A 288358-nucleotide genomic window follows, 5' to 3' on the forward strand; every position below is an offset into this window, starting at 1 on the left:
CCTGAAGACTCCTCACCCAGGTGATCCTCCAACTCTCTCTCTCCGCTCCATCCTACCTATTAGAAACCATATCCAAAAACATCTCTTCCCAACCCATAACGAGCCACCATGCTAACCAACTCCGTGGACCCTCCATAAAAAAGCCAACGCCGGCGACATTGGCTTCCCCCACATAGCACCTAAATTCTGGCATGTCCTCCCCAACGCACTCAGAGCAGAACCCTCCGTGTTCACCTTTTGCTAATCCCTCAAAAGTATGCTATTCATATAACCCACTCTACACCCTAAGCGTCCAAGCTCTCCTTGCCCGGCGAATTCACAAGCTGCATTGTAAATGCTATCTTCTATGTAACTCCAAGATGAACAGTAAATGTAAATTTCAATGTAACTACTAAGCCTTCCTTTGTATCTGTTACAGTGCCACAATACCCTTGGGCTGATGTGCGTTTTAAAAATATGAATAAATACATAAATAAATAAATAATGTTCTTAAGTGGCCAATATGTTCCTAGAATACATCCATATAGTGGGCAACATGTAATGTATGTTAATATCTTATGCATTGGAAATACTAATAAAATCTAACATCTCCAATTTGTTCAGTCATCTCCTGTATTATGTTATTTTTATTTTTATTTATATTTGTTTCTTCATGATATTTAACTTAATAATAGAGTATATGATTTTGTGCCTAAAGCTATCTTTCTCCAAAACAGTTCAAGTTTTAATCGTATATGTAGTCTCATGATATAAAATGATGTTATTTTGGGTTAGACAAAGTTAAATTGCTTTGACGAAGCCCAGTGTTGGTTAAACATGTGTTGTTAAAAATGTCTCCAAATGTGAGCTCAAAATAGTTTGTAAATGTTGCGAAGATAATGTGATGTAATGTAATGTAAGGTAAGTAGTCTTGTATAGTGCCTGTCTCCCACGTTTGGTGGCCTTGCTGCACTTGGCTCTGTGAGAGAAAAAGGATGGTGAGTCTCTTTATTGGGACAGTGGGAAAGACAGATGCAAAACATGTGCTGTTGAAGAGTGCAAGTTGGAGGTACCCATTTCCTGAGTGCCAATGTGCTTTTTTGGGTTTGGTGGAAGAGACTTGGGAGTGGGTGTTCCATAAGGAAGAGTCTGAGAATTGCTAGTCTGCACCACTTTGGCCCTTACCTGTTGATATGGGTTGGTGTGACAAGGCTAAAGAGAATAGTTGAGACAAGGTATAGATAAGGCACAGCAGATTTTAAAGATTGAGTACAATTAGGTCTTTAAATTTTAGTATGTGAAAAGGCCTTCGATATAAATGGTGATAATATAACCAGGATACAATTGAACTCAAATATTGATTCCTTAACTCTTTAGGCTGATAAAGAATGCATAGAGACTCCATATGAAATGTATGTATACAATGTCTATATGTTTAAATAAACAAACTGTGATGTAACATAATTAGACAATGGGCCTCATCACGAGGTTGGCTTTATCCCAGCGCTAATTTGGCTGGGATACCGGCAACGCAAATAGCTTTACTGCTAATCAGTCCAGCGCTATTAGCCCCGGATCACGACACGTTAAGTTGATAAATCCCCATTGGGTCCATTGGATCCAATGGGGTTGGAGTGGAGCTATTAGCACCAGCGAAAATAGCGCTGTGCTAATTACGCCGAAAACAGCCCAAAAATTGAGAATTTTACCTCCAGCAAAAATATCTGAAAAGGAAACTGCTAAATCAAGCAAAGCAAAATGGAACCAAAATAATTTGGAACAGTGTGCCCAGAGGAGAGTAAGAGAGTGTAAATCTCTGCCTGAGATAGTGTCATCTATGCCTAAAAAGGCAAAGCGGAAACAATAGAATCTGGAACCAACAGAGATCTCTGAACAGATGGGTCCATTGGATACATTCTTGAAACAAAAACAAAACAAAATTTTGACACAGTGAATCAAAGTGTGTTGTCTGTATATTCAGAGATGGAGAGTGTGGGAGAACCAGCAGACATACACTTGGCTAGTTTGGTAGTCTTGTCACCAGAGCTGGTAAATGCCTTGTCTGCTTTGCCAGTTAGTGTCTCAATACCAGCAAGAGGCAGTGGTGAAATCACGTGTCAACAATCTAAACAGCTGCTGTTGGTGCCTATCTTTCTTCGTTGTGAGTTAGCGCCTGCTAAACTGATTGTTGTAAATGGATCTAAATTACACCAAGACCAAAGTCATCTAGGAATAAACACAAGGAGTGACCTATGCGTGCATGCCTCAAATGACGGGAAACAAAAAGAGGCACAATTTGTCTCTAATGTCAGCGGGTATGAAGTTTGACACTGGCACAAAAGATAACATTTGTAAAACCTTGATGGGTTTTAGAAAAAACTCATAGTTTACTGTGATGCTGGAAATGCATCAGAGGGACAGGGCCTCTGAATCCTTGTCCTTTACTGCTTTTTATCGTGTGTTCTGTCATGTTTTCTGCCCAGGAGTCCATGTGGGACTCCTGGCAGTGCAGCTCTCTCTTTTGGTTTGGTGAACAGACCCATGGGATACCCTTATGGCACCCATGGGTAGGGGTACAACCCTGTGCCCCTAGTGTATGTTTTTGGGCACCTGTGGGTGGCCCACAGAGCAGGGTATGGGCTGGTGGCAGCTCCATGCTGAATTTGACAGGTGCTCTGGGTGTCCTCCATTTTGGGATACCCAGGCCCTGCCATTGGGATCAGTTGATTCCTGATAGGAAACAAGATGGCCCCTGTGGCCTCTTGCTTTCTATTACCTGTTACCTTGTTTCCCAAAGTCCTGGGAAGCCCTGACTCTGTCCCTTCCCCCTGACTGGCTGTTGGGTGGAAGTTCCATATATGGTGTTGTTGTGAAGGCCCAGCTAGACTGACTGGAGCCTTCCCAGTGACTGTATGTTGTGGGTACCTCCTGTGGGTGGGACCTGGGTGAATGGAGTGTGTGACCAATATACACTCCTTGTTGTGGTAGTCTGGTTTCTGGCATGAGAGACAAAGACTGAGACAGCCCTGCCCGAAACTGGCCTGAATGCAGTGTGTAGTGTTGAATGGCTGGGTACTTGTCCCAATCCACATTCCTTGTTGTGAGTGTCTGAAAGGGAGGAGTGTGGCCTGAATGCACTGTGTGCCTGATTGGCTGGCTGACTGCATGAATGCCCTTCTGTATGATTGGCTGCTGAGTGTGTGCCAGCAGTGTGGATGAGAGACAGAATAGTATATCTGGGGACCTCTCACCACTGGTTCAGAAGGTTCAGGGAACGTTCAGAAGCGTTCAGAAGCGTTCTGGAGCTGACTCTCCACTCTAAGAGTAACTGGAACTGCTGATCCTCGACGTCCAGCTGGAAGAAGAAGACTTGCTGTTGCATTTGCTTCGACCGATCCGAAGGCTGCCGAAATCGTCGAAGACTGACCCGAGAGAGGACCTGGTAAGGCGCCCTCTTCCCGTGCTCCGAGGGACCATCGAGCACCGCTCCATCTTCGCCGAAGCGCCCTGGAAGACAGACCCTCGAAAGGCTGCCGACCCGAGACGGGACCGCCGAGGAGATCGAAGTGAAGCACCCGGACATCGCCGCCGTCGAAGTCCATTGCCGTCGACCAGGGTTCGCAGGTTTGTGTAACCGCTGGAGGCCCGTCGAAGTTGTGTTGCCCAGCCGTGGGAACCACTTGACGCCGTGCCGCCGACGACCGGAGCCGTCCGCTCCTTTGCCTAAGAACATTCGAATCGAAAGACTCCCTCGTCCGCACTGTCGACCGCTTTATCCTGCCGGAGAAATTCGAGAACGACCAACGCGCTGAGGAGAAACCTGCCGGTGGGTTTCCCGCCACCCGAAGACCACAAAGACTCGAACGACTCGACGCCCTTGCTGGGCCTCCGTCTCCACAATCTTTGCGGTCCAGAACTATTGTCACCGAGGTGCCCCGCACACCTCTGCCTTGCAGGACGCCGACGCTCCGACGCCGACGAGCACCGCTCGGACGAAGCTGCCGCCTCATCGACGCCGTTCTACCCTGTTTGTCGACGGACGTTCGACGTCCCGTGTCTCCCGCTTGAAAGCGAAGGCATTCAAGAAGGGCCGTCGATTCCCCGTCGCCGAACACCGAGTTCCTCGACGCTTCTCGACGCCTCTCGACGATCCGTGACTCCCGCTTGAAAGGGGGTCGCTCAAGAAGGATCTGTCGACGCCTCTTCGAAGAACTCGACTCCACCAGGTACATTGGGGGGGTAAAAACATTATAGGAGGGAATAAGACTTGCAGAACAATATATGGACTGGGCTTGTGCTATATCTTTATTTTACAGGTTGCCCAGTTGGGGGGTTCTCCACACAGAACTGTGTCTAGTGGTAGGGGCCAGTATTCTGCCTATTGCTCAACCATCTTATTTTCTCTCCTCTCTCTATTGTGGGTTTCACTCTATTTAATCTGTGTGACATTGTTACAGTATTGTTGATGCACTTTAATGAGATCTAATACAAAGGGTGGTACCACTTTAGAATTGTATATATTTGCCATTGTTGATTTTCCTAAGTACAAAGTGAGTTATTATGATAAGTGTACATAACCTTGAATATTGATTATATAAAGACTGTGTTCTAACCAATACAGTGTGTGGACATTCCTTTGTGGGGGCTTGGGGACTACACTATACTTAAGAACCAGCCTGCATAACCTCCTGAGAAGCTAGGCCTTGATTGCTCGTCCATTGCTACCGTAATAGAGAATCTTGGTTGGGGTCTTCTGTGCCTCTCTTCTACCATATAGAGAGCAGAAGTACAGACACCCCCCACCGGTCCTTTACAGCTGGTGGCAGCGGTGGGATGCTTATGGTTTTAAGAATCAGTGTATAACCGTGCCACTTACAAAGGATATCCGCACTTTATTAAACTAAGGTTTAGTTGTGTACAAGATAACTGCATTACAAACAATGGAGTCTATTGCAAATGGCAAATTGACTCGGATGAGCTTGGAGGCTCTTCAGAGTGCTTGTGAAGCCAGGGAGTTAGACTTTGTGGATAAGTCTAGGGCTGAGCTGATAGCTGCCCTGGTGGACTACCAGACTGATGGTGAAACTCTTGATGAGTGGGGGAATGCAACCAATGAGGACTCTGCCCCTGGGGTTTCTGCTGAATCTGTTTCTGGGAATGCCGCCATTCCTGCTGCCTCTGTTCCAAACCCCAGCAATTCCTTGGAGCTTGAGTTATTAAGGATTAAATTGGCCTTTGAATACCGCAAGTTGGAAATAGATGCTGAACTTAAGAAAGAGGAGTTGGCTCAACAAGTGGAGCTCAAGAATAGGGATCTTGAACTCAGAAATAAGGACCTTGAACTCAAGAGCCAGGACACTGAATGTCAGAGAATCCAGCTAGAGAAAGCTAGACTGGAGACTTCAGTTAAAACCAGTGAGAGTGTCAAGTCCCGAGCCACCAAGTTTATGAAAGATTTGGTTGGTGTATTTGTGGAGGGTTCAGATATCCTCCAATGGATTGAAGCGTTTGAAATGGCTTGTGCGATTCATGATGTTGATAAAAGAGATTGGGCTAAGTGTTTGTTAAGCAGAGTGCCTCAAACTGGATATGACTGTATTCTGAAGCTGAGTGTGGAAGAAAGGGGTCAGTATGAGTGTATGAAGTCTGCTTTGATTGCCAAGTTTGGCAAGACACCTACCCAATACCTTAGAAGGTTCAGGGATTTTAAGAAAAGAGAGAATGTGTCTTGGGTTGACTGGGTGAGTGCTGCGCACATGAACATGATGGGGTGGATCGATGGATACAAGGTTAAGACTTTTGTTGAATTGTCCCACCTCTTGTTTTTTGAGCATTTTTCTGAAGCCTGTTCACCAGAGCTGCGTCAGTATGTGGCTGACCAGAACATTTTGGACCCCTTTAAGCTGGCTAGGTTGGCTGACAAGTGGGTCTCCCACCGGGTGTCCCCTAAGGACTCCAGTGGGAAGGACAAGGACAAAGAAAAGGGGGCCTCTCAGAAAGCTGAGGAGTCCCACAAGCAGTCACAGTCGGGTAAACCTAAACCTTCCTCTCCCAAGACCCAAAAATCTAGTGGGGATAAGTCATCTGTGGGTGGGAATAAGAGTAGTGGTCCACCTGCTGCAAAGCAGGCTCCCAGTGGTTCCAGTACCATACCCCGCACTCCTGGCGCTTGTTGGGACTGTGGGGCTCTGGATCACAAAAGGGGTGACTCCAAGTGTAAAGGTAAGGCACTTGGAGTACAGGCTGTCAGCCTGACCTACCCTTACCCCGTGTCTGAGGTGGAGGCCACTGTCCTCCCCTCCTCTACCGGGATCACATTTGGTGCTCCGGTAGAGATTTCCTTAGTGTCCCTTGGGGCCTGGGACCAGTATGCAGAAGTACTGGCGACTATCCCACAGAACACCCGTAGGTTTTTGAGAAGTGTCCTCTTGAATGGACAGCCTTCTACTGGTTTGAGAGACACTGGGACAAGCATGACAGTGGTGGACAGGACCCTGCTCAAGCCAGAGGACTATGTAGGTGCTCCTCTGCGAACCACCAGGTTAGCTGGTGGGCCTCACAAATTATCACCTGTAGCCTTAGTCACACTCATGATTGGAGACAAGACAGCAAAGCTTCCTGTCCTGGTTCAGGACAATGTCCCTGCTAACATTCTGTTAGGAAATGATCTAGTAGAGTTGGGGTTGATCTCGGATGGTCTTCCCATGACTGCTGCTGCAGTCACTAGGTCACAGGTGACACCGGGTCTGGCTGTGGGTCAGGTACCCGAGCCAAAGGCGAGGCCGAAGTCAAGAAGAAGGAAGACCAAGAAGGCCACCTCTGTGGAGGGAACACCTTCTCTTCCTGCTGTTCCGACAGCACCCATTGGGATCCATGCTCCGGACGGGCTGGGTCCAGTGGAAAACCCAAACTCAACTCCTGTGGGAGAAGAGACAGAAGACTCTCCTGTGGGAGAGGTTCTCAACCCGGAGGATCATCCCGACCTTCAATGCTTGTTAGCTGAAGGGGGACCCTCCCGGGCAGACTTCTGTAAGGGACAGAGAGAGTGCCACTCTCTCTAGGGACTGAGGAAACAGGCCCTGTCCCAGGCACAAGGAGAAGTGGACATTCCGGATTTATTGGGAGGGTGAGCTCCTTGTTAGTGAGCCCACTATGCCTGAACCTGGTGCCCTCAAGAGGTTGGTGGTACCCCAGGTTTACAGGCCCTTCCTACTGCAGTTGGCGCATGAGGTGCCCTTGGCTGGTCATCTTGGGACCAAGAAGACTAAGCAGAGGCTCTCTGCCCATTTCTACTGGCCACGGATGGGAGTAGAGGTGGAGTCCTACTGCAGGACCTGCCCAACTTGTCAGTTGTCTGGCAAGACTGGAGGTAGTGTCATTGCCCCACTGAAGCCATTGCCAGTGGTTGGCACACCATTTGAGAGGGTGGGCATCGACATTGTCGGCCCCCTTGACCCTCCCACTTCAGGTGGACATCGGTTCATCCTGGTCTTGGTAGATCATGCCACCAGGTACCCTGAGGCAATACCCCTTCAGACTGTTACTGCCAAGGTGGTTGCCAGGGCTCTCCTGGGCATTTTCACCCGTGTTGGATTCCCCAAGGAGGTTGTCTCTGACAGAGGATCCAACTTCATGTCTAGTTACATGAAAACCATGTGGAAAGAGTGCGGGGTAACCTACAAGTTCTCCACCTCTTACCACCCCCAGACCAATGGTCTGGTTGAGAGATTTAATCAAACTCTCAAGGGCATGCTAGGGGCTTTGGAAGAACCCCTAAGGAGGAAATGGGATCTCCTCCTGCCATGTCTGCTGTTTGCTTACAGAGAGGTACCTCAAGAGGGTGTTGGTTTCAGCCCCTTACTCTTTGGACATCCCGTGAGGGGGCCCCTCGCCTTGATCAGAGAAGGCTTGGAAGCCACCCCTCCAGGTCCCGCCAAGCAAGTGGGGGACTATGTGTTAGGCCTCAGACGGAGGATGACACAGATGATGGGTCAGGCAACAGCAAATCTCAAGGCCAGCCAGGAATTGAATAAGTACTGGCATGACCTTAAAGCCTCGCAAGTGGATTGGACTCCGGGACAGGAAATCCTTGTGATGGAGCCTACCAAGCCTAGAGCTCTGGCAGACAAGTGGACTGGACCCTTCAGGATCATCTCCAAGATGGGCGAAGTCAATTATCTGGTTGACATGGGAGCCTCTGGGGTAGCCCCTCAGATATTCCATGACAACAGGCTCAAGCCTTTCCACCGGCGAGCAGAAGTCTCATGTCTCTTGCTAGCTTCAGGGCAAGAAGAGGATGAGAGTGAGCCCCTTCCTGATTTGCTGCATAGCAACCCTCAGGATGGCTCAGTGGAGGGAGTACATCTCTCTCCGGATTTGACAACAGAGCAACAGAGGGCCTGCAGGGCTTTACTCCAACAGTATGCCTCTCTGTTTTCACTGACGCCAGGCCTTACACCGTGGTGTAGGCATGAAATTGACACTGGTGACAGTATGCCTGTCAAAAGCAGTTGCTACCGTATGTCAGATACCGTCAAGAACCACATCCAGGCTGAGGTCGCCAAGATGTTGGATCTGGGTGTTATTGAACCCTCAACCAGTCCCTGGTCCACTCCAGTGGTCCTTGTCCCCAAGGCAAGTTCCCAGGCGGGTACCAAAGATTGGAGGTTCTGTGTGGACTACCGAGGAGTCAATGCCGTCACCAAAACTGACGTGCACCCATTGCCCAGGGCTGATGAGCTCGTGGACACCATAGGTGCTGCCAAATTTGTGAGCACCTTTGACCTTACCTCAGGCTATTGGCAAATAGCTCTGACGGACCATGACAAGGAAAAGACGGCCTTCTCAACACCTGAGGGACTCTACCAGTTTAGGGTCATGCCTTTTGGGTTGAAGAATGCCCCTGCCACCTTCCAGAGATTGGTCAACCATGCGCTCAGTGGGCTGGAAGCCTTTTGTGTGGCTTACTTAGACGACATTGCCGTCTACAGTTCCACCTGGGAAGAGCATTTGACACATCTGGATAAGGTGTTGCAGGCCTTGAAAAGGGCTATCCTCACTATCAAGGCCACCAAGTGCCAGATAGCTCAGGGGAAAGTTACCTATCTTGGTCATGAGGTAGGAGGGGGTCAAATCCAACCTCTCTCCAGTAAAGTACAGGATGTACAGAACTGGGAGACTCCCACTACTCAAACCCAGGTGAGAGCCTTTTTGGGCCTCACTGGGTACTATCACAATTTCATGGCAGACTATAGAACCATAGCTGCACCCCTGACAGCTCTAACTTCACCCAAACAGCCTAGGAAGGTTAATTGGACCGAAGACTGTCAGAGGGCCTTTGATGGCTTGAAAGAAAGTCTGTGTAGGGCACCTGTGTTGTGTGCGCCTGACTACAGCTGAACCTTTATCGTCCAGACGGATGCCTGCGACACCGGAATTGGAGTTGTCTTGTCCCAGTTAGATGACAAAGGGAGAGAACATCCTATCATATTCATCAGTAGACAACTCAAGGGTAGAGAACTTAGGTGGGCTACTGTTGAAAAGGAGTGTTTTAGCATAGTTTGGAGCCTTAGGCGTTTTAGGCCCTACCTTACGGGGTCTACCTTCAAGGTCCAAACAGATCATAAGCCCCTGAAGTGGCTTATGCAAATGAAGGGTGAGAATCCGAAATTGCTCAAGTGGTCCATTAGCCTGCAAGGGCTAGACTTCACCATAGAGCACAGACCAGGGAAGAGTCACGATAATGCAGATGGCCTTTCCAGAAGGTATGTTGACCGTCTGGATGAGGGTGTCTATCCCGTGGGAGATTAGACACCCTCCACCTCAGTCTGGGGGGGGCGACTGTGATGCTGGAAATGCATCAGAGGGACAGGGCCTCTGAATCCTTGTCCTTTACTGCTTTTTATCGTGTGTTCTGTCATGTTTTCTGCCCAGGAGTCCATGTGGGACTCCTGGCAGTGCAGCTCTCTCTTTTGGTTTGGTGAACAGACCCATGGGATACCCTTATGGCATCCATGGGTAGGGGTACAACCCTGTGCCCCTAGTGTATGTTTTTGGGCACCTGTGGGTGGCCCACAGAGCAGGGTATGGGCTGGTGGCAGCTCCATGCTGAATTTGACAGGTGCTCTGGGTGTCCTCCATTTTGGGATACCCAGGCCCTGCCATTGGGATCAGTTGATTCCTGATAGGAAACAAGATGGCCCCTGTGGCCTCCTGCTTTCTATTACCTGTTACCTTGTTTCCCAGAGTCCTGGGAAGCCCTGACTCTGTCCCTTCCCCCTGACTGGCTGTTGGGTGGAAGTTCCATATATGGTGTTGTTGTGAAGGCCCAGCTAGACTGACTGGAGCCTTCCCAGTGACTGTATGTTGTGGGTACCTCCTGTGGGTGGGACCTGGGTGAATGGAGTGTGTGACCAATATACACTCCTTGTTGTGGTAGTCTGGTTTCTGGCATGAGAGACAAAGACTGAGACAGCCCTGCCCGAAACTGGCCTGAATGCAGTGTGTAGTGTTGAATGGCTGGGTACTTGTCCCAATCCACATTCCTTGTTGTGAGTGTCTGAAAGGGAGGAGTGTGGCCTGAATGCACTGTGTGCCTGATTGGCTGGCTGACTGCATGAATGCCCTTCTGTATGATTGGCTGCTGAGTGTGTGCCAGCAGTGTGGATGAGAGACAGAATAGTATATCTGGGGACCTCTCACCACTGGTTCAGAAGGTTCAGGGAACGTTCAGAAGCGTTCAGAAGCGTTCTGGAGCTGACTCTCCACTCTAAGAGTAACTGGAACTGCTGATCCTCGACGTCCAGCTGGAAGAAGAAGACTTGCTGTTGCATTTGCTTCGACCGATCCGAAGGCTGCCGAAATCGTCGAAGACTGACCCGAGAGAGGACCTGGTAAGGCGCCCTCTTCCCGTGCTCCGAGGGACCATCGAGCACCGCTCCATCTTCGCCGAAGCGCCCTGGAAGACAGACCCTCGAAAGGCTGCTGACCCGAGACGGGACCGCCGAGGAGATCGAAGTGAAGCACCCGGACATCGCCGCCGTCGAAGTCCATTGCCGTCGACCAGGGTTCGCAAGTTTGTGTAACCGCTGGAGGCCCGTCGAAGTTGTGTTGCCCAGCCGTGGGAACCACTTGACGCCGTGCCGCCGACGACCGGAGCCGTCCGCTCCTTTGCCTAAGGACATTCGAATCGAAGGACTCCCTCGTCCGCACCGTCGACCGCTTTATCCTGCCGGAGAAAGTCGAGAACGACCAACGCGCTGAAGAGAAACCTGCCGGTGGGTTTCCCGCCACCCGAACACCACAAAGACTCGGACGACTCGACGCCCTTGCTGGGCCTCCGTCTCCACAATTTTTGCGGTCCAGAACTATTGTCACCGAGGTGCCCCGCACGCCTCTGCCTTGCAGGACGCCGACGCTCCGACGCCGACGAGCACCGCTCGGACGGAGCTGCCGCCTCATCGACGCCGTTCTACCCTGTTTGTCGACGGACGTTCGACGCCCCGTGTCTCCCGCTTGAAAGGGAAGGCATTCAAGAAGGGCCGTCGATTCCCCGTCGCCGAACACCGAGTTCCTCGACGCTTCTCGACGCCTCTCGACGATTCGTGACTCCCGCTTGAAAGGGGGTCGCTCAAGAAGGATCTGTCGACGCCTCTTCAAAGAACTCGACTCCACCAGGTACATTGGGGGGGTAAAAACATTATAGGAGGGAATAAGACTTGCAGAACAATATATGGACTGGGCTTGTGCTATATCTTTATTTTACAGGTTGCCCAGGTGGGGGGATCTCCACAAAGAACTGTGTCTTGTGGTAGGGGGCCAGTATTCTGCCTATTGCTCAACCATCTTATTTTCTCTCCTGTCTCTATTGTTGGTTTCACTCTATTTGATCTGTGTGACATTGTTACAGTATTGTTGATGCACTTTAATGAGATCTAATACAAAGGGTGGTACCACTTTAGAATTGTATATATTTGCCATTGTTGATTTTCCTAAGTACAAAGTGAGTTATTATGATAAGTGTACATAACCTTGAATATTGATTATATAAACACTGTGTTCTAACCAATACAGTGTGTGGACATTCCTTTGTGGGCGCTTGGGGACTACACTGTACTTAAGAACCAGCCTGCATCATCTCCTGAGAAGCTAGGCCTTGATTGCTCGTCCATTGCTACCGTAATAGAGAATCTTGGCTGGGGTCTTCTGTGCCTCTCTTCTACCATATAGAGAGCAGAAGTACAGACTCCCCCCACCGGTCCTTTACATTTACCCTATAACTAGGATGACAGTCGTCTTGACCATCAAATAATAAAGAAAACAGTCTTAGTCGTGTCTGTCAAATCAAAATGGCCTATGCCAAAAACAATGAATGCCTGCCCAATCTCTTGTACTACAAGGTGTGTAAAGGAGGTATGTATATGAAAGGAAAATCAGTTTTCAACAAAGAAAAAATGTGGCTGAATCAGCTCACCTCCCCACGTTTGGACAGCATGGAATAAGGCAATCGTATATAACCTGGTCTGCAGGATCTCTCTCTCTCCTGTCTCCTCTCTTACTCTGGCCACCTTTTATCGGCCTCTGGGCCAGCCCACCCTCTTCCTCTCAGAATGGGCTGACCTGGTCTCTTCTCTCATGTCCTCCCCTCCCAGCTCCTGCTGGGGGATCTTTACATCCATCTTGACTCTCTTGAATCCGCAGGGCCTTTCTGCAACCTATGTGACTCACTTTCTCTCTCCATTCTACCTTCTGGCTCAAAGCACACCACTGGCCACACCGTAGATGTGTTTAGCTCCACTGTCATTCCTCTCTCTATCCCACTCACCAACTCACTCTCCGGGACTGATAATTCTCTTCTCTCTTGGCATATGAAACTCTCTTCTCCTCTAGCACTGGCACACCCCTCACTGCCTCCCGCCTTCAAACTCAAACTACCCATGAAAAGAGTGACAGTGGCTGCCTTAGCCTCCACCTATTCCCCTCCTTCTACTCCTGTGGCTGACTCCCACCCTGACACAGCCCTCTCAAACATTCACCTCTCCATCTCCAACACTCCGGACATTCTTGCTCGTTTCATGAGAGTCCATCTGTTACGCTCACCTGGTATCCACAGGGAAGCCACCCAGCCGGGTTACTCCCTGGTATGCTTCTCAGCTTTGCCCTGATGTGTTCTGCGGGGAAGGTTCTGCCTGAAAATACAGGAGGACTGTGTTCAAGACTGACCGTATCTGGTAAGTATCCTCCCTCCACCCCTGTATGATTTCAGTCCCTCTGGCGCCCTCTCCTCACCTTGTGGTAGAATTAGGTGTGCTCTCCGTCCTGCCTCCTTTGCAGGGGTGCGTTGTCTTTCATGGGTGAGTGCGGTCCAGTTACTTCACTGATGCCGGCCTGTTTGATATTGTTCAGGTAGGTCTTAATGCTGTTCTTTAGTTTTGTTGCTATCCTGCATGACTTTCTTTGTTTAAAATGTCTGTTTTTCCTCCCTTAGGTAGGCAGAGCTTGAGCGCGGCGAACTGGCTTGATTGAGCCCCGCTGGTAAATGATGGCGCATTAAGAGCGCTATGATGCGGTAAGTAAGCGCTATGTGCAGCGCTGCAAAGTCTTGCCTTTGCTAACCTGTGTTTTCCTTCCTTGTAGGTCACGGTGTTCTTCAGCGTGAGTGGAATGTCCGCAGTGGTGCCAGCCGAAAGGCGATCAGCCAGGTAAGCCATTTGAGCAGTTTGTAATTTGTAAATGTCTCTACTGCTTTCTTTAATGTGGCCTCTATCTTCCTCTTTCAGGTCGTTCTGTCCGGGAGGCGTGCATATTCGAGGAAGCTGTTCTCAGTAGCTGCGAGTGTTTAAAGATGAAGACTGCAGGTAAGCTGCTGCTGCTAATGATGTTCCTTTTGTCTCCTTGCAGGTTCTGCTTCTCCGAGGTTCGCGGGAATAGCTGGACACGGTGAGCGTTACGTTGCAAACTGCAAAGTAACACGAAGCGTGTTGTCTTGCTCGGGTGTGGTTTAAATAGCCCCAACAAAATAGTCCAGGTAAAGTAGTCCCTAGGCTACCACACCCAAAACACTAGACCACATAGCTTGGTTCTTAGTGGATGCCCCCATGTTGGCTGACAATACAATAAAGTAGTTCCCAAGCACATTGTTTTTCATGGTGTATGAGCCTGGCGCCATAGGCGCCAGGACTGGCCCCATGAGGGCTTTTGAAGAGGATGCCAGGCTCTAGAGGCCCGAGTCCTGACTCCACCTGGCCAATGGGTTTGCCAGAGTGGGTTTTGGGTGAGGGTCGTGACACCATCTGAAGCCTTCAAAAAAGTGCAACTCTTGGTACGACTCTGAGCTGACTACCCTTAAACGAAAGTGTAGAGCAGAGGAACGGAAATGGGGATCTTCAGGTGCACCAGCTGATAAACCGGCTTGCCCCCTCCTTCAAAGGCAATATAGACTCTGCAGCCGCTCCAAGAAAAGAGTCTATATTCAAGCCCACATCTCAATGGCATCTAATAACACAGCTGGTTTCTCTGCAAGAAACTGGCCAATCCTACTGCAGCCTTTTTCTCTACTGCACCCACCCAGGCCCTTAGCTCGGCCCTGGCTGCTCATTTCACTGCCAAAATTCAGGACATCCTGCAGTCTCTCACCCCCACACCTTCGCTTGAAGCCACCAGCCCCTCTTCTCTCCTCGCTCTGCCCTGTCACACCTGATGAGGTTTCTTGAAAAGTCGTGTCCATGATTGCCTCCTCCAAACAGGTTGACCTATGCCCTCCTAAAACCATCAAGGACAACATTGATTATTTTGCTCCAGCCTTGGCCGACCTCTGCAACCTCTTCTTCACCACTGGAGATTTCCCCACCTCTCTCAAGCACGCTCTTGTGCACCCTCTGCTCAAAAAACCCTCTGCTGATCCTTCTATCTTGGCAAACTATCAGCCGATCTCTATCAATCCTTTCCTTGGTACGGCCCTTGAGAAATTAGCTATCTCTGAGTTTACCCTCCACACTGAATCAGTTGGTTTTCTCCTTGACCATCAATCTGGCTTTAGAGCATCCAGAGAGCACGGAAACTGTGCTTCTGAACAACCGTGATTACCTGCTCTCAAATCTTGACTCAAACTCTCCTTCTGTCCTCATTCTTCTAAATCTCTCTTCTGCCTTTGATAGGGTAAACCACAGCATCCTGATCTCCCATCTTGTGACATCCTGTGTATCACCGATTTGGCTCTGGCGTGGCTTGACTCCTTCCTCTCGGACTGTCCTTCTCAGGTGAAACTTCGGTCCATTCTCTCCTCTATCCCTCTCTCTACTAATGGCATCCCCCAGGGATCTAACCTACCCCCTTGGTTCTTCAATGTCTACATGGCCACTCTGCCCCACATGATCTTTACCTTGACTCAAACTTTCACTGTTATGCGGATGAAACGCAGCTCTCCTTCAGGATACCCTCTGCCTTTTCCTCCTCTCTCATTCCTGACTGTCCGTCCGCAATTCAGTCTTGGTGTGCTGGTAACAATCTCTTCCTCAATGCCAGTAAGACAGAGATTGCCCTCATTGGGACCCCTGCCCCTGTGTTCCCAATTTCTCACTGGCTGCCTCCCTTGCTCCTGCACCCCCACCTGCTAGTGAGGCAAAAAATCTGGGTGTCATTTTTGACTCCACTCTCTCCTTCTCTTCTCGCATCTCGGACATCTCCAAAAAGTCCCACTACCAGCTGCACCTCCTAAGGGGTATTATACCTTTTCTCACTGTCTCCCAAGCCCTGTTTCCCTCTAGGTTGGACTATTGAAACAGCCTCTTTCTAAATCTTCCTACTTTTACTCTTTGTCCACTACAACTCATCCAGAATAGAACTGCAAGACTTGTCCTTGGCCTCAAGCCCAGGGATTGTATTTCTCTGGCGCTGACATTTCTCCACTGAATCCCTTTGGCTGGTAAGATTAGGTTCAATACCCTCTGTGTAGACCATATATAGGCTTTCTGCGGCCAGGGCCTGCACTATCTACAACGTTCTCTTCCTAAATACTCTCCTTCTAGAGCCCACCACTTGTCCTTGTCCACCTCTTTGCAGGTGAGCTGTTTTTCCAAGCAGAGATTTGGGGGTAGATCTTTAACCTCTGCAGGTGCCTCCCTCTGTAACAGCCTCCTTGCCCCTCTTTGCCTTGAGCCGGCGCTCCTTAAGTTCTGCAAACTCCTCAAGACATTCCTCTTCTCTTTCTCATCCTCTCTCCCACTCCCATACTAACCTCCTCTCCCCCTCACACCTTCATCTCTCCTCTAACTCAGTTCAAGTTTTGCTGAATGGATGCCTGGCTCACCTCCAGAGCCTCACAAGTTCCAGGCTCCTCCACCAGACTTTGCACTTGCATCCGGGCCTCTTCACTATGCTCAGCACTACTGCTCTTTTAGCATACGTTCCATGGGAGGGGTAACCTCTCTGCAATTAACCCAGGGCCCTGCTGGACTGGGCGCACTTGTTCCCCTCACCCCTCCCTTGCACTAGTAGGTTCTGTCTTGTCCACCCTTTGTCTCCCCTACCTAATTTGGTTGCGCCTGAAAAAACCTCATGCACTTGCACTAGGAGAAATGCTGTCAGGCCTAGTAGTTACTTTTCTGTTAGATCATTTGGAAACCCCAAGGCCAAAGAATGACTACTGTATTCCCTTTGCGCCCTTCCCGCCTTGAAGCACTTTGAAGCACTTCACTTTTGTATAAGCACTGTCCAAATAAACAATTAGAATTACAATTACAAAGGCCTCGAATGCTCCAGGCCCGGATGGTTTGGCCAAGATGACGTTAAGATCTAATTTGAACCTCTGGGCTGCTATTTTATCTGTTTTATTTCAGGAGATCTTAAAGTCAAATTGTCTTCCACCTTCATGGCAAAGAGCAGACATTGTAGTTATCTACAAGAGAGACAGGTCGAATCCACACAACTATAGACCTGTCTCCCTTCTCAATGCACTGAGCAAAATATTCGGGGTGATCGTTTTGAAGCTGTTGAATTTTAAATTTAGTGTGAGTATATGTTAATCTATGTATATTCTTTAGAAATGTAGAAATGTATTTTATGTGTTAAGATTTTTGTTAAACCATATCACATTAAATTAAATAAATAAATTAAAGCAGTTGCGTGTCTGGTGATGAGAATGGACACATTTCAGTCTGGTTTTCATCCGGGACTGATCACTACCCACAACTGTTTTGTTTTCTTGAATCAAAAAATGTTTTTTTTTTCAACGAATATTTGTACCTATATGTTTTTTATATGTTCAAGTGCCCCCTTGAGTTCGGGTTGATATTTATTGCACATATTTGTTTTGTTTGACTTTCACATTGTTTAATTTTTTTGTATTGCATTGTGTCGAAAATAAGATATGACATAGACTCTACACCTCAATGGCTGAAATTGTGTTGTTCTTCATATGAGGGGATATGAATTCAGTTAAATTGGGTTGTACTAGGAGACTTGATTTGAATGAACTGACCTAGTGACCTATCTTTTCATGTAACAGTCCCCCCCTTTTGTGATATAGTATACCTCTGCCCCAGACTGTTACATTTTCCCATGGGCAGACCGACGCCACAAGGTAGTGGCCTAGTTTTTGTATTTCAGTTTTTGACAACCACGGTTGTTGTTCGGTTCTTGGGAAACCCCAAATATAGAGCATCTATTGAAAATAATTGGCTGAATTTAGCCCTGTAGGAAAGTAACTTCTTTGCTTTTCTTTTTCTTTCCTCCTTCTCCACGGACATCTTCCCGTTATTGCATGTACTTTCACATGGACTCCATCTTTGATATATCATTTATACCCCCGGTCCTCCACAATTAAGAATTCAGATAATGGCTGAGAGTGCTACTCTAAGCTACTCAGAGGAGGTGATTTTAGAGTTGACCCGTGGTCCTTCTTTTTTTTGATTTAGCGGGTCCCAGACAACCAATCATTTCTTCCAATACTGCCAATGATTTATTAAAACTTAAGAAGAAAACATTCCGCACGGAACTCCATGGTCATTTCCTTCGGGAGTATCTCAAAGCCAACATTATACCTAGTGGACTAATAGTTTGTAAAGAACCATGCCTTTTCTTAGACGATAAAGAATACACCACCAACTTTAGCTTCATTGCCACTAAATGCAGCAGAGACCTGATGGTCCTAACGATCACCACTGATCAACGCATTAGTATAGAATTACAAAAAACACTAGAGGAAGAGGAATCTAAATTCAAAACGAATACCCTGCTCACCAGAATACAGGAACAATTTAAGGATATTGATAAACAATTTGAATTGTTCAAAGCGAAAACACTCTCTAAAAAAAACAAATAAGCTCAACAAAGACATTAAAGACTTCAGCACTGAAATCATATATCCATACACAGCAGAAGGCTATTTAAACTCATTAAAGAAACAGGGTGTGGCACAATCAACATCAGGCGGAAGACGGAGGAGGGTAACCTTTTCAGGATCCAGCGGAAGGATCATCAGGAAACAGTTCCAATCACAATTTCCCTCCGTATCAGCCATACCAATTTGGGCACCCACATTTCCAAGGTCCCCCCTACCACCAATATGTCCCCCTTTTTTAGGCAGAGGAGGGCAAGGAGGAGGATGGGTGCCCCCATTCTGGAACATACCCTATCTGGGACAGAGCAGGCGTCCGAGACAGCGGAGACGCTAGATGTAACACCCAATATTAACCAGCTGCCCATATTTAATCTAGCTAAGGTAGATTTAACCACATGACAAAACTCAGTTTTGGCCAAAGGTCTCTCCTTTGTGCCTACTACCGACACCGATTGGTTTGGTCTGGAAACGGAGATACGACGTTTCTTTCAGAGTTTAAGACTCTGCATGTTCTTCATGGACCACAATGAACAAGAAAGTCACCCAGACACGGGCTTACACCCACAGTCAACCTTTACACCTTCAGACAACCAGATTCTGGAGGATTTATTGACCCTTCGAGAGATGTGTTCTCAAAGACAAAAAACAGATGAGGAATAGGTGAAGTAGAATACACCCCAATCTGACCATAGGCGAAAGAAAGGCCTTGAAAGACCTATCTGAGAACCACGACTTGGTAATCAAACCGGCGGACAAGGGGGGCGGAATCGTTATAATGACCAATGACCAATACATCCACATGGTTATGTCTCTACTTAATGACGTGGATAGTTCTGCACCCTGAGGAAAGATCCGACGAAAAAATCAAAATAGAGATTTCCGAAATGGTCAACGTTGCTCTAGAAAGAAACTGGATCACGGACAAGGAAGACACTTTTTTGACCACATCACAAGACCGCACTCCACCAGGGAGACCCATCGTCTTGGCATGTTGATCCATTCAATTTGATTTTTTTCTTAAACCATTAAGTATAAAAACAAAATCATATCTTAGGGATAGCATGCACACAATTCAAGTCTTTGAGAATCTCCCATTTGATCCTGAACACCAATTCTTGGTAACCATGATATTAAATCATTATATATGTCTATACCACAAGAGGCAGCTATAGACTGTATCTATGAACATCTGACCAGGGAGAATGGTCAATTACAGGTCCCACCAGAGTTCATTATCGAATTAGCTACTTTGGCGCTTGGAAAAAACGTTTTTCATTCAACAATCAGTTCAACTTGCAAATAAAAGGGACAGCAATGGCCGCTATCTTTGCCCCGTGCCTAGCAATCCTCTTGAAGGCTTTATGGCATCCTTTGAGGATCAATTTGTATATAGTCAAACCAACCAATGGAGCTCGAAAATCGATCATTGGCATCGATACATCAATGACATTATTTTCATTTGGACTGGTGATGAGACATCTCTTAAAGAGTTTTGGGAATAGCTTAACACATGTAATAACAATATTCAATTCACGCTGGAATATAGCAATGCCCTAATACATTTCTTGGATTTACAAATCTTGTGTCAAAGGGACACACTCACTTGCAACCTGTTTAGGAAAGCCACAGATTGGAATACCCTCCTGCACTATCAAAGCAATCACCCGCAACATATTAAACAGAATCTCCCATATGGCCAGTTTCTACGGCTATGCAGGAATTGCTCCTCCCTAGAAGATTTTTATGATAATTCAAGTGCCTTAGAAACAAGACTACGGGCACGAGGGTACCCCAAGAGATTGATAAAGAATGCAAGTAAAAGAGCCAGGTTCACCAACCGTGACCTACTCTTAATACCACGGGCTAACACCATCCAGCCCAGAGAAGAGAGAGTTACTTGTGTGATTACACATGGTCCCCATTCCTTTGACCTCAAGAGAGTGATTTGCCAACACTGGCCAATAGTGAGACTACATCTCCCGGATGAACCCATACCAAGGTTTGCCTTTAAGAGAGCAAAGAATATTAAGGACCATCTGGTACATTCAGCATTAACTCGAGACACACCTCGCACAGGGCTCTGGAATTTACGGAAAGTCATGGGCCACTATCCATGTGGCTCGTGTTCTGTATGTAAATTCACAAAGAAGATCCAAACATTTCAGATTGGCAATACACAATGGACTCTTAAACATCAATCGAACTGCAAGAGTAACCAAGTGGTTCATTGCATCGAGTGTCCATGCGGCCTCCGCTATGTAGGCCAAAAAAAGCGCAATGTTGGGACCCCAATTTCAGAACATCGGTCTAGAATCCGATGCAAAAAAGCTACAGCAACCTTGGTAACACACTTCCTGAACCAACATCACACACCGGATGATATACTTTTGTGGGTTCTGGATAAAATCCAAATGGGCCCCAACATACAGAACAGATTACTCAATATGGAAAAGAGATGGATCCACAGACTAGACTCCTTTGAAAATGGACTGAATGAACAATTCTCCCTTTGGGAACAGACACAAGGGGCATACTTGCCCAATATGTGACTCATTGACATACAGCCCTTATCACTAAGGGCATCCGGGTGTCGGTTTTTACACCCACTGCACCACATGCACTGATGCCACAGAGCATCTAAGTTGCCTCCTCCCCTAGGGAGGGTGTCCTTCCTCTGGTTAGCACCCACCATCACCTTGAGACATTCTGCGTGTGCCTTTTCTCATAATCTGCCACTCTCCCCCACAGATTCCATGAGATGGCCCCATTTTTTTCATGTGACAGCCAGGGGCCCTATTCGGGCTCACCCCTCACTAGCACCATACCGAGGGTCTTTTTTACGAATCCCCTATGGTACCAGACTGGCGCCCTGGCCCCGCATTAGAGGCACGGACGTGTCTCAGGGCCGCTCGTCTGGCGTGCCTCAGGGCCGCCCGTCTGGCCGATATGCAATATACTATATGTCGCGCTCGATCCACAATGGCACATGCCGGCATTCATTTATATGCATCAATTGCTCTGCATTTTGTCAGCCCTTTGTTACCTCGGCAACCCTCCGTACACTTCCGCATTTGTAGGGAAACCACAACTTGATGACACCGGGCCTCCCTGGCTCCGCCTGCATCCTTGCCTACCTATCGCTTGGCACAACGTCATCCACACGTGATCTTGCCACCATAGCAACCCCTCTATTTACTTCTGCATACCAGGAAATGCCGTCACTTCATGGCATTACGGCTTTTCCAGCAAGACACTTTTTGGAACTTGGAGGTACATGCTCTGCGTGCAGCGTTTTGACAGTTTTAGGCGTGACAACATCCTGTAGAGGACCAGCAGCAGAGCATGAGTTTCCAGACACTTGATTTCTGGACTCCATCCTGCCACCGGTCGCCCTCTCACAGCTACTTTCGTTAACTTATGACTTAGAAGCACATACGTACATATTGTGCATCCGGCAGGCCCGGACGCATTTATGTAGAGTTCATACATGCATTCCCATGCCGGGGACAGGGGCAGTCTGCGGGCCACCATTTTACAAGGAATTTTTCGTGTTAACCCTCCCATTCAGGTGCATCTCTGTGAGAGCAGACCGAGCCCGCCATTCAATGTGGTCCTGATTGAGACGCTGCACGACACACAGCAGTCTTCGTGATACAACTTCTTCCCTGTTACACAGGTACTATGGAACTTTATATTTACCAAATATGGGTATATCCCAGCATTTTACTGCAGAGGCCATTTATACTGATATATATATATTTTTTAATTTTAGGCATCTTAGACTGTGTACAATTGCTGGCTTTGAATGACGGCTTGACATTTCAGCGCCATGGACACTAATCGCAAAATCAGCAATCCATGCTGCATCATATGCTGACACTTGGATATGCATATTCTTTAAGGTGAGATACCACTCGCCCTGTTGCACCTGTAGACCCTATGGGTACACAACAATCAATGTGGTATCTACCTACATTTGACAACCCGTTAAGGGGACCCTCCTGGAATTCTTGTGGTAGTACCAGAAAAGGGTTCTAACAGCTAGGAAGTGTTTTTCCGTTGGGTGGTATTCATTGCATGTTGTAAGGATATCACCACTCAGGGAAATCTACATATAGCTTTTCAGTTGTCCCAATTAGCAAGATACAAATAGAGATTCTTTTATATCTTTGAACTTGCACATTATGTTTATATCCCCCACAAAGGTTAGCCCGCTTCTAGGTAAGCGGCGATATACATCCGCTTTCCACACCCTCTCACTATCCTTTTCTTCTCTCTCTGTCCTTGTTTTTTTTCCACATTCACAGGGCCTGTTTACCACTGCCCTGATGAAGGCGGATCTTCCTGTCTAAGGACTTGAACTCTTATGTGCATACCGCCAAAACGTATGGTTATGAGAAGGGACTGAAGATCCTTGGATTAGACCTTAACAAAAGTTTGGGCCACTGGTGACAACGGGTCCAAAACACTGAAGTATCTTCCTTTTTTGGCCCCCTCCTGTGTTGGCAGACCCGTTAACAGTTCGAGAATTATCTTGACTCTGGTATATCAAAGAGGACTGATCTCTCTCTCCATCTTAAACCTTTTCATTTGAATTTATAACAATGTTTGGGTTTACGAAATTGAACAGACTCTGTAGACATAAGCTTTAGGCTATGTGCATCTTTCTGTTAATAAAGGCCAACTGTAGCCGATGATGCTTATCCTTTTTAAGCAACATGTGTGATTATGTTTTCTCTTTCTTCTTTCTCTTATGAATGACTTTATTATTTTCTTGAATCAAAATTTTTTTTTGTTCAACGAATATATTTGGACCTATATGTTTTTTATATGTTCAAGGGCCCCCGTGAGTTCGGGTTGATATTTATTGCACATATTGTTTTGTTTGACTTTCACATTGTTTAATTTTTTTTGTATTGCATTGTGTCGAAAATAAGATCTGGCATAGACTCTACACCTCAATGGCTGACATTGTGTTGTTCTTCATATGAGGGGATATGAATTCAATTCAATTGGGTTGTACTAGGACACTTGATTTGAATGATCTGACCTAGTGACCTATCTTTTCATGTAACAGTCCTCCCCCTTTTGTGATATTGTTATCAATGTATTACAGATCCAGGATAAACAACAGAAAAGGTGTTGTACTGTGCATTTCTTAATATCGCCCAGGCGTTTGATAAGGTACATTGGGCCCATCTCCGGGCTAAGATAGTTGAGAGGGGATGTCCCCCTGGCTTGGTGATTATACTGGCGGCTTTGCATTCGGAAACAAAGGTCAGATTACACCTGGATCAAAAGGGGAACTTTAAATGCTGGATAAAAAGTTGATGTGGGTTACGCCAAGGATCCATCTTGGCACCCTTTCTTTTTAATCAATATATTAATGATTTTGGGAAAATATTAGAACAACTAAGAATCTTTGCTCCAAAAATGTTAAACCTGCCACTTAACTATCTAGTTAATGCAGATGGTATAGTTTTTATTTGATTTCACCCTGATTGGCCTGCAAAGTGCTCTAACAGCTACCAACGTGTGTTTTACATCAATAGACTTACAACATGTGAATAAGTCAAAAGTCTGAACTATAAACTATGGGAAAGAAATAAAATTGAATTATAATTGGTATATAACACACAAGTGTGTGGAAGTTGTCTAGTCATTTCTATATTTGGGGGTAGAGATCAGTGCAAAAAGAACAAAACAAATGGACACAGCACAACTATTAAAGAAAGCAAGAATGAATACGTCTGAAATTGCAGCTTTTAATTGGAAATTTAGCTGGTTTTCGATAGACCTGATGGTTATGTTTTATCATCAAAAATCGGTTCCGGGACTTGGGGCTAAATCTGGCTTATTGGCGAACGAATGGGGAAGAGTTGAAACAGTGATATGGAAAACATTGTTTCTTCTTCCAAAGTGGACACCCATGCAATCAGGCATGCAATGGGACTTGTGTCCATGCAAGCTCTGGCGGACTGGAAGAGGATGCAAGTCTGATGTACTTTTACAACCGCCTGAAAATAGTGTTCTGTCAGAGTTCTCGAGATGTAATGTTGGGTAAATCTTTTAAAGTGGTAACAGAATGGTTTCAGGAATCTATAAAGCTTCTGGATGAATATAATATGGACCTCCAGAAGCTTATGACACCAATGTATGACGCAAAGAAACGTCTCTTTGAAATAGATTGGATTAAGATCAGAGGGCAGGCAATGGAGCTGGGGTGTTGCTAGGTCTGTAAAAGATCAGGGGCTAAGCGAATGTTGGGACTGGCAGGACTCGGGGCTAGCTATAGCCTTTTTGTTGTAGTCCCTGAGCTTCTAATCGTTGCTACAACCAAAAGACCCGGGGCTATAGCCCCCTCAGTCCCCCCCAGCAATGCCTCTGCAATAGAGTATCATTTGATCCAACATTTACTATACAAAATAAGAGCGTACAACCAACTGTGTCCTTATTTGAAATCGCATCCTTCACGGAAACATAGGATGGAAATGACGCGATTTAAATTTTATTTATTACCCAGCAGGTCAGTTTCAGGCGCCAGACAGGGAATCGCACGGTCTATGGGTCTGTGCAGATATTGTTCCCCCTGTGTAGAAAAGCTTTGCCATCTTCTATCGGAATGCATTGACTGAACTTTGTTTACATTTTTTTGGTCGTTTTGTTTTAAGTGAATGCTAGTTAAATACAGATTGGGCAAAGATTTTAAAGGGTTTGCGATCCCTCTGGATATAGTGGTTTTAAAATGTTCTCATGTATACTGCATAAAATGAAATGCTATTATTGGGCCTCATTACGAGGTTGGAGGTAGCCATGGCGATATTAGCACCATTGCTGCCTCCAAACTCGTTCAGACTCCGCCCTGGTGAATGGAGCAATTACCAGTCCATTCTAAGGTTGGCGGGACCGGTAATTCCCCATTCACCAGGGCCCTTCTCCATTCCCATTTGAGCCCCCCTAGGGCTCAATGGGAATGGGGAAGGCGCTAATAATGGAACCGCAAATTGCGGTACCGTTATTAGCTCCAAAGTCCCTTTGCAGGTCCCGTCCTTAACGGCTGGAAAAACCAGGTGTTAAGGGAGGACCAGCAAAGGGAACTTGTAGTAGGGCGGTAAGGGATTACCGGCACTGGTGCCCTTACCGGTGCCGGTAATCCCTTACCACCCGCCTCGTAATGAAGCCCATTGTGTTTTTTATTGTGAGAGATCTGATTTATTGAAATGATTAGGACTTGTAATCTGGGGAATGTTTGTTTTAAGGTTGTGTGTTTTCATTTTGTAAAGGATATTTTGTTTAACCATGTACAAATAAATAAATAAATAAATAAGTAAGTAAAATCATACTTTTGTAGTTTCTCTTCCTGTACATGATCTGAACCCAACTGTGTGGTACATATTACGTTGTAATAGCCCAGAATGAGGTTGGGGCATCCCACAGGTAGTTTAGTGATCATTTTAGTTATAGGGCTATGTCAGCCATTCAGCCTAGACAGGTCTATTAATTCATTATCCTTAAATTTGGTAAAACACTGTTGAATGATTATGTTTTTTTTTTTCCAGTAAATAAATACATTAATTAGGGGCTCATTATGAGTCTGGTGGTGTAAGGCAAAAGTGGCGGTAATAGAATTACTGTCACTTTTACCATACCGCCGAATTATGAATCAAAGCCAATTCCGCCAGCGGAATTAGCCTCTGCGGCATTAGCGCTGGTGGATTTACCTCCAACACATGGGAGAATTTGCCTGGGTTTACCACTGAGAAACCAAATCAGTATTTATGCCATATTAATAGTTGAAACAAGCACTAAAATGCAGCCATAAATTGGCAGTAACACTGCCCAAAACACAGAGCAACTACCTCACCTAAAAGGTGGAGGGAAATGCATAAAGGTGATGGAAATTAAGCCACAAGTGCACCCAATACACTCAGGAAGTGTACATAAGGCCCACACCTTCCGAAAACACACTTTCCAACATGATTTTGACACTAGCTGTTTTGAATATGAACATGCAGCTGCTCCTGCTCTGCATTGAGCTGCAGAGGAGGAGCAGCACAGGGCACAGGGAGCAGATAGGAGAAGAAGACACCATGTAACGTGAGCACCCATACCCCGTGTCAGGCCCTCAACCCATGTAACGTGAGCACCCATACCCCGTGTCAGGCCCTCAACCTGGACATTAGAACAGCCTTAACCCCGGTGCTGAAGCTTGTGTCGTTCCTGCATTTCTTGCAACTGGCCCCTTCCAGCACAGATGATTACTGCTCTAGACTTCACCCATGTGGCATTAGGGACCCCCCAGGCATCTGAGGAGGTATACAGCAACAGGAAGCAGTATCACTTCCTGAATGTCCAGGCAACCTGTGATCTTGACCTCCACATTACACACTGCTGTGCCAGCTTCCCTGCTTCCACCCATGATCCCATGGTCCTACAGAACAGCATACTGCCTGGATACATGTAGAGCCACAGAGGGCAACGGACATGGACATGAATGTTGGGTGAGTACAAGTGCCATCACACAAGCTGATCTCACAGCACAAGAGAAATGTGAAAGAGGGGGGCATTACCACAACTGAACAATGCAGTCACTGACCTCTCAACCTGCACATTAAAGCATGCAACCCACAGGGCTTGGACATGATTAACAAATGCAGAAGAGGCCTAAAAAACGAGAAAAAAAACAATACAGTATTAAGTTGCCAATGCATATTGACCCAACAGGCTAGCAACACAAACACACGCAGGTCTACTGGTACCACAATGCAACATCATACATCTCTATACATGGAACAACACAGTTTAAGGTTGAATCAGAAGAATGCAACACTGGCAGGAGTAAAGCCATGTACTCAGGTAACCATGTGTGTGAAACCATTATGGAATAGATTCAGACAACACAAACCTGCAGAAATACAACTAATCACCCATCAGGGCACATGAACGATAGCAACACACAGGCCAAACACAGGCACCATGGCATTCATCCATGCCAATCACTGACCCTGAAACTGATGAGTGCTGGCTGTGAGCTGTGTGCATGATGTAACACGGCAAAGCAACCATTTTCCCATAGTGAATGACTCCACATCCAAGTAATGTGATGGTTAATCATGTTTGGTGACAATACTTTAAAAATACATGCACAGAGTGTCAATCAACATGCCATTGAAAAAAGGCAACAAATACACTATGCTCTATTACTGATATCTATAACCTTTGTACTTGCAAGTACACTCTGGATACCCCCAGCTACCATGGCCCATGCAGAATCCACAGACACTGCAGGAGGTGGCCCAAGTTAAGCCACCTATTATAGACTCTAACACTACGAGTACCCATTCAACCCATCAAGCCGTGGATAGAGCTAGAGGGCACTCTGGATACAAGAAACTAGCAGGGAAATTGCGGGAACAATCAGTTTGCACACCTTAACACTATCACAGTGACACCTCCCCTTGTAATTTGAAATTCATGCCACTAAACATGAGATCAATCTTGAAACATGAAAAAGAGGTAGCCATGCATAAACAATTTAGATATTTGTGCCATTACGGAAACATGGAGTCACAAAGCTGTGGTCCTTCTTTGGCACAGGCCATAACTGAAGGATGTGGCATGACAAGGCAGGACAGAGTAGTTAGCAAGGGGGAAGGAGTAGCTTTTATTTTTAAATCTGAACAAAAAATGTGGGAAAGTAAAGCTGAATACACTCCAGGGACAGAACTCATATTGGTAAAGTTAGGGATTATTCCAGAAAATACATTAAAAATCCTCCGGTTAATGTGCAGCTTCTAAGGTCGGCCTGTTGTGTTACGTCCAATACCCTTACTACAGTATATGTTACATCACCCATGGACTATGGTTCTTTGGATTTTACCATCTACTCGGAGCTAACAAGCTTGCTCTAATATATCATCCCACTGCACATCCTCAGTCATGACTCTCCATTGTCTGTACTCTTTGATCTATCTTGTCTTATGCTTACAATCTGTAGATGTAGCACTTGTTACAAAAGGAGAACTTCTCTTAGTCTACCTTCCTTTCTACCTATTTTGTCTTTTGCATGCAATCTAGATGTGTTTCCCCGCAACAAGAGGCAAACCCCTACTAGTTACATTTCACTTACCTATTGTGTCTTTTTCCATACAATCTAGATGTGGTTCCCCGCAACAAGAGGCAAACCCGTTTTAGTTACATTTCACTTTCACTTATTGCATGTTTCTTTTGCATGCAATCTAGATGTGGTTCCCCGTAACAAGAGCCAGACCTTCCCTAGTTGCATATCACTTACCTATTGTGTCTTTTGCATGCAATCTAGATGTGGTTCCCCGCAACAAGAGCCAAACCTTCCCTAGCTGCATATCACTTACCTATTGTGTCTTTTGTATGCAATCTAGATTTGGTTCCCCGCAACAAGAGGCAAAGCCCTCCTAGTTACATTTCACTTACCTATTGTGTCTTTTGCATGCAATCTAGATGTGGTTCCCCGTAACAAGAGCCGAACCTTCCCTAGTTGCATATCGCTTACCAATTGTGTCTTTTGCATGCAAACGAGATGTGGTTCCCCGCAACAAGAGCCAAACCTTCCCTAATTGCATATCACTTACCTATTGTGTCTTTTGCATGCAACCTTCCCTAGTTGCATATCACTTATCCATTGTGTCTTGCAATCTAGATGTGGTTCCCCGCAACAAGAGGCAAACCTTTGCTAGCTGCATATCACTTACCTATTGTGTCTTTTGCATTCAATCTAGATGTGGTTCCCTGCAACAAGAGGCGAACCCCTCCTAGTTACATTTCACTTACCTATTGTGTTTTTTGCATGCAATCTAGATGTGGTTTGTGGTTCCCCGTAACAAGAGCCAAACCTTCCCTAGTTGCATATCACTTACCTATTGTGTCTTTTGCTTGCAAACGAGAGTTGGTTCCCCACAACAAGAGCCGAACCTTCCCTAGTTGCATATCACTTACCTAATATGTCTTTTTCATGCAATCTAGATGTGGTTCCCCGCAACAAGAGGCAAACCTTTGCTAGCTGCATATCACTTAACTATTGTGTATTTTGCATGCAATCTAGATGTGGGTCCCCGTAACAAGAGCCAAACCTTCCCTAGCTGCATATCACTTACCTATTGTGTCTTTTGCATGCAATCTAGATGTGGCTCCCCGCAACAAGAGGCAAACATTTGCCATCCGCAAATCACTTACCTATTGTGTCTTTTGCATGCAATCTAGATGTGGTTCCCCGCAACAAGAGGAAAACCCCTCCTAGTTACATTTCAATTACCTATTGTGTCTTTTGCATGCAATCTAGATGTTGTGCCCCGCAACATGAGGCAAACCCCTCCTAGTTACATTTCACTTACCTATTGTGTCTTTTGCATGCAATCTAGATGTGGTTCCCCGCAACATGAGGCAAAACTTTCCTAGTTGCATATCACTTACCCATTGGGCCTCATACCGGTTTGACGAAAACCGTGCCTGTAACAAAGGCACAGCTGCCGCCGAACACGTGATTCTTTCGGCACCCACGAATGGGCAATTACCGGGTCATGCCGAGTTTGGCGGAACCGGTAATTGCCCATTCGCGGGTGTCGGCAATAAGGGACTCCCCATCCCAATCGACCCCATAGGGCTGAATGGGAATGGGGAGCTTGGATGCACTGGTACCTTTCATAATGTTGCTGGTGCATCCATCAGTTGTGCTTGTGGGTGGTGCACTGCCCACTAGGTCGGACCTGGCGGGCAGAGCGAGACCCGCAAGCACAACTCGTAGTATGGTTGTGTGGTAGCAATGGTGCCAGTAATGATACTGAGCCCGTTGTTGCCTTACCACCATAATTATAATGAGGCCCAATTGTGTCTTTTGCATGCAATCTAGATGTGGTTACCTGCAACATGAGGCAAACCTTTACAAGCCGCATATCACTTACCTATTGTGTCTTTTGTATGCAATCTAGATGTGGTTCCCAGCAACAAGAGGCGAACCCCTCGTAGTTACATTTCACTTACCTATTCTGTCTTTCGCATGCAATTTAGAAGTGGTTCCCCACAACAAGATGCAAACCTTCCCTAGTTGCATATCACTTATCCATTGTGTCTTTTGCATGCAATCTAGATGTGGCTCCCCGCAACAAGAGGCAAACATTTGCCATCCGCAAATCACTTACCTATTGTGTCTTTTGCATGCAATCTAGATGTGGTTCCCCGCAACAAGAGGCAAACCCCTCCTAGTTACATTTCAATTACCTATTGTGTCTTTAGCATGCAATCTAGATGTTGTGCCCCGCAACATGAGGCGAACCCCTCCTAGTTACATTTCACTTACCTATTGTGTCTTTTGCATACAATCTAGATGTGGTTCCCCGTAACAAGAGCCAAACCTTCCCTAGTTGCATATCACTTACCTATTGTGTCTTTTGCATGCAATCTAGATGTGGTTCCCCGCAACAAGAGCCAAACCTTCCCTAGCTGCATATCACTTATCTATTGTGTCTTTTGCATGCAATCTAAATTTGGTTCCCCGCAACAAGAGGCAAAGCCCTCCTAGTTACATTTCACTTACCTATTGTGTCTTTTGCATGCAATCTAGATGTGGTTCCCCGTAACAAGAGCCGAACCTTCCCTAGTTGCATATCGCTTACCTATTGTGTCTTTTGCATGCAAACGAGATGTGGTTCCCCGCAACAAGAGCCAAACCTTCCCTAATTGCATATCACTTACCTATTGTGTCTTTTGCATGCAACCTTCCCTAGTTGCATATCACTTATCCATTGTGTCTTGCAATCTAGATGTGGTTCCCCGCAACAAGAGGCAAACCTTTGCTAGCTGCATATCACTTACCTATTGTGTCTTTTGCATTCAATCTAGATGTGGTTCCCCGCAACAAGAGGCGAACCCCACCTAGTTGCATATCACTTACCTATTGTGTCTTTTGCTTGCAAACGAGAGTTGGTTCCCCACAACAAGAGCCGAACCTTCCCTAGTTGCATATCACTTACCTAATATGTCTTTTGCATGCAATCTAGATGTGGTTCCCCGCAACAAGAGGCAAACCTTTGCTAGCTGCATATCACTTAACTATTGTGTATTTTGCATGCAATCTAGATGTGGATCCCCGTAACAAGAGCCAAACCTTCCCTAGCTGCATATCACTTACCTATTGTGTCTTTTGCATGCAATCTAGATGTGGCTCCCCGCAACAAGAGGCAAACATTTGCCATCCGCAAATCACTTACCTATTGTGTCTTTTGCATGCAATCTAGATGTGGTTCCCCGCAACAAGAGGAAAAACCCTCCTAGTTACATTTCAATTACCTATTGGGTCTTTTGTATGCTATCTAGATGTTGTGCCCCGCAACATGAGGCAAACCCCTCCTAGTTACATTTCACTTACCTAGTGTGTCTTTTGCATGCAATCTAGATGTGGTTTCCCGCAACATGAGGCAAACCTTTCCTAGTTGCATATCACTTACCCATTGGGCCTCATTACCGGTTTGACGAAAACCGTGCCTGTAACAAAGGCACAGCTGTCGCCGAACACGTGATTCTTTCGGCACCCACGAATGGGCAATTACCGGGTCATGCCGAGTTTTGCGGAACCGGTAATTGCCCATTCGCGGGTGTCGGCAATAAGGGACTCCCCATCCCAATCGACCCCATAGGGCTGAATGGGAATGGGGAGCTTGGATGCACTGGTACCTTTCATAATGTTGCTGGTGCATCCATGAGTTGTGCTTGTGGGTGGCGCACTGCCCACTAGGTCGGACCTGGCGGGCAGAGCGAGACCCGCAAGCACAACTCGTAGTATGGTGGTGTGGTAGCAATGGTGCCAGTAATGATACCGGGCCCGTTGTTGCCTTACCACCATAATTATAATGAGGCCCAATTGTGTCTTTTGCATGCAATCTAGATGTGGTTACCTGCAACATGAGGCAAACCTTTACCAGCTGCATATCACTTACCTATTGTGTCTTTTGTATGCAATCTAGATGTGGTTCCCAGCAACAAGAGGCGAACCCCTCGTAGTTACATTTCACTTACCTATTCTGTCTTTCGCATGCAATTTAGAAGTGGTTCCCCACAACAAGATTTAAACCTTCCCTAGTTGCATATCACTTATCCATGGTGTCTTTTGCATGCAATCTCAATGTGGTTCCCCGAAACAAGAGGCAAACCTCTCCTAGCTGCATGTCATGTTCCTATTGTGTCTTTTGCACGGAATTCAGATGTGGTTTCCCGCAACAAGAGGCGAACCTTTCCTAGCCTCCATTTTACATGATCTATTTTGTTTGCCGTATCAAGCTCTCTTCCGCATGGGGTAAGCTCATTCAAAATTGGATGGAGATTTATATGCAACATAAGGCTGGCACCATGCTAGTCTCTGTTGATTTTCTACCAGGCATTCGTGTATAGTTGTCGCCATGCAGCATGTGGCTGGTACCATGTACTTGCCTACTGATTTTGACCATGCATTTGTGTGTAGTTGCTGCCATGCAACATGTGGCTGGCACCATGTATTTGCCTACTGATTTTGACCATGCATCTCTATGTAGTTGCCACCATGTAATCTGTGGCTGGCACCATGTATTTGCCCACCATTCGTCTTCATATATTGTACCCGAAGCACTTAATGTAACTGTATCATAACCATATTCTTAAGTTATAGTGCCTCAGGGTTACGGTGCGCTTTATAAGTGTCAAATAAAATAAAAAAATAAAAAAATATTGATGATATATAGGGCTCCAACTTCCTCACCCAATTTCCCATTGCAGTTGAGTAACTACTTGCTCTCCCTTCTTAACCCCAATACCAAGCTAATACTTTCTCGAGATTTTAACCTTTGGTTGGGTAATAATATGGATGCTACAGCTAGGAACTTGGAATCTGTCCTTGATTCACTGGGCTGCCTACCTTTCATTAGAGAGCCGACACATATGAAGGGACACGCCCTTGATTGGCTTGCTACCCATGATCTTATTCTAACTGAGATAGAAATCTCAACTTGTCCTTGGTCGGACCATTTCTGTATTTATTTTCCGTCCTGTTAGTGTTTGTTTTTCCCTTTTCAGGTCCACCAGTTAGGTACTGTATAGCTATATCTAGCTGTCAATAATTATTCATCATGTCCAATGTCTTTATGTAATTATCTTCGTACAGGAATGTTCCTTTGGACATCCATCTCTAAGTTGCTGACTTCCCTTGAAATCTTCCTTTGCACCATCGAGAGATACATCAGGCATTGTGCTCTTGATAAGGGTATTTCAGTTGCTATGAACGTTCTTGAGGCACTCATTTTGTAGGGGATTAAAGAGCAGACATAACAGCTCTCCCCGGTGGTTTCCTTACCTACTTTTGTCATGTGTTTGTACCACATGATATTAGTTGGTGAGATATGTGTCTATCCCCTTGCTGTTTGTGTCAACACTGCGCTTACCTCTCCTTACCTTATCAGCAGTGTTCACTCGTCCACCTGACATGGTCGTTCCACCTTCCTGGGTCGGGGGAATGTTAGTAGAGGGTACAACGGTAGCGCTACTGTTAAGACGGATTTCTGAACTCTGTCCTGGTGGCGCAGAAGTTCAGAAGGCCAACCTAATTACTTGGAACAGGGTAACCTCTGGACGAGCCAGACCAATCAAGGTAGCGATCGCGGCGGTCAAGACTAGGTCTCAAGAGGGGTGAGGGTGACTGAAAGCCCGCAATGAGCACACAAAGCAAGATCACTTACAAACTACTCCAAACAGTTGTTATATCAAAAATATATACACATTTATTTTAAGGCCTTTAAAACAATGACCGTAGCGAGAAAATCACAGTATCATAATATTAAACCAACACATACCATATCAACACAATATATATACAAATACGACAGTCGCAAGCGTTATATGCACGAAAAGTGTAGTCCACCTGCAAGGGAAGGAAAACAGGCAGTGCGATACAATGCTTTAGACTCAGTTCGCCTTCAGAGGCACCTAACTAGATGGAAGTCCGAGCCCTGCGAAGAGTGGAGCCTTGTGCTCAAAAGTACCTGCACACGCTGGTGCCAACGGGCAAAAGGAGAGTCTCTTGTAAGGAAATCAGGCAGTTCAGTTCAGTGCACAAATGAAGGAGAACAAGTTCCGCGACTCAAGCGCAGCCTCCACAGTGGGCAGAAGCAGAGCGTGAGTACGGCAAAAGGGTGCTGTTTTACACAGCGGGGAAAAGCAATGGGCTCCTGCAGGAGGGCGACCAGATCCTAGCTAAACTACTCACCGGTCCCCGATGCAAGCAGACCCAGGCTTCTCCGCGTCAGTTTCAGCAGCTGGCAGGTTCAGAAGAGCAGGGAACGCCTCGTCGTCGTGTTGAGTAAAAAGACGTCCCAATCGAAGAAACCTGCACAGTTTTGTCACCACAGCAGGGCAACGGAGCGGCCGTGTGTATCTGAGCCAAATGTACACTACTCACTTCAGACTTGGGAACGCCAAGTGTACGAAGCGTGTGAGAGTGACCAGGACTCGAAATACAACACAACCTGGCGGCGGTTACAGAGCAGGACTCCCGTGTAAACTGGTCAGTCAACTGGATGGCCCAGAGACGCTTCCGAAGGCTTACTGGCAGGAGATGATGAAGTCGCCGAGAATAGCTGTTCCTGCTATTCCAAAGGTCGAAGCACCAGTACAGGCCTTCTGGTTCGATCAAAGGAGGAAAGGGTGTCACAGGATGACAGCAGTGCAAAGGAGGAGTCCTTCAGCGGGTCGCCAGCGATTCCTCGGTCCAGCCTCTTGGTTGCAGGATACTTGGCTCCTGTATTCCTTCGTTCATGAGAACTCAGGAGATCGACATGGTAGTGGTGTTTCCAGCCCCCTTTTATCCACGGTTCCCTTCGCGCCAAAACGGAGGGGAGCCAATGGGAGATCCGCTCATCAACACACACACCATTCGTGGACCAATCACGGACCACGGTGGTCCCAGGAATTCACACTACTCTAGACTCTCTGGCACCCAGGATGTGTATTGGGACCAGACATCCCAGCCCACACCCTGGAGGCACACAAAAGACATGTAGAAGCCCGCGAAAGCATCCGTGTTTCGCGGGAAAGTACATGCCCAAATAAGGAAGGCCCTGGGTCGGCTCGACCTGGGGAAGGTGAAGGGAGCAAGACGGTCAGCGGACAGGACAAAGGAGCCTCGTGGTCTGGCCATTTTGGGAGCCAGGCCACCATTTTGGGTTCAGCGCGAAAAACGCGCTTAGAACGCCAAAAGGAGCTCAAAATACACAAAACGATTGCTGCCACCATTCCAGTCCCTGAATGACTTGCACCAATCAAATACAATCCTAAACGAGTATCTAGGGCCTGTAGAAAGCTAGAGACCCAAGAGAGCTGTAACTTAGCTTACAGTGCCCTCTTGTGTCATGTTGCACTAAAGCCGCAACATGATAAAAGAAACTACGGGAAACAGCGTTCCCCGGTACTGACTGTCTTAAGGGCATGTCAGTTTCCCCATAAGAAAAGGAGCAAAAGCCCAGAGGAGTGCAGCAGAAGGCTGCACTTCTCTGGCAAAGTCAAGAACAAGGTGAAAAACAACAGCAAAAAGTTTAGGGGTTGCCACATGGAAGGAAAATTACCTACAATTACGAAATCTTTCCTAACAGCTACCAACAATATATAATTTGGCAAAATACAAATCCCGCCAACCCACTTGGAAGTAATAGACACATCATGATAATAATGCTCTTTATTGTTTCCCTCATTTCCACTTACGCTGCTTGTTCCTTGCAGCTTGGTGATACAGTTGCCCGCCTGAAATGCGCGAAGAAGTGCGTTATTTGTTAGTATTGTAAATGCTCTTAAGCCCCACGGGCCAGATAATCACTGATGGCAAATGCATAAAATTCTTCCCACAGCTTCTTTACTAATGGGTCTCTTAGTGTGGCTTGGACAGGGGTTTCGCATACTCGTGCTGTGGGTAAGTTTGGGCTAAATACTCTACAAAAGCAAGATAATACACTCCAGGGGATGAGGCACGGAATCTAGTGAGTCAAACAGACAGTGTATCCTAATCTATTTCTACATGTGTTCCAGTCGCCACTTCTGCTGCTTGGAAGCATGTGACCATGGGATGTCCTAGTCTCCCTAGTCGTGTAAGTTCAGAACGCATTCGTAGCTCTATAGGTGCTGAACGTTGGCCCTGTCTCCCGTGACATTAGTGCAACAGGTATGATCAGTTAACTCACTGCATCCCCCAATCTACAGATATCCTGCTTTAAGCGGTCGTGGTTAGCCCAGAGATAAAAAAAAAGACAAAATGGCCCTCATTAGGACCCAGGCGTTGGACCATGGTGCTAAAAGCACCATGGTCCATGCCGGTAACTTACCGACTCCGCCATGGCGGAATGGGGAATTACCTCCCCATTCCTAGGTTGGCGGGGCGGTATTCCCCATTCCCATTTTTGCCCCATAGGGCTCAATGGGAATGGGGAAGGCGCTAAGTATGGTGCCGCAAATTGCGGCACCGTACTTAACACCAAGGTCCCTTTGCGGGTTGGTTTTTTAACGCTTGCTAAAAGCAGGCGTTACAGTGCCACCCGCAAAGGGACCTCATAATCAGGCGTTAAGGGTTTAACGGCACTGCCACCTTTTACGGCGCTGTTAACCCCTTAACGCCTCGGTTGTAATGAGGGCCAATATGTACAAACCTGATGCTCAATACGCTATGCATACGTTTCAAACACATACATGATAAACAAGACATTTTGGGAAATGAATATAAAACAAATATCACAATAAAATCAAACAATCACGAGCGTACTCCCAGCCCTTCGTACCAGTAGGCCCCCTACAGTGGTGTCGATGTATTTATTCATGATTGTATAAAGCCAAACACAGCAAGAAATCAACACAGCCCTAGGCAATAAAAGGGGGTCAAACAGAGCTAGAAGTATATCCCAAAGTCAGCAGACAGCAACGTACCCCTGGGGAAGGAGCTTCTTCATTTGATGAATGAAGTGTTGCTGCTGCTATTCAAGTGTCTGGGTGCATAGTATGAGACTGCCTGTTTTCTGTTTCTTCCTGCATACATCTCCAAATCAAATCTGGCTATATTGTTGCATTGGTCTTGCCTTGGCCCACAGCCATATTAAGCTCTTTTTCCAGGTAACCAGGAACTTTTTCGGTGCCTTTTGTGTGATGGTGTTCTTTTAGAAGGTGTTGCAGCCATCGAAGGCATATTGTGTTATCTTTCAAGAACAGGTTTCTGCTTTCAATTACCATGTCTTAATTCTCTGTTTAATGCAGTGTTTCACAAAGACCTTGCATGTGTTCAATATGTACAATAATGTATTTTGGAGTTTAATTTTCTATTGAAAATATCCAATATTTCCAACATAATGCAATTCTTTGTCTATTGTGTTATTTAAATCTAATAATGATATGCTGTAAAAGTGGTTACAAAAGATGTACATTTTGTATCATTATGGAATGATTATTTTTCTTTTCTTCGGTGAAGAACATTTGTATTTTATTTAATAGGTTAGTTCACTTTTGACATGCAAAGTGTGGTTCATGTACCGGGAAGTATGAGTTCATAGTTAAATATTCTAATTCGAACAATGTTGCATAAACACAGCAGATATGTTTTGAAAAGACATGTTAATTGCTCGTAGTACAGAAGGTTAGCAAATGGTCTGAATTGATTCTCCAGGGGTGTCTACTCTTTATGTGCATTTATGCCTATGTCAATCGAAACTATGGTTTTGCTTAAATTGAATACTTAGATTAGCAGCATAATTTTTAACTCTTTACCACTCTGCTCGATACAAATAGAACATTGCTTTTATAAGGTTTAAATTCGTAATACTTATTCCTATAAAATGTAATTAAGCACACCTTGAATCATGTTCAGTCTGCAAGCAGTGTTGCAGAAGGGATTCATAGAGATAAAGCAGAATTGCAGGTGTAACTTGACACACTGTATCTACTTTTATCAAAGCAAAATACTGCCATTTCAAGTGGAATAAAATGCTTACTGTGGTCTTATGAATTGTGTACACGATCATGATGTATTGTTTCACTGTTTAGAATGTTTGCCAGGGCTCCTTCCGTTTGAAACAGAAAACTGTCTGATTCAACAATATCTCCTGGTTGGTGTGGGAAGTGGATGTAAGGGCCTGGAACCTTTGGCTCTCCAGATGTTTTAGACTATATATCCCAGGATCACCATCCATTGCCTTTGTTGTATAGGGAAGTTGGTAGTTGGAGTCCAAAACATCTGGAAAGCCAAAGGTAGCTGAACCCACATTATGCACGCATGTAGTTAAAATTGAAATTTGATAATCGCGAGATCAATCATGTAATCGAGGACAACTTAATGTATTTCTTTGTGATTCAATATGATGATGTGATAAAACTGTATGGGTTCAGTCACCGGTTGAATACAAGTATTAAGAACGTCCTTTAAGGATTATTCTTTAATATGTCATCATATAATGTTCTGAAATGTGTGAACCAACCAGAAAAGTGCAAAAAAGTAGGTAATGTGTAATGGCTCTAAAGTAATACAATGACTCTAAACTAAATCACTAACTCAATATCAAGTCAAGAAGTTTGATAGTAATTATATTTCAATATATTTCATAATCGTTAAATACATACTTACAGACATTATATAAGATGCCCAAGTATAAGCATTACATACATATGTGCAATAGATCTAATAAGGCACATCATGTTAAAAAAACAAAACACATATCAAAATGCAAAAACAGTATATACTACTGTACTAACTGAAGTGCTGTAGAATCACATAACACAAACACTGTTTGTAACATGTTACTAATGTTGTATGATACATTTCATAGCACAAGGGTACATGAACATACCAAAGTTTGCAAACAACATTAAGAAAATAGTGAAACGTTCTAATAGTGCAATGTTGACGTGTGTTTCGTCTTCTAAGAGAAAATCATTATGGCCACCTTCTTCATGGCCTGGAGATTAAATGAGTGTCATGATGTCAGGAATGCATCTGTGTATTTTGTTTGGGTCCAGAAGTCCCAACCCAAACAGCATACACAGACAGATGTTGCACTCCACATTGCAAGTGGAGTTTCTTCTGGCACATGACCAAATAATCTACATAGAACAAGAATGCATAGGTAAATAAGCAGCACGGAACGAATCTTTATTCAGATTACATTATGTTGTTTTATTTTTATGGCAGCATGCTGCGGGAAAGGGTGCTGCTGCCTGCGCTGCTGTGCTGTGCCTGCCGCGTCCTGAATGTGTTTCCCCTGGAGACCACGCACCCTAATTGCAAAATTTGCATTGATTATTCATGTTATTTTAATTCAATCATTGTCTAATATGAAAGCTGTGAAGGGAATTTTGGCCCACGGTCGACAGTGAAAAATCAAACTCTATTAATTGGTGAGGGAGCAGGGAGATGGACTATGGCAGCCCCGTAAACCAGTCGGGTGTGCCCCAGACATATATTGGCAGACATTGATATTGATACCAATCTGCTCTGGGCATTCAATTGGCCCTGGGAATTGACTATTATCAGCACCTCTTAATTTTATTTTTATTTGTGTATTGCTGTATTTCATTGATTTTTTTGCTCCCCTCCTGATTGGATTTTTTACTAGAGAAGAGTAACTGTGCGATGGCAGCATAGGAGGTGTCATTTATGGTTAAACGTAAAGCGACGGCAAGTCTTTTGGCAACCCAGGGTCTGAAGAAAGTCAGAAAAGTCAAGGACAAGGACAAATCCCCTCTGCTGGAGATGATTGTGACACTAGCAGAGGTTGTACCTGGGGTGTGCAGAATTCTAAGGAGGGGTGGGGTGGCCTTGGATTCATGTATACAAAAAATCATTTGACTGGATGAGCACATTAGGGTGGCAGAATTGACAATCACCTCCACGGGCCACTTTGTTTAAATCTGTCCTGGCAAGGACCCAATAGACACCCAGACCTGTACTTGGGGCAAGAGATGGTCTATGTCCATTGGGTGTCCCTCCCCCGAAGTTTGGCCTGGATGCTATATCAGTAATTCCTTCCTTATCCCCCATTGTGCAGGTCAGCCTTGAACAGGCTGACCTGCACAATATTCCTCAAGAGGGTAATGATATTTCTCCCTCGTTGGTAGTTGAACCACAGAGCATGCCTAGAGGGTTGGGTGTCGAGGAATTAAATAACAAATTGTTGCTACCCCTGAGGATTTTCTGTCGAACTTTAAAACGGGTATCATGAATACCTTGCTGATCATGGATGAACAGGTGAGGTCATTAAAAAAAAGAGGGGGAGGTATTAAGTACCCAGATCAGACAACACCTGGATTATGACCAATTGGGGAAGGGGGCCGGTCAGAGAATATCAAACTTAACCGCTGGAAAGTCTGCTTACCCAGGAAGAGGTATGGTGGTTAGGGGGAAGAAGGCTACAAGCCAAGAATTAGTGGTTCCTGTTGAAATACATGCTTCTTCAAATCATCCTCCCAGCCAGTGCATGCTCCCCCGATGTCAGAACAACATCTGTCTTCACCGCAGCTCTTGAGACCCATACATGCCCAATGTGGGCAACAAGCTATTACAAGATTGGTGCCACTGCCAGTACAGGATAAGATAGACCCAAGCCTTCTTCCCCTCCAGTTGCACCCAGAGGCTCTAACACTGGTTGGTGTAATATTGAATGTATGAATCCTGGGAGTGGCGCGTGCTAAAAACAGCGGGGCCTAAATCAACACATCAGCTCAGTGGGTGAACTCACATTTTTGGGGTGGCTCTATAAATCCTTGACTGATCCTAATGGCCAATAGAATAACATAAATGGTCTCCATGGCCAAATCTATAGCCAGGGACTGTGTGGTGATAACCTTTAAAGATGCACATGTGACCAAGTATTTGGTAGGGTCTAACCTGGGCACCCCAAGCCATAACCGGAGGGCATGATTGGTCCCGCTAAACTTTTTTTACCCACAGGATAGGGGGAATGGAGGGCCAATACCTAGGGATATGGGTTGTGTTCGCTGAAAACTACCCCTGGGTGCATGCCGGTCTCCCTTCCAGGCGGTTCGGTTCCCACATGGTGTGGGACACAGGAGGGTGGACGTGACTAGTCTTGAGGGTAGTGTAGCATACTCTGTGCTTGCCTGGAACGAATTTGCTTGTCTATGGGTAATGTGTGTCTGGTACTGGGAGGTGCTTTCAATGTGAAACTGGGGTTTGGGCTGGTAGACGATGTATATGATAATACAAAAGATGCCATGGCAGGGATGTCTCCTGCCATCATGTTGGATACTAGCCTCTGTGTGGAAGGGTTGCACCTTTGGCACTATCTCTATGAGTGGGGACTGCGGACAGTAAATGGGCAACTGGTTTGGGACATTCCTGGCAGCGTTATTTTCTCTTCTGCAATGGGTGGCTCAACGATCGAATATTTCTGTGTGTCATTTGAGCACTGGGGCCTCATAAAGAGATTTGGGGTGTTATGATATGATATGATATATGATATGATATGATATAATATGGCATTTATAATGTGCCTATACACAAGTGTTTCAAGGCAAGAATTTGGATCAAATATGTAGCAACCACTTTCCCATTAATCTTGAGATTGAGACAGCACCAAGAGTGGACAGGCTGAGCCAAATGTATCCCCTGGAAATTTCCCTAGATACCTCAAAGCGTAGGCTTAAATGGAGGGAGGACATGAAGGATGATCTAATAAGAAAGTCAGTCCTATCAAGTTCAAACGAACTTGAGAATCTGCTGTCGGGGAATTTAGATAGCAAAATTATTCTGGGAGAGTTTGGAACCATGTTGAACCAACTCTCCTAGGTGTTTTCTTGTGCCCCAGGCAAACAAAAGAGCATTGGTTTACCTCTGAATGCACCAGAGTTAAGATACATCTTCTACTTGCTCTGATAAGTAATGGAACACCCAAAACTGGCATTATATGTGCTAGATCCCTTTATAAGAAAACACTGGCCATTAGAAAAGGGGAAATCAAGGATGAAACACGATAAGCTTGGGAGGTAGCCATGAGGGATACTGACTCTAAACCATTCAAGAGAGATTGCCCAGAGATGTCCTTATTATAAATTCAATATGATTGCTCCGATCAACAATGTATCGGACAAGGCCTGGGTGGACCATTTTTCAACTCTTTATAGTGCGGGAGAGGGGCCAATGGAGATGGGCAAGATACTAGCGGCAGCCAGGGACATAGTGAAGGGATGACACTGAGGCAAGTATTGTGTTCTCAGTGAACAAACTAAACAAGGCTATTGGTTGCCAGCACTGTAACAGAGTTCCGGGCCCAGATAATGTTCCGGTTGATTTATTTGTCATGGCTCTGAACTTCTGGGCACCAGTGCTAACACATGGGTTTAATGCAATATGTGCAGTTGGTGCTCTCCCACCCTCATGTTCCATGGTGGTTAGCCAGCCAAAATACAAGAAGTGATCTCAGGCTTCCCCTGATTTGTACAGATCCATTTCACTTTTGCATTCCCTGTTCAAAATATTAGGTTGTGCAATTTGAACCCGAGTAGAGGACTTGGTTGTGAATAGTCGGGTCCTCTTACTGGCTCAGTTAGGATTTCGGCCAGGTTCAGGTAAAGCTGAGCAGGTACTCAACCTTTATTTGGTAATGGCACAATCACTTAATTTGTAGGATGAGCCCATCAATTGGCATTCATGGATCGGAGTACGGCATTTGACAAAGTCCATAGTGCTAAGCTGTGGGACATGCTCAGGTCCATGAACTGCCCGGGCCCCTGGTAAATGTTCTGGCCAACTTGCATGGTTCCATGCAAGCATCTGTCAGGAGTGGCACAAATGGGCATTGCACGAGTTTCTTCCCAGTGGAATTGGGAGTTCGCCAGGGATGCGTTTTGGCACTCCTACTTTTTTGCCTATACATAAATGGTCCATACAAGCACCTCTTAAAATCTTCTCCAGATGTACCAGAACTGGGTGGCCTGCCTTTACCAGTCCTACTGTATGCAGACAATTCTGTTTTGATGACCCGCACACCAAGAGCTCTGCAGGCCCTCATTTCGGAATACACCGACTCTATGGAGGGACTGGACTTGGTGGTAAATGCAGCAAAGTCGGCAGTGATGGTTTGTTGGAAGGTGAGACAGAGGATTGATTTTAGGGCTATGCACTGCAGCCTTGGTGGCCAGTTTTGGAATGGAACTGTGGGGTTAATCAAATTTCAGTGGAGTCAAGACGCTGGAGAATCAATGCTTTAAGAATCTGCTGCGGGTTGCCAGCCTTGGCTCTGAATTATGGAGTACAGATGGAATTGGGTAGCACACCAATTGGGGATGTGGTCTCGCTGTGACCAGTATTGAACTGGCTCAGGTTATGGGGTAATAGTAAAGCATCACTCACCCATGAATTGATCATTTTCCTGATAGGCAAGGACTCGGGAGGTACACCAGTAGAGGGGAAGGTCTCCAAGAAAATCACCTATTGAACATTAGCGTAATCTATGCGCCTTCACAATACACATCAGGGTACAACTTCTGATGAAAGTTCTTGGTTTTTTCCTTTGAGAACTGAAACATGTTGAGAAATCATTGCATAATGTTAGTACAGTGAAAAATAATAAAGGCAATGAACTAAAAAAACTCTTCATGCACACTTTCCAGTGTTCTCCTAGACACAGAAGAACGAGGGACCAACACAGTATATGAGCATTGTTTGACATGACTCCCTGGCCACTAGAGTTACAGTGTATGGAAAATATGTGAACAGATATGTTTTACGTGTTTTTAGAAAATGAACTGTACCATGGAAAATGTTTATGTGTTGATTAAATTAGATTTAAACTACTGAAAGCACCCCCCCTTTCTGTCTACTCTCGTCCCAAATCTATTGCCTCAAGCTGAACCCCAGACAAATGTCTGACGAGCGTGTGATATTTCTTTGTCTTGGTCAATTCAAAGTTTCAAAGGTAGCAATTAACATGCATGTGTCCCAGAAATTTATGGTGGCTTCTTTTAGGGGAAGGCCTCAGTTTAGCCAGCAGAAAAACCTTTTCTGGAGCTTCCTCAGTCAAACCAATGCATTTAATTATTTATTTTATTTTATTTTGTTCTGAATCAGAAGCAAGCGTATTGAAATAAAACATCCCATATTTGTTTCCCAGCAAACCCCCCTTGTCATTGCCAGGCCAAGACAGGGCCTTCTTTCAACATTGTAATGTTAAAACAGGCATTTTTCCTTATTTTCAAACGTGCATTTTAACCCATGGTGGATTCTAATGGACTAACCATTTCAAAGGGTTTGCTCTTCCTTCTGACTTTCAAGACTCTGCTTTGCCCTAGTTAGTTTCACTTATCGAGCAATCTGTTTAAAACAGGTCCACTGAAATTGACATATGCCCCTAGAGCTAGGTTTTTTTTTTTGTTTAAGCAGTGATTTTGACATTTTGTAGCCCAAAAATCAAGTGTTTTTCTGTGCAGCTGAAAGTAAAGCTTCTGTTGATTTCCTGGATCTGGTCTGACACAGCTTGCCATTCAGGAATAATGCTCTCTCCTTCTAGGGCACAATCTGAATATGGATGGGCATGGCAGGGCCTCACTGATGAAAGCAGAGTACTGTAGACCAGATGAAAAGAACATCAGAGCGGCATCATTTTAAATGTAAAATATTTCCCTTTTTCACTGGGAAACTTTGGGCTAGTAGCAAAGCAGTGCGCTTCTCACTTCGCTCCTTTACTACACACAACAACACATTTGGCAGCCTTTCTCGGGGTGCTCCCTGTTCCAACTTGCCCAATGGTGTTTGGCAAAACAGTGCAGCCATCTTTTTGTAGCTGCAAAACACAGTTTTGATGTGAGGCAGTGGTGCTCAAAGGAGCTAGGGCAGACATTTTGCTGGTTCTGCTGAAGTGCAACTTGATTATGGATGGGAATTCTGCTGAGTGGGTCAATGTATCCCACAAAGGGTATCATCATTTTTTTCTTTCTGCACCTCTTCTTCCTTCCTGTCCCCTACACACTATTAGCTAAAATTGTTGCTACTTTCTCCTTCAATACAACTGCTGACCTGCTTGCTAGATCAGTTGATGGCATATTTACTTGATATGGGCTCTACAATGCATTATAGATTCTGTGGGGGTTTCTTTAATGATGTTCATATACAATATCAATATAACTGTGTTAATTCACTACAAATTCGAACTTTGATCATCCTGATGTTATTGTATGTCCATTTAACTTTGTTTAGCGGTTCCATTAATCTGGTGCATTGTTTGTATGTCATTTTTTTTGTAGCACTTTGAGGCCTGTGGGCATAAGGAGATGTATAAGAATTCTTAATAAATACATAAATAAATATGCCGTACACTCAACTGCAAGCTAAGCAGACTATTTCATCAGGTGTTTGGGATTCACAACTTTTGCTTTCCAGGTTTATGCCTACTTATCATAGTTGTGCCAACACATTGTCAAATCATTAATTTGTATTTTTAGGGGTACTTTTTTGTTTTGGTATCTTTTAAGTGATAACCCTCAAAGTGTTCTCTAAGTCTTTTGGTTGAGTTGATGAAGTAACATGCAGATGATCTTTGGGATTTGTGCGAGGGTGTTCAATCTCATATCAAAAATGTAATTCTGTAGCAAGTTCATTATTTTCGTGTTAATTTTAAACACCTGGAATCTGTCTGCACAATGTTCAAAATGGATGAGTAGCCACAAATTCAACCAAAGCTTTCAGTTTTGGAGTACTTATGTGCTGGCTCACGGCACTCACATGAGAGTTTTAGTTTAAAAAATGGTACTAAACCAAACAGATTGCAATGCATATTTACATTGTAACATGAATCTACTGCGTCCTCAAATAATAGATGGGCATATCTGTGCACCTCTATTGTTCACATAACTGACTGTCCAGGGAAGCCGGACTTTGATGCAATGGCAATTTGCTGCAAATTGTTCATACTACAGATAATGAAAACCTGCATTCTGTCAGAATAAATGATATCAGTGTTAGGCAAGATTGTATGCAGCACCCGGTGGGAGACTGTACCAACCCTGTTCTCCTGGCAACAGTTAACCCAACCTTTGGTATAAACATGTACTACACAAGTTAGTAGAGTTACTGAGCAGCTAGGCATATTCAAGAGGGGTCAATGTGAGCTGTAGGGTTGCAACATAGAGTTTCACAGTAACAAGTATCCAAATAACACGTACACCTAAGGTTTCTTGATTAACCAATTATTTATTAATTTAAGTCAGTTTGAATAAGCCTTCTTTAGAAGGGAGCACATGTGTAACACTTAAATATACTTCAAAATACACACTCTCAGATTCAATAATTCAGTATATACCCTTTTGGGATGACACACAGACACCCCATACACCCTGTGGTGACTTCAATAACTAGGACATTGTGGAGATTGATATATCACTGGTCCATTTAGAGCAATACTGAGTTTGGTGTCAAAAGGAAAAGGTTAGGGAAGGAAACAATTGTTGACAAGTTTCTCAAACAGGTAAGCACTTTTGAACCCCCAATGCAATGTAGATTAACCCTTTCCATGCTATACAATTAAAGAATGGGACAGATCAAAACACAAAGTCAGAGGTTAGAAGCGTCTTCAGGGAGCCAGGACAGCCAATGTTACTAGAACAACGTCTCGGGGATCTGAAACACTTCTTGAAGGTACGTAAAACGTCTTGCACATTGTTATAGAGAATGTATGTAGAAAATTAAATCACTGTTGGGCCACAGGATAGGGGGAATGGAGGGCCAATACCTAGGGATATGGGTTGTGTTCGCTGAAAACTACCCCTGGGTGCATGCCGGTCTCCCTTCCAGGCGGTTCGGTTCCCACATGGTGTGGGTCACAGGAGGGTGGACGTGACTAGTCTTGAGGGTAGTGTAGCATACTCTGTGCTTGCCTGGAACGAATTTGCTTGTCTATGGGTAATGTGTGTCTGGTACTGGGAGGTGCTTTCAATGTGAAACTGGGGTTTGGGCTGGTAGACGATTTATATGATAATACAAAAGATGCCATGGCAGGGATGTCTCCTGCCATCATGTTCGATACTAGCCTCTGTGTGGAAGGGTTGCACCTTTGGCACTATCTCTATGAGTGGGGACTGCGGACAGTAAATGGGCAACTGGTTGGGGACATTCCTGGCAGCGTTATTTTCTCTTCTGCAATGGGTGGCTCAACGATCGACTATTTCTGTGTGTCATTTGAGCACTGGGGCCTTATAAAGAGATTTGGGGTGTTATGATATGATATGATATATGATATGATATAATATGGCATTTATAATGTGCCTATACACAAGTGTTTGAAGGCACGAATTTGGATCAAATATGTAGCAACCACTTTCCCATTAATCTTGAGATTGAGACAGCACCAAGAGTGGATAGGCTAAGCCAAATGTATCCCCTGGAAATTTCCCTAGATACCTCAAAGCGTAGGCTTAAATGGAGGGAGGACATGAAGGATGATCTAATAAGAAAGTCAGTCCTATCAAGTTCAAACGAACTTGAGAATCTGCTGTCGGGGAATTTAGATAGCAAAATTATTCTGGGAGAGTTTGGAACCATGTTGACCCAACTCTCCTAGGTGTTTTCTTGTGCCCCAGGCAAACAAAAGAGCAGTGGTTTACCTCTGAATGCACCAGAGTTAAGATAAATCTTCTACTTGCTCTGATAAGTAATGGAACACCCACAACTGGCATTATATGTGCTAGATCCCTTTATAAGAAAACACTGGCCATTAGAAAAGGGGAAATCAAGGATGAAACATGATAAGCTTGGGAGGTAGCCATGAGGGATACTGACTCTAAACCATTCAAGAGAGATTGCCCAGAGATGTCCTTATTATAAATTCAATATGATTGCTCCGATCAACAATGTATCGGAGAAGGCCTGGGTGGACCATTTTTCAACTCTTTATAGTGCGGGAGAGGGGCCGATGAAGATGGGCAAGATACTAGGCGCAGCCAGGGACGTAGTGAAGGGATGACACTGAGGCAAGTATTGTGTTCTCAGTGAACGAACTAAACAAGGCTATTGGTTGCCAGCACTGTAACAGAGTTCCGGGCCCAGATAATGTTCCTGCTGATTTAGTTGTCATGGCTCTGAACTTCTGGGCACCAGTGCTAACACATGGGTTTAATGCAATATGTGCAGTTGGTGCTCTCGCACCCTCATGTTCCATGGTGGTTAGCCAGCCAAAATACAAGAAGTGATCTCAGGCTTCCCCTGATTTGTACAGATCCATTTCACTTTTGTATTCCCTGTTCAAAATATTAGGTTGTGCAATTTGAGCCCGAGTAGAGGACTTGGTTGTGAATAGTCGGGTCCTCTTACTGGTTCAGTTAGGATTTCGGCCAGGTTCAGGTAAAGCTGAGCAGGTACTCAACCTTTATTTGGTAATGACACAATCACTTAATTTGTAGGATGAGCCCATCAATTGGCATTCATGGATCGGAGTACCGCATTTGACAAAGTCCATCGTGCTAAGCTGTGGGACATGCTCAGGTCCATGAACTGCCCGGGCCCCTGGTAAATGTTCTGGCCAACTTGCATGGTTCCATGCAAGCATCTGTCAGGAGTGGCACAAATGGGCATTGCACCAGTTTCTTCCCAGTGGAATAGGGAGTTCGCCAGGGATGCTTGTTGGCACTCCTACTTTTTTGCCTATACATAAATGGTCCATACAAGCACCTCTTAAAATCTTCTCCAGATGTACCGGAACTGGGTGGCCTGCCTTTACCAGTCCTACTCTATGCAGGCAATTCTGTTTTGATGACCCGCACACCAAGAGCACTGCAGGCCCTCATTTCGGAATACACCGACTCTATGGAGGGACTGGACTTGGTGGTAAATGCAGCAAAGTCGGCAGTGATGGTTTGTTGGAAGGTGAGACAGAGGATTGATTTTAGGGCTATGCACTGCAGCCTTGGTGGCCAGTTTTGGAATGGAACTGTGGGGTTATTCAAATTTCAGTGGAGTCAAGACGCTGGAGAATCAATGCCTTAAGAATCTACTGCGGGTTGCCAGCCTTGGCTCTGAATTATGGAGTACAGATGGAATTGGGTAGCACACCAATTGGGGATGTGGTCTCGCTGTGACCAGTATTGAACTGGCTCAGGTTATGGGGTAATAGTAAAGCATCACTCACCCATGAATTGATCATTTTCCTGATAGGCAAGGACTCGGGAGGTACACCAGTAGAGGGGAAGGTCTCCAAGAAAATCACCCATCGAACATTAGCGTAATCTATGCGCCTTCACAATACACATCAGGGTACAACTTCTGATGAAAGTTCTTGGTTTTTTCCTTTGAGAACTGAAACATGTTGAGAAATCATTGCATAATGTTAGTACAGTGAAAAATAATAAAGGCAATGAACTAAAAAAACTCTTCATGCACACTTTCCAGTGTTCTCCTAGACACAGAAGAACGAGGGACCAACACAGTATATGAGCATTGTTTGACATGACTCCCTGGCCACTAGAGTTACAGTGTATGGAAAATATGTGAACAGATATGTTTTACGTGTTTTTAGAAAATGAACTGTACCATGGAAAATGTTTATGTGTTGATTAAATTAGATTTAAACTACTGAAAGCACCCCCCCTTTCTGTCTACTCTCGTCCCAAATCTATTGCCTCAAGCTGAACCCCAGACAAATGTCTGACGAGCGTGTGATATTTCTTTGTCTTGGTCAATTCAAAGTTTCAAAGGTAGCAATTAACATGCATGTGTCCCAGAAATTTATGGTGGCTTCTTTTAGGGGAAGGCCTCAGTTTAGCCAGCAGAAAAACCTTTTCTGGAGCTTCCTCAGTCAAACCAATGCATTTAATTATTTATTTTATTTTATTTTGTTCTGAATCAGAAGCAAGCGTATTGAAATAAAACATCCCATATTTGTTTCCCAGCAAACCCCCCTTGTCATTGCCAGGCCAAGACAGGGCCTTCTTTCAACATTGTAATGTTAAAACAGGCATTTTTCCTTATTTTCAAACGTGCATTTTAACCCATGGTGGATTCTAATGGACTAACCATTTCAAAGGGTTTGCTCTTCCTTCTGACTTTCAAGACTCTGCTTTGCCCTAGTTAGTTTCACTTATCGAGCAATCTGTTTAAAACAGGTCCACTGAAATTGACATATGCCCCTAGAGCTAGGTTTTTTTTTTTGTTTAAGCAGTGATTTTGACATTTTGTAGCCCAAAAATCAAGTGTTTTTCTGTGCAGCTGAAAGTAAAGCTTCTGTTGATTTCCTGGATCTGGTCTGACACAGCTTGCCATTCAGGAATAATGCTCTCTCCTTCTAGGGCACAATCTGAATATGGATGGGCATGGCAGGGCCTCACTGATGAAAGCAGAGTACTGTAGACCAGATGAAAAGAACATCAGAGCGGCATCATTTTAAATGTATAATATTTCCCTTTTTCACTGGGAAACTTTGGGCTAGTAGCAAAGCAGTGCGCTTCTCACTTCGCTCCTTTACTACACACAACAACACATTTGGCAGCCTTTCTCGGGGTGCTCCCTGTTCCAACTTGCCCAATGGTGTTTGGCAAAACAGTGCAGCCATCTTTTTGTAGCTGCAAAACACAGTTTTGATGTGAGGCAGTGGTGCTCAAAGGAGCTAGGGCAGACATTTTGCTGGTTCTGCTGAAGTGCAACTTGATTATGGATGGGAATTCTGCTGAGTGGGTCAATGTATCCCACAAAGGGTATCATCATTTTTTTCTTTCTGCACCTCTTCTTCCTTCCTGTCCCCTACACACTATTAGCTAAAATTGTTGCTACTTTCTCCTTCAATACAACTGCTGACCTGCTTGCTAGATCAGTTGATGGCATATTTACTTGATATGGGCTCTACAATGCATTATAGATTCTGTGGGGGTTTCTTTAATGATGTTCATATACAATATCAATATAACTGTGTTAATTCACTACAAATTCGAACTTTGATCATCCTGATGTTATTGTATGTCCATTTAACTTTGTTTAGCGGTTCCATTAATCTGGTGCATTGTTTGTATGTCATTTTTTTTGTAGCACTTTGAGGCCTGTGGGCATAAGGAGATGTATAAGAATTCTTAATAAATACATAAATAAATATGCCGTACACTCAACTGCAAGCTAAGCAGACTATTTCATCAGGTGTTTGGGATTCACAACTTTTGCTTTCCAGGTTTATGCCTACTTATCATAGTTGTGCCAACACATTGTCAAATCATTAATTTGTATTTTTAGGGGTACTTTTTTGTTTTGGTATCTTTTAAGTGATAACCCTCAAAGTGTTCTCTAAGTCTTTTGGTTGAGTTGATGAAGTAACATGCAGATGATCTTTGGGATTTGTGCGAGGGTGTTCAATCTCATATCAAAAATGTAATTCTGTAGCAAGTTCATTATTTTCGTGTTAATTTTAAACACCTGGAATCTGTCTGCACAATGTTCAAAATGGATGAGTAGCCACAAATTCAACCAAAGCTTTCAGTTTTGGAGTACTTATGTGCTGGCTCACGGCACTCACATGAGAGTTTTAGTTTAAAAAATGGTACTAAACCAAACAGATTGCAATGCATATTTACATTGTAACATGAATCTACTGCGTCCTCAAATAATAGATGGGCATATCTGTGCACCTCTATTGTTCACATAACTGACTGTCCAGGGAAGCCGGACTTTGATGCAATGGCAATTTGCTGCAAATTGTTCATACTACAGATAATGAAAACCTGCATTCTGTCAGAATAAATGATATCAGTGTTAGGCAAGATTGTATGCAGCACCCGGTGGGAGACTGTACCAACCCTGTTCTCCTGGCAACAGTTAACCCAACCGTTGGTATAAACATGTACTACACAAGTTAGTAGAGTTACTGAGCAGCTAGGCATATTCAAGAGGGGTCAATGTGAGCTGTAGGGTTGCAACATAGAGTTTCACAGTAACAAGTATCCAAATAACACGTACACCTAAGGTTTCTTGATTAACCAATTATTTATTAATTTAAGTCAGTTTGAATAAGCCTTCTTTAGAAGGGAGCACATGTGTAACACTTAAATATACTTCAAAATACACACTCTCAGATTCAATAATTCAGTATATACCCTTTTGGGATGACACACAGACACCCCATACACCCTGTGGTGACTTCAATAACTAGGACATTGTGGAGATTGATATATCACTGGTCCATTTAGAGCAATACTGAGTTTGGTGTCAAAAGGAAAAGGTTAGGGAAGGAAACAATTGTTGACAAGTTTCTCAAACAGGTAAGCACTTTTGAACCCCCAATGCAATGTAGATTAACCCTTTCCATGCTATACAATTAAAGAATGGGACAGATCAAAACACAAAGTCAGAGGTTAGAAGCGTCTTCAGGGAGCCAGGACAGCCAATGTTACTAGAACAACGTCTCGGGGATCTGAAACACTTCTTGAAGGTACGTAAAACGTCTTGCACATTGTTATAGAGAATGTATGTAGAAAATTAAATCACTGTTGGGCCACAGGATAGGGGGAATGGAGGGCCAATACCTAGGGATATGGGTTGTGTTCGCTGAAAACTACCCCTGGGTGCATGCCGGTCTCCCTTCCAGGCGGTTCGGTTCCCACATGGTGTGGGTCACAGGAGGGTGGACGTGACTAGTCTTGAGGGTAGTGTAGCATACTCTGTGCTTGCCTGGAACGAATTTGCTTGTCTATGGGTAATGTGTGTCTGGTACTGGGAGGTGCTTTCAATGTGAAACTGGGGTTTGGGCTGGTAGACGATTTATATGATAATACAAAAGATGCCATGGCAGGGATGTCTCCTGCCATCATGTTCGATACTAGCCTCTGTGTGGAAGGGTTGCACCTTTGGCACTATCTCTATGAGTGGGGACTGCGGACAGTAAATGGGCAACTGGTTGGGGACATTCCTGGCAGCGTTATTTTCTCTTCTGCAATGGGTGGCTCAACGATCGACTATTTCTGTGTGTCATTTGAGCACTGGGGCCTTATAAAGAGATTTGGGGTGTTATGATATGATATGATATATGATATGATATAATATGGCATTTATAATGTGCCTATACACAAGTGTTTGAAGGCACGAATTTGGATCAAATATGTAGCAACCACTTTCCCATTAATCTTGAGATTGAGACAGCACCAAGAGTGGACAGGCTAAGCCAAATGTATCCCCTGGAAATTTCCCTAGATACCTCAAAGCGTAGGCTTAAATGGAGGGAGGACATGAAGGATGATCTAATAAGAAAGTCAGTCCTATCAAGTTCAAACGAACTTGAGAATCTGCTGTCGGGGAATTTAGATAGCAAAATTATTCTGGGAGAGTTTGGAACCATGTTGACCCAACTCTCCTAGGTGTTTTCTTGTGCCCCAGGCAAACAAAAGAGCAGTGGTTTACCTCTGAATGCACCAGAGTTAAGATAAATCTTCTACTTGCTCTGATAAGTAATGGAACACCCACAACTGGCATTATATGTGCTAGATCCCTTTATAAGAAAACACTGGCCATTAGAAAAGGGGAAATCAAGGATGAAACATGATAAGCTTGGGAGGTAGCCATGAGGGATACTGACTCTAAACCATTCAAGAGAGATTGCCCAGAGATGTCCTTATTATAAATTCAATATGATTGCTCCGATCAACAATGTATCGGAGAAGGCCTGGGTGGACCATTTTTCAACTCTTTATAGTGCGGGAGAGGGGCCGATGAAGATGGGCAAGATACTAGGCGCAGCCAGGGACGTAGTGAAGGGATGACACTGAGGCAAGTATTGTGTTCTCAGTGAACGAACTAAACAAGGCTATTGGTTGCCAGCACTGTAACAGAGTTCCGGGCCCAGATAATGTTCCTGCTGATTTAGTTGTCATGGCTCTGAACTTCTGGGCACCAGTGCTAACACATGGGTTTAATGCAATATGTGCAGTTGGTGCTCTCGCACCCTCATGTTCCATGGTGGTTAGCCAGCCAAAATACAAGAAGTGATCTCAGGCTTCCCCTGATTTGTACAGATCCATTTCACTTTTGTATTCCCTGTTCAAAATATTAGGTTGTGCAATTTGAGCCCGAGTAGAGGACTTGGTTGTGAATAGTCGGGTCCTCTTACTGGTTCAGTTAGGATTTCGGCCAGGTTCAGGTAAAGCTGAGCAGGTACTCAACCTTTATTTGGTAATGACACAATCACTTAATTTGTAGGATGAGCCCATCAATTGGCATTCATGGATCGGAGTACCGCATTTGACAAAGTCCATCGTGCTAAGCTGTGGGACATGCTCAGGTCCATGAACTGCCCGGGCCCCTGGTAAATGTTCTGGCCAACTTGCATGGTTCCATGCAAGCATCTGTCAGGAGTGGCACAAATGGGCATTGCACCAGTTTCTTCCCAGTGGAATAGGGAGTTCGCCAGGGATGCTTGTTGGCACTCCTACTTTTTTGCCTATACATAAATGGTCCATACAAGCACCTCTTAAAATCTTCTCCAGATGTACCGGAACTGGGTGGCCTGCCTTTACCAGTCCTACTCTATGCAGGCAATTCTGTTTTGATGACCCGCACACCAAGAGCACTGCAGGCCCTCATTTCGGAATACACCGACTCTATGGAGGGACTGGACTTGGTGGTAAATGCAGCAAAGTCGGCAGTGATGGTTTGTTGGAAGGTGAGACAGAGGATTGATTTTAGGGCTATGCACTGCAGCCTTGGTGGCCAGTTTTGGAATGGAACTGTGGGGTTATTCAAATTTCAGTGGAGTCAAGACGCTGGAGAATCAATGCCTTAAGAATCTACTGCGGGTTGCCAGCCTTGGCTCTGAATTATGGAGTACAGATGGAATTGGGTAGCACACCAATTGGGGATGTGGTCTCGCTGTGACCAGTATTGAACTGGCTCAGGTTATGGGGTAATAGTAAAGCATCACTCACCCATGAATTGATCATTTTCCTGATAGGCAAGGACTCGGGAGGTACACCAGTAGAGGGGAAGGTCTCCAAGAAAATCACCCATCGAACATTAGCGTAATCTATGCGCCTTCACAATACACATCAGGGTACAACTTCTGATGAAAGTTCTTGGTTTTTTCCTTTGAGAACTGAAACATGTTGAGAAATCATTGCATAATGTTAGTACAGTGAAAAATAATAAAGGCAATGAACTAAAAAAACTCTTCATGCACACTTTCCAGTGTTCTCCTAGACACAGAAGAACGAGGGACCAACAAAGTATATGAGCATTGTTTGACATGACTCCCTGGCCACTAGAGTTACAGTGTATGGAAAATATGTGAACAGATATGTTTTACGTGTTTTTAGAAAATTAACTGTACCATGGAAAATGTTTATGTGTTGATTAAATTAGATTTAAACTACTGAAAGCACCCCCCCTTTCTGTCTACTCTCGTTCCAAATCTATTGCCTCAAGCTGAACCCCAGACAAATGTCTGACGAGCGTGTGATATTTCTTTGTCTTGGTCAATTCAAAGTTTCAAAGGTAGCAATTAACATGCATGTGTCCCAGAAATTTATGGTGGCTTCTTTTAGGGGAAGGCCTCAGTTTAGCCAGCAGAAAAACCTTTTCTGGAGCTTCCTCAGTCAAACCAATGCATTTAATTCTTTATTTTATTTTATTTTGTTCTGAATCAGAAGCAAGCCTATTGAAATAAAACATCCCATATTTGTTTCCCAGCAAAACCCCCTTGTCATTGCCAGGCCAAGACAGGGCCTTCTTTCAACATTGTAATTTTAAAACAGGCATTTTTCCTTATTTTCAAACGTGCATTTTAACCCATGGTGGATTCTAATGGACTAACCATTTCAAAGGGTTTGCTCTTCCTTCTGACTTTCAAGACTCTGCTTTGCCCTAGTTAGTTTCACTTATCGAGCAATCTGTTTAAAACAGGTCCACTGAAATTGACATATGCCCCTAGAGCTAGGTTTTTTTTTTTTTTGTTTAAGCAGTGATTTGGACATTTTGTAGCACAAAAATCAAGTGTTTTTCTGTGCAGCTGAAAGTAAAGCTTCTGTTGATTTCCTGGATCTGGTCTGACACAGCTTGCCATTCAGGAATAATGCTCTCTCCTTCTAGGGCACAATCTGAATATGGATGGGCATGGCAGGGCCTCACTGATGAAAGCAGAGTACTGTAGACCAGATGAAAAGAACATCAGAGCGGCATCATTTTAAATGTAAAATATTTCCCTTTTTCACTGGGAAACTTTGGGCTAGTAGCAAAGCAGTGCAGCTTCTCACTTCGCTCCTTTAGTACACACAAGAATACATTTGGCAGCCTTTCTCAGGGTGCTCCCTGTTCCAACCTGCCCAATGGTGTTTGGCAAAACAGTGCAGCCATCTTTTTGTAGCTGCAAAACACAGTTTTGATGTGAGGCAGTGGTGCTCAAAGGAGCCAGGGCAGCCATTTTGCTGGTTCTGCTGAAGTGCAACTTGGTTATGGATGGGAATTCTGCTGAGTGGGTCAATGTATCCCACAAAGGGTATCATCATTTTTTTCTTTCTGCACCTCTTCTTCCTTCCTGTCCCCTACACACTATTATCTTAAATTGTTGCTACTTTCTCCTTCAATACAACTGCTGACCTGCTTGCTAGATCAGTTGATGGCATATTTACTTGATATGGGCTCTACAATGCATTATAGATTCTGTGGGGGTTTCTTTAATGATGTTCATATACAATATCAATATAACTGTGTTAATTCACTACAAATTCGAACTTTGATCATCCTGATGTTATTGTATGTCCATTTAACTTTGTTTAGCGGTTCCATCAATCTGGTGCATTGTTTGTATGTCATATTTTTTGTAGCACTTTGAGGCCTGTGGGCATAAGGAGATGTATAAGAATTCTTAATAAATACATAAATAAATATGCCGTACACTCAACTGCAAGCTAAGCAGACTATTTCATCAGGTGTTTGGGATTCACAACTTTTGCTTTCCAGGTTTATGCCTACTTATCATAGTTGTGCCAACACATTGTCAAATCATTAATTTGTATTTTTAGGGGTACTTTTTTGTTTTGGTATCTTTTAAGTGATAACCCTCAAAGTATTCTCTAAGTCTTTGGTTGAGTTGATGAAGTAACATGCAGATGATCTTTGGGATTTGTGCGAGGGTGTTCAATCTCATATCAAAAATGTAATTCTGTAGCAAGTTCATTATTTTCGTGTTAATTTTAAACACCTGGAATCTGTCTGCACAATGTTCAAAATGTATGAGTAGCCACAAATTCAACCAAAGCTTTCAGTTTTGGAGTACTTATGTGCTGGCTCACGGCACTCACATGAGAGTTTTAGTTTAAAAAATGGTACTAAACCAAACAGATTGCAATGCATATTTACATTGTAACATGAATCTACTGCGTCCTCAAATAATAGATGGGCATATCTTTGCACCTCTATTGTTCACATAACTGACTGTCCAGGGAAGCCGGACTTTGATGCAATGGCAATTTGCTTCAAATTGTTCATACTACAGATAATGAAAACCTGCATTCTGTCAGAATAAAAGATATCAGTGTTAGGCAAGATTGTATGCAGCACCCGGTGGGAGACTGTACCAACCCTGTTCTCCTGGCAACAGTTAACCCAACCTTTGGTATAAACATGTACTACACAAGTTAGTAGAGTTACTGAGCAGCTAGGCATATTCAAGAGGGGTCAATGTGAGCTGTAGGGTTGCAACATAGAGTTTCACAGTAACAAGTATCCAAATAACACGTACACCTAAGGTTTCTTGATTAACCAATTATTTATTAATTTAAGTCAGTTTGAATATGCCTTCTTTAGAAGGGAGCACATGTGTAACACTTAAATATACTTCAAAATACACACTCTCAGATTCAATAATTCAGTATATACCCTTTTGGGATGACACACAGACACCCCATACACCCTGTGGTGACTTCAATAACTAGGACATTGTGGAGATTGATATATCACTGGTCCATTTAGAGCAATACTGAGTTTGGTGTCAAAAGGAAAAGGTTAGGGAAGGAAACAATTGTTGACAAGTTTCTCAAACAGGTAAGCACTTTTGAACCCCCAATGCAATGTAGATTAACCCTTTCCATGCTATACAAGTAAAGAATGGGACAGATCAAAACACATACTCAGAGGTTAGAAGCGTCTTCAGGGAGCCAGGACAGCCAATGTTACGTGAACAACGTCTCGGGGATCTGAAACACTTCTTGAAGGTACGTAAAACGTCTTGCACATTGTTATAGAGAATGTATGTAGAAAATTAAATCACTGTTGGGCCACAAGCTGGGAGGCTTGTGGAGGGCAAGGCTGCAAGCAAATCTGCAGAAGGCAACAACTACAAGTCTCAACAGAGAGCAAGCCAATTACCCAACAAGAGGTAAGTACCCCCGAGTTTGCAATACCTCAGGTCTGAAGAAATTTGTTCCAGATGGCTACTGTTCCTTCTGTAGTATGGCAGATCCTGTTGTTCATGGGCCTCAGTCGTGGGGGCAAGAGGGAGGATGTTTGGGGACTCCTGCACTACGATTCGAAGGTCGGCGGCAGCAATGGGCAAACTTCAGATCAGCAGCACTTTGCGGTTACAGCTTCTCGCGAATAGCACCACCGTGGTTCTTGGACACCTTTCTTACTTCTGGGGTCCATCACTCTGTTGAGGTGGCTCAGGATAGGTCAGTCCAGCTTTGAGGGATTCTGGAGGATCTTTCTGGAGCTCAGGTCTGGCTTAAAGATGATGCACTCAATTCTGGTGTTCCTCTCCCTGGCACTCGGGTTCCTGCAGCAGCAATGGAAGTACAACCAGCAACGAGAGGATTTAGAGATGAGGTCATCTTGGGGTCGATTGGTCCCACCAACCCAAGGAGAGAAGTCGTCCTTTGCAGTTGAGGCTAATTTGGAGCTTCAGCACAGCAGCAGGGCTTCACCGGGTAAACCAACGGTCCAGGAGTTGCAGCACGCATCTCTTCCAAGTTCTTCTTCCGATTCCTTCGTCAGTGGTTGACTCTGCCTTCTGCCTAAAAGACCTCACCGTTTTTTATCCAGGTTTCTCCTATTCATTGGCAGCCTAGCTGTCACGCACACAGCAGGGTGGCTGTCCTCCAAGGACAGCCAGCCGGCCAATCAACTTAGGGTGTATTGCTGTGACCAAGGAGACTAAGCACAGGGGGTTTTGGGCATCTTCCTTGTTTCCTTCCCAGCCAGACATGCTGGAGACAGAGGCAGGCTTCAGCAGTGAACTCCACCAAAGACAAAATGAACAAAGGGACCAACCCTGGTTTGGCACACAGAGTAAATCTCAAGAAGGACCTTTGCTACAAGAAATGGTAACCAAAAAATACTGGGCCATTTTGACAAAATGTGCACCCATTGATGCTTTACTGCAGCTGCAATTGCAGCCCTCTGTAAAAACTCATTAATTGTAGAAAGGGTAACCTACAAATGTTACATGAGAAAGTAGACAAAGAGATTCTAAGAAACCCCTTCAGCACTCTATGTAAAATAGTGTGTGTTGGGTCTACAAAGTTACAAAAGGTAAGTAAAGTCAATTTCCCTTTACTGCTCTTGAAAACAGTAGTTTAACCAAGAGAAGGTATTTAAACCGTTGGGAAATCTGAAATACTTCCCTCTGCCACTGCACTGATGGTGCTGTGTGTCACAATGTAAAAGGATGAGGCCTTTAGAGTTTGTCAGACTCCAAAACCAGAAGAAACACAGTCTTCAAATCAATCACAAATACATGTGAAAGTGGGAAAAAGGTCTCACTTTATCCAGGATAAAAAATGTAAAGTCCTAAAGTCCAGCAAATGAGCTGGCGGTCTCTAAGGTAGAAGGGCATTAGAACACTTCTGAGAATTCTAGCTAACAATCATCCTCTACAAAAAAAACATAATTTGATCCATTGAGCAATGGTCTCCAAATCCTGCATAATCTGTACTATGTTATCTGTGTATGTATGCATGTTTGGATAAAGCTGAACACAGCAAGACATCAACAGAGCACTGGACCAAAAAGGGGGTCAAACAGAGCTGGAAGGATTGGGAGGGGAGGGTAAAGCACATCGGTGCACGAAGAGTTATCCCAAAGTCACAGGACAGCAACATAGTCCTGGGGAAGGAGGGTCTTCATTTGCTGAATTATGTGTTGCTGTTGCTATTCAAGTGTCTGGGTGCCTAAAATGAGACTGCCTATTTTCTGTTTTTGTCTGCATGCCCCTCTAAGTCAAATCTGGCTCGTTCGTCACATCTGGTCCTGCGTGGCCAACAGAGATACTAAGCTCTTTTACCAGGTAACCAGGAAGGATTTCTGTGCCTTTTGTGTGATGTTGGCTTTTTTTAGATGGTGATGCAGCCATGGAGGGCATATACTGTTATATTTCAAGAACAGGTTTCTGCATTGCATTAACATGTCTTAAGCTCTATTTAATGCAGTGTTTCACAAAGACCGTGCATATGTTCAACATGAACAATCATTTATTTCAGAGTTTAATTTTCTCTTACAAATATCCAATCTTTCCACCATAACGTGATTCTTTGTGTATTGTATTATTTAAATAGAATAATGCTTTGCTGTAAAGTAATTGCAAAAGATATGCATTTTGTATAATTATGGAATTACTATTTTCCTTTTCTTCGGTGAAGAAAAATGTGATTGTATTTAATAGGAAAGTTCACTTTTGACATGCAAAGTGCAGTTCATGTACCGTGAAGTATGTGGTTTTAGAGTTCATTTTTAATTATTCTAATTCGAACAATGTTACCTAAACACAGTAGGCATGTTTTGAAAGGACATTTCAATGTCTTGTAGTACAGAAGGTTAGCAAAGGGTCTGAATTGATTCTCCATGGGTTTCTACTCGTTATGCACATTTAGCCCCATGTCAATCGAAAATATGGTCTTGCTTAAATTGAATCATTAAATTGAATTCTTAGATTAGCAGCATAATTTCCAACTCCTTTCTACTCTGCTCAGGACTAATAGAACATTGCTTTTATGCATTTTTAATTCTTAATACCTATGCCTATAGAATGTAATTCAGCACATCTTGAATAATGTTCTGTCTGCAAGCAATGTTGCAAAAGGGATTAATAGGGATGGAGCAGAATTGCAGGTTTAACGTTGACAATATGTGTCTACGTTTAACAAAGCAAAATACTGCCATTTCACGTGGAATAAAATGCTTACTATGGACTGATGAATTGTGTGCACTATTATTAGGGCCCCTAATAGAATATCTTCTATTCATATGAAACAGACGAGAGTCTGAATCAACCATCTATCTCCTGGTTGCTGTGGGAAGTGAAAGTAAGTCCCTGCCAACCTGTGACCCTCCAGATGTTTTAGACTGTGGGCCTCTTTCCAAGTATGGCAGTAGGGGGTTAACGGCACCAGTAAGGATGCCAGTGCCGTTAACCCCCAACTGCCACATGCCGAGGTCCCTTAGCGGGTGCCACCAGGAATGGCTGGTCTAACCAGCCGTTCTTAGTGGGACCCGTTAAGGGACCAGGGAGCAAATAACGGGCCTGCTGTTAGCGGGCCTGTTTTTTGCTCCTTCCCCATTCCCATTGAGCCCTATGGGGGCTCGAATGGGAATGGGGAATGGTTTTCTGAATGGGGATTTACCGGGTCCTCCAAAGTTGGAATGACCCGGTAAGTTATTATTATTTTTATTTTTATTTTTATTATTATTATTATTATTATTATTATTATTATTATTATTATTATTATTATTATTATGTCCCCATTCAGAGAACCCAGACCCGGGTTTGGAGGTAGCACCATGGCTACCTCCAAACTCGGAATGACCCCCTGTGTCTCTCCAGGATCACCCGCCATTGACTATGTTGGATAGGTGTTTGGAGTTGTAGTCCAAAACAGCTGGAAAGCCAAAGGTTGCTGACCCCACAATATGTAATCATGTAGTTAACATTACACATTGAATATTGAAAATCAGAAGATCAGGCACGAAATGGAGGACAACTTAATTTTTATTTTTTTTTTATGATTCAATTTGATGATCTTTCGGTGCAGATTCAGTGTTGCTAAGGGGAGAGCGCCTACCAGTTGCGGGAGTGATGGGAATGGGGAATGGGCATCCCCAGAGGGAGGGATATCATTGACAGCTGCAAAATATAACTCATGGGGCGTGTGCACAGGTGCAGCTAGAGAAGTGCAGGGTTGGGGGCTGTAGGGAGAGGACTCTGATTTTTAGCAAGGCTCCAGATTTCAACAGGGATAAAAATAGATAACAAGTGTGAAACTCGGGCTGAATCTAGTCAGTATTGGGAAAGCATAAAGCACATGACAGCTAAAAGATTTAGGCCCTCATTACGACCCTGGCGGAAAGTGACTGACCGGACCGCCACAGCGTAAATAGCGTTTCCGCCATTGCACGATGGAGCAAAGTGCGGCTCATTCCGACCCATCGGGCACGAGCACCACGCCATGGCGGAAGTGCAAAGTCCGCGATGGCGGAAATGACCCCAAAACGGCCCACACCGCCGCCGTACGGCGCCCTAGGTGCAATACCGCCACCCATCTTAGCGGACACCGCAGTGAGCGCCAACCGGAAAGTACGGTGACCGTAAATATACGGAAACGGAAGTAAAAGCATGGTACCGGAACGGGAAACATCACGCCGCACACCTATAAAACCACAAAATCCACACAACCATTAAAAATACTACCCTGAGACACATCCCAACCCGTCATCCACCCTAGTGAAACCAAGAAAAATGGGAAAAGTAGCGAAGAAAGCGTGCGACCGCAAGCGGCAGGTCCACTTCTCCCGTGAGGAACTCACCGTACTCACAGAGACCCTCCAGGAGAATGCAGCCGCCGTCTTCTCCACGCAAATGACCAGGACGGCACTTGCGAACAAGAAGGCCATATGGGCCCTGGTGGCACAGCGGGTAAGTGCGGTGGGGACCGCACCCCGCAACCCACAGCAATGCAGAAAGCGATGGGACGACCTGCGGATACGCGTCCGTAGCATACTTTCTGCCAACCGCAACATTGCCACAGCCACCGGGGGAGGATCGGAATCACCCATCAACTTGACCCCCTGGGAAGAAATCTGTGCCTCCACCATAGGAATGGAGAGCATAGAGGGAGTCGGAGGGATGGAGAAAGGAGTGCAGACATCCGAAGAATCAGGTAGGTGGCCCAAATAAAACAATGCCAAAACCACAATGTCCAATCATGTGAAGTACCACGTGCCCACATAGTGCAACAGTAACACATGTCCAGGAGAACGTCCACATACATAGGCCTGATAGCACACTTCAAAACTCACATCAAATACATAAATAATTAAAAATCCTAAAAACACCCTCTACACGTGCAGCAGGCACACCCTAACTGCAGGCTGCCAAACAACTGCACCCTCACTCCACACACAAATGAAACCACCTCCAAGGCCCCGACCCAAATCACCCTCAGGTACCACCCCAATGCATGTGATACATTGCCATTCCAATTCCCACAGACCCATTAATAACGCACGCCCTCCTTTACTCCACCACAGGGTCCGATCCAAACAACGTGCTCCAGGACACCCCTACCAGCACACCTGCAAAGAGGGCCAAGACCAACGGCCAAAGACCCTCCACCTCAGCTGCACGCATCAAGACACGGCAGCAGCACAAATCAAGTGGCAGCACAGAGGAGGGAACTCCAACAGGCACCCCAGCAGCCAGCATGCCCACACCACCACCACCACAGGTCCCCCAATGGATGCCACAGTAGGCACTGCTTCTGGTGGCAGCAGCACCATAGGTGACACTGCATTAATGGCAGCATGCTCCGACACAGAAAACGGGGATGTCGAAGTCAGATCCATCCATGACCTGTCCCAATCCCCCTGTCTGTTCCATCCCGTACACCATGAGGATACCACGCAGGGGCACCCACAAGACGACGACTGGCCATCCCCCACAAGCCCTGTGGCAGGGCAACATGAGGCGAAGAGCCACTCTGTGACACCACCGCAAATGGCCATGGCCCAGCAGAGGCAACAGTCCCTCGACCAGTTAATCGTGCAACAGCAGCAACTGGCCACGCTCCTCAAGGACCATGCCGATGAATGTGGGGGCACTAAGGCAGACATAGAAACATCAACTGAGACACTTAGGGCAGAAATGGAGAGAAGTACAGAGACACTAAGGGCACAAATGGCGAGTAGCACCGAGTGCCTGAGAGTCCAAATGGAGAGTAGCACCGAGAGCCTGAGAGTACAAATGGAGAGAAGCACCGAGAGCCTGAGGGGGGAACTGCATGCGACGTCCAAAGACGTATGTGCCGAACTTGCCGCAGTGCGCCGTGTGCTCACTGAACTCTCACAAACCCTTAGGGACATGCATGGACGTGAGCAGGCAGAGACATCATCCGTTGCAAGTTCCGTCCAGGGCAGCCCCCAACGTAGATCTGGGAGGAACCTGCGCTCCACAGGCAGGGGTGCCCCTGATACCCGCAGAGGGGGCTTGCAATAGCGACTGCCCACTGACAATGAGCATCTTTGGACACTGGTGTTCGGGGGGGAGGTAGGAGGGTGGAGGGGGGGTGTTGGGCTCACTTGGGTGGCGGGTCGATAGGGTGTTTAACATGATATCACATATGCCATAAACAATGCACGATCAACCAATGAGATGTGTGGACATTGATCTTTGTGTACGAGGCCATTATAGGCGTACAGTCCATATTGTGCATGTACCAGACACACACAGTGCCACGAGTCCCGTGTCCATGTATCAGCCACCAGGCGTGAGTGCTAGAAGCATGCATCTATGAGATGCTGACGAATGTCACGGCCCTCCTGTGCCTCGCAGACTCCTTGAGGTGCTGCCACATCCCCACCCTCATCATGACCATCTTCAGGTGCTTGCAGTTCTGCGTCAGGGGGCATGGGCACATTTCTACGTACGCACATGTTGTGTAGCATGACACATGCCATCACCATCTTCGCAACCTTCACATGGCGGTACAGGAGTGCCCCGCCAGACCTGCTGAGGCACCGGAAACGAGTCTTCAGTAGGCCGAATGCCTGTTCTATGACTACACGGGTACGTGAGTGGGCATGGTTGTAGTCCTCCTCATGCTGGTCCCGTGGGTTCCGGACTGGTGTGAGGAGCCATCTCTTCAGTGGATATCCGGCATCACCTGTATGTGGACGATAAACGAATTATGTGGAATGCCATTGCTACGTACGCACCCCCCCCCCTTCCTGCCAGGTCATTGCCGCATCACATACCCCACATCATCATGCATGAAATGAGACTCACCGAGTAGCCAGGATCTGTTCCCTGCGTGTCGCTCCATGTAGCGTGGTATTGTAGAGTTCCTCAAGACCATAGAATCATGGGTTGATCCAGGGAATCGGGCACAACAATGTGTAATGATCCTGTTGGAGTCACACACCATTTGTACATTCAGAGAATGAAATTGTTTCCGGTTGCGGTACTGGGCCTCCATGGCATGTGGGACGACCAATTCCACATGGGTGCAGTCGATGGCACCAATGCAACCCGGTATGCCGGCAAGTGCATGGAATCACACTTTTGTGTTGGTAATTTCCTGCTCCGAGCGTGGTAGAGAGATGTAGTCGTCTGCGTGCTGCAGGAGGGCATCGAGCACTTGCAATAGTGTCCGTGAGAACAGTGGCTGTGAAATGCCATGCAACTGTCCGACTGTGTGCTGGTAGGTGCCTGTGGCCAGGAAGTGGAGTACAGACACCACCTTCAGTAGGGGTGGGATGGCGGTTGGGCTATCTATCATGCTGACAAGGTCAGCCTGTGTCATGTCCACAATGGCGGTTATGGTGTCCCGGTCCAAACGGTAGAGGGTGTGGATCTGCTCAGCAGTGAGGTTGAACGGATGTGCTCGGAGGCGTGGGATTGCGGGCTGCCTGCGTGGTGGTAGTGGCTGTGCTGGCGGCCCTTGCTGGCCCTGCCTTGCCCTCCTCCTCCTCCTGCGTCTCCTCCGTGCGGCCGGTTGTAGTTGGTGTTCGTCTTCTTCTTGAAGTTGGAGTACTTGCAGTGCTATCAGGTCCCCCAGGGCCAACATAGCTAGTCCTGCCGGTAGCATTTCGGAGTGGTTGTGGGAGGAGACTGGGTGTGCAATTTATGTGTTTTCAGGCTGTATGGCCTCCACCTGTGGTGATTCATTCCACCTGTGCAAGCTGCTCTCCCCTTTGGGTGAGCACGTCCCGCACACAACGCTGCAATTCGACGAATGGCATCTTGCTATTACAATCATGTATTTGTACCCGATGGCAGTGTAACATTGGTTGATATGTTCATTCGGCTATGGTCCCATTGTTTCACATACTATCTTTGCAGTCGCGAACAGACTTGTGAAGGGTCAGTGGAACGTAGTACTCGAGTAACGGTGGACCCTCATGCATCACTGTACCGAGGTTCAACGACGGGCGGGGCGTCCCATTTGTGAGTGAAGGCAGTTGCCATTTTCACACACAGCCGCACTAGATGGATAAATTTGTGATTTCAAGCGGCCACAGATGCCTTTTCGACGTGATATTGCAAATGAGGAATTCGAAGGGCGGCGCTTTCGGTTTTCAGCTAGCGGCGAGGAGATGCCCACAGGTCTGACTGCAAATATAACGTTCTATTGTTCAATGTCCTTGGGACAGGGGCCATGGCGAGGATGCAATGATTGATATGAATAGTTTGGGATGCGCAATGGCGAAGTGGACGATGAGGCCGGACGTTCCCAAATACATGTTACTTCACAACACTGGAATTACGGGCTGGGGCACAGTGGATTTTGCAGGCTGCATGACGCACAGACTCAATGGAAATTTCACATGTTATGTGAGTATGGAAACAGGCGTTTTCATTACGGGATGAGGGAATGATGAATGGATGCATGGACAGATGATTTGATACAGAGTTTGCCATGTACAGGGCTTCTTGGAATCTGTCCGCCTCCCCTGCGCTATGTGATGCAGGGCTGCCATAGTGGGACCATCGTCTATCTGGCCTTGTTGAGCCCTCCCTGTCTCGACGCGCCTTCAGACACTTGTGTCTATGCACGTTACCAATCCCATCTGATGGATTCTGTTTTAACAGACGCATGCACAGGTACACTCGTTTGTGATGGTGTTTTCACCTCGATATAGATAGTTATGATTCGCAAGTGGTTTTTGGGTGGTGATGATCCTTTGGAGTGGGCTAGCATGCATATGGCTGTGGATTTGGTGTGATCATTGAAGTGAGTAATTCAAATGTAGTTCTGATGGCCATACTATTCTTTTTCATTTCATTTGGTTGACAGGTATCTCCTCCCCTTTTGCCACTGCCATCTGTATGCCACTCCTGCAGATGGATTTTACTCCCGACACCTGCTGCTTCGTGTTAATCAGTGGAGCAGCATTACGATCTTATGGGACGATCGCCAATGGGCCACATGCCCTTACGCAGTACTAGTGGCTAGGAGCAACATTTCGGCCTTTCAGCTGGACTAGTGCCTCCCTATTGGGACGGCCCTGCGGTTCTAGGCGCTTCCATGTTGCCTTTTCGTACGAGAATGTAGCCCATGTGTACCATGAAGGATCAGGGCGTCACACAAAAAGTAGCTGGTCATTTATTGCGGATGCAGCCCACAATGGTGAAATGTGTTTTGGAGTTCATGGCCTAATGGCTGTATGGGCTTGGTGAATTTGTTGTGCATTAAATTTCTATTCTGATATGGACCGTGTAGCGTTCTTCTTTGCAAGTGATGTGGCATATTCCTATTTGGGGAGCGATGTATTGTGAGGAGATCTGCATTGGGTTCCAGCTTCGGAGTATAGTTGCGTGGTACTGTGCTGGGCGCGTTTGCCTACGAAGCCCAGTGAGGTGAGGGATAAGGGCTGCCAATATGACTGTTTTAATGATGTCATGCTCAGGGGCGGGGGATTAGCTTTTGTGTAACAGATGCCGGTCAGCCAGGTGGATTGGTGGAATGATGTGATTTTCGGAATATTGCTGGTCACAGGTGCCTGTGTTTGCGTGCGTTTCTTGGTGGGAGACTGAGGTCATGTCCATTGGGATGGCTTCTGTATTCGTGCCATCTGTGCCCTGCAGCTCCCATTGGCCCCTCTTGAGATTCATTTGTTCGTTGGCAGGCATGGATGACTAGTACATTTCACTGGTTGCATTGTGTGACTTCATTGCACCTACGGGGAGTTGTACAATGTGGCCAGGGAGCGGTGTACAGGCACTCAGTGGGGCCGTTTACGGTTGGTTCGCGATGCCGTACTTCTCACCATGGGGGAATGGTACTTTCCGCCGTGCTTGATGGCGTTAGGTGCATGTCCGCTAGGGTCAGAATTCGCGTACCGTTGCGCCATGGTGGTAATTACGGTTTGGCATGGCGCGCGCGCGCGTACTTGGTGCAGTTAGCGTTGGCGTTCACTACGGTGTCGCTAATGGCATCGTACTTTGCGGTGACGGGTCATAATCGCACCGAGCGCTATTCGATGGCGGTATTGCATTTCCGCCATCGTTTTTCGATTTCCGCCAGGGTCGCAATGAGGCCCTTAGAATTTGGCCTAGCAGAACATGATGTTAGCACTTTGCTCCACATCACAGTTATGGATAGAATTTCAATGCGCCATACATCTAACAATTATGAACCCCTAATCTCTATCCCCTAACCACTAATATCCCCTACTGATATTCAGAGCAATTCTGTACACGATTTTTGGGTGTAGAAACTTTAGTGCAATTGATAAACTGGGCATTTGGGCTCTGCAAGTTAGGCTTGAAAATGCAAGAAATGCAAGAAATAAAACGTGCAGAAGTAAGGATGTGCTGTCTTTGAATGAAGATGTGACAAGTTAGAATTGTGAACGTGTACTCCGTTTTGCTCAAAACTAGTTTATTGTTTAAAAGATTTTCAGAGCAGGAAACCAGCGCATAGATGTAGCTATTTGTATCAGTTGATGCAGCCTGGATCACAGTCAAAGGTGGCGGGCAGAACATGTTTCTTTGGAACATTCAAAAGGGATGTGCTTTTTGATGAGCAGATGATATCACTATCAGAGGCAAGCTTTTCTTACATTTTCTGTAAGGGAACATATATCAGGGGGCAGTACTCTTGGGTAGGTTTAAAAGGGTTGTGCAGTGATGTTGAAGGGTTCTTCTTCCTGGGCTGTTGTTTAGAGTGTGGGGGACTTGTTGGTAGTGTGCAGGCTATTTCTTGGACGAGTGTGGGCTGAGCTGTCCTAAGCACGAAAGGGAGAAGTCAGATAAGGGAAGACCCAGTGTGAGTGCTGTCCAGAGGGCTGCCATGTGGTTATTTTGCAACTGCCGTTCTTAGGGGGAATCCTAACCTTGCTGTGTCCGGGAACACGCTGAACCAGACATCTTCTAGGTGACCATAAAAAGTATAATTGAGGTGGGTGTAGTTTTAAAATTGCAAATGTAGATATCGATTTTGCATGGGTTTTGACATATCAGGCATCCCAATGTCTGGTCATTCCCAATTCTACTCAAGTGAAGTGCATTTCCCAATGTGAAATTAGTTGCCAAAACATGATAATTCCAAAGGATGGAACTTACCTCTCTCAGGTCTAAGTGTCTCAAAGTTGTTGCATAGCGTCATCTTCCAGGTTAGCGGTGGGAGAGTGGGCTAAAGTAATTATCTGAACTTCTGGAGGGTTCATCGACTGGGGCGGGAAAGAGCACAACATGTGTTTTTCTCTCTGCCTTCCTTTTCTCTCTGCATTTCCTCTGCTATCCGTCCCTTCCTCCTGCTGTTACATTGAATGGCTGCCTGGTGCTCCTCTGAGTCATATAGGACACCTGACCCACCCTCTTGCCCAGTCCCTAGCACTTGACTTGGGTCCCTCTTGCACTGTCAAATGGCCTTCCTTGCACTTACTGGGCATGTTCCCCTTGGAGGCCTCCCTTCCTGAACTTATCCAAGGGCACTGTTCCACTGGGTGCACTTCTCTCCCTCTCCTGCACTTCTTGTCTGCACCCTTGCACAATCTAAATGATACAAGGCCTAGTAAAATTGTTTGTCTTGTTCTCTGGTGTTTTCCCCCTCCCTGCCGGGGTTGCGCCTTGAAGCACTTGTTTATAAGTGCATTATAAATAACCTACCAATCAATAAATTGAGTATTGATGCTGGAATTGGAAATGTATTGCATCATTTTAATATATTGTGAAATCAGAAGGGGCACATGAATAAAGGTACATATCTCTTCAGTACATTGCATGTGCTGTCTTGTTTTATTCATTAGTCTATAAAGTGTTTGCAAAATGAGTAAATTAGCCAGGTCTGTGTATTATGTGTACTGCTTATTTATGGACGCACACAGACAGGTGTGAAGCAAGTGGTGATTCCATTTTACCACAGGTGGTATTTCACTGTGTCACATGTGGTAAAATACAAAGCACAGTCAGTCACTGTAAAGTGTGTTCTTTCTTCTAAGAGGCTTGAATGAATGTTCCTATTTGGTTTACATGGTAAATATATTCTGAGATACTACCAAAACGGTATACATGGTATTATAAATAAAATACTGCAATGGCATTACGTTATATTCTAGAGTGTACTAATTCCAGTCTTGGCTTACTGTTAGTGGCCCCGGTATTATCAGGCAGTACTCCATATTCTAGACTCACCATTATACTACAGAAAAAACACCAAAAATAACAACAAAACTTACCACCAAGAAATATCTATAACAGGGCAACCAGGGGATTACCGAGGGGCAACCAGGGAGGTAACCAGGGGTAGGTATCTGGGACCGGGGCAAAGAGTAGCAGTGGTAGTGCAGTATAAAATGAACCACAGAATTACCATTTTGGGGCATAGTCTGCAAATAAGTAAACCACTTGTCTTTTTGCACTCGCAGGGCCTGTGTTTTGGGAAGACATCAATTTCTCGAGGGCTCTGCCATAGCAGTGTGCTGGAGAAATGTTGCAAGCTGACCGTTCCCACAACACCGTAGTCGCTGGCAAACGGGTCCAACCAATACATTTGAGGTCAGCGAGCCAGACACCTGGGCGATCGCTGGGAAATGAAGGGATTCAACTAGTAGATAACGATCAAATAGGGGTAAGATCCCGGTGGGGTAAGCCGTTTCAAATAGCCCCTTGGCAGATGGGTCTGGGAAGAAGGCTGTAGGGCGAGGGGATGAGCCGGGAGGGGACCAATCTAGGGTTGTAATTTTGCGGACACCAGGGGTCACAGCTGTGACCCCACTGTCGCAGCTGCAACCCCTGCTGTCTCCCTTGCTAAGCCTGGCAGAATAAATATATAAAAAGTAGAAAAGAAAAACTGGTTGCATATTTACCCCATGGGGATTCAACATTGCAACTAATGGAGCTCAAATGGTTCTTAGTCAGTGCTAATCATTGAGGAATGGTTGCATACTAGTCCTTCAAAAGTATTGGGCAAAGTTATGATTTAAACTATACCACTTAACACGTTTTCAAATGTAAAATACAAGGATGCTTTAGAGGGGACCTAAATGATTAAAACAACAAAACGTATTTGTATACTGGGTGCAGGCCTGCTCTGCAGCCTTTACATGGGAGGTTAACTTAACAGGCCCACAAAATGCTAGTTAGGCGCTGCAGGAAGGGAAAGGGGTTAACATCAGTCAATTTCTACTTGTCGCCACAGTATGGTCTCTGCTCTCCGCTGTGGATGGGGGAGGGGGTGCCTGCATTTGTTGTCGGAAGTGCTGGTGGTGGGCCTGGGGTCTGCCAGAGTGTGAGGGGTAGGTGTTCCAGGCAAGCAACACATAGACAGCCAGTTGCTGCACCACGAGTGCTCGCAAATGGCTTGCATAGGAATTTCCACCTCAGGCGCTGTCTGATCTGGGACTTTCTGCACATCACCCAGTCTGGAGATTCACAAAAGGAATGAAGGGGATGGCTGCAGGGATGGGCAGCTCCTAATTGTAGAGAGTGGGGGTCAGAGTCAGCCTGCCCACACTGCAAGAGCCCCCCAGACACCCACATCTTCTCCACTGGATATATTTATCTTAAATCGTGCAGCTGTGCTGGCTGGTTACCCCGAGAGAATCTGGGGGTGCTGATCTCTCGCTCTTATTGCAAGAATGAAGTCTGTACTGTTGGGTGTGGGTATTTTTCAAAGGGTTGCACCAGCGTTCACGCATGGCTTCTAGGGTTCGAGAAACTGTGGACTCCTTGGGGTGGGTATGTGTGAGTTCTGCAAACCATGGTCTGGAATGCTTTGTATAATCTCCTAAAAAGTACTTACACACACCGAGATGTTATAGGTACATAGTGTGGCGAGTGTAAAAGGTTCTCTGTGCACAGCAGCCCAAGCCGCGTTTTCTGACAGCACGTTGTACAGATTCACACCAGTTCTCTGCTGTTTACACAGCAGCCTGTGTGGTGTCTGACTACAGTCTGTTTCGATTCCAGCCTCGGCTTTGTGTGGTGCACACACGACACACCCGGACTGCAGAAGAGTGATCTGCCTCTGAAACCGAGTGAATGCCTTGAAGAAGCGATGGGCCATATTCCCCAAAATATGTATGTACACCACAAAATGTGGTCTTTAAAACAATGGCACATCAGAAGTGTCCAAAAAAGCGCTTCCAAGAGTGCTTGGTTGTGCCTCCCCATCTTAAAAGCGTGCCACTTTAAAAATATAACCAGCAACTGAGGGAAGTGTGCTGTATATCACGAATAGTTTCATCCGGGTGACAGTGCTTTATTGCCTTATGGTTGTTGGCGCTATACAAACTAGTATTAATGCGGCATATGGTGATCTATTCTTGTATGAAATGTATATCATATTACAGTGATATCGTAATTCTACTTTCCTTAGTATACTGAGACAATGCTATGTGATGCCTCATCCTGTTTTGTCAAGGGGTGAAAGGTCATGAGCCATCACTTTGCGTGATGACACTTTGGGAGGGGTCAAATGACATCACTCCCTGTGATGTCATCAGCGGGCAAGAATGGGATGATGTCACTTCAACTACTCCTGTCAATTTGGTGAAATTACGTCCCGGGGGCTGTATGTGGGGGAGAGTTTCTGCTTGAAAGAGAAAATGACTGCACACACAACACACACGGACCGTGGAAGAGTGACCTGCCTCTGAAACCGAGTGAATGCCTTGAGGAAGCCAATTGCCGTCTATAGCATGCTGTCTGGACTCAAAAACGAAGTGCAGTATGACACTTTGGTGAGTGATGTTTTAATATTAGGAGCGTGACAACGTATTCCCTAAAATATGTATTCACGCCACAAAATGTGTCCTTAAAAACCAATGGCACAACAAAAGTGTTCCAAAAAGCACTTACAAGGCTGCTTGGTTGTTCCTCCCCATTGTAACAGCGTGCCACTTTAAACATATATCTGGCAACTGAGGGAAGTGTGCTGTATATCACAAATGGTGTCATTTAGTTCACTGTGCTTTATTGCCTTGGTGCTATGCCCACTGATATTAATGCTACATATGGTGATCCATTCTTGTATGAAATGGATATCATATTACAGTGATATTGTCACAATATTTTTCTTAGTGTATTGGAACAATACTATGTGATGCTACCTCCTGTTTTGTCAAGGGTTTAAAGGTCGTGAGTCATCACTTCCTGTGATGTCACTTGGGGTGAGGTCACAGAGGTCAAGGGGCATGTGATGCCACTTCCGATAACCACAATCTTTTGATGAAATGGCGTCCCTGGACCGATCATTGAGAGAGTTTCCGTGTCCCTAGGGTGCAACAGTGTTTTGTGGCCTTGCCGATGTCAGCAGGGCACTTCATTGGTTGGTGTGAATATCTCCTCATTGGCAAGCTCAGGTTGTCTTGTGTGTCTCATGAGAAATGGCCACTTGCAGATGAATAAAGATCCAGTGATCAGCACAATCACGTAATGTAATAAACATCATTTTGGGGCTGGTGTGGGAAGGTTTGTGATATCGCAAGGGGTGGTGTTGGACAGGGTGGGTAAGACAGGCCTGCTACATGCATGAGGTGGTATGGTTTGCTATAGGGGACTGACATAGTCCCACCAATAAGCTTCGTAGGATGGTCTTACTAACTGCTACAATTTTTGCTATGCTAATTATGTGAGGAATAGATCAAAAGTGTGCCTTCAGTAGGCAGCATTGACAGCTCACTTCATTCAGTTCTGTTACACTGTGCTGTTTGAATTGTGCTCTCTCAGCTGTCTCTGCACCTGTAATAAGCTGCTTCATGTCGTGCTTGGTTTAGAGACTGGTTAAACCCCACTTGTTTGCACTTTCTTTGTATCAATAAGCATAGCCTTTTGTTCATCGTGGTGATGTATTGCCTTCTTCGTACACATTAACTATCCAGAGTACCTGTATTTTTTTCATTTTGGATGTCTCTGACTTCCCTTGTAGGGGTGGGTTTTTGTAAGTGTTTCTAGTACAGTTTTTATTGCAGATTGTTGTATTTAAATAAATATAGATCATTGATTGGACATTCCTTTATTTAGGACTGTTCTACCACTGTTGTTTGAGCTGCTACTGTTTCACATTCACACCGTACCCACAGACCACAGTACCATAAAAGGTGAATATCTTCTATATCTCTTAACTATGTCTGTTTTACTTTTATATTTTGTAGAAGTGTGAAGGTTGAGTAGGTGATATTAAATAATTTGAAAAATGCTGTCAAAATATGGCCTCATAAGTTAAACGTGTACATTGAGTAACACGGTCATCTAAAACATTCATTTGGAAGTGTGAAAAGGCACACTTTTTCCCACATGTGTCCTGAGAACATGGTTTTCAAGTGTTGGGCTAGAAATAAGATAAGCTGAAAAGCATTAAATGTTCATTAGCTGATTGTAAAGCAATGCATGTGTCTATATTCTCCAGAAAATGCTTAGCCAACAACTCAGTGGCAGATACAGCTTTTGGTACGGGGGGGCATATAATAGGGCACTAGTGGGATGCCGGGGGGCACACTGGGCTCCAGGGGTGAGCCAGGGTGTGTGAACACCACTCTGACCACCAGGATCCACAACTGTAAAAACTGCAAACCATATATTAGGTGAACCTACACATTATTTGAAGACTGATGTTAGACTTCAATAGACAAATAAATGTCTGACTCACAATATATATTTTCTAGTCGTTTTGAGATGGACGTCCTTTGGTCTGGGATGCTATAAAAGTGTGTTTCAGAGTGAGAGTGGATAGTAAGTGCCAGCATAGTACAAACATATGGTCAAACTGGTAAGAGACTCTTGCCCCACAGTTTTTGATTAAGGTTCCAGAATATATATCATCTGTTGTATTTAAACGTTATTTCTGCTTCCCAGTTTCCCAAGCAATAGGATTACCCCTACTTATTAGTTTTAATGTTCAATGTATGGGCCTGAATAGTGTATACATCTTATTTGTTTTACCTCAATTGACACATTATCAAATCGTGTTTTAGGTTGATGGCTTCAATAATGTAGAATGGGATTTCTGCTTGTGCGTTTCTTAAATAGACTGGTTTCTAGAGAGACCTGGTAAAAGTGGATCAAAATATCCAAAAGAGATATCTCTGGTTTATGGCAATGCATTTTGAAATCCAGATCACAATTTAAGAAGTTCAACAATTAAATATTTCTGTTGTTTTGTATTTGTATTTTGAATAATATAGAGGACACCTAGCTGGGGAGAAGCTGAGTTATGTGAAATGTTGATTGAATATTAAACATAGACATTAATACCCCTTTAGGGACTCATTCTGGCTGTAGATGATCTGGAAGGACCTGGCCCACAGAGCTAGTTGTTTCCTGGGAAGAGTAGTTGAGGTTCTATGTGTTCTCATGTTCATCCCCGAAGAGCTGTTTCTTGGTCGGCTTCCTTATCTGCATTGGCTTGTCAAAATTGGGAGTAGGCATGTTTTACAGTGTACTGGTGCATGGCAAAAACTTTGCTTCTGACTTTTATGTTTTATTTGTGCCTGGTATTGTCTCAAGTTCTGTTATGGTCTGACTATTGGAGGTGTGCATGTCACTTGATATAGTGAGTGCTGTGGTGAGGTAAGCGGGAGTTAGGAAGGATGTGGATGTGTATGTTATCCGGGAGAGCATCCCGGCTGGAACAGGTAACCAGTGAAGTTCTCTTGGGAGGATGGAGATGAGGTTACATTTACATTATCCTGTGATCAGGCTTGCAGCAGGATGTTGAATCGAAAGAAGGTTGGCTGTGTCCGGCTAAGATCCAAGAAAATCAGGCATTCCCATTATTGAGGTGTGATATTAATAGGGCTTCAATGGTGGTGAAGTTCTCTGGTGGGATAAAGCCATTATCTTCCTTTTACTCATGGTATGGCTGTTTTCAGCAATGTGTTGGTGGAATAAGAGATCCCTCTCAATAGTGAACATGAGCGATTTTGTGGTTGTAGCCAAACAAGAAATGAATCCATCAAGGTACATGCCATTGAAACACACTTAAATGTTCTCCTGGTTAGCTGGTCTGCCCAGGAGGGTGCATTTTGTGTTTGTAGGATCTACTGTCATGTAGGTGCTTCTCATCCATGCTTGGATGGAAGCAAGACACGCTCTGAGGTGGAGGCTGTTGCAATTATAGCTCACTTCGAATTATAATTGTATATCATCTTAATATTAGTCAAGTGAAATATTTGGGTTGGTGGGAAGATGATTGAAAGATTGTGGTATCCAATATATAGAGAAGGGGCTTTAGGGCAGTGCTCCTGATCTGTTTTGAAATATTGGTAGACAGAAGATATCCATCTATGAGATAGGTTTTATGGACACTACAATGTCAGAAAGGTAATTGGTGGTAGGGGCCTGAAGGTGGATATGTTTCAGTGAGTGGGGAAGCCACAGTTTATAAGCCATTTATGTGCGTTGTGAATGTATTCATCTTAGCTATGACATTACGAATTGTTTCAATTTTTTGTGGAAAGTAGGATTATTTGTCACGGTTTTATTACACGCCACACTTCAACCAGCGACTCCTTCTATGACAATGTATATGGCGTACAATAAAGAGCTTTTAAAAAAAAAAATAAACCACAGGTTTGTTTTGTTTAGTAGGTCTCCAACCTGTCCCGCACCCAACCTCCACAAACACCCTGTGTCACAATGGACCAGGAATCAGGCTGGTGTGTATTAATAAGATATTTATTGATTTATTATTTAATGAAAAATGAAAATCAAACAATTTCACAGCCACCAATGTTGTCGCAACACAAAATGCATTCATCTCTACAGAACAATTTGTTTAAGATATCCTATTACAATTCACACAGTCTTTAATGCATCACAGAAAAATAACAATTTGATAAAGGGATAACACCAACACTCACCCCCAAACCTCAACGTACTTGATTCCATTGAATGGATGGCAGTGGAAAGGAGTAGGAATAGAGAGAAAAATGGGATTTGGAGTAAAGCCCACCACCCCAAGATGGGACGACAGCAAAGAAAGTGAAAACCTGTTTTTGGAGCAAAATGGCAGAATGGGATTTTGATTATTACTCATAACTGCTAAATGACAGAATGAAAGGAAATTCGTATTGCTTACACTTGAGGGGATAGGGAAACATACCAGGGAAAAGTAAGAATGACATGGAAAAATCGGTTCTGGGAGAATTCAAATACAAAAGGGAAAATACAGTGGAAAATGGTTATCCGTTTTACACTGGATTTACAATGACAGGCCGCTTAGGGAAGTGGTCTTGCTTATAATAGGAAAATCGGTGTTCTATGGCAAAGACAAAGGCACATAACAGATCAACTTGTAGGCAAAAAGGATTGCTCTCAATGGGACTACAATTTTGGCTTTTATAGGACAGATACAAATAGGAATTGTTGGGGTAATGAACACAATGCTCGGACAAATTCGGTTTTCAGTTACAAGGAGACTTTGAGGCAATATTTTAATTACTATAATATTTAAAGAAAGACACCAGGGACAAGAGGGTTAATTTTGAATGTTAACACTCTTGAATTGTGAATTTCAAATAGTAGAATTAATTGATTTACTTAAAAATATGCTAAGGATTTACACAGACACTGAGAGATTTACCAAAGGGAATATGCTGACAGACACAGGCTAAACACAGATTCTTCTATGGGAGGTGACTGAATTATACTGGCAATTTGGGGTTTTAAATGGGGTTTAATGCTACAAAAAGGAAGGGCTTACTCAATTTAGGGCTGGGGTATTTGTTTACTTACAAAGTAAGCCTGGGTTTGGGATTCTGGAAAGCCAGCAAGATCTCAGAACACTCTGGACAGCTAGGCAAGGGGTCTAGTCGCTGCACTCTGCCTTGGTTTTGGATTCTGGAAAGACAGCTGGATCACAGGACACTCTGGAAAGCTAGGCAAGGGTTCTGGTCACTGCACTCTACCTTGGTTAGGTTCAGCTGCCTTCTCTCTGTCCTCCTTCTCCTGTCTCCCCAGAATTTATTTGTGTCATCTGACCTAGTACAGTCCCCCTTACATAGCATTAGGACATCACTCACTTTACAATCTAGGGGGAGTACTCTGCAATTACCCCTATCACTCGGATAGGACAGTTTACCATTCCTCTCTCTGCTCCCTGGCATGATTGGTTCAAGGCAAGAGATCACATCTGTCCATTTATTACTATCCTTTGTCCTCCTTGCCACTTTTCAACAAAAACCAGTTATGTCTCCAAACTTCATAATTCTACTAGCCCCTGACATATGAACTAGATATGTGGTTTTAGTTGGTCATAGGAAATTAGGTAAGCCAATTGCACACTATGTATGATGTGGCATGGCCCAGTGGCACATTTTTGTCCTTTTCACAAAATGTATAACAGTTATACCTTTGCAATGATCAAGCATGTTCATAATTTCATTTTCCATCTGTCCACCCATTGTCAAATTTGTCCCATTGTTAGATCAGCCAGAAAACTATCTTAGCTGGCCAATTCAGTCTCCAAAGTCCTAGGAAAATGCACTTTATTTCTTAAAACCCACATGGAATTTACATAAAAACATATCATAAAATAACATTATTTCTCATTCTAAATGCTGTGAAAATGCCTAAAAATGAAATCAGTCCTTTAATGTCAATTCAATTGGGAGGGGATCTGTCCCCCTCTGTTGGAGGGGTGCTTCCTCCCCCACAGCCAACTATCTTTCCCTGGCTCAGCCGGTAGCCAAAAATGTTTATGAACCTCTTTGAAGAGCATGGAATTATGACACCCTTAGGAACCTCACATTTGACTGTGGGATGATTCACTGGTAGGAGCACCTGCCAGTGGGAGCGGGGCTTTTAATTGTGAAGTTTCCTGCTTTAGTCCCAAACAATTTTTTACGGTATTGTGTGCCTCTTCAAAGGTGACTGAAGTCTTGTGGGTGGAAACATAATGTACATTACTTTAGCCAAACCCCATAGCATATTTCCCTGACATTTTTCTTGTGCGAGCAGTGCTCTCTTTTCACTGTGGCTTTTTAAAATTATTTTTCTTTTTCAAACGTGTGCAAGCCATTTTCTTGTTTAAGGTTTGAAATCCTGTCTCTTAGGTCACAGGATTCTTTACTTTTTCCTTTTTGAGTGAGTTTGCATTTGCTGTTAGTCTATTGATAATGAAGATTCGGCCCCCTTACACATGGTTCTTTGATTTTACTTGAACAGGAGAAAAAGCTAAGCTGTTTTTTGTTTGCAGTTTTTTAAGGGCTGCTGTTCAATTGAAATGGAAAGCAACATCTGTTTCTAGTTGTAGTTTTGAAATGATTGCCTCTCATGTGATTTAAAAGTAAAACCAGACCGTTTTAGGATGCAATGATTAACTTCTTGTCATTCAGGTGAAGTGAAGCACAGCAGGGCCATTTTTGGGTTGCAGTGTTCAAACACTTGCCACTCATGTAAAATAATTGCAAAGCAGGCTGTTTTTGGATGCAGTGTATAACTTCTTGTCATTCAGGTGAAATAGAAGTAAAACAGGGCCGTTTTTGATGCGGTGTATAACTTCTTGTCATTCAGGTGAAATAAAAGCAGAGGAGGGCCGTTTTTGGATGCAGTGTTCAAATGTTTGCCACTGATGTAACAGGGAAAGCAAATTGCAGCCGTTTTTGGTGGCAATGTTTAAATGCAATTTTTCGGGTGAAAGGGATTTCTGTTTAGGGCCTTTAAATGCACCCCACATACTGGTTGTTAAAGTGTTGTTAATGGGGATATTTATTTATTTAAGGGCATGAAGTCATTGGTGGCTTACCCTCTTCTTTTTTAGCAGGGTATTGTATGGTGATAGTGACATTGTCTGCCAAGTTAAGTGGAGTAGGGATGAGTCATTTGATTAGTGATGAGACAGAGTTTAGCATGTTGCCACTAAATTGAGCATAGTTCAATATAAGCAGTTTTCTATGCATTGATTCCATGGGGTTAAGGAGGGAATCGCTAGAGAATAAATTGTTGAGGATCCTGGTAATGTCATGTTACAAATGAAGAGTTTTATTGAGAGTGAGACTGAAGCTGATGTGATTAGGTCAGAGATCATGAGATCATGTTTAATAATGTCTGACATTTTAGAGGGTGATTGAAAATATGCTTGCAATCTGTCTTTGCAATTGTGGGAAGTGGCATTTGAGGAGATCCAGGGTCAGATTTTTGGATGACCTCCTCCTACCTTCCTTCTGCAGTCAGCATGTTGAATGGTGTAGCCAGAAGGAACTTGAGATCTACCATTAAAGAGGTGGCGTGAGAAGGCAGGAGAGAACCACATCTCAGTGAAACGGAAAGTATCAAGTGCTTGTTATGTTGTTATGTTATGTTAATTTGCATTTATATAGCGCCTTATGTACCATTGGTATGATCTCAAGGTGCTGTTAGATTGAACGCCCTCGGGAACCATAGTTCAAGTCAGTAGAGAGAGAGAGAGAGTCAAAAGTGAGTGTGTGCACCGTATATGTGTGCAGCAAATCTGGCACTCGTATGCTAGCTGCTCTTAGCGGTAGGTGTGCGGGTTGGGAGATCAGGAGTATGTGTTCGTTCTGGCAGAATGATACCAGACTGATTATGGATGCGTTAGGCCTGAGGAGAACGCCTAAGCTGACGGGTGTGCGGCCAGCTGTGTTTAGTTAGGATGGTGGGGAGCATGTGGCAAGTGTTGGTATGAGAACAGCTATACCGAATGTGTCATATTATCGCTGTGTTCTAGTTTAGTGGTGGTGTATAGAAGAGAGTAAGCATGGTGATGTGATATGGTGGTTTTCAGTAGGTGCTTGAGATTGAGCGCCTTCATGCTCCATGCATTCCATGCGCTCCAACCTTTTCATGCACTCCAACCGTTCTATGCACTCAACCGTTCCATGCACTCAAACCATTCTTGCACAATGTTCATTTCATGCCCTCTATCTGTTCCATACATTCCATCCGTCGCATGTACTCCCTCACTTCTATGCATTCCTTCCGATCCATGTACTTCGTCCGATCCATGCATTCCTTCCGATTCATATACTTCGTCCGATCCATGCATTCCTTCCGATCCATGTACTTCGTCCGATCCATGCATTCCTTCCGATCCATGTACTTTGTCCGATCCATGCATTCCATCTGCTCTACACTCTTCATCCGCTCATCCGCTCCACACTCTTCATCCGCTCCACACTCTTTATCCGCTCATCCGCTCCACACTCTTCATCCGCTCCACCCACGTCATCCGTTCCACCCACGTCATCCGTTCCGTCCCACGCACCCCATCTGTCCCATGCACCCCATCCATCCCACGCACCCCATCCGTCCCATGCACCCCATCCATCCCATGCACCCCATCTGTCCCATGCACTCCTTACATGTCATGCACTTGATTCATCTAATTCATTTGTTCCGTTCATTCCATGCACTCTGTCATTCCATGCCATCTATCCGTTCCATGCACTCTATCTATTTTGTGCACTCCATCCGTATCATGTACTCCTCCTTTGAATCCTCTTGTCCACTTTATTCCTCTCGTCCACTTCGATCCTCTTGTCCATTTCATGTATTTCATCCGTTTCCTTAATTTCATCCACTTCACTGCTTTCATCCAGTTTATTCCTTTCAACCACTTCACTACTTACATCCACTTCACTCGTTCTATTCAGTTTATCCGTTTGAATTTACATTAGGGGTTATTAGTTTTCGATTTCTCCCTCGGATCATGCTGCTCCATTGTTATTTATGATAAAGCAGCTTTGGGCTAAGGTCATTGCTTGCTGTTATCGAGTTTGAGTTAAGAATCGATTTTAAGGGGACGAGCCATGTTTTCAGTAATTTGCAGGAAACAAGGGGTCCTCGGTGAGTCGGATGTGGGGTGGAAGTGCGTTCCACAGAGTGGGGGCTAGGGCAGAGAATAATGATCCACCTAACCTGACTGAGTTGGATTTTAGTATGACTAGGAGGCCCGCAGAGCTTTATCTTAGAGTGCGTGTAGGATGATAAGGTTTTAGTTTGTCTTGAAGATATTGAGGTCCGGTTGTATGCATTGCTCGGTGAGAGATGCATAAGGTTTTGAAGGTCACCCTTCGGGCAACCGGAAGCCACTGCAGAGTTTTGAGGGCTGGGGAGATGTGATCTCTTGGGCCAAGTGCTAGTACAGTTTGACTGCAGCGTTTTGTACTCTTTGTAGTTTAGTCAGTTGGTACGCGTGGACTAGGAGGTAGAGGGGGTTAGCATAGTCCAGTCTTGATATAACAATTGATTGGACCGCAGAGAGTGTGTTAGGAAAGGAGAGGTATGGAAAAATGCACCTAAGAGTTTTAAGGCGGTAGTGGCAACTGCTCAACTGCTCAACTGCTTGTTGCGCAAACGTAGGGTGTTTAAGTCCAGGCTTGGTATCTACTGCTATAGAATCAAAGCAAAAACTCCTAATATCATTACCCATCACTTGTTTGGTGTTACCAGTAGGAAACATTCTGTTTGTTACAATATTCGTGACACTTTGTGTGCGTGCAACAGCTCGCCTTCGCAGCGTGCTGTCCATCTGTTTTCGTTTGGAGCCAGGTGTTGCTGGACTAGCGCGAACCGTCATGTTAGATTTTAAAGTATACACCCAAATTGCATGAGAAGTAAATCAAAAGTGTGTGTATAATTGTATATTATTAAAACTCTGAAACGGGTGAGAAGCACTTCATGTTCTACCGGCTCACTGTCTCACCCAAATACAATTAGTGCACAAGTCAAAAATAAAAAGAGCAATTCACGCAATCGTATACATTTGTAAAGAATATCCATATTCATCCAATGCACTGTTACGACTTACTCTGTACCATTTAAACTGGTAATCTAGATATTCTTAAGGAGTCAGATGCGCCACAATTGGAATAGCAAGGTTAGGTGTCGCTGTGCTACAGCAGTGCTGTGGCTGTGCACGAGCAGCGAACAGCTAACAGCACCTTCAGAAGCAACTTGTGAAGCGCGTGTGAAGCGCGTGCTGAAGAACGTGCTGCAGCACGTTCACCTAGATAATGAACGCTGGCCCAGAATGGAGGGGTGCTCACAAGGGTCCAGCCCCGTAACAGAGTGAAAACAGTTAATATTAGCTGATGTTAACATGAAAGCTAACAGAAGGTCCACAAAGGTCCGTCAACTGGATATGGTGTGTCGTACCACAAAATTCCAATGGTCCAAAAAAACGAGCAAATGCAAAGGTCTCAGGGCAGCGAAGCAGCGTGTCTCTCCAGCAAACAGCACCTTCAGAAGCAACTTGTGAAGCTCCACAGCAGTGATGTACACGTCATGGCCCATTTAAGAGACCATTGTTTTGGGCAAGGCGTTTCCGTGTTAAGAAAGACAAAGGATCATTTTATTCTAAAAGCACAAGTTTACACCCTCCTCCAGGCCACTCACAGAGCAGTTTTAAACCAACTACATTATTTCCAGATGTTCATATTTAACACACCAAAAATAGTTCATTTTTTTGTAGTATGTAATATTTTAATCACACTATATATAAAACCTGCATTTGTCTAACATTGAAACACAAACAGGTGAGTATCCTTTTTTAAAAATAGTCCCAAGTCTTGAAAGTACATGTTCAAAACTCAAAGGCCATGTTTTGCCTTATGTTGGATTGCATTCTGGTATTTGTAGTCTCCAATCAATAAGAGGAACATAATGCCACAACTGAACCATTTTTGCCCAACATGTTTCTATAAGGATTTATAATGTTCATGGCCAAACATGGGAGTATGGACAAACGATGTGCAGGCAAGTCATTCCTTTATATATGCCCAGATGTTGCAATCCTCGAGATGTTATTTTCCCTCATTGTGGCCACGTGTTTTTTAGGGCATAAGTAGAGCATGCATGTGGGTGGACACTTCTTTCAGAGGGTGGCTGCTACCCTGCATGGGTATTTTTGAGTCCGGCAAACTTGCTCAGGTGTTTGGCTACAAGGATTTCACCCAGATTCACTATAGACTGGTGGGATTAAAAGGTTACCTTTTACACTTTGCTAGCATAGTTATTGGGAAATCTCCACTTAGGTAGGTCATTTTCTGGTGTTGATTAATGTTTTTTAAGTGTCGGTGCTCTGGCACCTTCTTATAAGGAGAAGGTCAATTGACTCAAACCTGTGTATTTCACTTTGAGATATGTACACTTACTGTGTGTATATTAATTAGGTACCAGCTTTTTATTTTTGCTATAGGGCCAGAGGTTCCCACACCTAGTGATGCAAGGAAGCCATATCATCCCATAGTCAAAACACCACATTTTACAGCACATTTTGTAGCAGCAATTGGAAAAAAGCCATATGATTTACAGGAAGATATAAACATAACATCTCAGCAACAGTCACCTAACCTGCTCAGTTGCCGTTGCAACATTCCGTTATGGGATTCCCTGCTTCCCCTTTCAGTTCATGCACCTCGCCAGTTGTGGCCTGCTCATCCCCCTCCAATGAAGGCTCATGGGGGGTACATTGATGAGGATTGTTTCTCATTGCGTCTGCTACTACAAAATAAACCATTACTCCCGATATTCCCACATATGTAAATGTTAACACTGGCAAATCATATACTGGACGTCACATTGCATTTGTCGGCTGCCTTACTAACGGTAACATGTTCTTAATGTAACTGCCCATGAATTTTTGTATATTAAAGACTCACCCTGAAATTTTCTGTAATATCACTGGTCACCATTTATGCAAATAAGGGGGCCCGCACATCGTATGTCGCTCAGGGCCCTGCAAATCCTAGGGCTGGCCCGAGCAAGTGCTCTGCAGGTCGAATTTGTTGACACCTTTCATTTCATGCAACAGCCACATGCATTTTCTTTTCATTGCATGCCATCATTTGGACTTGGAAGTCTGCTTACATTCACAGTAATGTGGTAAAACGGGCCTATACACACCGATATTAATGCTGGTGATCCATTCTTGTATGAAATGTATATCGCATTACAGTGATATTGTTACCATATTTTTCTTTCTGTACTAAAAAAGGGACAATGCTATGTGATGCCACTTCCTGTTTTGTCAAGGGATGAAAGGTAGTGTGCCACCACTTTCCGTGATGTCACTTGAGGGTGGGGTCAAATTACATCACGTGATGTCAAGGGTTGTGTGATGTCACTACTGCTACCCCTGGCATTTTGGTGAAATGGCGTCCCTGAAGGGAGACCACACGGGTCCTCCAAATGACATCTCGCTAGATAATGGTTACAATTCATTAACACTAACCTGATGTTAAGGACGCCTGGCTTAGGGTGGAATCCCAGTGGTTATTAGAGAGGGAGGGACAGCCCTAGGCCCCACAAAACAAACAAAATAAACATTAACTTTCCTGGAGACTCAGTGTTTGCCATCTGTAACAGTATTTAAAATAGAGCATTCTAAAAACAGCAAAATTCTAAAAGGACTCATGATCTAACTTATGTGGGCCAGCTATCTCAGGCAGCCTGCATAACTTAACATGGGTGGGGCACAGGAACCACAGAAACTAGAAAAGCAGGTAAAATCCCTTTGCCCACCAAAGGACCAGCACAATGAAACAGTGTCCTCACAACCCACCCCTGTTAAATATGATAGGGACAAGACCACGTTTGAGGGACACATTAATTCAGTTAACATTCACTTTTGCAGGAGAGAATAGAACACATCAAAAATCCCTGCTAATTCTTAAAAAGATCTGAACCCCTTGTGGCTAAAGGAACATGCCCAGGGGCAATTACCTCAAAGGTCACTTTAGGACAGTTCCAAGGCATGCAGAAAGTGCTGTAAGAATCAATGAGCCACCCACTTGTATGGAAGAAAGTTGTTTACCACACAGGAGTATGCCAAATAGATGTCGCTGCTGAGGCTCTCCTCCAAACAATATCAACCCTGACCAGGGGGATGCGCAAGGGAGAGTATCAGAAAAAAAAAGAAAAGAAAGAAATCGCCCACCATAGGACCTAGGGGTAAGTACTCATATCAGCAGTTTCAGTGAAAAGAGCTCCAGCACACCAAACCATCCAGGCAAATGCATGCTTCTTGCCTATGTGCAGTTTACAGGATCTGGTGCCAAGGGCCAACAACAACCCCCACGTAAAAGGAAAAGAACAACCATCCCTCAAAAAAAGAAACCACAAACACACACCTTTAACGAGGAGCCAAGAACCCGGCGAGGAACACCGGCGAGACAAGGTTAACACATGAAGATGTATTGTGGTGCCTCTGTAGAGAAGAACTGAGCACAGAGCTGCAGAAAATTATCCAAGGGCGGGATCAAGGCACACACACATACCCTAAGCAGCAGAACAGGTGTAGTGTTGGTGTCCCAAGACCTTTGGGGCAACAGCAGCAACTCACAACCAGACAGAAGATCCTAGCAGACAACAGCAGTGAACATCCCAGAAAACCTTTCCAGTATGGGTGGCTCAACCAACCAGGTGAGGAGAGTCAGCAGGAGAATTTAGCTTGTGTGTAATGGGTTAGGTGACGGCAGTGTTTATGACAGCTGAGTGAACGTTAATATGCTTCAAATGGTAAGAGAAGAGTGGGTGTGGAGGTGGCTTTGAGATGAGTGGGCAGGGAATTACATTAATAGGATTGTGGGTGGAGGATGGAGTGAGCATATCCTTGTACATGTTGTGACGCCATGTGACTGTAGAAGACACATACTGTTGCCTTACAAAGGCAGGTCAGGCAAGGGTTACTGCCCTTAGGTTTTAACATGCATAAACAGACAATGTCATTGTCTTCATACTCAGCTTAATGTAATGGTATTGAGCATTCCTAAGTAAGGCTGGTTCAAAGGTCGGAGGTCAGAAACAGCTGATGGAGGTTGTAGGGTGATGCAGGAGGTGGGAATAGTCATGTGACCAAGACACTTCTAGAATGGCTGAATGCCATCTGTGCATTTCCAATTAGTACTCTACAGTAATAAAATAATCTTATGGAAGAGGATGAAGCAGTTGAGTGGAGATGTTGGTCAGGTGACCAACGGGCTTTCAGTAGTGCTGAACACTGCCTACATCTGTCAGACAGGTAAAATAGCTGATGGCATTGGTTGGTGCAATTTTGCTGCTCAGTACATGACCTTATGTAGTGCCCCTCCAATGCATGTGAATTGGATGCCACTGAAGACGTGAGCCATGTTACATGTCTATGTGTATGCATATCACCTTGATCATCCATGTATGTGCTTTGTTTTCCTGGTTGCACTTCTGCCACAAAGGACAGAAGACTCAGAAGGCTGTGCTGCACTAATCCTCCTTGACATATCAACTACAGCATCCTCATTGACAGACTCAACTCTCTAGGTATCAAGGACTCTGCAATATGATGGTTCTCCTCTTAGCTCGCAGACCGTACACAAATCTTCTTCCTGACACCCTTCTCCTCTCCCCCCTTCCTGTCTCCAACAGGGACCTGCAAGGGGATTACCTATCCATTCTACTCTTCAACCTGTGCCTGAACCCCTTCCCCACCCTTATCCGCTCACATGACTGGTCCCTTTAAACTACACAAATGTTAGGGAGAATTCTACAAATGTGCTAATTTCCCTTAGCTTTTGAGACCCCCAGCAACTTTGCTGGATTTCTAGGGTTTGACTTTTTACCTAGGAAGAGTGTGAGCCTTTTTTTCCCACTCTTCCATGCATTTTGTGTGTGTTTTACTTTTGTGTTCTTTGGTTATGGAGTTTTAAAACAACTCCAGTGGCATCTTTTTCTGTGTTTCACACAGCACCTTCACTGCAGTGGCACAGCACCTTCCCTGAGAATGACTACTGTCTCTCAGGACATGTAAAGTTAAATTGACTTTACTAGTCTCTTTAAATTTACTTACCCAGCACACCCTATCTTACTATAGAGTGCTGGAGGGGTTGCTTAGCTTCCCCTGAGTCAAGACACTCATGTAACAGTAAAATGTTTCCTTTTCCTATTTTAAATGGCTGGTGGCAGTGGTTTAGATCAACTACCATGATTTTTCACGACCGCTAAGACTGATAGTTCAAAATCAGGGTAGCCATGTTTTTCAATATGGCTCCCCAGACCTATCTGTGAAAACAGACTCAGACTCTGGTCATCTTTTTTCACCATTTCTTTTAGGAAAAGTCCTTCTTGTGTGTAACTCTGTGAGCCAAACCAGGTTTGGTCCCTTTATTTGTGCCCTTTGGTGGGCTTCTGTGCTGAAGCCCTCCTCTGTTGCCAGGGTGTCTGGGTTGGCCAGGATGTGAGAGAGGTGCCCAAAACTCTATGTGCTTAGTCTCCTAGGAGACCTGAATGCACTCTGGTGTGATTGGCTGGCTGACTGTCCGGCAAGGACAGCCACCCTGCTGGGTGAGTGACAGCCAGGCTAAATTAATGGGGGGGGAAACTGTTTAAAAGCAGGTCTCTGGGACTTGGAAAGCAGAGTCGACCATTGGAACGAAAGAACCGAAGAGGAGAGGAAGGAAGAGGACTGCTGCAACTCCTGGACGACCGGTGAAGCCCTGCTGCAGGTTCGAATTGCCTGAAACTCTGACGACAGAGAAGCCCTTCAAGGTTAACTTCTTCCCTTGAGTTTGGTGGGAACAACCAACTTGCAAGCCACCTGGACACCGTCCTATTCTGGTCGAATTTTCAGCAGAGTGCTGTTGAAAACCAGATAGCCAGAAGGAATGAAACCAGGGGGACTTTAAAGGCACTCCAAACTTAAACCGACGTCTTGCTACAGCTTTTGGCCTCTTCCCTGGGCAGTGCAGGAACCTCCCAACTTCCTCCTTCGTGTCCCCACGACTGAGGCACAGGAACAGCGAGCGAGATCTGCTCGAACTGCCAGGAACAACTGCTTCAGCTACAGTTTTCTTCATTTAAAAAGGTACTGTGCAAACGCGGTCCAGAAATCTTTTCGGCCATCGAGAAAGTGCGTTAAAACGTCCTCAACTATGAAGGTTTGTCCTTCCCTAAACATTCGTCAAACCTTTCACCGAGCCAATTTCTTTAAAGATCTGTGGCAAAGACTTAACCGTTATATACCAGAACTGTGCTATCCTATACAAAAGACTCTGAACCATTGACTTTGGCCCAGGCTGTTGAGAAGAATTGCTGGTTGTATTTTACTGAAACACTTTGCCCTGCCTATGATTGTATTTGGGCTGTCTATTATTATAACCTTGTCTTTTCCTCCCTTTTCTAAGTCTCTGAAGTGCCATTTTGCTCCTACTTCATTTTTGAGCTAAACTTGTTCAGTTACATACGAGTTGGATGTTTGTGGTGTATCTTTGTGTGATATTGAGCTGCTTATGCTAGTGTAATGTTTTATAAATGATTGAGTAAATAAATGTATATTCTTTTACTAAGAAACCTCGAGCAAGTGTTTACTTGAATCACTGTATTAGTTGGTCCTTTGTGTAATTTGTTCTACTGCTCACTTAAACTCTTGAGATAGGTCTGGCTGCCCAGCCATCGCTACCACTTTACTGTGTAGTACAGGCTTGTACCAAAGGTGAAATTGTGCTTATACTTGTAGTCCTAATTGCCTGTAGTGTTACCAAAGGGTACTGCAGGTTATTCTGCCTAACAACAAATGACACCCAGATCCTTCCAAGACCCTGGCTAATCCACATCCTGACCTCACCTCGGGACGCACAGATTTCAAACCACTACCTAACAGCTAAACATCTCCTCCTGAATTCTGGTGAAAAAAGTGGAATCCTGATTTCCACCAACCCACACCCTGACTGTGCTCCCTAAACCCCACTCCCACAGCATACAGGTCATTCTGATAGAACACGTACTCCCCACATTTACGCTGCTTGTTGATCTTGGCATATACACCTCTACATCCTTAGTTGAAACTTCCCTTGCCTATCCTACCCTCACAGAATCACAGCAATATTGGCTATCATCTTCTCCTGTCTAGACTGCTCTGATTCCATTTATTTGAGTAGCCCTTCCTATCAGCTCATATCGCTACAACAAACCCACCAACACGCAGTCTGCCTTATCCTTGCACTCACACCCAGGGAACACATGACTCAAGCACACCAGGTGCTCCACTGACTTCCCATTGTCCAACACACCACAATCAGGGCCATTTACATCACCAACTGTGCCCTCCACGAGATGTGTTTGTATTCCCCCTACACTAACTCACAGGCTACCAACACAACAGAAACCTCACATCAGGCCTTTCACTATTCCTTGTAATCCCTTCCTTCAATTCCACTCAAATTGGAGGTACCTATTTCTCTGTCCAGGCTCACACACCCTGAAACTCCCTCCGACTCAGCATCCACCAAGTGGAGGGCCACCTTACCTTCCAGAAGTCACTCAACCCCTGGCTCACTTCTTTCCTAAGCCGGGCAAAGGCCACAGCCCAGAAAATGGCTCATCCTAGATTGCCCTGCGGGGGGAACCCTGCCAGCCCGTGACAGTGTTGTACTGCATGTCATGCCTGTATTGGTTTTCAGGAGTCAAGCTTTTTTGGGACAGCAGGGTGCTTGGACACCAGGAGTACATGACTTGCACACAGGTGGGAGGGCAGCCTCCATATTTCTCCCTGCACTCTACATGACCAATTTAGTGGACAACGATCATCTAGATTTCTGCTGCTTGGCACATGTGGACCCCTGACAGCCTTTCCCTGTATTACGCATATAACTCACTTGTTGCTTACTGTTGGTTGTTTTTAGGAATTGTCATCCTCAATGTACTGCATGACTTTGCTTTTCAAAATTGTTGTTCAAATCTTGCACAGTGGGTGACTGCAGTGTATGTGACTATATGTTGTGGATGCATGTATGTTAAACATCATCCCCTCGCCACAGCTCCTGTCCCTCTGTTATCCCTGTAACTGTTTGCTAGACACCCTATGATTCCCACACCCTTCCTGCTAACATCTCATCCTGGGTGTGGGCTCTGATGGAGGACAGGGGAGTAAGTACTTGTCCATAAACTATTGTGTCCAACAGGGATGGCAGGTGGGTGGGGCTGAGTCTGGAGTGGGGCTGCCACATCCTTATATGCATGGGTATTGAAGACATGGTATGGCATTGTTTATTTATTAAGCACCCATACACAGGCAAGTGTTTCAAAGCGCTCAACCTGGGTCTCTATATGTGTTCACCATGTGGGTTGGGGTATGAGAAGCTGATGAGTCTCCTTTAGCAGGTGACCTTTCTTTCCCAGTCTGCCCTTCACCCTCTCCCCTATTGTCCTCCTTCATCACCAACCTGTTTTATTTCCATCAGTGTGCCACCCAGTTTCTCTGCCCAGCTTCAATCGTTTCTTCTTCTGTCTCTGTCTTCCTCTCTTCCCCATTCTTGCAGCCCTCCCCCATTCTAACAGCCCCCTTCTCTCCATCATCTCCCCACCAGCAAAACTCAGCCTTGCTCCCCACTCCCACTCTCTCTATCCTCTCCCGAGCTGCCCATTCTTCCCTCTGTCGCCACTCACCACAACCCCTCTTGCCCTCTTCGCATCAGCGCTCCCACGTGTACTTTCACTCCCAAAGAATTCCACTCACCCTTTTGTGTCCCTTTCACTACCCTGCATCCAAGGATACCCCACAGGTACCTGGGCAACCTGACAGTGGGTGCGCCCGACTTGTATACCTGCCATCAATGCCCCACCTTGTGCCCACATCCCAGGACAGACTAACCTGTGTCCAGAATGCATAGCATACTCTGGTGGCAATGCATTTGCTTCACTGCCAGTGATTACTCTGTTCCTCAGTTCATAATTTGGTGTATTCATTGGTGCTCCTACTCTGTGGTGTGACCTTCCTGTTGTTGCCAGAGTGAGGGGAAGCAGTCCATCTGTGCATGCAATGCAACCTCATTGTGTTGGTTGATTCCTGGTCCGGAACTGTGGCTGTGTCTGGGGCCACCCACGCAACCTTCCCCATTCCGGTGTGCCTCCCACATTCATGACCACAGTTTTAGGTAATGGATTCCACCCGCCCTTACATGGGTGTCTTCCTCCTACAGACAGAGCAGAGGCTGAGCATCCTGGAAGCTCACAGGTGGCCATTTCTGAGTGGACGGGGTTGGGTGTTGTTTTCCCAGGTGCGGGCCCTCTCATCCATTCAGTTCAGCCTTTGCCACTGAGCATGTATGTGCAGCAGTTCAGAACAACAATTCTGTGGTATGCAAACCCACCTTGTCACCACACTGGTGGTGGTGTGTGCCGAGACCCCTCCTACTTCCAGTTGTGCCTGGGCCACTCTCTCCCCTAACAACAACACCCCCAGTGGAGGCTGGCCTGCTGGTGCACATGTGGTTGACCCCCCAAGTGTTGGGGCTTTGCATGCTCTCTTGCTTCTGTCCCACAGAGGGCATGCAGATCAGCCCAAGGCGGGTGCAAGGCACACCAACTGCTATCCTCAGGCAGGTGCAGCTACTGCGAGGATCCAACCAGTGGCATAGGGTTGTCTCAATTAATGACCAATAAAAGTGCTTGCACACAGGGCTAGTATGCTGACAGTGTAAATGGCTCATTGAGTTAGTGTGGCACCTTTGATGGTTGGCTCAGTTACGTTGATTTCCGTGGTGGATGTACAGCTAATACAAGCCAGCAGACGCTGACCTCCTCGGATTAGTGTATTAATCAGACCTAGAACAATATGGTATATCATGGCCACTTTGGTGACTGTAGTTGCACTTGGTCTGTTTACACCTCAATGTGACGGTAAACATAAATAGGGATGTCTCATCAGTCAACTTCCTGTGCCTACCATGGTGCCCACAGGTAAGGGTGATTAATGTTTCAGTTCAAGCGACTGAGCCTAACAAACATACACCACTTCCAGGGAAGGCAGCAGGCATGCTAGTTGGCCACTCCCTATTTTGGGAGGTAGTGACTTGAATCAATGCCACTGGATTCCTTTAATTCCCTGTGAATGGATGTGTTCAGTTCACATCCTTTAATGGAGAATTCTCATTGCAGCAGCTGTGGTGAGTCCAGCATATGTTTCAGTTGCTTCACTTGTAATTGGCCCTAGTTTTATCTTGTGATGGGGCTGATGGTCTTGCACAAGGCACACATATGCCTGTCCTAGCCCTGGCCACCGTTACCATGTGAAGGGCTGTCATGCTTCCACAGATTGCCTAAATTGGCTTAAACTTACAGCAGCAGCAGTTCAAATGTATTCCAGATGTCTCTTAAATGGTTTTAATGTTTATGCAGATTTATCATAGCAAACACATAAAGATAAAACAAGGTTCTGACATATTTAAAACACGTACATTCATTTAATAATGTGTCTTCGCTCCTTAATTTCAGATTTCACAATTAAATTGTTCAGAAATGGTTACACAATTTCATCATTCAACATACCTTAGCATAAACAGTTTCTTAAATAGCACCGTTACCGAGCTCATGAATGTAGTCAGTGCACACAGTACAGAATTAATTCTGCATGGTTGCCGGTATGAGAAGCAAATACTTCTAGGATTAGTGGACAATCTTTGCTTGCTCTTCTAGAAGCATTTCGTTCGGAATTCGGCAGCAAATACCAGGCGCTTGGTTTTCAATATCACATGGTCTTCTCATACCGGGGCAGGAGTAATTGCTTCCACTGACAACACACGGTGTATTATCAAGCAGGCTCCAACGATGGGAATCTGACACAAATATGAGGTGACAAGTAATTTTCCAGTCAATTTTCTGTCAAGAGGCATTTGGCAGATGATTGCTATATGGGCTTGGCGTGGAAGAGTGTGCTGCTCTATGGAGATCAGCAAAGAGGGACCACATGCCTTCTGGACATTGCTTGGTGAAAGATGAACACAGCATGCAGAGCTTATCAAAAGCGTTTTTTGTGTGTGAAAATTAACACAGGATATAAGCATCCATTGCCAACGCTGAGCATCACTCAACACCTGCCTTACCCTTTTATACATAATACCACCGCCCGAGGGTAATGGCGGTTTGGAGAAAGGGGACATCAGGTGTTTCACAAAAATATTATAGGCTTTTCCTAACGGTAAACATATTGGTGAAAAATAAAATAAAATGCAACTTTCCTTTGCCTCTTTGCCGCTCTATTAGATCTGCAGAGTGCACGTCTTCTCCTCTGCCAATGTAATTTCCATTTGTAAAGGCTTGAAAGAAGCAACCCACAAAATAGAGTACAACTATGGCAAGAAACAGGTTTTGGAAATAGATGGGTCAGGTGTTTTCCCCCTTTGGAAAATGTGCAAAGAAAAAAAAACATCAACAGTCAGGGTTATGAGCAACATCTATTATTTTAGTAAACACTGTGTGTCCCTTTTAAGAGACTGCATTCAGGCAGTACACACAGCTGCTCTAACTGGCATTAAAATGAGCAGCAAATACTGAAGGGTTTTACTGAATAAATCCATACAAAATACCCGTTTATTCTGTGGTGTCTACTCTGCACATTCTGTGGGAGGGAGCGTAATGTTTGCTCAAAAATCAAATGTGCTATCCCCTTGTGGAAAAACAAAACAGAACGATTGACACAGATGACCAAAAAATACAGTTTAATGCAAGAAGTTGATATTTAATAAAAATAAAAGTCCATCATTAGTATAAACTCTTAACAATGATTCTTTATTTGTCTCATACGTCTCATAAAGTTAATGTATAATGGCAAATGACGGAAAACAAACATTATATCTCTGCTGAAAAAAAGGAAGAGCTTCATGTGAAGTGAAAAATGAAGTCGAAATGCAGATTGTCCTGTTTAGTATTCTGTGTTCAGCCCTTAACCTTAGGCGTCACATCGGGTCCGTTTCCAGGGTAATGCCAATATGTGTTCCCCAAGTATTCCTCTTCAATTTCGTGCAAAAATAGGCACCTAATCAACGTGGAATCTGCACCATACAGCTAGGTTGAAGAGATGTTTTATCTGGTACATATCTAAGGGTCCTGAGAGATATAAATCACGTTTTCCTCTGGAAACTGCAGGAATTTAGATTAAGGCCAGGGTCTGCAGGAGCTAGATCGCCAATTAATGGGCGTATGCAAGCACTCGGCCTGCTGATCCATACACATAAATAACAAACAATCTTCACCTTATAAAGCTTCACCTTCTTTGCCCATAAGTTAATTGTGCATGATTAATGCCAACCCATCAACACATGTTTTGGCTTTTGCACGTTCATTGCCAGCTTACTTGACCGACTCTAGTTAACATGACTTAAAGTGATCACTGACATCAATCCCAATTAGATGAAACAAAACAGTATTTCTTTATGCATAGATTGATTTAATGAGTGCATATGTTATGTTATTTGATATTTGTATAGTGCCTTCTGCCATTGCTACGGCCTCGAAGCGCTGTGGCGGGTGAACGTCCTTCAGAAGACAGTGGTCTGATAAACATGTACATTTTCATGCAGCACATATTGCAAAGTCAGAGGGAAGAGTGATGGGTTAGAGAGTATGTGACAGCTGGACCACATTTTGTCTTGGTGCTCAGATTTGTTCTATGGGTTGCAGCGCAAGAGAGGGCGATGGTGAAGTCAGAAATCTGTCAATCACCTAGGGCAACTGTCTACAGTTGAAAGCTCTGCTATTAATTATGTGCAAGATACCTGCCTCGAAGATAACATGCAGCTGACATGCGGTTTACATGCAGAGAGGTGAGACGGGATATATACACTTCCCGTATTAAGTCTTATTGCCTATTACTTCTTTGTAGAGTACAGATACTGTAGAGTTCTGACCCACTATTCCATATGGCTTGGCGCAGTGGGAGAGATCAAGGATGGATACCGTCAGTTGTTTAAGGGGGTGGGAGCACTCACGGATAGCAGGGCGGGAGGTGCTGACAGTGTTGTGGTGTTAAGACAAGTGGCTTTGATTAAGTGTGCTTGGGTGCAGGGAAGAGCCAGGCTAGGCCGTCCTCCATGAGGTGAATGGATACGGGGAGAACGTTCTAAATTGTGGGTGCTTGAATTAAAAAGGAGGAGACCCCATACAAGTTGATTTTGAAATTAAAATTACAAGTAGAAGAGATGTGACCAGTCTGTGGTTTCTGTTTGGTCTATAGCGAGTGACATTTGCAACAGCTATTCAGGTCATATGTTGTAGAAAGATCAATGAGGGTTACACATCACCTTGGAGGAAATTCTCTGACCAACCGACAGCCAGTAGAGGACTCGGAGGGCAGGGGAGATGTGCTCTCTAGGGCCTAAAACTTGTAGGACTCTCACATCAGTATTTTGCACTCTGAGTTGTCCTAGCTTTGTAGTGGGAGCTCCTCAATAAAGAGCATTGTCTTAGGTATGGACGGATTATGGCAAAAATAGCAGTGACTCTGTGTGGAAAGGTCTGGAAAGGACAGATGCGGCAAAGGATCCATCTCTGGAGGAAAAAGTTCTTAACCACTGAGTTGATGTGTTGAGACACAGACTGTTTGCTAGGCAGAATTATATGCAGTACCCTTTGGGAACACCACACACAATTAGGACTACATGTGACAGTCCAAATTCACCTTTGGTACAAGCCTGTACTAAACAGTAAAGTGGTAGCGATGGCTGAGCAGCCAGACTTATCTCAAGAGTAGAGTGAGCAGTATTAATAGTTACACAAAGGACAGCAATTACTATGATTCAAACAAACAGTGACTCAAGATTTCTGAGTAGATGAATGTACATTTATTTACACATCAGTTGTAAAACATTTCACTATTCTCAAGCAGTAGAAAAATCCCACTCTTGTTTGTTTGTTTGTTTGTTTGTTTATTTGATATAGAGCGAAACCAAACCCGCAGGTAGCCGGGCGCACACATTACAAGGATACTTGAGAACTTGGTTACAGTGAACACACAAAAATAGGCAATAGGGACGGTTCTACAACATTATAATCAGCAAGTGCTTATACAATTGATGCAGATGTAAGAAGAAAAGGAAATAGGTCATAGGACAGTTCAATAACGCTACAGTCTGAGTAAAGTTGTGCAGTTGAATGCCAGGTGGCGGGAATCATGAGGGAGCTAAGAAGTAGGAGTAGTAGTCAACCAGAGTTAGTGCTCCAGTGGGGTCCAGTGAAGTGGCTAGGTACTAGCAGTGGAGGTTGGGGTCTCTGGGGTTCCTAGGGGACAGGTTAGCATAGTTGGCATAAAGGCATGGTCAGGAGGGTGTCGTACAGGACGAGTGGTTCTGTTAGGGAGGGGAAACACATTAGATGTCATTGGAGCATATCCATGATAGCACCTTGCGCCTGAAACCTGGGTAAGGTTCGTCCTTTGTGAGTTCTATGGGGAGTTTGTTCCAGGTTTGAGCAGCTGTGACTGGGAAGCTGGCGCCGCCAGCTGTGAACTTTTTGAATCTAGGCACCAGCAAGGTGAAGGCGTAAGTCGTTCTTGTGGGACGGTTTGAGATTCTCTTGTTGATTCTATTCACTAGGTAGGGAGGAGCTATATTGTTGAGGCATTTGGATGTGAGCGAGAGAGTTTTGAGGGTGATCCTGTCTTTGATTTTTAGCTAGTGGATGTTCCTTCTGGCGGTGGAGACATGGTCTCTATTAGATATGTTTAGGGCTGCTATAAGAGCGTTATTTTGGAGAGTTTGGAGTTTTTTAAAGGATATACTTGTTAGATCCTGCATATACGGCATTACAGTAGTCCAATCTCAATATGATAAGTGCATTGGCTAGGGTAATACAGCTGGCCTCTGTTAGGAATGGCCTGCATGTCGGATCAGTTTACACGTATAGGTTGTGGAGGAGGTTAGGGAGTTAATTTGTTTTTTGAAAGTGAGTGCTGAGTCCAAATCGACCCCAAGGGTTTTGACGGCAGGGATCACTTTGATGATATTGTTGTACATGTTAAATGAGGCATAGTAGGGTCAAGTTTTTTAATTGCTGTCTCTGTGCCGAGGATCAGAATCTCTGTTTTGTCGTCATTCAGGCAGAGGCCGTGGGATGCCATCCATGCCTGAATGAGGATGTATATCCTATTTACCAAAGCTGAGTCTTCCAAGTAGTTTCCTGAAAGGGGAATGATGATCTGAGTGTCATCCGCATAGTTAGTGTAGATGACACCCAGTCTATCCAACTTGTCGAACAAGGGTTTGGTAACATAGTGGAAGATACACATGATCCCTGGGGGACACCGCAGGAGACTTGTATGGGATCAGCAGCTGCGAGGGGGGAGAAGACTCTCATAGTCCGGTTAGCAAGGATGGATTGAACCCAGGTTATGGCATTGCTCGAAAAATGGGCAGAGGAGCTGAGGTGATTGCATAAAACTGCGTGATCTACCAGGTCGAAGGCTGCTGATAAGGAGGAGTAGCCTGGCTGATTTTCCACTATCCTTCAACTCGTCGATTTGAATCTTAAGATCAATCAGGGCTGTTTCAGTGCCATGAAGGGGCCGGAAGCCAGATTGCCGTGAGCCTAGAAGGTTATTAGTTTCAAGGTAATCCAGAATTTGCAGGTAGGCTACCCTGTCGATAATTTTGAGTAGGAATGGGACGGTGGTGATGGGTCTGTAGTTTGTCGGGATGGCGGGGTCGAGAGTTTGTTTTTTTAGCAGGGGTAAGACTCAAGACTGTTTAAGGTTATTGGGCACTAGGTTGGTCTTAAAGGAGGCGTTAATCAGTTTTGAGATGAAGGGAGCTAGGTCTCTCGCTGCATCTTTTATAATTTGAGGAGGGCAGTTATCACCTTTGCAATTAGAGGGATTTAGGGAGAGTATAATTTTTTCTGTCTCAAGTATGGTTATTTGTTTGAAACTAAAGGGGTGTGGAGTGTTAATGGCCGGGTTTAGGGAGGGCTGTGCCATGGGGATGGGCTCAGGTGGCAATAGCAAGGCAGATTTTTTACTTGCAATTTTATTTTGAAGAGAGCTAATTTTTCATGTAAGGGCATTTTGTATGTTAGTGCACCAGAGTTGATTTTTGGGGGTATTATCCGTTTTCGGTATGGGCAATTCCATTTCACGCAGGATGGAGAATAATTCCTTGGTGTCAGATTTGGCTTTGGTTATTCTGTCATTGTATGAGTTCTTTTTAGTGCTGATAATTTCCTTTTTGTATTGTTTGGCGTGGGTGGCTAACCTGATTTTGTTCTCCTCGGTGGGCGAGTGTCACCATATAGATTGCAGTTCTCTTTTTTGGGTCCTAAGTTCTTTTAGTTGAGGTGTGGATCAGTTGTTTAGGTGGGAGAGTTGTTTGTTTTTCCGGATTTTGATGGGGGCGATCAAATCTAATGCCATGGTCATGGTGTTATTGTAGGTTTCCACAAGTAAGGATGGGTCTGTAATATTGTCTACATTGTTCAGGGTGGGGAGGAGGTGTGGAAGGAGTTGTACTGCTGAGATGTCTTTTTTGCTTCTGGTGGGGAGTGACAGGGTCATTATTATCGGTTTAGGATGAGTGAGGTCCAGTGAGGCGGTGAATGAGATTAGATGGTGGTCTGTCCAAATTTGAGGAGTTATATTAGTGATGCTGATGTTGCAGTTCAGGTCAGCAACCCAGTCAAGGGTCCTACCTTTGGAATGGGAGGGGGTAGTGTTTTTTTGCGTTAATCCATAGTCATGCAGTAGTGCTGCAACAGATGTGGCATGTTTGACATTGCAGTCATTGAAACCAAGGTTGAGGTCTCCTAATAGTAGGATATGCGCTCGTGGTCTTTTGTATTGTTATTCAGGATGCTAGTTAGGTCGTCTTTGAAGGTGCCTAGTGGTCCAGCTGGTCTGTAGTTCACATAGATGTTGAGAGTACGGTTGCAAGAAAGATGAAGTTTGGCAGTGAGGAGTTCATAGGACTGTAGTGGTGTAGTAGTAGTTAGTCTGATGGGCAGGTTGGCTTTGTGGATAATGGCTAAGCCACCTCCTTTGGAGTTGGGTCTGTCGGCCCTTAGCAGTTGGTAGCCGTCTGGTATTGCTAGCATAATGGCAGGGCCGGCAGCCTCATGGAGCCAGGTTTCAGTTATGCATAGTAGATCTAGGTTCTCATTAGTTAGGGTGTCAGCGATCTCAGTAGTGTGTGCAACTATGGATCCAGTGTTGATAAGGGAGCAAGTGAGCGGGAGGGTGCTAGTTGGTAAGGTAGTGGAGGGTTACCTCTTTTTGGTTGAGGTCGCAGCTTGAGATGGTTTCTGCTTGGTGTGCGGGGCGCTTAGGGGCAGAGGGACGGGTTTGGGATGTTGAGATTGTTTGTTGGTTGGGTTAGTTAGGCTGGCGTAGCCCCTGAATGTGTGGTAGGATGATGGTTCATGTAGTTGGGACAGTCTGGCCCTTACTCGCATGTTCCTATCTGTAGGTGGGCAGGAGGCAGCGAGAGTAGGTGCCATGATAGTAAGGAGGCTCAGTACAGAGTAAGCTGTAAGCTTTAGGGACATTTTCATCTGTACGTGGGCTGTGAGAGATGTTGTAGGTTAATGGTAATGTGTTGCACAGTTGTGCAGATCGGAATAGGCAAGATGGGCTAGCGCACAATAGCAAGTAATCTAGTACAAAGTATGCAGTTTCTGGTGGGAAAGATGGGCTAGCGCACAATAGCAGGTAATCTGGTACACAGTATGCAGTTCCTGGTGGGCAAGATGGACTAGTGCACAATAGCAGGTAATCTGGTACACAGTATGCAGTTCAGGGTATACGGGATGGGCTAGCGCACAATAGAAGGTAATCTAGTACATAGTATGCAGTTTAGGATAGGCAAGATAGGCTGGCAATAGTAGGTAATGCAGTGCACAGTATGCAGCTAGTACGGGCAAGCAGTATAGAGTAGTAGGCCGGTGGGTATATATATAGTTGGCTGTAAGTAAGTGTGGAGGTCCAGAGGTGAGGCTGATCAGAGATGAATCAGCAGCGAGCGTGGACTGGATGCCGCATAGATGGCTAGGTGTGGCAGGTAAAATACGATATCAGAGTGCAGTATATTGGCAGCAAGTTGGATGCCATAACTTTCAAAGGGAGGCTGACAGTTATCACGGCGGGGCTAAGTATAGCTTTCCACGGCAGATTAAGAGCAACTTTCAGGATGTATTGTTGTGGCCGGCGACGCTGAGTGCAACTATCGTGGCAGGCTGAGGGTAGCTATCGGGGGTACATTGTAGTGGGCAGCAAATCACAGGTATGGTAGCAGTTCAGAGTAATATAATACAAGGTATGGCAGCAGTTCAGGGTGTGATAGGCCTTCAAATAACTGCTACAGTAAACAGTGCAGAGACTGTGGTGTCTATGCATACAGTTGAGTACTTACAGCAGAGTCACACAGCAGGCATGAGGATTAGCACGAGGCGGTGAGTCCAGAACGGGGTAAGCAGGAGTTCAAATATGGGCTTACGGTGAGTCTCGAGTTAGTCAAAGGCTTATTGTTGAGGGCAGTGTGGAAGCATGGGCAAAGCCTCGTGGATTTCTGCTTCGCGCGTTGAGCCTTGTGACACATACAATGTGAACGTAAAGGTTGCAGTAATGAGGAAGGGTTACCTCTGAGGGGCATAGGGTAGGGGCCATACCACGCTTCCTTGCGCTGAACAGGCGATAAACAGGGCCTTTTCTACTCAGGCCTTATCGAGGACGGGCCGGCTTCCGCCTGCCGGGGGTGCTTCTGGGTAGAAAACAGCTGTGGTTGCCTAGCAACGTCAGGGCAGCCTCATTTTCAATTGAGTGAGAGCGGCGGCCATTTCTAGGGCAGGCGCTCTTCAGACAAAGAGCACCTTACTGCCAGATGAGGATGGTCGTTGTAGCTCGTAAATCCGAGGGTCGCTCAGCTGATGCCCGGTGTGAGCACAGCTACTCCGATGGCATTCTCTGTAGTTAGGGCTCCTTGCCCTCGATAGTGGCGATCCAGCAGCAAGGTACACTGTTGTTGTGACAGCTGAGGACGATGGTGCTCTGCTGTTGCTGCAAGGGGATGTGGCTGCAGGAGGGGCTCCTGCCCGCTTCGGGTCCGACGTCTAGTGACGTCGGACCCGACGTGATGACGTCTTAATACACTAAACTGCACCCAATAGATTCTGGACAAGTTAGGCTCAAAAATAAAGTGTGAGCAAAATGGCACTCCAGCAATTTAAAAGGGAGGGAAAGTCAAAGTTAGACAAGAATTGAGCAGCACCAACAAGTAAGTAAGCAGGGCAATCTAGAAAAAGGAACTACAGGGAGGAAATCAGATTAAAGGGGCCTGGCCTAAAGTCAATGGACCAAAGTCTTTGCTCAAGATCACACAGTTCATGGTAGTTCGCTGTTAAGTCTTTGCCAAGAGTTCAGGACGAAGTTGGTCGGCAGAAAAGTTAGCTTAAAGAAGAGAGAAGGACAATCCCTCGGTTTGTCGAAAGGTTTCACACACTTTCACCGCGGAAGGACGAAACGAACAACCGGATTTGAACAGTACCTTTAAATGGAGAAGAAGCTGTAGCTGAGGCAGACATTCCTGGCAGGTCCTGCAGGCTCACGGTTCCTGATGCGACTGTCGGACTGACACAAAGTAGGAAGACTGGTGGGTCCTGCACTGCCCAGGGAGGAAACCAGCAGCAGAGCAAAGCAACAAATAAAAGGTGTGCTCCATGCGACCAAACTCCTTATCTCCTCTCTCATCTTTTCCCGACTCTTCTACTGCTCCTCCTTAATTTTTGGACTTCTTGCATCTCAGCTTGCCTCCCTTAAATCCATTTACCAATCCGCTGTTCGTACCCTTTGTCTCCTTACCTCCCGTGACTCCATCTCCTCCTCGCTCTCTCACCTTCGCTGGCTACCTTTCCACTTACAGTTAAAATTTTGCTTTCTCTGCCTTGTTTTCAAATCCCTACATGGTCTTGCGCCTCCTTATCTCTCTTCCCTTCTCACCTTTTACTCCCCCTCTCGCTCACTTCGTTCTGCTGACCATTTCCTCCTCACTGTACCTCCTTCACCCTGTGCTTCCTCCCGGTTCCGCTCATTCCAACTCCTTGCTCCGTTTCACTGGAACTCACTCCCCATCTCAATCCGCTCTTCCTCGACCCTCCCCTCATTTCGCACTTCCCATAAATCCCTTCTCCTCCATTCTCCACCTTGAAGGCCTCCCCTGTCCTCTCTTCCTCCCCCCTTCTTTCTCTCTTCTAACTCCTCTCTCCCCACTCCTAATTCACTCTCTCTCCCTTCCATTTTTCACTTGTTCTATCCTTCTCTTGACCCCCCTCATCAATCCTACTCCCACTCCACTTACCTCCCCCTCAGTTAATTGCTCTTTGCACTGTTTTGTTGTCGAATGATTCAAAATGTAATTTTTGCTCCCAATGTTTGTTGTTGTTCTCTGTATGAGTTGTTCCATTGTACAGTGCCTTGGTGTAAGGCGCTCTATAAATAACAAATCAATCAATCAATCAATCAATCAATCAATCAAAAAGCAAGCAGGGTCCGCTCCTCCTGGCTATCCGGTTCACTGTAGCTCTGTACAGCAAATTCAACCAGAGAAGGGAGGCCTGGCGAGCAGTTTGGCAAACTGGTTGTTTCCACCAGCTCAAGTGGAGAAGATTCCTTGCAGATCTTCCCTGTCGTTGGAGTATGATGATTCGGTCCTGAAGCAGGGCTTCACTGGGAGGTTCAGTCCTCTTCTGTCAGCTCCTCTTTGGTTCTCTCGTTCCAGTGGCAACTCTACCTTTCCAGCCCCAGAGACCTGTTTTTATGACGTTTTCCCCCATTCACACAGCCTGGCTGTCAATCACACAGCAGAGTGTCTGTAGTCACCACAGCCAATCAGATCAGAGTGCGACATTGGTCTCCAAGGAGACCCTGTGCAGGGAGTCTCAAACCCCTCCCTCACATCCTGTCCCCCCAGACATACAGGCGTCTAAGGAGGGCTAATGTGTAGAAGCCTGCAAAAGGACAGTGAACAAAGCAACCAAACCTGGTTTGGCACGAAGAGAAAAACACGAGAAAGACTTTTACAAAAAGAAACCCAGCTGGAACCATATAAAAACATATATGGTCTAGCAGGTTTAAGTTCGAGGCTACCAAGATAGCCTAAAACAATACCAGGGCTATTTAAGATAAACGCGGTAGGAAAAATAGGGTAGTTACCACTGCCACTAGCCAAGTCTTAATGAAAAGGGAGCAAAACAATGCTCCAAGAAAAACAGACAAAAGGGGATAAGTATTAACCCTTTCCAGAACTCTATTTAAGATTGTTTGTACTGGGTCTGTTAGTTTTTAAAGGAGACTAATAAAGTCAATGACAACCTTACATGTTCTGAGAGACAGTAGTCAGTCTCAGAAAATGGAGTCGGAGTTGGGAAGTCGAAAAGACAGACCTGTGTCACTGCACTAAAGGTGCTGTGTAACACACAGTAAAACGATGATGCCTATGGACTAGGTGAGGCTCCACAGTCTATGAACAAAAGAAAATGTTCAACACACAGCAAAACACATGTAAGAGTGGGAAAAAAAGCTCACTCTTACCAGGTGAAAAAAATAAATCCTAGAAATCCAGCAACGCTGCTGAGGGACTCAGTAGGTAAGGGAAATTTGCCATTCTGGAGAATTCTCCCTAACACTGGTCTATAATGCAGCCAATATTTCTTACTGTGTTGACAGGGAGGGAGGTGGGATTCAGGATGTTGGCCAGGGGGTTAGTTGGGGAAGAGGGCGGGTTTCCCACATAGTATGATATGTGTTTTACATGGGTTTGATTCGAAAGCAGCAGGATGTGTGATCGGGGGGACTGAAGTGGAAGGACTATTTGAGATTTTCGAAGATTAGTTTGGTGTCTTCAGAGTAGCTGTTGCAAGATAAGACATGAGCTCAGACGAGAGCAGGCAGCAGGCTTAGGCAGAGATTGAAGAGGAGAAGGCAGAGAGAGGTCCTTCTACCATACAATAATTACCATAATCCATGGAACTTCATGACTATCCACAGTCTACAAAGTCCCCTTTCTAGGGCATGCATCATTAAAAGACCTGGATAGCACTTGCACACCATCGCAGCCCTTCTACTTTTTACTTTTATGTCCATAACTCTCCCTCATTGTATGCTTTTGAACAGTCACACATCCATCAAACCACCAATCACTTCTGAAAACTCTACATATAACTCTATCAACATATTAAACTTTCACACACCAACTTACACTTAACAATATTCTAGAAATCTTTTGCGTCTGCATTCCCCTTACTTATACAAAAGAAAATTGTACACAGTGCTGTTATAAATGCACATATGCATTGTGCAGTAAGAGAAGTGCCTGAATGGAAGGGGGAGTAGTGATGGCAAACTGCTGATGGGAGTCCAGGAGGAAACTGCCATGAGATGCAATGCGAAAGGCCACTGGCTAACTGCTGGGCGGAAGAGACCCAAGGGTGGGGTACACAGCCACCGGGAGGTAGACCCGCAAGGGCAGTACTGAAGGGTGGGGAGTTTACTGGTTTTGAATAAATATAGGGCGTGGAACCTGTGAGGTTCTTGAGGAACCAGTCCACCGGTCACAGTGACCATAGTATAAATTAGCAAGGAAGGGATTGAGGGAAACAGGAAGTCAAAATCAGAGTTTGAGAAGTTTCCAGAACTTAAGGAAGTCCAGCTAAAGTCTGAGAGGAGCAAGAGGGTGTTCCAAAGAGAGCACCGGTCGAAGAGAGAGACATGCCTCCCGCTGTCATGATTCCTGCCCCTCATGTCCCCAGCCCTCCCCAGCCCTCCAAGATGTCAGGCTGGAGCCAGGCCAAGATTACCTACATGGCCCGCAAAGGCCTCTCCATCCCTCCAAAGACCCACTTGGAGTCAGACTTGGCGCTTGTGGCACCAGATTCACTCACTCCCATAGAATAACATTGGGGATTGGACCTGCAGTGCATTGATGGGGACAAGATGGATGCCCCCACATATTTCAGTTCCCAGAACTGCATGTGCAGTCTAGTCTTTCGGGTGTGGTTCAGCCCAGAGACACCTGGGATACCCAGGCTGAGAAACATGCTTTCCGTTTTCTGCACCTGCAGCGTGACACTCACCGCGTTCGTATCGGTCTCCAGTAGGCCTGCATCTTTCTTCTGCGCTCAGCTCATGAAAGAACAAGAACACCGTTAGGAAGAGCCTTACCTCGCGGGGCTTCTGCCCATCATTCATCGCTCCTTCTGTTCTGCGGGCATCTTCGGTGGTGTCATTCCCATCCCGGCACGCCGCTTCCTAAGGAAAAGGGAAAAGAACTGAACAAAGGCATTAGTAAGCATTCAACAAATATTCGCTTATTTTTAAAGACTGTACGAGCTTCACACGCTTACCTGAATCCCAGCCGCTCTGAGAGAACTCTGTCTCCGGAACTTCTCACCCATCTGCAAGAGGGAAAAGACACTCCAGGTTAGCGTGGAAACATCTAGAGGCACCGCATACCGCACTTACTCACTGCATTTGTTCTTCATAACCAGCATCCACGCTGAAAACGTCGCGGCACCTAAAAGACACAGAAACATAATTCAGTTCAATTCAAATACGAAAGGGTTGCATCGCGTATCGCGCTCTCACTCACCTTCAGCGCTACTGATCTCAGCAGCACGTCACCATCCCCGGACACCGGCCATCATCTAAGGAAGGAAAGAAACGAAGTTAGAGAACCGTTCAAAAGACGCATTATACTTACCTGTCGGACTCTTGCCAATGAAGTAACTAGGCAGCAACGAGCCTGCATCAATCAACGCGCCCTTGCGCTGAAAGCAGGATGGAGAGCACACTTTCCAAGAAAACAAGGCCCAGTCTCCAGTCGAGTAGACTCCAGGGAAGGGTTCGAGGTCGTAAGAGGTCAGAACAGGCTGAGTGACGTCCCCATTGATACCAGGTGAGCGTTACACCCGCTATCTATTTCGAAAAGCGTTAGACAAACAGAATTACAATTAGAGGAGCAGAGGGCTCTAGCAGGGCAGTAATTAGAGAGCCAAAGTTGGAGATAGCATGGCCCCAGACTCCATAAAACCTTGTCAATGATACAGAGGATCTTGATTTTGATCCTTGTGGCCACCATAGCCAATGTACAGAGCTTTGGGCTGCGAGAATAAAATCCCTGGTATTGAGACCAAGGATACTTCTTTCAGCCCAACTCTAGATTAGCTAAAGGGGGCATAGACAACAAAGGGGGGTGTTCAGGAAGAGGCTTTTGCAGTAGACTAGCCTAGAGAGGACCAAGGCTCTAGAGATCTTCAGCTTTTGGGGGAAGGTGAGGAACAGTAAAATGCCTGTAAGGAGGTGAAGCTAAAAGTGGGCTTTCTTTGCAAGCTGCAAAACTTAACTAGTAAAGGAGAAAGAGTTGTCAAAGATGACCCCAAGGTTTTTGGCCTCACAGGACGGTGAGGGCAGAGCGCCCAAAGAGGTCGGCCATAGGGTAGGAGGAAAACAGGGCACAGGAGACCCAATAAGAAGGATCGTCATCCGACTGCAATTGAGACAGAGATTTTTAGCTGCACAGAATGCATGGCAGGCTGTCAGACAATCATGGATAAAAGACAGGGAGAAGAAAGTAGTAGAGTGAAATTTCACAGAAAGCTGTGTGTCATCAACATGATGCTGGAAATGAGAAGAAGGAGTTCTGCTGAGCCAAAGAGACAAGAAAGATATTGAAGAGCCAAAATGATAGCATAGAATGCTGGGGTATGCTGCAGGTAGAGACTGAGGTGGTTGTGTAGACACAGCCTAGTTGCAACTGTGAAGGGCAGTTAGTGAGGAAAACAGGTGAGCCAGTCCAGTGTCTGGTCTGTGATGGCAAATGTACCATGTAACCATTTAATGAGGATAGAATGGTTGGCTGAGATAAAGGCAGAGGAGATCTATATTACTGATAATAGCTATACACATATTACTATAACGTATGTGGCCACTGCCACAATCACCACAATAAAATTAAACCATATATCAAGTATGTACAATACAACTTCAAATAACAAGACTCACCCAACGCCCCCCACCGCACAATCCCAATAATGTCAGCGGACAGGAAAAATAATGGCAGACATGGCAGCATCTTCATAGCTTTTTTCACCTATAAAAAAACTCCCTACCAACTTTTCCTCCCACTGCAGACATTGCAGCTCCCCATGAACAGTGCACTGAGAAAATAAATTTTGGACATCTCATTTAGGGTTATTTGGTGTCCGAAAGAGGGTCTGGAAAGGGTGGGGGAGTGGAATAAAGTTGACATGGAGCCGCTTGTATAGGTGAAAAGAAGGTGTGCAGGTGCTGCCGAGTCTGCAATCACTGCGCCCCCAAGAACCTGGCCACTGGCAACACATAGTATAATAAATATGTGTATAGTAATTATAGGTACTGCAGGGGTGTATAAAATATTTTTAATATTGTGGAATTATATAATTGAAGTATATATGGTATTTATGATTGTAGTAAAATTGAGTATAATGCTAATGGAATATGTATTTATTTCTTTGTGAAGATAACAAACTGGATAATACTTGGTACAGTTACTTAGTTGCATACAGTAATAAAGATGTACTGTCTGGTTCTTTTTCTGTGAAAAAAGAACAGTATAATCTGTTAAGCCGGGTAGTTTAAAAGCTTCAATTGCTTACAATTGTACATATACATTTACTTTTGACCCTCATAAACATTACATTCTATGGACTATGTTTACTACAACATTAGTAAGTGCTACGCTGTTGTATTGACATGAAATAATCATTGGGTCATTGGGAAAAAATCCTTTGAGGATAATAAAATATTATAATTATGTGAGTGCAAGTGTGATAGTATGTTTGTTTGAAGAGTGTTGTAATTAAGGGAATGTTTAAAGTTCTATATTGGACATTATAAGATGTTTTGCAATAAGAATAACGGTTTAGTTATATTTGAAGTGCTTTGCAATTAAGTGTATTTTAGAAGTAGTTAGTACCTGTTGGCGTATTCTGACTGTTTTGGGTTTTAAAAGTGCTCTTATAGAATTTCAGAGGTAGTTTATTGTAGTATAGTTTAGTGAGTACATTTGGGGTGAAGGAATACTAAGTAGGCATTTGTTAGATTCGATGGTAATATTGGCGTATTGTAATTATTTTGGATTTTAAAAGAAGTATTGCAGTAACAAGAACTGTGATGGCATCTTTCAAGTGTATTGCAATGCAGGATATTAGTGTAGTAGTTAGATACATGTTGGCATATTCTAACTATTGTGGCTTTTAAGGTACCATACAAGGATTATGGATTTAGTTAGATTTAATTTATAGGGATATTATTGGTTTCCAGTACGTGTAGTAAGTACATTAAGAATGATTGTGGATCTTCTTGTTTGGTTATGGTGAATTTTACCATTCCTGTACAATGCTTGCCTTAAACCTGAGACACTGCTAGTGCTGTCTGGATTGTTTGTGGCATTTCTATGAAGGACGAGCATTTGCAAACACAATTGGAGCAAGCCGTTTAAATGAACAATTGCTGGCAGTTAGAAGAGAAGATTGATCTCTACATTTGCAAGCAATTTACTCCAGTTGTGTTGCTGAATTTAAATGGACTAGAGAGTTGTGCCTCTGCATCCTTTAATGGCCCTGCAGTCGTTTTTTGAGAAGAGACATTTGTCTCTTTATCCTCTGATGGACGTGCAGTTGAATTTGGACTAGATAGTTTTGTGGTTGTATTATTTGATGGAGCTGCAGTTGCTCTTGGTTTCCTTAGCTGCATTGTAGGGAGATCTGTTACAGGTTTTGTTTGTATTACTTCTCTTTTGAAAGATTTTCTTTTTGGAGGTGCAGGGTACATATCCAGATGGTGGGTGTACAGTTCACATATCCTGTTGTATTTTCGGATGCAAGGAATGTCATTGTTGGCTTTGTTTGCATTAAAGTTAACTAGGAATAGACTATTGAGTGTATGCAGATGTGAAAGTGGTATGTAACTCTGTGCTGCCAATCTCACTCAATGTGTGGTGTAGGGTCAGAACTTGTGATTTGTGAATAGTGACAGCATATACAAGAGATAGCGAGAATTGTTCTTTGTGTATGTACATGTCTTTGAAAAGAAGGAAAAGTGCTATTGTGTGGACTATTTTTTAACTTCTGCAAGTCAACAACTGTATAAATAGCTCCATTGACTAATTTCCTACGTCAATGTTACATTTTAGAATTACTGTTAGACACAGTGTTAATATTTTGTTTTAATCCAGCTGTGTCGGAGAAATATATTTCTGAGTTGTTTAATCGTGTTGTTGCTTGCTGATGCATATGGAGTATCTTGCCGTTCACTTCTAATTTGTCTGTGGTGCTGATATGCAGAATGGATTGCATTTGTTTTCAACATTGTATCTTTGAATTCACTACAGCTTGCAAGGGTTGGCATTATGGACATGCATTTTATATTTCTTTGAATTCCTTTATGTGGATTCACTGGGAGACAACGACAAAAAATGTATATGGTTGAGGTACAACCTATCAGGCCACTGTATTAATGTTTAACGAATATTGCTAAACCACTAAGTATATACACCTCCATGATGTTACAAAAAGGTTGGGTATAAGATTGTACACCCCGTGATTGGGGTTAGTGACAAGCATGCCACCGCTCTTTGGTTGGTTTTTAACTCATATTAAAATGTTGCCAAATGTTGGGAATTAGATTGTACACCGCCTGATTGGGGTCAGTGACAAACATGCCTTATTTTCATTTCATATCAACATGTTGTCTAAATGTCAACAAATCTGATAAATTAGCCTTTTCCTATAGAGGGCAGACAACCTACTGAATATTTAGACTCTATACCGGTCCTTAAGTATGAGCCACTGTCCCCAAATAGGGTGACCAGCTAGGGTCAAGACATGAGCAAAACAGATACAGAAGCTCTCTTTTCCCTATATATATATATATATATATATATATATATTTTTTTTTTTTTTAAATAGAAGACATTTAGTGTCTCTCTACGTCTCTTATGATGAGATCTGTACTAATATACTCCATATGCATTTTGAACCTTGGCACCTTTTTCAACCTATGTTCCCAATCGGGAGCATCATCATTCTTTTTAGCAAAATACTAGCTGTTTAGAACTTGCTTCAACTTAGCGGTACACAAGTACCTTTTTTAATTTGCGGCAATATTTTTACGTATCCACGCATCCGTGAGTTTGTGAGACCGATGGTTAATACATAAACAACTCTGACGTTGCGCGGATGACATCATGAATACATTACTTTAACGTGGCTCCATCTTTGGGGTGACATCATTCGCGCATGCACAAATGATGTCATCCGCAAGTTTACATATATAAACAGCCCCTGTCTACAAAATGGCAGACGCGGCTCTGGATTTCGCCAAGACAGACGTCCAAAGAAGCTCCTCCATGGTACCTATTGAAGAGGAATAAGAGAAGTAAGTTTATAAGGACTGATATTCTCAACGGAGATTTAATTATTATTTAGACACTTACCTTTACCATTTTTGACACTAGGGACCAGAATCCAGGGTCAGGAATCGACAGCACCTTCTTCTTTCCACTCTTGAACTGTAGCTGACTATCCTGCTGGAATTATTTCAATAAAGTATTGGTTGGAACCTGTACTTGTATCCTAATCACAAATAAGTGAGCCATACAATACTGTGCTCATATACGCTGATAGAGTTAGGGATAAGTAACCTAAATACATTACCCCTTGTCTTTTTCTTAGAATCAAGCACTAGCTCCCCTCTAGTATAGAAAACTGACTAACAGATGTCCATCAGACGGTGTGAGCAATAAGGAATTGAACCTTCTCTACACCCATTATACCCTCCGGAGACCGGGCATGCTGTTTCCCAATTCAAATGGTAGGTGTACCAGCACACTGTGGAGTTATGTTGATTTGCAGATGATTTAAATTCAGATCAGGCCATTAATAAAGTATTTGACCTCAAAAGGTTCCACTGGTGCCTGTGACCGATTTTCAAGGACACAAGGATTCTAATATCAATAAGTACATAGTAGAAGAACAGGACTAATATCATATTGGTAAGCATTTAATATCTAACATTAAACATGATTTTTACACTGTGGGCCTCATTAGGAGGTAGGCGGCCGCGGAATTAATGGTGCCGGTAAGGGACATTACGAGGTCTGCAGCGGGTCCCAGTAGCAGACCAGGATGCTAACAAAGGGCCCGTCATTAACGGGGGCTGAAATGGGAATTGGGATGTACCGGGTCCGGGTCCCGAGAATGGGAATTACTGGGCCCGCTAAAGTCGGCATGGCCCGGTAATTCCCTATTTCTGGAACCCGAACCCGGTACCCAGTTTGGGGGTAGCCATGCCACTAAAAACAGCATGTCTACGTCCAAACTCCTAATGAGGCCCTATGTGTCTACCATCAATCTCTTGGTACATGTATCAGACCAATACAAGAACCAGGTAAAAAAAAATCAAATGGCCATCAGAGAGTCAGTTGTCTCCCATGGGTTGTTTATATACCAGCAGATGCAGGTCCAACCCTTAGGTGCATTGAGTCTACTTGATGTAAAAAGTTGCCATAAATATAATGGCAATAAGCAACTTGATGTAATTTGTCAATTTGTTACTGTTGAATGTGATGAATCTGTTTTTTTTGAGTTGCTGATATATAAATTGAGATCTAGTATATATAGACAGGGTAATTCATAGAATTTCGCACAAAAGTGGCGCACACGGCTGGCGCACAATGTCCCCGTGCGATACACTGCACCAGCCGCCTGCAATAAAATCCATTTCTTCGCACAGCGTATTCATGGATTTTAGCCTCCAAAACCAGCCGTGGCGCAGAGTGGCGCAGCGACCCTGCAGCAGCGCCAGTTACGCCCCCAAGAACGCCCTCGCGCAAGGAAAAGCCATCAAAATTCCCAATTCATCGCAAAGGGCTGCGCTAACCCTGGACCAGTTTAGAGGCCTGCCAAACAGCAAATGCCACGCGGGGAACATGTACTTCAGTGGTTTGCGGGAGGTTTCACACGCGATTGTCCTGGGTATGTGTACATCAGGGGTGCGCGTGAAGTAACACGCGCGATTCCATCAGGGCACGTGTATTCCAGGGGTGCGCGGGAAGTATCACACGCAAAATCAGCAGGGTACGTGTATTTCAGGGGTGCGCGGGGAGCACTACATGTGAATTGGCCATGTGGGTCCTCCCAGGTGTTCCCTCTACACCCTCCACGGCCCCTGCAGCCAGCCCACACCACAGGGGACTACCCTGCACCCCTGCTCATGTCCTGCAGGCAGCCCATCCACCGTGGCCATGCCACCCAGCCAAGCCACATGTCACCTTGCACTACTGATCAACAACGCATGTCTCCCAGCACCCTCCGCCCCAAGCACTGTGGGGCACCTGCCAGCAGGCCCCACACATGTCCAACTCATGTCCCCCTGCACCCCCACCCCCGAGCATTGTGGGGCTCCCTCCACCAGGCCCACACTCATGTCTCCCAGCACCCCCACCCCCCAGCATCCAGGGGCACCCTCCACCAGGCCCCCACTCCTTTCCACCACCCCTCCCACCCCCCAGCAGTGCGATTCGCCTGTGTACTTGTATATCAGGGTTGCGCGTGTAGTCTGACACGCAAATTCATCAGGGTACGTGTATTATGGGGCCGCGTGAACTTCCACACGCGATATCAGCAGGGTACATGTATTACGGGGTTTGCGGGAAGTTCCACACGCGAGTGCCCTGGGTACGTGTATTTCGGGATGTGCGGGAAGTTCCACACGCAATTTCAGCAGGGTACGTGTATTCCAAGGTGCGCGGGAAGTACCACACGCGATTGCCCTGGGTACGTGTATTTTGGGGTGCGCGGGAAGTTCCACATGCGATTTCAGCAGGGTACGTGTATTCCAAGGTGCAAGGGAAATTCCACACGCGAATCCAGCAGCCTACGTGTATTCCCTGGGTGCCGGGCAGTCCTACACGTGAATCGGCCGTGTGGATCCTCCCAGCTGTTCACTCGACACCCTCCACGGCCCCTGCAGGCGGCCAACACCACAAGGGACTACCCTGCACATGTCCCACAGGCAGCCCATCCACCATGCCCATGCCACCCAGCCAACCCACATGTCACCTTGCACTACTGCCCACCAACGCATGTCCCCCTGCACCCCCACCCCCCAGCATCCAGGGGTACCCTCCACCAGGCCCCGCCTCATGTCCCCCTGCACCCCACCCCCCAGCAAGCATCCAGGGGCACCCTCCACCACCAGGCCCTCACTCATGTCCCCCTGCACCCCCCCCACCACCAGCACTGTGGGACACCCTCCACCAGGCCCCCACTCATGTCCAACTCATGTCTCCCAGCACCCCCACCCACCAGCACTGTGGGGCACCCTCCACCAGGCCCCCACTCATGTCCCCCTGCACCCCCACCCCCCAGCACTGTGGGCCACCCTCCACCAGGCTCCCACTCATGTCCCCCTGCACCCCCACCCCCAGCACTATGGGGCACACTCCACCAGGCCCCCACTCATGTCCAACTCATGTCTCCCAGCACCCCCAGCCCCCAGCACTGTGGGCCACCCTCCACCAGGCCCCCACTCATGTCCCCCTGCACCCCCACCCCCCCAGCACTGTGGGGCACCCTCCACCTAGCCCCCACACATGTCTCCCAGCACCCCCACCCCCCAGCACTGTGGGGCACCCTCCACCAGGCCCCCACTTATGTCCAACTCATGTCCCCCTGCCCACCCGGCACTGTGGGGCACCCTCCACCAGGCCCCCACTCATGTCCAACTCATGTCTCCCAGCACCCCCACCCCCCAGCACTGTGGGGCACCCTCCACCAGGCCCCCACTCATGTCCAACTCATGTCTCCCAGCACCCCCACCCCCCAGCACTGTGGGGCACCCTCCACCAGGCCCCCACTCATGTCCAACTCATGTCTCCCAGCACCCCCACCCCCCAGCACTGTGGACCACCCTCCACCAGGCCCCCACCCATGTCCCCCTGCACCCCCACCCCCCAGCACTGTGGGGCACCCTCCACCAGGCCCCCACTCATGTCCCCCTGCACCCCCACCCCCAGCACTGTGGGGCACCCTCCACCAGGCCCCCACTCATGTCCAACTCATGTCTCCCAGCACCCCCACCCCCCACCAGTCAGGGGTACCCTCCACCTAGCCCCCACACATGTCTCCCAGCACCCCCACCCCCCAGCACTGTGGGGCACCCTCCACCAGGCCCCCACTTATGTCCAACTCATGTCCCCCTGCACCCCCAGCACTGTGGGGAACCCTCCACCAGGCCCCCACTCATGTCCAACTCATGTCCCCCTGCACCCCCACCCCCCAGCACTGTGGGGCACCCTCCACCAGGCCCCCACTCATGTCCAACTCATGTCTCCCAGCACCCCCACCCCCCAGCACTGTGGGGCACCCTCCACCAGGCCCCCACCCATGTCCAACTCATGTCTCCCAGCACCCCCACCCCCCAGCAATGTGGGGCACCCTCCACCAGGCCCCCACTCATGTCCAACTCATGTCTCCCAGCACCCCCACCCCCCAGCACTGTGGGGCACCCTCCACCAGGCCCCCACTCATGTCCAACTCATGTCTCCCAGCACCCCCACCCCCCAGCACTGTGGGCCACCCTCCACCAGGCCCCCACTCATGTCCCCCTGCACCCCCACCCCCCAGCACTGTGGGGCACCCTCCACCAGGCCCCCACTCATGTCCCCCTGCACCCCCACCCCCCGGCACCCCCCAGCACTGTGGGGCACCCTCCACCAGGCCCCCACTCATGTCCAACTCATGTCTCCCAGCACCCCCACCCCCCACCAGTCAGGGGTACCCTCCACCAGGCCCCCACACATGTCCCCCAGCCAACATGTCATCACAATCTAGATCCCTGGGCCTTATGGGCAGCCTCCAAATGCCAAACACCCACCCAAGTATTGCATCCACCCACATAGAAATGGCAATTACATGATACAACCCCAATGGCAAGTTTGTAAATGAACACGTGTCCCTCACATACACACAATGGGTGTCAGTGAATGTCAAAACCCATATCATGATATGCATGAAACCAATGAGATGATACTACACATTGAAGTTTGAAGAAAAAATATGTATTAAAAGCAACATAGATTTAATCAAAAATAAACAAACGAAAATGGGAATTAAAAAAAAGAAAGCAGCATGTCCATAAAATAATGTAAAACCACAAATCATAATCCAAAGGAAAGGTGTCCCAGTTCACAAAAGTAAATCCAATGGAAAATTAAAATCGAAAACCATTACTCCATGGGTAAATTATATAAAAAAAATAGAAAATCCAACAGTCAACTATATACAGATAAACAATCCAGGGTCCATGATCCCAACAGAAGAAATGAAACCTATCTAATAACACTACACTACACTAAAATAAACTATATAAAAAAATGTGGCCCATTGTCCAAAAGGTCCAAGAAAATGCAAAACTAAAGGAAACCTAACACTAACTACAGAACTAGGGCTCACTTCGGGATGTTCCAGGCCAGGGCATCATCGAACTCCTGCTCAATGTCCCGGAGGCGGTCCTCCTCCATGGCCCCGAGGGTCCGAAGGGCCGTCACATGTTCACCTCCAACTCCCTGCGGATTGCCTCGAGGCACTCGGCCCGCCTCAGGGTCCTCCGCATGGAGTTCTCCGCCCTGACCATCGTGAGCCGTGCCTCTTCTGCCCGCTGCCGCTCCGCATCTAAGGCGTGGCCCAACCGCTGCCACACGGAAGACACTTCCCGTCCTGGGTCCTCCTGCCCTCTGGCCGATGCCTGCCCCTCCGATGTCAAAGGCCCCGAGCCATCATGGCTCCCACCTATTTGCTGCTGCTGCTGTGCCTCTGCCCGTGCCCTGGCTCCTGCTGCCTGCACATCCTCCACCGGCTGGGGTGCAGTCGTTGATGTGGCCACCCCTGCTGGACGTCTGACTCCCGACTGTGGCAGGGATGCCTCCTCCACCAGCCTGGCCGCACCGTCAGAGGCAGCTCCACAGGGCACCCAGGTGACTAATGGGTGGGAAGATGGCACGGAGGACGACTGGAGCATAGGGGGTTCAGTTGAGAAGGGGGTCTGAGCAAGCCCCATCAAACGTAGGAATCCGGCCTGGGTGACCTGTCCCAGTAGGCCGACGCGGTCAACGAGCCATTCGAGATGACGTGCAGTCTCCTCATGAAAGGACTGCAGGTCACCTCGCATGGCCCGTTGACGCAACGCCACACCAGTCAGAACAGGCTCAACCCGGACCCGGATAGCCACGTCCGCAGGCAGAGGAAGGACAGTTGTTGTGAGCTCATCCCCTGCCTGAAAACAGGTCTGGACGTAGGCATCCCTGCTGGTGCAAGATGATGCAGTGACAGGATCAGGGACAGGATTGCACACAGGCACCTCCGCGGCAGCCTGTGCTGCCTCCTGTCCCTGGTCCTGCACTGCACCACTAGCACCAGTGGAATCCCCACCTCCAGACCCCGTCTCTGTTGCTTGCACAGCCTCCTCCTCCACCAAATCCCCCACCAACCTGGATGACTCATTGCCATCTTCCCCCGTTGGGCCCTGTGGGGTCCCAGCTTCCCCTTCTGCTGCCGAGGAGTCCAACTCCGACCTCCGCCTCTTGGACCTCCCCCCGGCAGCTGCGTCCTGGAACACGGCACCAGACTCCTCACTCCCCAACGAGATCACAACCTGGGAGGGGAGCCAGGCCTTGCGTCTCCGGCTGGCGGTACGATCCCCGCCGCTGTGCTCCACAGCACCTTCTCCGCCCTCTTCATCAGTTGACGCTGCAGACAGTGAGAAATAAAACACAGGCATCAGGGCACTGTACAATGGACACATACACACATGACAGTTGTACATGAGTGGCATTGGCAAACCTCAGACATGACATCACAATCGCCAACACACATGTCATTTCAACTTGCACACATGAGCCATACCACAGCCATATCGCAACAGCCAGCACCATCCATACACATACAACAGCATGAGCAGGCACAGGTGAGCCAGACATCACATGCAACACAGGGAGTGCACTACACATGCACACACACCACCACACTTGCATGCATGTGTACACCTCTGCCAACTGTCGCAGTGTTCAGATCGGCACCCATGTCACATCTGCCAATCAGGCTTCCACATCCCGCTGTCACATGCATCCATGTTGCATCACTGTTGCACCCTTGTCAAATACACACACATGCACATGTACACAGTGCTGATACATGCAGCTGAAAACAACATCATTGTGTGACATCACGAACATGCCTACTTACATACACATTCATCCAAACATGTGTGCCCACACAACTGCATTTGGCATGCAAGCCTACACACACAAGCACCATCCATGTCTCACACATGAGAGACCTTGCATGTGTTAGCCTCACAGCCCTGTACACCCCCACCCATACTTGGCCCCATACAAACACATGTGCAACCTGCACACTACTGGTACATCACCACACGCACAGCTTACAATCATGTTGCATGTACACTTACCGCTCAACTCCAGACGGGTCTGCCTCTCAAGGACATGGTCGTGGAGCGCTGGGGATATGCGTTCCAGGACCCTCATCTGATCGTCCGACAAGTGGCCCTGGCGCCTCTTAGCATCCGCTGCCTTCAAGAGGCGCCGGGCCATGTTGAGGGTCCTGGACCTGAAGTCCTCCCAGCGCTTCTTGACATGATGGAATAGTCGGACTGCCACCCCCTCCGCGTTGATGGCAGTCACGATGTCCGTCCAGATCCGAGTCCGTCCTTCCTTGTCGGTGCGCAAACCTCCGAAGAGGGCATCATACTGCCCCAGGACTTGCTCCACCAGGACACCAACTTCTGTGGCAGTGAAGCTGGTGCCCCTTGCCTCTCTAGCCGGGGGTTGTCAGTGGTGCCAGATGTTGCAGTGCCCGACATGACAACCCCAGAGGCAGGAGTGGGTGGGCAACTGGGTCCTGGGGCTGGGCTGTGGAGCGATGGAATCCCAGTCGGGAGTCTTCGGTTCCAGCAGGGGTGGTCACAGCAACAGCACCCCTGGCTGATGTGCAGGCATCAAATGGCAGGGCACGTGGGCAGCGGGCAATCAGGCAGCAGCAGATGGCAGGTGGGAGCGTGCTCGGGGATCTGGGGGGCAGTAATTCGGCCTTCTGGGCAGGAGCGTGGTCTTCCATGTGCTTACGCGTGGCCAGCTTGATACGGAGTGATTTGGCATGGGAAAATCCAGCACGTCTGCGTGTAATTCGAGGAAAGGGCCTTAGCGCGTAAGCGCATCAGCACACGTACGTGAATTCATTGGCCCAAAGGCCACCAGTGCGTATGCGCGTCTGTGATGTGCATGCGCGGGCGTTTCCCTTTACACGGGTACATGTTACACGTCCAATGACTGCACGTCAGAGTGTCAGCTTGTGTAATTGGAGGATGGGGTCTTAGCGCGTACACGCGGAAGTGACGCTGGACGTGTGGGCATGTTTAAAAGGTACGTGTAGAACGCCATTTCCTTGTACGTGCTTTTCGTGGAGAGCGAGTGGGTGAAATCTGTATTTCTTGTCGGTTCACACGCGATTTACTTCACGGCGTTCCAAGTTCGTACTCCCTGTTACCTCTGACAGCTTTTTGTCTTCTTATATTTTTCCTGGGCCTGTTTCCTCAAACAGCGTTCACTTCTCCTGTTGTCCTGTCTCCTCAGACAGCGTACAATTCTTCTTTTGGCGGGGGTGTTGCCAACGTGCACACGCACATATTTTTCATGTGATTTTCCTGGCAGACGGTGAGTCGCGCACGTATTTGACATCTGTGCTTGCCCCGTGTGTTGCCTACCCCTTCAGAGGTCAGTCTAGGCTGCACGTGACACGCATACGTTCATTTTTGTGTTTCTGGGTGCCACAGCGTAGTGCAGGTTTTTTTTTCCACGCACGTGGTCTAGGAGGGGTTGCGTGCACATTATCTCCCTTTTTCAGGGTTCCTGTGCGTTGCGTGACCCGTCATCTTCCCCCAGGGGTCACATACAGCCTTGCTAGAGCACTAGGGTACGAATTCCTTCTAGTACCCTACCCCTTTGACCCCCAATTGACCAGGACAATAGTTTACTGCAACTCCCAGACGCACAACAACATCAGTGGCATGGTTGGGAGGCGAGCATGCGGTAAGGGTGGCAAAGGTGGGCAAGCCACAAGAGGTGGCCATGGTGGATACGGTAGGGGCCCTGGCCAGGACTTGCAGGGTGCCCCTAGCCCCCCATGTGTGGGTGACCAGTCAGGGACACCCATGCCCCCCCCGGTTGAGGGTAACGTGGCTGACACCATCCCTGCTCAGCCCTTGTTGGACCAGCCCATTGTGGCACCAGACCTGGCACTGGGTGACTCCATGGCTGACTTCCAGGTCAGCAGGTCTAGGCCACGTGTGGCAGTGCACGTTGGTGTCACCAGCCCACGTGGATCAGGGGCAGCTATGTCATCTGCTGCCCCGAGTAGGCAGGGTGGGGAGGCTGCAAGGGCAGCTGCGGCTCCATCCACCCCAGCTCTGAGTGTCCCAGCCAGGACAGTGTTAGTCCTAGTCCATCCTGCTGACGTTCCCCCTGACTACATCACACTTCAGCTAATGCCTGCACAAAGTCCCATGGTGAGTGTTCATTCCCACACTCATAGTCCACAGTCCACCGGGGCTCCTGCCCCTAGTGTCCAGAGCGGCATAGGACACTCAGTATCACCACCACCTTCCAAGCGGAAGAGGAAGAGTGCTCGTCCAGTACAGGCTGATGCCCCAGACACGGCTACACAGTCCGACCCACCAAGGAAGCCCAGCTTCAATCAGGCCGAACTTGATGCACTTGTGGAGTATGTGTCCACACTTGACAGCGAAATGGTGATTACTGCAGGATGCAAGACCACACCTGCACAACGTCAGGCACACTGGCAGACCATTGCGGAAATCATAAGTGCCCTTGGATTCGTGAGGCGCACAGCTAATGATTGCTACAAGCGCTGGAATGACCTTAAGCGCAGGGCAAAGAAAAAGCTGGCCTCAAGTCATGCCGCAACTCTAGTGACTGGAGGTGGGTCTCCGGCAGAGGACATAGAACTCACTCCACATGAGTATGTTGCTGGGACCTACGTCACGGAGGAACAGATCCAAGGCATGGGAGACCTGCCAGATTACGAGGCATTGTCTGGTGGGTGCACATGCATGTGTGTGTCATCCATGTGCATGGTGTGTGTGTGAGTGCTTCTGATTGAGTGCCAGGTGAGGGGGTGTGTGTCTGAGTTGTTTGGGTCACCCATGTGCTTCATCCAATACATTCTGCGCACCAGGATTTGGGTGTTGCAGTATCCTTTCTGGCACCAGTAGACATTCAGCCCAACCTCACGCCAGTTGCCCTTGAATTGTCATCTTGCCACAACATAGTTGCATGTTATTCTGTGTTCATTCAGGCTGATTGTCTGAATTCCACCACTTTCACTAGGCATTTCTCAGTCCTATTGTCACATGTGTGACATGGCTAGGGTACATGCCATCTGTGTGATGGCATGTGTAATGTATGTGTATTGGACATGCCAATCACAGGCCAATGTGTGATGGCACTGCTAGGCAGCATGCAGCAAATTTGTTGGTCTTCCATCTTGGTGTCATCAATGTGTGCCATTTGCCTCCCCTTCATACGCAGTGACAGTGCATGCATGGGAGGGTTATAGTCATGTGGTACATGTGTCAATGAAGTACTGTTTCTGTTGCTTCTCAGCCCTAATTGTGTTCCATGTTGCTAATGCCTGTTCCCATTTCTTTTCTTTCATGTCTTTGCAGGGGATGACGCACTTGATACTGCTGGGGTTGTGGAGATGGTGCAGACCCAGGAGGGGTCTCAGGCCCGACCGGGCACCAGTGAGGGATGTGGTGTGGTGGTGGGTGAGAACCCACACTTGCTGCAGGCCGTCATCTCAAGGGGTGCCTCTGGGTGCACCTCCCCCGGCTCTATTCAGGTGTCGATTCGGATAATGAGACCTATGTGCGGTCGCAGTTAAGTATTTCTGGGAGGGATTCTGTACTGTCCAACCCACCTTCACCAGGGGTAGAACCCTCAATGGGGATGTCAGTGTTGGTAGGTCCGCCTTTGGTGGTTACGGATGCAGGGTCACACTCCGCTACATCTGATCCTGTTCCTGGGCCAGCAGATCAGAGGGGGGAATGCAGTCGTGCAGCCTCAGGCAGTTCCGGCACAGCAAGGTGCAGTTCGCCTTGCCCCAGACAGGTGTGGTGCCCGCCGACGCGGTGGCCGTACGCCACCTGGCAATACCGCATGGGAGCAATCCATATACGGTATGGCAAACCAACAGGCAGCATCAACTGAGATGATGGCTCAGGCCATGGGTAGGGTGGTCACTTCCATTGTCCCCCAAGAAAGGCTAATTGAACAACTGCAGCAGGCAACAGACTCCATTAGCCAGTCACACAGGGAGGACATGTTGGCATCCAACAGGGACAGGCGGGTGGCACTGGAGACTCTGCGGGAAGCCATTTCTATTGAGTCCCAGGGCCACAGGGAAGCCCTGAGGGTGGAACTCCGTCAGCTCAGGGCAACTCTGGTTGAGCTTGAGGCTTCAGCTAACACGAGGACAGAACAGCAGCTGGAGCGGCCCACACGTACGCTCTCAGCTGACATGCAGGCAACTAGGGCGGAGGTCCGGGCATCCCGTGAGTTGTTGCATGGGGACCTACGCACAATTATCCTCCAGAACCAGACCTTCCACACCCTCATGCTTGCTGCCATGGAGGACCAGACTAGGGCTTTGCGCGGGCTGCCTCCCATAGTGCCACCACTTCCTGATGCAGCTGCAGAGGGTGAGGAGAGGGACAGCAGCGATTCTCCCATAATAGGGTAGCCGTGCAGGCCATGTGCCCATGGAGGTGTTTTTTTACCGCAAGATCCACACAGGTGGGTTTTGGTGTGCACCCTGTCCTCGGACCTCCTGGGTGGCCTCCCCCACCCCCGGGCCCATTCATGGGCATTTTTGATTTTTGATTTCGATTTTTATTTTTTTATTTTTTAATCTTGATTTTTTTGACAGTGTGTTGCCTTGTGTGGCTCCCGTGGGCATTCGCTGTATTGTGGCTGGGCACATGCAGGCTTGTCCTGAATTTGGGTCAGATGCTTGGGTTTGTGTGACACACACCCCTCCTGCTTCCCGTTTCCATGGGCTTGCAAAGGGTGTGCCCAAGTGACATTGACTTACACAGTGACTTTGGACTCCCATTTGATGTGTGGGCAGTCTGTAGTCAATACTGTGTATACATTCCTAGTGCATATTGTTGTTGTAGTGTACACTGCATGGTGTATTGATATGTGCTTCTGCATCCATCTCATCCTTCTAATTTGCAGGTCCATTTCTCATGTCTTCACAAGGCTGTCTACTTTGGAACTGGAGTCCATGTTGTAAGCAGTGCACCTACACTCTTGCGTGGCGCTAACACTGTATAGTTGGAAGTGTTCGAAGAGCTGGCATTATCAGGTAGTGAGGCTACCAATTTTTTAAGTCTGTACTGTCATGTTTATGGTAGGTTGGAGGTTGTGTAGGTGATTGGTATTATTGGTAAGTATTTGGTAATGTGTGTTGTTGGTCCTGCATTACTGTGAGCATTTCATGTGTGGCCAGTTTCCATTAGGGACACTGTAGTTGGTGACACTTGGGGCATGTTGTGGCGATTAATTTGTTTGCTCTCACATTGCATGACATGCCATGGTGTGTTGTGTGGCCGTGCCGGGGAGGGGTTGGGTGACATGGCACTGTTCTCATGTTGTATTTTGCAAGTGGGTATTCATTTTTGCTGCATGGAAGTGTGTCTTTTGATGACACTGCATTGGTGGTGTTTGTGTAGGTAGGGATGCACACATTGTGACACTTCCAGATGAACAATCTCAGGCTGCTATGGTTCTGACAGTTGACTGTCCGTTAATTCATCAGAATTGTCATATTGAGTCATCATTGATTGTCAGATGGTATGTGCCAGGGCTGTGTGCACTCCACAGGGGTGTGCTTTCTATGTGAAGTAATTAGCCACCAGCTGCATACGGGCTGCCTCACCCCGTGCCCTTTCCCCTCCCATGCGCAGCGGGCGTGTATGTGGTTGGGGAGGTGGGGGCACCGTGCCCCGTGTTGCAATATGGGCTGTGTTGTATCTTACCTCGGGAGGCATGATGGGGTTCCGAAATTGGCGTCATCATGTGTGTGCTCAGAGGGTAGGCACTGTCCCCTGGGGAGGTTGTGATGGGGATCATTAGTGGGGTATTGGCATTACTCTGTATCTGTCATGCATGCGTGTGCTGTGGCATTTCTACTCACCAAAGAGCCATGCATCGCCATGCCACCCAGCTTCCATGTCCCGGTTTAGGGTTGACATCCTGTAAATGAAGCTGTCATGGGTGGACCCTGGATAGTTGGCATATACTGAGGTGATGATTCCCTTGGCATCACATACTACCTGGACGTTGATGGAATGCCAATGCTTGCGGTTTCTATAGATGTGATCAGATGCCCTGGGGGGATGTAGAGCCACATGGGTGCAATCAATGGCACCTAGCACTTTGGGGAATTGTGCCACCCTGTAGAAATCCTGGCTGACAGCCTGCCTTTCTGCAGGTGTTCTGGGCAGGTATATGTGCCTGTGGACTGATGGGCGTGCAGTGATGATGGCCAACACCTGGTGTAGGCACTGTGACTGCGTGGCCTGTGACACCCCACCCACTATGGCACTTGTCCACTGAAATGATCCAGTAGCCAAGAAGTGCAGTAAATTTAGGACCTTCTCCAGGGGGCTGAGTGCTTGGGAGCACAAAGTGGGTGATGTGAGGTCATCCTCCCACTCACTGACCAGGTTGAGTATTATGTGTGGTGGAAACCTGTACCTCCCATACAGCTGGTCATCAGGCATACCAAATAGGCTGGTTCTGGGTGTGAAGATTCTGGCCCTGACTATCCTTCTCCTCCTCCTGCGGTATCCCACTGCCACTGCTGCTAGGAACGGTATATTCATCCTGGCGTCTGAGCTTGTTTGTTGTTTGCGCACTCTTTTATGCTGCGCGGGACGTGCGCCTGCTTCATGCTGGCGTAAGTGTTTCAGGATTGGACCTTTTATTTTTTGGCGTGTTGTAGGCGGCTGTGTGAATCTTCCCGCCCACCCCAGGAATTCACGTAACACGCTCTCCCAGGCCCAGTCGTGAGTAAATATTCCCGCCCACCCCTGGAATACACGTACCCCACTCTCACAGGCCAAGTCGCGTGTGGAACTTCACACGGACACCGAAATACACGTACCCTGCAAATTCGCGTGTGTAACTTCCCGCGCACCCCGAAATACACGTACCCAGGGCAATCACGTGTGGAACTTCCCGCGAACCCCGTAATACATGTGCCCTGCTGGTATCGCGTGTGGAAGTTCATGCGGACCCATAATACACATACCCTGATGGAATTGCGTGTGAGACTACCCGCGCACCCCTGGAATACACGTACCCAGGCAAATCGCACGGCTGGGGGGTGGAGGTGCAGGGGGACATGAGTGGGGGCCTGGTGGAGGGTGCCCCTGGATGCAGGGGGGTGGGGGTGCAGGGGGACATGAGTGGGGGCCTGGTGGAGGGTGCCCCTGGATGCAGGGGGGTGAGGGTGCAGGGGGACAGGAGTGGGGGCCTGGTGGAGGGTGACCTACAGTGCTGTGGGGTGGGGGTGCAGGGGGACATGAGTGGGGGCCTGGTGGAGGGTGCCCCTGGATGCAGGGGGGTGGGGGTGCAGGGGGACAGGAGTGGGGGCCTGGTGGAGGGTGCCCTACAGTGCTTGGGGGTGGGGGTGCAGGGGGACATGAGTGGGGGCCTGGTGGAGGGTGCCCCTGGATGCAGGGGGTGGGGATGCAGGGAGACAGGAGTGGGGGCCTGGTGGAGAGTGCCCCTGGATACAGGGGGTGGGGGTGCAGGGGGACAGGAGTGGGGGCCTGGTGGAGGGTGCCCCTGGATGCAGAGGGGTGGAGGTGCAGGGGGGCAGGAGTGGGGGCCTGGTGGAGGGTGCCCCTGGATGCAGGGGGGTGGGGGTGCAGGGGGACAGGAGTGGGGGCCTGGTGGAGGGTGCCCCTGGATGCAGGGGGGTGGGGGTGCAGGGGGACAGGAGTGGGGGCCTGGTGGAGGGTGCCCCTGGATGCAGGGGGGTGGGGGTGCAGGGGGACAGGAGTCGGGGCCTGGTGGAGGGTGCCCCTGGATGCAGAGGTGTGGAGGTGCAGGGGGGCAGGAGTGGGGGCCTGGTGGAGGGTGCCCTACAGTGCTTGGGGGTGGGGGTGCAGGGGGACATGAGTGGGGGCCTGGTGGAGGGTGCCCCTGGATGCAGGGGGTGGGGATGCAGGGAGACAGGAGTGGGGGCCTGGTGGAGAGTGCCCCTGGATGCAGGGGGTGGGGGTGCAGGGGGACAGGAGTGGGGGCCTGGTGGAGGGTGCCCCTGGATGCAGAGGGGTGGAGGTGCAGGGGGGCAGGAGTGGGGGCCTGGTGGAGGGTGCCCCTGGATGCAGGGGGGTGGGGGTGCAGGGGGACAGGAGTGGGGGCCTGGTGGAGGGTGCCCTGGATGCAGGGGGGTGGGGGTGCAGGGGGACAGGAGTCGGGGCCTGGTGGAGGGTGCTCTACAGTGCTGGGGGTGGGGGTGCAGGGAGACAAGAATGGGGGCCTGGTGGAGGGTGCCCCTGGATGCTGGGGGGTGGGGGTGCTGGGAGACATGCGTTGGTGGGCAGTAGTGCAAGGTGACATGTGGGTTGGCTGGGGGGCATGGCCATGGTGGATGGGCTGCCTGCGGGACATGTGCAGGGGTGCAGGGTAGTCCCCTGTGGTGTGGGCCGCCTTCAGGGGCCGTGGAGGGTGTAGAGGGAACAGCTGGGAGGACCCACACGGCCAATTCACGTGTGGGACTCCCCGGCACCCCCGAAATACACGTAGGCTGCTGGATTCGTGTGTGGAATTTGCTGCACACCCGGAGTACACGTACTCTGCTGAAATTGCGTGTGGAACTTTACGCGCACACCGAAATACACGTACCCTGCAAATTTGTGTGTGAAACTTCCCGCGCACCCCGGAATACACGTGCCCAGGCCAATCGTGAGTGGAACTTCCCACGAACCCCGTAATACACGCACACGCTATTTTTCACACAGCGGGTGTTCGTGTTTGTCGGTACCCCTTTGCACCTCATTTGTCCTAGAGGGCCACTGCATGGATCATTCATCATAGCTGTATATGAGTGCTTTTTGTTAGCGCACATTTTGGCGCACATTTATTTCAGGCGCAGGGACGCTACCGCCTGCTTTCTTGTGGCGTACTTGTTTGGCCCTGTGCGTGTCTTTGCCCGTGCGCTGGTTTGCCCTATTCGATTCCATGAATACGAGTTGTAGGCGAGCATGTGGGCGTTCCGCGCACTTGCCTCCTGTACTTTCCCCCATGACGCCCATATTTTCATGCGTTGTTCCCCATTCCGAGTATTACGCCCCGTGTTCTGCCTACTTTTGTAATGTGCGCCGCGCTATGTGCGATTTCGCAGCGGACGTGGCGCACGCCGTTGGATCACCTGTGCGCCGGCGTGCGCCGTGCACTTTTTCAGCGCACATCCAATTTTTTTCTCACGCACGGACTTCCATGAATCGATGTGCTCTGGTTTCCCTGCGATTTTTGCAGTTGCACTGCGATTTTCGCACTTTTACTGCAAATCGCACGTTTTGGCACCTCTGCGCGGGAATTTTCTGCGCACATTAATTCCATGAATCGGCTTGTGAATGTCTTCTTTACTTATAGAAATGTTTATGAAAATTAATGTATGCCCCTGATGAAGCGTGATACAAACTCGAAATGCGCTGGTCCATTTATATCAAATGTATAATAAAAACATGTGTTTTTTTAACATAATCCAAAACTTGTCAAAAGATATTTGTGCCATTTTCTGAAATTGCCTTGTGTCCATGAGGTTACAAATGTCTAAAGCTTAACATAAATATTGTTTAGAAAAAGAGGGAGGCCCAGTCAGTAGCTCCTACATTGGAGTTGGCAACAGCGGACCATCCTTCAAATACAAATACACATTCAGGCCTCGGCCTTGTAGATAGTGTGCAGGTGACGCAGGTTTCCTACCTAGGAAATCTATCTCTCTCGCTTTTTCAAATTTTAGCATAGGTGAGATCTGCAGACTGACACATTTTTTGATTTAGTTCTCTGTAGCAAAAAGTATGCCAGGGACTTACATTTCCAAGTGTGTTACGGCATTGTTTATGTCCTAATGTTTTGAAAACAGGTTGACCTTTTACTGGTGTTAACTGTAGGAGGTCTCTGCAAACAATAACATGTTTTCCTCCAAACAGTTCTTTGTAGTCGGTTTCTAGGACTACTTGCATTCTGAGATTAATTAAAGCTAACATGAGGTTGGAATCCATGCTTACTTCATCATACAGGAGCACTTTTATTTGTTTCAGAATTCTGTGTACTTTAGTAGCAGCTTCTTCTGATAACTTGTAGTACTCTGATTTGTTTTGGTGTTCTACTGGGAGGAGCCGTAGTGTATGTAAAGTTACTCCTCCTACGTTGTAGGCAGCTAAACCTGGCTGTTTGTTAAGTCTTGTAGAAATGTGCTAATTATTTTAATTAAGAACATTTTATTAGAACCAGCTTCTCACATACAGGGTCAAAATGTTATAATTTGTACAGCTACAAGTTGTAGTTTTATGTTTAAACCATGTTCAATGAATTCAGTGACTTCTAGATAAATGATAAGTTGTTTATCATTTAGCAGTGATTTGAGCACTGACAAGTCTTCTTTAGTTTGTTTAGTTTTATACATGGTATTGTCTAACTCATTCTGTTTTTTTCTGCTTCATTTAAAATGAGTGGTTCTCCAAGTGGTTCTAGGCTTTCTATAAGGGAAGGTTGACTGCCCTCAGGAGTGTCTTTATCTAGTAAAGCTTCAATGTCGTCCTCTTGTTGGTGTTCATTGTCCATACTACATTGTTTTGTTTGAGATTTACATGTGTTAAACTGCTTTGATTTGCTTTGAATGCAGCTTCAAGTGGGTCATGGCCACCTGATAATTATTCTTCTTTTCTCCAAGGTTGAAAAAGTTGCAGTAGGGCCATGTAATAAAGTTATCTATGTTGTATAGATTTAAATGATAACTTTATATGATTAATTAGGCTGGGTTTGGTAAGTTTCTCTACGCTTCCATCATATGTTGAGAAAAGTTACCAGTTGTCTCATCTCGTGTGACATTGTTTTTGTAGGAGTAGTTTTCAGCTATGTCATACAGGCACATGTTTTCCCAAGCAGTACTTCTTCTTTTTGGGTAGTATGTATCAATTACATGTTTTTTTTTTTTAAATGTTTTTTTTAATGTCCTGGCTGTTGTGATTATTTGTGGCTATTGTATCTGTCTCTTGGTAGGACTTTAGTACTCTTAGTTGGGATGACTCTGGACTAAGGTATAGCCAGACAGTGTGTTCAGATTTGCCATATATGATATCATATAAGTCATTTGTAATGGGCCTGTACACAAGTGTTTCTGTACCTGTTAAATGGTCTGCAGCTACCGAGCACCCACATCTTCAATAGGAGAGCATTTTTATACCTAAGCTGTACAATGATTGTGACAGTATTTTGTCAGATGATTTGTCATCCCAGAGGTCTTTTAGTTCTGTTTTCTCAGCATTGGTGAGATAGGTTTTGACATATCTTGCAACTGCAGTGTGTGTGCTGCTGTGTTTTTCTTGGAACATGGAGCCTCTGCAGAGTCTTTTTCATGTTGCCACTACTGAGAGGAGGCAGCATCTTCTCCTCATTTAAAAGCTCTGCCTGGAGTGGAGTGCAGCTGTGTGCTGCTGTGAGTTTTGTGTTTCTCTGATTTCTGGAGAGGGACGCCTGAAGATTACTGTCACTGGAAGAAAGGCACTGCTACTGTTCATGAGTAAACATCACCTTTTTAAGGGTAAATATTCCTTCCTCTGTGGTCATGGTTTCCCCTAAACTGAATTATATCTATGGGCCTGGATCGTCTAACATTATTGAGGCACCAATCATCGATCACTCATCAAGCATGCATAGTGAGATTAAAATGCCCCAAAGTCCAGGGCTGGATGTGTCCTGGGTGGCCAGGAGTCCACTGCTTGAGAGTACAATATCTCGCTCCTCACATCAATCTCCTCACAATACCCTTCAAGACATCGCAATCAGTAGTGACTCTACCTCTATGTTTAGAGCTCTTGAAAACGTGCTCCTTCATCTGACTAAGAGAACTGACGCGATTTGGAATCATCTGAAGTGGCAAGATGAAACTAACCTGCAAATCATTGACACAATTAAACAAGTACAAACAACTACGCAGGATCAAAGAGTTACGCTGGAAGGGATTAGAATGCATATTTTGTCAATTACGTCTCTTCCCACATTGACAGTGGACGCTTGTGAGCATAATGTGTTGGCACCTTCAGATTTGAAAGTTATTACCACGGCTGCCTGGTACTCAAGGAAAAATTGCAAACCTGCTCGACAGGCCATTATGTACATTGACAAGAGTGTTGGTAACAAGGGGTTAAGGCATAATAAAGGGGTTTGTTCCAACAGTATTATATTATATATAGGAAAAAGACAGTGGTATCATAATAGTTCCAGCAAAGTATATGATCTTGAAGGCCTATTTAGAATCCCAGACCCCTCTTCACCTTCCCCTCTTCACCTGCAATTAAGATATCTTCTGAGAAAATGTCCACTGACACTGGGATTTGGATGGATGGATGGATACACATTACATGTTGTGGCTCAGAAGGACCTGAGTACTAATTATAAAGACAATCGAATGGTGAACTTGGATGGTAAACATGTCCATAAGTGCTGAAAGTAAAGAGTCTCTTCTGCTCAGGCCAACATGACTACTACTTGAATCACTCCAAATTCATGGAGCTACTTCAATCAATTATGCCACTACCATTTGTACATTGTGACGTTGTCCAGATAGTCTGTATTTGTGAGAATGAGTAGTATGTGTCTTCCTTGGTGCTTTTTTACACTGAAAATACAATAGATTATGCGATGCAGCACAGCCAGCGGTTTTTAAGAATTGAATATGAATGTACTGTTGTTGAAGTAACAGCGCCTGGTAACAAAATCCCTTATTCCAACGGTCCTAGGACCACACAACCCTCGGGCCTAATAGATAGAGTTGTGATTTCTGGAGGCTCAGGGAATTAAGGTGATGCAACCCTTAGATGGCTTTACAAGGAACCTCCTTTCCTTAAGCATCATGTTCCTGCCTTGGGCATGGGTCATGCTGAACGGCGTTTCGAATTACAAGGCCCCAGAAACATTGGTCAAGGATATATCGATGATGAGTCCCACTGGGAATTATTAGCACAAATGGTGCAAAAGCATAAGCAACTGTGTTTATAGCCTGCCTTATCTGCTCATCTGCAGGAACACAAGAAGTCATACACATCTGTTTGAGCATGATGGCTTTTGGGATCACATTGATATTTCTAGCATATTAGCACTACAAGAGACGTAGCTGGCATAATCAATGGTCTTAGACGGGTGGAATCTTATCAGCAAGCCTGATGTTTAAGGGTCTGGTGGGTCAAGCTAAGGTTGGTCTGATCTTACTTGTCACGAAGCCTCTAGTATTGATAGTTTTCTTTGAGATAGTGTAGGGATTGTCTGACTTTGTTTAAGTCGACATGTTGATGCCAAATATTTGTGTCTTTTGTTGATACACCATTAACTAGTACAATCAATGATTGATCTATTGTCCATCATACTCCTGGAGTTTCAACATTTTCTTTAAGATCTAATGCAAATATACTACTTTGCCACAAATGCCTTTTAGTAACTTAAATGGAGGTAAATAGGCTTTTTTCGTATTAAAGCTTGTAATGGGTGTACTGTTTGCATTATTATGCTCTCCAAATAAAGAATTATATACATTATCAGAGTTTTGAGTAATGCTAAACATGTAATAAATAGCTAGCAATGTAACATTTACTACACACTTGTTTTAGTACAAACAATACATATGAAGATCCACAATGCAAACAAATCAGAGGCACATACAGGGAAACTAAAGTAAGGAAGAAAGAAACAACATCACCAGATCATTTCAATAACGTCAAAGTTCATCTTCATGTATACAAATGAATTGTGTGTTCGAGGCCTGCTCATTGCCCTGTGTATGTGTACCATGAGCTGAGACCAAACCATAAGGAAAGTACTTTAATAAAATACGACAAGTTTAACGTCTTGATATATAGCATCTTTTTAATTTGAATAATCTGACACTTAGTGAACAAAAACACTTGGCCTAGATTGTCAGTGAACAAACACAAGTGGCCTAGATATATTATGTAATCAGTGATGTCATCAATGACATTTGTGATGTCATCTTTCATGTTCTGGGTGTTAGTCTTAGCAGTGCATGGTGGTGGCGCTTGTTATGGTTGCTTAGCAAATCATAACTGGTGAATTTGAAGGGGTTTTTGGTTTTACTTGTAACCATAACATCCTTTTAACAAAGTTTTAGAAAGTTACACCTTACAACTTTGCTATTAACTACCTACTGCCATCATTTTTAACACTTCTATACACTTTTTGCAACTTTTTCCACTGTTTATGTGTTTGTCAACGTTCATAAACATCTGACGTAATTGCTGACTTTCTGAACAGTGTCACGTGACTTTGCGTGGGCATGGCATGATAATGTGTTTGCGTACGCGTCTGCACTCCGGGAACGGGTCTGTGCTTCGTGAACAGTTCGGAACTCCATTTTCAGCTGATCTAGGAACTTTGAAGATAAAAATGTACCCTTTAACAGTTCCTACACCTATTCTTACTCATTATCCATTAACAATCTAGAACACAGCACATACTTGGAAGAATATTAGCAAAACTGCTATTTATCTTAAAAAATGGCATCAGTTATTGCCATCCCTCCTCACCAAGAGCCACACCACCACCTGCAGAACCTACACAATGAAAGAAGCACAATACTTCAAAAGACAATGAAGAAGACCAGGATGATGAGGTAGAAGAAGTGCCTACCTCTAAACCCTAGAGAGAATCATGGGTGTGGCAGTTCTTTACCACTGATGGGAAGTTACCAAAGGCGAAAGCTACTAAAGTGAAATGCCCTGAGTGAAACGTTGTACTCAGTCTCGGACTACCTGGCCAGTACTCCTAGGGGATCAACTCCATGCACCGCAACGCCAGATCCAACCACCACAATGCTCTCAGCTCTTAGGAAGTAGTAGGTAGTCTTCCTCTACCTTACCTTCCTCAACCAATACTGCAACCATACAGCCAACTTCTGTGGGGTGCAAAATCCCAACAGCTACCTTGCCAGCGATAAAAGAGACTGTTGATCCATATATTTCGAAGACAATAGTACTCTGTACATACTGCAACACACCACTCTGCAGGAGGGAGCAATTTCAAATTGCTTTTGAAGCTGTAATCACAGAACATGAGAAACACTGCACCTACCTTAGATGAAACACACGCACAGCATCTTCCCCTGTCCACCTGCCCCTCCATATTTGTGGTTGGTGCCCATTACCTCATTTCACCTCTCCAACTTACTTTCTAGCCTATCTAGCAAACAAACAAAAAAACATTAAAAAAGGTTCCTTTAGGAACCACCTTTCGCAATTAAAAAATAGAACTAAAAAATAAGCTGGTAGATCCATCTACTTTACATTGTTCAGTGAAGTACTTAGATTCAATCCGATCTGCCAACATTCCCATTAGCATTTTCTACTATAATGGAAATAATGGACAATTGTATTTTAGAGAAAAAGAAAAAATGCACAGAAATAATTTTCTGTCTGGGATTCTTCTCTCTAGCATACAATAAACACCATAATCCATACGACTATCCACAGTCTCTGCATTCCCCTTTCTACCCCATGCCTTATTAGAAAACCCGGATTGCACATTCACACCATCACACAAGTCCGCCCTTCTACACTTTTTACTTGCATGGTTGTAGCACTCCCTCATTGGTTGCTTTAAACCATTCACACATATATACACCAATCACTTAAACAACCTTAAAAGCCTATCAACATACCAAACTTCCACCCACCAACTTCCACTTAACAATGTTCTACAACTCTTATGCATCTGCATTTCCCATACTTATACCAAAAGATTATACATAGTGCTCCTATAAATGCACATATGCATTGTGCAGTGTGAGAACTCCATAAATAAAAGGGGCAGTACATATAGACAAGTGCTACTGAGAGCCCAGGAGGAAAGTGTCGAGGGATGCCAAGGTGGGAGACTTGATACCAGGTAAAAAAATTAAACCCTAGAAATCCATCAAAGCTGCTGAGGAACTCAAAATTAAGGGAAATGAGCCATTCTGGAGAATTCTCCCTAACAGTACAGCAGAGCAGTGAGCGGTACAGTGAGAAACATACATATTCTGAAGACGCTGCCACACTAAGTGCCACCTTTGCCATCATTCAGGCATGGATGACTACACATGTCCTATGTCTGAATGATGAAAAACGGAACTCCTCATCATCCGGCATCCAGCTGAACTAAAGAAAGTGAACACTGAAAAATCAGCCTTCATCATCGACGGCATATCAATCCCAGTTTCACCTGTTGTCAAAACCCTCAGAGTCTATCTGGCTGCCTCACTGTCACTAACCAGACAAGTAAACGTCATTGCTTCTTTAGCAGCTTACTCCATCACACTATTAAATGCTTCAAAATCCTTCTTATCAGCAGACAGCTGCCTGACATTTGCCTGTGCAGTGGTGGGAGGCAGGCTAGATTACTGCAATGTTCTTTTTTCAGGCATCTTATCCCACAATCTAAAAAAGCTCAAACCATACAAAATAACGCCCTACGAGCCACCCTTAACCTCCCTAGATCAGAGCACTTAACAGCTGCCTGTAAGGCAGGACACTGGATCCCCATCAGGGAAAGAATCCTATTCAAGACCTTAATCATCATTCACAGATGCATCTCCAAATCGGCACCTCCTTAATTCACCCACAGAATTTCCTAATCTCACTCGATCAGGTCCATCAGAACACCTTACACACAAAGACTAATTCAACCAAAATTCAAACACTCTAAAGCAGGCAGTTCAAGCTTCCCAGTTATAGCAGCAAAGCAATGGAACTCCCTCCCAATCAACCTAAGATCAGAGAACTCCTATTAGCCTTCCGCAAAGCCCTCAAGACATGGCTCTTCAATTAACATGCCCAATTGTAGTGCCTGACACATGCATCTCTGATTGCTTCTGATATGCTTATATCTCTCTTTGTAACTATGTATGACTTCTGCCTGCGCCCACGGTAACTGGTTTTTAGCGCCCTGATGCCAGAGGGTTTGTGCACGCTATACACATGAAAAAATAAATAAATAAATAAGAGAATTATAACCCACCAGAACATTGTCTGCCTGCCCTAACACCCTTCTCAAGCTGATTTGCATGTCAACTTGATCTTTGATCGTAGCAGATGGAAAAAAACAGATAACAACACTTTTAAGAATGTATGTACATTACTATTCTCCCATAATAACCGCTAATGCTGTTTTATTTTAATCTCTAATTTTAAACCCACATATATTAAAGACTTGAGCTCATTTCTATCCTATTTTCTCAAAGTTGCACCCACAATATGTAAATGGCTTTTAGGTGATCAATGTCTATTATGTTTATCACACTCTGCCTAGATCTCTAGTTTGGTTTCATGGAATTAAACATAGCAACTTTACTGCCTCTATTTAATGTTTTCTGCCTCTATTTAAGAATTCTGAGTCATTAATCTCTCTAAGCCATTAACACAACGCTAACGCTAAATACCACAACATAGGTTATAATGTTCTACGGCTGGCATATGGTTCCACACGTTCATGGTAAGAAGCTATGTACCTTTTCTATTTGCTGCTGAAAGAGTATCAGAACTTGGTATGCTAACCAGATATTGCCTATGTAAAGACTCTGAGGAAATCACACTAATATTATTTTGTTTGGGTGGTGCTTGGTTGTTCTCTTGCAAGGAGCTTTGAATCGTTTTTTAATGTCATTCCACAAACCATGATCGTGGCATTCTAGTTATTTAATGACAACGGTTCTCTATACGTAAATGGTAGGTCGTAACATGCCCATCCATAGGGGTATAATGAAAGTGCTCATCTTTAGTAAACAAATCTATGTGCATTAAGCCATTTTTGAAGGAGTAAAATAAATGCAGAGAATGTAATATCATGAAAGCACTTTTACAGCTGGCCAGCCTTTTTATACAAGGGTCATGTTTGGCTGTTGTGTGGCCCCTGAAGTAACTCTTAACTGGTAAATCAGGAACTAGAGAGTGGGAGTAGACAATATCACAACATCACTTTGCGGATGAAGGATACGCGTATAGGGAGGATAGCTCAGGGGCAACGTGCTCCCCTGGGAAACAAGACGGCACGGAGCAAGACAGGTGTGATCCCTGGGTCGGCGCTTAGAAACCCCTGGGCATTAAGCAAGTTATACATAACTAATTATAATTACTAAGCACACATAATTGTTCTTCGCATGTGGGCAAAATGGCAATGCCTTGCCATTTTGCATAGATATTCGTAACGTGGAAAAGAAATATACAGCTAATGGCTTTAAATTCTGATAGAAATAGGAGCTGCCTAATCCATCAGTAGTTCTCAAAGATGATGAGGATCTATCACTTCTAGTACTGTTTATTCTCTTCACTTTCTTATTTACCACATCAGGATCACATTAAAAAAAACACTTTGCCTAGAGTAAATTCAATTAGTTTGTCCTCTACAGCAATGTATTTACTGGCTTAATCAGTCACTCACCCTATTAATGGTAAAAACACAACACTTCATTTCATTGTAGGCTTTCTCCTCTTGGTGCGCATACTAGAAGAAAAACATTTCATTTTGATAAGAGAGAACATAGTAAGCCTCATAATCTTTAAATATTTGAAACGCTGGTACCACTTAAGCACCACTTTGTAACTAAAACACATTTACAGTCAGTAGAGAAAAGGAATCATGGTCTATATTTCACAATATTCAGTTGCCATGGCAAATGGAAAAGCTATTATCATTCAACTGATACATCACAGATTGTTCTAGTCTTGTTTCTGCCGCTCATCATGCTCTTTTCAGACAGCATGTCTTAGCACAACTATAACAATTAAAGCAAACTAGTATTTTTTTAATCCTAGTGCCTCATCCTACCCCCTTGTGCTTTTCCCTTGTCGTAGTCCCAAGTCATCAGTCTTTATTCCATGTCTGTAGTCCATTTTCTAACTTGTATCGCTTCCCTAGTCTCTCAGGCTCATCCTTGTTAGTCATCCTAGTCCCTCATCCTAGCTGCTCATTCTAGTCTCTCATCCTAGACTTTAGTCTGAGTCTTTTGTCCACGCTGTTGTTCTGGTCCTTATTCATATTGCCATGTACTAGTCCCTCTTCATAGTCTTAGGGCCTCATTACAGGTCTGGCGGTAACCCTGTCGGTGCTACTGGCGGATTGCCGCCAGACCTGAAGAAAAATTAACGGCGCATGATTTCCCGGTACCACCGGGCTATTCCAAGTGTGGCGGCCGGGGTATCAGGCACTGGTAATTTTGTTAATCCCCATTCCCATAGAGTCTCATAGGACTCTATGGGAGTGGGGACACAGAAGCAAAGGCACAGTAGTTAACGGTGCTGGTGCTTCCATGACAGCTTTGCCTGCTGAAGATCCCATCAAACAACAATAATGCAATATATAAAAACCCTAGATACAAGGATTACAATATAATCTCCAATTATTTGTAGATTACATTTAATATACCAGTCTATGATGTACATTCAATTTTTCCCTGTGTCACAATTAAAAATGATGTGTTTTGAGCGAATCAAGGATGCTCCAAACTGGTCGTACATAAGATAATAATGCATATGCTACTACCAGTGTTTCAGTCTTAAGTATATAATACAGTGTGGGGTGATGTTGTTAAACGCCTTCTCCTCTTAGAACAGATAATAATGTTCTAGATCTCACTTGTAAATAAAGCGGGCAAAATAATACAAAATGCACTAGATCTTCCTTATCAGAATCGCCCATTCGGCTACTCACATTTATCCCCATCTGTAAAAGATTAAAGCAAGCTCTCCTAATAGGGCTTCTTTTCATTATGTTATTGCTCCACAGCAAATAATCATGTGTTTTGCCATGAGCAATAATCATATTTATCGGTCCTTTTCCTTCATCACAAGTGCTAAGTCTCTAGTCCTTAACCCTTTTCCCAATAACGTTCACATATCTTAATCTCTAAAACTAGTCTCACATCCCAGACCCTAATCCTCGCCCTTACAGACAGTGCCTGTTTCCTCTTCCGAGACCCTCATCACGTCGCCTCTTCATCCTAAAACATAGCCCTTGTATTTCATCCTATTCCATATACAAAGTCACTAGTCTCTCATCCATAATCTCATGTCCTAATCTCTCATCATTGCGTTTGTCCCTAGTTATTTTCACTAATCCTAGTCTCTCATTCTAGGGCATCATGCTAGTTCTACTCTCTCATTTTAGTTCATCTTTGAGTCATTGTCTTTCATCCATGACTGTCATTCTAGTACAGGTCTCTGTTTCTAGTCCCAGTCTTTCATCCTAGTACATAGTATTTCCCCCCAATCTCTTGTTCTAGTCTCTAGTCCTGGTCTTTTGTCCAATTCTTTCATCCAAGTCCTAGTCCCTCATCACATCACATTTCCTAGTCCCCTTTCCAGGTATCTAATCATAGTTCCTTATCCTTATTGATAGTTCCTCATTCTGCATCCTAGTGCCTCATTCTAGTCTCTTGTACTATACCCATATTCGAGTCCTAGGCTATCATTCTAGTCCCTCCTTGTCCCTTGTCTGATTATCTTGCCCTCATCCTAGCACCTCATCTTAAATCATTGTACAAGCCATATTCCTTTATTCTAGTGAAAGTCCAAGGCCCTCATACTGTCCCTTTGATCATCCTAGTACCTCATCATATTCCATCATCCTTGTTCCAGTCCTTTATTCGTGTACGTGTCTCTCCTCCTATTCGTTGTCCCTCATCATCGTCTCCAATACTGGGGAAACAGGACCCCATTTTAGGGAGAATTCTCCAGAATGGCTAATTTCGCTAAAATGTTGAGTCCCTCAGCAGCTTTGCTGGATTTCTCGAATTTATTTTTTTCACCTGGTAAGAGTGTGAGCCTTTTTTCCCACTCTTACATGTGTTTTTCTGTGTGTTGTACTCATGGACGATGGAGTCTGACCTACTCCATAGGCATCATCTTTATACTGTGTGTCCCACAGCACCTTCAGTCCAGTGACACAGGGTTGTCTTTTTAGACTTCCCACTGTTAAACTCAATTTTCTGGGACTGACTACTGTCTCCCAGAACATGGTAAGTTGCCATTCACTTTGCTAGTCTTTTTTAAAACTACAGAACCAGTACACCCTATCTTCCCATAGAGTACTGGAAGGGTTAATAGTGATCCCTTTTTTTCTGATTCTCATAGAATATTATTTTGTTCCTCTTTCTCTAAGATTTGGCAGGTGGCAGTGGTATCTACCATTTTTATGCTACCATGGACTATGAAAATAGCCTTGGTACTGTTAGAGGCTATGGTGTTAGCCTCAAACTCTAATCCGCTGTACCCCTTTTATTTTTATTTGGTTCTGGTCAAGTTTATTCGCCATTTCTTTTTGTAAAGGTCTATCTCGTGTTTTACTCTGTGCACCAAACCAGGTTTGGTTCCTTTGTTTGCCGTCCTTTGGCCAGCTTCTGCACAGAAGCCTTCCTTAGGCGCATAAGTGTCGGAGTGGGCAGGATGTGAGGGAGGGGTTTGAGGCCCCCTGCACAGGGTCTGTTAGGGAGAATTCTCAAGAATGGCTAATTTCCCTAACCTACTGAGTCCCTCAGCAGCTTTGCTGGATTTCTTGGATTAATTTTTTTACCCGGTAAGAGTGTGACCCTTTTTTCCCACTCTTACATATGTTTTGCTGTATGTGTTTAACATTTTTGTGTTCATAGACTGTGGAGCCTCACCTACTCCACAGGCATCATCTTTTTACTGTGTTTTACACAGCACCTTCAGTGCAGTGACACCGGGTTGTCTTTTAGACTTCCCAACTCAGACTCCATTATCTGGGACTGACTACTGTCTCCCAGAACATGTAAAGTTGCCATTGACGTTATTAGTCTTTTAAAACCACAGACCCAGCACACACCATCTTCCATAGAGTACTGGAAAAAGTTAATACTTATCCCTTTTTGTATGTGTCTCTTGGAGCCTTGTTTCACTTCCTTTTCATCAAGACTTGGCTGGTGGCAGTGGTAACTACCCAATTTTTACTACCACGGTTATGGGTAAATAACCCTGGTATTGTTTTTGGCTATCTTGGTAGCCTCGAACTTAAACCCGCTTGACCATATTGTTTTTAATATTGATATGGCTGGGTTTAGCCACCATTTCTTTTTGTAAAACTCTTTCTCGTGTTTTACTCTGCACGCCAAACCAGGGTTGATTCCTTTGTTCACTGTCTTTTCGCGGGCTTCTAAGCAGAAGCCCTCCTTAGGCACCTGTATGTCTGGGGGGACAGGATGTGAGGGAGGGGTTTAGAACTCCCTGCACAGGGTCTCCTTGGAGACCCATGTCCCACTCTGAAATGATTGGCTGTGGTGACTGTCCCGGCGGGACAGCCACTCTGCTGTGTGATTGACAGCCAGGCTGTGTGAATGGGGGAAAACTGCATAAAAAGCAGGTCTCTGGGTCTGGAAAGGCAGAGTCGCCGCTGGAACAAAAGAACCAACAAGGAGCTGACAGAAGAGGACCCCTACAATGACTGAATGACCCAGTGATGCCCTGCTGCAGGTCTGAATCTTCAGACTCCAACAACAGAGAGGATCCTCCAGGAATCTTCTTCCCTTGAGCTGGTGGGACCAACCAGTTCACCCAAACTCCAAGACAGGCCTCCCTCCGCTGATCGAATTTGCTTTACAGAGCTACAGTGAACCGGATAGCCAGGAAGGTCGGACCCTATTTGGGTTTTAAATAGCGCACCTTTTATTCCTCGTTTTGCTCTGCTGTTGGATTCTTCCCTGGGTAGTGCAGGACACTCCAGTCTTCCTACTTTGTGTCAGTCCGACAGTCGCTTCAGGAACCGTGAGCTGCAGGAACTACCAGGAACGTCCGCCTCAGCTACAGCTTCTTCTCCATTTAAGGTACTGTTCAACATCCGGTTGTTCGTTTCGTCCAGCCGCGGTGAAAGTAGGTGAAACCTATCACCAATCCGAGGGCTTGTCCTTCTCCATTCTTTTAACTAACTTTTCTGCTGACCAACTTCGTTCTGAACTCTTGGCAAAGACTTAACCGCAAACTTCCCTGAACTGTGTGATCGTGAGCAAAAGAATTTTGTCCCATTGACTTTGGCACTAACCTTTTTAATCTGATTTCCTCACTGTAGTTCCCTTTTCTAGATTGCCCTGCTTACTCACTTGTTGGTGTTACTCGATTTCTGCCTAACTTTTCTTTCCCTCCCTTTTTAATTATTGGAGTGCCATTTTGCTCTTACTTCATTTGTTGAGCTTAACTTGTCCAAAATCTATTGGGAGTGGTGTGGTGTATTAAGAGGTGTCCAGTCAATTGGTCGACAGCAAACTGGTCGACTGCAATTTGGTCGACACCATTTGGTCGAATGCCAAATGGTCGAATTTTTTTTTTTTTATATATATATATATATATGTGTTTTGTGGGTTTTCGTGTGGGGAAAAAAAATAAAAAAGAAAAAAAAGGGGGTTGGGGGGGGACCCCCCAAAAAAACCCCAAAAAAGGGGTAAAAAAAAAAAAAAAAAAAATTCGACCATTTGGCATTCGACCAAATGGTGTCGACCAGTTGTCCTGTCGACCAAATGTTTTCGACCAATTGACTGGGAACCCTATTAAGAGTGTGATTTTTCAACTGCTTTACTTTTGTGAAATTTTTTCTAACTGATGTGTGAATAAATATATATTCTTTTACTCAGAAACCTTGAGTCAGTGTTTAGTCGTAGTAATTGCTGTCCTTTGTGTAACTATTGATACTGCTCACTTGCTCTTGAGATAAGTCTGGCTGCTCAGGCATTGCTACCACTTTTACTGTTTAGTACAGGCTTGTACCAAAGGTGAATTTGTGCTGCCACTTGTAGACCTAATGGTGTGTTGTGTTCCCAAAGGGTACTGCATATAATTCTGCCTAGCACTGGTGAGGATCAAGTATAATAATTACACTTAGAGTGCTGCTATTGCCTTGGATCAACTAACCACAAGGCTAAACATCACTAAAAAGCAATATTAATCATGTCTGATATGGAAAGCTACAGTCAGGAGACCCTCACTGTGGATTATCTGAAAAATCTGTGTAGAGAAAGGAATCTCTCTGTTAAAGGCAAAATGTCTGAATTGATTGAAAGGTTGTTAGAGAAACAAAGTCTGGAGGGTGGGTCTGAAATACCTGACCCCTCAGCAAATGTGGAAAATGATGAGGATAATAATGTGTCCGTTATTGATGAGTTAGAGGAAGTAGATGTGTCTCACAATGTAGGCCCCACTGCTCCCTTACCTGCTCTACCACCTCAACCTTTGTCCACTGGGACCCCTACAGTCAGTCCTGAATTCATTGCTCTAGAAAAGATGAGGCTTGGATTGGAATTTAAACATATTAATGCTCAAACTGAACAAAAGCATCAAGAACTAAAGCTGAGAGAAATGGAGTCGAATCATGCTTTAGAAAATGAAGGAATTGTCCATTGAAAATGCTTCTCTCCCAGAGTCTTCAAGGTCTTCCAGTCCTAAGAGACCCTGTATGCCTAAAGAAATCGTGGGTATGTATGAGGTTAAACTTGATATGTTGGATTGGTTAGCAATGTTTGAATATAACCATGGGATTCAAGACATTACAGGGAATCAGTTGCTTCTCTGGCTCTTCTCTAGGATACGCACTGTTGCATCTGGTGTTGTGATGGAGTTGGGGGTGGTGGATAGGATGGATTATGAGTGTGTGAAGTTAGCTTTAATTGCTAGATTTGGGAAGACCCCTTCCCCATACCTTAAGAGGTTTAGGACCCCCAAAAAGCATGATGGCACCCCTTGGGCTAACTGGGTGTGCGACTGTTTCAAAAACTTAGATGGTTGGGTTAAGGGTTACAGAGTGAACACTTATGAAGGTATGAGAAATCATGTTATGTTGGAGTAAATTGAGCTCAGACAGCACTTGGCTGATTCTAAGGAGATAGATCCAAAGAAGTTAGCTAAGGCTGCTGACTTGTGGGTTGCCAACAGGGCTACTCACAAGGATTCTGGGGCAACTCAAAAGAAGGATGAGGGAAAGCAGCCAAAGAAAGATAACAGGGAGAATTCCAATACCTCCAATACAAAAGAGGGCCACAAACAGCAACATAAGGGTAAACCACAAGGGAAACCAAATCAGGCTAGTACACCATCTGGACCCAAACCAGATGGAGGTCAGAACAAACCCCCATTCATCAAAACATTTGGGAAATGTTATGCTTGTGGGTCAACTGACCATGTGAACGCGGATACCAGATGTAGGGGTAAACCTTCAGGGGTCCACAATGTCTCCTTAGCCTTCTCCCCAGAGGAAGATGTACCTATGGCAAGTGGAAACTTTCACCTACTGGCTGATGAACCCATGAGAGTCTCAGCTAATGTTTCTTTATTGTCCTTGGGCTTGTGGCAACAACAGAATGTAGATGTCTATAATTCCATCCCAGATAATACTAAAGCGTTTTAAAAAGATGGTGTTCTTGTGATTGGCCAGGAGACCCCTGCCATCAGAGACACTGGAGCCAGCATAACTGTGGTGGATGAATCATTTTTCAAGGTGGAGGATGTTGCTAAGGCACCCAAACACCTCACCAAGTTAGCTCGAGGCCCTGTGCAAATGCTTCCCCAGTTACCAGCTCTCATCCAGTGTAATGATACGACTGTCAAAATACCTGTTAGTGTACAGAGGGAAGTGCCTGGTAGAGTCCTGTTGGGTAATGACCTGGAAATCATGGAGTTGTGTCAAGTACCCCGAGGCTTCCCAGTAAAAGGAGACAGGAGCTCACTAGGCCTGCAAGGGAGAGGACCATGAGAGGCTCTCCAGAGGAGTTGATAGAGGAAACTATCACTCTAACTCCACAGGAATTGCTCACTGCTATTTCTAGAAAGAATGAGGCAAAGGGGAAACCCAAGACATCCAGGAAAAAAGTCAGACAGCACTCCTGTGTTACCAACAAGAACATCCCCAAGATTGTCCAAAGTCACACCTGTGACTCCTCCATGTGCTGAGGCAGAGTGTGAGGTACAACCTTGTGTGCTTGAGCCAGTTTCTGAAGAATCAGATCTGGAAGAAGACACTGGGCCTCATTACGATTTTGGCGGTATCCATGCCGCTATTGGTGGCCAAAATCGGGTCCAGAATGGGGAATTACCGGGCCATTCCGAGTTCGGAGGGCCCGGTAATGCCTCCCTCCAGGAACCCGGGCCTGGACCTTCCCCATTCCCATTTCAGCCCCTGTAGGGCTGAATGGGAATGGGGGAGGGAGAAAACAACGGGCCGATTACGAGCGGCCGTTGTTTGGTTTGACCAGGCGTTACTTACCGGGTCCCGCGAGGGGAACTTGTAATGAGGCAGAACGGGTTTAACGGGTCCGCCTCCTTTAGCGGGTCCCGTTAACCCGTTCCGCCTCACTTGTAATGAGGCCCACTGACTTAGTTGGATTTCTTGAGCCTGTTGACCATCCTGAGCTTCAGTCTTTACTGGCAGAAGGTGGACCCAACAGGGCAGACTTCAGCAGAGGACAAAGAGAGTGCTACTCTTGAAGGTCTTCGACAATAGGCTACTAACCAACTTGATGGGAAAGAAGTTGGGAAGCATAGGCTAAGCTGGGAAGATGGCCTCTTCTACAGTGAACCAACTGAGTCTATGCCTGGGGACTGCAAAAGAATTGTAGTGTTACACCTTTCCGATCTTGGTCCTGGTGGCAAAGAAGGAAACTATGTGGTTCCGCCTTTTGCTATGCGTCTGTAGAAACGACTAAGTCAGACGATAAAAATCTCAGCGGTATAGTTGTTCCACGCTGTCAACGAACGTCAGAGGCGAACCACGTGATCCCTTCACGCGGTCACCTGACGCCAGCGGCACGTCACTTGACATCATATCAAGAATGAGGACTCATTTCTCATCGCGTCGCTACTGAATTGCATGACGCTCCGTAAGTTCGAACTCTAGAACTCTGTTCTGTCCCAACGTGAGAAGAGTGCCCTTAGGGAGTATCTTCATTCTAATCTCCAGAAAGGTCTGATAACTGAGTCCATTCTTTATTCCAAAAAAGAACACAGAAGAACTTAGACCGTGAATAGATTATAGAGGACTCAACAAGATCACAATACCTGACAAGTACCCTATGCATTTGATAAAAGATATTCTAGGAGCCGTTCTCCTGCAAAAGACGGATTTGGGAGAGTAGAGACCTGTGGCATATCTGTCCAGGACGTTTAACTCTTCAGAACAAAACTATTCAGTTCTCAAAAAAGAGTTATTGGCCATCAAGAGGGCCTTTGAGGAATGGAGGCATCTACTATTAGGCTTGCCTTATGCTGTGGTGGTCCGCACAGATCATCAGAATCTGAAAGTCTTGCAACAGGCTCAAACTACCAATAGTAGACAGGCACGTTGGGCCCATTTTTTTTTACCATACCGGACCGAGTTTACTTTTCTCCCGGGTACCCAGAATTTGAGAGCTGATGCCCTATCCCGAAAGAAACCACAGACTGCACGCTTCTGTTTGGAAAAGATGTTTCCAAAAGCAAGATTTGTTGCTGTTATTTCTGACTTCCTACAACTACTGAAGCAAGAAACCACCAAAAACTGATCAAGGTGCGAAGGACTTCTCTCTACTCATCACCTTACAAGGGATCATGATTTGTATTTCCATGAAGAACAAGTCCTGATTCCTTCCAGTTCTCTTCAAGCTCAAGTACTTCGAATGTGCCACGATTCTAGAGCGGCAGGCCACCGGGGTGTTCAAACTACTCTAGATTTGGTCAAACGGAATTTCTGGTGGCCGACTGTTCAGACAGACGTCCAAGATTATGTGAGCTCTTGTACCATGTGTATCCAGTCTAAATCTTCCTGATCTCCTCCTTTTGGTTTGCTGACCCGCATGCCCATACCGGAGAAACCCTGGCAATTCATCTCCACTGATTTTATAGTGGATCTTCATCCAACCTCTGGATTCACTACCATAATGGTCACCATTGATTATCTAACTAAGATGGCACACTTCACCCCTTTAGTCAAGCTTCCGGGATCAGCTCAGATGGCAAGGGTATTCATTTCAGAAGTGTTTTCCCGACATGGCTTACCTGAGGTCATAGTTTCGGACAGGGGGCCTCAATACACTTCGCAATACTGGAAAGGAGTATGTCACATTTTGGGTATCAAGAGGGCACTTAGTTCGGGATATCATCCCCAGACTAACGGGCAGACGGAATGCCTCAATCAGACTTTAGAGGGATACCTACGCTGCTTTGTGTCAGCAGCTCAGGATAATTGGGCGGATTTGTTATCATTGGCTGAATTCGCTTACAATAATGCCAAACACTCGGCTCTTAAGTCTAGCCCCTTCTACTGTTCTTATGGATAGCACCCTCTTTCATCCCTACTGCTACTCCACCTTCCTCTAAGTCACCAGGAGTGGACTGCCTCATAGATGACATTCAGACTGGCCACAGACAAGCCCATTTAGCTCTTCAAGCAGCCCAAGACCGATCTAAGCGGTATGCAGACAAACACTGCTGAGATATGCCAGACCTGAATGTAGGGGACAAAGTTTGGTTGGCTTCTCGATTTCTTCCAAAACACCTGGTTCCTTCTAAGTTGTATCCTAGGTATTTTGGTCCTTTCAAGTTGTTATCCAAGGTGGGTTCGGCTGCCGTTCAGCTAGCTCTTCCGGCTGCCTGGTCCCGCATTCACCCCGTTTTTCATCTGTCCCAAGTAAAACCTACTGTTGATGACCGTTTTCGATGCTCTACAAAGGCCATTCCTCCACCAGTGGTTACAGATATCGGGACATAATATGAGGTGGCCAGCATTTGTGACTCCCGTTACCATAGGGGTCGCCTTCAATTCCTCGTCGATTGGAAAGGCAGAAAGGACGTGGGATTTTTTCACCTTCACCCCAGGAAGCCTGGTTCACCTCCCAGGAGGAGAGGGCATACTGTTACACCTTTCCGATCTTGGTCCTGGTGGCAAAGAAGGAAACTATGTGATTCCGCCTTTTGCTATGCATCTGTAGAAACGACTAAGTCAGACGATAACAATCTCAGCGGTATAGTTGTTCCACGCTGTCAACGAACGTCAGAGGCGAATCACGTGATCCCTTCACGTGGTCACCTGATGCCAGCGGCACATGACGTGACATCATATCAAGACTGAGGACTCACTTCTCATTGCGTCGCTACTGTATTGCATGACGCTCCGTAAGTTCGAACTCTAGGAATCCTTTCCCAAGTACTTACGATACTCTGCCTGTGCTTACCGTTCCATTCTATCACCTTCTACCCAGCATTCCTTTGCAGCGCTCTCTTCCTGTGACTCTTCCGAGACAGACCTCTCTTCCGGGATATTCTGCCTTACCTGATTCCTTGTTTTCCTCCTCCCGATCTGAACATAGCGGTTTCCCGGGTCATCTAGGCTCAGTGAGTTTACTCTTCCGGTTATCTCTTTTCTTTTCCCCTTCTCTGGTCTCGTTTCTAATTTCTATCCAGTACCGCAGGAATCCCTGGAAGGTTCAGAGCACCAATCACCATTCCTCGATGACGCTGAGTAATCATTATCACTAGCCCGTAGTTAAACCAGATTAACACCTTCGGTAAGAGCAACTCTACTCTTGTTTACACTGTCTCTCTCTTCCGACTATTTCTGGTTATTTATCTGTCTTTTCTTTCATTAGAACCCGAGCTACAGTCTACAGTTCAGAGGTACTACGCCTAGGCAACCCGCCCGTCCACCGAAAAGACCAGCTATCTACGCATACATGGTTTTATTCCCCAGAGGGTTTCCCTGGGATTCGTGTTCCTTCCCTGCTGGGTTTACATTCCGGGGGGGGGGGGGGTTCAGGATCCTCAGGGAGGCTTTTTATTTCTGCAGTTGCTGCTTCCTTACCAGCATTCTGACCAGGTTAGTGGATACTTATATTTTTTCCGTCAATTGTGGGAAGAATATAACATGTAGTGCCCCTTGCCAACAGACACCAGTTCCTACAGTTGGCCCATGAGATACCTTTGGCTAGTCATTTGAGTTTCAAAAAGACCAAGGAATGTCTCTCCCTCTACTTCTACTGGCCTAAGATGGGTTCGGAAGTTGACAAATTATGTAGGAGCTGTCACACTTGCCAAACCTCTGGCAAGAGTGGAGCCAAGAATGTGGCACGTCTGGTGCCTCTTCCAGTGGTGCGAGTTCCTTTTGAGAGGGTGGGCATCGACCTTGTTGGTCCCCTTGACCCTCCCACATCTTTAGGGAACAGGTTTATCCTGGTTGTAGTAGACCATGCTACAAGAAAACCAGAAGCAATACCTATGAGGACTGTTATGGCTCAGGCTGTGGCTAAATCTCTACTTGGTATTTTTAACCAAGTAGAGTTTCCTAAGGAAGTGATATCCGACAGGGGATCCCATTTTATGTCCCACTACATGCATTCCATGTGGAAAAACTGTGGTGTCACTTACACATTCTCTACAGCCTACCATCCACAGACAAATGGACTGGTAGGGGGGTTTAATTGTACTATGAAGAGCATGTTAGGCGCTTCAGAAGAACCCTTAGAAGAAAGTGGGTAATTCTACTGCCATGTCTTCTCTTTGCTTATAGAAAAGTCCCTCAGGAGGGTGTTGTTATACTCCCTTTGAACTTCTATATGGCCATCCAGTCAGAGGTCCATTGGCCCTGATTAAGGAGGGGTTGGAAAATGCTCCTTCCCCCAAGCCAGTCAGAGTGACTGACTATGTGATAGGTCTCCGGAGGATAATGTCACTCATGATGGCAGAAGCTAGTGATAACTTGAAAGCAGGTCAGGCTCTGGTCAAACATTGGCATGGCCAGAAGGCCAGCATGGTTGAGTTTACTCAAGACCAGCTTGTATTAGTTATGATGCCAACAAGGTAGAGGGCCTTGCAGGACAAATGGATAGGACCCTTCAAGGTTATGGGCGAACTTGGAGAGGTGAACTATTGGTGGAATTAGGCAGACGTAAGGAGGCTCCCAGAATCTTTCACACAAAACGTTTGAAGTCATATGTCTCGGGACCAGAAGCGGGAGCTTTGCTTCTAGCTTCAGCTCAAGAGGAGGAGGAGAGTGGGCCTGTACCTGACCTCCTCAGAGGCCAACCTTTAGATGAAAAAATAAAAGGAGTCAATCTCTCTTCTCAGCAGACTTCTGAACAACAGGAGGAGTGAAAAGTTCTGTTGAATCAGTTTGCCTCCCTGTTTTCACTATCAGCAGGTTTGACCCCTTGGGGCCAGTATGATATTCTCACTGGCGACTGTTTCGCTGTGAAAAACAGAGGTTACAGAATGTCAGAGCATGTGAGATTCCACATCAATGGAGAGGTCAACAGGATGCTGGATCTCTGGGTTATAGAGCCCTCTACAAGTCCATGTTCTAGTCCAGTTGTTCTAGTACCAAAGGCAGGATCCAAATAGTTGAGATTCTGTTTGTACTATAGAGCTCTAGATGCAGTCACTAAGACTGATGCCCATACTTTGCCAAGGACAGATGAGCTGGTGGATAGACTTGGTTCAGCTAAGTACCTCAGTACATTTGACCTAATTTCAGGCTATTGGAAAATAGCCCTGACAAACCATGCCAAGGAGAAAACTACATTCTCAACACCAGCAGGCCTCTACCAGTTTAAGGTTATGCCTTTTGGACTAAAGAATGAACCTGCTACATTCCAAAGGATGGTCGATCAAGTTCTGAATGGGATGTAGGAATTCTGCATGGCATACTTGAATGACTTTGCAGTGTTCAGCCCTACATGGAAAGAACATATTGATCACTTAGGATATGTTTTGCAGGCTCTTGAGCAGGCCCATCTGACCATAAAGGCAAGCAAATGTCAAATTGGTCAGAGCAAAGTGGTATATCCTGGTCATGAGGTAGGAGGAGGTTAAATAAGGCCATTGCCCAGTAAAGTACAAGCTGTGCAAAACCGGGCCACCCCTACTACTCAAACCCAAGGGAGAACTTTCCTAGGTCTCACTGGGTACTACAGGAATTTCATAGAGAACTATGGGACTATAGCTTCTCCCCTGAATGTGATCTCCTCTCCAAAATTCCCTAAATAGGTTAGATGGAATGAGGAGTGCACTCAAGCCTTTGAAAACCTGAAGAAAGCCCTTTGTCAAGCTCCAGTCCTAAGAGCTCCTGATTATCACCAACCCTTCATTGTGAAGACAGATGCATCCAATACAGGTATAGGTGCAGTCCTTGGTCAACTGGATGAGAAAGGTAGGGAGCACCCCATTTGCTTCATCATTACGAAACTGAAGGAACCAGAAACAAGGTAGGCAACCATAGAGCGTGAATGTTTTGCCATTATGTGGTCTTTGATGAAGTTTAGACCATACTTGTATGGATCTACTTTTGTGATTCAAACTGACCACCAACCCTTGAGATGGTTAATGCAAATGAAAGGGGAGAACCCCAAACATCTGAGATGGTCCCTCCAAGGGTTTGATTTTACCATTGAGCACAGAGCAGGATGTCACCACCAAAATGCTGATGGTCTCTCTAGGATGTTTTTTAACCGACTAGAGGTAGAGATTCATCCAGGAGTGGATTAAATCCTCCTGTCCCTAAATCTGGGGGGTGGGGGGGCGAGTGTTAGGGAAAATTCTCAAGATAATTTCCCTTGCCTACTGAGTCCCGTCCCTCAGCAGCTTTGCTTGATTTCTAGGATTTATTTTTTCACCTGGTAAGAGTGTGGCCCTTTTTTCCCACTCTTACATGTGTTTTGCTGTGTGTGTTTAACATGTTTATGTTCATAGACTGTGGAGCCTCACCTACTCCACAGGCATCATCTTTTTACTGTGTGTTACACAGCACCTTCAGTACAGTGACACTGGGTTGTCTTTTAGACTTCCCAACTCAGACTCCATTTTCTGGGACTGACTACTGTCTCCCAGAACATGTAAAGTTGCCATTGACTTTATTAGTCTTTTAAAGCCACAGACCCAGTACACACCATCTTCCATGGAGTACTGGAAAGGGTTAATACTTATCCCTTTTTGTCTGATTCTCTTGGAGCCTTGTTTTGCTCCCTTTTCATCAAGACTTAGCTGGTGGCAGTGGTAACTACCCTACCTTTCCTACCGCGGTTATCGTAAATAACCCTGATATTGTTTGAGGCTATCAGGGTAGCCTCGAACTTAAACCCGCTTGACCATATTGTTTTTAATATTGTTCTGGCTTTCTCGTGTTTTACTCTGCACACCAAAAAGTGGCTGATTTCTTTGTTCGCCGTCTTTTTGTGGGCTTCTACGCAGAAGCCCTTCTTAGGTGCCTGTATGTCTGGGGCGGACAGGATGTGAGGGAGGGGTTTGGGATTCCCTGCAAAGGGTCTCCTTGGAGACCCACAATGCACTCTGGAATGATTGGCTGTGGTGACTGTCCCGGTGGGACAGCCACCCTGCTGTGTGATTGACAGCCAGGCTGTGTGAATGGGGGAAAACTGCATAAAAAGCAGGTCTCAGGGTCTGGAAGGGCAGAGTCGCCACTGGAATGAAAGAACCGACAAGGAGCTGACAGATGAGGACATCTACAATGACTGAACTGCCCGGTGAAGCACTGCTGCAGGTCTGAATATTCAGACTCCAACGACAGAGAGGATCCTGAAGGAATCTACTTTCCTTGAGCTGGTGGGACCAACCAGTTCACCTAAACTCCAAGCCAGGCCTCCCTTCTCTGGTTGAATTTGCTGTACAGAGCTACAGTGAACCGGATAGCCAGGAAGGTTAGACCCTGCTTGGGTTTTAAGGAGCGCACCTTTTTTTTGTCGTTTTGCTCTGCTGCTGGTTTCTTCCCTGCGTAGTGCAGGACCATCCAGTCTTCCTACTTCGTGTCAGTCCGACAGTTGCTTCAGGAACCATTAGCCTGCAGGAACTACCAGGAACGTCCGCCTCAGCTACAGCTTCTTCTCCGTTTAAGGTACTGTTCAACATCCGGTTGTTCGTTTCGTTCAGCCGCGGTGAAAGTGTGTGAAACCTTTCACCAATCCGAGGGCTTGTCCTTCTCCATTCTTTTTTTTTTTCTTCACTTAAATCTTATTGAACATTTTCAAAACACATGTTTCAGATCCACAAACCATAGGTCAATAGTAACCTCAGAAAACAGTCAAGGAACAAACATTTCACGATGGCTGACATATCAGGCTCATACTAAAAGAGAAAAAGAACTAGCAGACACTGGAAGGCACACACCCTTTGAGGATCAGGTTATACTCAGAAGGATCATAGCCTCATCGCTTCGCAGCTCTCATGGAGCAGCACCATCATCCAGTCTTGGAGGAACGAGTTCATGGTGTCGTGTGTCAAAGCAGAAAGTTTCTCATTTGTGCACGGAAACTGCTCTTCTGAACATCCACGAAGACCTGCTCTCTAACCTTGATTCCAACAGCCCCTGTGTCCTCATCTTACTTGATTACTCGTCTGCCTTCGACACGGTCAACCATGCCATCCTGCTCAACCGTTTCCATGATAACCTGGGCATCATGGGTCAGGCCCTGGCGTGGCTGACTTCTTTTCTCTCCGATCAACCCTCCCAGGTCCAACTAGGGTCCTTCCTCTCCTCCATCCCTACCTCTAACCTCTCTCCCTGGCTGTTCAACCAATACCTGGCACTTCTTGCCCACCGCATTGCCGCACTCTGCCCCAACTTCCAGTGCTATGCGGATGATACTCAGCTAATTGTCAGGCTACCCTCAGCCACTTCTTCTCCCTCTCTCATCTCTGACTGCCTGTCTGCCATCCAGGAGTGGTGTTCTGCCAACAATATCTGCCTGAATGCCAGCAAGACTGAGATTCTCCTCATCAGCACACTCACACCCTCCTTTCCCAACACTCTCTGGACGGCCTCTCTTGGCCCTTTCCTGCTCCCACATGTGAGGCTAAAAACCTCAGGGTCATCTTCGACTCCACACTCTCCTTCTCTCCACACATCTCTGATATCTCTAAGAAGTCACACTACCAGCTGCACCTCCTCCGAGGTATTCTACCTTTCCTATCCTTCCCCCAGAAGCTCACTGTCTCAAGAGCCCTGGTTCTCTCTAAGCTGGACTATTGCAACAGCCTCTTTCTAGATCTGCCTGCTTCTACCCTCCGCCCTCTGCAGCTCATCCCGAAACGGACTGCGAGACTTGTCCTTGGCCTCAAGCCCAGGGATCGTATCTCTCCAGGACTGAAATCTCTGCACTGGCTCCCAGTGGCTGAGAGGATTAAGTTTAAAACTCTTTGCATCATCCACTAGGCCTTCTGGGGCCAGGGTCCTCAATAACTACAACTCTCTCTTCCTAGATATCTCCCTTCTTGAGCTCTTCGCTCATCCACTTCCAACTCCCTCAGGGTCAGTTGCTTCTCTAAGCAACGAGGTGGTGGTAGATCACTTTCTTCGGCCAGGGCCTCCCTCTGGAACAGCCCCCCTGAAACTTGAGGAGAACCATCTCTGGTTCCAGAAGCACCTCAAAACTTTTCTCTTGGCTTCTGCTTTTTCTCCTCCTTTCCCGGCTGAGTTCCTGGCTTATACTGAAACTGCACCGGTTTACCTGCCCACTCTCTGATCTTGGGCTCAGTTCCCCCCCTCCACCAGTCCCACTCCTGCACTGCCCTCCTGGAAACCCCCGCACTTGAGGACTGTTTTCTGTATCCCTACAGTCTTACCATAGCACTTGACACCTGATGCCTGCATTTACCCTTCTCCCTTGCACCTACCACCTGCTGGCAATACTTTACTTTGTTATTTATTCTATAATCCCATGTATTGCACAGTCCCCTTCCCCCTGCACGTCCCCTTCCCCCCTTCCCATGCACTTGCGCGATCTGAATGACACTTGGCCTAGGAGGATCGTTGTCTGTCTTTTCTCTGTTCCCCACCCTTGCTTCGTCATGCCTTGAAACACTTGTGTATAGACGCGTTATAAATGCCATATCATATCATATCATATCATATCATTTCATGTGAATTTAGACCAGAGCTTAGCCATCCAGTCTGACTTCCTGGGCACCAAGCAACTTTTCCACTTCTGGGCTAAAGCCAATCTCCCTGCCCGGAGCATGACCTGACCTACCCCGGCTAAGGGATCGGAGACCTCATCAGGGGATGAGATGCCAAAGAGGAACAAAAGGGGGTGTACGGACAGCGGAACACCCATAATCTCATGAATCCAACCCCGCAGGTCTGTCCAATTTTCATGAACAACCGGGCATTCCCACCATATATGGAACCATGACCCCTGTTGACCACACTTCCTTGGACAGGCTGGGGACACACCAGGAAACATTTTAGCGAGTCTCTCAGGTGCAAGGTCCACGCGTGCAGCATTTTAAAGTTGTGCTCCATCGCTGCCATGTACAGGCGGCCTGAGAAAAGGGATATAAAGATGGCTGCCCAAGAACCTTCCTCCATCACCATCCCCAACCCCCAACCTTAAACCTGTGTCTACTCTCTACCCATGCACTAATTAGGAACCTATAAAATCTTGACAGGGACTTTCTCCTCGATGAGGATTCAACAACGATTTTCTCAAGTGGCGTAAGCAGCCGGGCCAGCCCCTCCCCCATTGGCTATCCATCAAAATCCCCTTCACTTGCATGAACTCAAAAGTTGACATTAGAGAGTCACCCATAGCCTCCACCAAGCTGGGATATTCAATAAATTCACCCTGCTGAAAAAACTGCGCCGCTCGTTCAAGGCCTGCATCCGACCAATCCTGTGTCCCACGCACATCTCTTTTGCCCAGGTCAATTGGGGGGCTCCACAAGGACAAAAAAGGGGAAGGCCAGGAAGAAAGAGCAGAGTTTTCCCTGTTGTCCCTCCATAGCTCCCACAACACAGACAGCGTCGGATGATTCCTAACTTTATGCGTGAGGGATTTAGTAGGGGACCAGAGGAGATCGCTCACCTTCTTGGGGTGAACTTGTACATCTTTGATGTAAGACCAGTAGGTTCTCAAGTCATCTCTTGAGTGTTCAAGCATCACTCTTAGCTGAGCGGCTTTGTGGTAAAGCCTGAAGTCTAGTAAACCAAAGCCCCCACACGCTTTCGGGAGCGTCAAGGTCTATTAATTGACCCTTGCTTTTTTCCCCTTCCATATAAAGCTCTGGACCACAAAATGAAGGGATCTGAACAAGGACCTCGGTATGGCGATTCGGAGGGAAGAAAACAGGTAGAGAAGCTTCGGCAAAACATTCATCTTAACTGACACCATACGACCAAACCACGAAAGGGTTAAGGGGGCCCAATGAAGTAAATCAGACTTTATCATGGCTAGGATGGGAGCATAATTTACTTCGAAGAGAGGGTATAAGTCTCTTGGGAGTAGAACGCCCAGATAGGAAGTAGTCTTACATTCGATTCTAATGCCCCCCCATGACTCCCTCCCCTCGACTTCCACCTCAGCTCTACCCTTCGGCATCAAACATGATTTCCCCGGGTTAACTTTCAGCCCGAAAAGCGGCCGAACTCTCGGATCAAATCCACGAGGTTCGGAAGCGAGGACTGAAGGTTGGTCAAATACGCTAAAACGTCGTCCACAAATAGGGAGAGCTTGAACTCGAGATCCACACAGCAGACACCCGTGATCCCTTGATGTTCCCTTATGGCTATCGCCAGTAGCTCCATCGCAAGAGCATAGAGAAGGGGAGAAATTGGACATCCCTGATGGGTCCCCCTGGAGAGTGAGAATAAGGCCGTAACCGTCTCATTCACTGCTACTCTGGCCGTTGGGCCATTGTAAAGTGTAAATTGCTGAAATCCAGCTACGAAACCTAGCCCCCAGACCCATCCTCTGAAGGACCCTACCCATGTAAACCCACTCAACCCGGTCATACGCAACACAAGGGATCATCTGGAATTCTGAAAACTGCTCAAAACGTGGCTCTTTGCTGCAAAACCAGAAGGAAATGACTAGGAAGCATACAGCCAGAGGGAAACAAGAATCCCAAGGAGTATCCCATGACCCCTAAAATAATCTTCCTTAACTGGAGGGCACAGCAAGGACACCCCAACAACCATGTCCCCATACAGCTAGTCCACAGAGGAAACCTATGTAGGTAAGGACACCCCACCGGACTGGCACAGAGTGACCAGAACCCTCTAAACCAAACATTTCCAACCCATGGCGGTGGAACATGCCTGCATCAGCCAGATAGACATACCATTAGAGTAACACAGAGGAAACTGCCAATCCTCAACATGCATGCCAACTAGGCGGACACAATACAACCCCAAACACACAGGATAATCATAGATGTTGAGCGCAGAAATGCAAAGTTAAAAAGGTAAGAAAAAACATGCTAACCAAACTCTAAAACCTCAACTTTCTGCATACACTTCTCATACAGAAAACTCACACAACCACTTATCTGCACTGCAATAGACACATAATTCACCACATTGCAACAACAGACAAAGACCACACAACGCAGCACAGCAGCACACTGGGAAGTCGCATCGATGTGAAAACACACTCAGCAAATGGTGCAATCCAAAGTGAATCTGCCAACAGGACATCAACACTTTCACTGTCCTATTCCCACTACACGCTACTACCGACTCCTGACCTTTTCAGATCCGCCAGAGCACCTGGGGACCATTCCAGTGGTGACAGTGCGCGGTACAAATACCTTTAACATTAACGTACACTCACATGGGCAGCCATCTATACATTTAGGTTTGCACACTTTCACCATACACTTACACACGCACACGCCATGGGATTAAGGGGAGCCATATTTCTTCCAAAAGAAATGGATTCTGTTTTAAGTCACTTCTTCATAAAAAAACTATTTCCGTTAAGGACCAAACCATAAATAAAATAATTTCTATATGAAGGCAGAGTGACTTCCAAAATGAACAATTTCTTTTTGTAGTCATAGGGCTCCTCCCTCCCCATGACATGGAGGCCTCGAGCCTAGAGGCTTCCATGTAATGAGGTCAGGGGGCCCTCAGAATTCACAAAGAAAGTTTCTTTTTGTAGTCACTCTGCCTTCATAGAGAAATAATTTCTGTTACAGAAATAATTTCTTTATGAACTCAGAGTGAATTTAAGAAGGGGCTTTTTTTGTATTTTGAGGGCAAAGAAATGTTTTTATCTCCAAGGGGGTACCCATCCCAGGACATGTAGTCGAGAGGGCCCCCTGATCCGCAGGGACTGCGGAGGCCCCTGTTACGCCAGTTGCTGTACCCATTACATGCAATGGTAACGGTATCACCACTGCATTTAAGGGCTTGCCCTATCACGAGTTGGGCGCTTTTGTTTGGAGGTGAAAATCCCATTTAGGGCCTCATCACAAGTTGGGCTCTAGCCTTAAATGAGGCGGTAATGGGGTTACTGCTGCATTGACGGGTCACCCAATCATGAGCTCAGAGCAGGGGATAAACGCGCTGGAAAAATGCTGATTTTTGGTGCAATTACCATGTGGTAATTACTCTGAAAATTCCCCATTGTATCCAATGGTCCCAATGGGGAATGGGAATAACGTTTACCATGCCAAACCGTGATCCAGAGGTAATACCACCAGATGGGTGGGCGGTAATGCAAATAAAGTTGGGCAGTATCCCAGTCGGGGTACCGCCTAACTTGTGATGAGGCCCTAAGCCTTTGAAGTGGTTGGTGGTTATTAAGAGACAGAATCCAAAGTGGCTCAGGTGGTTCATGAGTCTGGATTCATCACTTTGGAGAGAGGAGATCCTGTCACTTTTTCAGCATTCCTGCCGTCTTAACCAAGAGAGATCGTGTATGGATACAGTTCTGCCACCAACCATTTCCACTCCGCGATGCTGCAAAATGATGTAACTTTCGTGGAGTTTACTCAATACATAACGAGTGATCCCATACCGAAAAACAGGTGATTACCGTACTCCGGCAAGAGATGTTTGTGAGTACTGGCTATGGGCACTGCATTTGACGTTGGACTATAGGCTGACACCGGGAACCCCATTTATTGAGGATCAACTCATCTTGGGACTCCGATTCTTGATATCGCTCCAATCTTGAAACCACTTGATTGAGAGGGGGTGAGCACTTCTGTCTGGTTGACAAGAGCATGGATGTTGACGCATTAACGACATTGATGTTTGTTGTTTATTGTTGAATTTTATTTATCCATTACATTGTATGGTTACATTTAATTTGTTTCAAATTGTATTTTTTTCAGGTTTTACAGTGACACAAATATTTTTGTATACCAATTAGAAACAGGCAAACCCCTGAAGAATTTCCACAAAATTGATATAATATCATTTTTGGAAAGAAACATGTCGGGTTGAAGACATAATCATCTTTTCTAAGATATAGCTAGGGTTTTTTACATAGTATGAATGGAATGCACGAATGATTGAGACACTCTTTATTGACACAGCACATAGCACTTTCATAGGTGATTCAATTGTAGGCTTCATGTCTACGCTTGTTTTAACAATGACCTGTTTCTTCTAACACTGTTTTGTATACTTGTACTTTGATAGTTGTGTTTTTAAACAAATTATTTTTTACTAAACAACTTCTTTGTTTTTTTGTGTAAAATAACATTAAAATATGTATTAAAATGAAATGAACTGGCTCAGACTGACTCTTGACTGACCTTGGTTGTTGGTTGGTATTTTGGCTATGGACCTTGCAACAGAGTTGTTCAATTCATAAGCATTGTTTTGTATATTATGAAAAGGTTTGCCACCTTTGTAGAGAGATTGCTTATGGGTTATCCCCCTCAAACCTCTTGGTGTTATTGTCATGAGTCAGTCTGCAGGCCTTGAACTTCAATGTTGGGCATAGGCCAGATCCCATAGTTAGCAATGCTGATGAGCTGTCCAACTGGGATAAATACCTGGAACAGAGAACCCTTCCATGGGTGGATTAGTTCCCCCGTTCCCCAGTTTGGGATGGGCGAGTGTTAGGAAAGATTCCTCTTTACTGGACCTGTCCATCCATTTCTATGGACCTGCAAACTGTGTGCTTTTCTTTTGGAATCTGACATGTTCTTTGTAAAGTACAGTGAAGCCTTAAACTTCCCTGCAATGGGTTTTCCCTGCACTGGATTTTGCTAATCGTCTATGGGGAAACTGACCTGCCCTTCACAGTACTGTTTTTCCCATGGTTGAGTTACTTTGTTACTACTTTTTATCATTGTACAAAGCATTTTACAATGCAATACAATGGGGTACACTTTTTGTTTTACCCTAGATTTTCACTCCGAGGATTTTCGGTTACTCTAGGTGTGCTAAATGGACAAGCTGGTGGCAGCAGTTACTTTTTCCTACTTTTTGGGACTTTTAGTTTCAGCCTTACTGCGTTTACCACATTTGTCTACTAACTGTGGCTAGTGGGCAAACATGGCCATGCCACAAGATTTTACACGCGTATTTTGGCCATCTTGTCTTTTATCTTTTTCCTGGCCTGTGAGGCCAGGAGAATCCTTATATGGTATTCCAGTGCCTGGGAAAGCAGAGGCTTTTGGCAGGCTCCTTGATGGCTATGTGTGTTTGCTGCCACAAAGTGGGCTGGGACTGTCTGGTACCAATCCCCATAGTGGTGCCAGTGTGTGTGGATAGAATGAGTTCTTCTGCGGTGTGTGGGACACATTTGTCATTGGCTAGTGGGAGCTTCTGCTCTTACCTGGATTTTAGGACAGGAAGAGGACCCCTGCACCCACTCTCGATAGATCCTTGAAGAAACTGAAGGAGCCAAGATTCCTGTCCAGCTACAAGACTTTCAAGGAGAACGTATGCCCATTGAAAGAAGGCTTAGCAACCATCTTCTGCTGCTGCCCTGGTAGATCCAGGTCTTGTAGAAGATCTCCAGCAGTCCTGCGAAGGAGCTGCAAACCTTGGGGTGGAGGAAACATTCATTCTTAACATCAGCTCTGAGTCCTGCAAAGAACAGCCTTCAGAAGTTCCCCGGGACTATCCTGTGGCTGACCAGCTCTGAGTTTGGTCTACTATGCTGCTTACGTCACCGTTCTGAGATGAAGCCTGGAACTTGGGGGATCCTCAAATTGTGCAACAAGACCTGCCTCTGCTATATTTTGTGCCCCAAGCATCAAAGAGACGTGAGATAGGAAAGGGATGTCTGACCGCAACAAGTGATTCTCTTTGTGTTGTTATGCATTGGACGGCCGTAGCCCAAAATTGCTTACCTGCATGCATTCCTGTCCTGACAGGGACCCTGCATCGAGTTTTTCTGTATTCTTCCACTGAAAGTCCTTGCACCAGTATCAGACACGGACCAGAGATCTGGTCGATCCTGCAACCCCTGGGGATCAAGGGCTGAGGCTGATGGCAGGAAAAACAACCTTGGGCGTTCTTCAACTGACCTGCCAATTCTCATGAAGAATCGGAGTAAAGGTAGTGAGGTATAGTGATATTTACCTGTCCCCTAAACACCCCTTAAAAATGTTGCTAACTTTTACAAAACGTTTCTAATACTGTGGCTATACCATAGCTTGTTCACACAAGCACCCTGAAATTTGAGGACACATTTGTTAGCTAGTTTAACTCGTCCTCTGCCACTTGGAACTATTCACTGGATCCAGGCAATCCTACCTTAATTTTTTCCAGCTTCAAAGAATTGTATGAACGTTTGCTGAACTTTTGGGCACAAGACCCCAGATTACTTAGGGTTGGATTTCTGAGGTTAGGGTTGATTCTTTGTGCACTTGTAGTGCAAATACTTACCTATACCTTTCTTTTCAGGCATTTTATATGTATTTTGCCCAGTGTCAGTAATTGTTTATATGTAGTTAAGGTGTGGTATTGTGTGATAAAATTACTTGTTAGTAGTCATTTTTCACCCTGTGTTTTGGCCATAAGTAAAGAAGTATTCTTATACCTGATTGACTAAGTGTAATCCTTGACTGCTGCACTGTGTGTACTCATTGTGTACCTCTTACAAGCTCAGCCTTAGCCTAGACCACTCGCCTAGCTACCTTGAACTGGTTTAGCTACAGCTCCCAGGGTTGTCCCTGTCACAATATGGGTTGGCCTTCTATACATCTGTCCACCAGGCCAGAGCATACAAAATTAGTCCTAACACTCTTCACTCTGTTTTCCATGGTTTCCATACTCTCCCCTACGTCTAGCAGCCAGCCTGTGTGCTGCTTGAGGCCTTCTAAGAGGGAAAGGAGCGCTGTATGTGTAGTGGATGTGTGTGCGTTTATAGAGTCCATTTTGGCTCTGAGCTACAACATTTGATGGAGGAGTTCTGAGAGGGAGTTGGACATGCAGGGCCCCTTAATTTCCATGTGTTAAGCCTCTGAAAGGCACATTCACTCTTATTATTCCCACAGGCTGCTTGTTCCAGTCATTACCCTGTAGGCTACTCGTCCAGTGGGGGTGGGGGGTGCAGTGCCGCTTAAGGAGCTGTGGTCTGGAGGCTGATTGGCCTTATGGGATTTTCTGGCTTGTGAATGTTTTCTTCCTCTTCTATATGCAGCTAGGCGAGTGGTGGACATGGAGTTGCTGAGGGTAGACCAAACTTACTGTTGGTTGTGCCTCCTTCTACTGCCTGCAGTTAACCAGATTGCACTCCAGGAGGTCTGCCTGTTTTATTCCAGTAGTCCTTTTTTCTCATTCTGCTTTCACATCGCATTTTACATCACTGTGGCTTTGTGCAATTTTAATTGAATTGAAGGACCCAAATGATTGCGCGGGGAAGCAAAGTTTCAGTATTTTACGTGCCAGAGTATGTTCAATGGTGTTCACGGGTAGGGTTCACTCTCAGCGCTGCCCTGTTCTGCTTTGTCACCCTCTGCTCCTCGGCCCTCCCTCCTGCACCCTTTTGAGCTCTTGTGCTGCTCCTCAGGGCTTCACCCCCATGGATCTACCGGTTTGCGTGCTCTCCACCTGCTTCCCCGTGCTCTGCTCATCTCAGACAGGGAAATGCTCAGTATTATCGACTGCCTTGGGCTCCCATCGAATGGCTCTTGTGGCACTCACCGGAATGTGACCATCTTAGCCCGACATTGGCCACATTCACCCAGAGTGCTCATCTCAGTAGAATCAAAGGACCTTTTGGTATGTAGGCCCTTGGTGTTAGGCTACTCCTTTTTTAAATAGGTGTACATTTTGATTCCTGTTCCCAGGACAGCTTCCTGGGCTTAGGATGTCCCTTAAGGGCTGGTGTGACCTGCCATCAAAAAGGATCAAAGAGAGGCATCCCCAGGGTGACGGTCTTGCTGGGAATAACAGGAGACAGCCTGACTGTGGGGAAATCACATAACACTTCAATAGCTCAGCTTTATTCACAGGGTTGACACATGTTTGATATCCAATTGACCTGGCTTGGATAATTGTGATGGATGCTAGCCACCATTCCACAAACTTAATATGGCTTATACTTACAGTTTACAGCTACCAAGATAGCATTCTCATAGTTATGTAGTCGTTGGGAAAGGTGCTCATGTCCTAGATGCAGCCCGTGCAGTGAGAGACATCGGCTGTCAAGAAGGGACATGTGACCCCTGAACCTGCTCTGTGCAAGTGCACAGCAGGCACTGCAGATCAGGGTACTTGTCCAGCAGATCAAAGGTGCAAACTATGCTTTTAGCATGGAGCATATAAAAGGGAGATCTGATTAGCAGATTACCCTTTCTGGGATGGAATTACATGCTTTCTTTTATTAGTTAACAAAAATAAAAAAGCCGGGGCATCTACGCCTTTGCCAGATGGCAGTTCCTCAAAATACTTGACACTATCCAATATGCCTTTCATCTTTAAAACTAGCATGATTACATACATGTTGATGAACTCCTTGCATGTTGACGGATTGCAAACTGGTACTGGGTCTTGTTACAGCAAAATAGTCTCACCTTGTTGCAAACAATCACTAGCAATCCGTTTATGCACTCCTACAAAAGTTCTCATGCATCGTGTATGTCTGGCATTAGGTAATTGGGGCACACGTGTGTAAAATGCACGCTATTTCCCTAAACTGTCAATGTGAGTATGGGTGCGCAGGTTCAGGGCACCCGAAATAATAGTCACCCGAAGATGGGCATGTTCATTTAGATCATATCTGAGCTAGGACTGTCCTTTCTGGGGCTGTTGCAGATGTAATCATATAACAATGAAATGTACCAAACTACAAAAGCCAAAACTACTGACTTTACCAATGCCAGCTTTAGATGTTTTGGTGGGTGCCATTTTGATTTTGAAAAGCGTGTGGTGTGTGTTTCTTTGTTAAGCAGCATGTTACTTAATGCAAACCTTAAGTGCAGGAGGTCCAAAGATAATTTCATGCAATCGGTCAGAGATGCATCTGTGCCCCGACACAGCTTGGAAGGGATTGTAAGTGTAGCTAATAGTAATGGTATGACATGTTTATGTGTTAGATATTCAAAAATGCAAAAACAGAACTCTAGCTTGTGTCTGTAGAAATGCCACAGAGAAACGGCACGTGTCCCTTTACAGAGATATTTCTTTGAAAGATTCTCTGATCCAAATCCTGGCGAAATAACATTCACATATAAAATTGCAGATGACAGCATTACCAGCTGAGCCAACCTGACACTCAGTTTGCCGCCTAAAACTGCCATCGGCATGTGAGCCTAACCTTAATCAACCCAACTGTGAGAAGTGTACACAGTTCCAGGCTATTTTCTCTTGTCTGTAGTAATAAGCATAACAGGCCTCAGTTAAATTAAGTGTGTTCGCTACTTTCTTTGCCTGAAATAAATCTCAGTTCTCCCTTTGTCCAATGCTTACAAAATGACAAGTCAAGGTTTCGCAAGGGCATCCACGTCCAGGGGGAAGACAAAAAAGCGGGAAAACATCTGAAGCCTGTCTCCGATAACGACATGTGAGCAATCGCCTTTATCGTGACTCAGATGGAAGTGACTGATTGCTTTCTTAATGATAACATTTTTCAACGTGTTTACATGTCTACGGCATAGACTGAGAAAAAGGTTTGAGGGTAGTCTTAAATAAATAGAAAACATGCCTGAGTCCAGCTACAGTCAAACCGATTTGATCTTCACTGTGGGAGGCATTTACCTAGCCTTGAATTATAGTCGGGCATCTGTCTGCTTCTGGCATGTGGGGGCGGCCCAGGGGTGGGGCGGAGCTCGTTCCTCCCGTGCAATACTACTGAAATGTCAACAACTAAAACCTTTGCACATGCTATCAAACACCTCTCCCCGAAATATGTCAATTAAAAAAAAGGATCCAAAAGCGTACGCATTCTTTGACTTTTCCAATTAAGTTGAAAGGCGCTGGCTTCTTAATCACTGGCCATTTAACTTGTCGTTTGTGGGCGGAACAAGAAATAAAGCTCCAGTGGTTTATAGTGTTTTCTCCAGTGAAGGCATAATATGGCTATTTTAAATGTGCTCTGCTCACCAATTGGTATGACGGCCCCAGCAGTCAAGGCCACGTGCTCAAGAGAAGCATGAGTCGGTTGAGATTAAACGTACATTGTTAACAATTTGCAGCAAGCATTGGCAAAGCCATACATTTAGGATTTTGAATAGCCACCGTGTAAGCCTTTCTCAGGTATAGCCATCCTGTGCTCAGCTACTCGAACCTGTTGGCAGCTATTGTCCTCCTATGCCCAAGCACATCGCCAGGGTTTGACTTCAAATGCCTGGTACACAAACCATGAGCATTACTTTTTCATGAAATACCCAGGCGCTTACAACAATATGTATGTGTGTCTGTATGTGTGCTGCCTGTGTACTGTGTTGGTGTGTGTCTGTGTTTACGGGCTGTGTGCATGTATGTTGGCAGTTTTATTGTCTGTGTTGGGGCATATGTGTGTGTGTCTGTGTGTGTGTAACATATATTTGTATTAATGTGTTAAAATATGCATTGGGTATTAAGCAAGCACTCAAACCCATGCCCCCTAATATACAGTCACAGCCAACAATTCTGGGAAAGAAATATGTGGTTTGCTCAATACTCAAAAGTATTTAAATAGAGGAATTAACTGTCATCACCAGACTTTTATTTCCATGGGAATCACCACAATGTTAACCTGCCTGCATGAATCTCACTATTACACACACACACACACACACACACACACACCCACACACACACCCACACACACACACACCACACACACACACACACACACACACACACACACGCATACACGTTTTACCTACCTTGTGGGGACTATGTGTGGATACCTACCTTGTGGGGACTAAACCTTCCCAAAGTTCTAGAAATGGGCTAATAGCAGAACTATGTTCAGAAAAAATTCATAATACAGGATCCAACTTCATATTTGCAAAAATGCTTATTTTTTACTCGCGTGTACGGTACCATCTTTGTGGGGACTTGAACGCGTGTTACCATCCTTGTGGGGACTTACTTTATTATTCTAATTTGGGATGGATTGCACCATAGGCAAATGGACAAATGCTTACTTTATAGTACTTAATATACATTATACAATTGTATTTCTACATGTGAGCATTATAGCTATGACACCATATGGATTTTGATGGTTTGGCATTTCCCATAAGATGTTTAATGTGCATGTGAAACTTAACAAGGCACTTAGTTTCTGCCATTAAACACTATAATAAACACTCAAAAGGTTTCCGAAAAGAAAACTGCAACAGAGGAGATGACTTGATTGACCCAGGCTGACACACTGTGGCCAACAAGGAATAAAGAATTCAAATTTAGATTTAATTCTTTCACATACATCATCTTCGCTGCTAACTCATATCTGCTCTTTAGAAATGGTGGAATGGAAATGGTGTTGCTTTCTTCTTTTGGAATGTGTATAATAATAGTGGAGTTAACTTTCCTATAGGGGTCATGTTTGATTATGGAAAAGTTACATTTTCCACAGAGATCGGGTGCGATAATCATGATAATGTTCCCACAGAGAGAGTGTGTACTTGCAATCATGTTGAGGTCCCCACAGAGATGGTGTGTGATTAGGACTATACTCAAGTCCCCACAGAGACAGTGGGCCTCATTACGAGTCAGGCGTTAAGGGTTTTACGGCGCCGTAAACGGCGCCGACCCTTAACGCCTGATTACAAGGTCCCTTTGCGGCATGGTGATTTTAACGCCTGCTTTTTGCAGGCGTTAAAAACCATGCCGCAAAGGGACCTTGGTGCTAAGTACGGTGCCGCAATTTGCGGCACCATACTTAGCGCCTTCCCCATTCCCATTATGCCCTATGGGGCAAAAATGGGAATGGGGAAGGGCCATGGCGGGAGGGGGAATTACAACTCCGCCAACCTCGGAATGGGGTGGTAATTCCCCATTCCGCCATGGCGGAGTCGGAAAGTTACCGGCATGGACCATGGTGCTATTAGCACCATGGTTCATCCGCCAGGGTCGTAATGAGGCCCAGTGTGTAATTATGATGATGTTAAGCACTTGGGCATTAGCCGCTCTATAAATCTAAATATAATACAGAAAATACAAATACAAAATATGGTCGCAACAGATATGGTAAGTGATTATGATAACCCTAAAGTCCCCACAGAGATGGTGTGTGATTACAATGATGATAAGGTCCCCATAGAGATGGTGTTTGATTAGGACTATACTCAAGTCCCCACAGAGACAGTGCGCCTCATTACACGGACGGCGGTAAGGGTTAACGGTCACCGTTAATGGCAACGGTGACCGTTAACCCTTACCGCCGTACTACGAGGTCCCTTTGCGGGTTGGAGGATTTAACGCCTGCTTCTTGCAGGCGTTAATATCCAACCCGCTAAGGGACCTCGGAGCTAATTACGGCACCGCAAAATTGCGGTGCCGTAATTAGCGCCTTCCCCATTCCCATAGAGCCCTATGGGGCAGAAATGGGAATGGGGAAGGGCAATGGCGGAAAGGGAATTTACCGCCCCTCCAACCTTGGAATGGGGCGGTAAATCCCCTTTCCGCCAAGGCGGTGCCGGTATTTTACCGGCATGGACCAAGGTGCTAATAGCACCTTGGTCCACCACCTACCGTGTAATGAGGCCCAGTGTGTAATTATGATGATGTTAAGCACTTGGGCATTAGCCGCTCTATAAATCTAAATATAATACAATAAATACAAATACAAAATATGGTCCCCACAGATATGGTAAGTGATTATGATAACCCTAAAGTCCCCACAGAGATGGTGTGTGATTACAATGATGATGAGGTCCCCATAGAGATGGTGTGTGATTAGGACTATACTCAAGTCCCCACAGAGACAGTGTGTAATTATGATGATGTTAAGTGCTTGGGCATTAGCTGCTACGCACACACATTTTACCTACCTTGTGAGGACTATGTGCGGAAACCTACCTTGTGGGAACTAACCCTTCCCAATGTTATAAAAATGGGCTAATAGCAGAATTATGTTCAGAAAAAATTCATAACACAGGAAATTCATATTTGCAAACATGCTTATTTTTTCTCACGTTTATGCACCATCTTTGCGGGGACTTTAACGTGTGTTACCATCTTTGTGGGGGCTTACTTCATTATTCTCATTTGGGATGGAGGGCATCATAAGCAAATGTAAACATGCTTACTTTATAGTACTAAGTATACATTATACCATTTTATATCTACATGTGAGTATCTGCCTGCATTATGGGTATCACAACAGATGGATTCAGTTGGTTTTGCATTTCCCATAAGATGTTTAATTTGCATTTGAAACTTAAAAAAGCACTTTGTCTCTGGCATTAAAGACTATTATAAACGTTACAAATGTTCCAGAAAAAGAGAACTGTGACACAAGAGATGACTTGATTGACCCAGGCTCACACACTCTGGCAAAAAAGGAATCATGAATTTAGATTCAGATTTCGTTCTTTCACAGACATCATCTTCCCTGATCACTCATATATCCTCTTTAGAAATGGTGGAATGGAAATGGTGTTGCTTTCTTCTTTTGGAAGGTGTATAATAATAGTGGAGTTAACTTTCGCATAGGGGTCATGTATGATTATGGAAAAGTTACATTCTCCACAGAGATCGGGTACGATAATCATGATAAAGTCCCCACAGAGATGGTGTGCGCTTGTAATCAAGTTAAGGTCCCAACGGAGATGGTGTGTGATTACAATGATGTTAAGTTCCCCACAGAGATGGTGTGTGATTATGACTACACTCCAGTCCCCGCAGAGACAGTGGGCCTCATTACAACTCAGGCGTTAAGGGTTAACGCCACCGTTAACCCTTAACGCCTGATTCCGATTTTAACGCCTGCTTTTAGCAGGCGTTAAAATCCATGGCGCTAACCCGCCATGGTGCTAATTACGCCGCCGTAATTTACGGCGGCGTAATTAGCGCCTTCCCCACTCCCATTATGCCCTATGGGGCAAAAATGGGAATGGGGAAGGGAAAATGGGAAATGGGGATTTACCGCCCCACTCACCTTGGAATGGGGCGGTAAATCCGCCATCCACCATGGTGTAAATGTAGTTTACACCATGGTGGTAAAGTTGGTGCAACTAGCACCAAGGTCGTAATGACCTCCAGTGTGTAATAAGCGCTTTGCCATTAGCAGCTATATAAATCTAGATAAAATACAAAATACAATTACAAAATAACGTCCACACAGATATGGTATGTGATTATGATAACGCTAAAATCCCCACAGAGATGTTGTGTAATTTCAATGATCTTTAGGTCCCACAGAGATGGTACGTGATTATGTTAGTGTGTAATTATGATGATGTTAAACACGTAGGCTTAGCCGCGGTAACCAGTCATTTTACCGTAGAAAATGTCAAAGTGATACATTTAATTGCGACCAAAATACAGAAAAATGCAATAAATATGAAACACATATGTATACGGTAGAGAAAATAAGGTTACCACAGATATGGTACGTGATTATGATAACGATAAAGTCCCCATATAGATGGTGTGTAATTTTAATGATGTTTAGGTTCCCACAGAGATGGTATGTGATTATGTTAACCCTAAAGTCCCCACAGAGATGGTGTGTAATTTCAATGATGTTTAGGTTCCCACAGAGATGGTATGTGATTATGTTAACCCTAAAGTCCCCACAGAGATGGTGTGTAATTTCAATGATGTTTAGGTCCCCACAGAGATGGTATGTGATTATGTTAACCCTAATGTCCCCACAGAGATGGTGTGTAACTTCAATGATGTTTAGGTCCCCACAGAGATGGTATGTGATTATGATAACACTAAAGTCCCCGCAGAGATGGTGTGTAATTTCAATGATGTTTAGTTCCCCACAGAGATGGTGTGTAATAGGAATATTTTTAAAGTCCACCCAGAGGTCACTCAGAGGTCAACAAAAACTTGAACTGAACATTTGAGTCTAGTATTGAACTCCTCAATGGTTGTCCTCATTAATCATCTCCCCTTCCCCATCAAAAATGACTTACCGCTCCTTCTCCTACTACCGTACACTACACACACGTATTCCTCTACACACATGGCAGCCTTATGCCTATTAATACCAAATTAACCTGAGGGAGCCTTGCCAAAGCTCTCATCTCTATTGATTTCAATCACCCGCAAAGCAGTGGCTAATCAGGTATCACAGCGCTGTCATTTAATAGATTTTGGGCTCTCCCCTTTTAAAAGAGAGAAATCGAAGTGCCACTGTCACAAACCACACAGAACCATACTGGCATTGAGGAGTCGGGTTTTGCATATGATTCCCCCACTAACCTAGTAAAGTCTCATGCAATAAAACCACCAAAATGCCTAAGGTTCACTATAGAAGACCACCTTTCAGTTAATGTATTGAGTCTGATAATGATGCTGAAGTCCCTGAGGAGATGATATGCGATTATTATGATGTTCAAAAGCCCACAGAGATGCTGTGTAATTATCATGACTTTAAGGTCCTCACAGAGATTGCGTGTGATAATGTTGACAATGAAGTCCCCACATAGATAGTGTGTGATCATAATGCAGTTAAACTCCCCTTAGACATGGTGTGCGATAAAAATGGTGTCGGAACGCCAAAGAGATTGTGTTTGAATATAGTGATGTTAAAGTTCCCACAGCAATGGTGTGTTTATAATGGTATTAAAGTCCCTACAGAGATGGTGTGTGATAAAAATGAGATTGAAGACCCCACAGAGATGGCGTTTGATTATATTGATGCTTAAGTTCTCACAGAGATGATGTTTGATAAGGGTACTATTAAAGTTTTCACAGGTGAAGTGGGATAATTTCATAGGTGAAGTGGGATAATAATGATGTTACTGTCCACACAGAGATGATGTGTATCAATGTTAGAGTCAGAGATGGTATGTAACTATGTTTGATAAATGGATCTTGTATGATATGAGTTCTACAATTTTGGTGGCTTTTTGGCAATATGCTCTGCAATAGAGGGAAGGTAGGGATTGGTGGGAGCAGATCAAATGTGAGCTGCAAATCCTGAAGTGTTGATTAGTACAGATGTACATGTACGTGCTTTGCTTTCTGTGAGCTGGTGAGATACCGAGTGAGTTGAACATGTAGGTTTTGTGTTGATACATGGGCCCCAGGTGTGGTGTTCCATGAAATACTAACAGGATTCATCTTACGAACATGGGTAGGTGTGGCAATGCAACATGGGAGATCACAGAACAGATTAGGGTGTTTTCCCTTATGGGTGTGTGAGTGGCCATGCCACTGTGAGGGGCGTTTTAGTTGGTTGATATACAGAGTGTAAGATGAATAAGGGAGCATGAAGGTAAGTAACATCACAATAAAGATTTTAAAGGCCCCACAGAGATGTTGTGTGATGTTGAGGTTAAAACCCCTGCAGAGACAGTAGTTGATGATGTGAACATTTTTTTCTAAGATGGAAATGTTTAATGCTATATTTTGCCCTCATTGTTAGTGTGTGATGATGGTTTTGTTACACATCGCATAGACCAATTGTGACATAATGGTGATTTAATTGCTCCCAGCAAGGTGTTGTGTGATGACAGGAAACCGAGGAAGCTAAATTAGAAGTCAGGTGTCAGTGATCAATAGTCACCAAATGAGCATGTAGACCACATCTCCTCAAGCCAATAGATGGCTTCTCCACAGCAATTGTTTGATTGTTGTGCTTTCATCTACATTGCATTGTGAATGTTGAGCCCTAGTTTAATGTCTCCAAAGATAAAAGGCTTGATTATGAGTTGAATGGAATTCTCTTTGATAATTCTGTCCAATTACTGTATTGTTATTTTGTTGTAATAGCACTACCACATCAGACCTGGAGATACATCTTACAGATTCTGAGGTGGTGCAAATCCCCATTATTCTGTCCTATTAAACTAAAATGGGGTATGGAGGATTAACAAAGGACCGTCATTTTTCAGGTGGTAATTTCTCCATTTTGTGGACGAAAAACCGCCAGTCAAATGCTGGAGTTTTTTTCCTCCAACTAAACTCCAAAATCGATAAATGGCTGTGTTAAAATTGGTAGTAGATCTGTTACACACATTGGGCCTCATCACGAGTTGGGCGGTAACGCTGGTGGTATTACCGCTGGCGCTAATAGCCCTACTGCCAAACCCCCCGGCGCTATTAGCGCTGGATCACGGGTTTGGCGGAAGCGTTATTGCCCATTCCCCATTGGGCCCATTCAGCAATTCCTCATTCCCCATTGGGACCAATGGGGAACATTTGCGCTATTACCGCCAGCGGATTTCCCGCCGGCGATAATCGTGCCGAAAATCAGCAATTTTGCTGAGCTGGGGGGAAATCCGCCAAAGCCATGATCTGGCGGACCCTTAAATGCGGCGGTAATAGCGCTACCGCTGCATTTAAGGGTTACCGCCAGACTCGTGCTGAGGCCCATTGTATTTTACTGCACTGCCATACTTGTAAAGAGGCACAGTGTCTAGTATTGTGGTGATTTTAAAGCACCCACAAGGATGGTCTGTGAGGACTATGCCTGTACCCATGTGGGAAACTGTACTTTTAGTTACGCTCCTGAAAAGGTTTGTGACTATTGTGATGCCAAAGTTTCCATTAGTATAAACTGTAAAAGCAACAAACATGGTAGATGGCCTCTCCTGTTCACCCTCTATACCTTTGTATAAGGAAAACATATTTCATCCTTTGCCTTTCACCATCACTTTTTTTTTGCTGATGACACTCAAAACATGTTTCTACTTCACCCCAGCCATCTTGGAATGGATTACCAACTGTCTCACTGTAATTCATTACTAGATCACGCCTCATGCTGAACTCCACAAAAATGGAAATCCTCTTTCGAAGGGATTGGTTCCTCCGACGTATTCCACATCTATGACAGGTAATCACCACAACTGTGCTGCTTTGGAAAATCTTCGGCGTCTGCGTCCTGCGTGGATGACGTCGATACGCTGTCCTCGAGGGCCTCCATCGAGCCGACGTCACCGGATGTTATAAGTAGGATGCACGACCCCCGTAGCCTCAGTTCCGTTTTTTCCGCAAACGTGTTCGCTTCGGAGATCTCGGTGCGCCTCGGTTCTTCTGAGTACTTCTTTCGATTCTTTGAACCTGTTTGTTTGTGAGGATATCATGTCTTCATCTTCTTCTGTCCCGCGGTCGGGTTTCAAGAAGTGTCGGGACTGCGGTTCCAAGATGTCGCTGACAGACCCGCACGACGTCTGCCTCTGGTGCCTCGGTGAGGACCACGCTACGGATGATTGTGACGATTGCCAGCCGTTAACATCGGAGGCCTTGCGGGAGCGGAAGAAGCTTTGTCGGTAGGGTGTCCAAGTCCTGAAAGTCGAAATCCGCTGGGCTTTCGACCGATGATTCGAGGGGCGACTCTCCGCATCGTCAGTGTAACTCCAGGGGGTATGGGTCTCGGAGTGGGTCTTGCCATTCCTCTGCCTCTTCCAGGCACTCGCAGAAGCACTGTCACCGGTCGCCTTCCCCGTCCTCGTTCGAGGACTCCACCCGTCGACAGGTTGCTTGTCCCAACAAGCATTCTTCTCCTGCGGAATGGGAGGCATTTCGTACGGAGATGATGGCGATTTTCCAGTCGCAGGGCTCCGTTCCATCCGCGCCTTTCAAAGAAGCCGGCAGGGAACGTGCTAGGGCCACCGCTTGCACGCCTTCTGGCTCGGGCGGTCGGTGCAATCACCGGGAGCCTTCGAGGTCCCGATCGGACAAGGTAGATTGCTCTAGCCATGCCCGCTCCAGGTCCCGGTCCTCGCCGCCCTCGAGACCGGTTGAGCCTATGAGGTCTTCTAAGGAGACGTCGACGCCATCGGCGCCATGTCCATCGAGGGACTCTCTCGAGACTCTGCCTCCGAGGAAGTCATCAACGCCATTGGTGTCGGTGCCGTCAAAGGACACACTCGGGGCTCCATCCTCGAGGCCTGTGTCGAAGCCATCGGCACCTCGCTTGACATCGACGCTGAATCCGTCGACGCCCTCCATGCCTTTTGTGGAGGCTTTACCGAAGGTACCCCGTGCATCGGTGGAAACTCCGAGGAAGGCCCAGAAGAAGTCGGTAAGGCCTGTACTTGAGCCTTTTTCTGTGCCCTCTTCCAGGGATTTGTTCCAGCCTCTGGATTATATTTCTGAGGTGGAGGAAGGGTCTGGGGAAGGTTTGGTTCCTGAGGAGGTTCCTGATGACCTGTTATCTGGTCATAGCCAGTTGGAAGGCCTGCGTCAGTCTTTGCACGATGCCAGTGGTCTTGATACCTCCCCAGAGGTTGAATTTGGCAGGCCTGAGCCTGAAGTCCCACTTGACACCTACCCAGTGGCTCCAGTACATCGGAGCAGTACTCGACACATCCCTGGGGCAGTGTTTCCCTCCCCAGGTGAGGGCTCATCACATTCTGCAGATGGTGCATTAGTTTAACTTGCCCAGAGTCTCCATGCGTTCGAGTTCTTGAGGTTGCTCGGCCTCATGGCATCCTGCATTCTTCCGGTGCCAGAAGCCAGGTTGCGGATGAGATCTCTACAATGGGCTCTCAAGCTCCAGTGGTCGCAGTCCTCCGACAGGATGTCGGATCCCTTTCAGGTGCCACCCTCGGTCACCCAGGATCTTCTGTGGTGGGCCGTCAAAGGCAATCTGATGAAGTGGGCTCCATTTTGGCTACCCTGGCTGGAGGAAACGATCGTGACGGATGCGTCCCTCACGGGGTCCAGACTCCATATCAATCTGTTGGAGCTGAGGGCCATCAGGCTGCCTTCTGTACGGGGGAAGACTGTCCTGATTCTGACAGACAACACAGTGGCCATGCACTACCTCAACAAAAAGGGGGGCGCAGGGTCTCTACCTCTGTGCAGAGAGGCGATACAGCTCTGGTTCTGGGCCTGCCAGCAGGAAATGTCGATCTCGGCAGTTCATCTGGCCGGAGACGAAAACGTGGTGGTGGACACTCTGAGCAGGCAGAGCACGGTCTCTCACGATTAGGTACTGGCTCAGGAGATTCTCCTGGAGATCTCTGCCCTTTGGGGGACCCTACAAGTGGATTTCTTCACCACCAGTACCAACCAGAAGTGCGAAAGATTCTGCTCGAGGGAATTTTCTCCAAGAGGAGCCTTATGGGACGCGTTTGTAGTGGAGTGGTCCTTCCCACAGCTGTACGCGTTTCCTCCAGTCCCCGTCATTCCGCAAGTGATGCAGGGGTTACAGAGGTTCGGTTCCCGGATGATCCTCATTGCTCCGGCATGGGCCTGGAGAACATTGTACCCGGAACTTCTCGACATGTCCATCTGCCCTCCACGCCGTCTTCCCTACCGAGACGATCTGCTCTCATGGGAGGGGGGGGTCAGGTTCTCCATCCAGAGGTCAAGTCCCTCAACCTTCATGCTTGGCTTCTGAAAGGTTGAGGTATAAGGATTGGGATCTTTCTGAAGATATAATGGAGGTGTTGCTTTCGGCAAGAACGCCAGCAACAAAGTCCCTGTACCGTTGCCATTGGAGAAAGTTCTGTGACTGGTGCAGGGTTCAGAATGTGGATACTTTTTCATGTGCCATTCCTGTGGTTGTGTCTTTTTTGCTTTCTTTAGCCCACAAGGGCCTGCAAGTGGGTACCATTAAGGGTTACCTGGCGGCGCTGTCCATATTTAAGCGCTCGTCTGAGGAGTGTTCTTATTTTAAGATTCCTTTGATTTCCCAGTTTCTCAAAGGGCTCACTAATGTGTTTCCACCGTCACCTTTCCAGGTGCCCGGTTGGGATTTGAACCTGGTTCTAAAATTCCTCATGGGAGCTCCGTTTGAGCCTTTACATTCTTGCCCTTTGAGACTGTTGACCTTGAAAACCGTATTTTTAGTTGCGGTCACTTTCGCTCACAGAGTGAGTGAGTTGCAGGCACTTTCCGTTAAGCCACCCTTCATGGTGTTCCATAAGGACATGGTTGTCCTTAGGGTTCATCCTTCTTTTCTTCCGAAAGTTGTATCGGAATTTAATTTAAGCCAGAAGGTTGTTCTTCTGGCGTTCTATCCTCCTCCGCATCCTGGTAAGGAAGAGGGGAGGCTCCATAGGTTGGATCCTAGGAGAGCTTTAAGTTTCTACATCTCACGCATGTCCCGGGTCAGAGTGGACGATCAGCTCTTTGTAATATACGCTGGAAGGCGTTTGGGACAAGCTGTTACTAAACAGACTTTGGCCCTCATTAGGACCTTGGCGGAGGACCATGGCGCTATTAGCACCATGGTCCATGGCGCTAAGTTGCCAACTCCGCCATGGTGGTTGGCAGACTTACCGCCCCATTCCGACCTTGGCGGGGCGGTAAGTCCCCAATCCCCATTTACCCTTCCCCATTCCCATTTTTGCCCCATAGGGCATAATGGGAGTGGGGAAGGCGTTAATTACGCCACCGTAAATTACGGTGGCGTAATTAACAACAAGGTCCCTTAGCGCCATGGATTTTAACACCTGCTAAAAGCAGGTGTTAGATCCGCCATGGCGCTAAGGGAACTCGTACTCAGGCGGTAAGGGTCGGCGATGTTTACGCCGGCGTAAACCCCTTACCGCCTGGGTCGTAATGAGGGCCTTTGTCTAGATGGATTATCTTGACAATTTCTGAATGTTGCTGCTTGGCGGGTAAGGACCCTCCGGTAGGCTTGCTGGTCCATTCTACTAGGGGTGTGGCTGCCTCTACTGCCCTGCAGAGGGGTGTTCCCATTCATAACATTTGTGAAGCAGCCACATGGGCCTCTGTCCATACTTTTGTAAAACACTACTCCCTGGATTATAACCATGGACAAGATTTGGCCTTTGGCAAGGCAGTCCTCTATTCTGCAATTTAATTGGGCATTCTAAAATTCAAAATTCTTTTCCCACCTCCTTACGTTGGTACTGCTTTGGGAGTCTGTCATAGATGTGGAATACGTCGGAGGAACCAATCCCTTCGAAGAACAAGTTACTTTCTTACCTGGTAATGTTCTTTCGGTGGGATTTTCCGACGACGTATTCCACATCGTTCCCTCCCAGCCTGCTCCTCTACAGAATTTCTTATGCGATTGCAGCTTCTGTTTCCGCAAGGCTTTCTGTAGTCATACTGGCAGAAGATTGGTGCCACACGTTCTGGGAAAAAACTACAACTGAGGCTGCGTGCGTCGTGCGTCCTACTTATAACATCCGGTGACGTCGGCTCGACGGAGGCCCTCGAGGACAGCGCATCGACGTCATCGACGCAGGAGCCGAAAATGTTCCGAAGCAGCACAGCTGTGGTGATTACCTGTCAGATGTGGAATACATCTTTGGAACATCCCATCGAAAGAACGTTACCAGGTAAGAAAGTAACTTGTTCTCTCATGGCTTCCATTGCTAACCCTACCTTCCCCTTTCTGCATCTCCTTCTTTCTCTCTTGAACGAGGCTTGCAACCTTGGGGGTCCTCTTTGATAGCGACCTCCAAATGCAATAATTCATCACCACCACTACCTCTGCTGTTCATATTAACCTCCTCAACATTTGTAAAATTTCTCCTTTTATTACTAACTTGACTACTGGTCAAGCCTACTCCTAAGCCTTCCGTACTATTCCTTCGACCCTCCAGACAAAGTCCTCAACTTTTCTACCCACATATAATAAATCCTACCGATATCCTCACCCACTTCTACCTACAGACAATATGCTGGTGGCTCTCCATGCACAACCACTCCCTATTCAAGTTCATTTTCTTTGTCTTCAATGCTATCAATGGTAGTCCTCCTCAGTATCTGTCTAATTGTATATCTGCTACTCACAAACTTGTTCCCTCTGGTCCTACTCTGTACTCAAACTCACTGTCCCATGCAACACCTTTCCTCCTCTCTCTTCAACTCTTTCTCCCTACTTGCTCCACTGGAAGTAGCTGCCCATAACAATGAAAGACAGCCCAACTGTGGATTTCTTCAAAGCTTGGCATAAACTGAACTTACTGGCTAATGAGAAAGCTGCTCCTGCCCTGCCCCTCATTATCCCTACGTATCCCTCCAGCGACACGTAATAATGTAATATTGAAGAGTTATATAGTACTCTTTAGTTTGAAGAGCTTTCCCCCTTAGGTTAATGCTACCCTTGTAAGTGTTTTCTGATATATATTTGTTTCTGTTTGTTTTGTTTTGTCACTGGTATATGTTCCACTTTTGTACACCTTCATAAACTGGCACACCTATTGTCCATATCTTTGTGCTACTGTGCAGGGTAAGGTACTCGTGGTGGCAACAGTAAAGACAGACACACGTAATCACAGTTCAGGGGTGTTTATTAAACTGTATAGGGAGGTTGGAAAAACACCTAATCTAAACCTAAATCTAAGATGGGAGCAAGCTACGACCATGAAATAATAATAAGGCAGCCCTAGTGGCGTCTTGTCAAATAAAAGGGCCTATACTAACGATTGCCAATCCTTACAACTAAATACAAAAAGAGTTTGGGATAGGATTGAGAAGAAAGAAAGAAGTGTTCACAAATGATAAATCAGGGTGTGGTAGCCTGGGGTCTCCCATCCCGACATTTTGAGCATGGGACAAGGCGGGACTCCTGAGCACAGCACACTCTCGAGCTTTCCCAGCATGGGACGACAGTTCTGCTCTCAGCTATCAGGACATTCTTTGGTTAAGTCTCTTTTCTACACAAAGTCTCTTGCCTCCGAGGTTCTGCTGTGTTCAAAATAATAAACAAAAAGTTCCTTTCCGTATGTACGCTGGGTGATGACTTTTTAACCCTAGACCCCCTCTTCCAGGCTCAGATCCACAAAGATTCCTAGCTCTATCGGGACCTTCAGTGGTTAGGTTTCTTGCTTCCGAGGGTCTGATAGGTTCAAAGTAATAAACAAAAGTTCCTGTCTGATTGTAGTAGGGTGATGGTTTTTCACCCCTGCATCTCCCTCTTCTGGGCATTGACCCATCTCGATTGTGGGCCTCCCTCCGTTGGTTTCACTATGGCTTCATTAAAAAAAAGATAACATCTGCTACAATCGCGTGTCGTTGGCTGATGGCTTTTCACCCCTGGATCCCCCTCTTCCGGACTCAGACCATTCTATAAAGTTGGCTCCCTCTGTCGGGTTCACTACGGCTTGGTGTCCAAAACAATTTCACCTTTCGCATTCACAAGTCTTAATGTCTTTTTAAACAATCCACTGTGGACATCCCTCCGTCGGGTTCATGCTTGTCACCACAATGTTCATTAGGGCCCCATGTTTCGCGCCTTTCTGTCGGCATCACTTTGTCAGGTTCAATTTTGACAACACAATGTTCATTCTCCTTTCTCACTATGCAGATTCATCTTTCTTAGCTTTCTAATTACGTGCCGGTCAAAGACTTTCGACTGTACAGAGGATTTTGCTAGACCCCTGCATGACCACTTTAACCTCTTCTTTGTGGCTTTCAACTTTCCCAAGGCCTTCTGGTATTGGCAGTTTCAACCGTGGGGAATTTAACCAGAGTCTCTCGAGTGAGCACCTATGTGGTGCTGGACCCCTCTGCAGCTGGTTTTCCCAGTAGGAGTTAACAGTTCTTTTATTTCCCCTCAATTCGCCATTTGCAACTTTCATTCAACACAGTTCAGTTTCTTATCGGTTCTCCCTTCGACTCAATGGCTGTGATGAACCGCTTGGCTTTTCTTGTCTCTGGAATCTAGGATGGTACAACAGTAGCAGGGGCCTCTCCCTGTCCTGATTATTAGTATAGGAGGGGTTTGTGTACCATTGACATCTGTTGCAAAACACGCTGGATATTGTTTGCGGTCTTACAATTCCTTTCACAGAGACTTTGCGTGTCTGCATTGGAAATGGCAAGGTTGCTTTTCTCCTTGTTGCTCCATCGGTTCTCGCTGCCTTTCTCCTCCTCTTGGATTGCCGTACTAGGATAGCTGTCTCATCGTGCGGTTTGCCTTACTCATAGTGTGCTCTCGCCTTTTATCCATGTGGGGAAAGGAAAGGGTCGTCAGGTATGGGTAATTATTTGCCTGACTCTGCCTGACCCTTGTGTTAGGACATGTCAGGTAAATGGCTCTGTTAGTGTTGTTTTTCATGGTATGGGAAAGTGTTAATGTTGGAAAAGGGGTGGTAGAGGTTCTAAATATTCTGCTGAGCGGGATGGGGAAAAGTTTCATCAGAAGAACAAGTTACTTCTTACCTGGTAACGTTCTTTCGATGGGATGTTCCTCCGACGTATTCCTTATCTTAGATAATTCGTCTCCAGCTTGAGGGCGCTGCGCGTCGACGTCCACCGAGTTGGTGTCCCTCGAAAGCCACCGTATCGGCGCCAATGTCACCATGCCCATAAATAGCCACGCGCGGCGTCCGTTGCTCAGTTCCGTTTTGTAGCATAAGATAAGTCTTGCATGAATTGGCTATTGACCTTGAAGGAGCGTGAGCTGCAACCACAAGGGAAGTATTACTGCAGGGATGGATGGGAAATACATCGGAGGAACATCCCATCGAAAGAACGTTACCAGGTAAGAAGTAACTTGTTCTTCGAAGGGCTTGTGTCCTCCGACGTATTCCTTATCTTAGATAGACTCCCATAGCAGTGGCATGTAATTGGAGGTGGGAGTAAGAATGTCATGTATCCCTTTTAGGAATGGACCGAATGTAATACGGCTTTGCCAAATCTGGCTCTTGGCTAGCGGAGGAATCCAGGTTGTAAAATCTTGTGAATGTATGTGCGGACGACCATGTGGCAGCCGCACATATGTCTCGGACCGGTACCCCTCTTTGGAGGTCCGAAGAGGCTGCGATACCCCTGGTTGAATGAGCCCTAACATTCTGAGGGGGCTCTTTCCCTGACAGTTTGTAACATTCCAGAATGGCCAAAATAATCCACCTGGAAATGGTCTGTTTTGTTATGGGTAGTCCCAACTTGTGACCTGAGTAGCCTACAAACAGTTGGTCTGCTTGCCTAATCCTAGCCAGTCTGCTGATGTAAAAGCTTAGAGCTCACCTTGGGTCCAGCATATGTAGCCTTTCTTCCTCTTTCCCAGGATGGGGAGGAGCGTAGAACGAAGGTAAGGTAATTTTCTGAGTGATGTGAAAATCAGAAACCTCCTTTGGGAGAAAATTAGGCTTCACCTGTAGGACAACTTTGTCCTTATGGAAAATAGTATGGGGTTTTTACAAGATCGAACTTGTAATTCGCTCACCCTCCTAGCAGATGTTAGTGCTACTAATAGGACAGTTTTAAGAGTGGGAAATCTCAGTGAACAAGAGTGGAGTGGTTCGATGGGAGTACCCATTAGGAAATTTAAGAATACATTTAAGTCCCATAAGGGAACTTGGAATGGTCTTGGAGGATAGACATTAGTTAATCCCTTGAGAAATTGTATTTCTAAGGGTAGTTTGAAATACGATGGTTCCTCCGCAGTGCGCTTGAAGATTGATAGCGCCGCGAGATAGCCTTTTACAGTGCCAACTTAAAGGCCTGAGTTTGCCAAGTAGAGTAGAAATGATAACACCGTTGGTGTACCGCAGGAAAAGGGGTCGATATTGTTCTCTCTACACCAGCTACAAAATTTGTTCCAATGGCAGCGGTATAAAGACTTTGTTGCTGGCCTTCTGGCCGAAAGCAACACCTCCATGACGTCATCAGGGAGGTCCCAATCCTTGTACCTCAACCTTTCAGAAGCCAAGCATGAAGGTTGAGGGTTCTTATGTCTGGATGGAGAACCTGACCTCCCTTCTGCGAGAGAAGATTCTCTTTGAGTGGAAGAAGGATTGGAGGGCAGAGGACATATCCAGAAGGTCCGGGTACCACGTTCTCCTGGCCCAGTCCGGGGCAATTAGGATCATGGTTTTCCGGAATCTTCTCAACCTCCTGATCATTTGAGGAATAACAGGGACTGGTGGAAACGCGTAAAGGAGTGGAAACTCCCAGTCCACTACGAACGCGTCCCCTAGAGCTCCTCTCGGGGGAAATTCCCTTGAACAGAACAGATTGCACTTCCTGTTGGTACTGGTGGCGAACAGATCCACCTGAGGGGTTCCCCAAAGGGCGAAGATCTCTTGAAGGACTTCCTGAGCTAGCTCCCACTCGTGGGAGACTGTGCTCTGCCTGCTCAGAGCGTCCGCTGTCAAGTTCTTCTCTCCGGCTAGGTGAACTGCCGATAGAGAGATTCCTTCCTGAATTGCCCAAAACCAGAGCTGCATTGCCTCTCTGCACAGTGGATGTGACCCTACGCCTCCTCTTTTGTTGAGGTAGTGCATGGCCACCGTGTTGTCCGTCATTATCAGGACATTTCTCCCCTGTGCTGATGGCAGGAAAGCTTTCAGCGCTAGTCTGATCGCTCTCAGCTCTAACAGGTTGATGTGTAGTCTGGACTCCGATGGAGACCAACGACCGCTGGTTGGTCAAGTCATTGGCATGGGCTCCCCACCCTGTGAGTGAGGCGTCTGTGACTACTGTTATCTCCGGCCATGGTTGCCAAAACAGTTCACCTTTCAAGATGTTCTCTGGATAGGCCCACCATTGAAGGTCGTGGGCTACCTTGTCCGGAATCCGGAGGAGATCTGCCATTCTTCCTGAGTATTGCGACCACTGGGTTCTTAGTTCCCAGTGGAGAGATCTCATTCTCAGGCGAGCCTCTAGCACAAGGAAGATGCAGGATGCCATGAGGCCTAGCAATCTCAAAAAGTCGAAGGCTGGGAGATGTTGGGCATTTTGAAACTTGTTGACCATCTGCAGAATATCTTGAGCCCTCACCTGTGGTGGCGAGGCTTTTCCCAGGGAAGTGTCCAGGACCGCTCCGATGAACTGGAGTCTCGGTGATGGTATCATCTGTGACTTCTTTAAATTGAGGGAGAAGCCCAGTTTGTGAAGGAAGTGGCAGACATAATCTAGCTGGATCTGAGCTTGTTCCGAAGATACAGCTCTGATCACCCAATCGTCCAGGTAGGGGTAGACGTGGATCCCTTCCCTCCTTAGACTTGCAGCCACTACTGACATTAGCTTGGTGAAGACCCTCTGGGCGGAGGTCAGCCCAAATGGCAGAACTCGAAATTGATAATGAGAGCCGCCAATTGCGAACCTCAGGTATTTCCTGTGTTTGAGATGGATTGGCACATGGAAATAAGCATCCTGGAGGTCCAGAGATACCAGCCAGTCCTGGATCTGGAGGGCCTGAAGGATCTGAGAGAGAGTTACCATCTTGAACTTGTCCTTCCTGAGGAACTTGTTCAGTTCTTGTAAGTCCAAGTTAGGTCTCAGTTCTCCGTCCTTCTTCGGTATGAGAAAGTAGGGGGAGTACCAGCCCTTGTTCCTCTCCGCTACAGGTACCGGTTCTATGGCACCTTTCTCTAGCAGGTCTACAATTTCCTGCAGGAGGAGCGGATCTGGAACTTTTAGAGAGCTGTGCCCCGGTGGATGACTCTGAGGGATGCATAGAAAGGGTAGGCAGTAACCTTGGGCAACTGTCTCCAATGCCCAAGCATCTGACGTAATAGCCTGCCATTCCGTCAGATGGTGAGTTAACCTGCCCCCTACAGGTGTTTTGTGTGGAAAGACCTCAGAGTGGTTTGGGGGCGGCTGATGCAGATGCCGAGGGTAAAGAGGCACCTGCTGCTGCTGCAGCCTTAGTACTTTTGACCCGTCCACCTCGGGTGGATCTCCTTTGGCCTCTTTGAGCAGGCTGTCCTCTGCCTTTCCCGAATGCGGAATAATAGCGAAAGGACTTTCCTCTCCCAGAGGTTCCTGAAGGGCGAAAAGGAGTTTGGCGGATTGCAGCTCCTAAAGATTTTGCTGCTGCTTTAGATGTTTGCAACTTTTCCAGACTGTCATCAGCCTTTTTACCGAATAAAGAAGAGCCGTCAAAGGGCATATTCAAAAGTCTGGCCTGTACATCTGGAGAAAAGCCAGACTTTCGTAACCACGCATGCCTGCGGATTGTAGTACTTTCTGCCATGGCCCTGCTGATACTGTCAGCAGAATCAATGCCAGTTTGAAGAGATTCGCACATGGCATCTTTGCCATCTTTAATGATGTTAAGGAAGGCTTCCCTTTCATCTCCTTCCGGTATGCAGTCAGCCGCTGATGAAGCACACTGCCACAGTGTGTGACTGAACCTGGCGAGCATACAAGTGGCGTTGATGGATTTCAACGCCATACTACAAGCAGAAAAGACTTTTTTTGCCATAGAATTGTACCTTTTGTCATCCCTGTCCTGTGGAACAGTAGGATAAGCGGATCTGCTGCTTGATGAAGTTGCCGCTTGAACCACCAGGATCTATGGAGTCGGGTGTTTTGATAAATATTCAGGGTCAGCCGCAGCTACCCTATACTTGGCTGACAATTTTTTATTGACTGCAGGGATAACCTCAGGAGTTTCCCAATTTGATGAAATTTTCCTTTGTAAAGCTGTATGGAAAGGGACCACAGGATCCTCCTGTGGACCTTTATCTAGTATGTCTGTAAGGTCATCCTGTTAAAAAACAGGTGAAGGCGCAGACCAACCCATGAATTCAATAATTCTTGCAATCAGGGTTCTATAGGGGGTTTCAGCATGTTCCCCTGGATCTGGTTTGACAAATTCCACTTCTGGGGAAGTGTCCAATCCACTTGCCTCATGTAAGGATTCCTGTAGGTCTTTCAGCCTTCTTTCCTCAGAGGTAAAATCCTCTGAAACAGGTGGTGTGGTCCTCTGCAGCCCGAAGGGTCTTTCTTGGTCAGAATCCTCCCCTTCTTCATATATTGAAGATAATCTGGGGTACTCTGACCTCGGAAATGGTCTAAAACCCATTTATAAAGCAGAGGGAGCCAAACTTGTCATTATTGGCCGAGAAAACGTCGATGTCGTCGACGCCGATGTGAAAGGCTTCGAAGGCGCCGAGAAAGGCATCGAGAAAACTGGAAGAGGCCTCGAGGAACTCGAGAGGATCGGGATCCTGCTCGAGGATGTCGACGACGTTCTCAGCGTCGTGCTGGAGGCTCTGGGTATAACCGTTGGCTGTGAAGTAGCCGTGGTTTTTTCTTTTATCAGCGTCGATGCCGGCATCGACGATGGCGTTGATTCGATCGACCGATGCGTCGAAGAACCCTTCGATAACGGCGTCAATGGCGCCGAACCATGAGTCGAAGAAAGTTTCGACGACGGCGTCGAAGATGGTGCCTTCCTACCCGATGGCCCGTGGCGCTCTCGGGTGGACTCTTTCACCAGGTGCAACGACTCGCGGCGTTTCGATTTTTTGGGTTTTTCACCCAGGGTATCACCCTCATCTGTCTTCGAGGGGGTCGAGGCCGCTTTCTCGAAGATGCTTAGCATCTTTTTCCTGAATTCCTCCCACTCAGCCTGAGAGCTGTGTTTTGTGGGGCAGGAGACCCTTTCTGGGGAAACAGAACAGGACGAGGAAGGGGATCTTCGGCGTCTCTTTTTTGAGTGTCTAGATCTCGACGAGTGGTGGGAGCTACTTCGAGACCTAGAATGGGAATGCTTTCGACGGCGAGGAGACGAATGTCTCGACTCAGCCGAAGAAACTTTCGAGGAGGTTTTGACTGACTTACCTCTCTCGAGCTTCCCCTTGCGCTCCTTCAAGGCTTTCGCCGTCATGGACATGCAGTCCTCACACTCCGAACAATGTTGCTCGACTCCCAAGGCTGAAACATGTTTGGGGATGCTTGTGGTCTCGTGCAGAAGGGATGTGACTTAGCAGTTCGGGCTGGACTGCCCCTTTTGGGGTGGGGCCAAGTCTGATTTGCTTATGGTCTTTCCCCTTCTGTAATGGCTTGGCAGGTGAAGAACGATGGTCTGGAGGGTTGCCCAGAACAACGCCAGTTGTTAAGATTAATTCTAAACCTTCCAGCCATCACCTCTTTGTTTTTGCTATGTCACCCCGAGTGGGACGGGTATACCCAGTCGTGGGTCCCTTGCCTGCTGGGCCTAGAGACCCAAGCTACTCCTCACTGATGAGGCCCAAAAAGGCCGAAACATGTTTGGGGATGCTTGTGGTCTCGTGCAGAAGGGATGTGAGTTAGCAGTTCGGGCTGGACTGCCCCTTTTGGGGTGGGGCCAAGTCTGATTTGCATATGGTCTTTCCCCTTCTGTAATGGCTTGGCAGGTGAAGAACGATGGTCTGGAGGGTTGCCCAGAGCAACGCCAGTGGTTAAGATTAATTCTAAACCTTCCAGCCATCACCTCTTTGTTTTTACTCGACTCCCAAGCACCACAAACAGATCCTGTGAGGATCCGTTATCGACATTTTCTTTCCGCAGTCTTGACATTTTTTGAAGCTGGACCATGGAGTCATCGGTTCGGATGAGGAAGCCATCGAGTACGAGTTGGTTTTATCGAGGAAATATAAGAGGTTTATATGACTGAACTGAGCAACGATATTCTGAGGCCCCACGAAGCGCGGAAAAATGGAACTGAGCAACGGACGCCGCGCGTGGCTATTTATGGGCATGGTGACGTCGGCGCCGATACGGTGGCTGTCGAGGGACACCAACTCGGCGGACGTCGATGCGCAGCGCCCTCTACAGAGAAAACATTTCCGAGGCCTGCAAGCTGGAGATGAATTATCTAAGATAAGAAATATGTCGGAGGACACAATCCCTTCGAAAGTATATTTCTCATCCTAGGGTTTGTGGTGCGTTTGGAAGGGTGGGTTTTTATAGGGTTGGTGAAATGAGTAGGAGGGATTGTGGGAACTATAGTTTTTTGTCACAGTCGACTGGGAGTTTGGAAAATTACAATCAAAGAGATGGCGAGAAGAATGACTGGGATAATCGGGTAGGTAACTCGAAAATAGGGACACTGGGAGATGTAAAATTGTTGGATTTTGATAAGGGAGAATGACAGTGGGAAAAGGGGTTTAAATGGAATAGCCTATAAAGGCCTCAAGGACTTTGTCCTCCTCCCTGATGCAATACCACATCTAACCTGGGGCATTTCACTGAGCATAACCCTGGGTTCCCCTAAACCAGGTGATCCTCCCTCGCTCGTCCCCCTCCAGGGTTGCGATCTGAGAGCGCCAGCCCATCCCTGGCCACCTGAATAAGGGAATCTCAAGGTCTGCTTGGAGAATACCCTCAGGTTTCTCACAGCAGGCACCCCTGGGGGAAATGCCTCCACCATCTGTAAATGTGTTATTGCAAGCGATTTCTGATCGTAATTGACATCTCTGTTCTTCAAATTAATACAAATGCAAATAATAGGGATGTTAAGGTTACGACACAGATGATGTGTGATGATGGAGGTGTTCAAGGCCTAAGGAGATATGTGTCAATCTGCCTTTAGAGCACCCAGAGGCACGGAAACTGCTCTTCTCAACACCTGTCAAGACCTGCTATCAAATCTTGACACTAACACCCCCTCTATCCTCATTCTCCTTGACCTCTCCTGTGCCTTTGACACAGTTAACCACGACATCCTGATTGCATGTCTCCGTGACACCCTGGGAATCACAGATCAGGCTCTGGCATGGTTAACCTGCTTCCTCTCCGACCGCCCATCCCAGGTAGAACTCTGAGCCTTTCACTCGATTATCACTTTCTCAACCTGTGGTGTTCCCCAGGGACCTAACCTATCCCCCTGGTTTTTCAACGTTTATATAGCTGCCCTGGCACGTCTGATTGCCACTTTTGAATTGAATTGATATTTGATTTCTATCACGCTCATACACAAGTGTTTCAGAGTGCGACAAGGCAAGGGAGAGGAGGGGATTAGGGGAGAACAAAACAATGATCTTACTAGGCCCAGTGACATTGTGTATAGGCGCGTTATAAATGCCATATCATATCATGTCATATATCATATTAAAAGGAATGTCCTTACAATGTGGCTGATTTAATGATTTTAGGGACAGAATTATGTGCCCTCATGCTTCTTGTTTAGAGGCCGCCAAGACTGTAATCCAGAATTGGTTTGTAGTCTCTGGGCTTTAGTCCCCAAAGGCCTACGCACGGAAGACCGCATAAGGATGGCCGCCTCTCATGCGTAGGCCTTTTGGGGCTGCAGCCTAGAAGAGACCTGGGAGACTGCACTGGAGCACCAAAGGTAAATGGGGGATGGAGCCTGGTGGTGGGGTTTAACAGCGGGAGTGGGATTTGGGGGGGCCCTCAGAAATTGACAGTGTGCGGGAGAAGGTGTGACAAAAGACTGACATTGAGGGCGGTGGGGAGTTCGGCTTTCAAAGCTGCCTACCACAAGATTGGTCATTTGTATGCAGGGTTTAGACCTCCGAACCCCAAAACTGAAAATTGAATTATTGTTGCACTGGACCTCTCTCAATCCCATATCATTTGTTTGACAAGCAGATGTATTCTTACCAGCCATTCAGTGCACCAAAGATTAGTGCATAGCTGCATAGCAGAAGCAACAGCGACTGGTGAATTCTTTAATTAGAAGGGGTGTAATATTTGCCACAATATGCATGAGCAACGGGGCATGGCGAGGGAGCTCAAAACAACCAAGGTGGGTTCAGGGGCATTTTCCATCTGCTACATTTGGTGCATAATTGGTGCATAATACAACACATTTAAATGGTGCATTATACAACACACTCAGTGTGAAAAATTGGTGAAAAAGCCAAACAGTTTTCAATTAGTTGTGTAGTGTAAAGCAGGAAAAAATCCAATAGACGCAAGTTACAAACAGTGCACTAGAGCATTTCCCAATGCATTTTCACCATGCCTTTTACCACAATATATGCTAGTATAAAAAACATTTTTACGCTGGCTGTACCCATACATTTCCATACGGGCAGTACCTATACATGTTAAATGGTAAAATGTTAAATGTTAAAGGTATTTGTACCGCGCACCGTCACCAACGGAGTTGGTCCCCAGGCGCTCTGGCGGATCTGCAAATGAGAAGGTGGGATGGGTTAGTAGGTGAAGCGGGAATCGGATAGTGGGAGGAGTGATGTTCTGTTGACAGCTTCAACTCGGTACACACCGGGTGATGAGCTTCAGTGCGAGTATCGGATCGATGTCAGTCCTCGTGTGCTGTTGGTGTTGCTCATGTGTTGTTGCGGTGTTGTGAAGTGCGTGTGGATTGTAGTGCGAGAGATGGTTGTGTGAGGTTTTTGAGTCAGATAAGTCTGCAGAAATGCTGAGTTTTTTTTGTTAATGGGTTGTGTGAAGTTTAACAGAAGTTCAGAAGTCTGCCAGTATTCCCATATAAGAACATACTCATGTTTGCTTTGTGCATAATGCCAATACTGATACATTAGGAAAATATGTCCAGGCTGGCTCTTCCAGAATATTCAACAAAAAATAGGCTGTGAACCCTCTTTTTTGGTTATGGGGGGCCTGGCTCATGAGGGTATAACAGAGATATAGGAAAAAGTATGAGTCCAAGCTACCTCACCCTTAAAGCGCTATGGTGAGTGTTGACATACAACAATGAAAAATTAATGTGGCAAGATTAGACTAGACTAGTGTAAGCACACATGTAGTTAAAACAAAGTTTATTCTAAAACCGAAAGTAAAAAATGGTGACACCAAGCAAAATACCAACATAGTAGTGTATGCACAAGCATTACAATTCATATTTTTGTCACAGTATTTAATACACAATATAGTTTATGAGTCATGGATTAGTAACATAGCCCATTTCAAAAGAGGACTGTCAACACTATTGTTTGTGTTTCTAGTTCGGAAGAGAGTGTCTATTCTGGGATGCAATCATCTAATGCCATGAGTCACCCAAGACTGTCCAAATCAAATCGTCCTGTGTCCAAAGTTCTATTCTGACCCTCACACTATAAACTTATCACTAAGGTGAAGGGGAAATATCTTTAACCATGGATGGTTTGGAAAAGGTGTTCATTAAAAAAAAGAATGAATGGCTTCAACAGAAATGTTCTTCAACCACAATATGGCTTGTTCCAGGGGGTGAGTTCCTTGCCCGGGATTCTTCCTTGTTCTTGAGGAATTCACAAATAACAGTTCTCTGGCCCTTTCTTGGCCAACAGTCACTTTTCCAAAAATAACTTGTTTGACTTTATCACTTTGTTTCTTTTCTCTTCTCCTGGTTAGCACAATACTTTGGTTAGTCCTGATATTTCCCCTCAGGACCTCTTTGGATATTGTACACCCCTCGTTATGGCCTGGTTTGCTCTCCTGAATTGCATTCCTGGTTTCTCTTGCAGTCAATCGGTAAAGGATTTCTGCTCGTTTCCTTGTTGCGACCGCATCAGCTTTGTTCCTCAGTCTCTCCCGGCTTTCATGGATCAGGTCTGCTTCCCTCTCGGCTCCGGTACATGAGCCGCTGCTGTGGACTACCTGCGAATGCCCAGTCCTTCACCAGCTCTTGGCGTTCCTGCAGCATATCCTGGGCAAGCAGCTTATTCTTGATTAGTCGATGATCCCCCTGTCTCCACCACACAGATTTCAGCCTCTCTTCTTCTTGGTTCTTACAGAGAGGCTCATTGAGGATTGTGCTTCTTGGAGACGGCCTACAGTCTGTCCTTGCTTACTACTGCAGACCAAAAGGAGGAGGAGCAAAATACTTAAAAAACTCACTCCACAACGCAAAGCATCGCAGAGTGTCAGAAGTGTTTCCTGTGTTCCATGGGAACATGGAACCTGACGGGGGAAAACATTTCCCTCCATTACGAAACTGAACATAGTGTTTGCTGAATCCGAAATTGAATCAGATCGTATGAAAAGGGCTCCGCTGCTGACGAGACATCAAATACTTCTCGGGATACTGAAAAAACTGAGCTCCACGTCTGAGTTAAGTGGATCCGAGATTACTGTGCGTGGAAGAAACTGCGGGGCAGAAAAAGAAGTAAGCATGCACCCAACACTCTATGCCCTAGACACAACCACCGCAGCATATCACATTTATAGTTGCTTATAACTTTGGGTCAAAAACAAATTTATAAGGAACACATTTATAAGATACTATGGGTGTGATATCCTGCGATGGTTGTGGCCAGGGCATAGAGTGTATAATATACTAACTGTTTGGTTTTGTAACTGGAGTACATGTATTTCTTGTTAATTTCTGTGATAAAAGAAAATAGCATGTTAGTATTAGTATTTTGTAGCGACTTTTTACATTGTATAATCAACATTTTTTTTTTTGGACCCTCATATTTAGTAGATTACAAACCAGAGTACTGTGCAATTTGCTCAGTTTCTGTGTTCGTTGCTGAAATCATTGGGTCTGTGGGAGAAAAAAAAATCCATGTTGGATTAAAAAAAAAACTTTTTCTGTTATGCTACAGTTTATTTGTTTGTTTGTTTTCATAGTTAATTTGTTGTTTCTGGCTAATGCTTTATACATTGGGTTGTTGCATTTTTTTTGGAGCAGTAACATATTATGTATTTGTTTGGATATTATGAAATGTTGGAGCAGTTAGATACCAGTAGGTGTATTCTAACTGTCTATTTTTTTTATATATTTTAGTGGTATTGATTTATCTGTTTGAATATTGTTAAATTTTGGGAAAGTTAGATACCAATTGGCGTATTCTAACTGTCTATTTTTGTATATATTTTAGTGGTATTGATTTATCTGTTTGGAATTTGTTAAATTTTGGGACAGTTAGATACCAATTGGCGTATTCTAATTGTCTATTTTTTGCTCTAATTTAGTGGTATTCATTTATGTGATTAATTGTTGCAGAATCTTTGGGCAGTTAGATAGCTTTTGGAATATTCTAACAGTTTATATTTTACTACATGTTTACTTGAGGTTTAAGTACAGTTTAGTTATCAAATTTTGGTTTTAAGAACATTAAATAAGCATTTGTAAGATTTGCTGGTAATCGCTGCTTTAGAGTAATGGTACTATCATTACATTCAAACCATCCACATTTCTTTTTTATATATGCAGTGTAGTGCCCTGAATGGGTTGTGGCTCCTGCGTGGTAGATTATACCTATTGTTGTGTGTGAAAGTTTTCTTACCAAGTGATATTTAACCATGTGTGAATCCAGTCAGCTTGCAGTTGTTTTTCGTACCATCAACATTGTAACGTAGAAGCATTAGTATTACGTATTTACTATGCGTTTGTATTACTAACGTGGAGCGATTATCTGAATTGCAGGTCGAACATAATCTACCAAGGTTTGCATTTTGCACAAGTTGCTGAAATGGAATGGATTCACAATTAGGTATTGATATATATACGAAGCGTTCATTGGGGATTTCTTCTTGTGTCACATTGTTTCAGAGAGTGCATGTATGTTTCCACATGTATGAAATCTGGAAGATTTCATTTATAGGTGTGTTTTTGTTTTCTGGTACTTGTAGTAAGTACATTAGAAATTCTTGTGGATCTTCCTGTGAGTTTATAATGAATTTCACCATTCCAGCACAGTAGTCCAATTGTTGTCTTATTCCATAAACACTATACGTGTTGTCAGGATTGTTTGCTGCATTTCTGTGAAGTACTAACATTTGCATGCACAATGGGTCTGTACTGTGTAAGTAAATGTTGTCAACAATTGGTGGTAATTGAAATAGACTATTCATTGCTACATTTGCGTAGCAACTTACACCAACTATATTTGAGAGTTTAAATGGACCAGGTAGTTCTGTATCTGACTGCTTTTTTTGGAGTTTGTCTTCCTTCTTTGAAGAAGTACCTGGTTTACTTTCCCTAATTGAAATTTTTGCTTGTGGTACTTGATGAAGTATTACTTTCTTTTACTCTCTTTGGAGGATTTGCAGTGACATCCTGTTGCTTTTCTGTTTTATTTATTTTTCTTTTATAACGTTTTACTTTTTGTGGAACAGAATATGTGTTTAGATGGGGAGTGTATAGTGAGCGAAGTCTATTGTATTCTAAAATGTAAGGAATATCAGCGTTTATTTTACTTGCATCAAAGTTGATTAGAAATAGACAGTCAAGTGTGCGTAAGCGTGATAGTGCTACGTAGCTCATGCCTTCTTTAAAGACTGTGTTACCAATATTTATCATTGCTTTGTTTAGGGTAAGACCTTGTGATTTATGAATCGTGACTGCGTATGCAAGAGGTAGAGAAAATTGTTCTCTGCGTACATACATGTCTTTGAAGAGAAGGAATCGAGCTGTTGAGCGTCCTATCCTTTTAGCTTCTGAAAGTTTGTCAAAGAGTATATTGACAAACTGAATTTTGTTGTCACGTGGGTATGTTTGAAAGCCAACAACTGTACCCAGTGCTCCATTAACTAGTCTTTGGTCCACGTCAAGGTTACGTTTAAGCATTACTCTGCAATTTAAGGATAATTTTATTATCTTTTCTAAGCCTGCTGTGTTTGTGATTGATTTTTCTAAACTATTTAATCTTGTTGTGGCTTGGTCACACATAAGTAGTGTTATACCATGTACATCTAGTTTGTCTGTGGCGCTATTTTCCATTATTGGTTGCATTTCTTTACTTAACATTATTTCATTGAATTTGAAACAGCTTGCAAGAGTTGGCGTTAAGGCCATACAATTGAAATTTTTGTGGGCTAATTGTTCCATAACATCTGTAGCACATGCATTATCGCCATAAAGTGCATTAATTTGCCAGGTTTTCGATATTGTTTCTGCTTCTTTATAGAGTATATGAACTCTGATACTTTTTAAGATGTTGGCATAAGTGAGATCTGCAGATTGCCGCATGTTTTCTGTTAATTCTCTGTATTGGAAATGTTGCCAAAGGTTGACATTTCCAATGCTGCCAACAGTTTTACGGCAGAGTTTGTGTCCTAATGTTTTTAAAATAGGCTCACCTTTTACTGGTGTCAATTGAAGAAGATCTCCGAAAACAATGTGTTTTCCTGCAAAGAGCTCTTCATAGTTTGTTTTCAGTACTTCTTGTAATCTGAGGTGAATCAAAGCCAACATTAGGTTGGAGACCATGCTCACTTCATCTATTAGTAGCCTTTTCATTTGTTTCAATACTCTGCGGAGTTCCATTGCAGCTTCTGCAGAAAGTTTGTAATAGTCTAATTTGTTCTGGTGTTCTACTGGCAATAGTAGTAATCGGTGTAAAGTGACACCACCTATGTTGTAGGCAGCTAAACCTGTGGGGGCAGTGACAACAGCTGACAGTTTGTTGTTTGTCAATTGTTGAAGGAATTTACTGATGATTTTGACGTACAGTAGTATAGGTTTATAATTATGGCAGGAACATTCTTTATTTTAATGTTGTACACCATGTGCAATTTGTTTTGTTACTTCTTCAAAAATGCTACATTGTTCGTTGTTCAGTTTTGATTGTAGTATAGTTAAGTCTTCTTTATCTTCATACTGACACATGGTGTTTTCTACTTCTATCATAGCTAACTCTGCCTCATTAATTATTAGTGGTTCTCCAAATGGTTCTTGGCTTCCTGTTACAGAAGGTTGACTACTGTCAGGAGTGTCTTTATCTAGTTGGGCCTGGAGTTCTTCATGTTGCTGTTCATTGTGCAACATTGTTTTGTATTGTTTAAAGTTTACATCAGTTATAGTGCTTTCATTTGCTTTGAAAGCATCTTCATATGAGTCATAGTCTTCTAGTATTTCTTCTTCTTTTCTCCATGGTTTAAAGAGTTGTAACAGGGACATGTAATATATTGCTTTATGTTGAGGGGTCTTCAATGACAATTTGATATGATTAATTAATTTGGTTTAGTGAGTTTAACTAAGCTGCCTTCACAGTTTGTCACTCTGTATTGACCTTTTTTTTCATCAGGTTTTATATTATTTTTGTATGTGTAGTTTTGGGCTATGTGGTATAGACACATGGTTTCCAAAGTATTACTTCTGTTTGGGTAGTATGTGTCCAATACATTGTTTTTTTTTAAATGTCTTGGCTGTTGGGATCATGTTTGGCTATTGTTTCTATATCTTTGTATGTTTTTAGAACTCTTTTTCTAGATTTAGTTGGACCAAGACTTAGCCATACTATATTTTCAGATTTACCATACAATGCAGTACCAGTTAAACGATCAGCTGCTTCATATGATCTATATTCTCTATGGGAGAGCATGTTCATGCCCAAGCTGTATAATTTCTGAGACACTGTTTTATCTGATGACAGGTCATTCCAGAGGTCTTGGAACTCTGTCTTTTCTGCTTTGGTTAAATATGCTGTGACATATCGTGCAACTGCAGAGTAGAATTGTCTGCAATGTACTGCACATCTATGTTTGCATTCCATAAGTGGGCAATGATTGCATTATAATCATTGATATATTTTTTTTCTTCTCTTCTTTTAATGTAATATTTATTTTTAGGTGACTTACCTTTAACACTATGTCTAACTGAAGACATGAGGTTGTTCACTTGACCTGTATTTGTAACTGGTCTCGGGAAACCAAATCGGCATTTGGTGTAGTATTTCCCTTTGTTTTAGCATTTGCGACGACAATATTGGCCACATTTATGTCTTTGAAATTGTAAAATTTGTGCATGAAGATCACTATTTGTGGATTCTGATGGAATTTCACAAGTGACATATTTTTCAATAAACTGTAAAACAGTGGCATCACTGTCTTGACCAAATTTAGGAGCATCTTTCATCCATAAAAGCATGTGGATATGTGGTGCTCCTCTGGCTTGGTATTCTTATCTCCAAAAGAAGTGTTGCACTTCTCCAAGGAGAGGAACAGTTTTATTACAAATAAAATGTAGCATAGCAATGAAGCGATGTTGAAAATATTTTGAAACATTAACAGGATCCAAAGAACAAAGTTCTCCTGGTGTTAGTGTATCTATGTTTGTTTTGTTTTTATTTGATATGCGTAGGAAATCATGTAAATCTTGCCATGCATATTCTGCACAACTAAATGTAACAAACCAAGTGGGTGGGCCAAGGTTTCTGATCATACAACGTACATCTCCATGACGTCGAAACCAGTACTCCTTAGTACCACGCATATTTGCTAATAGATTTGTAATATTTGATTGTAAAACCTTATCCTTTTGTTGCACTTTTTCTAATAATTGTGTAGCTGTCATATTTTGAAAGTGTGATCCTGATTTTAATATGTGTGCAACTCCGTAACATAAAGTTGCTAGTTCACTTTCAAAGAGTATGTGGAATATGTATTCCACATTTTGTCTAAATCTGGGATCTTCAGAATACATCCGTAATGAGCGGTATTCTGAAGCTGATATTTGAATAGGTCTCTCATCATACCTTCCTCCTTTGCCAGTAGGAAAGAGTAGAGGAAAAGCATGTGCTTCTATACTTTTTTCCCATATGCTGATTGGTGATCCTTGTGTTTGACGCATTTGGTATGTTTCCAGTGCATCTTCTATGGTGTCATTAGAGTGCAAAGGATGAATTGTATAATGGTCTAAAGTATTTGATATTGTAGCAGGATCTAGTAGCTCAAATTGACCAGCTTCTTGTGTTTCTTGAATTATTTCAGATGTATCTTTCAAGTTTTCTTCAATATTAATTTCTTTTAATATTCATTATTCTCTTTAAGATATTGTAAGGCTTGTATAACTTTATGTAAATCTACCAGCTGTTGCCATATTCTTTTGTCTTTTGTAGGTACTCCATTTACTAAGATAATTAAAGATTGCTGCATTGGACGTTGCACTCCTAGAGTATGCACATTTTATTTTAGATCTAATGGTAAATAAACGACTTTTCCACGAATGCCTTTTACCAAATCCGAGGGAGGTAATTTTGCTGTTTTTGGTTGAAGGCGTATTATTGCTTGAAATGGGTGTACTGTTTGAATTATGATGCTCTCATATAAATTAAGTTGTTGTAGGGGTTTTGGTAGTGGGTATAATTCCAAATTATGTGTGATAGCATGTGAAGGAGTTTGGTTGTTTTCAAGTTTTGTAGTGCAGTAACTGCAAAGTATTAAGGGGTCACTTATTTCGTATTTGTTTTCTGCTACAAGGTAGAGAGCTAATTCAAACCATTTAGAATCTTCATTGTCTTCTATTTTATATGATAGGTCTACAGTTTTTGTGTTACTTTTATAAAAAGTTCTGCGGCAACATACACATACATGGTTTGCTACTTCAGCTGCTGTACTTTAAAATTTTAGTATTTCTTTTTTGTATGTGTTTAGCAAAAGGTTGCCATGTGTAGTATTGTTGCTAATTTGGTTTAAAGCTATTTCATTCTGTAAATGGCTTTCACTTCCAAAATATTTTTTCTGGATATAGTCAATTTCTTGAATAGGTCTTTCGCTGTACCATGTAGAAGAATGTTATTTAAATTTGCTAGTGCTAAAGCAGGACTTTTAGCATAGTACAGTTTATAGACTAGATTTCATATAGTTGAATGATGTGTTGATATTCTATTGATATCATGGAAGGTGGTTTTACAAGTAGGTCCTGTAATGCAGGCCAATGAATGTCCTTGTAGTCCTGTGTATTTGCGCACTGAACAGGTATCCATATTTTGCAGTAGTTAATTTTGATTTTGTCTTTGCTTTTTACATATTGATTGAGGAATTGGCGGAAAAAATTGTTTGGGAATGTTACATATTGACGTGCATGGCCATTTGTACACTAGACATTCTGATTCAGTTGAATGGAGGGGTAATTCTAAGTTTTCAGGGCATATTTTTGTAAGGAATACTTCTTGTTCCATTATGGTATTAATAACTTTTTCATAACCTCGACCACTGCTATGTATGGCAATGGTATTTGTTTGCTTTTGTTTGTACGCTTCTTCATTAAAGTATGGTTCTGTGACATTTCATTTATTGAGAAGTCTTTTTTGTAATTTAGTTATTAGTTTTGTAAGTGGTTTCATTTTTTTTTACCACTAAAATAAATAACTTTCTTTTGAGAAGAATTGCACTATCTATCAACACTTCTAAAATTAATTTCCTACGATAGGTTTTAAGCATTGAACCTGATTTCTCTCCTGTTTTTATAAGATTTTGAAGGACTTTGTGACGGAACATTTTGGCTAAAATACTTTTCTTGGTATGCTTACTTTGCACTATATTCAAATTTAAAGAAGCAGTTTTATCTGTAGTGGTAGCTGATATTCTGTTAATTGTTTTTTGGTTTGTTTTACATTTTGATAGAGGAGGCAAAGTTTTTGTACTTGAAACTTCTTGTGTTTCACTAAATGACTGTATTAGCTGTTTTGTTTCATCTTTTTTTACAAATTCTGCTAGAGATGAATGCTTATGTTGGACACTTTTATTTTCATTTGCTCTACTTCTGCGTTGCTTTCTACGGACTTGACTTTTGGTAGGCATTCTTTAGGGTCTGTTGAAAAAAATAAAGAAGGTATGGGTTGGGGTGTTCTGCAATGTATGTGTGCTGTGTGCATGTGTGTTTGAGTAAGATGATGTATGTAATGGTGTCTGATTGTACATTGGGAACTACAACTAGTAGATGTGTATTCTTCAATTAATATGTTACTAAACTCAGGTTCAGATGACAGAAAAAAAATAAGCTAGTGGTGTGGAGAAGTACAAAGAGTAAATCTAATGTATACAATTAAAACAGTTGTTTGTTCTATAATATGAAAATTCTAGCGGTTGAGTTGGGTAATTTGTGTGACCAAAAGTAGGAGTTTGTGCGCCATTCTGGCTGTAAATCGCTGTTTAAGACATGGGGATTTTTGGACAGAATGGTGCACAATCTCTATTTTTAGGCACAGAAATAGCATGAATTAACTTTACAGTATGTTTGAGTAATAATACAAATATTATGGTGATATTCTACTTACTTTTTTCTAAAATGAACAGTTTAATTCTTAGTTCTTCTTTGTTCTTCAAATTCGGCTGCTTCTTTTCAGGAGAATGGTCTTCACTGCAATTGTAAAAGAAACAAATTAGTAATTTATTTTGTATATAGCATTGTTTTTAATTTAGATATTGATTTTTTTAATTGAAATCCTCAGCGCCTCCCTTAAAACCATTAAAACTATCTTATTCACATAAGTTACGTCGCCCCAGTTCAATACATATGATATGTTCTTAATGAACAAATTGTATTGCAATGAGTAACTGTAACAAACAAAATATCTTAGGTATGTCTTGTGAAATACATAATGTACCACTGAATACCACTATTTCTGTAACTAAGCTGTTCTAGGTAATAGTGCCTTAATATCATGCTTAAATTAAAGTAATCAAATAAATAAATAAATGTAATTGTATAAGTATTATTTTTTGAGATTTGAACATAGAGTGTGCATGCATGCAATTTTGTTTGAATATAAGTAGTCTATAAATTTCATTTACAATTTTTTAGTTTAACATGATTTGATATGATTTGATAGTGTGTGTATAAAGAAAGTAAATAGTATAAAGGTTTATAAGTGATAGTTGATTTTAGGAAATTGGAAAAAAGACAGTAGATTCATTTTACAGATTACACAAGCTAAAAGTCAGTTTGAAAATGTGTTCATGTACTGTACAGAAAATATGCATACCTGTAGTTTGTGTTCATGCATATGGATATGCATGGAACTGCAAGTAGAAATCTTGGAGACTTGTACAGTATTTGCGGTAGATGGTGCTTGCCAATGATATGACACTTGTACTCAGAGAGATTCACAGTACATTTGCAGTGCTGATCTATGATGATGAAGTTAGATGTAGAGGCCTTGAATGTGATTGGTGCATGGTCATGTGATTTCTTAGCTACATCCAAGGAGGGAATGGCACAGATAGTGAAGTGGAAATGGTAGAAGGGCTGTTCATGTTACGATATGTCCGCAGACATGGTGGTAGTTCGCGGACATCGGGAGTTACATCTGGGGATTTTTGGGTTCAGAAGTCATGCAAATGAGAATGAGCACTGAAAGGGATTGGTCAGGAACGTTTAGTGGGTGTGTTGTGCCAGGAGAGATTTTCTCAGATACTCTTTTTGCTGAGAGAACAACAGATAGCTATGGCTGTGTGTTTCAGAAATTTTTGGATTTTGGGAGATTCGTGGATACATTGGTTGAAGGTGCATGCAGAAAGCTGTGGAGTAGCTGTAGATCTTGGATTTCCACATGTGGAAGTACACTGGCATGGAGTACGTGGGATGAAGTGGTTGGACTTGCTACCTCTCTGTGCTACTTTGGAAACAAAGCAACATCCAGGCATAATTGTAAATTCATTGTGGAGGTAACAGTTTAGGACATGTGTCTGGAATTTCTTTGCAATTTGCAGTGAAAGAAGGACTTGGGAAAGTCATGGACATGTTTCCTAATTCCCAAGTTATATTTTCACGGATTGCGCAGAGACAAATGTGGCTTTGTTCTTCTTCATTTGGTCCACAAATGGAAAAAGCAAGGTGCAATGTTAATAAGGCTGTTTGTGCATTTCTAAGAGATTTTGGCATGTCCTCTTTTCACAATGAAAATATTATGTTTCGTAGTACATACATTTTTCGCAGAGATGGAGTCCATCTTACTTATGCTGGCAATCAGATTTTTCTGAGAAATGTACAAAATGCATTGCAACCTTTTTTAGAAATACAGCATCCATTTTGAAGTAGGTGTTAAGTATTTATAATTTTTGACATACAAACACCTCCCAAAGGCTCTTTTCAGAGCCACCACTTCCTCCCAGAGAACAATGCAATGGTTACAATAGGGTAGCACCCCAATTTTTTAAATGTTTGCGAACTGTCCGTGAACTTTTAAGAAATACAAAGGGCCCTGCTTTATTTATCTTCACTTCTATTTTTGTAATTTTGTATTCTTTTTTGGTTTTTTAGACACGATACACTAGGAGAGGAGGGGAAAGGGGGGACACCAACCACAGGGATAAGAAAGGGCGAGCTGAGAGAGGAAGATGTAGAGTGGGTTTTATTTGGGTAGTGAGCAGGTCTTCTCGTGCTCTGAGACGATAGTCTCAAAAACACTCCGAAGTCGCACCCCCCTGCAGAGTACTGTGTCACAATACACACAACTGTGACCCTCTAAAGGTAAGGGTCATCAGAATTCTGTATGGCCTGTGAGGCAGCTTGAGGAAGACGCTGTCCCACAGAGGTGGTCCTTGTGGTGACAGGATCAGAAACGGAGGATGAAGTAGAGAAAATCAACCTACTACGTTCTTCGCAAGGTACAACCTTGCGAATAGCCCCAGAGTGAAATGACCTCAGGTGTCGCTTCATGGTCGTGGTCCCAAAGCTGTACGAACCGTGCTTCCTGCTACTGAGTATCATTTTGCACTCATTGCAGATAACACGGTTTGCACGAGCCTTAGGACCATTCCCATAAATGGAAAATAACCGCCACACCCAAGACTCACGTCTAGTGCGGGTAGTAGGGATTTCCTCTACCTCATTCTCATCATCCTCTTCTTCATCCTCTGCATCCTCACTCCTGTTCCCCTCTTCAGGCTCTGGGAAGGTGGTGGTGGTGGAGGGGGTGGGGGTGGTGCTGAAGCAGGTGCAGCACCAGGTGGCAGCTCTGCAGCCAGGGATGCCATCTCGATGGTGTAATCAACAATTTGCTGGAGAAATAGCTGTGCTCTGAAGAATAGCCAGAAACACAATGAGAATAAGCTCTAGGGCGTGGTCTTTTATAGGGGTGCTTGTACGCGGTTCGCGGACATGCGCGCTGTCCGCTGACAGATCGAACACAAAAAAGGGTTCAAAAAGTTTCAAAAGATATGTAGAAACTCAGGATCACTATTTGGGACTTGTGCCATGATGAGTTTTTATGGAAAAATATTGTGGATTACTCGAAAATGTACTTTTAAAATGTTCGGGGACATGAACAGTGTCCGCATTCAGAACACGTGATCAGCATGGGCGTGGTCACATGATCCCTTCGCGAACATGTCCACGAAGGAAGCTCCTGTCCGCAGGACACCAAATGCACGGACATTGGTTTGCGCATGCGCGTTGATGTTCTAGGGACAGTGTTCTGGTCCTGAATTAATTAAAAGTGCGTCACACATCAAACTAACATTTCTGGACATCTAGAAGAGTTTAAACTTGCTAGCAAACACTACGGACAGATATAGTGTTCTTTAGGACACTTCCATTTTCGTTTGATTACAAACTTTTCAGGACATCAATTGTGTTCTTAGAACAATTTAACTTGCTAGCGAACATTACGGACAGGTAGAGTGTTCTTTAGGACACCTCCATTTTCGTTTAATTACGAACATTGCAGGACACCAATTGGGTTCTTAGAACAGTTTGAACTTGCTAGCGAACAGTACGGACAGGTATAGTGTTCTTTAGGACACCTCCATTTTCGTTTAATTACAAACATTTCAGGACACCGCTTGTGTTCTTAGAACAGTTTCAACTTGCTTGCGAACAGTACAGACAGGTATAGTGTACTTTAGGACACCTCCATTTTCATTTAATTACAAACATTTCAGGACACCAATTGGGTTCTTAGAACAGTTTCAACTTGCTAGCGAACAATACTTGACAGGTATAGTGTTCTCCAGGACACCTCCATTTTCGTTTATTCATGAACATTTCAGAACACCCGCACTGTCCGCGGACATCTACATTGTTTTTAAAAAAATAAAAAATGGGGAGTAATTACAACACAATATAAACATTTCACTTTATTTCACATATATTAATAATTTATGACAGAGAAGGTGAGTCAGAAACAGAAACAAAAACAGGAGAATTAGGGGTTTCAACATGATTGGTATCAGGTGAAGAAGGGATGGAAGTCTCATCAAAACATTTTGGATTATGGAGAGGGTTTGGGAATTATTGACTGGGATATGGTGAGTGGAGACAAGTACATGTGGGACAATGGTATGAGGTTTTTGTTTTAAAATGATCCTCAAAAAAAGTTTTCAAATTATTAAAATTGCTCAATAATAAATCCATTTTTTCTTTTAAGCTGTCAAGCGTGTTTTCCATAACAGTTTCTTCAGGCATATTATCTATTTTGGTATGCTCTGTACAAAAAAAAATATATATACAATAATAACAATTAAATGGTTTATATTGTAAAGCGTGTACCATTAGCTTCACTATTTTCGGACATTTCGTTATGTGGGAAGTGCTCCTCTAGCCATTCCAGAGTACTAGACATTTCTGTGAGAAGAAAAAAAATATATATAATATATTTTTTTAATCTAATACAGAAAGTTCATAAAGATATCAGTAAAATGATGTACACTTACTATTTCAGGTAAGATATGTTCCGAGTACTCTGTAGGTCTGGTCTTGGTCTTAGTTGTGGAGTGTCTGTGAGGTAATTATGTTGGAAGCCTATTTATCTTCTCTTGGTATATTCCATTTTAGAATATATTGTATTTAAATGAATGGTTAGTGCGGTACATATATGGGTTACATTTCTTATGTATTACTACATATAATATGTATGTGTACTACTTTGTTAATTTTTTAAATGTTATCATGTTGTAATATATTAATTAAACATACCCCCCAGACTTTTTAGGTAGTGGTACTGTTGTCCAAATATGTCCGCGGACATAAAAAATGTTCGCGGAAATTACATTCAGTAGAAGTGGTTCAGTATGTTCCATATTACATGTACATAAAGTCAAAGTTACTATTGTTAAGCTTTGCTACTAAAAAACTATGAAATTCAGTGAAAAAACTTTGTTAAAGGGACGTTATGGTTAAGTTGTGCTACTAAAAACCTATGAAATTCAGTGAAACAACTTTGTTAAAGGGACGTTATGGTAAGTTGTGCTACTAAAAACCTTTGAAATTCAGTGAAAAAACTTTGTTAATGGGACGTTATGGTTCCGAGTAAAACCGAAAAACCCTTGAAATTCACCAGTTATGGTAAGCTAAGCAACCATAACTCGCGCCACCACCGTGCACTGCTAAGACTAACACCCAGGACATCAAAGATGACATCACAAATGGCATTGATGACATCACTGATGACATCACATGTGCATTTATCTTTCATGAAAAGTCTGTGCAAGGGTTTCTTATTGTAATGTTAATTAAAAAAAAAGTGTCAAGGATCATTGGAATAAATATCAAGTGCTAATTCGTCCATCCAGTATACTAAGGTGCTTGTGTAGAAACATAGGCATTGTGTGCAGCATACATGATGGAGGTACAATATTCATAAACTTGCCATGTTGATTAGTGAAATGATAACTGTTTTCTTATTAGACTTTTGAATACTGTGAAACATGTGATAAGTAGATAATAAAACCCACTTACTACATAATTGCATTATTATAGACAAAACACAAAGAGACAACACCACATAAAAATATGAGTATATAAAAGGAAATTGAAGTAAGAAAAATAACAGCAATAGTAGCAAAAAGTGTTCATAACCTAACTGATTATCTTTATGCAGAGAAATGATTGCACTGTTTCAAACCTGCTACTTACCCTATGTATATATATATATATATATCACATTATGTGCCTGGACATATACAGGGAAAGTACAGTAATAAAAAACAACAGAACTATCAGAAAGTGCTGAAAACTCCACTGATTATTTTAATGCACAGAAAGGATTGCTGACTTTCAAGCTGGTGTCTTCCCCTATGTATATGTTTCATATGATATGACTGGACCCTAAGGGAATTATAACCATGATGTCCCTTTAACAACGTTTTTTCACTGAATATATATATATATATATATATATATATATATATATATATATATACATATATATATATATATATATATATATATATATATATATATATATATATATATATATATATATATATATTACACAGCCACGGTAGTGGATGTGTAGTTATGGTTAAGTTGCTAATCCCATAGCAAGAGCACTTTTTGGGTGGCTTATAACTTCGCTCTCCCTCGACGAATCCTCACCAAACATTGCAAAAAAAGTATATGGCCCACTCAGAATATTTATGCAATATTTATGCAAAGTTTGGAGAGGTTTGTTCCGGGGGGATGGATTTTCACCAAATTGCGGCAGGAGCAGCGGCTTGGTCCCGAAAGCAGGCTTTTGTAAATTTGGTGACAATCCGTCCAGTAGTTTTTTTTACAACAATCAAAAAGTAGGTCACAACAAATTAGTGATATCTGTGTCCGCTCTGCGGACACACTTCTATATTCGCTCCGCGGACAGGATACTGATTGGCTAATCGGCTCGCACCATGTCCGCGGACATGTGACGTGTTCGCTGATTGGATGGTGAAGAGCGTGAAGTGTGTCAGATTGTTCCGATGAGCCCGCCATCTTGGATCCGCCGACAGCGTGGCGACGAACAGAGGCGAATTGCAGTTTTGGGGAGTGTTTTGGTGTGCAAGAGTGCTTGGGGAGGTTTGGGGAGTAAGAGATGGGTCAAATACTGTATTTGTTTAGGTGGCAGGTACCCCTGATGTATTCTCCATGCCTGCGCTGTCCGGGATGTCCGTAACTAGTCTACATGATGGGTGTCCTAAAGACACTATTCCTGTCCGTGCTGTCCGCAGGCAAGTTGAAACTGTTCTAAGGACACACGCGGTGTCCATGGACATACAAAATGCCCATATGGCACAGTTAAAATGTTTGATTCTATGGGTGTGATATGCTGCGGTGGTTGTGGACAGGGCCATGCACCCAAGACTGAAGTTATATGCACCGAAGTTATAAACCACCTTGGGTGGCTTATAACTTCGGTCTCCATGGATGAATTCTCACCAAACTTTGCAAAAAGTGTGATATGGGTGGGCCCATATAGACAGTTAAAATGTTTGATTCTATGGGTGTGATCTATGGGTGTAATTTTCTGAGGTGGTTGCGACCAGGGCCTAGAGTCTTGGGTGCATGGCTGATGGCCATAGGCCATAGGCCGTAGGCCATGCACCCAAGACTGTAAGCCCTGGCCACAACCACCACAGCATATCACAACCATAGATCACACCCATAGAATCGAATATCTATCAAATATTTGCAAATCTACAGTTTGTGTACTGTTTGATTTGTATAGTTTGTATGTGAAGTTTTGGCTACATTATGCCATTAAGATTGTAGAGTTTGGTAACAAGCACTGCAGTATTACATATCCATGAAAGTAAACATTTTGTATTGTGGTGTATGGTTCGATGTTTGCTTCAATGGTTCTGCTATGCAGCAGTATTTATGCATTTTATTGGAATATACTTACTGTTTGATTTTTTGTGATTGCATATATTTTTTTCATGAGTTGGGTAACTGGAGCACATATTCTTTTTCAAATTCTGTGATAAAAGAAAAGATCATGTTAGTGTAGTTTAGGCCATTTATAAAGATGTAATGCATTGCAAAATAGACATTTCAGCTTTTTTTCGACCCTCATATTTAGTAGTTTACTAACCAGTGTACTGTGCAATTTTCTCAGTTTCTGTGTTTGTTTTTTAAATCATTGGGTCTGTGGGGAAAAAAAAATCCATGTTGGATTAAAAAAAACCTTTTTTTGTTATGCTACAGTCTTGTTTGTTTTCAGTGTTCGCTTGTTGTTTCTGGCTAATGTTCTTTCTGTTGGCTTGTTGCAGATTTTTGGAGCAGTTAGATACCTGTCAGTGTTTTCTAACTGTTTATTTCTTGTTATAATTTAGAGGTATTGATTTATCTGTTTGGTTGCTGCAAAATCTTGGCGCAGTTAGGTGCCTATTGGTGTATTCTAACTGTTTATTTCTTGTTATAATTCAGTGGTATTCATTTATCTGTTTGGTTGTTATAGAATCTTGGGGCTGTTAGATGCCTGTTGGCGTAGTCTAACTGTGTATAGCTGTTTAATTGAATTTTTGTTAATGCTTAAGTACAGATTAGTTATTCAATTTTGGTTTTAAGAAGATTAAATAAGCGTTTGTAAGATTTCCTGGTAATCTCTGCTTTAGAGTAATGGTACTATCATTACATTCAAACCATCCACATTTCTTTTTTATATATGCAGTGTAGTGACCTGCATTGGTTGTGGCTCCTGCGTGGTAGATTATACCTATTGTTGTGAAGGTTTTCTTACCAAGCGATACTTGACCATGTGTGAATCCAGTCAGCTTGCAGTTGTATTTGGTACCATCTGCATTGTAACGTAGAAGCATTAGTATTACGTATTTACTATGTGTTTGTATTAGTAAGGTGGAGCGATTATCTGAATTGCAGGTAGTACATAATTTATCATGTTTTGCATTTTGTACAAGTTGCTGAAATGGAACGGATTCACAATTAGGTATGGATACAAACACAAAGCGCATTGTTGCAGAGAGTGCATGTATGTGTCCACATGTATGAAATCTGGAAGATTTCATTTAGAGGTATGTTTTTGTTTTCCAGTACTTGTAGTAAGTACATTAGACATTCTTGTGGATCTTCTTGGGAGTTTATAGTGAATTTCACCATTCCAGCACAGTAGTCCAATTTGTGTCTTATTCCATGAACACTATATGTGTTGTCAGGATTGTTTGTTGCGTTTCTATGAAGGACTAACATGTGCAAACACAATTGGTCTGTACTGTGTAAGTAAATGTTGTCAACAATTAGTGGCAATTGAAATAGAATATTCATTGCTACATTTGCGTAGCAAATTACACCAGTTATATGTGAAAATTTGAATGGACCAGATAGTTCTGTGTCCAAGTCATTTCTTCGGAGTGTGTGTTGCTTCTTTGAAGAAGTACCTGAGTTACTTTAAGTAATAGGTTCTTCTTTGGTTGTGGTGATTGATGAAGTATGAGCTTCTTTTACTCTCTTTGGAGGATTTTCAGTGAGCTCCTGTTGCATTTCTGTTTGAATTAGTTTTCTTTTACAACGTTTTCCTTTTTGTGGAACAGGATATGTTTTTAGATGAGGGGTGTATAGTGAACATAGTCTACTGTATTCTAAAATGCAAGGAATATCAGTTTTTACTTTACTTGCATCAAAGTTGATTAGAAATAACCGTCAAGTGTACGTAAGCATGATAGTGCTACATAGCTCATGCCTTCTTTAAAGAATGTGTTCCCAATATCCATCAATGCTTTGTCTAGGGTAATACCTTGTGATTTGTGAATGGTGACTGCATATGCTAGAGTTAGAGAAAATTGTTCTCTGCGTACATACATGTCTTTGAAGAGAAGGAATCGAGCTGTTGAGCGCCCTATCCTTTTTACTTCTGAAAGTTTGTCAAAGAGAATATTGACAAACTGAATGTTGTTGTCACATGGGTTTGTTTGAAAGCCAACAACTGTACCCAGTGCTCCATTAACTAGTCCTTGCTCCACGTCAAGGTTACGTTTAAGCATTACTCTACAGTTTAAGGATAATGTTAATATTTTCTCCAAACCAGCTGTGTTGGAGATAGAATTTTCTATGGTATTAGGGGGTAATTCATAGAATTCAGCGCACAAGTGGCGCACGCGGCTGGTGCACAGTGTGCGCGTGCGAATCCCAGCGCCAGCCGCGTGCGCTAAAATCCATTTCCGCGCACAACGTATTCATGGATTCCAGCCACCAAAACCAGCCGTGGCGCACAGTGGCGCCGCGACCCTGCAGCAGCGCCAGTTACGCCCCCAAGAACGCCTCTCGTGCAGGGAAAAGCCATCAATATACCCAATCCAGCGCAAAGGGCTGCGCTAACCCTGTACCAGCACGGCAAGCGGGCTACATGTATCACTGGGGTGCACGGGAAGTACCTCACGCGATTGGCCCCGTGCGAGCAGGGTACGCGTTTTTCAGGGGTGCGCGGGAAGTACCACACGCGATTTCCGTAGGCTACCCGTATCTCAGGGGTGCGCGGGAATTTCCACACGCGATTGGGCCCGTGCGAGCAGGGTACGCGTATCTCAGGGGTGTGCAGGAAGTGCCACACGCGATTTCAGCAGAGTACGTGTATTTCAGGGGTGCGCGGGAATTTCCAAATGTGATTGGGGGTACGCGTATCTCAGGGGTGCGCAGGAAGTGCCACATGCGATTTCAGCAGGGTACGTGTATTTTAGGGGTGCGCAGGAAGTGCCACACGCAATTTCAGCAGGGTACGCGTATCTCAGGGGTGCGCAGGAAGTGCCACACGCGATTTCAGCAGGGTACGTGTATTTCAGGGGTGCGCGGGAATTTCCACACGGGATTGGGGGTACGCGTATCTCAGGGGTGCGCAGGAAGTGCCACACGGGATTTCAGCAGGGTACGTGTATTTCAGGGGTGCGCGGGAATTTCCACACGCGATTGGGGGTACGCGTATCTCAGGGGTGCGCGGGAAGTGCCACACGCGATTTCGCAGGGTACGCGTATCTCAGGGGTGCGCGGGAATTTCCACACGCGATTGGGCCCGTGCAAGCAGGGTACGCGTATCTCAGGGGTGCGCAGGAAGTGCCACACGCGATTTCAGCAGGGTACGTGTATTCCAGGGGTGCGCAGGAAGTTCCACACGCGATTCCATCAGGGTACGTGTATTACAGGGGTGCGCAGGGAGCACCACACGTGAATTGCACTTGTGGGTCCTCCCAGGTGTTCCCTCTACACCCTCCACGGCCCCTGCAGGTGGCTCACACCACAGGGGCCTACCCTGCACATGTCCTGCAGGCACACCATCCACCATGGCCATGACCCCCAGCCAACCCACATGTCAACTTGCACTACTGCCCACCAACACATGTCCCCCTGCACCCCCAGTCACCAGGGGCACCCTCCACCAGGCCCCACCCATGTCTCTCAGCACCCCCACCCCCCAGCAGTGCAGGGGCACCCACCACCAGGCCCCCACCCATGTCTCCCACCACCCCCACCCCCAGCCACCAGGAGCACCCACCACCAGGCCCCAACCCATGTCTCCCACCACCCCCACCCCCAGCACTGTGGGGCACCTGCCAGCAGGCCCCATCCATGTCCAACTCATGTTCCCCACCACCCCCACCCCCCAGACACCAGGGGCAGCCTCCACCAGGCCCCCACCCATGTCTCCCAGCACCCCCACCCCCCAGCACTGTGGGGCACCTGCCAACAGGCCCCCACCCATGTCCAACTCATGTTCCCCACCACCCCCACCCCCCAGCACTGTGGGGCACCTGCCAGCAGGCCCCCACCCATGTCCAACTCATGTTCCCCACCACCCCCACCCCCCAGCACTGTGGGGCACCTGCCAGCAGGCCCCCACTCATGTCTCCCAGCACCCCCACCCCCCAGCCACCAGGGGCAGCCTCCACCAGGCCCCCACCCATGTCTCCCAGCACCCCCACCCCCCAGCACTGTGGGACACCTGCCAGAAGGCCCCCACCCATGTCCAACTCATGTTCCCCACCACCCCAACCCCCCAGCCACCAGGGGCAGCCTCCACCAGACCCCCACCCATGTCTCCCACCACCCCGACCCCCCCAGTCACCAGGGGCAGCCTCCATCAGGCCCCCACCCATGTATCCCACCACCCCCACCTCCCAGCAGTGCAGAGGCACCCACCACCAGGCTCCCACCCATGTCTCCCAGCACCCCCACCCCCCAGCCACCAAGGGCAGCCTCCACCAGGCCCCCACCAATGTCTCCCACCACCCCCACCCCCCAGCAGTGCAGGGGCAGCCTCCACCAGGCCCCCACCCATGTCCCACACCACCCCCACCCCCCAGCCACCAGGGGCAGCCTCCACCAGGCCCCCACCCATGTCTCACACCACCCCCACCCCCCAGTCACCAGGGGCAGCCTCCACCAGGCCCCCACCCATGTCTCCCACCACCCCCATCCCCCAGCAGTGCAGGGGCACCCACCACCCGGCCCCCACCCATGTCTCCCACCACCCCCACCCCCAGCAGTGCAGGGGCAGCCTCCACCAGGCCCCCACCCATGTCTCACACCGCCCTCACCCCCCAGCACTGTGGGGCACCTGCCAGCAGGCCCCCACCCATGTCCAACTCATGTTCCCCACCACCCCCACCCCCCAGCACTGTGGGGCACCTGCCAGCAGGCCCCCACCCATGTCCAACTCATGTTCCCCACCACCCCCACCCCCCAGCACTGTGGGGCACCTGCCAGCAGGCCCACACCCATGTCTCCCAGCACCCCCACCCCCCAGCCACCAGGGGCAGCCTCCACCAGGCCCCCACCCATGTCTCCCAGCACCCCCACCCCCCAGCACTGTGGGACACCTGCCAGAAGGCCCCCAACCATGTCCAACTCATGTTCCCCACCACCCCAACCCCCCAGCCACCAGGGGCAGCCTCCACCAGGCCCCCACCCATGTCTCCCACCACCCCGACCCCCCCAGTCACCAGGGGCAGCCTCCATCAGGCCCCCACCCATGTATCCCACCACCCCCACCTCCCAGCAGTGCAGAGGCACCCACCACCAGGCCCCCACCCATGTCTCCCACCACCCCCACCCCCCAGCAGTGCAGGGGCAGCCTCCACCAGGCCCCCACCCATGTCTCACACCACCCCCACCCACCAGCACTGTGGGGCACCTGCCAGCAGGCCCCCACCCATGTCCAACTCATGTTCCCAACCACCCCCACCCCCCAGCACTGTGGGGCACCTGCCAGCAGGCCCCCACCCATGTCCAACTCATGTTCCCCAACACCCCCACCCCCCAGCACTGTGGGGCACATGCCAGCAGGCCCCCACCCATGTCTCCCAGCACCCCCACCCCCCAGCCACCAGGGGCAGCCTCCACCAGGCCCCCACCCATGTCTCCCACCACCCCCACCCCCCAGCACTGTGGGGCACCTGCCAGCAGGCCCCCACCCATGTCCAACTCATGTTCCCCACCACCCCCACCCCCCAGCCACCAAGGGCAGCCTCCACCAGGCCCCCACCCATGTCTCCCACCACCCCCACCCCCCAGCAGTGCAGGGGCAGCCTCCACCAGGCCCCCACCCATGTCTCACACCACCCCCACCCCCCAGCCACCAGGGGCAGCCTCCACCAGGCCCCCACCCATGTCTCCCACCACCCCCACCCCCCCAGTCACCAGGGGCAGCCTCCACCAGGCCCCCACCCATGTCTCCCACCACCCCCATCCCCCAGCAGTGCAGGGGCACCCACCACCAGGCCCCCACCCATGTCTCCCACCACCCCCACCCCCAGCAGTGCAGGGGCAGCCTCCACCAGGCCCCCACCCATGTCTCACACCGCCCTCACCCACCAGCACTGTGGGGCACCTGCCAGCAGGCCCCCACCCATGTCCAACTCATGTTCCCCACCACCCCCACCCCCCAGCACTGTGGGGCACATGCCAGCAGGCCCCCACCCATGTCCAACTCATGTTCCCCACCAACCCCCACCCCCCAGCACTGTGGGGCACCTGCCAGCAGGCCCCCACCCATGTCCAACTCATGATCCCCATCACCCCCACCCCCCAGCCACCAGGGGCAGCCTCCACCAGGCCCCCACCCATGTCTACCACCACCCCCACCCCGAGCAGTGCCGGGGCAGCCTCCACCAGGCCCCCACCCATGTCTCACACCACCCCCACCCCCCAGCCACCAGGGGCAGCCTCCACCAGGCCCCCACCCATGTCTCCCACCACCCCCACCCCCCCAGTCACCAGGGGCAGCCTCCACCAGGCCCCCACCCATGTCTCCCACCACCCCCACCCCCCAGCAGTGCAGGGGCACCCACCACCAGGCCCCCACCCATGTCTCCCACCACCCCCACCCCCCAGCAGTGCAGGGGCAGCCTCCACCAGGCCCCCACCCATGTCTCACACCACCCCCACCCCCCAGCACTGTGGGGCACCTGCCAGCAGGCCCCCACCCATGTCCAACTCATGTTCCCCACCACCCCCACCCCCCAGCACTGTGGGGCACCTGCCAGCAGGCCCCCACCCATGTGCAACTCATGTTCCCCAGCCAACATGTCATCACAATCTAGATCCCTGGTCCCTATGGTCAGCCTCCAAATGCAAAACACCCACCCGAGTATTGCATCCACCCACTCATAATTTGCAATTACATCACAGAACACCAATTGCAAGTTCCGAAACAAACACATTTCCCTCACATACACCCAATGGGTGTCAGTGAATCTCAAAACACATATCATGAAATGCATGAAACCAATGAGATACCACACATTGAAGTTCACCAAAAAAAATATGTATTAAAGGAAACATAAATAGAATAAAAAATGAAGAAACAGAAACGTGAATGTACAAAACTGAAAAGAAGCATGTCCGTTAAAAAAAGCAAAACCAAAAATAAAATTCCAAAGTAATGTTGTCCAAAGTCAATGTCCACAAAACAAAATCCAATGGGAAATAAAAAAGAAAGCCATTGCTCCATGGTTAAAAAGTGAAAAAAAAATACAATCCAACTGCGAACTATGTACATGGGAACAAGCCAGGGTCCATTATCCCAACAAAATAAAGGAAACCTATCTAACTACACTAACTAATAAAATAAACTATATACAAAAATGTGGCCAATGTCCGAAAGGTCCAAATAAAATAAAAACAAAAATGAAACCTAACACTACCTACATAACTATGTACAAGGGCAGTGGGCTAGTTTCACGGCTCACTTGTGGATGTCCCGGGCCAGGGCATCATGGAACTCCTCCTCAATGTCTCGGAGGCGGTCCTCCTCCATGGCCCCGAGGGTCCGCAGGGCCGTCGACGTCTCCACCTCCAAACCCCTGCGGATTGCCTCGAGGCACTCGGCCCGCCTCAGGGCCCTCCTTATGGAGTTCTCCGCCCTGACCATTGTGAGCCGTGCCTCTTCCGCCCGCTGCCGCTCTGCATCTATGGCGTGGCCCAACCGCTGCCACACGGAAGACACTCTCTGTCCTGGGTCCTCCTGCCCTCCGGCCGATGCCTGCCCCTCCGATGTTGAAGGCCCCGAGCCTTCATGGCTCCCACCACATTGCTGCTGCTGCTGTGCCTCTGCCCGTGCACTGCCTCCTGCTGCCTGCACATCCTCCGCCGGATGGGGTGCAGTCGTTGATGTGGCCACCCCTGCTGGACGTCCGACTCCCGACTGTGGCAGGGATGCCTCCTCCACCAGCCTGGCTGCACCGTCAGAGGCAGCTCCACAGGGCACCCAGGTGACTGATGGGTGGGAAGATGGCACAGAGAACGACTGGTGCGTAGGGGGTCCAGTTGAGGAGGGGGTCGGAGCAAGCCCCATCAGACGGAGGAATCCGGCCTGGGTGACCTGTCCCAGCAGGCTGACGTGGTCAACGAGCCATTCGAGATGACTTGCAGTCTCTTCATGAAAAGACTGCAGGTCACCTCGCATGGCCCGTTGACGCAACGCCACACCAGCCAGGACAGGCTCAACCCGGACCTGATTAGCCACGTCCGCAGGCAGAGGAAGGCCAGTTGACGTGAGCTCATCACCTGCCTGAAAACGGGTCTGGACGTAGGCATCCCTGCAGGTGCAAGATCATGCAGTGACAGGATCAAGGACAGGATTGCACACAGGCACCTCCGCGGCGGCCTGTGCTGCCTCCTGTCCCTGGTCCTGCACTGCACCACTAGCACCAGTGGGATCCCCACCTCCAGATCCCGTCTCTGGTGCTTGCACGGCCTCCTCCTCCACCAAACCCCCCACCAACCTGGATGACTCCGTGCCATCTTCCCCTGTTGGGCCCTGTGGGGTCCCAGCTACCCCTTCTGCTGCCGAGGAGTCCAACTCCAACCTCCGCCTCTTGGACCTCCCCCCGGCAGCTGCGGCCTGGGATGCGGCACCGGACTCCTCACTCCCTGACGAGATGACAACATGGGAGGGGAGCCAGGCCTTGCGTCTCCGGCTGGCGGTGGGATCCCCGCCGGTGTGCTCCACAGCGCCTTCTCCGCCCTCTTCATCAGTTGACGCTGCAGACAGGGAGAAACAAAACACAGGCATCAGGGCACTGTACAATGGACACATACACACATGACAGTTGTACATGAGTGGCATTGGCAAACCTCAGACATGTCATCACAATCCCCAACACACATGTCATTACAACTCGCACACATGAGCCATACCACAGCCATATCGCAACTGCCACCACCATCCATACACATACAAAAGCATGAGCAGCCAAAGGTGAGCCAGACATCACATGCAACACAGGAAGTGCACCACACATGTACACACACCACCACACTTGCATGCATGTGTACACCTCTGCCAAGTGTCGCACTGTTCAGACGGGCATCCATGTCACATCTGCCAATCAGGCTTCCACATACCGCTGTCACATGCATCCATGTTGCATCACTGTTGCACCCTTGTCAAATACACACACATGCACATGTACACAGTGCTGATACATGCAGCCAAAAACAACATACATGCGTGACATCACGGACATGTCTACTTACATACACATTCATCCAAACATGTGTGCCCACACAACTGCATTTGGCATGCAAGCCTACACACACAAGCACCATCCATGTCTCACACATTACAGCCCTCGCATGTGTCAGCCCCATGGCCCTGTACACCCCCACCCATACTCGACCCCATACAAACAGATGTGCAACCTGCACACTACTGAATAATCACCACACGCACTGCTCACAATCAGGATGCATGTACACTCACCGCTCGACTCCAGACGGGTCTGCTTCTCAAGGACCTGGACGTGGAGCGCTGGGGATATGCATTCCAGGACCCTCATCTGTTCTTCCGACAAGTGGCCCCGGCGCTCCTTGACATCCGCTGCCTTCAAGAGGCGCCGGGCCTTGTTCAGGGTCCTGGACCTGAAGTCCTCCCAGCGCTTCTTGACATGTTGTAAGTCGCGGACTGCCACCCCCTCCGCGTTGATGGCAGTCACGATGTCAGTCCAGATCCGAGTCCGTCCTTCCTTGTCGGCGCGGGAACTTCCGAAGAGGGCATCATACTGCCCCAGGACTTGCTCCACCAGGACACCAATTTCGGTGGCACTGAAGCTGGTGCCCCTCTGCCTCTCTGGCCAGGGGTTGTCAGTGGTCCCAGATGTGTTTGCCCCGACATGACAACCCCAGAGGCAGGAGTGGGTGGGCAACTGGGTCCTGGGGCTGGGCTGTGGAGCGATGGAATCCCAGTCGGGAGTCTTAGGTTCCAGCAGGGGTGGTCACAGCAACAGCACCCCTGGCTGATGTGCAGGTTGCAAATGGCAGGGCACGTGGGCAGCAGGCAGTCAGGCAGCAGCAGATGGCAGGTGGGAGCGTGCTCGGGGCTCTGGGGGGCAGTAGTTCAGCCTTCTGGGCAGAAGCGTGGTCTTCCGTGTGATTGCGCGTGGCCAGCTTGATATGGAGTGATTTGGCACGTGAAAAATCTGCACATCAGCGTGTAATTCGAGGAAAGGCCCTTAGCGCGTAAGCGCGTCTGCACGCATACGCATTTTCATTGGACAGAAGGCCCCTCAAGCGCAAGCGCCCCTGTGACGTGACGCGTACAGACGTGCATGGGCATTTCAGCGCGCGTGAAAAACTGCACGTCCGCGTGTAATACGAGGAAAGGGCCCATGCGCGTAAGCGCGCGTGGAAACTGCACGTCCGCGTGTAATAGGAGGAAAGGGCCCATGCGCGTAAGCGCGCTTGAAAAAATGCACGTCCGCATGTAATACGAGGAAAGGGCCCATGCGCGTAAGTGACGTGACGCGCACGTGCGTTTCCCTCAGCACGGGTTAAAGGTGAGCGGGCCCAGCAGTTCGCTGTACGTGCCTTTCGTGGAGACCGACGTGTGTTGCTGATTCCTGTTGTTTCGCGCGCCATCACAACTTCACAGCTATCAAGGACTTATCTCTTCTTTTGGCGGGGGTATTGGCTACGCGTGTTTTTCTGCATCGCGCTAGTCAGACGGTGAGTCGCACACACTCTTTTTCCCACTGCGGGTGCCCCTGTGTATCGCACCCATTATCGATGTCATAGTAGCCTGCGTGTCTCACGCGTACGCGTTATTCGTGTTACTGGGTGCCACCGCATACTGCGGGAGGTTGAATCCACGCACGTAGGCTGCAGGGTTGCATGCACGGTTTTACTGCAGTTTTGGGGTGCCTGAGCGTTGCGTGACCCTTCACCACATCACCGGGGTCACATACAGCCTTGCAGGTGCAGGGGGGCTGTTAACATCTTGCTTCCCACCCCCTTCACCCCAATTGCCCAGGTCAATTGTGGTGTACACCTCCCATTGGCACCACTCCATCTGTGCCAGCACTACTACATCTGTGCCATGGTTGGGAGGCCACCAAAGGTGAGGGGCGCCTCAGCTGGGCGTACTCCTCGTGGCGGGCGTGGTCGGGGACGTGGCCGTGGTGACCAGGGAGTAGGGGGACTCCAGGGTGTCCAGGGCAGCCACAGAGGGGGAAGAGGCAGGGGTGCGCCACTTGAGCACAATGTTGTGCCATGTGTCGGTGCAGCCATGCCACCACCCCCTGTGGTTCCGGGGGATGCAGCTCCTGCATCTGGCACTGGCACCCATATGACCCGGCGGTCCGTTCCATCGACTGCCACGGGCCCAAGGGTAGTGGTAGCTGCAGGTGCAGCTGTGGACACCGCCACCCAGGCTCAGGGTCTGCCAGCGCAGGCTGCGTTGGCACTTGAAGAGCCCTTGGTAGATCTCCAACAGGCCAGGGGGGAAACCATAGGGGCAGGCTGGGCTGCTCAGACCAAGACACGTGTCCCTGGGGCAGTCATGTCATCTGCTGCCCCGAACAGCCGGGTGTTGGCAAGTGCAGGGGCAGATGCACCTAACAGCACCCCGGTTGTGAGTCTGCCAACCAGGACTGTTGCGGTCAATGACCCTGCCACAGCTGATGTTGCTGCGCAGGGTCCATTAGTGGGCACCCAGCTGCCACTGACACAAGTCAGGCCTTTGGTCATCCCTCCACCTGCCACTCCCTTGGCTCAATCCACCGAACCCACTGGCCATACTGGTCAGGGCGGCATTAGCCAGCCAGGGTCTGCGCCACAGTCCAAGAGGAGGAAGGTTGCACCTGCAGCACAGGCTGGGACCCCACACACAGCCACGACCTCCTGCACGTCGAGGAAGAAGCCTTTCTGTAAGCAGGAACTGGACTTCCTTGTGGACTACGTGTGGGGCCACAGCCGTGACATGCTAGTGGGTGCCAATAGTAAGACCACGGCTGCCCAACGTGACACCCACTGGAAGCATGTTGTGGAACATGTCAGTTCATTCGGCCATGAGGTGCGCATGGCGCAGGAGTGCAAAAAGCGTTGGAATGACATCAAGCGCAGCACTAAGGCCAAGCGTGCCTCAAATTACAACTTGACTCTGGTGACTGGCGGTGGGCCTGCACCAGAGGAGGAAGAACTCACTCCGCGTGAGGCTCTCGTTGCAGAGTTCATACCACCTGAATTGGTTGAAGGAGTGGGAGAGAAGCTGGACTTTGATGCCCAGTCCAGTGAGTGTTGATGCGTGTTTGTTGAGGACGTGTGTGTTTCACTTGTGGGATGTGTTGTGCATGATTGCTGCTACATGTGACGTGTACATGGTTCTGATGTGTAAGTAATGCAATGCTACCGTCATGCATGTCTCCTCTGCCTGCATGGGACTCCATGTAGGCATGCTCCCTTGCCCCTCCTCCGCCACTCTGCACCCCAGTTCCACCTTTGCACTGGTCTGCTTCAATCTTGCCAATGTGTACTTTCTTGTTCATGTTTCCTGTGTAGATGCTAACTTCCAGCGTAGAATCTGCCAGACATATGCCGTGTGGTACAGCCTTAGTACTCGATGCAGGGTATCTCACTTGTACTGTGCATGGGTCAGATGTCCCGCAGGGACATGAGTGCTCATTCATGCTCCATGTGCATTGCACGCATGCCCCTATGTGTCCTTGACTGGATGATCACTGTAATATAAGTCCTTGGTTACATACATTGCCTGCCATCTCATCAGCCTTCCCATGTCAATTGTGGCTCAGTCCTGCGTTGCACACATGTTCAGGCTCTGACAATCTGTGTGGCTCACAGGCCTCAGTCTGTTCAATGGCCAATGACTCTGTCCAACTCTTGTTGTGTCTTCTTCACACGTGGGCGGCCTCCGGAGTTTCCATCATCTGTCCTGCCCACTGTCCCAGCATCATTTGCAGTGTTGTAATTTGAATCACATTATGCTGTTGATGCCAGTCAACACTGCCTGTCAATACACAGGTGTATGGTCAGCCTTTTGATACCATGCTAGGCATCCCTGCTTTGGTACTGGGGTGGAGGGGTGTTTGGCTTCTAGACATGGTACACATTGAATGCACAATGCACGTGATGTCTGAATTTGACATTGCACTGCCTTCACATTTCCTGGCACACACCATGTAGTGCTTGTACATGTAGGTAGTGAGTGGCGTACACATTTTCTGCACTGCATAGACCCACTTCCATGGAAACTGCCACCTTTCAACAGGTCTGATCACAGAAGCTATTCAAAGTATACCCAGCATGCATGCCAGGTCATATGTTGTGTGTCACATGTCTGCCGGATGCCTTTGCTATCGGTGTGTGTGTGTGTCGTGTGCTTCTGACATGTGTATTGACCTTTTTCTCTCTATTTTTCAGGTGATGACGCAATGGAGGCAGAGGATGGTGTTGTCATGCCAGACACAGGGTTGGTAACACCACATCAACCCGGCACTAGTGGGGGTCGTGGGGTGGTAGGCCACGAAAACCCCCAAGTGCTGCAGTCCATCTTGTCTCTGGCTGCCTATGAGTCCAGCCTTGATGACGACTCTGACGTCCATGTTGAGTTGGATGAGCATCAAGTCCATGTGTCAGGGGTGAGTGATTCTGATGTGGACACTCCTCTGTCTGCGACATCTGCACTGAGGGATCAGACAGTCGTGGTTCCTCCGCCTGTGGTGGATCGGGACGCAGGGTCACCCTCCACACCAGTCACTGATGTGCCTGGGACATCACGTCGACGGGGGCATGTAGTCATGCAGCCACAGGCGGTGCCAACACAGCGAGGACCCCCGGTCCTTGGGTCCCGCAGGGGACAAGCCCGGCAACGCGGTCGCTGCGCGCAACCGCTGTATACTGAGTGGGAGCAAGACATGGCTGCCAATTCCGAACGGCAGGGGGCAGCAATGGAGAACATCGCTGAGAGCATGGAGCGTGTGGCCCGATCTGTGCTCCCCACTGCTAGGTAGGTGCTTCTCCAGCAGCAGGCGGCACGGTCCACGGCCCGCTCGCTCAGGCTGGGCATGGCAGCCTCAGACAGGGCACGCCAGGCTGAAATGCAGTCTCTGCGTCAAGCAATTGCTGCTCACGCAGAGGCGCACATGGATGCCCTGAGGGAGGAGTATGCTTCCCTCAGATCCACTCTGGGTGTCCTTTTGATGTCCCAGAGGCAGCAGGCAGAGGAGAGGTTTGCACAGCTTGAGCATTCCATCTAGGCTGAGCTACAGGCTTGCCGGGAGATGCAGCGGTTGTCCAGCCAGGCCTTGCAGGAGGAACTCCGTGTTACACGTGCTACCTTGCAAGAGGAAGCACGTGTATCACGTGAGGTTCTGCATGCAGACCTACGTCACATCGCCACACAGAACCAGGCTCACCCGTCCGGCAGACTTGCTGCCGACGAGGGGCAAGCTGCGGCTAGGTGTGGCCAGGCTACTGTGCCACGTCCTCCTTTCCAGGATGAGCCAGACTCGGACGACCATCTATCTCCCACATAGGTCGTGCTGTGCAGGCATTGAGCCCATGGAGGATTTTTTTTTTGGCTCAGCATCATCGCATGTGGATGTTGAGCAGCACCCTGTACCTCCCCCCTCCTGGGTGCCTCCCCTCCCCCCCGGGTCGTATGTGGCCATTTTTGATTTTTCTTTTAGTTTAGTTAGTTAAGTTTCTGTTTGATAGTTAGTTTAAATAGGTAATGTAGGTTTTCCATAGTTAGTGTAATTAGTTAATAGTTGATTTAGTTTAAAATTGCTAGTCTATTGTGCTTTCATGTGACAGTGCGGTGCTTTGTGGCTTTTGAAGGCATCCACTGTCTGTTCCAGCTGGGCCCTTCATGGTTGTCTTGTGTATGTGTTTGCTGCTTGGGTTCCTTGACTCACATATGCCACTCCTGCCTCCCTTATCCATGGGCTTGCAAGGATGATTCGGTGTTACAGCATTTTACACACGGGCTTTGGACTGTCATATCTGTGGCATGTCTGGTGCTGTGTGACTTGTGTTGACACCCCTAGTGGGGATGATTTAGGTGTCATTGTCCACTGTTCAGCTTTTGCTAGATGGGGTGTGTCATGATTAATGTGGACATTGATTGCTATGCATTGTGTAGTATGTTTCATATCTTTCCTGTACATGTGCTTGTTGCAATTCATGGTGTAGATAGTGTTCCACACTTTGGAGGTGAAAGACGGACTGATGGTGTGATTTGTGATGTGACTCTCTGACATGGTCAAGTAATGAGATGCCTGATGAGACAGACACAGATGACTTTGAAGCATTAATCATGTGTGTCATGCCCTTTCTGCAGGGGGATGAGCCTCCAGAGCACCTTTGCCAGCAGACATGGCCCATTGAACGACGGAATTCTGGACCCGTTTGTTGGTGCCCACATGCACATGTGTGCACAAGCAGAGGCACAGTGATTGCAGACCCACATCCTAGAACTGCTGACATGTTCCAAGGAACTCCAGGCAAGGTGAGCATCACAGGGGGGCCACGACACAGCAAAGCTTGCACCAGGCGAGTTGCACATGCAGGCTTAGTCACAGCACTGAGGGTGAGCTTAGACGAATATTGGTGTTGAAGCACACAATGCAGCTCAGATGTGTTTGTGGACTGATGGCTGTTGATAGTAGAGTTGTCTGGGACACATGCAGGGGCAGTGGCACATACCCTCCAGTACACCAAGGTCCATTGAGCCACTTGTATCAACCATGTAGCCTTCCGAGACATGGAAAGGGGCAGCTCACAGGGACATACAGCAAGGGACATACTCGGGTGCAGTGCATGTCTTTTCCACGTACTTTATGATAAATGCACTGCCAACTTTGTTTCGGTCATGGTGGTACGCAACTTGCTCTGTAGTCATGGCTTGCTATATGGGTCTGTCTGCTTACCCAGGGAACATTGCATGTTGTGTGAATTGTGACACATTGGTGTTCCATTTGCCACGCACCCACCAGCGGCTGCCTTACTGCATTGACTGTGTATGACCCGTCACAGGGGTGATGTTATATATGGGTACGAAGCATCAACCACAGATTGTCTGTTTGTAGAGTAGTTTGTTGCTATGGGGCATATTTGGTGTTGTGTTTTTGTGTAATTGGCACGTACAGGTTGTTGACTGTGGCTCTCTTTGCAGCATTGCAGTGCTCCTGTAACCGGACCTGAGAGTGCGCAGGCAGGAGGCCAGCACTCAAAACCAGAGCTAAGTGTCTTGTTGTTTTTCTTACGAACTGCTCTGCATAGGCTTGCTGGGGAGTGTACTGATGCATGGATGTATGTGTGGTTCAATTTGGTATGTTTTTTTCTCCCTAATCACCCGTGATCCTATGCAATTTTGAAACCTGTACCCTCTACCCGGTGTTCCTGCTTCCCGTGCCTATCCAAGCAACGTTCCCTGACCCTCTTTCCCCACTGGGGTTGCGGATGCCTGTGTAAGCCCTGAACTTGCAGGTGCCAAAACCCTAGAGGGGGTGGTTGGTTCGTACCACTCCTGAGCCTGGACTACAGAAGGCCATGACAATGATGTCCAAGTTTGTTTGGATTGTGTATGTGTTCATGCAGGTTGTACATTTTCGTGCATTCCCTAGTTTCATGTGTCATTCCTCCTCCCCTCTCCTGCCACTCATTCCAGTCATCCAGTGTGTCAACACCTGTCCCGACTGCATATCCATGAACCTCATTCCCCACCAGGGTCTCAGGGGCCTGTGTGAGTTTGGCCTTGCAGGCACCCGGGACATGGTGGGGGTGGTTGTTTCATGACACTCCCGCGCCTGTACAGGGGACCTGTGACAGTACACATCCATTCATGGTGCATCATCCTATGTCATGTACCACACATGTCTCACATCCTGTCGTGACATTGTTTTGCTGTGCTACCTTGGTTGTTGCATCATTGTGGTAGTACTTGGCCTTTGTGAGGTACTGCTACGTCAAGTCATCTACTGGGGGGTGTTCGGGTTCGTTTTTATGCCTTGGATTTTGTGATTTTGGAAATGAGTGTGGATTCTGAGGGTTCAGGCATCTTTTTACACACAAGGTGGGAGATGGTGACGAAGGGTAAAGGTGATCCTGTGGCCAGGTGGAATTGAGGTTTGGCGGCTCCATGACCCAGGTGCAGTTGTTCAGTGGGTCATGGTCATTTGTGAGGGAGAGGGGGGGTGTTGTTGATAGTTGCCTTGCCCTGCAGTGTGATGGGAACTCTGACATAGTAATGGTGGTATCCTATGTACATATTGTGTTCTGCTGATCAATGCCTGTTCATGTGTTGTGTTTTCCTTTCAGGTGCGAGGGGATAGTTGTGGTTTGACATGCTGGGGTGTACACATGGTGGATGTTCACATGTGATGTGTAGGGAACACTGATGGTCACTTGAGTGCACATGCATATGTGGAGTGCATGTCCTTGCAGAACCACACACTTGCACTCTAATGCACTACATGTACTCCCACCCTTGCATATCCACGTGTACACTGTTTGCCTTCTGGTGCCCACTGTGTCCCGGCAGCACATGTTCTGTGACCGATCATGGATCCAGTACATGCCTAATTTGATGTTTGACGTGGTCTGTCACTTAGATGTGATGCTCAGGGTGTGCATCACACACAATGGCTGTTCACTGTGCTGTGCGCTGAGCAGTGTGATGCAGGAGTAGGGCACTGCACACATGAGCTGCAGTGTTGATTTTGCAATGCATAATGTGCATGTAGACATGCATTCATTGTGATGTTACGTCTACGACTGTTGTAATGCATTTGGACATGACTTATTTTGGGTGGGAGATTTTGTTGGTCTGTCATTTCATCTGATTCCGGGTCAGGCAGCAGTGTCCGATGCCACTGTGCATTTAGGACATGGCAATGTGTACCTTATTGTTACTGCATTGGTGTATGGGTATTGCGTGCCATGTCATGTTGATGTTTGGGAGGGTTTGAGTGACATGACAGTGATGGCCATGGCCTGTTTTGCAGGTGTGTGTGATGCACACCTTGCATGTCCGGGTCATCCGCTTCTCAGAGCAACTAGCTGAGGGTAGATTTCTCTCCGCAGCAGGGCCCTCCCCCTGGAACAGACTTCCGGCCTGACTTGAATATGAGGGGAATCATCTCCAGTTCTGGAAGCACCTCAAGACCTTCCTCTTTGCTTCTGCTTACTGTCTGCATCTCCCTTGCAGACTTCTCCACTGGAAATGCACAGGAGCTGCAACTGGGCCAATCTCACCGACCTTGGTCCCTGGCCCAGCCACTCTCCACTTGCACTGCCTCCCTGGCAACCCCTGCACTGCAGTACTGTCTCTCTATCCCTACAGCCCTCCCTTCCCCGCACTTGTCTGCGCTTATCTTTGTAGTTGCCACCATGCGACCTATGTATTATTTTTTTGGCCTACTTCCCCTGTACTGGACTCCCCCCCACCCTTCCCCTTGCACTTTTCCCATTCCCCCTACCCCTGCACTTGCACGATCTCAATGACACCTTGCCTAGCAGTACCGTTCTCTGTGTTCCCTTGTTCCCCCTCCCTGCCTCATTGCGCCTTGGAATACATGTGTATGGCCCCTATCATGTCATATGTCATATGTGTGCCTTTTGGTCACACAGGATAGCTTGTGTTTAAGTAGCTAGGGATGCAGACGATGTGGCACTTCCATGGCAACTTTCTCAGGGTGGTAGGGTTGTGACAGTTAACTGTCTCTTTGTCATCATCGATTGTCACCTGGTATGTGCCAGGCCTGTGTGCACTCCGCAGGGGTGGGAGTTTAGGTGAAAAATGTGACCACAAGCTGGGTCCGGGCTTCCTCGCCACGTGCCCTGTCCCCTCCCATGGGCAGCGCCTGTGCCTGTGGTTGGGGATGTGGGGGCACCACCATGTCCACCGGGACGCCCTGCCGTGTTGCAACATTGTGCAGGACACATGCTGCGACATTTATCCTGCACACTACTGGTGGTGCATAGAGTAGTTGCCCACCAGAGCGGTCAAGGGAGCGGAAAGGTGACTTGAGCACTCCGAATGTGCGCTCCACTATGCCCCTGGTTGCAATATGGGCGGCGTTGTATCTTACCTGGGGTGGTGTGGTGGGGTTCCGGATTGGCGTCATCATGTGGTTGCTCAGAGGGTAGGCACTGTCCCCTGGGGAGGTGATAATAGTTGAGATTATTAGGGTTTGGATATTTGTCTGTGTGTGACTTGCATGCATGTGCAAGGGCATTTGTACTGACCTAGGAGCCATGTGTCGCCATGCTGCCCAGCTTCCAGGGCCCGGCTCAGGGCGGACATTCTGTATATGAAACTGTCATGGGTGGAGCCAGGGTAGTTTGCATAGACAGAGGTGATGATTCCCTTTGCATCACATACCACCTGTACATTGATGGAATGCCAGTGCTTGCGGTTTCGGTAGATGTGCTCAATGGCCCTAGGTGGACGTAGGGCCACATGGGTGCAATCTATGGCACCGAGCACTTTGGGAAAGTGTGCCACCCTGAAAAAATCCAGGAAAACGGCCTGCCTTTCTGCGGGTGTTCTGGGCATGTATATGTGCCTGCGGACTGAGGGGCGCGCTGTCATGATTGCCAGTACCTGGTGTAGGCAGCGTGACTGGGTGGCCTGTGAGACCCCCCCACTATGGCAGTGGTCCACTGAAATGACCCAGTGGCCAAAAAATGCAGGACATTGAGCAGCTTCTCCAAGGGGCTCAATGCTTGGGAGCAAAGGGTGGGGGATGTGAGGTCATCTTCCCACTCCTTGACCAGGTCTAGGATGATATGGGGTGGAAACCTATACCTGCCATAGACCTGGTCGTCAGGCATCCCAAAAAGGCTTGTCTGTGGTGCGAAAATGCGTGCCCTGGCTATTCTCCTCCTCCTGCGGTGTCCCACGATCAGTGCAGCGACAAATGGGGCATTCATCTAGCTGTATATACGCGTTTGTTGTTTGCGCGCACTTTTATGCTGTGCGCGGGGACGCTTCCGCCTGCCTTCGTGTGGCAGATGCGTTGACGCCTGTGCACGTCTTTTGCCGTGCGCGGGTTTCCCGTATTCGGATACGGTCCGAGGGTCATCGCGTGTGATCGGAGGGGAGTGAGCGTACACGCAACTGGCCTGGGTACGTGTGTTACGGGGTGCGCGGGAAGTTCCACACGCGATTAGCCTGGGTACGTGTGTTCCGGGGTGCCGGGAACTTTCACACGCGATTGGTGGAAATCCACGTGTGTTCTGTCATCACGTGCAATGAGGGAAACACCTGCGCGCGTCACTTCACAGATGCGCTCACGCGCTAAGGGCCTTTGGTCCAATGAAATCGCATATGCGTGCTGCCGTGCATACGCGCTAAGGGCCTTTCCTCATATTACACGCAGACGTGCAGTTTTCCACGCGCGCTTACGCGCATGGGCCCTTTCCTCGTATTACACGGGGACATGCAGTTTTTCACGCGTGCTGAAATGCCCATGCACGTCTGTACGCGTCACGTCACAGGGGCGCTTGCGCTTGAGGGGCCTTCTGTCCAATGAAAATGCGTATGCGTGCAGACGCGCTTACGCGCTAAGGGCCTTTCCTCGAATTACACGCTGACCTGCAGATTTGTCACATGCCAAATCACTCCGTATCAAGCTGGCCACGCGTAAGCACACGGAAGACCACGCTCCTGCCCAGAAGGCCGAACTACTGCCCCCCAGAGCCCCGAGCACGCTCCCACCTGCCATCTGCTGCTGCCTGACTGCCTGCTGCCCACGTGCCCTGCCATTTGCTGCCTGCACATCAGCCAGGGGTGCTGTTGCTGTGACCACCCCTGCTGGAACCGAAGACCCCCGACTGGGATTCCATCGCTCCACAGCCCAGCCCCAGGACCCAGTTGCCCACCCACTCCTGCCTCTGGGGTTGTCATGTCGGGGCAAACACCATCTGGGACCACTGACAACCCCCGGCCAGAGAGGCAGAGGGGCACCAGCTTCAGTGCCACCGAAGTTGGTGTCCTGGTGGAGCAAGTCCTCGGGCAGTATGATGCCCTCTTCGGAAGTTCCCGCGCCGTCAAGGAAGGACGGACTTGGATCTGGACTGACATCGTGACTGCCATCAACGTGGAGGGGGTGGCAGTCCGCGACTTACAACATGTCAAGAAGCGCTGGGAGGACTTCAGGTCCAGGACCCTGAACAAGGCCAGGCACCTCTTGAAGGCAGCGGATGCCAAGGGGCACCGGGGCCACTTGTCGGAAGAACAGATGAGGGTCCTGGAACGCATATCCCCAGCGCTCCACGTCCAGGTCCTAGAGAAGCAGACCCGTCTGGAGTCGAGCGGTGAGTGTACATGCATCCTGATTGTGAGCAGTGCGTGTGGTGATTATTCAGTATTGTGCAGGTTGCACATATGTTTGTATGGGGTCGAGTATGGGTGGGGGTGTACAGGGCCGTGGGGCTGACACATGCGAGGGCTGTAATGAGTGAGACATGGATGGTGCTTGTGTGTGTAGGCTTGCATGCCAAATGCAGTTGTGTGGGCACACATGTTTGGATGAATGTGTATGTAAGTAGACATGTCCGTGATGTCACGCATGTATGTTGTTTTTGGCTGCATGTATCAGCACTGTGTACATGTGCATGTGTGTATTTGACAAGAGTGCAACAGTGATGCAACATGGATGCATGTGACAGCGGTATGTGGAAGCCTGATTGGCAGATGTGACATGGATGCCCGTCTGAACAGTGCGACACTTGGCAGAGGTGTACACATGCATGCAAGTGTGGTGGTGTGTGTACATGTGTGGTGCACTTCCTGTGTTGCATGTGATGTCTGGCTCACCTTTGGCTGCTCATGCTTTTGTATGTGTATGGATGGTGGTGGCAGTTGCGATATGGCTGTGGTATGGCTCATGTGTGCGAGTTGTAATGACATGTGTGTTGGGGATTGTGATGACATGTCTGAGGTTTGCCAATGCCACTCATGTACAACTGTCATGTGTGTATGTGTCCATTGTACAGTGCCCTGATGCCTGTGTTTTGTTTCCCCCTGTCTGCAGCGTCAACTGATGAAGAGGGCGGAGAAGGTGCTGTGGAGCACAGCGGCGGGGATCCCACCGCCAGCCGGAGAAGCAAGGCCCGGCTCCCCTCCCATGTTGTCATCTCGTCGGGGAGTGAGGAGTCCGGTGCCGTGTCCCAGGCCGCAGCTGCCGGGGGGAGGTCCAAGAGGCGGATGTTGGAGTTGGACTCCTCGGCAGCAGAAGGGGCAGCTGGGACCCCACAGGGCCCAACAGGGGAAGATGGCACAGAGTCATCCAGGTTGGTGGGGGGTTTGGTGGAGGAGGAGGCCGTGCAAGCACCAGAGACGGGGTCTGGAGGTGGGGATCCCACTGGTGCTAGTGGTGCAGTGCAGGACCAGGGACAGGAGGCAGCACAGGCCGCCGCAGAGGTGCCTGTGTGCAATCCTGTCCCTGATCCTGTCCCTGCATCATCTTGCACCAGCAGGGATGCCTACGTCCAGACCCGTTTTCAGGCAGGGGATGAGCTCACGTCAACTGGCCTTCCTCTGCCTGCAGACGTGGCTATCCATTCCGGGTTGAGCCTGTCCTGGCTGGTGTGGCGTTGCGTCAACGGGCCATGCGAGGTGACCTGCAGTCTTTTCATGAAGAGACTGCACGTCATCTCGAATGGTTAGTTGACCACCTCAGCCTGCTGGGACAGGTCACCCAGGCCGGATTCCTCCGTCTGATGGGGCTTGCTCTGACCCCCTCCTCAACTGGACCCCCTACGCGCCAGTCGTCCTCTGTGCCATCTTCCCACCCATCAGTCATCTGGGTGCCCTGTGGAGTTGCCTCTGACGGTGCGGCCAGGCTGGCGGAGGAGGCATCCCTGCCACAGTCGGGAGTCGGACGTCCAGCAGGGGTGGCCCGATCTACGACTGCACCCCAGCCGGCGGAGGATGTGCAGGCAGCAGGAGGCAGTGCACGGGCAGAGGCACAGCAGCAGCAGCAACGTGGTGGGAGCCATGAAGGCTCGGGGCCTTCAACATCGGAGGGGCAGGCATCGGCCGGAGGGCAGGAGGACCCAGGACAGAGAGTTTCTTCCGTGTGGCAGCGGTTGGGCCACGCCATAGATGCAGAGCGGCAGCGGGCGGAAGAGGCACGGCTCACAATGGTCAGGGCGGAGAACTCCATGCGGAGGGCCCTGAGGCGGGCCGAGTGCCTCGAGGCAATCCGCAAGGGTTTGGAGGTGGAGACGTTGACGGCCGTGCGGACCCTCGGGGCCATGGAGGAGGACCGCCTCCGGGACATTGAGGAGGAGTTCGATGATGCCCTGGCCCGGGACATCCACAAGTGAGCCGTGAAACTAGCCCGCTGCCCTTGTACATAGTTATGTAGGTAGTGTTAGGTTTCATTTTTGTTTTTATTTTATTTGGACCTTTCGGACATTGGCCACATTTTTGTATATAGTTTATTTTATTAGTTAGTGTAGTGAGATAGGTTTCCTTTATTTTGTTGGGATAATGGACCATGGCTTGTTCCCATGTACATAGTTCACTGATGGATTGTATTTTTTTTTCACTTTTTAACCATGGAGCAATGGCTTTCTTTTTTATTTCCCATTGGATTTTGTTTTGTGGACATTGACTTTGGACAACATTACTTTGGAATTTTATTTTTGGTTTTGCTTATTTTAACGGACATGCTTCTTTTCATTTTTGTACATTCACGTTTCTGTTTCTTCATTTTTTATTCTATTTATGTTTCCTTTAATACATATTATTTTTGGTGAACTTCAATGTGTGGTATCTCATTGGTTTCATGCATTTCATGATATGTGTTTTGAGATTCACTGACACCCATTGGGTGTATGTGAGGGAAATGTGTTTGTTTCGGAACTTGCAATTGGTGTTCTGTGATGTAATTGCAAATTATGAGTGGGTGGTTGCAATACTCGGGTGGGTGTTTTGCATTTGGAGGCTGACCATAGGGACCAGGGATCTAGATTGTGATGACATGTTGGCTGGTGAACATGAGTTGCACATGGGTGGGGGCCTGCTGGCAGGTGCCCCAAAGTGCTGGGGGGTGGGGGTGGTGGGGAACATGAGTTGGACATTGGTTGGGGCCTGCTGGCAGGTGCCCCACGGTGCTGGGGGGTGAAGGTGGTGGGGAACATGAGTAGGACATGGGTGGGGGCCTGCTAGCAGGTGCCCCACAGTGCTGGGGGTTGGGGTGGTGGGGAACATGAGTTGGACATGGGTGGGGGCCTGCTGGCAGGTGCCCCACGGTGCTGGGGGGTGGGGGTGGTGGGGAACATGAGTTGGACATGGATGGGGGCCTGCTGGCATGTGCCCCACAGTGCTGGGGGGTGGGGTGTCATGATGCCTACCTCTAAGGAGCCAGGCGGGGCCCAGCAACCCCAGAGGCAGACATCATTTTCCCCAGAGAAGTCTCAGCGGGCCCAAGTCGGGGCCCTTTGGACTCAGTCCTGGCGCCTTAGGCGCCAGGCTCATAGCGGACCCCAGTCCTGGCGCCTTAGGCGCCAGGCTCATAGAAGAGGATATGTGTTTAAGTGCTTGGGTGCACACTTACCTGATGCAGACCTTGCTGCTTCATCCAGGCCCTCTTGAGGCCTGAATGGGACTACTTAACCTGTAGGACTACTTCACCACCCGGGTGTGGTCGGGGAAGGATACATACCTGATTGGTGGAAGGATACATACCAGGAACTTCTTCCAAGGCTATTTAAACCCCACCCGAACAGCCACACATGCTTCGCGTTGTTCTGCACCTAGCAGCTGGACGCTCACCGTGTCAGCTCCTGCATCCTGACTTCAGCCACGCCTGCCAGCACCCTGGAACACCTGCAAGGGGAGAAAGGAAGAGAATAGGAGAATAAAAGCCCGTACCTGCTAAATCTGCATCCCGGAGTCATTTCTCCAACGGCCCTGAAAAGGAAGACATCATTTTAAAGGCATTTCGTTTCGATCGCTGCAGCGCTGCATTTTACTCACCTTTGCAAGGCGCTTCCATCTTCAGCAGCGATCTTCCGGATTCAGCTACGCCCCGGCGCCTAGAGGAAAAAAGACAAAAACAAAGGTGAGAGGGAGAAAAGGAATAAGGAAAGCTCAGTTTCCTTTTAAGTCTTACCTGTTGGATTATTCCCACTGCATTTCGGATCCTGCCGCTTCCTGGCATCTCCGGACCCCGGCCCCTATGGGGAAAAAAGACAAAGACATTGAATGAGCAAATGCAAAGACATTACCTGAGCGCTCATCCAGAACTGTTTCACTTCGGGTCGGCGCCATATCTCCGGCACTCCGAACCCCGGCCCCTAAGGGGAAAAAGACATAAGGATTAGCGCTTGCTGCAATTAGACAACGAACATTATTATTAAGCTTGAACTTTTGAACAGAACTTTTACAGCGCCTTACCTGAACAGTCAAGCTTACCTGAACTCCCATAAATCCTCAATCCAGTGAAGTAACTGGGTTTCAACGCGCCCCTGCATCAGAAGCAGGATGGAGAGCTCATCCTTCCAAACCCTAAGGTGAGGCTTCACGGGGAATCGTGGAGGAGGTATCGTGGAGGGTAGGAAGGGAGTGGGAGGCTTGAGCATTGTTCCACAGTTGGTAATACTCCCTTTTCACGCACAGGAGGGTATCCAACGAGCCAGGGAAGCCAGAATAGAGGGGCCCTTCCTGTCCATCTTCAGAGTTCTGCGCCTTCGACGCCGCGCCTCCGTGGGAACCAGGTGAGCGTTACATGGGGGTGGTGTGGAACATGAGTTGGACATGGGTGGGGGCCTGCTGGCAGGTGCCCCACAGTGCTGGGGGGTGGGGGGAGACATGGGTGGGGGCCTGGTGGAGGCTGCCCCTGGTGACTGGGGGGTGGGGGTGGTGGGAGACATGGGTGGGGGCCTGGTGGAGGCTGCCCCTGGTGGCTAGGTGGTGGGGGTGGTGGGAGACATGGGTGGGGGCCTGCTGGCAGGTGCCTCACAGTGCTGGGGGGTGGGGGTGGTGGGGAACATGAGTTGGACATGGGTGGGGGCCTGCTGGCAGGTGCCCCACAGTGCTGGGGGGTGGGGGTGGTGGGAGACATGGGTGGGGGCCTGGTGGAGGCTGCCCCTGGTGGCTGGGGGGTGGGGGTGGTGGGGAACATGAGTTGGACATGGGTGGAGGCCTGCTGGCAGGTGCCCCACAGTGCTGGGGGGTGGGGGTGGTGGGAGACATGGGTGGGGGCCTGGTGGAGGCTGCCCCTGGTGGCTGGGGGGTGGGGGTGCTGGGAGACATGGGTGGGGGCCTGGTGGAGGGTGCCCCTGGTGGCTGGGGGTGCAGGGGGACATGCGTTGGTGGGCAGTAGTGCAAGTTGACATGTGGGTTGGCTGGTGGGCATGGCCATGGTGGATGGGGTGTCTGCATGACATGTTCTGGGTAGGCCCCTGTGGTGTGAGCCACCTGCAGGGGCCGTGGAGGGTGTAGAGGGAACACCTGGGAGGACCCACACGTGCAATTCACGTGTGCTGCTCCCCGTGCACCCCTGTAATACACGTACCCTGATGATATCGCGTGTGGAACTTCCCGCGCACCCCTGTAATACACGTACCCTGATGGAATTGCGTGTGGAACTTCCCGCGCATCCCTGAAATACACGTACCCTGCTGATGTTGCGTGGGATACTTCCCCCGCACCCTGAAATACACGTACCCTGATGAGATCGCGTGTGTGACTTCCGGCGCACCCCAGAAATACACGTACCCCACTCAATCGCGTGTGTAACTTCCCGCGCACCCCCGAAATACACGTACCCCGCTCAATCGCGTGTGTAACTTCCCGCGCACCCCCGAAATACACGTACCCCGCTCAATCGCGTGTGTAACTTCCCGCGCACCCCCGAAATACACGTACCCCGCTCAATCGCGTGTGTAACTTCCCGCGCACCCCCGAAATACACGTACCTCGCTCAATCGCGTGTGTAACTTCCCACGCACCTCCGAAATACACGTACCCCGCTCAATCGCGTGTGTAACTTCCCGTGCACCCCCGAAATACACATACCCCGCTCAATCGCGTGTGTAACTTCCCACGCACCCCCGAAATACACGTACCCCGCTCAATCACGTGTGTAACTTCCCGCACACCCCCGAAATACACGTACCCCGCTCAATCGCGTGTGTAACTTCCCGCGCACCCCCAAAATACATGTACCTCGCTCAATCGCGTGTGTAACTTCCTGCGCACCTCCAAAATACACGTACCCCGCTCAATCGCGTATTTAACTTCCCGCGCACCCCCGATATACACGTACCCCGCTCAATCGCGTGTGTAACTTCCCGCGCACCCCCAAAATACACATACCCCGCTCAATCGCGTGTGTAACTTTCCGCGCCCCCCCGAAATACACGTACCCCGTTCGATCACGTGTGTTGCTTCCCACGCACCCCCGCAATACACGTGCCCCACTCACACAGGCCCAATTGCTGTATGTTGCCACTTTTGTGATGCGCTGGGACTCTACCGCCTGCCTTCGTGTGGCGGACGTGTTTCAGCTTGTGCGTGTCTTTGGCTGTGCGTGGCTTTGCCCTATTCGATTCCATGAATACGTGTGGTTCGAGTGCGTGTGGGCGTTCCGTCTGCTTCCCTGCAGTTCATCCCCAGTTACGCCCTTATTTTCGCGCGTTGTTCCCCATACCGCTCGTTATGCCCCGTGTCCCGCCCATTTTCTGGTGTATGCGCCGAGGTTGTGCGCTTTCACTGTGCGCGTCGCGCACGCCTTTCGGGATGTTGCAGTGACTTGTGCGCCATGCACGGGTTCGGCGCACGTCCCGAGGTGAACACGCGCAGGGACTTCCATGAATCGCACGCGTGCGCGTGCGCCTGTTTTTTTCCGCTTGCGCCTGCTTGCGCCTGCTTGCGCGAAGATTTTCGGCGCATCTTTGTTCCATGAATTGGCCCCTCAGTCTTGTTGTGGCTTGTTGACACATGGGTAGTGTCATACCATGTACGTCCAGTTTGTCTGTGGAGCAAATTTCAATTATTGGTTGCCTTTCTTTTTTCAACATTGTTTCATTGAATTTGGAACAGCTTGCAAGAGTTGGCATTAAGGACATGCAATTGACATTTTTGGGTGCTAATTGTTCCACGACATCAGTAGCACATGAGTTATGGCCATAAAGTGCATGGATGTGCCAGGTTTTTAATATTGCTTGTGCTTCTTGAGATAGTACACCAACTCTAATACTTTTTAAAATGTTGGCGTAAGTGAGGTCTGCAAACTGGCACATGTTTTTTGTTAATTCTCTGTATTGGAAATAGGTTGACATTGCCTATGCTGCCAACAGCTTTGTTTTAAGTACTTTTTGCAATCTGAGGTCAATCAAAGCCAACATTAGGTTAGAGACCATGCTCACTTCATCTATTAGTAGCATTTTCATTTGTTTTAACACTCTGTGTAGTTCCATTGCAGCTTCTGTAGAAAGTTTGTAATATTCTAATTTGTTTTGGTGTTCTACTGGAAGAAGTAGTAATCGGTGTAAAGTGACACCGCCTATGTTGTAGGCAGCTAAACCTGTGGGGGCATTTACAAAGCTGACAGTTTGTTGTTTGTCACTTGTTGAAGGAACTTGCCAATGATTGTGATTAAGAATGTTTTCCCTGAACCAGCTTCACCACTGATGTATAGTAAGATTAGTTCTTTATTTTCATGTTGTACACGATGTGGAATTTGTTTTGTTACTTCGTGAAAAATGGTACGCTGCTATTTGTTCAATTTTGATTGTAGTACAGCTAAATCTTCTGTATCTTCTTCGTAGTGACACATGGTGTCCTCTACTTCTGTCATAGTTAATTCTGTTTCATTTGCTATTAGTGGCTGTCCTAGTGGTTCTTGGCTTCCTGTTACAGAAGGTTGACTACTGTTGGGAGTGTCCTTACCTAGTTGGGCCTGGAGTTCTTCTTCATGTTGCTGTTCATTGTGCAACATTGTTTTGTACTGTGTAAAGTTTACATTGGTGATAGAGCTTTCATTTGCTTTGAAAGCGTCTTCATAGGAGTCAGAGTTTTCTAGTATCTCTTCTTCTTTTCTCCATGGTTTAAAATGTTGGAGGAGGGACATGTGATATAGTTCTTTATGTTGAAGAGTTTTTAATGACAATTTGATATGATTAATTAAGCTTTGTTTGGTTATTTTCACTAAGCTGCCTTCACTATTTGTCACTCTATATCTACCTTTTTTCCATCAGGTTTTATATTATTTTTGTATGTGAAGTTTTGGGCTATGTGGTATAGACACATGGTTTCCAAAGTGGTACTCCTGTTTGGGTAGTATGTGTCTAGTAAATTGTTTTTCAAAATGTCTTGGCTATTGGGATCATTTTTGGCTATTGGTTCTATGTCGTCGTATGATTTGAGAACTCTTTTTCTAGATTTAGCAGGACCAAGACTTAGCCATACTATATTTTCAGATGTTCCATACAAAGCAGTACCAGTTAAATGATCTGGAGCTTCATAGGAGCCACATTCTCTATGAGAGAGCATTTTTATGCCTAATCTGTACAATTTCTGAGATAGTGTTTTGTCTGATGATAGGTCATTCCAGAGGTCTTGAAGCTCTGTTTTTTCTACTTTTGTTAAGTAGGCTTTAACATATCGTGCAACTGCAGTGAAATTGTCTGCAATGTACAGCACATCCATGTTTGCATTCTATAAGAGGGCAATGATTGCATTGTAATAATTGATATATTTTGCTTCTTCTATTTTTTTTGTGTAATATGTGTTCTTAGGCGATTTACCTTTAACACTATGTCTAACTGAAGACATGAAGTTGTTCTGGTCTAAGGAAACCAAAGCGGCATTTGGTGTAGTATTTCCCTTTGTTTTTGTATTAGTGATGACAATATTTGCCACATTTGTGTCTTTGAAATTGTACAATTTGTGCATGAAAATCACTGTTTGTTCCTTCTGATGGAATTTCACAAGTGATATATTTTTCGATAAACTGTAAAACAGTGGCATCACTGTCTTCAACAAATTTAGAAGCCTCTTTAATCCATAAAAGCATGTGGATATGTGTTGCTCCTGTGGCTTCGTATTCTTTTCTGCAAAAGAAGTGTTGCACTTCTCCGAGAGGAGGAACAGTTGTATTACAAATAAAGTGTAGCATAGCAATGAAACGATGATGGAAATATCTTGAAACATTAACAGGATCTAGAGAGCAAAGTTCTCCAGGTGTTAGTATATCTATGTTTGTTTTGTTTTTGTTTGATATGCTTAGTAAACCATGTAAATCTTCCCATGCATATTCTGCTGAACTTAATGTAACAAACCAAGTGGGTGGGCCTGTGAAAGCAGAAAAAGAATATCGAGGCTGAGCACCCCAAAAGGAAATACACCAGACACAGTTTACAAAGGATCATACAAAGTACTTTTATTCTATACTGAATCCAATTACAAAAACAGAGCAAAATCAGATAGCTATCGGCCCTCAGTACAACACAACGAACTCCAGCGTGGTCCAGTGTGTTCAGTGAGAGACGCTGTGCATTAGAATGCATTCGCTTTTTATACATTTTGTGGGCGCGATGCCCAGCCCCACTTCGGGTTAATATTCCTTTTAATATATCACCGATCTAAGGTTCGTGCCAAGTCTCAAATAACCGCATATAACTGGTTTGCCTTTAATATATGTATCAACAAGCGTATGCAATAGCTGTACAGAGAGTTTTTCATGCAGGCCTTCTTAAACATTAATACGATGTTCTTTGTTCAGTATTTGAATACATGGTCTCAACATATGCTTGTGGATTAGTTTTTCATTGCACGAGTAATCCTTCTACACATAGGTCAGTGAAGGACAAGGTCTCAGTTCATGACCTCAACAAGTGGCCTGCAGGCAGATTACACATTAGCTATGTACAGAGGTAAAAACAGCCATGTTGTATTCTGCAATGACATTGTCCACCATTTTAACTCACAGGGTGACTTTTACACAACGAATCCTAAAATGGCGGTTTGACCTAAAATGGCAGCCTACATGGATTTAAGGTCAGGACCTTGCAACACAGATTTCTTTCGCAAGCGACTTTCGAACAGCTTGGCGTAGGCCAATACTAAATATATTTATTACAATAGGAGGCACAATATACTTTCTATTTCGATAAACCCTCCTTTTGGCCTATGCCAAGTGCTAAAAACTATTTTGGGTCTCCTTGCAAATAACTCCATGCATCATTGCCCATGCACCCTGAATCACTATGAGAAATATCTATTGCCATTAGGTCTTTTGCTAAAATATCCTTCAATACGTATTCTTTGGCAGTCTTATCTGGGGCATATACTTTATGTCCTATCGAACCTATCGCTTGTGCGCAGCATCCCCCTAGTTTCGAACACATACCAGGCAGACACTGAATACAACAACAAAGAAACAACATTATTCCCAAAATGATCAATAAAACCAAAAGCACCTTCCAACCCCAAGACAGCAAGAAGTCCCAGAACCAAGTGTTAGATCCAAGTTTCCCTCGGGAACATGCACTTCAGATCTAAGGACGTGCAGATTTTGTATTGCCTTGAAGATAGTTGGGGAGGAATCTGGTGCGAAAACACAGCAAGCGGACCCCACTAATTTGAATACTCCACCACGCTCAGCTAGAATGACATCTAATGTCATTTGATTTTGAAGTGCTACTAATCTTTTCGCCTTTTGTTCTAACGTCATATTATAGAGTATGTCTGTGGTCCGGTTGATGGTTCTCTCCAGTACTCTCGCTAGTTTTCTGATATCTTCTGAATTCGCTATCTGCCCCCAAAATGGCACAACTGATTTTGCTATATCTCCCAATACTTGTGCCGGGGTGTCACCATTCTCATCCCGCCGTGGACGAACCTTGAAACTTCTTTTGTACTAGCTATAAACACCCCAGGTAACAGGGTCCCTAAATAACAGGTTCCCTGCCAATCCCTGGGCAACCATGGGAATGCTACATTACCGCAGACAAAGTAGATAGGTTCGCCTACATACAAAGATCTGTTCTCTCCAGTCAAATTTGCAACGTTGGCACAACCTAAAAACTTTCCCATTGACTGAGTTCCATTCCTCTGTATGTAAAAAGAAACTGAATCGTGGATATGGTTAACAGTGTAAGAAGGGGGCATGGCATCCTTGTTGCCTATCAGAGCCATTTTAAAATAAATCAAAGATTGGAAAGGACGAGACAGTTTGTCAGAAGGCCTAACAGAAGCAACATTCGGTTTACTCCTATTTGCAAAAAGCGAGCATCCAAGGGGAGTCAAAACACGTTACTCAAAACTATTCAAATTGGTGCCATCAAATTTCCCTGAGGTGCTATCATTTCATCGGCCAAAGAACAGTGCTTTAAGAGAAGCATAGCAGGCAGTTGTCAACGGAAAGGGATGAATATACCAACCTAGCCCCTTACCCCCGTGTTGTGGTACATGTGAGCAGACCCAGCAGTTGGATTTATTAAAAATGGCATGTGTAGCATTCATGATAAGTAGTAGAGTGTTATTATGGGGCCCAGGCATTTTGTCCATTGTCCCAGTTGGTCACCCCCTTATTTATGAGTCCAATACAAGCGGCGTCGGTAGCAGGCATTGTAGTCTTCAGATGGAAACCCCAATGTTCGTTGCTGGCGACCCCCCAGTCGTGCGATTTCTTAGTCCTTCCACAACCCTAGCCAACAGAATCCCCTTTCTCAAATTTGGGCAAAAGCAAGCCCTCGATGACTCTTTTCCTTCTCCGAATGCACAGCCGAACCGTGCCGTAAGTCTATCTTCGTGGTCGCAATTTGTATCGTACTTTTCCTGGTACTGATTGATCCGGAAACAATATGTCGTCACTTCCTGCTGGAAGCAACGTGTTGGAGGCAAGTGAAGAGGCTGAATTTGAAACAGCCGTTTCTGGGTGCAAAATTTGCGGAGACTGTGGAGACAAAATGGCTGCTTCCCTAAGCCTCCTCGGCTCAGAGATATTCTCTGACACACTCTCAGTGCTGCTTACTGCTTTAGGATCATTGGTTGCAGTATCAGCGAGGGGTTCTGTTTCTTCTGTAGCGTGTGGCACAGGGCGAGGAAATTTCTTGATGTGTGACGCGTGGATCCAGTTCTTTCGTCCAGCTACCCGCACCGCTATCTGGGTGACCAACAGGACCTGGAATGGCCCACGCCAGCGAGGCGCGAGGCAGGAGTTGCGCTCAAATGATTTGACGAGCACCCAACTCCCAGGTCGTATGCCGTGGCCCGGGCCCTCGTATCGTACAGGTAAAGCTTCTCGTACCTGGTGGTAAATCAAATGCAGGTTTTTAGTCAATTGGCTACAATAATCTAAAAGTAGTACATTTTCAACATTCTTTACATTTTGGCATTTTGGAAGATTCCAGATATTGGCAGGTCACCCAATTACCACCTCAAATGGAGAGAGCCCAGTCTTAGTTGGAGGGGTTGTACGCATGGCTAGTAACACGATCGGTAAGGCATCCGGCCATTTTAGTTTGGTGCCGGCACACGTTTTAGCGAGCTTGTTCTTGATGATACCGTTGTGTCTTTCTACTAGTCCAGCGCTCTGAGGATGCCTGGCCGAATGGAACCGTTTGTCAATTCGTAACGCTGTACATATCTGTAGGATTACAGCGGCGACAAAATGTGGACCATTGTCCGACCAGATAACTCTCGGCAAACCGAACCGGGGGAAGTACTCCTTTAACATGGTTTTCGCAGTGGTCATGGCTGTAGCATCTTTAACAGGGAAAGCCTCAACCCATTTACTGAAGGCACAAATGACCACAAGGACATACTTTAAATTGTTGCATTGTTCCATTTCAATGAAATCAAAGTGAATAATTTTGAAGGGGACAAAAGGTGGGCCAGAACTTCCCCTTGGAGTTGATGTCCCCTTTCCCACATTGTGTTGTAGGCAAATCATGCAGTTCTGGACGTAGTGCTGGGCAATTTTTGAAATCTTGCCATTTGCCCAAACTTTTTCTAACATTTTCGTAACCTGCTGGGCACAAACATGTGTAGGGCCGTGTGCCATTACAACCATCATCATGACATAGGCGTCAGGTAACAGCCATTTTCCTTCGACCATGTCCACCCAACACCCATCATCATCAAGTTTTCCCAAGCCTTCAGCCCACCTCTTAGACTCTTCCATCGTGGCATCAGCTTGGATATCCCGTACAGACCCAACAACCTCATCCATTACATAGGCATCTACAGTCTCCCTTGAAACATACATCTCTGTGAAAAGATCTGTGGCAGTTTGTCTAGCTATCTGAACAGCGAAAGCATTCCTTTTTCCAATATCATCCACAATCTTTTGAATGTGCTGCACACTTCATAACTGCTAACTGAGTAGGGAGTGCAAGCGCTGAGAGTAGTTGCACTATTAGGGAGCCATGTTGAATCTTGGTGCCATGAGGAGTTAGGAATCCTCTTTCTGACCAAAGTCTCCCAAAGTTGTGAACCACCCCTAAGGCATACTGACTATCAGTACATATATTTACTGTAAGCCCTTCGGAGAGTTCACAAGCTCGGGTCAATGCTATAGTATCTGCGGCATGCGCAGAATTATGCATAATTCTCTTAGTTTCCACAACCGTGCTCAATGTAGTGATTATATAAGCGGCTGTGGATGTACCATCCGGAAGTTTAAAGCAGGAGCCGTCACAAAACAGCTCTCCTTGCGGATTATCCAAAGGAGTATCTTTCAAATCAATTCTGCCCTTTGTTTCTTGTTCAGTCGTATGCAAACAATCATGTGACTCTTCGTCACCGCAAGTAGTATCTTGCAGAAAAGGTAGGAGTTCAGCCGGATTAAGGACACAACACCTGTTCATTTGAATGTGAGGAGCAAACAAGATCAATTCATATCTTGTCAAATGTGCAGAAGTGAGGTGTTGCGTTTGAGTTCGGTTCAATAGAACATCTACAGAGTGAGGCACCATCAGGGTTAGATCATGGCCTAAGACCATTCCCCCACTCTGTTTTACAGACGCGGCAGCAGCAGTGACAGCGTGCAAACATCTTGGCAAAGCGCATGCTACAGGATCAAGGGCAGAAGAATATTAACCGCACGGCCTATTCTTCCCTCCATGTTCCTGCGTTAATACAGCCAAAGCACATCCATCACATTCATGCACAAACAATACAAAGGCCTTTTCATAGTTTGGTGTGCCCAAAACTGGTGCAGAGCATAATGCAGTCTTAAGCAAGTCAAACGACTGCTGGTGTACCGCGTTCCATGGCAATGGCAAAGAAATGCCATTCTTTGTCAAAGCCACCATCGGTTTGATTACTAGTGAGAAATTTGGGATCCACAACCTACAGTAAGAAGCCATAGCTATCAAGGCCCTAACTTCCTTCTGAGTATTTGGGACAGACATGCCAGAAGAGTGTTTTATTCTTTCAGGTGTCAATCTTCTTCCCTCCTTTGAGGCACTCTCAGAGTCAACAGCTAGAAGCAAATCGTCAACGTACTGAAGCAAAGTACAGGTAACGGGCAATTCAAGGGTATCAAGTTGTTCTTTCAAAGCCCTACTATAAATACTAGGACTCTCTGTGTACCCTTGAGGTGCACGAGTAAATATAAACGAGTGTCCCCCTAAGGTGAACGCGAACAAATATCCTTGTGTATAAGAACGCATTCTTTAAGTCCACCACACTAAAGTAAGTAGCTGTAGCTGGAATCATGGTTAGGATCGTCGTTACATCAGGCAGAATTGGAAATTGTGGTGCCACAACTTTATTAATGGTACGTAAATCAATTATAAAACGGAATGGAATTACATTATCGCCTTTCTTGTACACGGGTAAAATTGGACTATTACACAAACTTCCTGAAATTTCTTCAATCACACCGCAATGCACAAAATCGGAAACAATACGTTTCAAAGCTTGCTCGCCCTCAACCGAAATCTTATACAGGGGAATGCGTGGCAACTCAATTCCATGTTTCAAAACTATCTTAACAGGCTCGATCTGTAAAACACTGACATCATTGTCGTCGACAGCCCACAAGCTCTCTGCTACATCAATGAATTCTGGAGGCAAAGGTCTAGTCAAAAATTGAGAGGCAGAAAATTGCTGTGGTGAAATTGTCAAGCGCACTCCGTCAGAAGAACAATAAATCACTGCATTTAATTCTTTTAACAAATTCAACCCCAGCAATTTCTCTCCGCAATCCAAAGTCAACAGAAAAGGACACTGGTCCGTAAAGGGACCCAAAGAAATAGGTACCGGCATAGAAACCGGACAAACAACTGGTGTACCGGAAAACCCTACAGAAACATTGGTTTGCCCTGACAGTGGAATGTTTGGAACCCACAAATGATCAATGGAACACTTCCGTGCTCCAGTGTCTATCAAAAATGGATGTTTCCTATTTCCCACCACCATTTCAACGTAGGGACCTTTCTGATTGACGGTAATAGGTGTAGGTTCCAAACCCTGCTTCAGGCAATCCTAACAAAACAGAATATCATCAAAAGAAAGCTCTTCAGATAAATATACAGCGGAAGGCTGATCAAACATATTCCTAGTGTCCGCACTCAGAGTCTGATTGTCCTGCGAAAAGGGTTGTTGAGGGTCCTGTGTAAACTGACCTCTACAAGGGCCCCCTATGCCCGGGCGACCTCTGGATCGCCTACCCATATTACCAAATGTATTATTCGACCTTTGTTGAAGGACGGGGCATTGTGCTCTCCAATGACCCTCTCGACGACAATAAGCACACTGATTAATATTCACAGGACCCAAGGGCACATTCCCCTGTGGGACATACTGACCTCTAACCTGAGAATTACCCCCTCTGGGGCCCCTAACAATTTGCTGAAATAGCACTTTAGTTTTTAAATCACCTTTCTGTTTTTCAATCCTATCTTTTTCATTGTTGACACGGTTCTCATAGTACTGAGCCATGTGCAGTACTTCTGATTGTCTCAGAAGACATAATCTGTGACTGGATGTCAGGCAGTAATCCACGTACAAATGTGTCCACAAATAATCTTTTCCCAGACTCTTTTTTTTTTTATTACATTTGTTCGACGCCCAGACCCGGGGGTATCACGGCGTAGTTACAGACAATGGGAGAATGCAATCTTAGAAAGAACACAGAGGAAAACAGGAATAGCAATCAATAATATACAATAATATACAAAGCAGTCAGGAATCAATAATATACAATAATATACAAAGCAGTCAGGTATAAACAGTTAATTGGAGGGGATTAGTGCTCTGGTTCAGTTAGAACTTATTGAACAGCCATGTCTTCAAGAAGCTTTTGAATTTAGGGAAGGAGGTTTCGTTCATAATGTGGGAAGGTAGCACATTCCAATGTCTGGGGGCCAGTATTTTGAAGCTACTACCCCCTGCTTTCTCTCTTTTGTATCTGGGGGTTTCAAGGTATGCGTTTTTGTTGGACCTGAGGAGTCTGGTCTGGGGCTTCATCATGACTGTGTTGTTGAGGAATTTGGGAGCTTTGTTAGCCCTGCATTTGTGGGTGATGCTCAGGGTTTTAAATAGATTTCTGGCTTGGATGGGGAGCCAGTGGTGGTCTCTTCTGGTCTTAGAGATATGTTCGGATTTGTTGATGCCTAGAGCTGCTCTGAGGGCTTTGTTTTGCATGAGTTGAAGTTTGGCTATGTTGGCTTTGGAAGTGCCAAGGAATAGGATATTACAATAGTCTAGCTTAGACAGTATGAGTGCTCTGGCTAGAGTGACACAGTTGTTGGCTGAGAGGAATTTACGGCTGAGGTAAATGAGTTTGGAGGTGTAGGACATGGATAGCGTTGCATCTAAGTAGACGCCAAGGGTCTTGACCTGTTTAAGAACAGGGATTATGGTTCCATCGATGGTGAATGATTTGAAAGCGGGCTCAAGGGTGTTGATTTTGCTAGAGGAGCCTAGTATGAGGAGCTCGGTTTTGTCGTCGTTGAGACAAAGGCTGTTATTAGCCATCCAGTTTTGGATGAGTGAGTAGATTTGGTTAACCAGGAGGGAGTCTTGTTCATGATTGCCTGAAAGAGGAATGAGGATTTGGGTGTCATCGGCGAAGTTGGTATAGATGACACCCATGGTATCCAACGCTGCAAATAATAGCTTGGTGTAGGCATTATACAGAGTGGGGGATAGACAGGAACCTTGCGGCACACCTGCAGGGACAGGCACTGGGTCTGCTGATTCTTTGCCGATGGATACTCTGGACGTCCTATCAGCCAAGAATGATTTGATCCAGTTGGTAGCATTCTAAGCTAGGTTGATTGTTTGCTAGAGTGTTACAGAGTTTATCGTGGTCAACCAGATCGAAGGCTGCTGAGAGGTCCAGGAGCATCAGTAGACAGAGTTTGCCTGCTTCTCTAGTGGCATCCATTTGGATCTTTAGATCAAGGAGGGCTGTCTCTGTGCTATGGTTGGGACGGAATCCTGACTGGCGGTCTCCTAGTAATTGATGTTGTACCAAATGGTTCTGAATTTGGCAGTAGGCTATTTTGTCAATTATTTTTAGGAGGAATGGGACCGTTGTAATAGGTCGGTAATTAGTGGGTATTGTTGGGTCCAGGGATGTTTTTTTTAGAAGTGGTGTCACCCAAGCTTTTTTGATACTGGTGGGGACTGTGTTTGTGAGGAAAGAGGCATTGATGAATTCGGTGATGATAGGTGTGAGGGTGGGGGCACATAGTTTCACTAAGTGGGAGGGGAATTGGTCTTCTTTACAGTTGGAAGCTTTGAGTTTCATTACGGTGTCAAATACTTCTTTGTTAGTCGCTGGTGTGAATTGAAATGGGGGGCCAGTAGTGGCATTTGATGTGGTCACTGATATGGTGGGTGGAGTTTTGTCAGCTAGGAGCATTTTTTTACTATAGATTTTATTTTGCAGTAGGAGGATTTTCGATGAGAGTGCGTTTTGAATAGTAGTGCACCAGTCTTTGCTAGCGTTAGAGGGCGCTGAGGTTTGACATGGGTTTTCGAGCTCTCTAAGGATGGTAAACAGTTCTTTGCTGTCTGAGGATGCATTAGTAATGCGGAGGTTGAGGGAATTGGCTTTTTGGGTGGTTATTGCTGATTTATAGGTTTTGTTGGCTTCAGCGAAGGCTAATGCCGATTTTGGGGTATTGTTTTTCTTATGGAGGTGTTCAAGTGATCTTTTTGTGCGTCTTAAGGCTACAAGTTCCTCATTAAACCAAAAACAGGAGCGTTTGTCAGGTCTATGGGTTTTAGTGGTGATGGGAGCTAGTAGGTCAATAGTTTGGGTAAGGCATTGTTGGTAATGTTTTGCTAGATAGTAGGGGTTGTTGGTGCCTAGAGCTGTATGGGCGAGGGCAGCACTCAGGGCTGGAGTGAGTTTGTCGGAGGAGAGCTTTTTAATATTTCTAGTTTCGAATGTTTCTGGTTTTTTAGGGGTGATGTGCTCTGAGTCTTGTCCACTGAAATCTGAGAATACCTCCTTCAGACTTTCCTTGGACACAGGCCGTAAGCTTGTCCCAAATAATTCTCTTTTCGGGAATTATGGTTTTTAATTTAGCAATGATTCTATCAGGCAGAGTTAATATCACCTGTTGTGGTCTTTCGCCAGCTGGCCTTTCCCCATCGAGTCTAGTTATATTCGTCCATGTATCTCCCAACCCGGGTACATCGTCAATAGTTCTAACTTGTTTCCATAAATCTACAGGCAGGAATACAGGAAACAACAAATCAATGTCACCTAAGGTGAACACTGAGGATTGCAAAACAGATTCCATCTCTTTATAGAACCCTGTCGGATTTTTCCTAATGTCAGGAATAGACTGTCTAATGGTGATCACTTCCTGCCGTGAAAACAGGACGTGAACAAACTGTGATACATAATGTGCGGGAATGTTCACAGCGAGTATACCCTGTGCAGCATCGGCTGCAACCTCAACCTTCGGGACAAATGTCGGGGGACCCTCTCTCATAAGCAACTGAGATGTAGGCAACACCGAACGCTTACTAATCAACAGAGCCAAGTCGAGCGCTAAAGCAGTCGAAGAAGTGTCAAGTGAAAAAGCTCTCTTATAAATGCTCAAAAACTGGAAAACTAATCTTCCTCTTTACACACTCATCCTGCAGGTACTCTACCATTACCTGTATCACTTTCCTCTGCATTTCCAACGTATATTGACTATATGTGTCATATACCTCAACTGGAGTTATCGATATGTTTGAAATCCATCTAATCGCGTCTTTCTAGAAATTCGCATTTCCTCCGATATCGGTTTACGACACGGGAGGAACCGTTTCTGTACATACATATTCTCCTCTTCATCATCCTCATTCTGTATCTTTTCTAACTCCTTTCTACACCCAAATAACCTCTCGACATGCTCATTTACCTTCTCCACAGTGTCTCTGGAAAGTGCCAGAGTATTTAGATCCCTCAACCCTTGCGGAACATCCGCATTATTTAATCTTCCCCACATTATACATAACTGAATCCCTAAACCTTCAAAAAAAACATTTTTCTCAGGAAAATTATCCGTATTACAAAGTGTGGCAAAAACACTAGCTTGATCATCCTTCTCCATACAATGCTTAGCCCATGCAATTAACTCACGTTTCTTCTCCGGCGGTACAGTATTGCGAGTGACAACTTTTGTTCCCGTACCTCGATCGATTACAAGCGGCTCAGGACCACTTGGAAGAGAGGGAGCAGGCAAATTCTATGGAGGTACTATAACTGGTGTGATAAAAAGAGGCACAGGAGCAGGTGGAGGGACAAAAACCGGACGCATAGGAACAACAGGTTGAGTAGGAAGAGCAGGAATAACAGCAGGAAGAGGTACAGCAGTGGTAAGAGGAACATACGGAGGTGGCGCAGAGGCACCAGGCCTTCGTTCATTTAATATTTTGTCAATAAACTCATCAGAAATATGAAGATCTTTAGGAGGATAGATTTTCAGTCACCTCAGACTGTTTGTTTTGGTCATATAACAATGCTTTTTCAGCATTTGTTTTATGACGATGTGCATGTTTCTCTCTACCTTTAAGTTGTTGCAACGCTTCTTTTTTCTAATTCTGCAAAACATCAAATGCTGCAGGTCTAGCCTTTTTCTTTAACAAGACTGACTCCAAATATTCAATGCGAGGGATCTCAAAACTACCATTGATTGGCCACTGAAGTTCGGAGGCATGTCAGGGTTGTCTGTGACAAATATCATTAAATACTATACTTCCAATGCCGTACTTACAGTACATAGTACATGCCGGCGACCCCTCCTGTGGTGCGGGACGGCTAAATTCCAACGATTGTCTATCACTGCGGAACAAAGCCCTAAAGCAGGTAAACAATTTCCCAGGTATATCTCAAATTCGTGGTGTTACATGGTCAATAATTGTGTCTGCAGATACAATGCGCCAACATTCAAATTGTCAGGGTTAAATTAAGAATCGGGTCACGACTCACCTGACCAAACCTAAGGAGGACCGATCGGTACTTCTAAGAATCTTACCTAACTAATGTTATCTTGTGTATGGTGATTTCGGCAAATCTGCCCGCCTCGATAAGTGGACCCTCGTCAAAATGCCATCTCAGACAACAAGCTAATCATCCAGGTCCGATAGCGTGTGTCAACCTTCAACAATCTGGCATCAATCTTGAGGGTCCCTTTTCAGGCGCCAACTGTGAAAGCAGAAAAAGAATATCCAAGCTGAGTACCCCAAAAGGAAATACACCAGACACAGGTTACAAAAGAACATACAAGGTACTTTTATTCTATACTGAATCCAATTACAAAAACAGAGCAAAATCAGATAGCTATCGGCCCTCAGTACAACACAACGAACTCCAGCGTGGTTCAGTGTGTTCAGTGAGAGACACTGTACATTAGAATGCATTTGCTTTTTATACCTTTTGTGGACGCGATGCCCAGCCACACTTCGGGTTAATATTCCTTTTAATATATCACCGATCTAGGGTTCGTGCCAAGTCTCAAATAACCGCATATAACTGGTTTGCCTTTAATACATGTATCAACAAGCGCATGCAATAGCTGTGCATTCTAGAGTTTTCCATTCAGGCCTTCTTAAACATTAATACAATGTAGTTAAACAGATGTTCTTTGTTTAGTATTTGAATACATTGTCTCAACATATGCTCGTGGATTTGTTTTACATTGCACGAGTAATCCTTCTACACATAGGTCAGTGAAGGACAAGGTCTCAGTTCATGACCTCAACAAGTGGCCTGCAGGCAGATTATACATTAGCTATGTACAGAGGTTCAAACAGCCATGTTGTATTCTGCAATGACAGTGTCCACCATTTTAGCTCACAGGGTGACTTTTACACAACGAATCCTAAAATGGGGGTTTGACCTAAAATGGCGGCCTACATGGATTTAAGGTCAGGACCTTGCAACACAGATTTCTTTCACAAGCGACTTTCGAGCAGCTTGGCGTAGGCCAATATTAAATATATTTATTACAATAGGAGGCACAATATACTTTCTATTTCGACAGGCCTAGGTTTCTTATCATACACCGTACATCTCCATGATATCGGAACCAGTACTCTTTCGTACCACGCATGCTTGCTAACAGATTTGTAATGCTTGATTGTAAAACCTCATCTTTTTCTTGCACTTTTTGTATTAATTGCATAGCTGACATATTTTGAAAGTGGGTTCCTGATTTCAATGTGTGTGCAACTCCGTAACATAGAGTTACTAGTTCACTTTGAAAGAGTAGGTGGAATATGTATTCCACATTTTGTCTAAATCTGGGATCTTCAGAATACATCCGTACCGAGCGGTATTCTGATCCTGTTATCTGAGTGGGTCTATCATCGTACTTTCCTCCTTTGCCAGTAGGAAAGAGTAGAGGAAAAGCACTTGCTTCTATACTTTTTTCCCATATGATGATTGGTGATCCTTTGGCTTGTCGCATTTGGTATGTTTCTAGTGCATCATCTATGTTGTCATTAGAGCGTAATGGATGAATTGTATAATGCTCTAAAATATTGGATACTGTAGCAGGATCTAGAAGTTCAAATTGACCAGTTTCTGGTGACTCTTGAATTATTTCAGTTTTCTCCCTTAAGTTTTCTTCAATATTTATTTCTTTGTAGTGTTCATTATTGGCTTTTAGATATTGCAAGGCGTGTCTAACTTTATGTAAGTCTACGAGTTGTTGCCAATTTTGTTTGTCTTTTGTAGGTACACCATTTACTAAGATAATTCAAGATTGCTCTATTGGACGTTGCACTCCCAGAGTGTGCACATTTTCTTTCAGATCTAATGGTAAATAAACTACTTTGCCATGAATGCCTTTCACCAATTCAGAGGGGGACAATTTTGCTGTTTCTGGTTGAAGGCGTATTATTGCTTGAAATGGGTGAACTGTTTGAATTATGATGCTCTCATATAAATTGAGTTGTTGCAGGGGTTTTGGTCGTGGGAATAATTCCAAGTTATTTGTGATAGCACGTGAAGGAGTTTGGTTGTTGTCAAGTTTTGTAGTGCAGTAACTGCAAAGTATTAAGGGGTCATTTATTTCGTATTTGTTTTCTGCTATAAGGTAGAGAGCTAATTCAAACCATTTGGAATCTTCATTGTCTTCTACAGTTTTTGTGTTACTTTTATTAAAAGTTCTGCAGCTACACACACACATGGTTTGGTACTTCAACGGATGTACTTTTACATTTTATTATTTCTAATTTGTATGTGTGTAGTAAAAGGTTGCCATGTGTAGAATTGTGGCTAGTCTGTTGTAAAGCTATTGCATTGTGTATGTGGCTTTCACTTCCAAAATATTTTTTCTGGATATGGTTGATTTCTTTGAGTAGGTCTTTGGCTGTACCATGTAGAACATTGTTATTTAAATTGGCTAGCGCTAAAGCAGGACTTTTAGCATAGTAAAGTTTATAGACTAGATTTCTTATAATTGAATGATGTGTTGATATCATTTTGATATGATGGAAGGTGCTTTTGCAAATAGGTCCTGAAATGCAGGCTGATTAATGTCCTTGTAGTCCTGTGTATTTGCGCACTGGACAGGTATCCATATTTTGCAGCAGTTTCATTTTGGGTTTGTCGTTGCCTTTCACATACTGATTGAGGAACTGGCGTAAAGATTTGAAAGATTTTTTGGGAATTTTACACATTGACGTGCATGGCCATTTGTAGACTGGACGTTCTGGTTCAGTCGAATGGAAAGGTAATTCTGAGTTTTCTGGAGATATTTTTGTAAGCAGTATTTCTTGTTCCATTATGGTATTATTATTTTTTTTATAACCTCGTCCACTGCTATGTATGGTAATTGTGTTTGTTTGGTTTTGTTTGTATGCTTCTTCATTAAAATATGGTTCTGTGCTCGTGGTGTGACTCCATTCACCTCCACAGATATTTAACAAGTTATTTTTGTTGACATTCCGTTTATTGAGAAGTCTTTTTTGTAATTTAGTAGTTAGTTTTGTAAGTGCTTTCATTCTGTTTAACACTAAAATAAAGAACTTTCTTTTGAGAAGGATTGCACTGTCTATCAAAGCTTCTAAGATTAATTTTCCAAGGGTTGTGCATGATTTGTCTCCTGTTTTCATAAGATTTTGAAGGACTCTGTGGCGGAACATTTTTGCTAAAATACTTTTTTGGTATGGTAACTTGCTAGTATATCAAGAGTTATAGGAGCACTTTTAACAGTAGTGGTAGCTGTACTGTTGTTAATCATTTTCTGTTTTGTTTTACATTTTGAGAGAGGAGGCAAAGTTTCTCTACTGGAAGCTTGTTTTGTTCTGCTAATTGACTGCTTTAGCTATTTTGTTTGAACTTTTTGTACAAACTCTGGTAGAGATGGATGCTTATTTTGGACACTTTTATTTTGATTTGTTCTATTTCTGCGTTGCTTTCTATGGACTTGCTTTTTGGTAGGCATTCTTTGAGGTCTGTTGAAAAAAATAAAGAAGGCACGGGTTGGGCCGTTCTGCATTGTATGTGTGCTGTGTGCAAGAGTGTCTTAGTATGATGGGAAAGATGTAGGTGGTGGTGTGTGATTGTGCATTGGGCAGATACAATTAGTTGGGAAGGCTATTCTTCTATTTGTGTGTTACTATACTGAGGTTCAAATGAGAGTAGACAGTGAGATAGTGGTGAGGAGAAGCTTTAATAGTAAACCTAATGGTATAAAATTAAAACAGTTCTTTGTTTTGTAATACTAACATTCTAGGGGTTGAGTTACGTTATTTGTGTTAAAAAAACGGGGATTTGTGTGTCATTCTGCCTGCTAATCCCTGTTTAATAAATGGAGATTTATTGGCAGAATGGTTTAGAAATCTCAGTTTGGTGCACAAATTACATGAATGAAACACACAGTGTATTTGAGGAACAGTAAGAATATTAAGGTAGTATTGTACTTACTCGTTTTTTGGGGAATGAGCAGGTTTCTTCGGATATGTTGTTTGTAGTTCAGGTGCTGCTGATTTTCAGGAGAGTGGTCTTCACTGCAATTGTAAAAGAAAGAAGTTTGTAATTTTGTGTGTTTATAGCACTGATGTTAATTTAGAAGTTGATTTTTATGTTTTTGTAGTAGTATTCTTGTTTGATATCTGAACATAGTGTATGTTTGCATTTCATTTGACTATGTGCAGCCTTTATATTTTATTAACAATATGTTAGTTCAACATGCTTGGCAAATGAGTAGAATTTTAAGTGTGTTTTTTAAAGCTGTGTTGTAGATAGCAGACAGGTTTGGAAGTGACAGTTGATTATAGTAGATGTGAAAAATTACAATAATTTCATTCCATAGAGTATGCCGGTTTAGTGGCATTAGTCTGTTTATATGCATTCATAAGAGTTGTACATGTACTGTGAATAAAATATGCATACCTGTAATTTGTATTCATGAATGTGGATATGCATGCAGCTGTAAGTAGAAATCTTGGAGACTTGTGGAGTAGTTTTTGAAGTAGGTGCTTTCCAATGGTATGAGACTTGTATTCAGAATGATCAACAGTACATTTGAAGTGTAGAATTCTGATGATGGAGTTAGATGTAGAGGTCTTGGAAGTGATTGGTGGATGGTTGTGTGACTGGTTAGCTGTATCCAATGAGGGAATGGCACGAGAGTGATGTGGAAAGGGTAGAAGGGCTGGCTAAGAGTTACGTGCCATGCGGACACCGCGGCTGTCTGCGGATTGGGCGTGCCACATCCAGCAAATCCAGCATGGAAAGGGTACTGTAGGGATCAGCCAATCAGATGTTGAGGTTGCGGATTTATGTTGAAAGAACTGTGTGTAGTAAAGATGGCAGAGGTGGAGAAAGTCAGGGTGTTGGTGCTTGGAGATATGTCTGTGCATGGTTTACAGCAGTATGCTCAATGCAGGCATGTGGCAAACACTTTTGATGTTAAAGGAGTGGAGGTGGTGTGGAGTGCTGTGCCTGATTGCAATGTACAGCGAATTGTACAAGTTTGTGAAGGTATGGGAAGGATGAACAGTCCCCATCTTGTAGTTTTGCACTATGGTGCTTTCCATTTGGGCTACGTCAGTGCCCCTACTTTGTTGGCAGATTTGGAACAGTTGGTTCAAGCAGTTATAATCATCTTTCCAAATGCTAAAGAATTTTTTGCTGGATTGCTACCAAGGGCAATATGGGAAAACTAATTCTGTTTTTGTCCTCAGCAAAACATTGGTAGGTGTGCAATCAACCGAAACATGAGTGCTTTCATGCTTAGAGCTGGCATGTTTTTCTGTAATAATGAGAATATTTATTCCAGTAATGCTGTTTATTTTAAAGAAGATGGCATTTCCTTATCTTTTTTTGGGAAATGCCATGCTGCTTTGGAATGTAAGGGTTGCTTTGGAGAAGGTTATGTGAAGATTTTAGTAGTAAAGTAAGAAGAAAAAAAAATACAAAATAACAGGTGTCTGTCAAGCATTTCAGAGCCAACCTCAAAGGGAAAATGGGGCACACTATTTAAATTTACATTCACCACGCTCAGATTTTCGATATGTCTGCTGACATGGCGGTAGTCCGCAGACACCGCGTATTACACACAGTGATTTTGGGGTGGAGAGGCATGCAAATGACAATGAGCGGAGCTAGGGATTGGTCAGTAAAGTTTACCGGGTGTGTTGTGTAAGGAGAGGTTTTGTCAGACCGTCTTTTTCCTGAGAGAAGAACAGATAGCTATGGCTGTGTGTTTCCGAAAACAGATTATCTGGATTTTGGGAGACTCATGGATACATTGGTTGGAGGTGCATGCAGAACGCTGTGGAGTAGCTGCAGATCTTGTATTCCCTCATGTGGAAGTGCACTGGTATGGAGTGCCTGGAATGAAGTGGCTAGACTTGGTACCTCTCTGTGCTAACTTAGAGACAGAGCATCATCCAGACATAATTATAATTCATTGTGGAGGGAACAGTTTAGGACATGTGTCTTGAATTTCTTTGCAATTTGCAATGAAAGAAGGACTTGGGAAGGTCATGGACATGTTTCCAAATTCCCAAGTATTATTTTCTCGTTTTGCGCAAAGACAAATGTGGCTGTGTTCTTCTTTATTTGGTCCACAAATGAAGAAAGCGAGGTGCGATGTCAATAAGGCTGTTTGTGCCTTTCTAAGAGATTTTGGCATGTTCTCTTTTCACAATGAAAATATTATCTTTCGTAGCACATACATTTTTCGCAGAGATGGAGTCCATCTTACTTATGCTGGCAATCAGATTTTTCAGAGAAATGTACAAAATGCATTGCAACCTTTTTTTGAATTACAGTAATCTATTTTGCAGTAGATTTTGACGATTTCAAGATTTGTAAATACACAAAAACACCACCAAAAAGGCTCTTTTCAGAGCCAACCCTTCCTCCCAGATAAAAGTACATTGGTTTTGCTAGGGCAGCACCCTAAAACTTTATATGTCCTAGGACTGTGTGCGGACTTTCAAAAAATGCACATGGCCCTGTACTGTTTATTTGCCACTTCTTTTTTTAAACTGTGAAAGGTGGCATTGAAAAGAGCCTTTTTTTATTTTTTTTATTTTATATTTTTTGTTTTTTTTTACACACAACACACTACGAGAGGAGGGGAAAGGATGGTAATGAAGGGACACCAACCATGGGGATATGAAAGGGCAGGTGGAGAGAGGAAGATGTAGGGTGGGTCTTACTTAGGTAGGTAGCAGGTCTTCAGGTGCTCCGTGACCGTAGTCCCGAAAGCACTTCGAAGACTCTCCCCCCTGCAGAGTACTGTGTCCCAGTACATACACAATATTGTGACCCTTGAAAGGTCAGGGTCAACAGCATTGTGAATGGGCTGTGAGGCAGCTGGAGGGATGCGCTCTCCCACAGGAGTGTCTCTTGTGGTGAGAGGAATGGAAACGGAGGATGTGGTAGAGGAAGTCAACCTACTATGTTGATCACAAGGTACAACCTTGTGAATGGCCCCACTGTCGAACGACATTAGGTGTTGCTTCATGGATGTCGTACCAAAGCTGTATGAACCATGTCTCCCACGACTCAGCACCATTTTGCACTGTTTACAGGTGACCTTGTTCGCACATGCTTTTGGTACGTTACCATGAATGGTAAACAAGCGCCACACCCAAATCTCCCGGCGAGTGCTGGAAGTAGGGAATTCCTCTACCTCATCCTCTTCATCCTCGTTCTCTACATCCTCATGCCTGTTCCCCTCTGCTGGCTCTAGGGGAGGTGGTGGTGGTGGAGGGTTTGGGGGTGGTGCTGAGGCAGATGTAGCAACAGCAGCCATGGATGCCATCAGGGTTGATGAGATAATCTCAGCAAGAGCAGCAAAGGCAGCAAAATTCAATCTGCAATAGCCAGAAGTACAATGAATGGGGTGGGGCCATTTATAGGGGTAGAGGGGTGCGCTTCGCGGACAGATCGAACTTCCAAAAAGGTTCAAAAAGTTCCAAAAAGTATGTGGAAAGCCAGGGTCATTGTCAGGGACGTGTGCAATGGTGAATTTTTACTGTAAAATAATTTGGATTGTCTGAAAAAGTTCTGAAAATTAAATGCACATGTGATGTCATCAGTGATGTCATCAATGTTATTTGTGATGTCATCTTTGATGTCCTGGGTGTTAGTGTTAGCAATGCACATAGGTGGTTTGAGTTATGGTTGCTTAGCTTACCATAATTAGGGAATGTGCAGTGTTTTTTGGTTTCACTGTGATGTGTAACATCCCTTTAACAAAGTTTTTTACTGAATGTACATATATGTAAATGGCAGTGAATGTAAACAAAGGGCCTGAACATGTGATGTTGTCAGTGATGTCATCAATGACATTTGAGATGCCATCTTTCATGTTCTGGGTGTTAGCATTAGCAGTGCATAGTGTTAATGGCAGGTATGGTGGCTTACTCTACCATAACTGCCGAATTTCAGGGGTTTTTCGGTTTTACTTTGAAGCATAATGGGGAGGTTTAAAAGTTTTTGGTAGTGAAGTGCACAGGTTTTTGGTAGGGCAACTTAACCATAACGTCCCCTTAACAATTTTTTTTTGTAGTGAATTTTACAGGTTTTTGGAAGGGGAACTTAATGGTAAGATTGTGATAATGAAGTTGGTGTGCTGAATATACACTGTTGTCATGTGATTTTGGGAGAAATGTAGTATAATGCACGTACTTGATGTACATGTATCATAGAACATACAGGACCCCCTCCCTTTTGATATTAGAAAGGGACGGACTGAGCGCCTGTTTGCGGACGGGGGCGGATGAGGTCAACAGTAACCAAACAGGCAGGGAGTATCTGAAAATGTACTATTTTCTTACACAAAAAATGTTGAACTTAGAAAAAGGACTGGGGGACATTATAAGTATAATAAATAAATAAGGAAACCTGAACGTGTGAAATGAAAAAGATGCATTTAATAGCCATGTAGAATGAAATGGATGGTACCATAAAAAAAAGGATGCCTCCATAGTAATTACTTTACAGAAACTCTGCAGTCTTGACCGACAGTAGTATGTGTGTATTTTTTTTGGTATTTGGTGCAGAAATAATAATGCCTTTCTGACGTTTTGACACAGAAATGACGAGTACTTTGGAGTGATTGGAACAGTACTTTCCGCATGGGGAAAAGTCAGAAGAGATCGATAGCAATGGTACACAGCACTCTGCGTATGCAAAGTAATGGGCAGTATTGTATGGGCATTTAATAGATATATATTTATTTTTGACAGACCTGGAAAGAAAAGAAGAAAGGCCAACAAACGAGACAAAAGAAGACAGGATGAAAAGGATTGAGCAGAAAATGGACACGTTGAATGAGAATTTTAAAAGTTTAATGGAGTTTGTGAGGACTGTGTGAGAGGGAAAGTATGTTACGACTGTCCCACCTGTACCTTCCCCCCTTCTCCATTCCCTAATGAACCATCCCCAAACCTTCAAGAAGAAAATAGACGTTTTGACGAAACATCCATCCCTTCTTCCCCTCACAAATCTCCCCCTCATAACCAGCCTGTGTTGATTCCTAATTCCCCTATATTTGTGTCAGTATCTGCTTCCCCCGGTATTTCTTTGGAATGAAAGGTGTGTGTGGGTTTGGAATGTTTTTGTATAGTAGTTGTAGTTACAGAGGGTGAGGAATAGACATTTTTTAAAAAGACTTCAAATGTTCGCGAGCAGCGCGCCTTTTCGTCCTGTCCGTAAGGAATGGAATGCGGATGTTGTGAAGGCAGTACACCTACCCTTACTAATGTGAAGTGCGATTGAGTTGATGTTTTATGGCACCATCTGTGCAAGTTGTGCGTACATAAACAGAAAGGGGTGTCCTAAGGACGTTATACCTCGCTGTACTGCTGACAAACGAGATAAAACATGTTCGTAGAACACACCAGGATGGAATAGAAGTGAATGAGCAAAATGGGAGTGTGTTAATGACAGTATATCTGTCCGTATGGTCTGCAGGCAAGATGGTGGCGTCCGTAGGACAGGCGTGGTGGCCGGCAAGTTCGTAGTGAAACAAAATGTAGGTGTCCTAAGAACAATGGACCTGTCTGTACAGTGAGCATATCATGTACACACATGTGCAGTGCAACCATAAATACAGCGAACATCGCCTGATCTTAACTGTCCGTCTCTCTTGTGTCGCACGTTGAATTAGTTTGAGAACCCAAACACTGTCCTTAGGACACTTGCGCTCATGCGCAAGTTTGTTAGTCTGCATTTGCTGTCCAGCGGACACCCATTTCTGGCGTGGATGTGTTCAGGACGTCATCATGTGACTGCACCCACGCTGAGCGTGAGGGCTAATTTGCGCAGTTTGTGTGCTTCCGCAACAGTACAAAAGGAACTTATGCACACAAGGCAAATTATTGTACAGTCTAAAAATATAATTTCACTTATCCCAGACAATAGCTTACCTGTGGATATGTTGTGTAAAATTTTTGTAATGCTTTTCAATGATGAAGAAGGTCACGAGGCGCACCCCTCCATCCCTATAAGTGGCCACACCCCCGAGCACATCTTTATTGTCCTTCTAGCTATAGCAGATTGAGATGTACTGCCTTTACTGCAGTAGTGATCAAAAGGAAAGTAATCGGTATGGCATCCATGGCTACTGTTGCTTAATTAGCCTCTGCACCACCTCCAAACCCGCCACCACCACCACCATCTCCCCAAGGGCCTGCAGAGAGATATACGGGTGAGGATGTAGAGATCGCCAGGAGTCGTGGGTGTGGCGGTTGTTTTCCATTTATGGGAACGTACCAAAAGCATGTGTGAATCTGGTGATCTGTAACCAGTGCCAGGTGGTGCTGAGTTGCGGGAGACCTGGTGTGTACAGCTTTGGTACGACAACCATGAAGCGACACCTCACTTTGTTCCACAGTGCGGACATTCACAAGATGGTGCCATGTGAAGAGCGTAGTCGATTGAGTTCCTCCACAACATCCTTTGTGTCCGATCCTCCCACGACAAGAGACACTCCTGTGAGGGAGCGGCTCCCTCCAGCTGCCGCACAAGCCATTCGCAATGCTGTTGACCCTTACCTTTCAAAGGTGACAATAGTGTGTATGTATTGTGACGCAGTACTCCGCAGGGGGGAGAGTTTTTGAAATGCTTTTGAGGCTATGGTCACAGAGCACCAGAAGATCTGCTCCTTACCTAAGTGAAGCTCACCCTATATCTTTCTCTGTGCACTTGCAATTTCTTATCCCTATGGTTAGTGTCCCTTCCTTACTCTCCTTTGTCCTCCTCTCCAGCATATGTGAGATGGACTCCATCTCTGCGGAAAATGAAAGAGCTGCGAAACAAAATGTTTTCATTGTCGAATGAGGACATGCCAACATCTCTTAGAAAGGCACAAACAGCCTTATTCACATTGCGTCTTGCTTTCTCTATTTGTGGACCAAATGCAGAAGAACGCAGCCATATTTGTCTTTGTGCAATACGGGAAAAAAATATTTCACAATTTGGAAACATGTCCATGATCTTCGCAAGTCCTTCCTTCATTGCAAATTACAAAGAAATTCCAGAGACATGGCCTAAACGGTTGCCTCCGCAATGAATGATAAGTAAATCTGGAGGACGCTCTGTCAGTAAAGTAACACAGAGAGGTACCAAGTCCAGCCACCTCATTCCACGCACGCCATACCAGTGCACTTCCACATGAGGAAATCCGAGATCTGCAGATAGATGGCAGCTTTCTGCATGCACCTTCAACCAATGTATCCATGAGTCTCCCAAAATCCAGATAATCTGTTTTCGAGTACGCAGAGCCATGGCTGTGTGGTCTCCTGTCAGGGATAAAACGGTCTTACTGAATCTCACCGTTCAGAGCACACCTACTGAACTTCATTGACCAATACCTAGCACCGCTCATTCTCATTTGCATGCGTCTCCACCCCAGAATCCCCGTTGGTGATATGTGCAGCCTGCAAACGTCCGCCATATCTGCGGACATGTATAGGATCAGAAAATGACAACGGTACATTAAAGTATTATTCCCCTTTTTCCCCTTTAAGCCGGGCTCTGAAAAGAGACATTTTTTTTTTTGGGGGGGCAGATGCCTTACAGACCGCTATTATTTTGTTTATTTTTTTGTATTTTTGTGCTTACTGTACTCCGACAACCATTACAGAACCTTCTCTAAAGCAAGCCTTGCATTCTAAAAGAACATGGCATTTCCCAAAGAAGATGGCGCAAAACCATCTGCCTCAAAATAATCTGCATTACTTGGAACAATGTTATCGTGGCTGCAGAAAAACATACCAGCTCGTAACATGAAAGCACGCATGCCGCGATTGATGATACACCTCCCAATACTTTGATCTGGACAGAAAACAGAATTCATGTCCCATTTTACTCTAGGAAGTAAACCAGAAAAAAATACTTTTGTTGTTGGGAGGATGTTCATGAGTGCTTCAACCAACTGTCCCAAATCGGCCAACAAAGTATGTGAACTCACGTAGCCCAAATGGCAAGCACCGTAGTGCAAAATTACCACATGAGGAGTGGTCATTGTACGCATTTCTCTGCAAACTTGCAGAAATGCCACATCATTGTCATCAGTGTCAGCGCTCAACACCACTTCCACTTCTCTCACATCGAAATGGTGTGCCACATGCCTACTCTCGGCATAGTGTTGTGAGCCATGGACAAAACTGTCTCCAAGCACCAAAACATTGACCCTTTCCACCTCTGCCATCTTCAATATACGCACCGTCTTTCAACACAAAAGAGTAATGTGAACATCTGATTGGCTGATGCCTACAGTCCCCTTTCCATGCAGGATTTGCTGTAGAATGTGGCACGTAGCTCTTACCCGTCCTTCTACCCTTTCCACACTGTTAACAAATCGAGTCCCTCATTGGATACAACTAAGCAGTCACACAACCATCAACCAATCACATTCAACATCGCTAAATCTAACTCCGTCATCAACATTGTGCACTTCAAATGGACTGTCGATGACTCTGACTGGAAGTTGCATATCATTGCAAAACACCTACTTCACAAACTACTGTACAAGTGTTGCACTACGTGCAGCTCCATGCATGCCCACATGCATGAGTATAGAGTACAGGTACACATATTTTAATCAGAGAACATGTGCAACCCTTATGATGTAATTTAAATAAATTAATGCTGCTAAATGTGCATACGCAATAAATACCAATGCTCTCCCTTTTAAGTGCAAGATGTCCGATTTATCATTAACAAACCGCACAACATCTTACTGTCTTCTGCATAACCCCTACATACATTACAAGCATGCCTATTTAGGGCGAAACTCGATTTTGCATTAAAAAATGTCGGAGTTGTGTACTGTGTATAGCCTACAGTAATGGTACTTGCAATGTGATGGTATGAGAAAAATAAGTGCTCCTGATTGCTGTGGCGACATCTCCCTCTGAGGGTCTTCCGATGTGTCGGCATCATGCTTATAATTTGGAAGAAGAACATTTTTTCACATCTACTATTTTGCCCTATCGCATACAAACCTCTCTCCTATAGATAGTATACCCTTTAAAAAACAAGGCATTACCATAACCTTAAAATTGTTCTCAATTCAGAAGGACTTGCAAGTAACATATTGCAAGTAACATACAAAAGCTGCACACAGTGAAGTGAAGTGCACAAGTGGACTGGGTTGAAATATGAAAGGAGAATGCTCTGATGAAAGATGCACAATTAATGTGTGCAGCATCATCACTGCTGTACAAAGTAATTAATGTTTTATTTTTCAATCGCAGTGAAGAATACTCGCCTGAGAATCAACAGCATCTATACTGTAAACGACATATCCGAAGAAACCTGGTCATTTCGTTAAAAAAGTAAGCACAGTACTAACTTTATATTGTAACTATTCCTCAAAGAGGCTGCGTGGGTTATTTATTTCACCAAAGAAAACATTGATTTCTGAACCATTCTACCTACAAATACCCATGTATTAAACAGAGAATAACAGGCATAATGGCTCACAAATCCATGTGTGTTTGGAACTCAAATAACATACATAATCATTAGAATGTTAGTTCTAGAAAAGAACTTGCTGTTTCAAGTTTATGGCATTTCGTTTACTAATAATGCTTCTCGTCACCACTAGGCCACTTTGTACTCTCATCTGAAGCACATTGTAATAGTATACAAACAGTAAATTAGCCTTCCCAAATCATTGTAAGAGGCCAAAGCACATTCACACACCATGACAAAGAGCTTCCCCATGAGACTCATTCACGCATGCACACAGCACACATACATTGGACAACAGACCAAAACATGCCTTCTTTTTTTCAACAGACACCAAAGAATGCCTACCAAAAAGCAACTTCGTAGAAAGGAACGCAGAACTAGAGCAAATAAAAATAAAAGTGTTCAATCTAAGCATCCATCTGGAGTAGAGCTTGTAGAGAACATTAGAACAAACCAGCTAATGCAGTCATTTAGCAAAACAAAGGAAGCTTCAACTACCAAAACTTTACCTCCTCCATCAAAATGTGTCACGAAACACAAAAAGTGTGGCAAAAGATCGGCTACCAGTACAGCTAACAATGCTCCTAATAATCCTGATATAGTAACAAGAACCCATAGTAAAAAAAGTATTTTAGCAAAAATGTTTCATCACAGAGTGCTTCAGAATCTACTAAGAAGAGGACCGAAATCATCCTCACCCCTTAAAACCTACCGTAGAAAATGAATCCTACAAGCTCTCGTGGACAGTGCAATCCTTCTCAAAAGGAAGTTGTTTATATTAGTGTTAAGTAGGGTGAAAGCACTAACAAAACCGATTACCAAACTACAAAAGAAACTCAGCAATAAACGGAATGTGAACAAAAATAATTTCTTAAATGTTTGTGGAGGTGAATGAAGTCACACGACAACCACAGAACCATATTTTAATGAGGAAACATACAAACAAAATCAAACAAACACAATTGCCATCCATAACAGTGGACAAGGGTATGAGAAAATCCATAGTACCATCATGGAACAAGAAACACTGCTTACAAAAGTATCCCCTGAAAACTAAGAATTACATCTCGATTCGGCAGAACCACACCGTCCAGTATAAAAATGGCCGTGCACATCAATGTGTGCCATTCCAGACAAAACTTTCAAATCCTTACGTCAGTTCCTCAATCTGTATGTAAAAGGGAAAGACAAAGTAAAATGAAAGTGCTGCAAAATACGGATATTTGTCCAGTGCGGAAATACACAGGACTAAAAGGACATTCATTAGCCTGCATTTCTGGGCCTATTTGCAAAAGCACCTTCCAAGATATCAAAAGGATATCAGTACATCATTCAAATGTTAGAAGTCTAGTGTATAAAATATACTATACAAAAAGTCCAGCTTCAGAATTAGGCAATTTAAATAACACTCTTCTGCATGGTACACCCAAATACTTACAAGAAGAAATTGACCGTATTCAGAGAAAGTATTTTGGAAGTGAAAGCCACTTACAAAATGCAATAGTTTTAGAGCATAGTAGCAAAAAATCTGCAGATAGCAACCTTCTATTACACACATAAACGAAACAAATACTAAAATTTAAAAGGGCTTCGGCTGAAGTACCAAACCATGTGTGTTGTGTTGCCACAGAACGTTTTACAAAAGGAACACAAAAAATGTGGACATAGCATACAAAATAGGAGACAATGAAGATTCCAAATGGTTTGAATTAGCTCTCTACCTTTTAGCAGAAAACAAATATGAACTAACTGAACGCCTAATATGTTGCAGTTACTGTACTACAAAATTAGACAACAACCACACTCCTTCACGTGCTATTACCAATAATTTGGAATTGTTCCCACTACCAAAAATCCTGCACCAACTCAATTTGTATGAGAGCATCATAATTCAAACAGTTCACCCATTTCAAGCAATTATACGCCTTCATCCAAAAACAGCAAAATTACATCCCCCTGAGTTGGTGAAAGGCATTTATGGCAAAGTAGTTTATTTGCCATTAGATCTAACTGAAAATGTACACACTCTAGGAGTGCAACGTTCAATAGAGCATTCTTTAATAGTCTTGGTAAATGGTGCACCTACAAAAGACAAAAGAATTTGGCAACAACTGGTTGCAATATCTAAAAGACAATAACGAGTACTAAAAATAAATAAATATTGAAGAAAGCTTAAGGGAAACAACGGAAATAATTCAAGAGCCACCAGAAACTGGTCATTTCGAACTTCTGGATCCTGCTACAGTATCCACTCTTTTGGACAGTACACAATTCATCCATTGTATTCCAATGAAAGCATAGATGATGTACTAGAAAATTACCAAATGCGGCAAACCAAAGGTTTTCCAATGAGTATATGGGAAAAAAGTATAGAAGCATGTGCTTTTCCACCGCTATTTCCTACTGACAAAGGTGGAATATACAGTGATAGACCCACTCAGATTGTGGCATCAGAATACCACTCATTACGAATGTATTCACAAGATCCCAGATTTAGACAAAATGTGGAATACATATTCCACCTACTCTATGAAAGTGAATTAGCAATGCTATGTTACGGAGTTGCACACATTTTGAAATCTGGAACCCACTTTCAAAATATGTCAGTTACGCAATTAATACAAAAAGTACAGGAAAAAGATGAGGTTTTACAATCAAGTATAACAAATTTGTTTGCAAACATGCGTGGTACAAAGGAATACTGGTTCCGATGGCACAGAGACGTGCATTGTATGATCAGAAACCTTGGACCACCGACTTGGTTTGTTGCACTAAGTTGTGCAGCATATGCATGGGAAGATTTACATGAGTTCCTACGCATAGCAAACAGCAACAAAAGCAACATAGATATATTAACACCTGGAGAACTTGACTGCTGGCATTTCCAGGTTTGTAGGAACGTCCAACTCAGAAGTACGTGGGTGCCTGCCATACATGGTATAAAAGGCTGTCTGCCCAGTGCTGGTGTGTAGGGAATTATTATAAGCATATTCAGCTATCCATAATAGGTCGAACCAGCTTCCTTCAGCTTGGTGTAACATGAAACGCAGATACTACTCGAGCGTCTGATTTGTCCTCTCAGTTTGACCATCCATTTGGGGATGGGACTGGTGGATAACCGGATGTTGATCTGGGCCATAGAGCAGCATTTTATCCAGAAGTTAGATACAAATTGAGTACCTCGGTCTGAGACTAAAACTGAAGGAAACACATGGAGCCGTACGATGCCTTCAAGAAATACCTTTGCCAGAGTGGAAGCATTTGGGAGCCCCTTAAGAGGAATGAAATGTGCCATTTTTGAAAATAGGTCCACAACCACAAGAATAGTGTTAAACCCTTGACTGGGTGGTAAATCAGTAATACAATTGTGTGCCAGTGTGCTGGTGGGATTTCCAATGGTTGTAATAGCCCAGCCGGTTTCTGCTTGGATGACTTGTTTTGAGCACACAGTCCAAAAGATAGGATGAATTGGATAATGTCTTTACGCCACGTGGGCCACCAATAATTTCGTTTTACCTTGGCTAGGGTTTTAGCGATTCTGAGGTGGCCCTCGAACAAGGAATCATGATAACCGGACATGACTTGTTCTCGTAGTTTGGTTTGGTAAGAATAAATGATTCCTGAAGTAGGGCAACTGATCTTTTATCATGTAATGTTCTCCTTGTGCATTCCACACCTGTAATTGCTCTGGACTCATCAGGCTTTAGATTTTGTCATGTAATTCTTTCAGAGTTATGGTTGCTGTGATTCCTAGATGCTTGTCACTCGTGATGATTGCTATTGGGTCAGGGGTCTGATACCCTTGCTCTTCCACCCCCATACGGGAAAGGGCATCGGCCTTCCCGTTTTTCACCCGTCGAAATGTAATCATGTAGTCATGTTCAGCAAAAAAAAGAGCCCAACATAGTTGTCGTGAGGATTGGGCCTTTGCCGTTTTTAGATACTGGAGGTTCCGGTGATCAGTTATTACGGTGATTGTGTGTCTGGCGCCCAAGAGGTAGTGCCGCCATGCCTTAAAGGCTGACTTAATGGCCAGGAGTTCTTTGTCTGTGATAGCGTAATTGAGTTCAGGGGGGGTGAATTTACGTGACCAGAAGGCAACAGGGTGTAACTGGCAGGTTTCGGGGTCCTTTTATGAGAGGACGGCTCCCATAGCCATGCTTGAGGTGTCCGTTTCCACCAGGTATGGGAGATCAGGGCAAGGGTGGCGTAAGATTGGGGCAGATGTGAATCTTGCTTTGAGTTCCTGGAAAGCTTCCTCAGTTTCTGTTGTCCACTGGAACTTTTTGTTGCTTTTCCTTAGCAATGACGTAATGGGATGCACGATTTGTGAAAATCCTGGGATGAACCGGCGGTAGAAGTTTGCATAACCCAGCATACTTTGAACCCCCTTGAATGAATTTGGAGATGCCCAGTTCAGGATAGCATCTACCTTGTGTACATCCATGCAGATTCCATTCTGGCTGAGAATAAAACCCAAGAATTCTACCGCGGAGACGTTGAATGAGCACTTTTGGAGCTTGGCGTAGAGCTGGTGTTGACAGAGTTTCTCCAATACAGATCAGACGTGTTTAACGTGGTCCTGCTTTGATGCGGAATATACTAGAATATCGTCGATATACACTAGAGCACAGACATCAATCAATTCCCGTGGGACATCGTTCATGAAGTATTGAAATGCTGCAGGCATGTTGCAAAGGCCATAGGGCATTACTTGATATTCCTACAAGCCGTATATGGTGCGAAAAGCGGTTTTCCATTCGCCCCCTGTTTTACGCGAACAAGGTGATATGCCCCCCTCAGGTCTAGTTTTTTGTAGATTTGGGCATCTTTGACTTGATCAAGCAATTTAGGGATCAGTGGCAGGGGGTAGCGGTTTTTTACGGTAATCTGGTTCAGTGCGCGATAGTCGATGCACGCTCTCAAGTCCCCCTCCTTTTTCGGTATGAAGAATAGAGGACTAGCTGCTGGAGACTTCGAGGGACGGATGAACCCGTTTGCCAGGTATTGGTCAAGATAGGCCTTCAGGTGCTGATTTTCTGGTTCCATGAGTGCGTAAAATTCACCCACATGGGATTTGTGCGCCGGGTATCAGGTCGATTTGGCAACCTTATGGTCTATGCGGTGGCAGGGTGTTAGCCTGTTCTTTCTGAAAGACATCTTGAAAGTCCTGGTATTCACATCGTAGGGTGCCGATTGCCACAGTCACAAGTGCGGAGGTTCTGGTGTCTATTGGTGGTTTCTCTTGGCAGTAACATGTGTGGGTGCAAGTCTCGGGAAAGGCCAATTCTTTTGCTCGCCAATCGATTCGAGGATTGTGAGCTACCAACCATGGCATTCCCAAAATCAACCGGAACTGTGGTGCCTTAATGAGGTCAAAAACGATAGATTCTTGGTGTCCATCCTGGCACAGAAGGGTTAAAGCTGCAGTGCATTGGGATACTGGACCAGAAGCTATTTCCGTGCCGTCGACAGTGGTAACAGTGTGGGTGGTTGATTTAGGGCGTAACAGAAGCCCCATTTTTCCGCAAGATCCTGGTCGATGTAATTCCCAACGGCTCCACTGTCAATGTACGCTTTTACTGCGTGCGTCCGAGATGGTTGTTTGTGATTGATCAAGACCACAGAGCAAAATGGGAGGTCTATAGTTCACTTTCTTCGCTCGACAAGTGGACCCCAACACTTGCCGGGCTGGGGAGTTTTTTGATTCCTTGATGGTATCTTCCTTGTCTGTGGCCCCTACCGTCCGCCTCGGTGGCTTCACAGGGCACTCTTTAAGGAAATGACCTGACCTTCCACAGTACAGACATAACTGCTGCTGTCTCCTTTTATCCCTTTCTGCTTTAGTCAAGGGGGATCTGACCCCCTCGATTTGCATTGGTTCTCCTGAACCTTCCGTTGTGCGGGCAATATTGTCCTTTGAACGCACATACATAGGGCGAGAGTCCGGTCCGGTTCGATCTGCTCTTCGGTCCTGCAACCTATGATCCAGTTGAACAATAAGGTCGATTAATTCTGAGCAGTCTTTTGGGGGGGTTCACTACTTGTGCGAGAACATCATTGAGCTCCCACCTCAACCCCCGATGAAATAACATGGTTCTCTTCTCCACTGGCCATTCTGCTTCAACTACGAGTCTATTGAACATGGCTATGTATGTAAATAGGTCTTGATTCCCTTAGCGTAGGGACAGAAGTTTGTTGTATAATGCCTGCCCATGAGTACAATGGGCGAACAGCTTTTCCATCTCCTGCTGAAAGCCCCTGAAGTCATGCAGCAAAGGATCGGCTTGGGCCACAAAGGGTACAGACCAGTCTGCGGCGCTACCACTCAGGTAGGATAGCACAAAAGCGACCCGTGATTGGTCATTCGGAAAGGCCCCTGGTTTACAAAGGAAGTGCAGGCAGCACTGGTTCATGAACGTTGCAAACCTCTTGGGATCCCCTGTAAATCGTTCAGGCGGGGCCAAGGGAACTGTCCCAGGAAGGGTTATCTGAACGGGATTGGCTGATGATGCTGGCATCGAGGGCACGCTTCCCCAGCATTGGTGCATGCCCTGCTTGTGACTGGAGAAGTTGCCGGCTTAAATCATCAGTGCGTTCTTTGGCTACTATCAGCTCTCTCTTCAGGGTTTTGGTCTCCTGCCTGGCTGCATGTACTTCAGAACGTAGCTGCCCCAACATGTGGGCAAACTGGTTGGTTTTGATGTTTCCATGATGCCCACGTGGATTTTGATGTGAGACTCACCTGGTATCCACGGGGACGTCACTCAGCCTGTTCTGACCTCTTATGACCTCAAACCCTTCCCTGGAGTCTACTCGACTGTAGACTGGGCCTGAAACACAGGATTGGTAGAGTTTAACTGCCTATTGTATCTGTGTGCTTGAACCCCTTCTTCCCCGGGGGTCCAACCGGGGTCCAACCCTTCCCTTTGATCCACAGCTCACCTTGTTTTCTTGGAACGTGTGCTCACCGTCCTGCTTTCAGCAGAGGGGCGCGTTGATTGATGCGGGCTCATTGCTGCCTAGATACTTCACTGGCAAGAGTCCGACAGGTAAGTATAATTAGTCTTTTGAACAGTTCTCTAACTTCTTTCCTTTTCTTCCTTAGATGATGGCCGGCGTCCGGGGACGGCGACGTGCTGCTTAGATGAGTAGCGCTGAAGTTGAGTGTGAGCGCGATGCTCGATGCGCCCCTTTCGTATTTGTATTGAACTGGGTTCTTTTTCTGTGTCTTTTAGGTGCCGCAACGTTTTCAGCGTGGATGCCGGTTATGTAGAAGAAATGCGGTGAGTAAAAATAAGCGAAGATTTGCTGAATGCTTACTAATGCCTTTTTTCTGTTCTTTTCCCTTCTCCTTAGAAAGCGGCGTGCCGGGATGGGAATGACACGGAGCTGAGCGAAGAAGAAAGATGTAGGTCTACTGGAGACCGATCCGAACACGGTGAGTGTCACGAAGCAGGTGCAGAAAACACAGAGCATGTTTCGCAGCCTGGGCGTGGCTTAAATAGTCTCTGGGTATCCCAGATGTCTCTGGGCTGAACCACACCCAAAAGACTAGACTGCACATGCAGTTCTGGGAACCGAAATATGTGGGGGCATCCATCTTGTCCTCATCAATGCACTACAAGTCCAATCCCCAATGTTATCCTATGGGAGTGAGTGAGTCTGGTAAGACAAGCACCAAGTCTGACTCCAAGTGGGTCTTTGGAGGGATGGAGAGGCCCTTGAGGGCCATGTCGGTGATCGTGACCTGGCTCCAGCCTGACATCTTGGAGGGCTGGGGACATGAGGGGCAGGAATCATGACAAAACTCCTCAACAGAAAGAACTATATTACATGTCTCTGTTATAACTTTTTAAACCATGGAGAAAAGAGGAAGACATACTAGATAACTGTAACTGCTATGAAGATGTGTTTAAAGCAAAAGAAAGCACTATCACCGATGTGAACTTTACGCAGTACAAAACAATGTTACACAATGAGCAGCAACAGGAAGAGGAACTTCAGGCCCAACTAGATAAGGACTCTTCCGACAGTAGTCAACCTTCTGTAAAAGGAAGTCAAGAACCACTAGGACAACCACTAATAGCAAATGAGCCAGAAGTAGCTATGGCAGAAGTAGAAAACACCATGTATCAGTATCAAGAAGATACAGAAGACTTAATGTACAACAAGCAAAACTTAACAAAGATCAGCGCACCATTTTTGAAGATGTAACAAAAGAAATTGTACATGGTGTACAACATGAAAATAAAGGATGTACCTGCCAAAATTACAAACCTATACTGCTTTATGTGAGTGGTGAGGCTGGATCAGGAAAAACATTCTTAATCAAAATCATCAGCAAGTTCCTTCAACAATTGACAAACAACAAACTGTCAGCTGTTGTAAAGACCCCCACAGGTTTAGCTGCCTACTACAAAGGCGTTGTCACTTTACACTGATTACTACTGCTTCCATTAGAGCATCAAAATAAATAAGACTATTACAAACTTTCTGCAGAAGCTGCAATGGAAGTACGCAGAGTATTAAAACAAATAAAAATGCTACTTATATATGAAGTGAGCATGGTCTCCAACCTAATGTTGGCTTTGATTCACCTCAGATTATAAGAAGCACTTAAAAGTAACAACAAAGAACTCTTTGCAGGGAAACACATTATCGTTTTCGTAGATCTTCTACAATTGACACCAGTGAAAGGTGAATCTATTTTTAAAACCTTAGGCCACAAACTCTGCGGTAAAACTGTTGGCAGCATAGGAAATGTCAACCTTTGGCAACATTTCCAATACAGAGAATTAACAGAGAACATGCAACAATCTGCAGATCTCACTTATGCCAACATCTTAAAATTATTAGAGTTGGTGTACTATCACAAGAAGCACAAGCAGTATTGAAAAACCGGCACATTCATGAACTTTATGGCGATAATGCATGTGCAACTGATGTTATGTAACAAATTGCGCACAAAAATGTCAATTGTATGGCCTTAAGGCCAACTCTTGCAAGCTGTTTCACATTTAATGAAACAATGTTAAATAAAGAAATGCAACCAATTATTGAAATTAGCGCCACAGACACAAACTAGATGTACATGGTATGACAGTACCCATGTGTGAGCAAGCCACAAGAATAGTTTGGAAAATTCAATCTCCAACACAGCTAGGTTGGAAATAATATTAAAATTATCCTTAAATTGTAGAGTAATGCTTAAACGTAACCTAGTCGTCGAGCAAGGACCAGTTAATGGAGCACTGGGTACAGTTGTTGGCTTTCAATCACACCCACGTGACAGCAACATTCAGTTTGTCAATATTAGCTTTGATAAACTTTCAGAAGTGAAAAGGATAGGACGCTCAATTGCTCGATTCCTTCTCTTCAAAGACATGTATGTAAGTAGAGAGAAATTTTCTCTAACTCTTGCAGATGCAGTTACCATTCATAAATATCAAGGCCTTACCCTCGACAAAGGCTTGATAGATATAGGAAACACAGTCTTTAAAGAAGGCATGAGCTACGTAGCATTATCACACTTACGTACACTTGACAGTCTTTTGCTAATGAACTTTGATACAAGTAAAGTCAAAGCTGATATTCCTTGCATTCTAGAGTACAATAGACTGCGGTCATTGTACACCCCCATCTGAAACAATATCCTGTTCCAGATAAAGTGAAACGTGGTCAAAGAAAACTAAATCAAACAGAAATGCAACCGAATCAAACAGCAAATCCCTCAAAGAAATCAAAAGAAGCTAACACCTCATCAATTACCACAAACAAAGCAGAACCTATTAGGGAATGTAAACTAGGTACGTCTTCAAAGAATAAGGCAAGAATTGGACTACTGTGGACTACTGTGCTGTAATGGTGAGATTCACTATGAACTCACAAGAAGATCTACAAGAATTTCTAATGTACTTACTACTAGTAATGGAAAACAAAAACATACCTGTAAATGAAATGTTCCAGATATCGTACATGTGGAAACATACATGCCCTATCTGTAACAATGTGATACAGGAACAAATCCCAAATGAGCGATTTGTGTATGTTTCCATACCTAATTGTGAATCCATTCCATTCCAGCAACTTGTACAGAATGCAAACCATGGCAGATTATGTACTATTTGCAATTCAGACAATCGCTCCACCTTACTGATACAATCGCATAGTGCTGACATAATACTTATGCTTCTACGTTATAATGCAGATGGTGCCAAAAACAACTGCAAACTAACTGGATTCACACACGGTCAAGTGTCACTTGGAAAGAAAACCTTTACAACAGTAGGTATAATCTACCATGCAGGAGCTACAACCAATGCAGGTCACTACACTGCATGGCCCTCATTCCAATCCAGGTGGTAAGTTCCCTACTTTACCACCATGGTGTAAACTCTGTTTACACCATGGTGGATGGCGGATTTACCGCCCCATTCCAAGGTGAGTGGGGCGGTAAATCCCCAATCCCCATTTACCCTTCCCCATTCCCATTTTTGCCCCATATGGCATAATGGGAGTGTGGAAGGCGCTAATTACGGCACCGTAAATTACGGTGCCGTAATTAGTGCCAAGGACGCTTAGCGCCTTGGTACTTAACGTCTGCTAAAAGCAGGCGTTAAGGTGGAAATCAGGCGTTAAGGGTTAATGGTGCCGACGGTGCCATTAAACCCTTAACGCCTGGGTTGGAATGAGCGCCCATATATTAAAAAGAAATATGGATAGTTCGAATGTAACGATAGCACCATTAATCTAAAGCAGAGATTGCCAGCTAATCTTACAAATGCATATTTAATCTTCTTAAAGCCAAAATCTAATATATAATGTGTACTTCAAGACTACCAAAAAATTATGGAAAAGACTACAAACAGTTAGAATACGCCAACAGGTATCTAACTGCCCAAGAGGATATAACAACAACACAAATAAATGAACCTCACAGAACTGTAAGAACAAACGCACAGTTAGAATCCACCTACAGGTATCTAAATGTTGTTAAAAATGGGCAGCAAGGCAACAAACATAACATTAATCAAAAAGATGAAGGAAACACTGAAAGGAAACAAGGAAGTAGTTAATACTATAGCAAATAAAGTTTTTTTTTAATCCGACATGGAATTATTTTCCCCAGACACAAGGATTAGAAAAGCAAACACAGAAACTGAGCAGAATTCACAGTGCACTGGTTTGTAAACTAAATATGATTTTTTAAAAAAGGTAAACTGTCTATTATGCAATGTAGTAAGTTTTCATAAAATGCAAAGACTAACATACTTTTTTCTTTTATCACAGAAATTAAAAAAGCATACTTCCGCCAAGTACTAAAGTCATTTAACACATATATGGATTCTGAACAAAGTAAGGAGTAAGTATTTTGGCAGTCATTTTGTACACATGTGAACCTACACCTCTAATCTATGGTACTAATATGCAGCAGTGGCTGTAGGCTGGCCCTTGCATCTTGGTTGTGTACCCTACCACCTACGCGTAGGGTAGAGCATAGTTCCTACACACAACCATCGCTGCATATCAAAACCATGGTACTTGTAAATTAACTACTTATAAGTTAACTTTTGGGACCATCGTCTGCAGCCATGCAGCCAAGACGCTAGGACGTGCACACAACTACCGCATTACACCACACCCATATTCACTTATAACCCAACTGCTTATGACTTCAGTCTTGGGTACATGGCCTTTGGGCATGCAGGCAAGACTCTGGGTCCTGGGCAGAAACACCACAGCATATCAGAACCATTCTGCCTTTTAATTTCACTACATACAAACTTGGTTTTGGGAGCATGGCCTTTGCCCATGCTCCCAAAACACTATGCCCTCCCCACAACCATCTTAATGATGTTTCATAGTACAAGTGTACCTATAGCTGTGCTATGCTGCAGTAGTTTGTAGCCACAGGCTACAGACGTAAGTGTGAGGCCACAGATTGTTCAATGTATGGGTATACAGTAAATAAAATCCATAGTTGCTTACAACTGCATTGCTTATTGTTTCGTTCACATAGTCTACATCCTGCCCACTACTACCACACCATATGACATCCATTGGGGCATATAACTACACTCCGTACAAATGTGCTTTTGGGTCCATGGCCTTTGGCCATGCTCCCAAGACTGCACACACTCCCCACAACCAGGCAATCGATACGCATTACTACGGGTGTATCCAGGGGTGTGACATGCTGTGGTGGTTGTGGCCAGGGCCTACAGTCTTGGAAGTAAGCCCTTTGGCCTTCGCCGACGGCCATGCATCCAACACTCTAGGCCCTGGCCACAACCAACGTATCATGTCATACCCATGGCGGCGTACTAATGAATACAATACCTGTAGGAAAAAGTAATGCAATTATGGCATGTTGTCAATTTGTCCTTACAACAGTTACAAGTTCCCTTTGCACTGCACGGACTGAAATGCTACCCTTATGAAACCCCTAATTTTCTGTGCGTACAAGGTGGCCATAGAAAATACATCATGAAGAGGTTATAACTTTGTTGTTGGGTGCATGGCCTTCGGTCATGCACCCAAGAGTGCAGGGTCTCCCCACAATCACCTCAGTGATGTGTGTTAGCTGGGGTTTTTCTATAGGTGTGGCATAAGTTAGTGCTTCTGGCCAGAGGCTGCACTCCTAGCTGTATGTCCATAGTTATTACATGTGATGGGTGTGCAGTGGCTTGGACGTCCAGTGCTTATAACTTTTTTCTTGGGTGCATGGTCTTCGGCATGCACCCAAGATGGTACACATTCCCCACAACCAGCCAATCGATACGCAACACTACGGGTGTATCCAGGTGTGTGACATGCTGCAGTGATTGTGGCCAGGGCCTACAGTCTTGGAAGTAAGGCCTTCGGCTCCCTTTTGACCTTTTTATAGCTAGCAAAAACTGTTGGACTCCCTTTATATTTGCTACTTTGATTTCAATTGTGAAATTACCCACCCATTTTTTTAAAGACTCTGGCCTCTCCTACTAGTGGTCACACACTCAGAGATACTGTGGTGTCCACCTCCTCCGCTCCCCCTTTTCTCCATCTTGATCATGGTATGGATAAGAAGGCAAGATGTTCAAGCTCATTTGTTTAGATGTGGGCGTCACTTTACTTGGTTTCCTTGCTCGGATATGTTTGTCTCTGTTTAATGAATGTGTCTTGCTTTGCTTGTTCCTTCTGTACTTGTAAGCCTCTTGGTAGCCCACCACCAAGAAGCAGCCCATTGGGAGGCATGCAGCCAAAGAGTTTTATGTGCGGGACTCATCCTTGCATGATCCATATGTGTGTTGGTCCAGAATTCGCACAAGGGACAGCTGCAATGGATTTGCATGAATCACATTTGCATCGGCGCACACTGAGTCCCAATGAGACTGTAAGTAAGACTAGCTTTCCAAACAAGTGCATATCCTCCTCGCATTCTTTCTTGTATCACAACCGATTCTGTAAAGACAATACAAGATTGCACCCAAACAAGATACGTCTTCAGGACTGTATCTTTAGGTGAGATGTGTGGTATCAGCATTAAGCATAAACCCGTGTTTCTTGGCCCATCACGTGTCAAGCTTAAATAATCACAGCCATTGAGTGTTCTTGGCAGATACCGTTTACTTGCTGAAAACAAACCCGTGACTTTTCCAAGAGGGAATCTTGAAGGGTAGACACAATGACCGCCTGAATCAGCGACTTGAAGACTGCCAGGTTGTGATTGCATTGTCCTTCAAATAGATAAGGTCGTGCTGATGAGAATGCTCCATACTTTGAATTCTATTCCGTGGCATAGAGCAGGCACAGAACTCACGGTTCAACAACGTGCCTTTTCCTGGAATTGTGTACAATTGTGATGAGTGTGTGTGTGGAGGGGATTCAGCAAATACAGAGGTATTAGTGTCTTTGCAGGAGTGTTCATGAGGTGTGTGGATGCCTAAAGGTCTATGCGCTCTCACTCAGGTGCATTGGAGACTGCAGAAGTGTGTGTGTATGTGTATGTTTGTGCATGAACGTGTTTGTACTTGCGCAGTGTTGTGCAGCGGTATGCAGGTGTAGGTGTGGGGACTGTGCATTCTCATGCAGTTGTGTTACGATGCTTGCAGGTGGTTGGCTGCCTGAAGTTATTTGTTCACAGCTGGAGATGTCTGTGTGTGTGGTTTGTGTGCACACCTCTGAACATGCACACAATACACACAATACACAGATGCACATAATACCAAGCTCAGATACACACATGCCCACCCACATGTCTCCTACACACTCACATATTTCCACACATCTGCATATGCACACATGTGCAACCCTACATGCAAAAAACACCACTGCATGTTCACAAATGCCCATGCACACATTTCCAAATCTGCACACACAGGCACACACGCGCTTCAGCATGCCCATCATTCACACACATGCACCTACCCTGCATGCAAAGGCACACACACAAACACCCCCTTCATGCTTGCATGCTCCCTGGCAGATGCTCACACCGTGTACAGACCTTCTGGCACCTTGTCAAAGTTGCCAGTGAAGTGGAAAGGCACAGAGTGACAACACCTTTTTGCCAATAGCTTCTTCACTGGATCACACGAACCCTGCTCCACTGCACAACATAATCACAAGTAGCCATCCGACAACCAAGTGAGAGACATGTCCCTTTGGCACTTTATGGATTGAGAAACTCCCACACTGTTTAGAAGGTTTGATCATCTGGATGATCCGTTTCACATAACGGGATGTTAACTGAATAACTAATTTGTTTGTGACCATGCTGAATACGGGTAGACAGAAGATTAGTGATAAGCGAGGTAGCGGAACACATGTTAAACCTATGCATGACTGAAATATCCCACAGTGAATGTTAAGCACGTATACTATAGATGTATATCTATTATTAGATGCATTTGCTGTATTAGTGGCTGTATTTTCTACATACCCAATTCCAAAAATCGATTAACTAATAGAACAGCATTGGCATTCCACAGGCATCTTTACACTTGAACTGACTAACGGATATTGGCAAGTAACCCAAGTGCCTGAAGAAAGTAAAAGCACAACCTTCTGCACATTGGAAGGACTTTCCATGCCACTGTTCACCTGTTTGGAGTCCTGTGTGCTCAGTCTCCTTCAACAGCTGATGGACAATTTATAAAGCCACAGAGACATTTGGCCAGTGCTTCTATTGACAGCATTTTCATTCATTGCAAGGGTTGATCAGCAAACAGCACACCTACACATGTTACACCTTAAAGATAAAGTAGTCTAAATAGCTTATATATTTTACTGGGGCAGCAGGGTGGTCAAAACCATGGAGATAAAGTAACAGTGGACAGTTAGGTCATTTTGTCGACTACAAAGAAATGTGGTTGGGCTAATGGGATGTTACACATTATTTGCTCCATCTTTTTCTGCAAAGGCTAGTACCCATAATGATATTTTAAAGTCCTCACACACCAGCAGACTGCTCTGGGTTGAAACTGGACAACAACTTCTTCCTTTGGACAATAAAAAGTATGTACATATACAATTTGTATAGAATTGCCTAATTTCGAGAACAAGCTAATCCTCCGTACTAATGTTCCTACAGTGCTGATATACCAATTCTCCCTCAGGGAAATTAGGGTATTGAACAACAAATGTTCTAAATTACGGGAGAATACTCCTCCCTGCAGAGGATCTAGCCGGTGATTAGATGTGGTGGAGCCAAATATTTGATGTGTATTTGATGTGTAGAGCAGAGCCAGAGCCAAGCCAGGGGATCTGCACTGGCTCTAAGAAACAAACACAAGTCATACTTGACCTACCTACATACCCTCACAATGCAACCCGCGTACCAGTTGCCTTGCATACCCACTCCCCACAATGCAGTACACATACCTGATGTGAAAGTGTTAAATCATATTTGAAAATACTTAAGAGTGTCCATGGAAATTCTGTCTCTGTCTTTCTTCTGTGAATCATGAGCAAGGGCTGAATGAACAGCTCACCCGATGGTGAAATGACACCCACCACATGCTAGCAAGGTTTGTTTTATTGTTTATATTTGTAATGAAACTTATAACAGGCAGTTCCACACCCTGTGACTGTTTGAATACCTGGCTTCTGTCTATGCGTCTTTTGTTTAATAGGCTCCATACCCCCAGACATATTGGTGGACAATCTGATGTGATTTGGGACATTAGGAGCTTATTTCCCACTGAACAGGGTTTAGATTACAAATGCTTTCTTAGGCTAGCTCTGTTCTATAAATGACCATTTGATCTGAACACAATTACCCCTTCCTCAACAGTAGCTGCATTTGATCCTCTGGTGGTAGACACACATTAACGCGTCGCAGTACTTTTTCAATCTGATAAACCTTTCATTCAAGGATCAGCTTTTCATCCTTTGCTGTCCTTGTGTTCATCACATTTCTGATGCAAGTCTGCATAATTAGTATTCATGTGTTTGCCAGAAGTTCGAAGCTGGTGTTTTGTTCAGTGTTTTGATCAGTGTCTCCAACCATACCATCCTGCTCAACCGTCTCCGTGAAAACCTGGGTATCACTGATCAGGCTCTGGCTTGGCTGACCTCTTTCCTCTCAGATCGACCCTCCCAGGTCCAATTGGGTCCTTCCTTTCATCTATCTTCCTCTCTACCTGTGGTGTTCCCCAGGGGTCTAACCTCTCGCCCTGGCTTTTGAACCAATACCTGGCAACTCTCGCCCACTGCATTGACATTTTCTGCTCAAATTACCAGTGCTACACTGACGACACTCAACTCATTTTCAGGCTGCCCTCTGCACCTCCTCTCCCTCTCTCATCTCTGATTGCCTAACTGCCATTCAAGATTGGTGTGCCGCCAATGATCTTTGTCTGAATGCCAGCAAGACGGAGGTCCTCCTCATCGGCACACCTTCACCATCCTTTCCCCTCACTCTCTGGCTGACCTCCCTTGGCCCTCCTCCTACCCCTACCTGCGAGGCTAAGAACCTCGGGGTCATCTTTTACTCCACCCTTTCCTTCTGCGCCCACATCTCTGAGGTCTCTAAAAAGTCAAATTTCCGACTGCACCTCCTCAGAGGTACTCTTCCTTTCCTCTCCTTCCACCAGAAGCTCATGGTATCTCAAGCTCTGGTTCTCTCTAGCTTGGACTACTGTAACAGTTAATACATCTACCTGCCTCTACTCTCCACCCTCTGCAACTAATCCAGAACAGGACTGCAAGACTTGTCCTTGGCCTCAAGCCCTGGGATCGTATCTCTCCAGCTCTGAGATCTCTCCACTGGCTCCCAGTGGATGCAAGGATTCAATTCAAAACCCTCTGCATTGTCCACAAGGCTTTCTGGGGCCTGGGTCCAAAATACCTTCAGCTATCCCTCCGCAAATACCTCCCCTCTCGAGCTCTTTGCTCCTCTACCTCCAACTCCCTCAGGGCCAGTCATTTTTCAAAGAAACAAGCTGGGGGTAGATCTCTGTCTTCGACTGGGGCCTCCCTCTGGAACAGCCTCCCTGCCACTCTAAAACTGCCACTCCGGAAGCACCTCAAGACCTTCCTCTTTTCTTCTGCCTTCGCTCCCCCTCTCCCCTTCTGATCTGTTCTCTCTTGGCACCGTGCACCTTGCCACCCTATGTCTTTTGGGCCCAGGTACCTGCTCATCCTGCCACCCTCCTGCACTGCCTCCGGGCCACCCCTTGCACTGGGGTCTGTATCTGTACCCATACAGCCCCCTCTTTTTCTTCCTGCACTTATCAGATCTACCCTGTCTGCTGCCTTAAACCTAGCACTTGTAAATTGCTGGCTGCATTACCATTGTATGTTGCCTTTATTATTTATTGTTTGTTATTTATCTTTTTCTCCTCTGCTTCGCACTTTCCACCTCTCCCCCCCTCCCATGCACTTTTCCCCTCCCCCCTCTCCCATGCACTTGCGCATTCTCAATGTCACTGGGCCTAGTAAGATTACTGTTTTGTTCTCCCCTGTTCCCCTCCCTTGCCTTGCCGCACTCTGAAACACTTGTGTACGAGCGTGGTAGAAATAAAATATCAATCAATGAATCCCCAACACGCCCAATTTCTAACAATTCTGTGGTACTATCCATGATGTGGAGGATGTTCCTTTTGGTGAAGCTCTCCTTCACCATAAGCAGGATCTTCTCCCACTCTTCTTCTTGTAGTAGACAGCACATTGTCCCATGTCATTCTTCTAGACCTGGGTGAGTGGGATGGGCTCAGACCGATGGCTCAAGCTCAAGCCAGCCATTCAGCCCAGCAAACCCGAGCCTTGCCTTGCTCGCACAACTCTACCCATGATGTGGCTATGATATGATATGATATTTTATTTGTATCGCGTTCATACACAAGTGTTTCACAGCACAACGCGGCAAAGGGAGGGGAACAAGGGAGAACAAAATAACAATCTTACTAGGCCCAGTGACATTGAGAATGTGCATGTGCAGTGACTTGACCCGGCTCCAGGAAATGTTATCTGGGTGGGCCGGGGTTTTGATCAGGGGGGGCCCATTTTCCATTGGGTGTGGGTCTAGGAGTACCCTCAACAAAGTGCTGGTGTTGATCCTGATTTCACAGATCTGTGATCCAGCAAAAAATGTCTTCAAAAGGGAAGCAAGGAAAATAGTGTTGCAACATCAATCTACCTATCTTCCCTTCCCATCTGCTCTCCCCTTTCTGTTATATCTGATCCTCCTTCACCTTTCACCATCCAGTCACCTTCCTTTAGCTGCCCTAACCACAGTTTCCATTTACCACCCCTCCACCTATTCACACCAGCACCCAGCATGCCTTTCCTGGACTGGCTTGGGAGAATTGAGGGTGCTGCCTCCTCCTCCTCTGAGAGGGCTGAGCAGTGAGGCCCCCAGTCTTTTTACCATCTCAGATGGTGTCCGCCCAACAATTCCTTCCTGAGCACTGTGGCTACTCCCAGCAGGCCCCGTAGGAGATGCTTGTGGTCCCTCCATCTTGTTGTGAAAGATAGACCCCCACCCAGAATACTGAAGCAAGGACTAGGAGATTTTGATTCCTACAAAACTTTAAAAAAAATCAAAATTCTTTAAATTTCAAGAACAGAATATACCATGTCCATTCAATACAGGTAGTCTTGTTGATCTTAACAATATTTCGAGCACAATAACATATCCTCCAATAACATACACATGGATACAAACCTCTCTTCATGCACCTATTCCACAAACTCCTTCCCCCCTTCTTTCCAACTGAACCCATACAGTAGTCCCATTATGAATGTCTCCCATCAAAGGTTCATGTCAAAAATTACATTTGAAACAAACAATGTTATTTTTTTGTTGCATTTGTGCAGCACATTTTAATTTCCTTGAGAGTGCAAGGGAGTGCTAGTGCTGTAAGGGCTGCATCAGGAGGAAGACAGTGCTGGTTGAGGGGTTTGCGGCCTCCTGGTATTGCTCCTAGTGGGGCGTGCCCCTGTACATCATTGTCTGGTACATACTGTTTACATACTGGTTACAATATGGAATTGTCCATGATGATTCTTTGTTTGATGTGTTTTCTTTGATTTGCTATTGACCTGCACAATTATGTTCAATAAATGTGGCCCGGATATTTTCAAAGTTAGATGTGTGTGCTGCCCATCTATTAAACCACAAGTTAGGCTGTTTGGAATAGCTTATAATGCAAACTGAATCAGTTCTAGGGGCACCTAATTCTAACAGGTAAGGCATGGTGAAATTAAAAAATATGCCCAGGATCACACACCTTGGTGAAGTGGCAAAGCCATAATTTGCGCCTAACCTGAAATTTAGATACGTGAACACACATTTTTCAAGCTCAAGGTGGTACAAATATGTGTTGAAGTTTGGCTTTGAATAACTAAAATAATACTAAATTGTATACAGATCACTTAAAAAAATGCACAAGTCACATGATAAACCAACCAGACAATCTATTCATCATTGTAGAAACATGTTAATGAAAGGATTAAGGGTGGCATTTTGTTTTGAATCCTAAATTGCACAGATCAGAATTCTCCTGCTTGCCCATTTTTGCAAAAGGGGCCATTCATTAATTTTCATCGTTTCCAGCAAGTACTGGAAAAGTAAAGAGTAAAACACAGGTGAAAATTGCGTTTGCTATTTGCTTTACCACTAAGTGTCTGGAAAAGAGTAAATCACTTGCACAATTAACGATTGGGGGAGCCATCCAAAATGGATTCCTTTGGACACTTATGCTTTTTTCAGGTGTAAAGGTCGGGCAAGTCCCATAAGAACCTATTGGTTTTCTGCCAACGTAAAAATACATGCTCATGGACTACCAATTGGATTTGGCAGGGGGAACTTGTTAAGTCCGATTTGCTCTCCACCTTCACCTGTCAAATCATACAAAATCCTGAAGCTCATAAAAATTGAAGCTACATGCATTTAGCGCCACTTCTTCCACGCTGGACCTGGAACATGATCCTCTATGACTGTAGCTTTATTTTCCCCATCCTGAACGGATGCCTACAAGCTCCAGCATAAAAATGAATGAGAACTTAAAAACATCTTATACAGACACAAAGTGAAATGAAATGCATGGCACGGTTTCACAGAGCTTGTTCTGTATCGCCTTACTTACTAATCTACCCAACAATCACACTTAAATAGATTCTTAAAATCCTATATATTTTTTTTTTTTAAGTGGCACAGCAATGGTCACTGCCTTTTTACCTTTTCTTATCTCTAATCACTACCTTTTGTAAATAATCTTCCTCTGAGACACGTTAGAAAGCTAGGATCTCACTGGTAGGGCTTCATCAGCCCCGGCTTTTTGTATTTAAAGGGAGAGAGTAGAGCAGTAGGGGGGCATTGGCATTTATCCCTTGTCCAAATGTTGAATCCACCTCTGATTGCACTCTTTAGAAAATATTTAAATACTGCTTTTTGGTTATAAATGATGTACACATTTTATAGTTTGACTGCAACATTACAGAAAACACTCCTCATTTTTGTTATTTTACGGGTGTTCATGTTTCATTTCCGGCACTGCCTAAACACCCAGCACCCAGGATTTACATCATACTTTCATAACAAATCCCACAACACACATGACATTCTGTTTGCATGCAAATTCTGCAAAGTTATTCAAACAGAATGAGGTTATCAAGTCAGTACTTATCAGTTTGAATCATGAAACGTTCTGTCAGAGTAGACTAGCCTTCCAAACAAAGATACATTCTATTTAGGTCGGAGCCCCACTGGTAAGTATACATGAGAAGATCTGAAACTGGTCAATACTTGCCAACCTAGCCTCATCATTTTCAGGTAGGGCCTTGTTGGACCAGCTCAGTGAGGTGCAGCTTGATTCCCTAGGCGTGGCAAGCAAGACACCCACATCTGGGCATATGCACATTCACTGAGGGAGAGAAACGGAAGCCAAAATGCTTTTGATTAGGGATGGATAGGCATTTGCCATTAGGGTACCACCTGGCCATAAGATGGAACAGCTAGAAAATGGTGCCAGTGCTAATGGCCTGTCCCCTTCTCTAATTGCACTGACATACTACAGAATTATGGCATGGAATATTGTGCAGAGCAATGGTAGTGATAATGTTTAATTCAAAGCCATGCATGTATCAATGTTTGATTGTACTCTCTCCTCTCCAGAATTACATTTTTGTTACTACGAAACTTATCTTTTCAATTATACTCAAGTAGTTAATGCAGCAGAATATATACTTTGAATGTCATTTGTAAGGGCCCCCAGTCAGTTGACGCACCTTCTGCAGAAATCTGTGTTCAAGCAACTTTACCTGTCATTCATTGTTTGATATAGTTAACCATTTTATTAAGCATGATGTGAAAAACCACTATATTACCACAAAAAATAAATATACTTGAAATTACAGAAACCAAAATTGTGATTTTAAGTTTGAGAAAATAGTTGTAGGCAGCCTTCTTGAATAAGTGTGCTACCTCACTTAGAGGTGTGAATGGCCCCCATATCCCTGGTCATTTGTACTTTCATGGCATGGAGCATAAATCATTGTCTAGGGCAAGAAAACAAAAGCTGGCCAGGCCTCCTGCAATTCAGCATCTTAGAATGATGTCTCTGAGGTTGATGCTGAATGTTGAGAGTGACATCCACCCACCACTCCCTCGGTTACCAGTGGTGTATGACACCACTGACATGGCCTCCTTTCTAGGGGGGGGGCAGAGACTGGCTCTGGGGGGGCCTGGCCCACTTGGCCCGCCTGCTGGAGCCGGGCCTGTGAGAGGGAAGGAGGAAGGCACAGTGGGGAAGGGAAAAGTGGAAAGTGCTGAGCAAGGATAGAAAATACAATAACAAGTGGTAGTGCAGCCTGCAAGTGGTAAGTGCTAAGTTTAAGGCAGACACAGGGGGTGTCTGATTAGGGCAGAATAAAGGGGGGCTGTAGGGTTACAGATACATACCCAAGTGCAAGGGTTGCCAGGAGGCAGTGTGGGTGCGTGGCAGAGTGGGCAAGTACCTGAGCCTGAAATCAGAGGGTAACCAGGTGCACGATGCCCAGGCAGAACAGATCGGCAGGGGAGAGAAGGAGAGACGGCAGAAGTAAAGAGGGATGTCTTGAGTTGCTTTCGGAACTGGAGATGGTTCTCCTCAAGTTTCAGAGTGGCAGAGAGGCTGTCCGAAAGGGAGGCCCCAGCCAAAGACAGAGATATACCACCAGCTTGTTTCTTTGAGAAACAACTGACCCTGATGGAGTTGGAGGAGAAGGAGCAGAGAGCTCGAGGGGGAAGGTTTTTAAAGAGGGAGAGTTGAAGGTATTTTGGAACCAGAATACCTTGTGGACAATGCAGAGGGTTTTTATTTTTTGAATTTATCCCAATATCACCTATTTATCAATTTTTATGTTGGGTTTTATAATGCAAGACTGTTCTTACAGTGTATCTATAATATAAAATGTGTCAATTATAATGTTATACAATTATTATTAATGCATGTTATGTTTTTAAGTCAATTGTTTATTGTAGAAAGTATTAACTGAGTGTTTCTCCTTCCTTCTTTTTTTGTTGATTTTATTTTTTGGCATCGAAATCTTTAAACTTTGAATGAATTTGGGTACTTAAAGGTTTTATGGCAAACAAAAGTTATTGATTGATTGACAGAAGGGGCTTGGCGGCCCTGCAGTGGTGAAGCCCACGCTTGGTCAAGGACGTCCGGTTTTGTGCAGTACCTCAGCCTTCCAGCACACCTTACAGGAGCAGAAGCTCAGTTACGGTGGCCATGTCCCCATGATGCATAAGGGGCTTGGCGGCCCCACAGTGCCTCTGCTTTGTCAAGGTGGCACAGTGTTGTGCACCACAGGTGTTTGGCGCCTGCAGGTGAAGGCAGAGGTGCCACTGACTACCCTGTGGTGAGTACCACAACCTGCAACTTGTTCTCCCTTATCATGCTCAAAATGGGATGACTGCAGTTGGGCCACTGGTGTGTTTTGTATCCACTTTTTTGTACCTGATTTGGAAGAGTTTGCACGCCAAGGGTTTTGCTGGTTTGCGTTGCTCTGGGACTTGCTTGGCCACCTTTGTGTTTACATACCAAGATTGTTAAAAGAAAAGCTGCTACCCCCGATTTCCCAGTTTGAGAGGAAAAATAGACCTTTTAAACTGTTCAAACCTATTAAGCATGGGAATGTTCTCATTACTGAGATCAAAGCTCTTTTGGAGGACATTGACGCTATTGAGTCCATGGGTCACCATACGGCCCATGAATCAGTGAAGGTCTGTGGCCAACCAACGACTAACTGTGCTGTAAATTCACACTACCTGGAGCTAAAGGAGGTTACTAATTCACCCCTTTGAGACTGTAATATCGATTAGGACATGTTGCTTTGTGGAGAAGCTGACACTTGACCCACTAGAGGTTTTTCGGGTGGTCAGCCCAGTTGATACTGGTGAGGGGAAGAATGCTGTAATTCCTGTGTCTGATCCAGAGATGTGTCCTGGAAGGGGAGATAATGAGTGCCATCCACTCCCCAAACTTGATTGCATTCCGCAGGCACTGGCTGGCCAGGCTATCCAGTTAGCACAAGAAGATCAAAGCCCTTCAGTGGATAACATTGAGCGCCCAGCTTGCAGCATGGCACACCTTGGGGTGGTGGGTGGGGGGTACGTTGAGTGTGGCCTCCTACATGTCCATGGTACTATAACAGAAAAACATAGCAAAGTGGTGGGAATGATACCACTATATCACAGGCACAGTCACAGTCAGCTCTACCTCTGATAGAGGGTGGATCTGTGCACTTTCTGTCTAAGAGCATTAGCACTGCACTGGCAGTTTCAAATGTCTTGTGTCTAACACGGATGAAATGCTTAGTAACCAAATTGGCTATGGAGGGCATGCAATACTATTTAAAAGGTCAATGTGTGACCAAGTCTCCTCTATCTGCCGATCGGGCCATTTCAAGCTGAAAACCCTCCGCAAGGTTCTACCTTTCAACCCCTTTAAATTTCACGTTCCTGTGGTAGCTGCCCTTGTGCTTATCAGTATTGATTACTGCAATGCACTTTATTTTGCCCAACCTGCTTCTAGCTTCACCACTTGCAGCTTTGACAGAATGCAGTGGCTAGAGCTGTACTTCAACCACCTTTTGGTGCACATATGTTACCCCTTCTTCGCCAGCTCCATTGGCTCCCTGTCAAGAAGCAAGTACTGTTTATGTCCTTGTGTATCATCCATAAAGCCTTGTATAAACTTGGAGCTGAATACCTTCAAACAAAATTTTCCCTGTATGTTCCACTCAGAGCTCTGCGCTCTCAATCAGCTCTGATGATACAATTACCCTGGGTAAAACGTTCTCATATGGGTGGTCGTGCCTTCTATGGAGCCACAACAAAGGCCTGGAGCTTACTTCCCTTCTCACTGCGGGCAACCACCAACCATCACTCATTTTGTCTTGCTTTGAAGACGTTTCTTTTTTAAAAGTACTCCTGTGTTCTCTTCTCTGGCCCATATCTGTCAGGTGAGCACCATGATGCCTCCGGGGTAACATGGATTGTATACATTTTATTGACATCACATAACATGACATATAAGGGAAAACATTTACACTCTTAAATTTCTAAGGAGGTATTTGGACATCAGTAGCTGTGCTAATTCACACTCAGATATTGCAAAGGAAATCTCCAAGCCAAATACTCATCCAAGGAGGGTACGTCCCAACAATCAGAAAGATATGTGACCGAATGAGATCCCTCACTATGTCTCCAGGCTTATATATGAAATTCAGTCTAGCAGGTGGGTATAGACTGGAATTGTGAGCTACGTGATGTTAGTACAGGGTGGGAGTTGAAAAAGCAGCATCAAGTCCTTTTCCTTGCCAACATATGATTGATTTAGTTTCCATGCAAAAAAGACCCGCACTATGAGGCTGCACCTTGATGGCTCTCATGTAAACATTAAATTGGTATGTATGCATGAAGTTATCTATGTGTGTACATATGTATGAGAGTTATAAAGAGCAAACCTAACTAGGAAACAAAATTCATCTGTATTTAGAGGATGCATCCATGGGCTAACAGGTAGAACTTATCCACAATTTTACATACATTTGAGAATGTTAATCCCAACTATTTTTATAATAGGATTCTAGGCAATATTTGTACAGATCTGCGGGTGACCTGCATTCTGGGGGTTCATTATATGTGAATAATTAGCGATTCCTGAAGACTCTCATCCACATTGCTTATTGTGTAAGAGAAAACATTGAATTAATGTGTTAAAATCAAGGAACAAGTCCAGTCATATCATGCATGCCTGAATGGGTCTCTGGTGCCACATGCAAGGCCAGCATGCAGCAGAAATGACAGAGAAAAAACAAAACAAGTTTTATGTCACAGTCGTGTCCTGCAATCAAACAGGGATGCATTATTGTGAATTGGATGACACTAAAGGATCCAAAGACAACAAACAATGAGGGTGCGGGAATGGTGGTAATACACAAGAGCATTGCTCAGGTGGGACAAGTGCAGGAAGAACAAGCAGCATTAATGCCAAATGTGTAGATGGTCACAGGCGTTTTGCCTGGGAACAAGATCAAAATGCAAACACCCATCTAAAGTCCCATCAATGTAAACCTCCTCCCAGATCTACCCCCCCCGCCTGGGGAGTCTGGACCTAGCACTAAATCCAACTAAATCAAAGGTGCTTGTATTAAAAGGGGGAAAGAAAAGTTGTAAAACTTTACCTTGGTCTTTGGAAAATGGTAAGCTGGAGGTAGTGAGCAAATTTGTTTACCTAGGCTTTACAATTTATGACAATGTTACAGGTCCAGACCCGCAAGTGGATTTGAAGGCTAACTTTCTCGGGGCTCTTGTAAAACTTTGAGTATTTGATTGCAAATTTGGTAGATATTCACTTCTACCAGCTTTGAAATTATGTAGGCAGCAATTAGTTCCCAAACTAATTTATGGCGGCCAAACTAGGAGTCAATTTATAGACTGGCCAAAACTGGAGGGTGTTTTGTGGAGAGGTCTCTTACAATTGCCACAGTCAGTTCCCCTTGCTGGGATTTTGTTTGAGCTAGGACATTTATCCGTCCAAACTATGGTGGATTGGGCGAAACTCCAGTTCTTTATAAATATCCTGAACCCTCCAACAGCCTCGGTTTTGGAGGAACTTAACCTGGTAAGGTTACAGGGCAGTTGTGGAGTCCTTAACAACTGGGTTTTGAGCTGTGAATCAATGCTCCTTTGTGCAGAAATCTCACATGAACAACTGGCACTTACACCTAAAGTGGCAAAGCTAAGATGGTGTAGGTACATTTGGTCAAGCCTGAGATCTACGATCATGGATGCCAAATGTTTTGGGGACCATTTTGTGTGGATTTGCAAAAGTTTGAATGTGCTTGCCCCTTACCTGAAAAAACACCCTTCAAGGATTTATAGATCTCAATTATTAAGGTTTAGGTTGAATTTGGCCCCAACCAATGAAATAGTGGGCAGGCGCTTTAACATCCCGCAAGACTTAAGATTATGCCGCCATTGCAAGACTGTGATTGAAACTTTAAAACATCTATGTGTGGGGTGTCCTAACTTGGTAAATCTCAGAAACCAAGCTTTTTCTAGGATAAGGTACTCATCGGAAGAAGATTTGTGGAAGAGAATTTTAAACTGTAATGAACCAATTTTGAGTATACATGTGTTAGAACCTTTAAAGAACGCTGCAATATTTGTTTAAGTTTTAGCCTCCTTTGGGATATTTTTTGCAATGAATTGTATGATTATGTATTTCTGGTTTTATGTATATTTCTTATGTAATGTGTTAAATGTACAATTCTACTATGGAACACAATAAATAAATAAATAATAAAATTAGAGCAAGGCAAGACAGGTATTGGCCACAACATTTCAGGGCAAGTAAAGGCTGAGAAAGATGTAGTCCTCCAGGACTAAGCAGTACAGTTCAGGAGTGTGACACAATGGCTAATGCAGAGCAATAATACAGAGGAGACCAATGGTTTCTAAACCTCATGCTCCAGGCAGCACTACTATTAGTAATCTGGTAATAGTGGTGAAATCAGCAACCACATGAATTGCATATCCGCTTTGCTTCTCAAGGTGACATCGGTTGAGGGCATCCGTTCAGAAAAACAAGTACATGCAGCAATGGTCACAAAAAAGAAGAAATAGTGACAGAATGCTAAGTAAGGGCAAATACCAC

The sequence above is a fragment of the Ambystoma mexicanum genome, chromosome 5q, assembly GCF_040938575.1.
Source record: "Ambystoma mexicanum isolate Mex_15411 chromosome 5q, UKY_AmexF1_1, whole genome shotgun sequence".
Classification (NCBI taxonomy): Eukaryota; Metazoa; Chordata; class Amphibia; order Caudata; family Ambystomatidae; genus Ambystoma; species Ambystoma mexicanum.